Here is a 207,111-nt window from a genome sequence, read left to right as displayed (position 1 = left end):
TTTAAATTTTTAAATATATAAAAAGCTTACAATGAAGTGTTAAAAATTGTATGATATTATTAAGTAGGTTTTTGAGCATGTTAGTGACCAAAGTGAAAATTTTTCTTCATCAATTGACAGCCAGCAAAATGTACGCAGTCATCCATTTCATACATTTTAATTTTTAATTTTGTTAATGTATATAAAATATTTGAATGTTATTATACTAATTATTAAACTTTGTATTAATTAGATGTATATTTAAACGTGAATGAAATTACTATAAATTTCAGTTTCTGAATTTAAGCTCTTTAATGAAAATAAAATCTATTAAAAGAATTTAGAAAAAAAAATATTTTTACATAATGATGACGTTTGCGTTTGTCATGGGTTGTTAAATGAATAATTTAGTGATGTTTGTGGCATAAAATGCCACTATAAGTAGTAACGCTCTTAATAGAAATGCCGCTTGTTAAGTGACATTTTTCTCATAAAAACGTAACTAAAGCAATGATGTTTTTCTCATAAAAACGTCATTGAATTAGCAGCGTCTTTAAGATAGAAATGTCGTTAATATAAAAACGTTTTCATATTCAAACGCCTTTAAAGTAATGATGTTTTCAGTTACAAATCACACCAAAATAACAATATTTTTTCTTATAAAAATGCCACTAATTTAGCGACATTTTTATATTTGAAACCCTGCTAAAATGGCGGTATTATAAATATAAACGTCGCTAATATTAAAGTATTTTTTTGAAAACATCGTTATTTACCACGATGCATGAATAGCCAACACTCTACGTGATATTTTTTATAAATGTGGTAAATTTTTTTGTGACGTTTATAAACGCTACTAAACATTAAAAAAAAATGTCACTAAAAATTAAAACTCATGTAATGAATTGCATGAATTAAAAGGGCATTACCACCTTCAACACTTGTCCTCTTTTATGAACATTTGACTTTAGAATGTTCCTTTTCTCGAAATAAACTATTCATGGATGCCACTATAGTGGCAAAAAATATTAAAAAAAAAAAAAAAAGAGAAGGAGAGGAAGAAAGATAAAATAATTGAAATGAGATAGCTTTGAGAAAGCACGAGTAGCCAAGAGATTACATCAAAAAAATGCATGGATGAGATACTTCATTTATTAAATGGTACAAGTATGTGATAAGGTGGTATTTACAAATTTTATCTCTGGTTAGGTCCACCCTATCCATGAAAATTTATTATATGAGGTGACATTGTTAGGGAAATTATAAGTTTAGGGTCCATCTCGTTTAAACTCGAGGAAGGATTACATCCTTTCATAGGGTCCATCCAGTTAAAAAAAAAATTATTGTTTTTTATATTTTAAAAAAGTTTTTCAAGCTTAGTTATGAATATTGTTGTCAGCTTAGTTTGTAACAATTTTCGAGGAACCTTCATTTTTTTTTCTTGAATTAAGATACATAGATAATCCAGTTTGAGCTGACATTTCTGTTCTAGGAATCTTGATCCATTTCAACATCTCATAATTGATCATATCAAATCATTCAAACTTTAAGAAATTTCTCAATCATTTCCTATTTCTTTTGGGCTGCATTGATGTTTAACATGATCGTACCCAATTATTTAAATTCAAATTTTGTGAAATATTTTTAAAATTTATTATAGTATTAAAATAACACTAGGATTAAGAGTGTAATCAAATCGATACAGTGAGAAACTCAAATTCGAGCTTAGCTCTTAACTCGAAATTCGATACTTGACTCGAATTCAATCGAATTTTATTTTTTTAACTCGAACTTGATTCATAATCGAAATTGAATTACTCGAACTCGTTTGATTAAACTCGATTAATATGTAAAATTAAACTCGATTCTTATATTCGATAAGAGTTCGATTATTTATGTTTAAACTCGAATTCGAGATATTTTATTAATTAAAATAATAAAAAAATTTTAAATATAAAAGCTCGAATAAGCTCGCGAGTTATTCGAACCAGATATAAAAATACTCGAACTTAACTCGATTGATAAGTCAAATTACTCAAGCTCAAACTCGATTTGATAATAATCGAATCGAATTCGAATTTTATTCAAATTAAATTCGAATAATTTATAAATATTAATGTATCATTTACACTTCTAACTAAAATTGCACTATGATTTAATTAACAGTATTCCAAGTTGCAAAGATTGATGCTTCTCATCATGAAACACACACTCGCAGTTCTATGTTTGAAGAAAATTTTGCTAGGTACGACATTTGTGTTTGCAGTCAATGTTGAAAAAAATCCAACAACTCACCAGTTACAGAAGTGCATTTAAAGTTAGAAAACTTGGAAGTTTCATAGGAATGTATTGGGTTTGCTTAATGTATAAATGAAGCCAACAACAATTTAAGACTTAAAACCATAATTACCCATGATTATATACCATCGTACACGTATAATATTGTTCGATTAATTGCATAAACTTTTTTACCTTAAAAAAACGAAATCAAATTTCATACGATTTGAATCATTATTATTTATAAAAAAAAAATGTAAATAAATAAATAAATGCATCTCAATTATTGTCTATTTTATGTAAACTTTTTTTTTTTTTTTAAAGAACAAAGAAAAAGAGAGAGAGAAGTGAAGGGGAGAAATAGAAAATAGAAAATGACGTGATCTTTCTTATTAGATACGGACGATATGTAATCTACGTACGTACGAAAAAGAAAAGGAATCAGGGGCCAAAGGGACGAATCCTGACCATTGGTTTAAGAAAACGTGGGACCCGAACGAGTTGCCATAGAGATTGGACTCGACGTTCAATCACTGTTCACCCTATTCATTGGTCGTTGTCAAAACTGTACGGTGGAGAGGCGGCACACGCAATATAAATAAAAACGGTTGGGGAAATGGCAGAAATTGTAATATTGACCAACTTGAAAAAGAGATAAGGTGGGGCATTTTTAAAAATAAAGAAAAAAAAATTGATGTCTTGTTTTGGTACGCTCTATTACTATATTCTCAAAACAATCCATAACAATTTTCACTAAAAAAAAAACAGAAATAAAAAGGAATCAACATCATCATAAATTACCACAGTAAAAATATTTGTCTGACCCACATTGACAGGGGGATTCCATGGTTTGATCTCTTAATCGATGTCAACATTGGCAGGAACTTCCCGCCCAACTGCTTTGGAGGTTTAGCCAATGGCCTGGTCCACGTGTGACCATTGTTTTTTTCCCATTATAAGGATAAGGATGCCTTTAAATCATTCATTAAAATCAAAATCAGATCAATTCCCACTTCTAGTTTACTGCCAAAGCTATTGTCTCATGCAAATATGGAAACATTATCGTGATTTCTCAGCAAACTTCCTGTTTCAGTAAGTAAACATGGCTTGTCTTTCCCCCAATCCTCGATGAAGGGAAGCTTAGCTGGTTCATTTATGAAGCCATACATGGTTTTCATTATCGTGGATTATGGTATCGTGGCAATGGCATGATTTAAACGTGGTTTTTGTGGATCTAAATTGCTCATTTAGATAAGAGGCCAAACTTTAGGGAGAAATCGAAAAAAAAAAATTTACATAAGAGTCGAATGAATCTTGTTGAAATTCATTGCTTAAAAAAATAAATGAAGTAGTTGAATTAAACCTTAAATTCAAGAGTTTTCTTTCTAACCATGCATGACGTAGTCATAATTAATACCTAAGCAAACCAAACTTTGCGTTATTTCCTTACAGGCAGATTAAATATGAGTAAATTAAAATTTTGACCTTAAAATATTCAACAAAGGAACTTGTTACCCAGTAATCAGGTATCCGTTACCATCATTCTAATTATTCTCTTTAGAAGGTGTTAATCCTGATTTATAGTTGTAATTTGGAGTAAAAATATCAAAGAGGATTTCAACTATGATCCTGTTTAGAGAGATTAAGCTGAAATATCTTTCCAATAAAAAAATCTAGAGCATGATATTTTCAAATCGAGACATTATTGAAAAACTACTCAATTATCATGGTTACTTCATCTAATAGTAAGTATATCTATATATAATTAAGATTAGATTTAAAAAATGGGGAAACCATTAACAACTAAATCTAGTGCCAAACCTCTCTTTTAAGAAAAGAGATTCTTGATTCTAATGAATTCCCTTCCAAACTTTCATAAAAGAATTATTAAAGAAAAAAAAAAGTGTCAAGAAGGCCAAAGCTAGGGTTTAAATATATATATATATATATATATATATAGTGGGATTGGGGAAGATTTGGTGTAGCAAGCATTGGGTTCTTCTAGTTTTGATAGAAAGCTTTGATATTTTACCTAGGCTAGAAGATTTTTGATGATATTCCTCCAATAGAATGACTTGATTCTAGGATTTTTAAAGAATTAATTGTTAGATAATTATTAGTGTATTGGAATGAAATTGGACCTCCTTGTAATATCATAATCAAATCTCACTACGGCCAATTGCCCACTAACATTTGATTATTCTCACCAAGTCACTCAGATGTTAGCTTAACAAGAAGTTCCCAAGGATTATGATTTGCAGGTAGAAAGACCCACGAATGATCAAAGTGGAGTAGAAACCATGTCCCTTTCAAGCCCTAATCATTTTCTTTTACTAATAATTTTACTTCTTGTATTATCTTTTTAAGCCTTTGGTTTATCAAAAATAAGAAAAAGCCACTAGTCTTTTTTTCCCTAAGTTTCTCTTTGTTGCATTTTTTTTTTTTATTTTGTAAAATTTTGGGTGAATAAATATTCCAAGAAAATGACACTTTTTTCCCATCCCTCCATTCATGTTAAATGGGAATCATATGGTTAAGTCAAAAAGTTTAATCTCGTATTTCAGTCAAAGATTAGAGGTCACTAATTCAATGGCATTTCATCTCTTTTCATATTAAAATTTATGTTTGATGTATTGTTAATATTTAGATTCCATGAATTGAAAGGTATCATTTCATTAATAAAATAAATCAAATGATATCATTTAAATAAAATTTTTAAAAATATTAATTTTTTAATATTTATTTTAATAGCTATAGATATTTATTAATGAAATAATATAATTTAATTCATTAATAATATATAAAATTTATACATTAATAATATATCAAATAAAAACTCTTAAAAAAATTAATATTCTTAAAGAGAATATTGGACCTAAAAATTCCAAAATATATATGTAGCAGCCACTATTATTTATACTCTTTTTAACTCATTTTTCATCTTCAAATTGATTCGAGGCCCACGTTTTCTTTGACATATTTAGATACAACGAATTTGATAATTTTAAGTCTTTTTTTTTTTTATGGTTAAAAATCGATGATGTTGGAACTTGAAACGTGTTCACCTTCATAAACCATAAATATTTTTGGGGCTTTTCAAGATTGTTCTCAAAATTGAGAATGGAATTTAGGATAAGGAAACCAAAAAAAAAGGGTCCACTGAAAGTCACAAGGAAGATAAATTTACTTCATGTAGGGGCCAATATATATTTAACTCCAATCATGGAATTCATGGAAGGTGACTTCGTTTGATAGATCGGGAATCAAGAGAAAATTTGTAGAAACCGCACCTTGCATGAACAAACTTACATATAAATAATTATTATTATTATGTAATTATCTTTCAATTATTATCATACGTGAAATTTTATTGATATTTAATTTAATTTATTTATATAATTATTTTATTTTTTATTTATTATCAAATTATTATTTTGTTTATACTAAAAATAAAAGCTTTGTCGATACCTTGTTTTTGACATATAATCCATAAAAGAGTGTGTCCCATTTTTTAGTGAGTGATCAATTTTCTGCAATATGTTAAAGGAGAAAATATTGAATAAATCTTTTTGAATGCAACGTTTGAAGATTGAAGTTTCGAAAAGATTGTTCCAACCTTTGGAACAAGCTAATGATGGTTGAAACATAAGCATCAACACCCAAGTTTCATGTAATTAACTTAAAGCTTTTGAAAATTACGTAATTTATTTCAATCTCTATATCCATGTCGACATTTGGAGAAAGTTCTATTAATATAATTAATTGACCTAATAATAGAATAATTAGATTGTTTTGTCTTATTAAAAATTTTCTTTTCTTGGCATAAGGTTCAAAGTACCTACTTTTCGTCAAAAATTTTTTTTAAGTTAAATTCATATTTAATTGAATAATAAATTATTATATAATAATCAAATTATAATAACTGAACAATAAAATTAAATAAATCATAGCATACTAAACAATCAAACTCACATATAATATAATATAATTTTTTTTATTTTTTAAGATATGACAACTGTCTGAACTTAGGATTTTTTTTATAAATACAACTATAATGTTATTTATTATTAATATAGGGTTATTTATTTTATTTATTACAAAACTTGGGTTATTTCTAGTGATTTACTAAAAAAAAGGCAAAAAAGTCTCTGAATTTAAATTTAATAATCACCAAAACCTTTTTTTTTTTTAAATGAATTAAACCCTTAAATATTTATTTTCATTAATTGAATCTTGTTAGAGGAAAAAAATTAATTATTTTCGTGAACTTAATTAAATAAAAATAAATGTTTAAAAATTTACTTGAATGAAAAAAAATTCAAATTTTGATTAATTCAATAAAATGTGAGGATCATGTGAAACTTTTTTCAATTTCTTTTATGTTAGATTTTTTTTTTCAAAAGGTCGGCCAAGATGTTTAATGTCTCGATCATGAAATTAATACCGTGGCAACCCACATAAATTCCATGCACATGGAGGCTAAAAGAAACACATTACTAATTACCAATAATTGAGATAAATAAATTTAGCAAAAAAAATATAAAAACTATATTAAAAATAAAATTAAAGTGGGTATGGAGGACCCTGGAGGTGGATTCGGTGAGGCAAGGCATACAATAATTAGATTGTGAGATATGAAATAATTTTATTTATTTAATTTGTGTATATATTATTTATGTAAAATTTGTTAAATTTCGTTTGATATGAAATATTATTTATTTAATTTTTATCTCGAATACCTATTCTTGTAATTTAATCATTTGAAAAAAAAAACACTTTGATAAGGGAAGAGTGGAACTCACTTTCCCTTATAACTATTATCCTTGCTTGAAGCACCTTTCTTATACAATCACGAATCGTGCATTGAAACGTGTTTTACAATTTTAACTCCAATGCTCGTTTGATCATTTTTTCCTCATTAACAAATCAAATTAGCTCTTTCTTAAAATTATTTAGGGACTTCATCTTTTCAACCCAAAAATAACTTAACGACATCAATTTGAAATATAAGAAATGATGGGGTAGTCGATCCTTATTTTTCAAATAGATAAAATCAAACTATAAAAGAGTGAAAATAATTTAAATATTATCGATATTTATTAGTTTGAATAATAAAAAATATGATTTTTTTAAAATAAAATTTTGTTTTTAAATTTTATAAATAAAAAATAAATATGAAAAAATTTATATTTTTATAAAATTTAATTTAATTCGATTTTAAAATAATCAAAATTTAAATAATTACCAAACCTCGAAATTCAAAAAAAAAAAAATCAAATATTCGGTAGTAAGTTTTAGGCTTGAAAATGTAGGGGACGTGGTTTTTTAAGAGCTCGAGTATTGAAAAGCGGGTGCAGAGACGCGTGACTTTAACATTCTTCATTCTAGGATGATTCATCAACAGCTGGGGGTTGGTCGATTATGGTACTTCTCTCACTACAAACTTTTTAGTACAAATGGAGAGAGAGGGGAAAAAGCGATAGATTGCAAAAAAGGAACAGCTCACAGCTTGGATTTGTGGGGTCCGTCTATTTTTGCTCTCTAGATTTGGTCGTACCCATCTCCCCTCCCTTTGACCCCGGCTATCACCCAGTCACTACCCTTTCAACGGCTCGGCTCCTCCGGCTCCTACCATTTTCTTCAAATTAGGATAACATTCTTTTACTGTTTTACAAGTTTATTGGCAGTAACATTTTCTAATGCATTGTACCATACTAGTATTTCAAGACAAGATCATGCAAAAATATAAAGAAATATATATTTTTATTTTGATAATGTGATATTTATGTTTTAATTTTAGGAAAGACGAAAATTTTATTTTTTTGATTGATCACACGTTCTTATGTGATTCAATTTAATATTTAATCAAACAAAGTATTCTTATGAGTTGTAATTTGAGCTTTTTATCAATAATTTACACATAAAAATATCAAATGCTAGAAATTTTTTTGATTTCAAATTTCAAAAGTAAACAACAATAGAAATTACAATTATTTATTTATTTATTGAACCCACTTGACAAGCTCCAATTTGGACACAGTCGGACCCATTTACAAAAAGATCCATTTTTCTATGATGTTTTATTTAATCATTTTAATTTATTGTAGATCTCTTAAAAAAAAAAAACATTTTATTTTTGTTAGCAATATAAATTAAATGAATAAAAAATTGATTATTGAAGTTTCAATATAATAGTCAATCTTAATCTTAGGAAAAACATATTTAATAATCTCGTCACTTCCAACAAATTGATGCTTGATTTGTTCCCAAATACTTGATTAATAATTAGTAAGTTGAATAAAAAGGAATTTATGTGATAATATGTATAATATATCTTTCTATTCCTTAATGAGTTGAGGTGCAATTCAACTAGCATTAACGAAAAAATTAAAAAATTAAAATTTTTATGGATGCTTTCAAAAATTAAAAAAATAAAAATTTTAAAGAAAAATTTTTCCTTGAACATCTTTTCTATCAACAACATTGATAAATTTGTTAACAATGTTATATATATATATATATATATATATATATTATAAATGACCACGATTGAAAAAAAAAATCTTAAATTCACTAATGATCTAAGTCCAAAGTAACATACCAATACATATACAGGCATCGTTAATAAAAAAAGATAGGCAAATTATAAAATAAAAATAGCCCTTAACCAAGCTCTCTAATATGGCAAAGAATGAAGGAAATCAAACCACTTGAAAGTTTCCAAAAATACCCAAAAACATAACTAAAGTTAGTGATATATCTCATCAAAAAAAGATTTTGGAATTTTAGCGGATCAAGCAAGTTTAGGGCAGTGTGCTTAGCTTGACTCCTAAGCAATTCACTGCATCAAACTCTATGCTTTGGGATGTTAGGTATATGTAACTTCAGCACCAGGAAGCTGATCATGAAGGAAACCTTCCCCTTCTTTGAAAGAATAATTATTAGTGTAATTACAAGACTAGAAATTAAGCATATTTTAGAACATGTTCCATTGATCCCATTGATAAGGAGATGACAAAAAAGAAACCATTCGTTTCCTTCTACCAATTCTGTTTGGAGCTTGCCAATTCAGTTAAAATTTCTTTAATCATGCATGTTTTATCAGGGAGAAAGGAGAAAGAAAAAAATTTAAAGTAATTTATTTTATATAGATAGGATAGGATTAATTTTCTTTTGAAACCCTAAATGGGTGTATTACCTTTTTGTTCAAGTAACCATTGCTTTCTGATCATATAGTACTGTAGTTTACAGTTAAAAAAAGGGTTGGTTCCATATCAAACAAAAACAGTTTTCAGGTTGTTTACTTGTTTTTTTCACCTGTTGTTCGGAGATTTTCCAAATATATGCTTTTTGACATGTAAGACAGAAGCATATAATTTAAAGTATCGATTAAGAAAACTGAAATGCCAAAGACATATCAAATCTTGGACAGATTACTGTTTAACAATGGATTATGGCTGCCCTAATCACCATGCAGACTGACAAATGAATGCGTGCACGTCTCTAATTAGACATAATATGCGTCGCAATTGGATGATTAATAAAATTTTTTGAAGATCTCTTAATTCTTAATCCCGACTTTGAAAACCACACTTGAACTTATTTCCTTTTGTAATCTTAATTCTCTAACAACTAAGATTTCCTTTTGTATTTGTATTAATTAAAAAAGTTGAACACATATATAAGACAAGCTCAACAACAAAATGACAATAATGGAGATTGGGGAGGCAATATAATAGATTGTTTAATGTGGAGCCCATTGTTTTTAATTATGTTCAATGTTTAATGACTAATTGATGTTGAAAGGGTCATTAGTAATGATTAATAATAATAGTAGTAATAATCAAAAGGGGGTTTAGACATTAGTGACCCTATTTTTTTCACATTCCCTCCCATCTAAACAAGAAGCATCAGTGCAATAGAGTCACAAACATTTGTAGAATCAAACAGGGTTGACCAGATGTTTCATGTCTGTTATTGTGCTTTTATCTGAGCCTTTTTCTTTTTTTCCAAAGGGTTATTTTATATTGGGTTTGTGGGGAGGGAGGAAGGAGAGCAAGAGAGCAGACCAATAAAGCCTAGGATCTTTTCTTGATCATGTTTAGGGTGACAGAATCTCCAACAAAACAGGAAACTCATTACCATATTTTGTGTTAATTCTGCTGTTTGCTGACCAGTCTCATCCTCTAATCATTTCTATATCATCAAAGCAAAAAAATATAAAAAATAAAAAAGCTCTACTGTTTCCACAACTACAGTAATCCAAATGTTTTTTAAAGTAAAAAATTTCTCTTTTCTCTCTCTCTTGTTCAAGGTGAACATCCCAAAACTTAAAGGCTACTCTAAATTCTATGCCATTCTTCTGTTGAAAAGCTTTACATTATTTCAACAGATTCTGCAACCTATGAGTTAAAGGCTAAAGAAAGAAGAACAACCCATATATTGTGGAATGATGTACCATACATGCAAATGTTTTAATGTAACAACAAATTTCTTCAGTTGTATCCAAAGAATAATGCATCAACAGCTAGCCCATTTTTTTATTTCTCCCCCTTTTATGGGAATGCTAGATTTTCTCTCTGCTCCATGAAATTGGATATGAATATGTGAAGTAAATGTAAAGATTTTGATCTTAATAATAGAATATTTCAAGTCTTAAGCAAGAATCAATTAATGCAGTATCATGCAAGGGGACCACTTTTGAAACACTTACATCGAATCAGGTGCACAAAAAGTATGGGTCAGTTTAAAATAATCTTTCAGGTGCAGATACTCTTTCTTGCAGAATTTGTCAATTAAATGGAGATCAACAATGAACATTAAAAAAATTTTATTAAATGTTTAGATTTCTACATGGGGATCACAATATAAAATATACATTACTTGTTGCATGGAGAGAATAAAAAGGAAATAATGTAAAGAACTTTTAAGATCTTGCAAAGGCATCAAGATAGATAGTGTGGGACAACGAGGAATAAATTAAGGTAGATGATGAATTCAAAATTTAATATAATTATTCATGCATTTATTTTTAAAAAGTGATATTAAGTAAATTTAGAATTTAAATTTTAGTATTTACAATTTTTTTATTAATAAACTGTGACTTTTTTTTTGTAAAAAATATTTAAGATAGATATGAGTATATAAAAATAACATTGGTGGTTTCTCTGCATAATTATATAATATATATATATATATATGTGCATATGTATTTATCCTTTGGAAGTCACTAGGGCCAATAAAAAACAATCCCAACTTTGAAATGGGGAGAAAAGTGTGAAATCTTGACTACATAAGATAAATCTTTATGTTAAGTCAGGAACGGGGGGTGTAGCCCTAATTCATTCTTAAGGACCTTTGCTACCACCGTTCAAGGTATCAAACTCCTAGTAATTGCTGTGTCCTTTTTTCATTTGGTCCATCTTTTATTCTCAGCCACACTGCAATCTTAAAAGAAAAGTGTTGTCTCCTAATCATGAGAGGGGGGGGGGGGGGATTTTTTTATCTTTAACAAAGTTCAGAAGGTTTATAGAATAGTGTGGGAGAAATATGAGTTGTGGTCAACAAAAAGGACAGAAATGGGTTTGAAATTAAAATTACATATAAAAAGTTTTTGAACATTGAGTTTGTGAAAATCTGATGTGGTTTGCAGTTTAGAATTGCTGGAGAAATTATAAACTTCACAAGTTTTTTTTTTTTAAATATATATAATTTGCTTTTTGCTTGAATCATAGAATTTCTTCCAACTTGCAGTGAAGGGGATGCAAATACAATCATCAAATGGCTTAGGAAATGGGATGAATGGTTTATAACCTAAACCATAAATTTGTGTGAAGGAAACCATGTATGGGCTACCTCATCACTTGCTCCACTTTTTTCCAGAAACTTGCAATTCAATCAAGTTATTAAAAAAAAAAAAAAGAGAGGCAAGCTTTTGACCAGATCAATGCTTGAAGGCCTCAACTCCTAATTTTTGGCTTTTTTATTTTATTTTATTTTTAAATTTGGGATGAATAGGGGCTGAAACTGATGGGACTGTGCTTTTTTTGGGGGTAAATTTGTTTCAAAATTAAACGCATAATTATATCAGTTGAAAGATTAATGATAAATTTAAACCACTAATTATTCCTTTTCCTTTTGAATAATGTAAGCAGTAAGCTTTTATAGCTGTGTAAATAACAGAGGGCAAGAAGGAAAATGGAAAAAGAAATATTAAACCTTATCCAATTGAAATACCAAAAGCTGAGGTTCGATCTTAACCTCTCCTTCTTCTTAATGTAAGGCTCTGCCTTCTTGTTAAAAAAAAAAAATAGTTGATCATCGTACGTTTATGTCTTTTTCAAGGGTTCTCTTCAACCAATAAAAAAGATTTCAGAAGTTCAGTGCTTTTTCTTTCCACATGTCGAAAAAATTAATAAAATATGATTCGACTCCTCCAAAGCTGGCCCTCCAATCACAAAAACTTCCAAATTGGAAGATTTACATTTCTGCCAATAGTAGCCCAGCGTTGGGTCCTGAAATCTTCTATTCCTTTATTCCCAACTCGGCCCATATTCAACAACTCCATCAGCTTCAGCTCTAAATTCTTTCCAAGCCTTGTCTGGAAATGGATCAGATTTGTGCCAATCCGACTTCAGCAATCGCTTGTGTCCATCACAAAATTGAATAATGATTGGAAAATATTTCTGGATTGCCATCCAATAAGTTTAGAATTTAAAATTTGATTAAGCTGGTTCATTCAGTTAATTTATATAATTATTTTAAAAAATAATATTTAATAAATTTAAAACTTAAATTCCAATGCTGACAATCTCTGATTTTTATTTCAAGCTACAATCTTTTTTATAAAAATAATCAACCTGCAACGTGGGAGCATGTACATATGAGTTTGAGGTAAAGATTACAAGTGCAATGAGTAATTGAAATTCAACTACAAAGTGTAATATCCAGTGATTTCCTCCTAATAGGCAATAATTATAACTGAATTTTTTAACTTCTTTCATTTTCAAGTCTCTATTAGATCCATTACAGTCATTGATAATCGACTTGCCAGTGGTTCTGACTTTCAATTATAGGCCCCTAAGGTGACACATGAAACTATGCTCACCCCCAAACTGTAATTGCAAAAGACCCTCTCTGAGTCTTCACTCAAATGTCATAAAATTTTCCAAATGTCCTTAGGTAGTTGAGCTATGAATCATCTGACTGCATTTGACATGGAAATCCTTGGACGTTTCACCATCTCCAAGTTCCTCACCTATCCATCCCTCCACACCCTAACTCCATCTACCCGGACCCTCTTATCTCAGTTTAGCAGCTTTCACTGTGTAACTTTCAAATTCACTCCCTAGAAATCATATTGTATGCAACCCATAGAAATTTACAGTGGTAGATATCCCTCTCTCATCCTCTTCAAAGTCCGTGAGAAAATCAGTCAAGTTCTTCAGAATCAGTGACAGCCACTTCCAAGGACATTGGATCCTCCTTTTTTGGCTTGAACTGCGAAGACAACAAAGAATACATTACAAATTGCTGGAGACAGACTGCAGACAATTGAGTAAGTTAGCATTCAAGTTCGGATGCATGCTTTCATAGCTTTCCAACCTCTGAATTTTCCTCCCTTCAATCTATGTGATGCTCACTTAAAGATCACCCCCCTCCCAAAAAAAGAAAAAGGAAATAAAGATAAAGTCATGCTAGGAAACTACCAATCCAGGCAAATGAATGACTAAAAGGAAGCACCTTGGACATTCGAAGCTGAGGAGTACTTTTCAGAACACTCCAATCGCGTTTGATTTTCTTCTCTTCTTCTTCACCATCTTCTTCTTCATCCTATAAAGTATTTCTCAAAAGAGAAAAATTGTTATTGTCAGTAAGAAGCAACCATTTGCAAGAATGCATAATATATATATATATATATATATATATATATATATATAGCTCAAGCCGAAAAGACAATCAGATTCACTTCATTTTCACCAATTTCAACAGCTCAGGCCATAGCATCACCTATATCTGTCATCTGCAGTAATTACAAGTTGAGTAACTAGTTGAAATTAAGATTTCTAGGGATGATTGGTTTGATTCAACAGTTTTATTCAGCATCACTAATCCAGCCAAAATGTGAAATATATACCAACAAATTTCAATGACAGGATCACATTGTCAGTGTACATTAGTACAATGTATATCCTATATACTTCTACCGCATGCCAGTTTATTCCCCTTTATCACATTCTATTCTAGTCTACTTTCATTTATATGAAAATTTTAATTTTCTACTTCAACTGGCAACCTACTTCTCAAACTTGATAAAGTAACATAACTCAAGCATTGAAATGTCATAACTGGATTCAATCCATTTAGCAAAGGATATAGTTCATGAAGTTCACTCATCATTTAATTACCTTGAGTTCTTCAATCTTCTCCCTTGCCAAAAATTTCTCAAGCTCCCCTTTTGTTATGATTTTGCCATGCTGATCAGAGTAAGGAAAAGTAAACACTTGATGGAGGCAATAACAATTGGAGAACAAAAATTAAGAACAGGACTTCAAAAGATGACCAATAATTTTAACTGAAAAACAAGAAGGCAATTTTTAATAAAGATGAAATTATAAACCCCATGTAAAAGAGCCAAGGTAACAGGCTTTAGGATTTTTTTTTTCAAATAGTGCAATAAAATTTAATTAGCCTCCATCTCTTTTCTCAAACAGTACAATAAAATTTAATTAGCATACATCTCTAACCATCTCAGTCTTGTGATTGAATCCTCTTTGTATAGGATATAGGCTCATAAAACAAGACTAATTTTCTGGTCAACATATTGCAACAATCATGACTTAATCCCAAATCTAATAACCATTCCAGTTGCTATACTATGAAGGTGCATCTGCTAAAAGAACACTGGCCTACTGCCCTATATTTAAGACATCAAAGTCAAAGTTGTACACTACACCAAGAACATGAGAAACAAATTATAATAATCACTTAATGTGATGCATTCTCGGGAGAGAATGGAACATCATCCAGAGAAACAAGATGTCAATATGCTTTTCTCCATTTCTGAAACCTATGAACAAGAACAGGGAGGGAGATGCCACAAGGAGGGTTTCTTCAGCACGAAACTTGTAACACTGGTGAAGTACTATTACTGGCAACAAGCCATCAACCATCTGTAGCACTTACTTTTGAGGCCCCACATACATCCAATCAGAACTACAGCTTAAGAGGCTACATGAGCATATTTATAACAATTTCACTTGATTTTCAGAAGTAAAGAAATTATTTCATATTTGAATGGATTAACCAATTTTAAATAAATGAAACATTTTAACTAACTAAAATTAAATCCGTTTATTCAATTTGAGGGAAGGAGTTAAAGAACAGATTTAAACTTTAGAATATAACCTCTTTCAGATAGGCCAGCATATTTGGTGTTGGTTCATGAAAATCTGGTCCCCTATAATCAATCACTTCTTTGGATCTTGAATATAGTTCACATTTGGGTAAACTGGATCTCCACCCCATACTGCAAAGACCAACAGAGTTGTTAAATGTAAGCACTTAATATAAAACAAGAGAATCGTCTTAATAGTTTTAGCAGGCAGAAGGAGCAAATAGGAAGGCAAATCACTAGATCAATATTGTTACAACTACCTTAAAAATTGACAACAATATTTGTGGTTAACTTAGATGTCGTCAATCCCAGAATTTCATGCCTACACAGAGAGGGGAAGAAACACGAAATTCAAATTTTGACCTAAGTTATAAATGCAAATCCATGATTGAGAGAGCAAGAGAAGAAAAGAAAGGAAAATTTCATCTTTCATGCTAGATCATAAGAGAATACACATGGGTCCAAATACTAACTTGTATACTAATATACATTGATATGCATCATAATTCTAACCAGGAAAGTAAAATTTTACAAGCTATATAGAGCTGCCGGTGTTTCAGAAAGTATAATAACTATAATCTGCCTGACAACAAATGAAAAGCATAGGCATTAAAAAAAATTTATCAGTAAGAAATACATACTTTGCTTTATTTGATCCTCTCTCATTCGCATTGCTAAAGGATCCCTTCGAATACGGGTATCAGTCCCCATCATGATCCTATATTCTTGATCTGTTTGATTACAAAACATTTCAATCAGTTGAGCATTTTCATCTTCACCAGCCTCTTCAAAATGTTTCTGAATAACTTCAAGTGAAGTATCTCTCTTCCATGCTTTCACCCATTCAGAGTTGTATGCCATTTTGCCAGTTCTTTCTAGTCTCTCTTGTTCAGCTTTCAGTCTGCAAAAACCAGCACCTAGCTAAGTACAAAAGGTTCTTTTTAAAGACATACAGTCCAAATCAAGTAATTTCCAATAGTTAATCAGGATGCAAGTTTTAGGCAATACAAATACATGTAGGAGAAAAAGCAGGGCTAGCAAAACTGAAATTCAGATATTTATCACTAGTTTATTAGCCCATTTCAAACTTTCCTGATGAATAATCATTTTAATATTGAAAAATAAGTATTTATTAATTCTTGATTAACAAAGCCTGCTCCTTTTTGCACCACTTTTACCTATTTAACTTCCATACATCTTATCATTATTCACTTTCATTTGATTTACATTCGATATCTCCTTATCCTACTGTTTCAGTCCTTTAGACTTCGATAGGAGAGAGAACGAAAGATAGGAAGTGAAAAATTCTAAAGCATCATATATGGTTGACACCTTTCTTCCTTGAAAAGATGGCGTCTAGCTCTGTAAAGGGAAGTTTCAGTTAATGTTGGATGTTCACCATAAAGCTTTACTTGCCCAGTCTCAGCCATTGCTTTCAGAAAAACCTACAAAAATAAGAGACAATTTCGGTTGTCATCATAAATAAAGAAAATCACTGCCTCTTCTTTGAGAAGAAACTGAAATGTGCATGAGTGCAGTATGCATATATTTAATCATGGAATGAGGATAATTTAGGTTTCAGCACAAAACTAAGATATTCCACATGGCTTACTTGCACAAGCATCAGAAAGTAATTTGACTTCAGAGAAAAGCAAAGAGATACTGAGCTACCGGGGAAAGGACTCAAACGAGAACATAACGTGGTTTGAAAGTCAATCCATCTCTTTTGACCACAATTCGAGGACATTTACCTCATAGAACACTGCTGAATCACATAAATGAAGATTATCTGGGAATGTGATCTTTACCTGAGTGATCACTGAGGTGGGACCAATTGATCCCAAATTCAAACCTTTCAAAGCACATGTTTGACTGCATGAAAACACATGGAAACCAATTGTTTCTCTCTCTATCTATCTATCTATCTATCTATCTATCTATCTATCTATCTCTATCCCTTCCTCAATAGACACGCCCATAAAAAGAGGTTAAAATATAACAATTACAAAAAAAACTTTTGAGTTCTTGAATAGAGATGAATGCAATTATTGTCAAAGATACACTTAAAAAAAACATTTGCACTAACTGTTTCAACATCAACTCGTCTCATTTGCCATCTAGACCTTTATTCTTTTTCTGGCTTTCTCCAATTCCATCATAGTTCTTTACTAGTAAGTGGTTCCTCCATTGGCTTTTTCACTTTTGGATCAATAAACGGATGAGGGCGTCCAAGTTTCTTGTCCGATTCATATCCAGCTTCATCTTCTTCAGGTTCTGTCTGGTAAATGACATACTCCGGTGAGGAATCTTGAGGATCTTCCATTATGCCCTCAACAATTTCAGGTACCGCAGGCTCACTTGAGAAGATTCACCACCAGCTGATGTTTTTTACTTCTTCCTCCTGCTTCCCGGACTTTTTCCATAAGATGGGGATCCAGCTGAAGTTCCAGTTGGTTAGGAGCCCTGGCAGCCCCAACTCGACTAGCAGTGCCTTCAGTCCGGTACTCCTTTCCTGGAATGCTTGCACGGGCACCAGATGCTAGTTCAAGCTGCCCGGACATTGAGTCCAAATAGTTGTAATATGGAGGACGCTCCGCAGACACATTTTCATACGGTTCCTGTTTCTTCTTACACTTAACACAAGGAAATAAATTAGCCCTCTTGGACTGTTTATCGAAGCCAACTTTAACTTGCAAAATTCCAGCCGACAAAGAACCTATAAATTATGTCTGGATAATTCAAAAAAAAAAAAAAAAGAGAAGGGCAATAGTAAATTATGCTAAACAGAAACAAAATGAAGAAATCTTCATCAAACAAAAAGGCGAATTTTGGCCATTTTACTTCCTACCAACTTGTAAAATATGCAGACAAAAAACTAAAAAAAAAAAAAACATACAGAGTTAAGAAAATAGTCCAGTTTTGGAGCTGTTTTGCAACAAAGTGTAAAACTTTTTACTATTTTTACATCATAAACAAATGAAAAAAATAAATTAAACAGTAAAGCTCAAAGTTATCAAGCTTTTAAATTTTGATTTCTGGGCTCAAAAACTAAACACATGATTAAAGCAGATTACCAGCCACATTTAGCAGTCATTTGAAAGAATGAATCACTTTTTGACTGAAAAGAAAACCACCTCTCTCATAATTACATGCTTAAAACTCAAGCAAACAAAATAAATATGATAAAATTTCCACACAAAAGGAAAAAAAAACCTGTAAGTAATTGTAGCCTGGTTTGCCAGCAGGTACGCATTTACCTGCCAAAGTCCAAAAAAAAAAAGGGAATTTAATTTAATTAAACATAAAATCATTCTTATATTTTTAACAAAAAAAAAGGACCTTGATACAGAAATTTTACTGATAAAGATAACATTTTCAGTTTAACGTAATATTCGGCATGTAAAATCTGCCAGGAAAATTATTGCTTTAAGAACAGGGAAATTTAATGTGTTTGGGCGCTGAGAAAATGAAGCGGAATCAACTGAGAGAGTGACATAGTTTGGTTTGTTGGGGGTTTAGCTTCTACCAAGAAACAACTTGGACCACGGCTTACGTCTTACCCATATCGCCACGTTACCGTTAGCATACGCTTTTTTTCTTTCTTAATAAAGGCTTTCTTTTTTTTTTTTTTTCGGCCATCTTTAAAAACATAATATAGTTGGATTACTTGTTTTAGAGCCAAAAAAAAAAAAAAATCGATCAAGCCCAAGGATTTGCCAATGCTCAGTTCAGATATTCTCTACTCTCTCACTAATAATGGAGGTGGCTAAAAAAAAAAAAAACTAATTCAAGCAATTGTTTTCGAATGGACACAATTATTATTTTTTGATAATTAAAAAGAACACAATTATTGGATAAGGAATAATTTAATTTTCTTGCCCTCTTATAGTAAAAAGTTAAAGCCCTTACTATTTTTCCTTTGAAAACATTTAGTAACAAAATGAAATATAAAAATATATAAACAAAAAAAATTAATGTCATAATTTGTAAATTATAATAAAATATTTAATATGATATTTAAATTTAAAAAATTTTAATATAATATTTAAATTATTGAATTAATTAATTATTATAATATTTAAAAGATTATTTATTTATTATGTATTATCAATTAAAATTAAATACATTAATAATAAATATTATTTTAATTAATATATTTATAATTTAAATATTATATTAAAAATTTTAAAAATTTATATATTATATTAAATCTTTTATTATAATTTAAAATTGAAAGACATTAGTTAAAAAAAAAAAAAAACAAAAAAGCAAGAGAAAAATTTCGAAGTAATACTTTTTTAGGTGACGAAGTGGTCATGACCGCCACCAAAATGTATTTTTCCAAAACCATTTTGCAAAAGTAATGACAAAAATTATTTATCAAGAAGACAGCTCTCACCAAACCATTAAAAACCCAAAAAAGAAATAGTTTTGCATCACAAAAAACTCTTTTTTTAGGTTGTATAATTAAAAAAAAAAAAAAAAAAGAAAGAGAAAACTTGGATCCACATGACATGCCTATTTTTTAATCCTTACATGTCTTCCACTTCAATAGATTTCCTATAAATTATTCTTCGGGAGTTAAGTCCTTCAACTTTCAATTTCCCCCTTAAGTTTCCATTTCACCCTTACGTTACAGGTTATACGCACTGTACCCATCTCTCTTTTCTTCGCCTTTTTTTTTTTTGGTATTTCGGAGTCTTATTAAGAGACAAACCAAAGATGTTACATTTTTCTTTACCTTAATCTCTACGTTTTTGTTTTCTTTCTCTCTTGAGATCGAACCCATTTCAAGAATGCCGGTGAAATGTTCAGGAGCTTGGCTTCTACTTGTTAAAAAGATCAAATCTTGGTTCCCAAATGTTGTTTAATTGCGATATTGGCTGATTTGGAGGAACAAGGTTCGACTTTTCTTTGCTTCTTGCTTTGGAAAAAGATTAGGGTTTTATTGATCTAAGTTGATATGATGATAAAGGTGTGAATTTTGAAGGTTTGGATGAATATGGATTTTTGGTTTTGATGGTTTTTAACATGCTTAAAGAAATGGGTTTTGGTTATTTTTGAGTTTGATGAAGTTTACTGTGTGGTTTTGTTTTTTGGTTATTGTAAGATGAAGAGGGTAAAAAGTGAACTTTCCACTGGGAGGAGGTTCAAGTTGTCTCATTTCTTGTTGGGTTTAGGAGGGTTATACTTAATCTTCATAGCTTTTAAGTTTCCACATATTTTGGAGATAGCGGCAATTTTGAGTGGAGATGATACCTATGATGGATTGGGTGGGAAATTGGTTGGGGATGTTAATGATGCGGATTTGAGTAAAACATTGGTTAATTCTGTTTATAAAGATACGTATCACCGTAAATTAGAGGATAATCTAAACCAGGATGCGCCTTTGAGGCCTAGTAAGGAACCTTTGGAGGAAGGGAAAGGTGGAATACAGCCTATAAAGCCACTTCAGCATCGTTATGGTCGAATAACGGGTGAGATTATGCGGCGAATGAATAAAACTAGTGAATTGTCAGTGCTTGAGAGAATGGCGGATGAGGCTTGGACGTTGGGATTAAAGGCATGGGAAGAAGTGGATAAGTTTGATGGAAAGGAGATTGGACAGAGTTCTTTATTTGAAGGGAAGCCCGAGTCTTGTCCGTCATGGTTATCTGTAAGTGGAGAAGATTTGGCAAGTGGGGACAGGCTAATGTTCCTTCCATGTGGTCTCAAAGCAGGTTCATCAATTACACTTGTTGGTACACCTCGATATGCCCATCAGGAGTTCGTACCCCAGCTTGCTAAATTGAGGATTGGTGATGGTCTAGTGATGGTTTCACAATTTATGGTTGAATTGCAAGGGTTGAAGTCCGTGGATGGGGAGGATCCTCCAAAAATTTTACATTTAAATCCTCGATTGAAAGGAGATTGGAGCCACAAGCCAGTCATTGAGCACAACACATGCTATAGAATGCAATGGGGTACGGCTCAAAGATGTGATGGTTTACCATCCAAGGATGATGAAGACATGCTCGGTAAAATTTTATCAAGCATCAAGAGTTTTCATTTTGTTTCTCCTTTCCTTATTTATTTTCCACTTAAACTGTTAAATTTATTGTGCATTTATTTTTGGGGAAATAAAAGAATTACCAAGTTTATAAATATTTGAACATAAGCCATGTTATGCCAATTTTTTGTTTGTTGATAAATAAATTTGTTACTACATGGTCAAGAAACAAGTGCATGACAAAAACTTCTGAATTCTATTGGTCTATAGCATGCCTTCTATTCCCTTAATATATCAATGAGCAGCCCCTGGAATTATCTAGAAAGACTTCTGATTTTTGCTTAAATGATTTAGTGGTATTTCTATAGAAGGATTATTGCTTATTAGGAGTATTAGAGGAAGGCATGTAAGCTGGTAATTTACATGGAAGTTGTTTTCAGTTGAAGCACTTTGTGGTGCTTGTGTTCTCAAGTGATTACATGCTAGAAGAATATGAAGGAGGGACATGTTATATGTGTGGTATTTTGCATCTGGTGAGAGAGCTTTCATGTAGTATTTTTGTGGTTTTGTTCAATTTTTGTCTTCTTTATTTGTTTGTGTGTTTGAGTTTTGAAAAATTCCTAGGAATTAATCAAGTACATATCCTTTTGGCAGTTGATGGACATCGAAGATGTGAAAAATGGATCCGGAACGATGTTGTAGACTCGAAAGAGTCCAAGACAACCTCGTGGTTCGAAAGGTTCATTGGACGAGAACAGAAACCAGAAGTTACCTGGCCATTTCCTTTTGCGGAAGGCAGACTATTTATCCTGACCTTGCGTGCCGGTGTTGATGGATACCATATTAATGTCGGGGGTCAACATGTGACTTCATTTCCATATCGTACGGTATGTTGCCTAATTTTAAGAGGTGATGTTTGTGCTTTCTGAAATCTCCATAAATACTCATGGTTCATAGCCTTGGAAATCTCACACTATGATTGCAAAAAAAACTGTTTTTTCAGGGTTTTTCACTTGAAGATGCGACAGGGCTGGCCATAAAAGGAGATGTGGATGTTCATTCAGTTTATGCAACCTCTCTTCCCGCCACTCATCCAAGTTTCTCTCCCCAAAGAGTATTGGAACTGTCACTAAAATGGAAAGCTTATCCCTTGCCTAGGAGATCTATCCAACTTTTTATTGGGGTTCTCTCTGCTACCAATCACTTTTCCGAACGCATGGCAGTTAGAAAAACTTGGATGCAATCTTCGGCCATCAAGTCTTTAAATGTGGTGGTCCGGTTCTTTGTTGCATTGGTAAGGTCATTTAACTTTCTTTAGAATTTAAGATCATGTTAAATACCCAAAGGTTATGCATGCAATTTGTTTCACAAATATCTACATGAGATTGTGGAAAAAAGTGTTGGTATGTCTGTTGTCCAGTGTGGCTTTTATCTATTCATATACTCTTTCTGGTTCTTAAGTGGCTTTCCTTCTTTGGATTCCTCTCTAGCCATCAATGTGTAGATTGTTCATATCACTTCTTTCTCTCTCTATTTATTTATGTAATAAATTGCAGAATCCAAGGAAGGAGGTGAATGCAGTTCTGAAGAAAGAGGCAGCTTATTTTGGTGATATTGTGATTTTGCCATTTATGGACCGCTATGAGCTTGTGGTTCTTAAAACTATTGCGATTTGTGAATTTGGGGTGAGTTCGTGGTGTATCCTTCCTTTATTTCCTTTCTCTGAAAGGTCATTCCAATCTTTTGACTCTTGTCCGCAAATATTAGTTTTTGGGGCTGAATTTCTTTTAAAGGTTATTGTGATTCTCCATATTTTTTCCATGCAGGTGCAGAATATGTCAGCTGCTTACATCATGAAATGTGATGATGACACATTTGTTAGAGTTGATACTGTCTTGAAAGAAATTGATGGCATCTCTCCCAAAAGGTCACTTTATATGGGCAATCTCAACCTCCTGCACCGGCCTTTGAGAAATGGAAAGTGGGCTGTCACTTATGAGGTATGCATACATAGATACGAGTTTTTGGACTTTTTGTGATTTTCTGTCATTATTTGTCTTCTCCATTTTAAAGGGACGTGTTCATTTTGTTTCCAACTTTCAGTTGCAAAATGCAAAGTTGTGTCTGAATTATGATACTGTTAATGTTGGTGTGTAATCATAAGAAGCCACAAAATGATATTGCTTGCTGTGATAAAACATGTAATCTTGAAATGTCTTCACTATCAACTTTGTTGTGTTAGAAGCAATCTAAGTAGTTGAGAGTAAATAAACTCTTTGGGATGGATCTGTTGCTTCAAGAATTAATTTAAATGCTAGCATTCCTTAATGTCAACTTATTTATCAAGGATTTATTGTCTGATATAACAGGAGTGGCCGGAAGAAGTTTATCCTCCCTATGCCAATGGACCTGGATATATTATTTCCAGTGATATTGCCAAATTTATTATCTCACAACATGGCGACCGAAAATTAAGGGTTAGTTACTAGAAATTCTTATTTACTCCACTTTCTTTGAAGATTGTCTGCTTCTTTCCTTTTTAAAATTCCCCTTCTTTTCTTCCTATCTTGTTTCTTTTGGTTTTAAAAATATGTGTTGTCTTCCTATCTACCTCTTTGGTTTGATCAACTACATTGTTTTTTATATATTGGTAGCTTTTCAAGATGGAGGATGTGAGTATGGGAATGTGGGTTGAACAATTTAACAGATCCAGGGCTGTCCAGTACTCCCACAACTGGAAGTTCTGTCAATATGGATGCATGGTAGACTATTATACCGCACATTACCAATCCCCTAGGCAGATGATTTGTCTTTGGGACAAGCTTTCGAGAGGTCTGGCACACTGCTGCAACTTCAGATGACAAAGGACAACTCTTGCTTTCCACGTACACCTTAACTGCCTCGTAATTTGACCCCTTTCTCCCCCAATTTTATCCATTGAAGTGAGCTCTAGAGGGTTTAAGTGTCTTGTTACCGCCTTGTGTTACGAGATACAGATTGTTCTTCCTAAACTGTCCCATCTGATAAGTAGGTCATTGACTTGGATTGGAAAAACAAGGCTAATTGTAGATTATATATGTATATTCTTATACGCATTATTATATTCAAGCCGCTGGAGCACTCTGGCAACAATAAGCCTTTCAAATTCCTAGTTCTCTTGGGTGCCAAAACTTTGTTTGATTACTTGTTAGATTTTGTAGCTTTCTAATTTTGGTTTCTTTAACCTTTCCTGAATCCAGTTTCAATCTTCCTGTAATCTTAATAACAATCTCTTTTACCCCATTTTAAATTCCAAGAACATCTTTAAAAATTCCAATAGTACCAAGCAGGAAATTACTTAATAAAATTTTAGGGGTGCTAAAAGCCAGATAATCGTAGACAAAGGTAGTGTATAACTACCAAGTAGCTTGGTAGGACAGCTTAATTTTCTTCTTCTCTATTTATGTCGAAGTTTCAACCATTTGGTCCACTAAAAACCCAAGAAACTTGGGATTTAGGAAACTGAAAGTCAAAGTTGTTATTTCAGTGTTTCCAAACACTTCACTTTTTCGGTTAAGTAGTGTTTCCAAGCCTCACTTCTGTCCCAACAAGAAGTTGGGTTTTGAATTCTTTAGTTTCCATTGTTCTTGCATCACATATTTTCTTCCATAAGTCAATGCTGCTGCTAACCAGCTAGCCGACGTTTTTGTCTTTTGGGAGTAAATAAGTTGCAGAAAAGCCGTGCGCGATAGAAAAATTCAATTTGAATATGGTTGTCTTGTTTTCCCACTTATTTTGGTTTTAGTTTTGGAAAGACACTGTTTAAAGCAGAATGTCATTTTGCTACTTTTTATGTTGCTTTTGATTTTTTTTAAATAATACAAAATATATTTATTTGATGCTCACTAGCTATTATTCTCCTTTTTGATAGCATAATATTAAAAAAAAAAAAAAGCTAAGAATATTTAATATTCAGTTACTTCCATAAAATGGAAAGATTTATCATAATGTATACTATCAACAAAGAAAATTTTGCTTTTGGAAGTTGAAGGATTCTGCTTAATGCTTTAGTCCAAATTTTTTGCTTTTATCCTTTCAGAAAAAGCCAAAGGCAACTACTATTACTGTCTATTGCATTTTTCCTCTCTATATGCAGTAAGAAATCATTAGTTCTTAGTTGTTAATTAAGAAGAAAACAGTAAACGACAGCCTAAGAAGAACATATTAACTAACCAAATGTAAAATTTGTTGATATAATTTCCCATATAATGATTGAGGAATTTATTAAAATTTAACTCAAGAAACCGTGTCATGATGGCAAATGGAGACGACAGAAGAGCTTGTGGACACAATCTTATCCATTGCATGATACAAAATTATTGCTAACAAGTAAGCATTTGATTTGTGGAAAGCAATGATATATGTTCAGTCGAATGTGATGAATGTGGATGGGATCGAAAAGCCTTGGCCCAAGGTGGTTGCCTTCAAGCCAAGTATCATAATTTGCCGACTCCACAACTACTCAGCTGAAAAGTTTCTTTCCTTGAATATACGTGTGTATTACGATTTCAAATGCTAACTAAAATGGGAATTGAAGAAATAAAATAAAATACCTAATGAAACACTTAGCAACAAAGACTACCCTAATGCATTCCAAAATAAACCTCACGAAAAATTAAAGATTTAAATTAATTAATTTATATAAATATTCTTAAAAAATAACAACTAATAAATTTAAAATTCAAATATCAATCCTTTCAATTTATTTTTTTATAAATAAATAAATAAACCCATGGACATAGAAATTTGGTTTCACATTAACATTATTGCTAATCTTTTTTTGCATTTAATTTGACGAAATGATTTGCAGATCATGACTTTCAACTAACAGTAGTTGTTCCCTGTTTTTTTGTTGATAGCATTTAATTGTATCAAGAATTTTACTCTATCAATTTCAGTTCATTCTTCTTTTGGGTTAAATTAAGGAACATGGCTAACCTAAAAAATAATTTGGTTGCCTTTTTTTACTCAATTATTCTTTAGAAGAAAAGTAGGTATACATGATTATATGTGCTAATATGTATACTAATATTTACTTATTAATTAATCGTAATTTTTTTTAAAAAATTTTAAACTTAAAATTAACTTGAGTTTTTTTTTTAAAATGATAAAATAAAAATTTTAGTTGCTAATAATAGCCACTTAGAATTGTTTTATATATACTACAAATATTTTTTAGAGTCATTGCTGAAGTCTTTGCTTTAATTGGGATCACAAGTAAAGGGGCAAATTCTTCCTCCGTTTGCCTTCTCCTCGAAGCAATTATCATATATGATATTTAATAGTAATATTTATTTTTTGTAAGAATTATAAATTCATTTTTTTTTTTTTTTAAGGAGAGGATTATTTCCACTCCCTAGTCCTTTCCTTTTCATCAACTATCATTCTTAACTCATACACATAAGCTGCTCAGCACATGTAGGTGGTCCCCGCATTTCCAATCTGGCCCGCCACGTACCAATCTTCGAGCGACTCTTCTCATCAGGAAAACTTTCCATAAGCTCTGGTCCCACCTTTACCTTTATCTTCGAGCTAAGACTGTCAAAAAAAATCTCGACCAGACTGTCGGCAACGCAGGATGTTGCCACGTGTCCAAACAGATAAGAATACTGTGCCCTCTTTTCGGTCCACGTGTCTTTTTCAAGTTAGTGAAGAAAACTGTCTCCACTCGAAGAGAGTAAATCCAGACCCTGCACTCGCTGTTCGATGACGTTGATTGGATAGGGATTGAGCCGATATAGATATAACACGCGTAAGTTTCACACAGAGGGTAGCTTTCGTCTCAAGTTGGGTTCATTTATTATGGATAATAAAATAAGATATTTTTTTTAACTTTTTAAACATGTGGGGACAAAAATTAAAGTGAGGTGGGAAATTCTGAGTCACAGATTTTTTCGGACAAGGTACTCTTTTATTTCTGATGCGAACGGACAAAAACAGGCTTTTGGATTCTTCAGAGCAGCTTTTTTTTTTTAATTAACTTTATTGAAAAAAATTTGAACCCTTCCATTTATAGAAAAAAAAACAGTTTCCATTTGTAATTTTTCAGATTTGATAATTAACATGTTTATTTGTTTTGTATCATATATATATATGTATAAAATAATAAAAATTATTATATTATTTTTATCAAATTTAGATATATAATTTTATCAAAATTTTAAATTATATCATTTTTATATTTTTTTGTTATTTTATATTTAATTTTTATATTATATTAAAAATTATGAGATCTATACCTTTTAAGATAGTTTGAATTAGATATGAAACTTTTATGAGGCATTTTAATTAAGATTAGAATCTCCAAATAACTTAAAAAACTTCATCGCATTTTCCCTATTAAATTCCCAATTGGATGGTTTATATTATTAGTTTTATTTATTTATTTATTTATAAAAAAGAATTTGTTTGTATCCAAGATTTGATGTTGATTAGTAAATATAAATCTCTAAGATTGGCTTAATTTGTCACGCCGCATATTTTAGATTATAAACATGAATTTCATTTTACTATGGGGCTTTCCAATTTTCCTAAATCCATTGTGTTTTTTTCAATATGAAAACAATGAAAAAAAAAATGTTGGAACTAAAAGTCAAAGGATCTCAAAATTTTTTACTTTTTTTTGTGCGTCTTACCGACATATTTGCCCACATGAAAGCAACATAAGTAGAAAAACCAAGCGTTTTCAGTTATAGTTCAAGACTTGTAGGAACAAAAAAATGGCGATCGAAGTGTTTTTTACAGTTTACGAAAACATGGAAGATGGAACAGAACAGAAAAATGAAAACATGCCCCACAAAAAGACAGCTAATCCAAACACCGCTTCTTTGGCCGATGTTTTCCATTAAAACTTTTGGCTATCGTAACCACCCACCAAATCAATCAATGTCAAAATTCAATTTTTTTTGGTTATAAATTCTTTCCTCTTTCGTTGTCTCTCTCTTTTTTAACGGTTACACTACCACATTTCTTTGTTTTTCCCTATTCACATAGCAGAGTGAGAGAAACAGAGAGGAAACAGAAGATTTATAAAGGAAAGAAGCTCTTTGTTTATGTTTTAGGCAAAAAACCCAGATGGATTTTAGCTCCTTTTTGACGTCCTTAGGGACGTCTTTTATAATATTCGTAGTTTTGATGCTGCTCTTTGCTTGGCTTTCGACAAGGGAAGGGAACGCGGTGGTGTATTATCCAAATCGGATGTTGAAAGGTTTAGAACCGTGGGAAGGCGGGTCAAGGACACGAAACCCTATGGCTTGGATAAGGGAAGCCTTGTCTTCTACTGAGCAAGATGTTATCAACATGTCTGGGATTGACACTGCCGTCTACTTTGTGTTCTTGAGCACTGGTTTTTGTCTCTATCTTTTTGTCTCCTTTAAGTTTTCCAGACGCGTCAATCTTATATACAAATGTTGTTTTTTCAGTTTTTGTTTTGTCTGATTCTGTCTTTTTTTTCCCTTCCCTTTCTTTCTTTCTTTTCATCTTGGGTTTGAGATCTGTTTCTGTTCCTTTAATGATGTTTAGTTCAGGACTTTTTTTTTTTTGGGGGGGGGGGGGGGGGGGAGGGTTTTACGTTGATTGATTTGATTTCTGGATTTGTTTAGCCTTCAAAATTAGCTTTTTCATGTTTTGGTTTTAATTAGGGTTATAAATTATTTTTTTTTTTGGTTTGTTGTGTTTTGGGGCAATTTTCATATTTGATTTGCTTCTAAAGTTTGAAAGTTTCTTTTTTTTTTTTTTTTGGATTTTTTGTAGTAAATCTTATTTTGACTTCTCTGTTTCTAACTTTCTATTTCTGGATGGTTTTGTACTCTATTCTAATGAGATTCCTGTTGTCCTCTTTGTTGTTAGTCAAATATACTTTTAATAATCTGAATTGTCATATTAGAAATTGTGTTAGGCTACCTGCACAAAGGTTTTGATTAGTTTAAACTTTTGGGTTGACAGCCTGATAGCTTATAAAAACAACTAAATCAGTGCAGAGAACATCTGGCTACTGATCAAATAGCTGGTAAAATAATTCATGTGTTTATAAGCAAAAGTACAATTCAATCACTATCCTCTAGTAGTTGTTTCTAATTTACTCCTTATTGAAACATTCAAGAGTTTTATTGATGCTTATGACTCATACCTGAAATTTGATGGGGTAGTGGGACTCATTTTCTTTCCAATTATGGTAAGGAAATGTAGGATCTCTGTTGTTCAGGCTAATAAATCTGGATATATGAGGTTTTTTGGTTGATTAATGAAGTTGATCAAATTAATGTTTCTCAGCGATGAAAGCCAAGAAAATTTTCTCATTTTCTAGGCATGATTTCTTTTGTTTCTTTAGTCTATGTGGTTGTGGAAAGATAATTCTACATTATGAAATGTCAAACAGTTGTTGCCTTTAGATTCTGATTGTTGCTTGGCTTGATGTAAGGAAGAAAATGTTTACTTAAATGCTGAAAAGTATCATCTTGGTGTTTAATTTTCTGTCTGAATTTGCATGACTTATTAAAATCAAGTGTCTGAAGGACAATAATATGCTAGAGAGTGGTTCTAAGATACATTCAATGTAAAATTTTGAGGGTAAAAGTCGACGGATTCTGAAATTTTTTTTTCCTGATAAATGTGCCAGTATTAGGGATATTGGTTTTGTTTGGCATTGTATTGCTTCCAGTTCTTCTACCCGTTGCTGCAACTGGTGATGGTATAAAGAAAAATGCGAAGAGTACTACAAGCAATGGGACTTTCAATGACCTAGACAAGTTGTCAATGGCAAATATTGAAGTAAGATATATATCATTCTCATGAACTGGAAAAAACTGGTCTTTTCGTATTTCTGTGCTTGTGGTTTATGATATGATTCAGATTTCCAAAAGAAAAAAAAGTAAAGAAAAGAGGTCAAATATTTTTGTACTTGTATAAATATACTTTACTGATAATCTATAACTGCTGTAAATGAATTTTTTATTGTGTTTTCCTACCATATGATACAACCTTCTAACTGTATTTTGATGTACATGTCCGTTTCTTGTTGTCTATACAGGAGCAGAGTCCAAGGTTGTGGGCATTCCTGATAGCCACCTATTGGGTCTCTGTTGTCACCTTTTTCCTTTCATGGAAGGCTTACGAACATGTTTCTGCACTAAGAGCTAATGCTTTAATGTCTCCTGAAGTGAAACCTGAGCAATTTGCTGTTCTTGTTAGAGACTTGCCAAATGTCAATCCGGGTCAAACTAGAAAGGAGCAGGTTGATTCATATTTTAAATCTATCTATCCTGAGACATTCTACAGATCAATGGTGGTTACAAACAACAAAGAGGTAACTTTGTAATTTGCATCTCTATTTTGCGGTTTATCCTTGCTTTTCTATCACTAATTCAGTTTTATGGACTAAAGCAAACATCTTGTTTTTAATCTAGGTTGACAAAATCTGGGGAGAGTTGGAAGGATACAAAAAGAAGCTTACACGTGCTGAAGCAATATATGCTGAGTCCAGCGGCTCAGAAGGGACAAAACCAACCCACAAAACTGGCTTCCTTGGTCTCTGTGGTAAAAAGGTTGACAGCATAGACTACTATAATGAAAAGATCAAAGAACTGACACAAAAATTGGAAGCTGAGCAAAAGGTGACCCTCCGAGAAAAGCAGCTAGGATCTGCTTTGGTTTTCTTTAACAACAGGGTAACTGCAGCCTTGGCTGCTCAAAGCCTACATGCCCAGATGGTTGACAGATGGACAGCTACAGAAGCACCTGAACCTCGCCAACTTATATGGAGCAATCTGAGTATCAAGTTTTTTGAAAGGATAATACGACAATATATTATTTACTTTGTTGTGTTTCTGACTATAGTTTTTTATATGATTCCAATTGGTTTTATTTCTGCACTCACAACCCTTAAGAATCTAAGAAAACTTCTCCCATTCCTGAAGCCCATTGTTGATATGGACGCAATTAAGACGGTATTGGAAGCATATCTTCCCCAGCTTGCGCTCATTATATTTTTGGCATTACTACCGAAGTTTCTTTTGTTTCTCTCTAAGACTGAGGGAATTCCTTCCGGGAGCCATGTAATAAGGGCTGCATCTGGGAAATATTTTTATTTTACTGTGTTGAATGTTTTCATTGGTGTTACTATCGGTGGAACTTTGTTCAGTTCATTGAAGACCATTGAGAAGAATCCTAACTCTGCTGTTTCCTTGCTGGCAAAAAGCCTCCCAGGCAATGCAACTTTCTTCCTCACTTTTGTGGCTCTAAAGTAAGCTTCAACCTCTTATTATTGCAATTGCTATAATACCTACTTCTTTGTTTTAGGAATAAGTGTTTTACCGGCTTCATTTAAAGGATAGAGTTTTCTTGAAATTAGTTGGAAAATAACTGGATTTGTGCTTGTTGTGACCTCTTATGTCCAAGTTATAGTCTATATATTGACGCAAAATTCATCTTCTCTTCTTGCATTTCAATTCCTTTATCATTTTACAACAGCATTTAAATGTTTGAGGTGTCAATTCTCTTCTTAGCTGACTGTAAACAAAAGTAAAATGATTCTGAGTTTTATTAGGTTATGATTACCACCTTTCATAATTTTGGTTCACAGGTTCTTTGTCGGCTATGGGCTTGAGCTTTCTCGAGTAGTTCCTCTAATCATATATCATTTGAAGAGGAAATATCTATGCAAGACTGAAGCCGAGTTAAAAGAAGCTTGGTTTCCTGGAGATATTAGCTATGCCACTAGAGTTCCTAGTGACATGCTCATCATAACCATTGTTCTCTGCTACTCAGTTATAGCTCCTGTGATCATCCCATTTGGAGTGCTTTACTTTGCCTTGGGTTGGCTTATTCTCCGGAATCAGGTATTTCTCTCACTTTCTTAGCAATTATTATTCTTACAATTCAAATTTAGTTTCATGTTTAAAAAACTGAGCAATGCTACTTCTCTCAACTCTCCCCAATCAGAAAAGCCCCACCTAAAAATATATTGCTTTCTTTCCTAAAAGGAAAATCCATATAAAATGCGCAATCCTTAGTGAACTATTAAAGTTGTGAGAGATGTGGGTTGTTCTGTAAGAACTAAAGATGATATGCATCAAAGGAAAAGACTGAAGAAAAGTTTTTATATTTGGTAAGTGGTTACTTTCTTTATTTATCGGTTGTATGCCCTCCTATAACAGGCACTTAAAGTTTATGTTCCAGCATATGAGAGCTATGGAAGAATGTGGCCTCACATGCAAACACGAATCATTGGTGCCTTGCTGTTATACCAAGTTACTATGTTGGGTTACTTTGGGGTGATGAAATTCTATTACACTCCCATCCTAATTCCGTTACCCCTATTGTCTCTACTCTTCTTCTATGTCTGTAGAAAGAAATTCTACAAGGCTTTTTGTCACACTGCTCTTGAAGTTGTTAGCCAAGAACTGAAGGAAACTCCTCAGATGGATCAGATATTCAAATCCTTTATCCCGCCGAGCTTGATTTCTGAGAAGGGAGAAGATGAACAGTTTGAAGATGCTTTATCTGAAGTTTCCAGAACAGGCTCATATGTTTGATGGACATTTTTTTTTTTATTTCCACTGTGATGTCGTGCTAGTGTCTCAAATCACATGTCCTGAAACTTAGATTGTCTGTTGATAATATGCTTTAGGGAACCATGCAGTTAGGTTGTGTGTTTGTAACATAATGATTTCCTTTGGATCGTTAGCTTGGATTTCTTTCAATTCCTGTTCAATGATAATGCAAGTTTGGATGGAGTATGGTCACTCTATTCAGCTTGCATGGGCTCAAATTGCAACACCTATACTGCAATTTTACCAGCTTTCCTCCATTTTCATTCACTATTGAGTATTTAGTCAAGAATCTTCAAAGATCATTCATCGAATTCGATCCTAATCTAATCACAGTTTTATATTGATTAAAGATATATATCTGATTCTTCTCTGATCGACAGGAAAAGAAAAGACGTCTGATATCATCTTAATTACTAGGATACTAACATATGATGTTGAATTCAACAATTCTTCGTAGTTAAAAGACGTTAAAAATGAAAAACAAGTCAACAACGTGAATTTCTTACAAGTGGATAGCAGCTTTCTGCGTGGAGGTTTGGATCTGAAAATCTGAATCAAAGAAGTTTCGCCCCAAATCCCAAACCTTATTTTGATCTGCTACGTTTATTGCTTCATTGATGAATTCTTCATATGGCTACACGCAAGACTTTACCTTTTCCTCCAATAAATTTCTCAAACACATGCAATGTTCAACAAAAACGAGTAATGAAATTTTCTATCTTTTTGTCCGAAAAACATGTTTTTGCAGAGTAATAAAGGAGTTGAGCTTTGGCCTATGCAAGGTAATCTTAACAAGTTTATATGAAATTTGAACAATGAAGCTTAAATATGATTTAAAATTCATTACCTAAGAGATGGTTTTATTTATCGAGATGGTTCACATATGAGTAAAAAATTTTATATTACTAAAAAATAAAATTGAGATATCTAATATACACATGATAAATAAAAAAATCTAATAACTTAAACTTTTAGATTAAAATGGTGTGCAATATATATATATATATATATATATATGAATTTTTTGATATGCTCTTGTGAACTTCAAGTGTGATAAATTTCCTAACATTTGGTATCAAAACCAAGCTCACGAGTTTGGGAGAAATTGTTGGTAAATCGACTCCCATGTGCTCAAATGCTAGTGTCAAAGTAAAATGTTCAACTGAAATTCAGTAAACATTTTATAATATGCAGAAGGGTAACAATTAAATAAAAAATGTATTGAGTCAATTTGAAGTGCACGATAATATATAAAAACAAAACACTTAAATAAGCAATGTATTGAGTCAACCTTAAGTCTAAGTTTGAAGGAGTATTGAGGCAACTTAGATAACAAGATTAAGTATTGTGATAGGGCTTAAAAGTACACTAAAGTTGTAAGGAAGTTGTCGGGCTCAAAAAAAGTGTTTGATTGAGGATTTCACTTGCACAAAAAAATCGAAGTGCTCACAAGTGAATGAAAAAATTGTTGGAATAGTTCACATGTAAGTAAATAATTACATATTATCAAAAAATAAGATTAAGGTATCCAATATACACATAAAAGACTCAAAAACCAAATAAATTAAGTTTTACGGCTAAGTAATGAGCTTTCTGACATGTTCCCGTGGCGTCAAAAGCAAATCTCCCAACATTCTTGTTTTACTCAAATACTGTGAAATCGAAATGTAACTAAAGTATTAAAAAATTAAATATTTTGTGGAACAAGATGAAAAAGCAAAACCTCAATGTTGAAGAGCTTTTACGGATCAGATGTTGAACAAATAAATGAATCTTATATGAATTATCAACAGAAAAAAAGGAAAAAAGAAAACACTAAAAATTGGACTCTACATTCATTTTTTTTAATGGGCATCTTTCTCAAATCAACATTTGTCTAAAACTAAGGGTACTCATTATTGGATCCAATGCTAAGTGGAGAAGGAATGTGTTCAGGTTGTCTCCCTGGTTTAACCCATCTACCATATTTGTTCAGAACAAGTCCCTTGAATGGCTTTTCGTACCAAAACTCTGGGATCCTTAGTTCCTTTATCAACATATCAGTTGTCTTGTTCACCAAGGCAACATCTCTTCTTGCATTCCAACGAAACTTTGATGTCTTGCTAATGTATCCATCTAACAGATGGAGGTATGTCTCCAAATTATGAGACCCTGTATAATCAGGATCTCGCCTTAAATAGGGTGACATGTGCGCATCAAGCTTCAATTGTGTTCCGACGTGCCTGAAAATCCATTTCAATCTTCCAGTAACTGTTGTAAACTTGTTAAGAATGGTGTTAAGTATAAATCCTGGCAATTTTGGGACTATATCTTGCTTAACAACAACCCTTAGTGTCTTGACTCCCAGTTCGTTGAGCTTCTCCTTGAAATGTATGTTTCCAACTCTCGGTGCACCGAAAGAGATGACACTAATGAAGAGGTCAGGGAAGTAAGTTGCAGCGTCATAGGCGTTGAGGAGTGCCAAGGCACCGCCAAGGCTATGGCCACAGAGTGTCAAGCTTACTTCCTCACCTGTGTCTCTGAAAAATTTAAAAAGCCTTCTGATTTCTTCCATGACTTGTTCTGATGCACTCAGCTTGTTGTACCTTGTATACTCACCCTTGGAACCGTAGATGCTAAGGAATCCAAGTTGGACCTTGATATTGGTTTTTCCAAGAGGCTTCAGACTTGTTTTGAGGTCAGTGCACCACTCGGTTGGAGCCACCGTGCCCCGCCATGCCACCAGGATGTCTCTCCTCCCAATTCTTGAGGTTTCGGCATCATCACTGACTGCAATGTATCCCATCCAGTTGGAATCCTTGCTCCAAGTATGATAAGACCTCTCGAACCATTCAGGAACATCGACATGGGACATGGCGTAAATGTACTTGGTAACCTTGTAACCATGTTTAGTAAGGCCTAGTTCGTCAAAGAGTTTGTGCCGATTGTATCTACAGCTTCCACAAAACTCTGATAAAGGATCAAAGTCAAAAGCATCGTAAGTGGCTTCAACGAATTCTCCATACTTGACAATCTCACGCCTAAGCCAAGGGTGGAGAGGCTCAATGAGACCATCCCAATTGTGCAAACCATGAAGCTCACGCCATCTTGTGGATATATTCTCCATTGGGGCCATTGGGGACTTTGTAGGAGTCATAACATCACCTCGGTCGATGAAATCTGCTGCTGTGCAAGGCAATTGAATGAGTTGCCCTAACGGCATCGTGGGACGAAATGTCTTTTTCTTTTTCATTACATGTCGAATTGGCCTAATGACAGCCAGATCATGATTATGAAATTTCAGAGTTGAAAGTCTGTCCAAATTTGAAGCCAGCTGAAGATGAAAGCGATGTCTCAGAGTGGATTTCAAGGCTTTTTTGATACGCTGCCAAGCAACATTAAGCTTCAATTTCCATACCCTTCCGGTTTTAGGCTTTTCTGTTTTCTGCCTCGTGACATTTCTCAATGGTGACAATTGCATTTTCTCCATAGAAGGGGCTCAAATAAAAAGCTTGTAATGTCTGCAATTAAAAGAACTGAAAACAATATGTTTCTTTTCTTCCTTTTTTGGTGAATGAAAATGTATGTTCGATCGATGTAGATATCAAATGCCATGGAATTGAATTGTTTAAATACTGATTCTGATTCAGAGAACGGAACTTTTCAAAGTACACCTTTGGAACAAACAGCAATAATTTCTTCTGGGAACCTTCTAAGTTCCAAGCCATCGAAATCTCCATGGTCAATTATTAGACTTAGTTTTCTTCTCCTATTCCTCACAAGTCTATTGGAGACTGAATCAAACAATAAAAATTTATACAAGTCCTTAACATTTATCGTTAAGGGGTTAACCTTATAAGAGCTGTGGCTGCTAACCCTTGTACAAGAAAAGAGATATAATTGGTGAATGTCAGTATCTCACCAATGGCAGCTAACCTCATTCTCCAAATTTCTTCTTTTCGGGTTGCTTGGGTCAATTATAAGAACTGTTGCCCTGGTTAATATTATTAAAATATTTAACCTCATGCTAAAAAAGAAAGTGTCTGGTCGTCTAATTCCAAGTTGGCCATATTCAAGAAGTAGGAATTTATTCTGCTTATGCATGCTTGGGACCTTGTCTTCTCAAGCAGTCTCAACTGACCATAGGTACGGTATGGACCAAGTCAAGTTTGTTAATGTTAAATTTTTTACAGTATTTTTCAGTTTTACTGACATGAGATCTCGATACGTGGAATTTCGTCGGCCTTGGGGTTTGTCATTTAAGGGACTCTAACTAGCTAGTATTTGGCATTCATTAATTAAGTACCATTTTATAGTTAAAAAAAATCAATTACTATTAGATGCTTTGTTAAAGAGTATTAATGTTAAGAGGTCCCGATATAGAAATTGGGGAATGTTAATTAATAGTTTTTCATGTTAACCAAAAATGGGTTATTTATAAAAAAATCATTGTTTAAAAATAAAAAAATTATAAATGATATAATTTAAAAATTAAAATTATTATATGTCACATTTTATGAATGGTTATAAAAATTAATTGAATTAAATTATAAATTAATAAAAAAAAGTAATGTTCATTTTCAAATCAATGATTTACTATATTTCTCATTGTGCTACTCGTACCTTAGATTATATGGAGATATGGCGAAAGAGAGTTGAATTTAAGATATTTATTAAAAGTTTGCATTTATTGATAGATATAAGTCAAGTGATATTTGGTATGAATGCTTGGAGCTTGAAATTAGAAGTTTGATAATGACATGGCTCACTAACCCAAGACTTCATTGAAAGAGTCGTTTCATGTTGCATGCATCTGGATCCACAAAAAAAAAAAAAAAAGCATTCCTTTGAAAACACGACTTCTTCTCCTAGCCCCACCCATCCGTTTTCTAAAGAAGAGAACTGGGGGACACTTAGAAGTCGGCCGACAACTGTTTTAGGTGTGTCGTATCCTTATCCTGCTCCTCCCAGCCCAGGGATATCATCTGTAAAAGTTAGCAGACCATGCGTTAAAGGTAAAACCTTTATTTGTATAAGGGAAATTATTATAAGGAAAAGAAGAAATCTAGCAATGCATCATTCATGTTTAGATACTGACTGATCCAAGGAAAACTTGAACAGATCAAGTCAACCTACTCAAAACCCTTTCGGGAGGAACTAATAATGAATGTTTTCTGTGGCGTTTTGGATGGCTTTGATTAATAATCATCCAACCCCTACGTACGTTTCTGTTTCTTCTTTGTCATTTACGTTATTATAATCATCTTAATTTCACTTATCTCCAAAACCAAATATAGTCACTTTCAATAGCCTAACTGCGGGGTACCTTTGAGTTAATCATAAAATAGATGCTACCTGAAGCTCAAAGACAACTACGTAGGTAGCTAAACTCTCTACATTATTTTATTACAACAATAAAAATACAGATATCAATGTTAGTAGCTAAATTAATAAATTTTTTTATACAAATAATATCTCAGTATAAGAATAAGAAAATAAATTATAAATATTAAGATTTAAATTTCAAATATATTCAATGTTATTTTTAAAAAATAAATATATAAATCTATTAAATTAAGCTCACATTAAAAAAATTTTGCATGCAAGAGAGATAAGTGTGCATGAAATTATTTTTACTTCCAAAGCGAATACAACAAACACGAAAAATCAATATCACGCGTTTAATGTCAGCTTCTACTCCAAAATTTGCTCTTTCTAAGTTCCTTTTGCCTACCTTTCCTCCATTAAGTATTAACCATTGGCTCCCTTTGACCACATAAAAAATAAGAGTCAACATTTTAATAAGCCAAGTTTGAACATTTTTACTATTTCATTATTTCCAAGTTTCAAATTCCTAGCTTATGTCAGCGTCGGTGTTAGAACTTAGAAACTGCGAACTGCCATATAATATATATGTATAAATAAATAAATAATATATATATATATATTATATCCTCCGATTATACAATTCCTCTTGCAATTGTAACCGTATTAATCTCCGCAAGCATCAAACTTAGATTTGCTAAGTGTTGGTGTCAAGTTTCGACTTAAGGATACTCTTGTAAATATAAAAAAAATAGTTAGAGGCAAAAGTAAATAGTATTTTTTACATTTATATTTGAATACGTAAATCAGTAAAGATAAAATCGACAAAAAAAAAAAAAAAGAGAAAAGTGAGAAGGATAAACCTGCCTTCATGATGCTTGAGTTTTTATATTTATAGTTAAGTTAAGGGAGACCATAAAGAAATAATTAGGATAGGATTGAGCTAAGATGGCATTAACCATGTCAAGTTAAGTTGACACAAATGACAAATATGCTCCTAGTTGTTTGCTATAGGTTTTTAAAGGAAAAAAAACTATTATACCATTTTGACCATCAAATACCCTTAACATTCTATCATTTCATCAGGCGATCTAAATATCAGATCGTTAAATTTATTATCGACATCTTTGGTGTGGGACAGATTAGCTAAAGGAACAAATTAGCATGTTGGCTTGTTGAAGGCCAACATTGTAAGGGGGAGTCTGACTTGACTTTTATCCAATCTTACGTGTGTGTTTTGGATTGAATGCATAATAGGTTTAAAGGTTTTGAAATGATAATTGTTTGGGGTGATTTGAGATTAGTGCTTGAATATGTTTGGCCATTATGAGACTTGTATTTTCTTTCAAAAATTTATATTTGACCCTCTATTTTGGACCCTGAAAGTGAATCGGGCTCTCGATTTACCCCTGATAGCTATCCAATTTAGATGGCCCATTATGGGGTTCATTAAGTTGGCCGATCTAATAGTTTTAAATGAGGAAAGAAGTCGTTTGAGTGAGAAAATTTAAAGCAAAAAGATGAAAAAACATCTACCTGCTCGTGCTTTGACGTGTGGCACGAAATGTGTCCTCTATTTGGTTTGCAATGCTTATATATAAATGGTTGGTAGGGCTTCAGCTTTTCATCTTTTGCTTTCTTTGCTCTCAATCCGACCTAAAATTTTCGATCTCAATAGCTTTTCATCCTTTAAAGCTTTTTTTACACCCACTTATGTATGTATTTTTAATTATGTCCTCTAGTATGAGTTTTGAAGAGGTTAAGAGTTATAAGGTAAAGGTAAGGGGAGGTCAGCGAGGATAACAGGATGACGACCTGATCCCTTCTATTATTGAGGGCCATAACTATGCAAAGACGGCTTATTGGTTTAACTCGATGTCCGAGAAAAGATAGCAATGGAATGAAAAGGATGCTTAAGTAAGAGGCGAGCAAGTTTTGAGCATGAAAGAGCTATGTGCTCAGATCGACTTCGAACTTCAACATCCACTTGCTTTTTTCGTCTCTTAGGTCGGTCCATCTTCTAGGGCCAACCTTTTTTCCTCTTTGGCCATTTTTTCTTTTGGGGTTTGATCTCTTTACCTCCTGCCATTTTTACTCTCTCCTTTAATCAATTTTTTTGGACATCTTGTCATCTTCTAAGGGGTCTTCACCTTGTCATTCTTTTTCAAAGATTGAGCTATTTTCATCCATTGCTCTTTCTCTAGATCTTACTCTCACCCAAATGTCAAATTCTTTTGACAAGGGGGTTTCGAGGAAGAACAAAAAAAAAAAAGCACCTTGACCAAAAATAGTACTGAGAGGATGAGAGTTTTGTAAAGCAAGATGAACTTGTCGAGGTCCCTGTATATATTCTGTGTGACATCGACGTGATCTCTAAGGATGTGATGAACGAACTAAAGGGTAGGGTAAATATAGAAGACTATCCTAACATATGCTGGGCATATAATGTTCGTGCTCTGGTACCACTTTTTTTTTAGAGAGGGATATAGTATAATAACATTGAACTTTTTAGATTGGATTACTGATAGACTAAAGTCACATCGGCTCTACGTATATTAGGATTCGTTCGTGATCGGTTTGAGGTTTTTACTTCATTCTTTATTCATTTCAATTTTTAATTTCTACAACTTGACCATCACTCAGTTCACCCAAAATTTTATTCGGTACATAGTCACTTTTATTATTCTTTTTCAACAACTAAATATTCTTCCTTATCTCTATCTATTTAGGGAGTTCTTCACTCTTAAAAAAATCTTAATGACAACAAGTGCTTTTATATCACAGCTCAGTCAAATAAAAAACTTCTTATCGATTGTTCAAGCTCAATAAAGAATTAAAAGTTATTTTTCCTATACCTTAAGAAGTAAAAGGCAAATAAAGATGATGAGCTCAAGATTGAGGCCTATGAAATAAGAGTACACTCGACTCCTTTGTGGATGTATCGATTGCCTTCTCTATCCTTGATCTATTAGATCGGGATAAAATTTTAGATTTTACATGTAAGGGGAGCTCATCATCGATGCCCACAAGCTAACCTCCTCGAAAATGATAAACGAGATAAAGTATTAGGATAAGTTTGAGGTAACCTTGTAGGGTTTTGTTTTAAGTTAATTTTTTATCTAATTGTTAGCTCGATTTTGTAGAGATGTTCGATAGTGATGACTTTGATGTCTCGCTGTACCAGCATACCTTGAGGCCCAAAAAAAAAAAAAGATCCAACTCGAGGCCCCGTCCCATAAAAGAAATAAGGTGGTCAACACCTCTATGCCCCGCACTCCCCTAAGTTGAAAGCTAAGGTAAGTCGAGACCTGTTCTTTATATCAATGCTGACATCACCCCCTATAGCTAAAAGATCATAGGTGGAGACCTTTTCCTCTACTCCTAAGAACTCTAAAGCTAGGGTGCTAAGGTCTAGCTCAAAAAGAATATTCGTAAGGTTAAACTATGCTCTAATGATAACCTCATCTCTAACCGCGATATTGCCAAAAGATTCTGTAAGGTCGTGGTTTATTCTTTTAGTAAGTATCTCTTAACTTCAACTCGATTTCTTATTATTATTATTATTATTATTATTATTATTTTAAGTCTAAGGTCTTTTCATACAGTCCAAAAGAAGTTCTCACTTTAGCCTATAGAGAATAGTAACCAAACCTTCCATCATGTTTATCTTACCATAAGGCATATGTTAAAAGTTGAAAAGGATATAGTTTCCCTTGTCAAGAAGCACAAAAAGAGCTCAGAAGCATTAGGCAATGTCGGGTCAAGCCTCAGCACATCCCATAAAAAAGAGATCGAGCTAAGGAAAAAGGTAGATAAGCTAACAGTGAATCTATGAAATAACAGGTTAAGCTATGAAAGAAGGCCTTACCCGAATTTATGAAAGAACAGGTTGAGCTAAAGCTTAATGATGCTCAGGCCAAAATCGTAAGGCTGAGGTCTGAGTTGGAGGCTTGAGATAAAAGGGAAAATGAGCTGAAGGTAAAGGCTGTGGAAGAGTACAAGACCTTTGATGAATGTTTTCGAATAAAGGTAGTGCTTTTTAAAAAGAATGTACTTAATGCCTTATAGTTGGCTAAAGTTAAGGTACAGTTCAAATTCTTCTTTTTCAACCTCGACCTCTCTGATATTGACATTAATAATATCAGATTGAGACCTTATCTAAATAAGCCCGATGAGGATGAAAAAGAGGAAAAAAAATAAAGATAAAGCCTTAGAAGATGAGCTGGAGGTCATTCTAATGATCGATGAAAAAAATGTGAAGGTCATCGAAGATGAGGTCATCCCTTATGCTCCTACTGATGAAAGTACTCCCTCAACTATTACCGTTACTGATAAATAAAATTTGTAATTTTTGATTTTGTAATTTTTTGTGAGAGGTCAGCTTTTTGTAATGACCTCTCATACCTTAACCGATGTATTTTGTTATAATGGAAAAGAAACACTTTCTTAAGTTTTAGCTCATATTTACCATTATTTCTTTCTTATTTACACAAGTTTGAGAACGATTAACCAATCTAAAAAAGGATAATTAGACTGAAGACTTATATAATTACTTAAATTAGATGAGTATAATTACAAGTTCTAGGTTAAATTTTTTTAAATCACTTAAATGAAAGCTCACTGGAGATAATTTAATTCACGTGTTCACATATAAAATAATACAAGTGTGAGCTCGATTTGAATCGATCTACTAGTACTAGATTTGATTTACATTTCACATCTTTGGGATGACAGTGCTATTCATAAAATAATACAAGTGTGAGCTCGATTTATATTGAGCTACTGATAATAAATCTTTAAATTATTTATGTTTTATGTCTTTAAGATGACATTGTCATTTAGATCTTATAATTTGTAGGTCACATCATAAATGATCTCTTTAATAATATATGATCTCTCTCACATCGGGGTCAATTTGTCGCATCGATCATCTACCCGTAAAGCTTTAATTTTTTTAAGTACCAAGTTACCCTTTTTGATGTGCCTACACCTAACCCTCTTATTATAATAATTGACTACCTTTTGTTGGTAGGCTATAATCCATGTTAGGGCTATGTCTCTTTGTTCTTTGGTGAGGTTGAGGTCAGTCTTAAGCACATTTTCATTTTTTTCTTCCAACGTCAATTCAACTTTTAAGCTCGATAGGTAAATCTTAATCAGCACTACGACTTCTGTTCTAAATGCCAAGTGAAAAGAGGTTTCATCAGTGGGCACCTTCGTGGTCATCTTCAGGGCAACAGAACTCCTAGTAGCTCATTGACCCACTTTTCTTTTGCCCCATCAAGCTACTTTTTCAGATATTTTAATATTGTCTTATTTTAGCTTCATCATACTCATTGGACTGAGGGTAGGTAATTGACGTGAACCTGAGGTCAATATGAAGATTTAAGCACCATTCCCTAAACCTTAGATTTTTGAATTGTTTGCCATTGTTCGTTATTATAAATTGAGATAATCTGAATCTACAGACTATATTTTTTCACATAAATTTCTTAACTTGTACTTTTATGGTGATGGTTAGGGTTTCAACTTTCAATCATTTTGTGAAGTAATCTACTACTATTAAGATGAATCTCTTCTAACTTGTGACAGAAGTGAATGGTCTAAGGACATCTATCTTCTTTGCATGAACATTCGTGGGTTGATGATAGGAGTGAGCTTGGTTGAAGAGAGATGTTGCACATAGGTAAATCTCTGACACTTGTCATATCTCTTCACCAGTTCAATCGTATTCCTCTTGATGATGGGCTAGTAATAGCCTTGCTTCAACACTTTATAAGCCAAAGGTTGAGGTTCGAGCTGACTTTCACATATTATTTCATGGATTTCTCACAAGATATACTCTGTCTCTTTTTTATTAATACATCTTAAGTAGAGTAGGCTAAAAGATCTTTTATATAATTTTTTTCGATCATTGTGTACCTAAAGGCCTTTTTCATAAGTGTTTTAGCCCAAACTTTTTCATCAAGTAACACTTTCATGGTCAGGTATGTTTTAATTGGCATCATCCAAGTTTTTTTTTTTTAACTTATATCACGAACTTATCCTTAGTACTTTTTATAAGCTAGTTCTTTTACATAAACTTGGTTTAGACTTGTCATTATTGCTCTTAAAGCCAATTTAGACAGAAAGTTTACTTTTGAATTTTTTGACTTTGATAATCTCGACTTTCTTGAAACCAACTACTAAGGCCAGCATTTTTATCGAGATACTTTCAAATTTCATCTTTTTGAGCTCTGAACTCTCTATCTATCCAACTAACCACTAGTTAAGAGTTGCTATAAATGATTATATGTTGAACATTTAGCTCAGTTGCCAACCTTAGGCTGGTTATTAATGCCTTATATTCATGTTCATTGTTAAATACCTTGAACATAAATCTCAAAGCATATGGGTACTGTAGCCCTTTAAGGTTGATCAGAATGAAACCAACTCCTTTGCCCTAGCTTATAACAGATCTGTCGATATAGAGCTTTCAATCATCCTTATCTAGGATCTTATCTTTTTTTCCAAACTGTCTTTTCGATTATACTAAGGTACATTTTATGCTGATATTTGTCAGCACTTGTAATTTTAGTACCAATCTAGGTAAAATGTGTAGATCAAATTCGTTGAGCTCTATTATCCATTTGATTTACCTTTTTGACATTTTAGGTTTTTGTAAAAATGCCTCAGTGGCTAATTGGTTAAGACGTGGATCATATAGGCTTGAAAGTATGGCCTAAGTTTTCTGGCCAATATGATAATGGCATATCCCAATTTTTCTATGCCGTTGTATTTAACTTCAAGCCTTATCAATACTTTGCTTACATAATAGATTGATAATTGTTTTTGTTTTTCTTCTTAAACTAAGATCGAGTGATAGCATGATTTATGCTAGCTAAGTATAAGTACAATGTTTCATTAGTCTTTAATTTAAATAAGACAAGCAAAGAGGATAAAAACTTTTTAAGTTCATCAAAACCTTTTTGGCATTGGGGAGTCCATCTGAAGTCAGATACATTCTTGAGAATTTTGAAGAAAGGTAAACATTGGTCGGCCTATCTGGACATGAATCGACTAAGCACGAATATTTTATCTGTTAATGTTTATACTTCTTTTATCGTGATCAGCACCTTTATTTTTAACATCATTTGAACCTTTTCAAGGTTACTTCTCTCCTTTTTTAGTTGATCATATAACCAAAAAACTTACTTATTGTAATCTTAAAAGCACATTTGCTTGAGCTAAGTTTTATATTATATTTTTTCAAAGTGTTGAAAGTTTATCTGAGGTTCTCTAGATGCTCGTTCAAATTCTTGCTCTTAAATATCATGTCATTTACATATACCTTTATGTTGTGGTCGATCTGATCTTTAAACACCTTGTTTACCAATTTTTGATAGGTTGCCCCTGCATTCTTTAATTCAAAATGTATGACTTTGTAATAGTAAAGGCTTTTCTCAATAATAAAGGTTGTTTTATCCTTCATCTTTTTTTAATATTTTAATATGATTGTAGCCAACATAAGCATCTATAAAGCTAAGAAGGTCATACCCAGCACTATCATTTACTAGCCAATTTATACTAAAGAAAAAAAAAACTATCTTTTAGGCAACCTTTATTCAGGTCATTAAAGTCCATACACATTCTTCATTTTTTGCTATGCTTTTTGATAATGACCACATTGGCTATCCACATAGACCTCTTTGATAAAGTTAGCTCATAATAATTTATCAACTTCTTTCTCAATGACCTGTTGTCTTTTGAGGGTAAAAGTGCTTTTCTTTTGTCAAATTGGTTTCACCTCAAGATTAGTGTATAGTCTGTAGACCATTACTTTAGTATCAATTTTGGGCATATCAAACAGTGTCCAAGCAAATAGGTTGGTATTATTTTTTATGAGTTGAATCAGTTGATTTTTATGCTAGAACTTGGCTCCAATCTGCATGTATTTTTTAAGAATGTTGTTCCAGAATAGGATTGTCATGAGATCTTCAATCGGTTCAGATCAGTTTACATCTGAGTCTGATCTTTGATCAATTATCTCTTTTTGTTCAATTAAGTTAAATCATTTCCTGTGAAAATAGATCTCAATATGATAATTAGTATATTGAAGAACTTGTTAAACATATTATAAAAGTAAAGTATATTCTTTATTAAATGTGTTTTGGCTGACGTGTTAACTCGGTCCAAGTAACATCAAACTGTTTGCACCGACTTAAGAGCTCAGTCGTTTCTAATGTTGTCTCAACAAATTTTAAAAATGAAACAAAATTAAAATTTTCAAAGCTCAAGAGCTCAATGGGGCTTAAGAGCATGCTTTTTTTATGTCGGTCTTATGTTTTATGCTTTTGTTGGTGATTTTTTGCTTCTTCTTGGTTTTTTGTGTTAGCTCTTCTTTGCTTTCAACTTTGGTATTGGCTAAACTACCTGTCTGTTTCCTAATTCTACCTTTCATTATTATGACGTAACACTACTGTACCATAGATTGATCTTTCTAAACTTCTGTAACCCTTTCAAGTGTTGGAAATTTCACTTTCAAATAGGGAGCTAAACCTATAAGTTGCATAACAAACTAGCTGGGTCGGCCTAATATCATGTTATAGGCAAATAGGATATCCACTATCATAAATTCTATGACTGAGGTAATTATCTTTGGTTTAGTCCCTAAAGAGATCAAAAGCTTCATAGTTCTTCTTATGGGCATTTACTCATTCTCAAACCCCACTAATGTGATGGTGATCAGCTTTAACTAATCTTCGCTAATCTTTTTTTTTTCAAACAACAATAATACATGATGTCGGTCAAACTCTCATTATCAAATATGATTCTTTTGACCATAGAGTTATACACAAAAGTTGTGATCACTATGGCATAGTTGTATGGGTGTTATATTCTTTCCAAATCTTTCGAACCAAATAAGATCGACTTATCTCTCTAGTGTTTTTCTTTTTTAGTGAAGGTGCCTATTACCATTACCATGCCTAGGTTAAATTTTTTAGAGCTACCTCCTTAATCACATTAATCACCCAAGCAATTGGCCTACTATTATTAGCTTAGCCATCTTATTGATTCGATTTTTCTCCTTAGGCAACCTTTCTATCTTGCTCTATTCTTCTCTCTCTGCCCTAGGTAAGCATTCTATGGTTTTGTTTGTAGTTAATTCTAAGTTGGTCTTGTCTTCTCTGTCTCATAAATCTCTTCAATTGACCTCATCTTATTAGAGCTTCAATCTCATTTTTTAGGTCGATACAATCTTTGGTATTATGATCGATGTCCCTATGAAATGCATATTTTTTGTTGAATACCTCATTGTGTTTTGTTTCAGTGGCTTAGGCCATCTAAGGTCGGAATTTCTTTCAATTTGCATTAGAATCCTCTCAAGGGTGATATTCAATGTAATATAACTTTTTCCCCGCTAAGACTTCTAGTTCTATGTTATCTCCTTTTTGAAGGATGATCATAGAAATCTTTGACTTTTTTACGATCTCTCACCTTGACCATTGAGAATGGGAGATGGGCCTCTTTCACCTCAATTTATTTTCATTATAGCTTTAGCAATAATGTATTTTTATGTTATTAGCAGGACATCGACCAAAATTTTTGATGGTTTTAACGATAATGTCAACTTTAAATGGTATTTCTTATTGTTGAGTCCACTTGTCAGTGCAGTAACAATTGCCTTTTATTCTAAGTTTTTAACCTATAGAGCTTCCACATTAAAACACGTGACATAGCTTTTCAAAGTTTCATTCCGCCCTTGGTGAATTGACATCAAGCTTAAGGTCGTTTTCTTTACTTTTCGGCTACTTACAAATCTAGACACAAATGAATGGCTGAGCTCCTTTAATGTAGTAATTGACCTCAGCTCTAGGTTGCTGTACCAAAACCAAACTATGCCTTTTAACGTAGTGGCTAGACCTTTGCACATTAAAGTCTTGTTTGTCCCTTACATCATCATGTTAGCTTTATAAAGTTTCAAATGATCAAAGGGGTCGAAAATACCATTGTATGTCTCCAAGGTTGGCATTTTAAATCTTTTGGGAGGCATGGCTCTATCAATTTCTTCAATAAAGGTTGAGATATTTAGGAACTTGAGCTCATCCTCAAATGTCACTACCTTCATTTTCAATTCTTTTTTCATGGCTTGCATTCAAGCTTTCAAATCTCTGTTCGATTGAAATTCATGGTCTATTTGTTATGATTTTTAGGTTGTGGCATGTATGAAATTGTGGTTGGGGTGGTGATAGGTTGGGTTTGTATGTTCTTCTTTTCCGAAGGTTGAGGAGGCTTCCGCCTCTTCATAGCTCGGTTGTCCGACAATGGCTTCTCGATCAAGTGTGATTAAGTCCAGAACTTTTGAAACTTGTGGTTGGGTTATAATTTACTCATCTGTTTGAGAGCTTGTATTTGTTTTGTCAGGACTTGGAATTATTCTATGATCGATCCCCGCCTATAGTTGAGCTGGACAGATAGAATGTTGGCTAAAGTGAGTCTCTGTTCTAGCCGAAACAGCTTTCTCTCTTTTCTCTTGGGTTTTTTTTTTCTTAGTGGCATTGTTTTGTGCTCGACTAATACGATATGTCCCCTACTTGATGCGTCAAATGTTGGTGTTGAGCTCTGACCTAAGGGTATTTCTGTAAATGCAAAGGAGAAAGACGATTAGAGGTAAAGGCAAATGGTGTTCTCTGCATTTGTACCTCGACGCGCAAGTCAGTAAAAATCATACCTACGAAAAAATAAGGAGAAAAACAAGTTAGTGGGATGAATCTACCTTGTGTCTGAGTTTTTATATTTATAGGTAAACTAAGGGGACCATAAAAGGACAATTAAGATAAGGCTGAGCTGAAGTGACACTGACCATATTACAAATGATAAAAATACTCTTGATTATCTACTGAAGGTTTTGAGAGGAAAAAAGATCACCATATGCTTTTAACCATCAAATGCCCCGAACACTAGGCTACTCAAAAGTTTTTGCTACCAATTCTTAATATTATACCATCAATCATGGCCTTATCAACAATGATCTATAATCATCTTCCAATCACTCTCAGCACCGGTGGTAACCGGATATCTGCCATCCCTGCCCCTCGGGAAGTTTTTTTTTATCACCCCAAAACTAATAAGACAGCGAATAAGGGTGCTCGACGTCTGCTCAATCACTATCAAACCTTCTCCATCTCCATATTGAGCCCCCCTTCTTCTAGGAAAAATCATCAACACTCCAATTGGGATTTAATTAATGGAGAGAAACATAATACCCCCACAATTTCTCCCAAGGAGTTGATTGCTGATAAATGGCGTGACATTCATGGTTCTATGGATTGGGACAATCTTTTAGACCCCCTTCACTCTTGGCTATGGCTAGAGATAGTCAAGTATGGAGAGTTTGCTCAGGCAACTTATGATGCTTTTGACTTTGATTCCTTCTCGGAGTATTGCGGGAGCTACAGGTACAATCATAACAAGCTTTTCGAGACATTAGGCCTTAGTAAAAATGGTTACAAGGTGACCAAGTGCATCTATGCTATGTCACACACTGAAATGCCACAATGGCTGGAGAGGTCACGCTTAATGGACGCCTGGAGCAAAGATTCCAACTGGATGGGTTACGTGGCAGTTAGCGATGATGAGGAGACACATAGGATTGGACGGAGAGATATTGTGGTGGCTTGGCGGGGGACGGTGGCACCATCCGAATGGTATGAGGATTTTCAAAGGAACTTGGAACCAATAGGGATTGGAGATGCTAAAGTAGAACATGGATTTCTTAGCATTTACACTTCCAAGAATGAATCCACAAGATACAACAAGTCAAGTGCTTCGGAGCAGGTCATGAAAGAAGTGACAAAACTGGTGCAATTCTACCAAGGAAAAGGAGAAGAAGTGAGTTTAACAATAACCGGGCATAGCTTGGGTGGTGCATTTGTCACGGTCGAGACTTAAGCTTCGAACCCGCACGGCTCCTGGACCTGAGCATGTATTCATCTAGTGTCCCAGATGAGCCTACCTACCACAGTTCACACCCTTGTGAGGTATTGTTCGCTTTGGCCACTCTGACTTTAGGGTTTTGTCCTACAAAATACGTCTTACAAGGAAGAGTTGGTGTGAATCTTTTTATACTCCAGTGACCCTCTTATTATGTTCGATGTGAGATTCGAAACTTTTCCTTAGGTCCATGACACATTGGCTCTGCTAAATGCCTATGAAGCTACAATCAATCTTCCAGGCCTTCCTGTTAGTGTGATTTCCTTTGGTGCACCTAGAGTTGGCAACAGTGCCTTCCGGGATGAGCTTGATGAATTAGGAGTTAAAACTTTAAGAGCGGTAGTTAAACAAGATTTAGTTCCTAGAATGCCAGGGATTGTTTTCAATGAGAGTTTACAAAGGTTTGACGATATAACAGGAACATTGGAATGGGTTTATACACATGTTGGAGCTGAACTGAGGCTGGATGTTGATTCATCACCTTACCTCAAGCGTGGATTCAATCCATTGGGATTTCATAGCCTTGAGACTTACCTTCACCTTGTCGATGGGTTCCTCAGTGCAGACTCTACATTTCGATCTGATGCTCGTCGGGATATTACCTTGGTGAATAAAGTATGTGATATGTTGGTAGATGAACTAAGGATCCGTCAATGCTGGTGCCAATTGGCTAACAAAGGATTGGTTCGTAATGAACATGGCAGATGGGCTAAACCAAGAAGAGAACCTGAAAACATTCCCTCACTAACTGGTGAAGCACATGACCACACTTTTAGAATTGAGATGCAGGAAAGTTATCAAATGTTGTATTCAGGCTAAAAACATGGCTAATATTGATAAAAAAAAATGCAAATATACTTCCATTTCTTTTTAAAGTTAGAAATTAATATCATTGTATCAAAAATAAATACAAAATACAGACAAGTTTAATACAAATTACTTCCAGCGCACTGATCAGGCAGTCAGGACTCCAAAAGAATATTAGTGCTACAATAAACAAACATGTTTCACATGACTTGACACATTCCCACCAAACAAGGACTAGTTTATTGCGACCAATTAAACAGAGACAAAGAGCATCGATGTATGCAGAATTTGTGCTACAATTTCCTCTTAAAACTCAAACAATACTATACTCCTAGTAGATGCTAACAGAAGCTTAAAGACACGCAACATGATTTGACCAGGACTTGTCAGCATGGATTCATGAAACATGTGTGAAACGGGATTGTTTAAGCTGTTAACCATATAAATAAGAAATTGAAAATCCAAGGCACTCTTTTTGAAAGTCAACTTTTCAGTATAACCTTGCCCATTCTCAGTTACTTCTTAGACTAAATTAGTTGATTCATCTTAGATTAAATTATCCATATTTATATTCACCATTTCTATATACCTATATGTACAGATCACATATATAAATGGTCAAGCTTTTTATAGTTGAAGTTGTCAACCGGTCTTAATGATTCCTAAACCAACTCTGCCCTACATGGTGTCATGTATATTTTACTGGTTTGAAGTTTCAAGCTCACCGCGTGGCATACCATTGATCAATTGTTGTTGAAATTTTACTGTATACATTCCCTACTCTCTCTCTCTCTCTCTCTCTCTCTCTCTCTATATATATATATATATATATATATATATATATATATATATATATATATATATATATATATTAGTCACGGTACTCTTCAATTCAACAACCAAACAATCCAGCATTTCAAGCTGATCTTCTAACCGACTTAATAGCTGCAAATCATGGCCATGTCAACTATGGTCTACAACCATCTTCCAACCACTTTAAACACCAGTTTCAATCGGGTTCCTACCATCTGTGCCCCTCAAAATGTTGTTCTTGGTCATCCCAGAACTAAGATGTCGAATCCTGGTATTCGTCTAGCTGAATCATTATCACACCTTCTCCATCTCCATATTGAAACTCCTTCAAGGAAAAATCCTCAATTTTCCAATTGGGATTTGCTTAGTGAAGAGAAACATAATACCCCAACAGTTTCTCCCAAGGAGGTTATTGCTGATAGATGGTGTGAAATTCATGGTAATAAGGATTGGGACAATCTTTTAGACCCCCTTCACCCTTGGCTACGGCGGGAAATTGTCAAGTATGGAGAGTTTGCTCAAGCGACATATGATGCTTTTGATTTTGACTCCTTCTCAGAGTATTGTGGTAGCTGCCGGTACAATCATAACAAGCTTTTTGAGAAATTAGGCCTTAATAAAAATGGTTATGAGGTGACCAAGTACATTTATGCTATGTCACACATTAAGATGCAACAGTGGTTACAGAGGTCAAATTTAACGGAAACCTGGAGCAAGGATTCCAACTGGATGGGCTACGTGGCAGTTAGCGATGATGAGGAGACATGTAGGATTGGACGAAGAGATATTGTGGTGGCTTGGCGGGGTACGGTGGCACCATCAGAATGGTATGAGGATTTTCAGAGGAAACTGGAACCAATCGGGCTTGGAGATTCTAAAGTTGAACATGGTTTTCTTAGCATTTACACTTCAAAGAGTGAATCCACACGGTACAACAAGTCCAGTGCTTCGGGGCAAGTAATGAAAGAAGTGACAAGACTAGTGAAATTCTATGAAGGAAGAGGTGAAGAAGTGAGTTTAACAATCACCGGCCATAGCCTGGGTGGTGCGTTGGCTCTCCTTAATGCCTATGAAGCTTCAGCTACCCTTCCAGGCCTTCCTGTGAGCGTGATTTCCTTTGGTGCACCTAGAGTTGGGAACAGTGCCTTCCGGGATGTGCTTGATGAATTAGGAGTCAAAACATTGAGAGTGGTAATCAAGCAGGATTTAGTCCCCCGAATGCCAGGGGTTGTTTTTAATGAGAGTTTTCAGAAGTTTGATGACATAACTGGAACATTAGAGTGGATTTACACAAATGTAGGAACTGAACTGAGACTGGATGTTAGTTCATCACCTTACCTCAAGCGCGGATTCAATCCATTAGGATTCCATAGCGTTGAGACTTACCTTCACCTCATTGATGGTTTCCTAAGTACAGACTCAGAGTTTAGATCAGATTCACGTAGGGATATTGCCTTGGTGAACAAGGCATGTGATATGTTGGTGGATGAGCTAAGGATCCCTCATTTCTGGTACCAACTGGCCAATAAAGGATTGGTTTGTAATGAACGTGGCAGATGGGTTAAACCAAAAAGAGACCCTGAAGACATTCCCTCACCTATAGGGTAAGCATGTGATCATGACCTCAAAATTGAGGTGCAGGAAAGTTACCAATATTCTGTACAAGCTAAAAACATGGTTATACCAGAAATGTAAAGCATTATTTAAAATTCTTTCCCATGCATATTTATTTTCTTAAATAGTCAAAAATTCTAGAAACACCATATAAAGATGCATAATGAACCAGCATACAAGTTGGCGGCATTAAAATTAATGGACTGAATTCAGCCATTCTAAAGCAAAATTCACACATGGCAGAACAAACTAGGTGCATCTCAGACACTTTGAAACATTGAACAGATCTTCGGACATTTGAAATGAAGTTTCACTAATCCTTGAGTGTTGAGCAAAGATATAAGGTAGCTTGTTTTATTCTGAAAACATATTTAATCATAGCATAGGCTCATTATTATTATTTTTGGTGCATAGCAAGACAACTCCGCTCTGGAACAACACGTTGCATGAGAATCTATTTTCAGTTTGTTATATATACAGCAATTTATTTCTGTGAATACATGGATGCCTCTTGTATCAAGCGGTAAAGGAAGATAAGAAAACACTCTACAGATACGTATTTGGTGTGATCTACTTACAGGCAAGTCTTCATTCAACTTCATGTCCTTGTGCATTGTTCTAATCACTATAGTAACCTACTCGGTCTGATCTTCACTAGAACATGCTGACTGAAGTACATTGGCAGTTCCTCCATCTGGGTAACAGCCAGAAGCCCAGAATCAATCATCTCCTCAAAAATTTCCAAGCATCTTGTCTTGTATATAGTTTCTTTCTATGGTAGGCTCCTAGCCGCGAAGTCCAGGTCACCACATCAGGTGTCAAATTCGTGGCAGGAAGCAATTGGAACAGCTCTTCCATCATTTTCTCAAAAAACCCTGCCCGTCCATAAAAATTGATCAAAATGTCATATGTGCTAATATCAGCTTTGTAGGGCCCCTTTTCCATTGCAATTAAAACTTTCTCCATGTTTTCAAATTGGCCTAACCGACCATACAGGTTCAACACACTGTTGAGGACAAAGGTATCAGGTTCAAGTCCAGATTTATACATTTGGTTTACAATATCCTCACACTTGGCTAAATTGCCAACTCTAGAGTAGGCAGATAGAAGTAGCATGTGAGATTTCATTGTTGGGGTGATTCCTAGCCTCTTCATCTCTTCAAAACACATGAGAACGGTATATGGTGACAAATTGACAGTCAATCTACAACGAGGTTATATTCGTTAGTCTAGAAAAATATCATATGCTAAGTAACAGTAGTCCAACAGTATCTTGACAACAATGCAGGTGATGATTTATGTTGTTTCATGAAAAAAGCTTCCCCACTTCAGTTCAATGAATGTCGTTTTTGTTTCCTTTTTCTCTCATTCAAGAAATATCCCTAGAGACTAAGAGAAAACTACGAGCAGAAAATTACAAGTTCTTGTAAGATTTTCAGGATAAATGCGTGAAGTCTGGACTTCAAGCAGAACAAGTTTTCGAAAGATGTCTGCTAGTTAATTCCTTAGCAACAAAATATTTTCACTTTTTGGTAAAGATATTTACCCATATGTAGACCAGATCAACCGTATGCATCAACCATGATATTAAAGGAAGCTCTGTCTGGTTCACATCCCATGTGCTGCATGAGAGAAAATCCTTTTGATGCACCATATGGATAATCTGCACCACTATTAGGGATAAGAGGGTAAAAAAGTTTCACATGTACCTGGAAGTAACTTTAATAAAGATTGACCTTTGTTGATTTCTCATTGCTACATGATTCCAATTTACTAATTCCCTTGAGAAGATCAATACTCGGCCTCAAAGAACTTAACTCCAATTAATCTTCTAAACCTAGAAAATCAGAACTAACTTATTGGAATCAGGAAGTACACAATGACAAAAGATTTTAAACCTGCAAGCTTCCATGAGTGCATTTTAAGCATAAACATCAGGCCCATGTCCAGATTCTTGAAGCTGCTCAAAAATCTCTTCAGCCTTCTCATAGAGTCCCTCCCTAGCAAAAGCATTAACCAGAGCAGTATATGTGAAGATTTTTGGCTTACACTTTTGACTTCTCATTTCATCAAAATAGAAAATCCTAGTGTTTCTATTTTCTATCAAAACACCATAGGAAAAAAAACAGAGCCGTTCGTGTGACTGTATTTTAAAAAGGAGGGAAGCATCAGATAATTCTCTTGTAAAAATCCACATATCTTGGCAAAATTACTTCAACCGCGAAAGTAAGTCTGAAGTAATCTATCCCATTAATAAGTAAAGAACCTAAAGAAATGGCTATTTCAAGTTCCAATGTCAGTAAAAGCATGCAGTGGTAGTTAATCCCACTCCAAATCTTCAACAAAAGAACCGAAAATGTAGTGCTAACAATAATTTTATCTTTCTTACCGACACAATTGTATCCCATTTTTCGTTCAAACGAAGTTGAACAGCTACAGTAATAAGATTATCCCAAGTAGCATGAGTGGGAGAAATATTATAAAGAGAACCCCAAACTCTATTAGCATCAACCTCCCGATGTGCAAAATCCAAAATCAGCCGAGCAATGGGCCTTAAAACAGGGAAAATTGAATCCACAAAACCAGAACCATATTTCCATCCTTGTCCTCTTAAAGAACCACCTACATGAAGATGTAAAACTATTCAAAATCGATATATATAAGAACATATATACTACTACAAAGCACATAAATATGAGTATGAAGTGCTGAAATGATGATATTACATCGTTTCCTAGACAGTTTTTTATGATAAAAGGTCCTCAATTTTCCACGTTTGTCAATGTAAGCACCATCACGTTTCCATTTCTCAATAGCTATATCATTTAGAGAATTCTTTGCTATCCATCTGAAACCAGGCTTATAGCTTCTTGGCTCAATATAAACTTGGTTGAGCGTGTACCCAAAGATCAACCTAAAGAGGGTATTGTTCCTTTTTACGTTAATGTCAAGTTGAAACCCAGTTCAGAAAAGAAAGCAAATGCCACTTAAACTAGCATAAATATAAGAAAGTTGTCCCATAAAATCAGAAAGTAAATTTAAAAATGGAACTGAAGCAAGAAGAAGGCTGCAGTTATACAGATAGAAGAGCATAGAATTGATTGATTGAACTTAGCAAGAATTCTAAGAGGGGGAGCGGGCCTCCAGTTTGAAAGATTGACGGTTGAGAATTTCAAAGACAACGTGGCAGATAGAGCGAGAATAATGCAGACAAAAATACTTAGAAATATCTTGAGATATGACTTGCAAGAAACCTGTGTTACATTTGGTTATGGGCAGAACCGCCCAAACCACTCAATGCATGAAGCCTCCCTTGATTGCTGCGGATTTGAAGGATGAAAATTTCGACCGTTTGTCTTCTAACAATGGATTGGAGGAAGATATACATTGATCATGGAAAACTATCATTGAACAGGGAAATTATACTTTGAAAAATATTTGATAAGTAAGAATAATCAAAGAGATAAAGGTTTTAATAAGTTCCAGTAACAGCATGAGAATTCTATATCAAACCCAGATCTCATTCGATTTCAGTTCCAAGATCATGCATTCCCAAAGTTTTTTCAATTCCGTACAACATTTGACTGAATTGAACGTCTCAAAACAAATGTCGCATAAAATAAACACTTCTAAATAGTCTCGGGTAAGAAGACAAACTACTCGACTTCAGCCAAATAATCCTCGATTTCGGCTGGGGTTAGCACCCTGCAAGAAAGAGAGCAAAATAAGAGTAAATAAGCCACCAGAAAAAGAACAATTTCATGATAATAATCATTCGGAAATTCAGAGATAAAAATTGCACAAGATATTGGTGCTGACTGCAAGTAAAACAGCACCCCTTTCTCAAGTGCATTTCACAAGGGTCACTCCTGAAGCTTCCCAAAGCCACAAGGCCATATATCCATCATCATAATACCAGAAAAAAGTTCAGGAGGGGGAAAGAGTCAAAGCAGCGCTTGCCTGAATTTTTTGTCGGTTCCAATAATCCCAATTTCAATGTTTTTCCCTGAGATTTGTCCTTCAAATCTGCAATATTGGGAAAATGGCCTGTAAGATATACTAAAGACACCATATTTTATAGAGCACCTCAGACAAACAATTTTTTTCTGAGGTGAATTTGAAATATTATGGATCTTCCTAAGCAGCAACATTTAAAGATGACCAGGCAGAGGGAATTTTAAAATTGACGTTACCCCTCTTTGAGAGTCAAAATAGCAGTATGCACAGCATCATCAAGCTCCATATCATCGGTGTATCTGCAAGGAAAGAAAATAACCAACTACATCTTCAGTATTTCAACAACAAAGAATTGTAAAGTAAGAGAGAAAGTCCAACTCAATTCTGGAAAAGATGCATATTTATTGTATAATCCTTTGCTGGATAAATCAACATCCTAGCTATAACATTTCCTAAAGAGGATTGGGAGTTTAATATAGGACTGACAAAATAAAATTTACTTAAGGCTTATCCCTCCCCTCCAACCACAAACTTTGAGGGAATGAGATATTAGACTATCGAGTGGAAGATAAGGGAATGCAGAAACACTCCTAAGCTTCTTAAGAATCAGCATCTTCCCTTCCTCTGCCTCATTCTTCTTCATCCAAAGGGTTGACATGAAAAAAATGGTAATCCTGTGGCCACTTAACAGAGCAACCACTAATTAGATCATGCAGTGATAGTCTCTCACCTAGATGGAAGATTCCTACTCGTAAACTCATGTGCAAAAGTGACAAAATTGGAAGCCACAACCACCAATACGAAAGGCTACAAGAGAAGTTCTGACTACTATGTGACAGTGACACCACCAATCATGTCAAATACCAGTAAAGAACATAAGAAATATAACATATCAGAGAAACTTTCAATTGATTTTGTTTGAATGCTGAAGTATCAGATTCTAGGGCAAGTACCTCTTCTCAAGAAATGTTTTTGCATTTGAGACATTTTTCCCCATTGCTGAGGCTTTCCATGAGAAATAGGAACCGGACGGATCCACCTAGCGATAAGGAATAGAATCATATGGCTGAAAAGCACATAAGACATTCTATGCAATCTCTACCAGTGGTCATATAATCAAATATTAGCTACAAGAAATACCTGATACAGTTGTGGACCATTGTCATCATATCCAGCAACCAGTAGAGATACGCCAAAAGGCCTTACACCACTACAAAGAAAAAGAAAGATGCATCAAACTTAAACTAGGGTTGCACAAACTTTAATTTCCACATTTTGCTCCAATTCAAATTGATCCCAAATGTAGCAGAAATTTACTAAGTTCAAACACGTGAAAAAGTTGAGATCTATAACATTGCAATTTTTTCAAAAATTCCATTTTACATTATGCAGAAATCTTAAGGCTAAAACTAAATCCAAAGAAACTTAATACACACCAAGTACTAAGAAAAAACCTTATATTAGAATCATGCTACTTTTTTTGGCCAAATAAAATAATGTTATTTTACAAACAAATAACTCGTGAAGAAAGCCACAGCCTAAAATTTATTGACAAGAGACTACTTAAGTCCTCAAACATTTAGACTCCTCAAACTATTTTTCATAATTATGAGAAAAGAGAAAGGCAAGGAGAAGAGTAATAGTTTATGAATATAAGGACACAATTCTTACCCAGACTGAGTGAACTCCTGCATAACAGCTGCAGTTTCCCTTACAAGTTGTGTTACTGGAATTGGTTCCTGCAAAGACAAAACTCACACGTTAGAAAGCCATGCAAGAAACAATAACATATAGCGTTCTACTTTTAAAATAAAAAGTAAAGTTACTGAACAAATTTGCAAAGGTAAATGTACAGATAAGACTTTGACCAACAGACCAAGGCTGCAATTTACACCATGATTTATCTGAGATTAAATTTCGCCAGATACATGATGAAGAAGTTAAAGAAATTAAGTATCATTAAGAGCCATCAGCACCTTATACAATCTATGATATTGTTCTGCCTGCTTCCTACTTTTCCGAACCAAAACTCGAAAATCAGGACCCATACCACTGCAGAACAGAATGAAGATTTATGGTTGAATATATATATATATATATATATAAGTATCACAAATAGAGAAGTTATATTAGCGGCAAAGAACTGGATTAAAACATATAAATTATCACAAGTATACTTATTTAGAAGCCTAATAATCCCACCTGCTAGTTTTAGTACAGAGAAATGCATGTTAATTGTTCACTTTCTACAGGCCCAACTTCTTTTCCAAAATCAAAAGCACGGTCACCTTTCTTTTGTTGGAGATAGCAATTGTAATAAAGACCTCATGCAAATAATGATGTAGCATGGAGGCCAGCAAGGATAACAAACCATATAAAAGTGCCCATATAACATGGGAAACCACTTAAAAAGCTTTCTTACAAAACTTGACAAGACAAAAAGATCATAACTAACAAATTCTTTGACAAATTAGATACGAGTAGCATGACTCTTTATATTTCAGTTGACTAAATCATGTAGAGATAATTTCCTAATGGTTTCAGCATAGAACAAAAAAAAGAGAGAGAAACTTTTCCAAAGAGAATAGCTTCCATGAAACACCAGGCAGGCAATGTACTGGATATCCAACATTTAGACAAAAAAAGTATTCTAAAATGGACCACCTAATGAAACATGAAGTTACTTCGTTTATAGTGCTCCTTGTGGAACCTTCTAGTTTGTTTAGTCAACCATTTCACAGATGCACATGTCACTCAAGTTATTAACAAAACACACAGAGAATCATGGATGTAAAATGTTGGTGTATGATCAAGCCATATTTGATGCAATATAAACCTACTGATAATCAGATTCATACATCCCCGACTAAAAAACTAAATAACTGAGCTTTCTAGATACTTGTAGACATGAAAAACAAACCTGTAAACAACTCCAATATTTGGTGTCAGACACTGTATTTTCTGAACCTGAAATCAGACATCGAAGAACCACATTAACCATTGATCAGCTTGAAAGTAGAAATATAATAATCGTGACTTTCATTAGTTCAAAGATTATAAAAGAATTACTTAGTAACACCAACTTCATGTATATGATACTATAGTTTAAAATTGGCTTCCTAAAACAGTCATAGCATCACATATTTTCTAGAAACATAAATTATAAATGACAAAGCAAGTACAATCATTACAAGTTTATGTTGCTCAGACTCAGTTGCATTCAATTATTTCCTTGTCTTGGCGGGCTGTAACCCCAATAACCAAGCTCACGTTGACAACATGGTTGAGGCAACATAGTTGCAGCAAGTCATTTTCATTCTTCAATTAACATATAAAGTTACTTTCTTTTCTCTAAAAAAATCAGATTATAAATGTAAAAATAAAGTTGTCTAAAGTAAATCCACAAATATACTTACAGAGGTTTCATCAACCAAGATTGAAGGCAATTTCTTCTCAGTAGCAATTACCACCCCATTGGCAGCTGTAATTTAAAACCCATCATCAAATTAAACCCAATGTATTTATTTATTTATTTATTTGCAAGCATAAAAATTAAACCAATCAACAACTTTTTCACCACTTCTATAATCCATAAACCCATATTTATAAATAAAATAAAATAAAGAAATAAACCTTTGATTCCAAGAGATGTTTGACCCGACCCGACCGCAGTCAATGCGTGCTCGATCTGAACTAGCTTTCCTGAAGGACTGTTCAAAAACACAAAAAAATAACACTAAATTCTTTTATTCGAAAAAAATAAAAAAATAGTTCATAAATAAAATTAATAACGGCTGAAGGGATAACCTGAAAGTTGTGAGAGAAAAGGAATATTGACTGTCACCCATGGGTTTGATTTACGGAGAAACAAAATTACGATAAATTTAAAAATTCTAAACAAAATGGAAAAAAAATTATTAAAAATGGTTTAAAAAAAAACGAGTGGCGAGAATGAAGATTGTAATGAAAGAAAAGGAAAAAAGGGTTTTACTTTGGGAGTGGTTTCTGAATGGGAAGAGAAGCAACAGAGCGGACCTTTTAACAGTTGCTAGATCGAAAGCTTTCTTGTACGGGAAGAATGAAGCTTTATCGAGGTGGGGTGGGCTTTGTTCGGAAAACACAATTTTCAAACTGGGCTTTAAGAAAAGAGAATAGTTTGGGCCATGTGGGGCTCATAGGCTGGGCCCATTCTTTGATAGTCGATTGATAAGAAAATAAAAAGTTGATGCGGAAAGTCAAAAGCAAAAAAACGAAGCCAGCTAAGGTTGGCCTGGGATTCAAGATTTTGTCAAAGAAGGATTTAGTAGGGGCCATGAAGAAAGGGAAAGAATCTAAAGAGACGAAAGGCATCAAATAATAAAATCTTAACCAATCTAATCTAGCGCCAAAGTTTGATCCCTACGTAATTGAAAAACTCAAAGCTCAATTTTTATTTAACTCACGATTGAATTTTGTTTTATATGTTATTTGAACTCGACTTACAATAGCGGCAAATTATTTGAATTTAATTCAATTAAATTCAATCATAGTAAATTCAAATAAAAATTTTAAATAAATATTAAATTTTAAAATTTTAATTCAAAAATAAAATAAATTTGTTTAATTCTAAATATATTAAAAATAATATTTTTTAATTTTTTTAATATATATTTTTAAAATAATTTTTTGAATCTTACAAATTTGATTTTTTGAACAATCAACCAGATTTGATCTGATTCAATTAAGTTAACGCACGAGTTTATTTAATAAGTAGTTTTATCTATGTATAATTCTTTTTCAAAAAAAATTTTAAAAGAAAATACAATTCTAAAAAATCTCATTTTTTATCAATTTATCAAACAAATATAAAAATTACAAAATATATATATTTTTAGAAATTAATTTTTGCAAAACAAACAAATAAGTTAAATGTTGATTCTAAAATCTAGTTTAATCATTGTCATTTTTATAAAAATATGTTTGAGATTTAAGGTTTGAATTTTTTTTTAATTTTCTTTTAAAATTTATATTAAAAACAACATAATAATTCATTACCTTTCATGTCATATAATGTGATTAGATGAGTAAGTTGAGATATAATCAGTAGAACCTACTTAGTTTTTATTTTTATTTTTTTCATTATACAATATTATCATAATTTTTAGGTGAGTAAATTCTACTTCTATTATATGTGATGGATAAAGGTGTAAACGAGTAAAATATTTGATAAATAATTCATGAATATATTTAGTTTTTTTATATATTTAATTTTTAAGTTTAACAAATAATTATAAATAAAATTTAAGATTTTTAAATTAAACGCATAAATTGTGAACATTAAAAAATTAATTTATATTTAGTTTATTTGTAAAAACTAATAGAATGTTCGATGAATAGTTCATAAACATATTTTTATTTGTTTATATTAATTTATTAAAATTGATAAACAATCGTGAATCAAATTTTATGATTCAATAATTAAATAAACAGATCATAAATATAATTATATTCGTTCATATTTGATTTATTTACGCCTCTAGCGATGAAAAACAAACTAAAAAATCATATAAATTTTAAATTAGAGAATAAATCAAACCAAAATATTATTGGAGAGCTTGATTAAATTATTATTATTGTGGATTGATCTTTCCAACATTATCATTCTCCATAATTTATCTTCAATTTTGTTTTGGCAATTAACATAATTGCCAAAAAATGAAATGATATTAACTATTTAATAACATAAGGCACTGTGTTTGTGGTTATAATGCTTCTTCATGTGATTTGAGGTGCTGTTTCTTATTTCCAATAAAGTGGGAACAATTCTAACCCAGGCTAGGGTTCCTTAGGCACTACAAAGCAGTGACATAACCTCATCATTTTATTAAAGGCTAAAATTTAAAAATTTCTCAAATTTAGAATCTAAAATATTATGAATTTTGAATTTTTATGTTTGATCATTTTTCATAAACCAAAACTCTCAAAAAAAAAATTTTTAATTTTTTTAATAATATTGTTATTTGCAATTACCAATTTCACTTCTTAGATGGGTGATATGGAGTGAAGATGGACCATCATTATGTGTGGGTTACAAATTGTTCGTGGCAAACTAGATTACAAGTATTTTTTTTTTTCTTGGTATATCTGTTTTATTTTAAAATTAATTTCTTATACATTTTATGTATTATGGGTTACATTGCTTTATTCATCTTAGGGTGGATTTGGATCCCAATGTACCTTCATTGAGTTGTAATTAATTATCAAAAATTACTAATAAGATTCAAATGATAATCTAGTGATTAGCATTTGATTAAATATAACACAAAATTTTTATTAAAATTTTCAGATTTAATTCAAAAATTTTTTTCAACCATAATTATAATAATTTTTATTTTTATTTTAAATTTTATTAAAATTAATCTTATTATTCATTCAAATAAACACTTAAATTGTAATTGTGCGCTACTTTTTACTATTATTTGTCATATGTGATGTTATTTAGATCATTGTGTGGCTCTATTCCATTTTTCCGTCTTATATTATGCAAATATTGTAGTTTTTCATATTTAATAGTAATAAAAAATGGAAGAAATAAAGGTAGAACACGGACTCACACAGATACTAGGCCTACGTACACTTAACAACGGGATGAAGGCAGCAAAAATGCGAGACCCAGGCCACGCGCCAGCTATTAGGCCGAGAACGAAACAGTGTGTTCGTCATATTTTATTTGTTAGAAGGGGCCCAAGAGCAAAGCTCAAACCGCCACTTCTCGGGTAGCTATATAAATACCGTAGTAACCACGCCACCTTGCCAAACAAAGGCTATCTTTTTCTTTTCTCTCCAAAACAGTGCGACGTGTTGGTTTCAAAAACAGTGAAAACTTGCGTTTAAGCTTTGAAACAACGCCGTTTCCGCCATTATCTACTATACTAAACTCCATTTTTCTCGTTTCGGTAATTTCCTCTATTTTTCTCTGCAAATCTTCTTATTTTTTTAATCTTTTAAGAATTTTATGATGAAATTTACGATTTTTTTTGTTAATATTTGATTAAAAGAATGGCGATAAAGTAGGTGGCTTTGCTCTTTCGATTTTGAGATTTTGAAAACGCCAAATACAGACTCTTCGCTTTCCAGGTTTAGATCTCTCTTTTTTTTTTTAATCATTGAATTTATTTTATTTATATTTTTTTTTGCGATGATGATTTTCTCCTCATTGAGTTTAGTTTTGTGGGTCGATTTTCTCTGGAAAATAATATTAACAATTGACAGCTTTGTCGATTTATGTATTCTTAAGGGGAATTTCGCTGAGTCCCGTTTATTTTTCTTAAATAATTAGTCTTAAATTGTAATTATTTTGCTTAAAAGAACATAAACAAAAATAGGTTAAAGAACGTAAGCAAAAATAGGTTATGATTGTTGAAGTAATGGCAACTTTGTGTTTGGTGAAAAAAAAAAAATACTGATATTGAATGCTTATATATATATATATATTTATATGTTTGCTGTACTGTTAATTTTGGTTGAATTACTGCGATGGATTTTGGTAATGAATTTTTTTGTGTATTCTAATTGTTCATCCATTTGAATGGTTGCTTGCTGGAAATAATACAAAAGAAATTCAACCATATTTGCTTTAAAGATTCTGATTTGGAAAATCGGATGATTATATCTTGCTGGTGTTTGGATAAAAATGTGATATTATAATTCTTGGTTGCTGCTGCCTATTCTCTTTTCTCAACATAAGGAAGAAAATTGATATGCTTTTGTTATGGCTTATATTTACATTAAGGAAGATTCTTTATGTTTTTGAAAAGAGATGAGCAGGAAAGTAAGGGGAAGGAGACAAGAAGTTCATATATGTTGTATGCTGAAGATGTTTTATACCTTAAAAGAACTTGGCTACAGTATATAGCTTCAGCTTGGTCATAGCAATAACTTAGTTCTTAATTTAACTGCTTTGACCAATTAAGTTAGATCATATACACCTTCTTTTAGTTGCTGTTATTGTCATTATTATTATTATTGAATTTGACAGCGTGTCCTTGTGAGCAAAATGGATGATGAGGAGCAGAATAGTGTTACTGGAAGTTGTCCTGAGTTTGGTGCAATCTTCATGTCGAACAATGCAACAAAAAAAGAATGTTTAAGAAGAAAAGTTTTTGCCCTCCCATATTCGCAGTCCCACTTTGTGAAACAGGTTAAAGCTGGGATGATTCTATTTCTGTTTGAATTTGAGAAGAGAGAACTGCATGGTGTGTTTCAAGCATGCTCTGACGGTGCAATGGATATTCTACCTCATGCATTCAGATCATCAGGGAAGCAATTCCCTGCACAGGTATGGGTACATTTATTTTTATTTTTTGTTTTATGTGTTTCTTCCATCTCTCAATGAAGAAGGATGCATTTTGGAGTTGGCGCTAATCCTTACAGATTTTCATCCAGGTAAAATTCACCCCTTTGTGGTACTGTTGTCCGCTTTCTGAAAATGAATTCCGTGATGCTATCAGAGAAAACTATTTTTCCAGAAACAAGTTTAACTTTGGACTATCTGAAGATCAGGTCTGCCCTTCTATCAAAATCCAACCTGAATAAATTTAAATGCCACCTTTTAAAAATGTTTTATTCTTTTTCTCTTTGTTTAAATATGTAGGTTCGAAGGCTTCTATCATTGTTCAGTTTGAAGAGATTGAAAGATCAGGCACCTCAGAGACAGTTGGCTGTTGCAAGGCCAAGTGGGTACTCTACAAGTAAAAACAGAAGACCAGTTGATAGGTTGCCAAATAGTGACCAGGTACTGGGTAAATATGATGTGGACAGCCATCACGGTCCAGTTATCTCAACGATGCACCAAGGGGATTCTTTCTATAATGATGACAGAGCAACTGATGGTGGCAGATTTGGAACATTCAATGATGTGGGATATGAGCATAAAGCCAGTGCCTTCTTAAATGAATGTTTTCGGGATCTTATGGCTAAAGTTGGAGGGAACACAGATGCTGGTGAAAATGCCACAAGTAATAGGGTGGACAATGAATGGAATGGCATTGATCTTCAGCCAGCAGTTTCAATTGGGTATTCTTCAGGTAATTTCAGAAGCATTTACAATGATGTTAGGTTTGCAAACAGTGATAGGATTGAAAGAAAATGTTACAAGGATGATGGTTTTCCACTAACCATCTCAACAGCATATCCTAGTTCTTTTCCCTCTAAAGTTAATACACAGGTGTATTCTAGTAAACATGTTCTAGAAACAGATTCGTTTATTGATGACCCAACTAGGCCATCTTCAATGTTCCTTCCCTCAATGGAGATGCAAAACTCCAATGTTAGTTATCCAATGACTTTTGAAGATTCAATTGTTACAACTACTCTTCCTTATGATCCCAATGTCCCTAGTATCAATTATAGGGACTCATCTTTGGGGTTCAATCAGGGTCATGCTCCATTGCAAGAATATTCTAGTTATGATAGTTTTGTTGGTAAAGCCCTTGGTTCTTCCCCAAATCAATCATTTCCTTCATTACTAGAGACCAGAAGGACAACCATAACCCCTGATTTCAACTCTGATTCTGGGGACTTCATTCCATTGCCTTTTCCTAATCAGTATGAACGCTCCAGCAGGACTAGCCAGCCAAGCCATGACTATCTAGATGACCTAGCAGCAGAGTACTCTAACAAAGAACGCTGTGGTGATCTTTCCCTTCTGAAGCCCTCTTTAGCACCTGTTCCTTCTGAAATTAGAAATAATGTCACAATAAGTGAGCATTCAACCTCTTATAGAACCTGTCCTAGCAAGTTTCCTTCTCTCGCCTTTTCTGACAGGTATCCTGCATTATTACAAGACAAGCATGATTATCAAGTGCCAGAGCATGAAAATGATGCAGAATTTGTTAATGGTTTTATGTTTAAAGAGTGCCAGCACCATGGTGACTCTTTTTATAATGACAACAGAGCAATTGAGGATGGCAGATTTGCAACATACAAGAATGTGGAATATGAGAATAAAGAGAGCCAGCATCAGCTGAATGTTCATGAATTTACAAAAGTGGACTACCATGAAGTTACTTCATTGAGTCCTGCTGCATATCCAGATTGCCAGAAGAAAAGGAGTAGTGTGTTTTCTCGCCTGGCTTTGCCTCCTAAAGGTCGTGAACAAGAAAGTAACACCCCTCCTGGCACAGCAGACATCAATAGGCATACTTCAGTGGATGAAGTCATGGACATGCTGCACCAAACCCGTTACCCTTGGGTGAAGACAAGATGTAAACAGTTAGTCAAGCATCAGGATAATGCTGCCAACCTTAGGGATAAAAAACAGGCCACTGGGAAAGATGGCTTGGCTATGATCTCAAAGGAGATGAATGTGAAGCCTACCTCGTTCAGCAAGGAGAATAGCAGCCAAAAAACTGAAGAGACAACTTTTGTGGATTTCAAACGTCGTAGTGCAGTGAGAAAGAACCTTGAAGATGGTAAGAGTAGAAACCATTGTGAAACTCTAAATAACAAGAGTGCATCAGCTGCACAATGCAAAAGGAGAAAATTGATTAGGCCAGACTTCTGTGTGAATGAGTCATCTGACATGGGCATATCAGGTGATACTTCTGAAAATGTAATAGCATCCTCAACAGAATGTTCTGTTAGTAAAAATGCTGAAAGTATCAGGGTTTCTGTTTGCCATGCAAATGAAAATGATATTTCACAAAATGTTAAATTGCCAAATGTGATATGCCAGACTGCTTTAGAAGGCAACAGCTTTGACAAGGGAAGTGGCTCAAACTCAGAACAATTTAGTATGGAGAGCTTTGTTGCTTCGAGATGTGCTGATGAAGGTGGAAAAGAATCACAAAATCATGGCATCTCAAGCATGACTTCAGTTTCTCGTGGGGATGCATGTATTGAAATTGAGCAAGATTTGGCTACTAGAGATATGGGGATGGATGGATTATCTCAAAATCGTAATGCCGTGAGCCATTCCATTCTTGAGTCAACTCCAAAAGTTTGTGAAGACAATGATGGTAATGGAGTTGCAAAGAGTGAGTTATTTTACAATATTGAACAGATCAATGACCTCTTCCCTGTTGGTGGATCTATCCATCAGCAATGTGAACTAAGGGAATCAATGTGAAAGGCCCCTGCCTGGAGGCCTTATACTATTGTACATTTTTTTGCAGAAATGAGACTCAGAGAAATCAAGCAGCAGCCATCTTTTGGATTTGGTAAGAGACAATGAGAGTCAAATTTTGGGAGCACCAACTGCTTAAATACGCAAGATTCATAGCATGAAATACATAATGAAATACTAGATGTGGAAGTACTTTCTACAGTCTGTGAAATTGGTTTTTGGTCAAATTCTTGAAGATAGCTACCAGGTTTTGTGGAGCAGTTGTAACATGTTCATCAGGCAACGAAGAGCCGTTTCATGCCAACCAAAATTCAATAGTTATGTCATGAGCTTTGTTTACATTGATCGGAATGATGACCAGTTCATGGAATTTCTCTACTCTTTTGCCCTTTTTTTTTTTTTTTGGTTGGTGGAAGTTCTTTGTTTGGTAAAATTCGTTTTTGCTCGGTGATTTATTGTAATTTGGTGTTGCCTGGCAATTTGGATCCAGGCCTTGGACTTGGACTTGATGTTTTTGGCATCAGGATGGAGACTATTGTTGAATCTTGCTTTCATCTTGGTCCTTTGAAAATGACTCATAATCAATCTCCAGCAGCCATATACTAAGAACGTAAATGGAAGTGAAATATGTTAGGGAAGCACGTAGAAGGAAGTGAAGTATGTTGGGCTATAGCTTCCTCCCAATATTTTTCTTCTGACCAATTAGAGTCAGTGGTTCAATATAAGAGTATTTGATTGTCTGAGTGTGATTAGAATTTAAAATTTTCATTAGCGAAGTTACGGAATTATTACATATTTTATTAAATATTAAATATTAAATTTATATGATAAATTAAAGATATTCAGTGAACTAATATCTTAGCATCATTGTATGTATATTTAAATCCTATGAAAATAAAAATTCCAACATTTTTTTTCCAAATAACTTTACAGAGTTAAAATTTTAATTACAAATTTGATATAATAGATATATAAAACTCAAAGTCTGTGGCAAAAGTGACAAATACCTAACTTTTTAATATGATAACAATCTTAAATTATTGTTATATAAATTGTCTTTTATTATTTTAATTATCAATTATGATTGGCTCAAACGATAATGTTTTTTTTTTTTTGGTTATCTAAATTTGAATTCATTAAAAGTTTCTATGAATTTAGTAAATTTAATATAAATAAATTTATTTGAATCAATTGAAAAATATACGTAACAAAACTTAAAAATTTCTAAAAAAAATTAACTTAATTTAATTAATTATATTGATTTCTTTTTAAATATAAAAAATAAAATAACCGAAGTCTTTACTTTTTAATAAATTTGCAAAATAGAATATAAGTCCGTTTCCGAGCGGTCCAAACTGAAGCTAAGCCTTTCTTGTACAGGCGCACTCCGTCGTCTTCTTCTCTCTTCTGTACCATGTCGGAGTTCCGTTAAAATTTTAACCGCGGAGGAAAAAAATGTTGAGGAATCTACGATCTCGGAGGCGGCCACGTTACGGTGCACAGGTATGCGCCGTGATCTCAGCCCTTCTCCTCTTATTTTCAGTCTCTCTACTCCACACCCGCCTTTCTCTCTCGTCCAAACCCCATATCTATCCCCACCATTCCTCCGTAGACAACAACAACGACGACGTCGTTTTCCATACTAACCCTCTCGTCTCCGATGATGACGTCACCACAACCACCACCTCCTCCACCGACGACAAAATTGACGAATTCGACACCCTCGAAGAAAACGACACCTTTTTAACCGAAGACGACAACAACGAAATCGAGCAAGTAGAAGAACAAGAAATCACGACAATGAATAAGAAAAACAAGATCTTTTCATCTGGGCATTTTTACTTCGACCATTTAAGCGGGTCAATTAAAAGAGTTTTTAATAAACGTTCGATTCAAGATTGGGATTATGATGGAGGGTTTTTGAACGAAGGGTTTTTGGGAGACGATGTCAAAACTAAGGCCGCCTTTGGATCCGATGATGTTCCATTGGATGAGGAAGTTAGGGGGAAAATGAGTGAAGTGGAAAGTGTTGAAGACGCTTTATTGCTGAAGAAAGTGGGTGGGAAAAAGGTGAATCCTTTGAGGGAGAAATGGGGCGATTGGTTTGATAAGAAAAGTGATTTTTTGAGGAGGGATAGGATGTTTAAATCAAATTTGGAGGTTTTGAATCCGTTGAATAATCCTTTGCTGCAAGACCCTGATGGGGTTGGTGTAACTGGGTTGACTAGAGGGGATAGAATGGTGCAAAAGTGGATTTTGAGCGAATTTAAGAAGGTCCCTTTTACTGTGAAGAAGCCTTTGGGGATTTTGGAGATTGTTGCAGAGGATGAAAAAGGCGATGAGAGTAAGAAAAATGATAATGCAAGGAATGTGATAAGCAAAAGAGAAAATAGTAGTAGTAAGGATTCGAGTTCAAGAACAAATGAGAATAAGAGTAGTGATAGTAGAAGGAGGAAGAAAGAGGCCAAGAATATAGATATAGAGGCTGATAAGAGTAACACTGAGTTTTCGGGTCATATATATGCGGATGGAAAGAGATGGGGTTACTATCCTGGATCGGATCCAAGGCTGTCTTTTTCGGATTTCATGGATGCATTTTTTAGGAAAGGGAAATGTGATATGAGAGTTTTTATGATGTGGAATTCCCCTCCGTGGATGTATAGTGTTAGGCACCAAAGAGGGCTGGAAAGTCTGCTTGCCCAGCATCGAGATGCTTGTGTCGTAGTGTTCTCTGAAACCATGGAGCTTGATTTTTTCAAAGACAGCTTTGTCAAAGATGGGTAAGTTTTGTTCTGGTTCTGTTTTTTGATTTAAAATATTTATGGTTATATAAATGATTTCTTGTTCCACACAGTTACAAAGTTGCTGTAGCAATGCCAAACCTTGATGAATTGTTGAAAGATACACCCACCCATGTATTTGCTTCTGTGTGGTTTGAATGGAGAAAGACAAAGTTTTATGCTACCCATTATAGTGAGCTTCTGCGGCTTGCTGCTCTTTACAAGTAAGTTTGCTCATTTATGCATATACTTTGTGAAGTTGAGGATGCAGTTTTGAAATCGCTTTATGAATTTGCTGGCATACATGTTGGAAGATTGGATCTTGGTTCAATGAATTATGCGCTTTTCTGCTAGTTAAATTCATCTCTTTTTGCTTTTTGTTGTTATTATATATCCTTGGGATTTTTAGATAAACTAAGGTTTTAAATCTGTTGGTACATCAAAATTAAATGTGCTTAACTTTTATGGACACGTCCTTGAGGGTAAAGGGAACTAACTGCTAAATCACGAGCTTAAAGTGATGCAAAGGGAAGTTGTTTTACTTACTAAATGTTGAGAACCACGATGGATGTATTTGGAGTTGTGAGCTCAGCTGTCTTGTGTTTAATATGGTAGATGTGTATGGTTGCTCCTAGTTTTTGCATGACATGCAGGATTTATGAAGAAGTCACTGTTTTCTTTCTACTTAAGTCGAACTTTCTATACCATTGGTTTTAATGGTCTGCTACATGTCAGACTTTGGTAGGTTAGACTGCTGCATTTTAGCTTCAAAGTTTACAGTCTTTTTTTCCTTGTTCTCTTATTCCAAGCACGTCTTTTGTTATCTATGTTGCAGATATGGTGGCATTTATCTTGATTCTGATATTATAGTTCTGAAACCATTATTGGCACTCAATAATTCTGTTGGCCTGGAAGATCAGCTTGCTGGAAGTTCTTTGAACGGGGCTTTAATGGCTTTTGGAAAGAAAAGGTAATGACTACACTTGGTTTTTACTATTGTTTGCTAGTTTCTACTTTGGCTGAAATTACTGTTGCTTATACTGGGATTTTTTCAAATAATATATTTGTAATTAATTCTTAAAATTACGTGGGCAGTATTTTAGGGTGTAACTCTCTAAGTTGCTATTTGGTCTGAAGGGCTTTTGCACTTGTGTTTTGAATAGTTTTGCCACTTGACTGCTAACTTCGTTTTCGTAGCATGCTTTTTTTTTTTTGGTTATTTTGTGCCATCATATTCATTTCTTTTAAAAGAAAAAGTCATTCTTCTTTTTTTCTTTCTTTCAATAATTTTTAGAATAGAGAGCTGTATCTTTTTTTTTTAATTTATTTTGTGTTTAGGCATAATTTCTTGGAATGTATATTTATGGGTACCTTGTTTAAGAATGACTGTGGTACAAATGTTTCAGTCCATTATTTATATCTAGTTTCTGTAATGAGAAGTTTTCTCTCAAAGATTTGGGTGGAAAGGATTGGTTTTGGTCAGGTTCTTTGAAAGTTGAGAAGGATCGTTTATAAGTTTGTTCGTTTCTTATATGCTTTTACTGGATTGTTGATTTTCCTTATACCAGCAATTAAATCATTTCTTTGATTTTTGCATTCTCTTGTGCAGTCCCTTCATAATGGAGTGTTTGAAGGAGTTCTATTTGACATATGACGATACCCAGTTGAGATGGAATGGGGCTGATCTTCTATCAAGAGTTGCAAAAAGGTTTTTGAACAAAAAGAAGACATCCGTCAAACTGCCCGAGTTGGATGTGCAACCTTCCTTTGTTTTCTTCCCTATTAGTTCTCAGCATATTACAAGGTACTGTTCCATGTACATCCCCATCTCTTGAAAACCATCTTTTCAATGCATGTGTCTGATAAAATTCAAAATTCGAACGCACTTTGGGGAATATGCATGTATGCACACATAAACATGTATTCATGCCTGTACATGCTTACAATCATATGTATATTTGGCTCTTACCATTGCAAAAATCTGACTAGTGAAGCATCTCTATGCCCCCCAACTCGAACTTTGTTCTCATACTGCTTTTTTTTTCTGCTTCTCCATGGTGATTGATTAGTTTCTGGGAGATGAGGTTAGTGATTGGTTTCTTTTATTATAATATTCTTTTTGTGCATTTGTCTTCCATCTAACTGGGCGACTATGATAGGTTTTTGACTAGAAAAACATTTTAATTTTTAAATAATGGATCCTTGGATTTCCAGGGTTAGCTAATCGAAAGCAGAGTTGTTATAGGATAACATTTAGTCATTTGACCATCTCCTTGATATTTCAGTAGCCTCTGAGTGTTGGGTGTTTCTTTCAAGTTGCCTAACTCTGTCGAACCTAGAAATAAAAACTTTCTTTTACCAGAAAACAGATTGTCAATAAAAGGTATTACCTTATAATTGTGATCCTCACGGCACATACCACTGGCATTTATGAGGTCAAATGTTTATATTATGGTTGCATGAGAAAATTTTCATGAGCTTGCCTTATGCCTCTTTGGACAGTCTCCAAATTACACTAGTTGCACATCTTTTCATCTGAAGCCTTAAATTCGTCTTCTGACATAACTACTTTGGATAAAAAACAGATACTTTGTTGCACCGACGACAGAAACTGAGAAAACACAGCAAGATGCTTTATTCAATAAGATTCTGACTGAGTCTGTGACGTTTCATTTCTGGAACAGCTTGACATATGCTCTCATTCCAGAGCCAGGGAGCCTTGTAACCAGGCTTATTGACCATCCCTGTATTCATTGCTCTGAATTGTTGTGAATTTCACATCATTGCTGGTTCTTGTCCAAGAATTGACGAAAGCATTTCTTTAACCAGCAATTGCAGAATCCCTTGCTTTGTGAAATTTTGACATTTTGAATATCATGGTAGAAATCCTTATAATTTTTCAGTTTTCATAATTTTATTTGTTCATATTTGCTAAATGAGTAGGCTGTCCTGCTAATACAAAATCTTTTTCTTTTTTTTTGTAATTTATTTTTCGATTAGGTTCAGCGGATAATGTACCTTTGGCATTGAGAGGCAAATAATACATCACCATTTTCAGGACATAGGATAGTTCATGAATAATAGTTTTAACAAATATCTATCGTTCATGCTTTTATTTATTGACTATAATAATTTTTATCAATGATGTGCATGCTATCACATTGACATTGTGCTGGTATATATGTTGGCTTCCTGTGTGTTGTAGTTAGGACTGACAAAACCCATGATACAAAACCCAGGACAGTGGAAAGCCAACGCAAAAAGAAATGGAAGTTGGTCGGAATTATTAAAAAAGTGGTGTCTTACACTAGATATTTAAAAGACTTGATTGATCGTTGAATTCTACAAGTTTGTGTTTGTTCGAAGACTACTGCTGCGCTGCCTAACATGGGCAGAGCTTTTCTCTAGATCCTTTTCGCATACACAAAAAAAGTTTATGTGAGTTAACCAAGCAAAGGATCATCATCATCATCATCATCATCAACAACGTCTTGGTCTTAAAATACAAAATATTTTATCAACAAGGCAGGCAGCTCACTCTCCCATTACCGTGCCGACCAGCACCATTATGATTGATTCCTAGGGCATTTCTTCCTGCCTCGTCGATTACTAGATATATAAAAGGAAACAGTCTTAAAGTTCTGTACATATAGTATATTACACTTCTAATCCATGGCATTAGGCCCAAAGCATCTTCTTCTCACAGGATTCCACACCCATTGAACCAAAAATCTTCTTCCCTTGACTCCATTCAGATTGTACCCGTTCCCCCAGGAATCCTTGTAAACTTTACCCACATACCCACCCCCACCACCAGAACCGTACAAACCTAGACACAGGTCTGCAATTTCGGTAGGTGCAGTTGGATCATCTCCGGCATACCATGCATTAACCAATGGATTACTTGACACTTCTGCTAGCTCATGAGCGATAACACTGATCATTCCATCGACTCCTGCATCCCCATTTGGCGCACGCATTATGTTGTTACCTCCATTTGTGCTTGGTGGTGGCTTCCCTGAGTACTTTGGCCAGGCAAAAGGATAGGCGCACATGCCTGGACACTGAGCTCCACTATAACCAATCCAAGCATAAGGAACTGTTACACCAACAATGGTTGGGAAGGTGAAGTAGTGAAAGCCACAGGCTGCCCTGCAGAAATCCTCAACGTGGACATCAGAAGAAGTTAGCACTAAATAGAGGCCATTGCGAGGATTGAGAGGCAGTGGCCTTGGATAGGAAGCGACTGCAGTTTTGATGATGGATTGCATTGATAAACGACTTAGATAAACACCATGGGAATACCTGGAGTCATAGAACTCTCCTGAAAGAGAAATGCTACCGGTGATGTTTGATCCTGTTTGGTCAGTGTAGAGCCTGACAGTTTTCCACCAATCAGCAACAGAAGGGTAAGGAGCTGATGAAGACAAGGAATAGAGGAAGTCCCTTATAGTAGCTCGGTGGGTCGGATTCCAGTGACCATACCAGATTATGTACAGATTGATAGGTGATGCAAGGACAGGACCCATGTGGTACTCAAGTTTAACTAGGTCTGAAGAACCCTCATAGTTCTCAGCTTGGTTAAACTGAGTGTTTTGACTCCATGAAAGGGCCAGAGGAAAGTAAAGGAATGATAATAGCAAGAGAACATAACAACAGAACTTGTGCATTTTTTCTGTTGCTGTTTCTTTGAATGTTGTGGGTTGTGACAGATAGGAGAAGAGAGAGATTTCTATATAGAAGGAAAGGATGTAAAATAGATGGAGGGTGGTTGAGATTCTTCTTTTCTTTGTAGTGGACACTGTTTACATAATTCAACTGTCCATCATTGTCTACTTTTTAATGATAACAAAATTGTTCTCCTTTTGTTTTTCTGTTCTTTAATCTTACACATATTACATAAATGAGTAGGGCTAACAAAGCCCTCAATCAAGTGATTGCAAAATATTAATGGGATCAATAAGAAACCTATTGTTTAATACCATCGACATTTGTTACTGTTTTGGCTTCTGATTCCTCTCTCTTAACAACTTAATCTTAATGATTTCACCTATCATTTTGTATCTCTAAAAGTGGTTGAGGCAAAAACTAGATAGATCTTAACCTTGACTCCTTGTGATGATTTTTTTTTTATTGTTTGTTTAATATAATGAATGCATTATAACAAACATAATTATGTATTTAAAGTTTATATAAATGTCATTTGTCCTTAATCAAACCTTTGATAATCCACAGGCATTGCCCTCCCATAGGATGAAATATTAACATATATCTGCATTTTTTTTTTTTTTGGAATTTAAAGTATTGACCAAGTTGTGATTAGCATAAAGGGTGATAGGAAAATGATGAGAGTCAAAACCAGAGAGTAAAACAAAATGATGGATGTACCCTGCAGTAAAAGCAAGCATGTGATACCTTTTTCTTCTTTTTCTCCCCTTTACACTACACCTCTTCTCTCAATATCTTTGACTATCTATGTTTTCTTGAGGAACAAATTTTTCAACCACATACATAATACTGAAAATTTATACAGAAAGATTAATTTGCACACTTCCTATTGCACTTCCATAGCTTCTTTTAATGATTGTATGATTCTAAATCCAAAAATGAAAAAAAGAAGGAAAGCTAAAAGGAGAGAGCATAAATTAAGAGTGTTATTCAAAATGAGGGATATGTTCCAATATGAAATTTCCTCAAAGAAAAAGTTTGAATACTTGGGACAGAAGAAAATAGCTAGCTTACGCCACGGGTTAACCGGTTTTGTCTTGTACAGCAATGTCATTTATACAAAAGTGGAGTGGCAAGTCGCTTTTGGATTTATTAATTCCATTAACATGTAGGCTTAGATGAGCTGAGAGCTCACAGAAGAACCATGTGACACTTAATTATGGTGGTTTTTCCTTAACAGTTATTTTGGAAAGAGAAAACTTTGGTAATCATGCAAAGGCAGAAGAAGCATGTGATGGGCCATAAGCATCTTCAACTTCCCATGCCTTAATTATAGGGGATGATTGATTTCTTAACAAGGGAACTCCTTACACCCACCTAATCATCAAAGAAGCTGTTTTAAAGTGGTAAAGATGCACCCATTTGTGATTGAAAAAGCATACATATTCTTTTAAAAAATATTCGTGTCCAACACATATTTAATAGATATGAATACAAAAATCTGATTATATATATATATATATATATATATATATATATATATAAAACTTAAAAAGTTGAAAATGTAGTATCCTAAATATTTCCGGATTTAACACTCACCCCCAAGTCCGAATAACATTGTAAATCAGCGGCCTTTTCCACTTCCAGGGTCGCTTTTCAAATTAAGGTTGAATTGAATATCATCTGCAGTTATAAGTCTTGGGGTGCTTTTTTTACTCCTACTTGTGAAATTATGCTGGTCATTAAAACATTCAATAATGCTAGAGTCTTCGGAATATCTAGTTATGCTGCTGCATTGTGCATTCAACTTGTTCAGAATTGCCCTTTGCATAGCACTTTTGTTCGCTTTTTTCTTGGTTTTGCTTTGTCGGTTTGGCGATCATCAAGGAGCAATCAAATGAAACATGCAAAGCTGTTGAAGGGTGGACTGTCAACTTTATGTCAGATTGCCTTTCGTTGGTGAAAGCTAGTACTTAACTGCGGAAACATAAATGAAAAGAAGAAATGCCAATGGAAAAATTGCACTAAGAAATCAATTATTGTGTTGGAAACAAGTCAATAAACTTCTGCAGAGCATGTCAAATTATACGAAAGAAAGCAGTGTTAAAATTTCAACGTTCAACTTATCAATTGAGACATGCTTTAATTAAAAATATGTTTTAAAAAATCTTTGATTGACCTAACAATAACTTTCTAGAGTGGTAGAAACATGCTCAAAAGTTTAAGCAAAACATATATTGAATGCATACCACTTTTGATTTGATCTTTTATTTTAAGATAAAAGAATCCAAATCAGTTTATGAACATATCTTTGACTTTGGGTTGGGCTTGATCTTTCCCAGACAAAACAGTGTTAGGACTCAGAATGGATGTTTTGGACCTGACATATCACAAGGCCCAAATTTATGACCCCTGAAATCCATTCTCAATCCGTTTTCATGCAAGGAATCAGCCAATTAAATTATACAAAAAAAAAAACCTTTGCCCTTTTTTTGTTTGTTTCATTTTCCTTTCTGGCTTCTGCAATGTATGTTTCCAAGTTTCACATTTTTATTTTTCTTCATGACTTCATAAGCATACACCTTCTCTTTTGATTTTGCACAAAGTAAAACATTTCTGTTTTGATTTATAAATTACAGAAAATTTTACTTATAATTTATTCTTCATCTTCTTTGTCATAATCATGCTTCCTTGGCATTCGTCAATGATTCTCCGGTCCCATGGAATTAAACCCAGACTATCTGCCAATCCTCTGTTCACTCTCAACCAATCTTATCTCCATTTTAACACAAATCCCATTGATACCCAATCTCCATCCCCATCATCAGAACCCCAATCTTTTATCAAAACAATCTGTTCTCAAGTTTATGAATCCTATCACCAACAAGCCCACTTAAGATTTTCAACTCCCAAGCTCAACCTTAACATCAATCCTTATTCTTTGACCCATGAACAAGCCATTTCCATTGTTGCTTCTCTAGCAAATGAAGCTGGTTCTATGGTTGCTCTAAGTTTCTTTTACTGGGTACTTGAGATCTCCAAGTTTAGACATTTCATGAGACTTTACATTGTAACCACCACTTCTTTGATTAAAAATGGCAACTTTGACAAAGCCAATGAGGTAATGCAGTGTCTGGTAAGGAGTTTTGCTGAAGTTGGGAGGTTAAAGGAGGCTGTTGGGATGGTTTTTGAGATGCAAAATCAAGGCTTGAAGCTAAAGGCTGAAACCTTGAACTGTATATTGGCCGTTGGATTCGAAATGGGGTTGCTTGACTATTTGGAGAAAGTGTTCGATGAAATGTCTAAGAGAGGTGTGTGTGGGGATTTTAGTAGTTATAAATTGATGGTAGTTGGGTATTGTAGAACGGGGAGGGTTCCAGAGGTTGATAAGTGGTTGAGGGAAATGCTTGAAAGAGGGTTCATTGTTGATAATGCTACTTGCACATTGGTTATCAGTCTGTTTTGTGACAAGGGTTTTGTGAATAGAGCATTATGGTATTTTGATAAGATGGTGAAGATGGGGTTTAAGCCAAATTTGATTAACTATTCTTGTATGATAAATGGATTATGTAAGAGGGGTACTATAAAGCAAGCGTTTGGAAAACTGGAGGAAATGGTTAGGGAAGGATGGAAGCCTAATGTGTATGTACATTCTGCTTTGATTGATGGGCTTTGCAAGAAAGGATGGACTGACAAGGCTTTTAGGTTGTTCCTTAAGCTTGTTAGGAGTGATAATTACAAGCCTAATGTGCATACATATACTTCTATGATCAGTGGATATTGCAATGAGGAGAAGTTGAACCGGGCTGAGATGTTGTTGAGTAGAATGAAAGATCAGGGATTGGTTCCTAACACCAACACATATACCACTCTTATTGATGGCCATTGTAAAATGGGGAATTTTGAACGAGCATATGAATTGATGGATGTAATGGATAATGAAGGTTTTGCTCCTAATATATGTACATATAATGCAATTATTGATGGCCTCTGTAAAAAGGGAAGGGTCCAAGAAGCCCATGAACTGCTTAAGGAGGGCCTTCTACATGGATTGCAAGCTGATAGAGTTACATATACCATTCTCATTACTCAACACTGTAAGCAGACTGATACTGAACTAGCTGTGGCATTTTTGGGTAAGATGGTGAAAGTTGGCCACCAGCCTGATATACATTCATATAACACATTGATTGCTGCATTCTGTAAGAAAAAGAAAATGAAAGACAGTGAGAACCTTTTTGAAGAAGCATTGCGGCTTGGATTGGTTCCAACCAAGGAAACATACACATCCATGATATGTGGATACTGCAGAGATGGAAATATAAGCTTGGGACTCAAGTTTTTCAACAAGATGAATGACTATGGTTGTGCACCAGATAGCATCACATATGGAACTCTGATCAGTGGACTTTGCAAAGAGTCTAGGTTGGAGGAGGCTTGCCAGTTATATGAGACTATGATGGACAAGGGGCTCTCTCCATGTGAAGTAACTCGGTTGACATTAGCTTATGAGTATTGCAAGAAAGGTGATTCTGCCATTGCCATGGTTATGTTGGAAAGACTAGAGAAAAAACTTTGGATGCGGACGGTTAACACCTTGATCAGGAAGCTTTGTAGTGAGAAGAAAGTAGGCATAGCTACATTATTCTTTCATAGATTATTGGATAAGGATCGCAATGTTGATCGTGTAACTTTGACAGCATTCATAACTGCATGTTATGAGACTGACAAGTTTGCTCTTGTTTCTGACCTGAATGAAAGGATCTCTAAAGGAATTGGTTAGCAGACCAGCCTGGCTGCAGGGAAAATGGGCCATATTTGCGATAGAAAGCTTTTCGTCTAAAGCAGGTTGCAAGTTGACATGAAGTTTTCCGCAGGACTGAATCATTTGTGAGTTCTTTTAAAGGACGTTGAATTGATCCCTTTTCCTCGGCAGTTCAAGATTCTTCAGTTCGTTTTCCTTCTGTTGGCATTTCTGCTGTCAATGGAAAATTCAGAAGACCTAACTACAGAAGAAGCTAGTGGTTTGGATGTACTGAGCAGTGCACTACTGTATCTTTTAACTAGTGTTTGAAAACAGAAACAAAAGTTTGCATGAATCATATTGAATGACAGCCTGATTTGCCCGTGTTTATCCTCTCAAGTCTTACCAGATGTTATAAATAGGATCTCAGGACTAAGAATGGGGACCTAAGGCAGAAAAGAAGAGGGCAAGCCTTTGGTATCATACGAGGAATCAATTAAAACCGGCAAGTTTAGTTGTCTGTTACCACTACTGCAAGAATTCCTCTTTTTTTTAAACATTTTAACCTCCAAAAATCATGCTACCTGATGAGAACAGTTTTTCATTTTTTTTAAACCTCCAAATTCCAACCGTGATGGAAATCAAAACTCAAAATTGATTTGTCTTTATGATGTCAAAATTTCGCTATAAATTTTATTTTGTTTTTGAAGAATTGTCTTAGCAGCCGAAGTACTAAAAGGTGCTACCTTTTTCTGATTTAATGGTTGATGCCTTTGGCGTGCCTCGCTTTTGTCACAAGTCACAACTTGCAATATGTACTCGTTACTTATTTGTTTCTGCTTCTTCAAGCATGAGATCCATTGCATCTGTTTAGCCCAGATAAAAGGTATTATAGGAAAACAAAACAAACATTAAAAACCAACAAAAAAAAAAAAGGAAACTTTATAAAACCCATGCTCCCTTTCTTTTGCAAAACCCCGTCAGCATTTGGTACCAACAACTCCTCCTCTCCCCCATTATTTGCTTTCAAGGTAAGAATTATGCTTTAATTTGCTCTCTCTTGTCTCTCTTTTTCTGGGTTTCAGTTTCTATGCTGCATCATTTCCGTTAGTCCCTTTACTACTCTTGAATGTTACATTTGCTGCCTACAATGAAAAGTTTTCTTCTTCGTTGGGTTATTGTAATAGTTCTTATTTCTTTTGATAATAATGGGTTTTATAATATCTCTATTACTCTTTTGACAAACTCATATCTTTGGTTATTACTAATGAGACCAATAGGAGACGTATCAGTTAATTTTTGTTGTATGTTTCAGGAATTTGGACCATATATCCTTCTTTTTTTTTTTTTTTTTGCTATTTAACGAGATAGGCCCTGAGTAAAAACAGTTTCTGGTCGCATTATTTGCTTGAAAAGATCTCTTATAGTTATTAAGATAAAATGGATATTTCATTGAAACATCATAAGTAATTTCGATTTATTGCCTTGAATGATAACGCATGCAATAAACTTTATTTGCTTGAAAAGATATTTTATAGTCTCTGGCTAATAGCTGAATTTGTTCTTTTAGTTTATGTCAAGTTTCCTTGATGAATTATATATTTATGTTTCCTTGATGAATTATATATTTATGGATTAAGTAACTATCTCGGCAACATAGAAAGAAGAAAAATAAGAAACAGGACAGAAAGAACTCAAATGAAAGAGATACGTCAAACAAAATTCATAAAGGGAAAAGAAAAGAAAAGACTGCACTGTATATTTTAGGGTTGAGAAATTTTCTTGCTTATTAGTTGAATCTTAAAGATGACATGATTTTTGGTTGGACTTTGAGAAGTTGTAATAATTTCTGAAGTGATTCATTTTTCAGTGCACTTTTCAAATGGCTGGATTTTCACTGGATGAAATGTCAGATTCTGGGGCTTTTATGAGAATTGCTTCAACATTTCACAACTTCTTCTCTCGAGACCCACCTGAGTCAGGAACGTATCATTTGTGTGTATCATATGCTTGCCCCTCGGCTTCCAGGTGCCTTGCATACTTGAAGATTAGAGGACTTGACAAAGCCATCGGTTTCATGGTTGGCGGATCATGTTATGTCTTTTAAGCTGTTTTAGTTCAATTGAATCTGTCTTAAAGCTAACAATCATTTTTGTTCAATTGTTGACCCGTCAGTCAAACCCATATGGGAAAGGACAAAGGAAACTGATGAGCATATGGGGTGGGCTTTTCCCACCTCTAATACAGAGGAGCCAGATGCTGAATCTGACCCCTCCAAATGGAGCAGAGACGATAAGAGAACTATACTGTGAAGTACTCAGTTCCTGTAAGTTCCATAAATATTAAAAGCGTCTCCCAGCTCTCTTTTGCTCTGTTCTTTTGCTTCTTTTCCATGTTCAACTATTTCAATTTATTTGGTGCTTTATGTTATGTGATAGGTCCTATGGGACGAGAAATTCAAGACTATTGTTAGTAACGAGAGTTCAGACATAATCCGAATGCTTACTACTGAATTCAATGACATAGCAGAGAATCCTGATTTGGGCCTTTATCCTCCTCATTTGAGGGCTCTAATTGATGAGACAAGTGAATGGATGTACAGTGGAATTAACAACGGCGTTTACAAATGTTGGCTTGCTAGACAGCAAGAGCCTTAGATGAGGTCTTTTTGTTGTGGGTTGATATCTTCAATTTAGTGTGGGACTTCTCGGTCTCTACATTCTTGAAACAGTTCTGTTCTCTTATTACGTATGTCTTGTCATTGGACCATCAAGGCTGTAAAACAATTATATGAAGCTTTGGAAAAGTGTGAGCAGATTCTTTCCAAGCAAGCAGCGGTACATTTGTGGGAACATTCTGACTGAGGCAGATATTCCACTGTTTGTGACCCTAGAGCTCTTTTGTTTGCCCACACAGCTTTATGGTATCATGTATTTGGTTTAACTAAAACCATCTTAATTTACCTATGGATGGCTGTGGTTGCCTCGAGCGAAACAAAGAATGTGTATTTTTTCTTTGTTATATGAGTTCGAGTTTACAGTAAAGATGTGGAAAATTAATATTTTATAAATTTGTTAAATTTTTAAGTAAACAAATTTATTTAAATCGATTCAAAAAATAATGTTACAAAAAAAGTCAAAAACAAATATTCTAATTATTAACTTTCACAACATAGAAATATACTAATAAACTTAGCAGAGGCCAAAAAGGTAATTCTAGATGGGGAAATCAATCTTGCTGAAGAGAAGAAATGCAGACCGAGAGTGAAAGCTGGGCCTGTTGGCACTGGGACCGCTTCAGCCGGGTTCCACCGCTGGCGCAGAGTGTCCTAACCGCCTCCGTCTCTTCGGGGCACAGCACCGCCACCAAGCACTCCGCTAGGGCTCGGTTCAAGTGCCGACAGGCCGTGTCCCGTATCGCACCTGGTCCGAATCGTTGATGGCATTCGCATAACGCCTTCTGGAGCCGCTCGCACCCTGTTCGATCGCTGCCGGCTTCTTCCATCTTTAATGTCTGCGCCACGCTTTGATCAAAAAGATCCACATCAGGAAAAAAAAAAAAAAGTTTTCAAAAGATTATGTAATGTAACGATCGATTGAAAGCTAACGGAGGTGCCACGTCAATATCTAGCACTTGAAGTTTTTATTTATATAAAAATAAGTAAAACTTTTATAACGAATAGGAATATATTTTTCTTATTATTTATAAGAAAATTTTCATCTTAAATTGCTTCTATTTTGTTAATAGTGATCCATCAAAATTGATTTATCAATAAATAAAAATTCAATTAATTGGCTTTGATTTGGAATTTATGCTTATTCAATTCAGTTTTAAGATTTATAAAAAATAAAAATGCTTTACTTTTAGATTAAAATTTTTTTCAAAAACAAAATTAGTCTTAAATTTTTTATACAATAGAGATCATAATTTATGCAGAAAAAAATTGCAAGCATTAGAGATTAAATTTTAATTTTGTAAAATTTCACTTAGATAAGTAAATCATTTGAGATAAAGTCAAATTCTTAATTTTAAAACTATAGATTGTGTAAAACACAAACCCTTTGCATAATAATTTGCATGTGAAATCTTTATCAGATAATAGAACTTGCAAAAACCTTTGTCATGTGCTATACAAGTTTTTCTTACTTTTTAATCAAAATTTCAATAGTCATTAAATTTTGAAAATTTAAAATAACTTAAAATATATAATCACCAAGTACAAAACTGTGAAAAGAATCTCCAATTTGATTTTTTTTTTTTTTTTTTTAGAGTTTGATTGCATTCTTTTGAAGAATGCCAAAAAAGGTCAAAAGATGATGGAAGAAAAAAAAAAAAAAAAGTGCATCAATTGTAATTAATTGAAATTTAGTACATCCAACAATGGGTAAGTGCTGTCACCAAATCACCAATTCTTCCTTTAAAGGGCTTGATTGTGGTGGAACCTATCTTGTTTTTCTTTGGATACATTGATTCAATAATTGCATTGTTGAATTCCATCCAATGGACCCTTTCCATAGAACTTTTCAATTCCTCCTCCACCCTCCATTTCTAATCCTTTCTTTCACTCTCAAACACTTCATGTTTGAGACCCAATGTTGCAAAATAATCATACTCAAGTTAAGAACAAAAATGGGTATGAAATTTTTTTTTCAACTCTAGCCCAATTTGATCTTAAGGGCATATGTTTTTCATGATTTTCATCTAACAAAGGGATGATACCTTTGGAAAATGCTAGACTTAGGAATCTATTTAACAAATGTTCTGCCATTCAAAAAAAATGAAAAGTGCTATATAACTGGGGTTTAACTTCTCTTTCATTGAACTTTCATATTTAATTTATAAGAAGCACTTCTCATTTTTTTTTTAAAATTTAATCTAAATCATGCACGTTTTGGCATGTTAAAAGTGATAGATTTGATATATCATTGATGGATACAATTCTCTTGGCTAGTGTATCCTTTTTTTTTTTTTTAAGATTACAATTCAATTCCATAAATTAAAGAGTAGAGTAGAGTGGGAGGGGGGGGTCTGCTGATCATAATTGATGATTGAAATGTGGGGGAGAAGATAAGAGATAGAGTGTGGCAAGTGGAGAAGGAGGTATTTGATTTTAACTTCTAGAAAGGCAATTCTCTTCGGGAAAGGACTACTATTGAGATAGGCAATTGAAAGCCAAAAATAATGGAAAATAGCACATCATTATAATATGAGAAAGAGAAAGAACAAAAAGGCAACATTTCACTGTTTAGATAAAACCCATTAAAAGGAGAAAAGTAAAAGGGGTAATGATATTAAAAGGGGATATTTGAGGGCTTCTACCCCAAATTAATCCTTATTTTCTTTCTTTTATTGTCTGATAATGAACCACCTTTGAATCACAGCCTCAAAATTTTTTAAGTATCTCTATAAAAAAAAATGCTAGGAGTTAAAAAATTAACGGTGCAAATAAAGATATTACTATTAAAATTCTTAAAAAAACAAAAAAAAAAAACTTAAACCCCACCTCAATGAATAGGTGGGATTTTTTTGAATTATTTGAAAGAAGAGTGTGCTACTTTTGGGGAGCAAATATGGTTGGGGCCCTAATTTTCCCCACCAGACTAAATGTAAATGCCCAAGAAAAATTATTTTACCCTTTGCACGTTGGCCATTTCTTCCTCCATTATGATTTCTCTTGTCATGCTTGCACTTTTTTTCCACCATTATATGCTAAAGCCATTCAACCAAAATGAAAAAGAAAAAAAAAGGTTTTTTTTTTCTCTCTCTCTCTCTCTCTCCCAAGGTTTATTAAATTTTCTCTATAAAAACCCATTATTAAAATAGATTTCCTGTAATACAATATAGCAGTATCAGCTACAAGATATTTGTGGCCTTTTCTCTCTCTAAATTAGAGTAATCTTTCTTTCCTAACCTCATAAAAGCTTCAATCTTTCCAAATTTAGAGCCTCCTTTTCTTACTCAGAGGTACAAATAGAATAATACATAGTGACAGCTTTGATTTGTTTTTTTGTGTGATTAACAGGCTATGTGCAATAATCACTAGGGCATGAAAATCTCCAAAGGGCTTGACTTTGAGTCCTCCATCCCAGCTCCACCATTGTTTATAGGTGAGTTTTAGCTTAATATATTCCCAGGATTCTCATAAAAGGTCATATATTTATCTGGGTTTGCTTCTAAATTTGGTCCAAATATTTTATCGTTTCTTTTGAGCCCTTTTTATTTTTGGAGTTTAATATGTTGAATTGGTGCTTTTTAGCTTTCTGGGTTTGGATTAGTCCATTATTACTCAACTCTTAAAATAACCATATTCCAATGGTTCAAGTTTTGCAGCACTTTTTTCAACATCCTCCAATAAAAGGGTATCTAGTTTGGCTGTTGTTTATCTCTCTCTACAGCTATCTAAGCCATCATCCTATTGGTCATGTTTTCTTTCACTCTTACATGCCTCTTTCAGCTTGGAGAGGATGATACCATTGTTCTATCTTGTTTGGCTTTCACTTTTGAAAGTACCTTTGGAAGAATTTTCTTTCCTCTATGGCCATTGGACCTTAAATATAATGATGTCCTGTTTTTGTTTCTATTTATGTTTTTTTGGTGCATTATTGATGTATTTCAGAATTGTTACCTGTTCTATCCATGTTTAATAAGTTGTTGGCTGGGATTGACGTTTCATAAAATTGTATTGTATTAATATTCTCTCCAGGTAAGAGGTTAGAGTGCACAGATCTTTTTCTTCTTTTTTTGATTTGATCTTTTGCCATTTGCAGTTACTCTGGTTTCCCATTTAGCTACACTCGTATTTTATCGGCCTTTATGGAATTAACAGAGTTAGTATGATTCACTTATACTTGTTTATCTATTTTAATGATATCAACATTTTCTTCTTTTGGTATTATAAATTTAGTATTGAATGTAATCAGGACTAAGTATTGTCTATGATCATGATCACGTTTGTACTTTGGTTTGCTTTATATCGCTTAAATATTCATTGAGTTTTGAGACAAATTGAATTATTATTATTTAGGATAGCTGAAAGATGGAGAGGACCAGATTGGATTTAAGATTTCATCACTCTGGATCAACAGAATCAGAGGAATCTGCTTTAGATTTGGAACGAAATTGCTGCAATTATCTTAATCTGCCTTCATCAAGTCCTTCACCTCTTCAACCCTTTGCTTCTGGTGCTCAGCATTCTGAGAGCAATGCTGCCTATTTCTCATGGCCTACTTCAAGTCGATTAATTGACGCTGCAGAAGATAGAGCAAACCATTTTGGAAACCTACAGAAAGGGGTGTTGCCAGAAACTCTTGGACGGTTGCCATCAGGGCAGCAAGCAACCACCTTACTTGAGTTGATGACAATCAGAGCATTTCACAGTAAAAAACTGCGTAGGTTTAGTCTTGGCACAGCAATTGGGTTCCGTATTCGACGGGGTGTTTTGACAGATATACCAGCTATTCATGTCTTTGTTGCTCGAAAAGTTCATAGGCAATGGCTTAGCCAGTTTCAATGTTTACCTGCTGCTCTTGAGGTAAGTTTAATGCTTCTAGCCTCACTGCTTTTACTGAACCTCCATGTTTTCTTTCTTTAATTTTTTCTTTTTCGGTTTCTCCTAGTTTTATGGGGGGTGGGTTGCAGGGAAAGGCTGTTCTTGTTCTAACGCTACATTAAACTTGTTGGTTTTGATATCATCCATAGCTGCTAATGTGCCCTAAAATATCCTTGAGAAGTTATCTAATTCATTTCAGATTTGACTCTTTTAAAGTTATGAGTTGTTGATAGTTTTAGGAGATTCTTAACAAGCATATCAGATCTAAAAATTTTTGAATGTATGACTAACCTTTCTTGAATTGACTTATCTTGTTTGGACAATTAAAATGTTTATTTAAAGTATTGGTCAGGGGCCAGGAGGCGTGTGGTGTGATGTAGATGTTGTGGAATTCTCATATTATGGTGCACCTGCAGCAACTCCTAAAGAACAATTATATACTGAACTTGTAGATGGCTTGAGGGGAAGCGATCCAATCATTGGTTCTGGTTCACAGGTACTTGTTCTTATTAGGTGTGTATAAATCGGTGATTTGATGGGCACTCATAGACATGCAGTACTTAAACTTTAGGGATTGATGAAAGGTTAAATGAAAAAGGGCATTTGTGAATTTGTTATAACTTAAAATCTTCAACTCTTCATCATTGGCATTATGTGGATAACACTGTTTCCTTATGGGTTGAACAATCTGGTAACTGCTTGCTAGCATTGTATTTGTTTCTGGGATTACGTTCACCATATATATATATATATATATATATTTATGTCCTTTCCCCTGTAACTGACTGCATATTACTGCTAATGTTTGTGAATATGAAGTATTGAGTTTATCTTCTTTTAGAAGGGGACTTTGATTGTCCACCGCTCCTTTTTTTTTTTTTTTCTGGGACACAAATTTTAGAAAGTCCTGCTGGTGCTGCATGCTCGCCATGCCGCCATGATCCTTAAGATTTCTAATTCACATGCTTTCTTCTCATGTTTGTATATTATTCCTACATATGTTCTGCCGTTAATATTAAAGACTTACCATGTAGTATTACCTTTGGCTCTTATTATACTGGTTATTGGATTGTCTAATCAACTAATGCAGTCAGTGGCGCAATAAAATGGTGGCATTTTTTATTCTATCAAACGCTTCAACTTTTATTTTTAAGGGAAAGAAAGGAAAACCTCTTTCTGGTATAAACCATGTAACTCCTGAGACATCTATAGAAACTGAAAATCAGCAGGCTAATTTTCTATTATTAATCAAAAGATGGTGCTCTGCTAAAATATTATCCTAATCTAATTTCATTTAAGTATAAAGATTTGCTTCTTGTAAAAATTAAATCCTTGTCAACTGTTCATAACAATATAAAGAATAATGAAAAAGAGAGAAATCCTGTTTGGTATTTTTTTACAATAGTGTGAACAATATTGTGCACGGTACTGCAAAAAGTAGCCTCTACAATAAGTTACAGGAGTGCTTGTCTGCTGGAGTACTATGAAATGTGGCATGGTAGAACTTTTTTCCTCTTTTTTCTTTTTCTGATGTTCTGTCCTGCATTATTCCTCCTTGGGCTGAAAAATCATTCTGGTAAGCATTGTTCTCTGTGAGCATCATGTAGTGATAACTGTGTCATCCATATCACCGGCACCACCATCATTTGGGTATTAATTCTGCATTGATGAAGAATCCTGTTTAACATGTTCAATTTTTTCAACCACTTCACCTTAATTTTTTTTTTATGCCATGCAATCTCATACTCCAGTTTGTGGCATAATGTCTTGCTGTCCTAATATCAATGTGGGGGAAAGAAAGCTCATTCCTAAAATAAAGAGTCACTTTCTCTTTTGTTTCCCTAGCTCTTTTACTCATTCTATAATTTGTTTCCCTAATAGACATTGAGTGACTGTATGATTACCCAAAGCTATCATTTATTTGGTTTTATGTTATGTTGTACAGGTGAAGTAGATAATTAATATGACAGTACGTGAAAGATTAACAGTCAGTTTTTTTAGAACATTTTGCTGGAAATTTGATTAAACAATAAGCAGTTTGTTATTGCAAGTGTTATTGAAGTATTGAAGCTGGTATGCTTTATTAATGAGTTATTTGTGCTACTACTGTGACTGAATCAATCATCTCACTATCACTCATAAATGTGCAGACTTCAACAGCATAAGCTTGAGCTCATCATTCTAGAATTGCTTGATATCTTTTTCCTTACATCATGTATACATTTTATTTTCAAATATCCTTTCTAATTCTTCCAGGAGAGTGTTAAAGACATAAGACTTTTCTTGTAAAAGAGATAATAAAAGGACTTTCTCTTTGAGTAACTTGTGTCTTTTGTGAAAAAGAGCTTTCCCCCTCGTACTCTGCCCTGAGCTTTTTGAGAAATGGATTTAACTCTTTACTTGTCTTGGTTTTTACCATTTAAGCCACTCACTTACTCCTGGCACATGTAGGTTGCCAGTCAAGAGACATATGGAACACTGGGTGCTATTGTGAAGAGCCGAACAGGAAATCGGCAGGTAGGGTTCCTCACAAATCGGCATGTTGCAGTTGACTTAGACTACCCAAGTCAGAAGATGTTTCATCCTTTACCCCCCAGCCTTGGGCCTGGAGTTTACCTTGGTGCTGTAGAGAGGGCAACCTCATTTATCACAGATGACCTTTGGTATGGAATCTTTGCTGGTATAAATCCAGGTAATGCAGTTCCAAATTTATTTGTCTGCCTTCAAATTTTCCGCAAGGAAATTCATTGATCATTGCATTAGAAAATTTAAGCAAAAAAGAGATAAATTGAATAAAATTCTGATCAGGATTCTAGGGTCTAGTGTTTGAATTTCAACAAAGATTTAGAAGGCTTCAGAATCCTGAAACATATTATGTTTAACTTTACATTTGTGCTAATGGATCTTTCATTGCGTCCTGACTCCCATACATGCCCATTACGGTTTGGTCCTCATGCAGAAACATTTGTGCGAGCAGATGGGGCTTTTATTCCTTTTGCTGATGATTTCAACATGAACAATGTAACTACAACTGTTAAAGGCATAGGTCAGATTGGTGATGTTCATATCATAGACTTGCAGTCTTCAATTAGCAGTCTCATTGGAAGGCAAGTTGTCAAAGTAGGAAGAAGCTCTGGCTTGACCGCTGGGACAATAATGGCATATGCTTTAGAATACAATGATGAGAAAGGGATGTGTTTTTTTACTGATTTTCTTGTTGTTGGCGAGAACCAGCAGACTTTTGACCTTGAAGGTGATAGTGGAAGCCTCATACTATTAACAGGTCAGAATGGGGAGAAGCCACAGCCTGTTGGGATCATTTGGGGTGGGACTGCTAACAGGGGTCGGTTGAAACTCAAAGCTGGCCAACCCCCAGAAAATTGGACTAGTGGAGTTGATCTTGGGCGTCTTCTAGACCTCCTTGAACTAGATCTCATCGCAACCAATGAAGGGCTTCAAGGTATGTATTCCCAAGACAACCAGTAACTTTTTCCAGTTTATAGCTCTCTGGTTAATTCTTTCTTAGTGGTGCTTATGAATGATCATCCATTTAAATGACATTAAGCTACAAACAATGATTTGATCCTAAAAAAAGTACATGTTGAGATGAAAGTTACATTTGTAATGGCTGTGTAATTTGATAGAAATGTCTATTGCCCTACATTGCAAGTTAAAAGAAAGGTGAAAATATAAATAGACAATAGCACTCAATCAATGATGATGCATAAATAGATGTTGTTGGTCAAGTGGCACTTTAGTGCAAAAGGTTAATTGCAGTTGAGTATTGGTGTTTTTTATTTCCCCAACGTTTCCTATCATTGACTATTTATTTAGATTCTGAAGTCACAAAAATGTAGTATTTTAGGCAGAGTATCTATCAAGCAAAACTAAGTATAGGTGGAGAAAGGAAGAAAGTGGGAACAAAGGCTTATGTTACCTTTATGGTTGATATTTTTTTGCATCTTTTCTCTTAACATCAGCTTTGACACATTCTATTTGTCTTTGTTATTGACATAGCTGCTGTACAAGATCAGAGAAGTGCTTCTGCTGCAGGGATTGATTCTACAGTTGGGGAGTCTTCTCCCCTGGTCCAGGTTCCATCTAAAGATAAGATTGAAGAGAACTTTGAGCCTATTAATTTAAATATCCAGCAAGTTTTGGCTGAAGGTGAGCCCCGGCAAGGACATAGACTACCAATCATGCGTACTGAATATCAAGCAGAAGATAGGGTTGAAGCAACTCCTAATGTGGAACATCAATTTATTCCGAGTTTCAATGGAAAGTCTTCGGTTCATGATAATAACCAATGGGAAAACCGGGAATCTAAAAATCTTTCAGCATTAAGAAATGGGTCAGATGAAGGGATTTATGTTTCACTACAGTTAGGTGAGCCTGAACCAAAGAGAAGAAAATATTCGGATTCCTTGTGTAGCATCAAAGACTCGGAAGTGAAAGAGTTTCCCCGATAGATGAAAATTGCTTGGAGATATCTTCTTTTCAAAAAATCTGGTTACAATTATCTCTATTAGAGTTTCATCTTGTTGGGGCTTCCTGATTATAAAAGGAGTTTGCGGTTCACCCCATTTACCTGGGGGAATTATTGTCATTCCCCTCCTCCCCCTCTAATTATTTGGTTAAATCACCATGGTTGGTTTACATATAAGCGATATATGGTCTTAGTAGAAAAAATGTTTAGGTAGTACCTATGCTAAATATTTCTTCGATTTGCGTTACTGTGTTGAATTCGTGTACCCTAAAACACTCCAATGGTGGGAGTATGAGCAGCCATTAAGAATTAGAAACATGGAAATGTTAGTTTTGGCTAGCTCAAATGGTCACCTAATAGCAATTGGGTTTCCCTTTAGTGTTGCAGTAATTGTTTAAGGTCAATGCTTTTACATTAGCATTGCTCATAATCCAGGGGGATTTCTTCATTGGCTAATGGAATAGTTGCTTGTTTATTTGTGCTTTTATGGTCCCATTTCCATATCCCACAATCCAAATCCGAAGTTATGCTTTCTGTGACTATATGCTTACCGTTGGATTTGGAAAAAGAATCTGATATTAGTATGTTATGTCTCTGAATCAAATCAGTTTATGAAAGTAACATTGGTTTCATGTTTTCCAGTTCTATTTCACGCTTACTAGTTACTTGTGATTTTCTTTCGAGATAAAAATTATTTGCAGTAGGAATTATGATGTTATTTTAAAAGACTAAATGTCAGTTTATGGGCCTTTATCATTACATTATTCCAATGATCCAATTACAAAAGAACTTTAAACTTTTCAAAGGTATTTTTATATTTTAAAAATTAATTTTTCTTATGTGTTGCATGTGCATGATATTATACGATGGTATCTTTAAATATTTGAAGTGAATTTTTTAATAATAAAATAAATAAATAGTTTTTAATGTTAATTATATTGTAGATTAATAATTATAATATCAAATGATTAAAATAATTTAATTGATTTAGCATTGATAAATGATCTTTTTATGTTAATTTTTATCGAGATAGATATTATATGAGCATTCTATATAGAAATCAATTTATTATTTATTAAATTTTAATAAAAATAAATAATTAGATCCATAATTAAATAATCAAGATTTACAATATAAAAATTTGTAATCATAAAGGATCTGATCTAAATTCTTATACATAATTTTTTTTAATTTTTTTTAATTTTTGCCAAGACAAAAGATGTATACATATAATTTATGGAAAACCATTTAAAAAAATTATGGAAAATCAAGGCATTGGATTCTGGAAGACAAGCTATTAACTTCACCAAATTAGGTCATCATGTGCATCATCATGATCATAAAAACACTTGTTTTGGGGGGGGGGATAATAGTCTTTCACCCGACAATGTAATTAATTTAACATTTGAAAAGATACAACTATCCCATTTCCATGGGAGTTTAATGATGTAACTGCAGTGAAGCATTTCAAGGAACAAGCTTTTACCAAGGCAGGAGATCGGACCAGTTGTAGTTTTGACTTCATCGGTGGTCTGAAAGAGGATACCATATGATGAGGCCTAAAGTAAGAAAAGACCAGTCAATCATTAGGGCCGCAGAGGCAGGCAGATAATTAATGGTAGTTGTCATGTTGGTTAGGCCATTCAATCGTTTGATATTTTCTCTTTTTATGTTTTATTGTCTTATAATTATTATATAAATTTAAAGATAAAATCTATTAATTCATGAGTGAATTAATTAAATTAAAAATACAAATATTTAAAAAAAAATGTTAGAACGAATAATATTTTTTTCAATTCGCTTTGACAAATTGGAAACTTTACAAAATTTGATAATTAATAATTAGATACTACATTTTGCTTTTAACTTGGGTAATAATAATGAAGAAAGCTTGATTAGTTGGTTGATAGATATGACTAATTTAATTAAAGAGAGAGAAGAGACAAATCAACAACTTTTATATTTAGCTTTAAGACAAATGATCATGTCAATGCTTGTCTCTAATTACATGCCATTTCTTGTTACCATGTCTCACTCTGCATGCCCTACTCATCAATGGCACATTCATGCACGTAATATATATATATATATATAGATCATGATTATTATAATTAATTAATTCAAAATGAACCCACCATGTAGTTATATATATATATATATATATATATATATATATATATTGGACTAACTAATCTTGGAGGTTTGATTCATACCATCATGATCATGATCATGATCCATGATGTTGTTTTATATATATATATATACACCTCAGTCATGCATGGATTCCCCCTTATAATGTTATATTTCCACTTTCAAATAGCTTTATGGGCATTACTGAAATATATAATATATTAATAGAGATTCATTTATATTAGTACAAGTGTTTTATATTTTTTAAACTTTAAGATCAAAATCAAATTCATAAAATTAAGTCATTTTAATCTAATGATGAAAAAAATATGTAACACTTATACTAATGTAAGAAAATATCTTTTTTATATTTTCACTATCAATTTATTTGATAATTTCTCTCTCTCTCTCTCTCTCTATATATATATATATGTATGTATGTATGTATATGGACGTTAGTCATTGTACAACCACCCAAGAAATTAACATTGATTGGAATTATGGGACTGAACCCTTTTTCTATTCATTTCTAACAAACATGTCATTAACAACTAAATATTATGGCAACAAAGTTCAAACCTAATATTTTGACAAAAAGAAAGCGAAGATAGATACAGTGTTGAAAATCACTATATATCTATTAATTCAAAATAATCGACACAATGACGAGCTTAGTAATATTTATGATATATAGTGAAGCTTTATCAAATTAACTCCTCTTAATTCTCAAATATAATTTTAGAAACATGTAATATAATATCCTTAACCTCATGTTAATGAAGTAACACCAGGAAAACTGAGAAGGGCATAGAGATTGAATGTACTAATTCTAGTCTAGGAATTTCCAATCAATTATAAATATATATATATATATGTATATGTTTGGGGCTGTCAAATTAGTTGGGATTGATGGAAAAGGATATTTTCCAAGAAAACATGAAGAAGAAGCTAAAACAACAATAAAAAAAGTGGGGTTGGTATTAACTGATCAAATGATATATAAAATTAATTATATAAGCATGCATTAATGTTAAACAAATAGTAAAAATTGCTTTTCAAAAGTCTTTTCTTGAATGGGTGGATATGTTCTTATATTAGCAACAAAGTCAAAATCACTTTGCAATTTTTAGGTAGCTGCCGGCCGGCCAGCCCTTCATAGAAATCAAATCAGGTTAGAGAGAAAGGAAAGAAAAACCAAATTTGGAAAAGGAAGAAATTATATTATAATTTATTAGTAATTATTAGCTATATCTTTATATTATATGCAGCAGAAAAAGTAAATCATATTATCTCATACATACTCATAGAAAAGATCATGAGAAGAGAAAGTTGTTTGGGATTAATTCCCAAGCCTCATCCATCTAAGCAGCAGCTTAAAGACTCTAATAGTCAATGCTGTTGCTCTCTTAAGTCTTAACATGGCAGCATTCATTTGAATACAAGTGAAACTAATTACCCATCTTTTTCTAATTAATTAATGAAGAATCCAATCTCATTATGATTCCATGAATTTAGATGAATATATATAAGGCTAACTAATAGTATATATTTCCCCATCTTTAAACTCAAATTCTTATTAGATCTTTTTATCTGCAAGATCTAAGTGAGTTTTTTTGCACATGTGTATGAAACAACTGGTGAAAATCACTAACTTCAAGGTTAAATCTTAACCTATTATATACCTTCATTTGAAAACTATTATATGCAATAGAAAGGTCAAAAAGAAAATCAAAAACCATTTCCTTTATATGAACTCCACAAAGCAATTCCAAGTCCAACTAAATAAACCATTGTGTAGTTTTGTAAGTATAAAACCCTAAGAACCATCTTTCTTTTAAAGTGTGTGTAACTTAAAAATGTAGTAGCAGCCATCTAGATTTGGCTCGAATGTCATCAAGAGTGAAGGTTTGGGAACTTTGGACAGAATTCTTACTTGTAGTACTTCAAACCTTAAGAAAATAAAACCCTAAAAGTGCAGTTATCAGTAGTTATCATATAATGTATCCATTTTCAAAGATGTGAAAAAATGAATACTGTCAGATAGGCTACATAAATAACAACAAATGAAGCTGGCCCTTCAAAACCCCAAAAAGGAAATCAATGGTCCTAACAAGAGAAACCATTAAACTAATTAATAACAGAAATGCCTAGAAACTTTGGAGACATGTATCTCCATAAAAGTTTTTGTTTATCCAGGAATTAAAAAGCCACCAACTGCTGTCCCAAGATCATGTGCTAATGTTCATGTGAAGAATATGGGAAAAACTAGCATCACTGATGATGATCAGTTGTTCAAAACTTAAATGCATGCTGAAGTAAATATTATTTAATTTTATGCCTTACTAATTCCAATTAATTCCAACCTTCCAAGCTAATTATTTGAAATATATTAAAAAATATACATAAAATCTGAAATTTTTTAAGTCCCTTGGATCTGTTAAGCTACAATATAATGACTATATATACTAAGGTGATTGCTGTTTGATACCTGGTTTGAATATATTTTGTAAAGTGAAGAAGCAACTCCTAAATATTTTGTTGACAAACAGGCTGGAAGATTATGCTTCCTTTTATATCCATATGAATCCAAAGTAACTGCTGAGTACTCACAGGCCGATGTTAGAATACACACACACACACACACACACACACACATATATATATATATATATTTGCAGATGAAGCTGATGATGATAAGTGCTAAACTTGAAGAACTTTTTAAGCCTTTAAGAAAGAGGGGGTAATTTATACACCCAAAAAAGCAATAAAATCGTGCATCTTATATATATTATACATCAATAATTAATTAATGATTTTGGAGTTTCTGTTATTTGATCAATACATGATCATTGGCACAAAACAAAACAACATGCAAAGTCATGAAGCATCACTTCTCTTCTTGGGATATATATATATATATATATATATATATAGAGAGAGAGAGAGAGAGAGAGAGAGAGTACTCTTATGTGTGGTGTGTTGAAGCATTAATTTTTAGTATGCAAAAAAAGCTATTGATAGTTGATACTGATCATGCAATTAATGTTTGTGTTAAGATGTTTTTTCCTTTATATCTAATTTTTGCTAAGCCACAGAAATGAATTTATTATTGAGACAAAAATAAAGCAACAAGATGCAAACAAGTAGTACCAAACTGGACATAGCCTGAAAAACTCAAAAAACTTGAAACGCATGTATTGTGTTAATTAAGGTGTGTTTAAGAAAATACATTTGCTGATTGTATGGTTAAATAATTGTATTTAACTGTTTCTTTGAAGTTACTGAAAATGAAAAACACTTAGAAGAGGGGCACAAACAATGTTAAATCAGCTAATCATGTTCCCAAAAGCAATTCAAACATGAATTGGTTCTCTGATATGGAGACATGAGTCTAATCATCAAACAATTTCTTACAACCATGTGACTAAAGAGAAATAAAAGTGGAAGAAAAACACAATCAATTCATTTCACATGCTATCTAGTTCATTGGATATTCATCTTAAATACCATGTACTAGCATCTCACCAATAATATTTATATGCCATTATTTCTGATGTAGCGCATATATACAACAAGTTGAATGCATTATTGTACATATATATAGAATTCATCTTGGGTGAAATGGTTATTACTATATTGAAATGAGTGTATTCAAATTGGTGGGTCATGAAACATCAAACTGGTCCCCTAACAATCTTTGACAGAGGCAAAGAGGCAACCAAATCACACTTATTTTTTGTCTCCTGATTGAATTCAAGTTCAACTTCCCAGGCATTAAAATTCAAGTATCGCTGTATTTATATATATAGTTGCAATTGTTAAATATTGTGCTGATACACCACTATCACAAATATTATAACACTGCATAATTATCTGATTGGCAATCATGTCTTTCTTGTGTAATGGGATTTTGTTTTACTTGTTGATTCATTCTGGATACCACCAGGGAAGTCAAGACAAACTTGCACACACAGACATGCAAACAACACAAGCAACTGAGAGAGAGAGAGAGAGAGAGAGAGAGAGAGAGATACAGAATCAATATTATCTTTAATTCCTTGATAAAAAAATTTCAGCTATTAATAAGAGGTCTAAACAGGAACAAGGATAAAGTTGAAAATTTATCATATTAATTTGACTCTGACAGGCAGATTAGTGCAAGTGGCTTCATGTGTAAGAAATATATACATAATTGCAAAAGTATGAATAATGTGTGCAAGCAATAAAGAAATAGATCAAGGGCGGCAATTTCTCACCAAATCAATCAGGGAAAAATTCATCAAAGAATTGGAAAATTTTGAGCCAAGCATGGAATAGAAGAATTACCTGTAATGAAGGTCTTACTTGTGAGGCAGAGGGCAAAATCTGAAATATCCACAACTAGCTAGAAAGTTCTTTTTGTTGGTGAGTGAGTGATTGAAGCTGCAAGATGACCTGATGCTGAACCGTATCTATGAAGCCAAGTTCAAGCAGGGTTCTTTGCTAAGACATCTAAATTAATTCCCTGGAAAACTCAAAACCCCTTAACAAAAGGACAATACCCTTATCCTGAAAATGTTTTCAGCACAGAAAATATACAGATCTTGGACTCAAGAATTTTGATCCAAAGCTGGTCATATATAATCGACTTAACTATGGGGCTATGGGCATCTGTCATCAATACAGATATAGCTTAATTACCTATATAAAGTCTAAAGAGGCAGAAAAATATTACATAAAAGAGAAAAGAAAAGAGTTGATAGCTAGGTTCATTACCAGATCATGCTGGCAGCTTCAACCTCTCAAACCAACATACCAGAAAAACAATAAGGGGATGAACCCCAAATTTTGAATAAAGCGCTTTCGCCTTGGCTGGAAATCAAGCCCTATATAGGAAGGAAAGCTAGGAGCAGAAGCTTGTTTTCATATACCTAAAGATTTGACAAAAGTTGGTGCACGAGACATGCATGTTTTTAGGTACCAAATCCCTCGTGACTCGCCTCTCCAATCTATATAATTTAATGCACCTCTCCTTCTTCTTCTACTGTGTCATAGAGGAGTATTTAATGGAGGTTTTTGGTCCTTCCTTACAGCTATTGACACTGACTTCTTGCCCCTTCTCTCTTTCTTGATGGTTAATACCATGACTATAGCACATATAAATTAGATGAAAAGGGGACCAGTGGGACCTTTGAACAAATTACAAATAACAGAGTTTAATTCAAATTAGAATGGGTTAATCTTTGTACTATTGAATGAATATCTGAATAAAAAGAATTAGTCAACCCCCTTAAAGTCTCTTTGAGAGCAAACAAAACTACTGATCATCACCTTAATTAACATCTGATTAGCAGTATTTACTTGTCCTTAGTGTGTTTTTGGTAAAGTTATAATTCAATTACCTACCTAATTTTCAATAAACAAATCAAAGGTTGTGATGACAGAACACGCCACCGATTAAACCATCACATTAACAGCATGGACTCTATCTTCTATATAAAAGGCTAAAGACTAAAGAGAATTGTTTTGTAAAAGAAATAATCAGGAATTTTTTTGTAAAAGAAACAATCAAGCTAACCAATCTATTGGTATAGTGCTGCACTCTTAATTTCAGGGTTGAAATCCCGGTAACGTCAAATTTTAAAAATAAGAAATAAGTCAGGCTAATACTGGTTAAGTTATGATTGGGCAGGAAGTACAGTTAGAGCATCTCTTTTCTTTTGGGATAGAAGCAAAAGGTACAAGCTGGGTATTGATGGTTCAAATTAAGCATTTATGCTTGGTTTGTCGACATGTAAATTGTCCTTTGCCTAAGCAAATGAGCAGTTTATGTTACTAAAATCAAAGAAAAATCTTTTTCTTGTGTTTAGCTTTTGTAACAGAACCTCAAGCAGGCTGTAGATAAAGGTGCGGTTGCCATGTGCTTAGTGACATTTAGGTCCCTTTCAATAAATTATATACATTTTTAATTATTTATATGTGAAGGGGTATGTATTGGCCAAGTTGGTGGAATCAGTAGAACGAGGAGCATCCTTTTGTCTTTAGCTTTGGGTGGTTTCTTCGGTCTTGGGGGGGTTTTCCATGGTTGACAAACAAAGACTTATAGACAAAGCTCTAATGGAAGGAAAAGGACCACACACCTTTTTAATAGTTTGATTATGGATAGAGTCACATGGTTTTGCTTTGTAATTTAGCTCAAAGAGTTGAATCTAATTTATTTGATTAAGGTAGGTGATGAGGTGGTTGTGCATGAATAAAGCAATATATATCGGATTTAGTTTAATTAGGGTTTTCCTTTTTCTTTTTTAATTATTTTTGGTCCCACCTTTTGTTGATAATATAGCTTATTATGTTTCTTTGAAGATAGGTTTCCAGATGCCTTATGTTTGTTCCACACATGAGTTTATCAGAATTTCTGTTCAAATGATGATGCATCACCATTTGAAAGAGTTCCCTTGTCTGTGATCATCATTCATCATAAATATCTATTTTGCAGAGAAACAAAAATAAAAATTAATTACACAAGAGAAAATGACCCTTTTATAGGGTGCCTCTTCCTAATATGCATCTTCATTTGAGAAAGGTCATAATCCTCTCAGGTGTGTTTTTTTTTTTTTTTAAATAATCCTCTCAAGTGTATTAAAACCAGAGAAATCTGTAACATTTTAATCTTGAAAACTAATAAAGCTTTCTCCATTTGTATTTTTCTCCTATAATGAGTGAATACATATAGCCTATTGCTTTTGCTTCTGCCAAATTGCTACTGTGTGGCATTCAACCTAATTTTCTAGTTTTAGCAAGTTATATATCAATTGAATGTTCAGAGAAAAAACATAGCAAGTTATATATCAATTGAATGTTCAGAGAAAAAATATACTTTAAATTGTTCCATGTGTGTGGAAGAGTTGTAATTTGTTTTCCCTTTTCTTTTGGCAGAATGTGTGTGAGTTGTTATTAAAATATTCAACTTTCAAGTTGATATAGAAATGCCCATGTTGATTGAATTTCAATATTGGGAAATCAAGTTGCTCCACATGGAAACAGGAGAGGTGACAACCAGTACCACCAAGGGGACTAGGTGGCTTGTCTGCCCCTTTGACCTTTCTATATTACATTTTTCTTCATTGGAAAATGGATTTGTAGGTTGTCCTATCTGCCTCACTGCATGTGTCCAGTGTTAATCTTGGCCTGTGAAAAAATAGACAGCTCCATCTCTCTTTGCTCGTATGGAATCTTTTAACTTTAATTCCTGTATTAAAAAGTAAGAACAATTAAACACAGATTTGTATGACTTGCTAACTGTATCACATCTCACCATGGCCTCTAAATCTTGGGAAGCACTTTTATTCAATTTCATACAATAATCAAAGATATTTGCACATTTCAATGTTCTCTTCTAGGGTTTTGTGAGCAGAACACCTAAAAATCCGAGTTTTTAATTGCAGCACTCCATGGAATTGGGATTAAACTTTGATGGTAATAACATATTAATTTTTGCCAATTCCCTCTTTATCCATGTTTAGGCTACTGGCCTTCTGCATCTATGATTACTTACAGGTAGCTCCTTATATGTACAAGTTCTGAGGAAGGAGGATCATATATTTTTTTCATGTATAAAATTGATCTTCTTGAATTGGGTTCAGGGTAATTTTCTGGTTGTGCAGCTCATATATTAGAAGGATCTTTTTTGCCATTTTTTTTTTTGACTAATTGACAAATTTGTTGACAGAATATTGCCAGCAAGTATATATGTAAAGGGTTCTGAATTGAGATATCAGCTGTCATGCATGCAGAAACTAGAAGAATATCACAGCTTGATCTCAATCATCAACTTGGAATATTGCACATTTGACTCCAAAATATTTAATCTTTTGATATATATATATTTATATAAATTTTATACTAGTGCATGTATGCTAAGAGTTTATCAGTATTTAATATAGAACTGATAGATTAATTATAAGAGCACAAACAAAAGGAACCTCTGCACAAACAAAAAGAACCTCTCTTTTAGAATATTTCCCTTCCATTGGTTAATTGTTATCTGAAGATATTTACCATCTTATTAAATATGATTTTCTTTTAATTTCTCCTTTTAATATTGGCATGGAAAGATTAATTACTTCTCAACTAAGTACATTTAAGCCAAAAAATTTTCCCTAAATTTGTCAGCAATGATGTAATTTCACAATTATTATTCTTACCCTATTCTTTTTCCATGCTTATACATATGGAATTAATATATATGGTGCTTTTAAGCCAAACTTTCTTATTTTCTTCTTTTAAACAATGTTTTAGGGTCCGGGAGGGTCCATCCTAAATGTGATAATGTTTCTATGTTTCCTATGTTAATCAATGTCATTATTGAAACTTAATGATATATGAATATGGGCATGGCAAACATGTTTAATTAATTCAATCCCACATACATAAGATAATGATTAAGATGCATTAACCAGAATCAAAAAGTGATGATATGATTAGTAGTTGGCAGCTAACACTAGTTTTTATGAATATATATGTATTAGATTTAATTAACAGCACTACTGCTGGTGTAATTTGGTACTTTGGTCACACCAATTTATTTTAATTAGCAGATTAATTCAAGCAATATAATTAATTGGTGACACGATTTCTTTCTTAATTTTGCCGTCTTCCAATATTGTTAATAATTTTTTAGGCCAAGGAAAGGAAGAATATATTTGACCAAATTCCCCAAAACAAGAAGATTATTAAAGGCATTGATTCATCTTTTGCACGGATTAGATTAATTAATTTAGAGAGGGAGAATAAAATTAAGCATCAATCCCAAATTTTAATTTGTATCGGAATAAACCTCCATTGATGCATTGCAGATAATAATGACAATTGGTGAAGCTAATTTATCTCAACTTTTTTTTTTATCATTAATTAATTAAGGACTCAATCTCTTTTCATCCAAATCTTCAAGCTAATCAATGAGTCATTAATTCAATAATACTAGAATTGGTTCTCGAATTGAAAATCTCGAGTTGAAACTTTTATCGTAATCCAAAAAAAAAAAATCTTCAAGAAGTAATAATCTAAACTAACAACATACTTAAGAATAATTAAAAGTTTGGTGGAAGGCATTACTTTTCAATGACAATCCAATCAAAAAATTAAATAGAGTATACCTGTTGATTAATTGGTGCCATTGATGCAATACCAGCCGATTCTATGCATCAACAAAAATAATTTGTTCTACCATTTATCTTCTTCTTCTTGTCTTCTTACTATACATGATTTTCTGAAATGTTTTGTTCATCATTTCATCAAAATTATTGATACCATATAAAGTTTGTTGGTAATTTCTTTTCCTTTTTCTTAAGTTTTCTTTTCTTTTTTTTTCCGAAGTTGCAAAATGAAACCATGCTTTTTCCCTAGAAAATTTGTGCCAACCTTTTCTTAATGAAGATGAATAAATACAATATATGATTCGAATTTTAACAAATAACTTGTAGTAGTAAAGGTACGATTGGGATTAATTCAATCGAATTTTATTAGCTTTTATGCCAGTGTTCCTTCTTTTACACCAAACAAGAAGAAAGACACTTTTTTTTTTTTTAATTGTTTCATGAGAAGTGAATCATGAACCATCAAACCTTATACCAAACAAAAGTTTAATTTATTGTTTAATTCTTTTAGTTTGCTAAATCTTTGAATTTAATGTCAAAAAGGCATGCGCATAGGCTCATAATATGATTAACAAAAAAAACAAGGTTTTGTCTTATTTGAGAAAATATATTTTGTTTTTATTTTTATTTTTATTTTCTAAAAAACCATGTTTGTTTTTTGTTTATGTTTTTTAAAAAATGTATTTGGTGAAAAAAATAAAAAACATTTTTAAAAAATACAAAATAAGAAAAATAAACAATTATGAAAATAATTATTATTAATAATCTCTAAGTATAAATATATAATATATATTTACTAATTAATACTTTCAAAAGTATTCAAATATGGGACCAACTTCTTAATTTGCAAAATATAAATAAAAAAATAATGATCATTCCTTATTTTCATAATTAAAAACATATTTTTTTAATTTTCTATTTAAGTTCATTTTCATTTTTATTTTCTAAAAAATTATTTTCATTTTTTATTATCAAAGACGATTTCAATCTTATTTTTTATTTTCTTAAAAAATGAAAAAAAAATTCTCTATTTTTTAAAACCAAACATTACCTAAAAATTTTGGAGTTTCTTTCTTACCAATTGCATTGGATTTAAGCCTAAGCTTTTTCAAAAAAAAGGATAAGGTTTAAGGAAAATTAAAATTGAAAAATGTATAGATATTGAAAATTGAACTATAATCTTACAAGAAATCACACCGTAAAAGAGAAATGACTAAGGTTTCATTTTAATAAACAGTAAAATTAAAAATAATAATAAAAATTATCATAATAAAAAATTATTATAATTACAATTAAAATTAATATTTAAATTCAATTAATAATATATTAAACTTAATCACACCACACTAAAACAACAATAGAATCAAAACCTAATCTTACACTCTTTTGGGTTCAGTTGCACCCTCATTTCGGTGCGGTCAGATCACATTTTGGATTCAATCACTCCATTAATTGTATTTAGATAACACCTGGCATGGTGGAGTCATTCTCTCCGTGTTAGACCTCTGATTTTCTATCGCACTCTTAAGTCCAGTGAATTCCACCCCCCCCCCCCCCCCCCCATCACACCCTTTTAGTTTTGCTCGTCTTTTTTTTTTTTTTCATTTTTGTTTTTGAGGTTATAGTGATTGGATAAAAATATCCTTTCCATTTTTATTTTTTATTTAAAAATTTTGAAATAACTTTGTTAAAGTAAATGATACATAAATTTGATTATTATTTAATAAATTAATAAATAATATCCATTAATATTTTAATTAAAAACAAATTTTAAGACTTTAAATATTATAACTGAATTATTTATAAATAATTTTTAAATACATTTTTAAAGTAATATCCATGATATTTTTTATTTTTATGTTATTTTTATTATTATTTTATTATCTAAACACATAATTTATTATTAATTTCGTTACGACATATAAGCTCACCGTCCGTAAAAACCAAAGTCAAGTCTCTTTCATTTTTCGGTTGGTGAAATCTCAACTCTTTATTTAACTAGGAAAATTTATCAATAAAAAATAAACTCATTTTAACTATGGGCTCAAGATATAATGAGCCCAAATTAATAAGCATGGCCAGACGGACCTACTCAAAAACTTTTCGAATAATCTTAATTTTTCGAATCACCTACGCTGACTAAGGCCTGATTTCAGTCCAGGTTCCGGATCAATCCTTTAACATGGATGAATCTCAGCGATCTATAATTGAAAATCAATGTATTCTTTGCAAAGACTCGGACGAAATGTACTTTAGTAGATAATTTTTCTTTAATAAAAGACTTGGAGAAAGAGAAATATATTGTAAGTATTAATATTTAAAAATTAATTTATTAAATATTATTTTTTAAAAATAATTATATAAATTAATTAAATTAAAATTTTCGTTCATATTTTAATTCTCTTATATATATATAAAATAAAAATTTAAAAATAAATAAAAAAATCAAATTTCAGATTTTTAAAATATTATTTTTAAAAATAACTGTATAAATTAATTAAACTTCATATTCAATATCTCTTGCTCTAGAGCTAAAGCAAGAAATCAATCCTAATTACTTACTTTACTTGGCCACTCTTCATCAGCCTGTAACTTCACAAACTCTGCCAGGAGCTTGATTTCATCTTCCTTCAAACGTTGCCCAAACTAGATCTGTTTCTAATCACAAAGGACAATGAGTCACTTTTCCAGGTTCCGCATTATTTTTTTTTCCTTATAATTTTAGTAATAAATATCTCATAATTTTCTCTTATCTTTTCATCAGATCTAGTAGTAGATGGAGGTGGATGATAAAGTACGCCTTATGGCCCACCTTTGTCAAAGTTGCTTATAAGCATCAAATTTTGACTCAATAAAAAAAATTGAAGTATTACAGAAATGAACAAATGAAAATTTGTTTTTAATAACAAAATGAGGTGCACTCCTCGTGTAAGGAATTAATAATAATTCATTTCAAAAAATTATCTAACATACTAATAACAAAATTTTTAGATTAATTAATAGGATGACACATATTTTTTTAAATATATTAAAAATAAAATATCTATCATTTTTTAATTTAAATTAAAAATTTATTGATAATGTATTAAATAATTTTTTTATTTTTAACAAATTCTATAGGTAGATTGAATTTTTATTTTTAGTAAGGATGAAGACTTTTTTAGGAAGACTTTATATCTTTATCCATCATATTGTCACTATGAGACATTTTTTTTTTAATTTAAGTTTTTAGAATTTTTAAAATGCTTTTCCTTCTATATGAGAATGTGATAAATTCTATCGGTTTGTCATTACATTTCATATCATGTCATACCATAAAAATGAAAAAAAAAATAGAGAAAAAAAGAGTGATTTTATTTACACCACAAAAAGTATTTTATATTACTCAATATGTTTTTTTAAAAAATACTCAAATATAAAATAACTTTATATATCTTTTATTAAATTACATTTTTAACCTTTTTACACCCCTTTTATGCTTCCCTTCTTCTATTATTCTTCTTTTGTTCCTTCTTTTATTTTTTTCTTTTTTCTTCTTCCTCCTTCTTGATATTAAAAACCTTAAATATTTGAAACAAACTATAAATCTTGTAAAAATGAATAGTCAAATGGAAAACAAAACTGAAGGGGATGAAAGGTGGTTCCACGAATTAATTTGTTTAAAGCTCTTTTTAAATTGGAAATTTGATGCTTATTGAGGTTAGCTCAGTATGGAGGCTTTGAAAGTCTTTCTGTAACTTTTAAAAGGCTTACGAGAATTGATACCTATAAACACCTAAAAGGTATGGAAAATAAATATTCAAAATCATTTAAAAAGTTACTGAAATTCATTTTCATAATAAACGAATTCAATGAAAAAATTATCACAAACTTAAATTATAAATCTTAAAAAATAAGCCAAAGTACTAATAAATTTCTCGAGAAAAAATTTATTTGGCTGAAAATGTCCTTTAGTTTTTGTCTTGTTGCGGATAATGAGGAAAAGTCTCACCAATAATAATACGTAATCGTATTTTGTACGTCGCTGCTACTTGTCCAGAAATCCAGTTCCTTCAGCCGTAGGCAATAGAGGAAGGGGCCAATTATATGCGTTCCATACTACATGTGCTAAATTACGACTCAACTGTCAGCCCTGGATCCCAATCCATTGGCCACTCAGTGTCTTGACGTCAACTGTGATTTAAATAGTCCGGCCAAAAGAGGAACGGTGCAACCTGCAAGCAATTTCGGGTCCCACTCTATTAGATTGCATCCTATCTATCCTTTGTAGTAATCCTTTTAAACCAATATGGTTTTTTTTTTCAGCCAAATCAATAAAATTTGATAATTGAAAAATATATATATATATTTTGTGGAGAATGATGCGCAGATTTTTTTTTTTTAATAAATAAGGTTACAGTTTATGGATAAATAAAATATTATAAAATTTAAATTTAAATTTATTGTTTGTCAAAAATTGTATGATTAATTGAATGTAATTTTATGTAAAGTAAAATTGAATAAAATATTTAATTTACCTTAAACTTTAAATTTTATTTTGAAAAGAATAGAGATGAAATTAAAAATTTAAACTTCATTTTGAAAAATTATTTAGATTTTGTTTGATAAGTATTTTTTATTATCTATTATTTATTTTATCTTTTTCGTTATTAAAAATAAAAAATATGAACAAAAGGAATAACAACTAGGTTAAATTGTTTTAGTGATTTCCTTTTTCTTCTGCTTCAATAAAAAATAGGATTGCGAAATTAGGAGTCATGGACTATGATAACTACAATACGCGCTTCCGCGTATTACCGTTTCTCAAATAATAGGATTAAAAATTAAAAAGGTTCCTAAATAAACCAAAACAATTCGTATATTTTGACCACTTTCTCAAACAAAATTAATAATTTGTTTTTTTTTCTTTTTATGATAATTACATCTCATATTTTCTTCTTTTATCTTCTTTCTTTAGCCATCTGTAAGCAAATCGGTTACTTGTCTCCGCTGGCTCCTCTGTAACTCCAGGTGATAGACTCTTCTCTCTCCCCAAATTCCCAAACCCTAAAACATAAAAAAAAGTCAAAATTCCCATCCTAATTTCACAGTTAAAATAGATTTCATCAATTTTCTGGGAAATAATAAGTTTTGATTGGGTATGGCGATGTTATTGGAAGACATTGTACAATCGGTGGAGATGTGGTTGAAGCTGATAAGGAAACCGCAACCCTACGTTGACCCTGATCTCGATCCGGTTTTATTGGTTCCGGGTATCGCCGGGTCGATTTTGAAAGCTGTGGATCATCAGAATGGGAAAGAAGAAAGGGTTTGGGTTCGGATTCTCGGTGCCGATTATAAGTGTCGTACTAAGCTCTGGTCTCGCTTTGATCCTTCTACCGGTAATGCTTTCTTTTTTCGTTTTTTAATCTCAAAAGAAATTTAGTGGAATTGTTCAAGGTATCTTTTTTTTTCTTTTTGTGGAGTATTTTGGAGAACTTATATTCATTAATCATTGCAATCAACTAATGCATATAGGGAACTGTGAGCTAATATTTGGTAGAAGTTGTTGAAAGAATTGTTTCAATTGAATTTGGTGTAATTTTTTTTTAATGATAGTAAATTTTGTCCTTTTTTTCCCCTTGTTTTGAAATAATCCGGGGGTAATTATGTTAGTCGTGGTTCATTGGTTGCGAAACAGGTAGAACTGTGTCCTTAGATCCTTGCACAAGTGTTAGAGTTCCTGAAGAAAGATATGGACTTTACGCCATCGATGTCTTGGACCCTGACATGGTATATTTTTGTATTTCTTACTATCATTTAATACTTGATCAAGGAATTTTTTTTTATATTACCTTAAAAAACCTGATATTGCTACCTTAACTAAAAGTTAAACTTTATTTTATGAAGTGTTTTGTCATTGAAAATGAAACTTATGGACCCATAACTAAATCTTTCCTTAAGTGTGTATGGAGCCTAAAGGTATGAACTAATGATGGGTTTCAATGAACTCTTTGTTTTCACGCAGATCATTGGACGTGAGTGTGTTTATTATTTCCATGATATGATTGTTGAAATGATGAAGTGGGGTTTTCAAGAAGGGAAAACCCTTTTTGGTTTTGGTTATGATTTTCGCCAAAGTAACAGGTACAATCATATCTTTATTGAGTAATTTGTTAACTATTTCTCTTTCTACTAGGGTGGCGGCCTGTATTTGTCCTTGTGATTAATAGATTTGTTTTAATTGTGTTGATTCTTTTTTTTTCTTTTAGGTTGCAAGAAACAATGGATCGCCTGGCAGCAAAATTAGAGTCTGTGTACAAAGCATCAGGAGGGAAAAAGATAAATATCATAAGTCATTCTATGGGGGGTCTTCTGATAAAATGTTTCATGGGCCTTCACAGTGATGTAAGGAATCCACTCTCATTTTCTTCTATCCCCTTGTTTTTCTGCATTTACCTTGCTCTCTATTCTCTTCCTTTCCCATATCTACTTCTAGTTTAGTATTGTATCTCTTTGTGATAAAGTGTTGCTTTTCTTGTGCAGATTTTCAAGAAATATGTTAAGAATTGGATTGCAATTGCTGCACCATTCCGGGGTAAGTGGTCTTTATAACACGACTAGAGTGCAAGACATTTAATAGTTTTCAAATCGTCAATTGCCTCAAATTCAATTTTAAATATCACATAAGATTGATTAGTTTCTTTTTTTTTTTGTTTAACTATATGACGTTGAATTTGTCCAGTGCATTTCTTGAGCTACTAGAAATCTGAAACTAAAGTTGTCAAAATATTGGATTTATAGGAGAAATTACTGTATGACTAATGGATCATATCCTAGGATGAGTTTTTTTCTTTCTATTTTCTTTTTTAACTAAAGTTATAAATTATACATTTGTACATCCACCCACCTCAGGTATTCTAAAATGAGAATTATCTTTTATATGTTTCATTTGAAGCTATCTTAAGATTACTCATGGAAAGTCTAGGACGATGCAGTTTCATTAAACAATGGCATACAGTTATGTGTTCTATGGTAGTCTTTTATAAGCGGAATTTGAAATATATAAGTTTCTGTGATTAATAATTCACTGGAATTGTCAATTGAATCTTACTTCAAAAGAACTTCATATGCTCAAGATCTGGTTCATTTTCCTTCACTAAAGGATGATAGTTCAGGCAAAAAAAAAAAAAAAAAGGATCTAGCAGCTGGACAGCTGGATTTAATTTTAATTTGAGTTGCTTATTGACATGCAATATTAATGTTTCCAACAGGTGCACCCGGATATATTGCTTCTACCTTTCTAAATGGAATGTCATTTGTTGATGGGTGGGAACAGAACTTTTTCATTTCAAAGTGGAGCATGCATCAATTGGTTTGTGATTATGTTCTAATTACTTTTTTCATTTTCAACATTTCTACTTAGATACCCATGAGGGCATGAACTCTCTATTAGTATGTCCATTTTTCATGAATGTTTTTCAAAAGTTTATTTCTGGTTAGATTTTTTTTTATTGTCTGTTAAAATGTCTCAGTCTCACCTAATTCTGCCCCCCTAATTCCTTGCTCTGTATTTTATATGCTTATTTATTTTTCTTTAGACTCAGGTGGCTGAAATCTGCTGCTAGCAGTTACATTGGGGCTTATGACTGAAGCTTCTAGACTTGAATCTAACTATCTAAGAGTAGTCAATTTTAGGCCAAGACTTTATATTGGTAGCCTCAACGATGATGAAGGTGCTTTCTTTCCAGTTCATACATGAGCAACCTCTAATGAATTTTAATTTGTAGTTGAGTGTTGTAAGTCAAACGGTGCCAACTAATCCTACTCCACACATAATTAGATGGAAGATTATATTTGTGTTATGTTGCACTCAGTCAGTACTTGGTGCAACATGCTAGCATGTTGAAATGTTTATGTAGATTTTGTTCTGCCTAAGTTTTTTCTTTGTTATTTTTGAGGTCGTTCAGATTATTTATTTCTTGCTGCATTATTCAGCTGATTGAGTGCCCATCAATATATGAGTTAATGGCTTGTCCACATTTCCATTGGCAACATATGCCACTTCTTGAGATCTGGAGGGAGAAAGAAGGTTGTGATGGAATTCCTCGGATTATTCTAGAGTCCTATCGCCCAGGAGAAAGCATTGATATTTTTAATGAAGCTCTTTCAGGCAACTCGGTAAGCTATGACTTTGCTTGTGCAAGAAGGAAGTACCTTAAATAAATAAAGGAAAAACTTCAGTGATAAGTACCTTCAGATTACATAAGGAGTTTGTCTTTAATTGAGGGTTCTAATCAATTTCAGGAGTAGCTTTGTACATGGTTTAAGACATTGGTTAAATGGTTCATGTGGAGTCAAATTGTTTGCATTTTGTAATTTCAGGTTGACCATGATGGGGAGAATATTCCACTACCTTTCAATTTGGAGATCTTGAAATGGGCTAAAGAGACTCACAGGGTGTTGGCTCATGCTAAGGTTCCTTCTGGAGTTAAATTCTACAATATATATGGGATCAATCTTGAGACACCACACAGTGTTTGGTAATGCCTCTATTTTATTGTTTTGTTGAAAGTGACCCATGATTATTTTCATTTCACTAATAAACTTTATACTACAAGTAATTGTTTCCTGGTATTTTTTTTTATACATCCTTTTATTTTTTATTTTTAATCTTCATAATTTGGCAGCTATGGAAGTGAGGAGACACCTGTCACAGATATACAAGACTTACCGTTTTTTCAGGTGAATTTTTTTGTTGAAGGCTGGTCCCATAGTCATGCTGTAGTTATGGAGGCCACTTCCTGATAACTTTAATTTTCTCTTTTATTTTATTTTTTTTGTGGTTATAAATAATTTTTTTTTACTGGTATGTATCTTTTGTAAGCACGGATTTGGTTACTGATGCTGACTTTCTTCTGCATATCAGCCCACGTATATATGTGTTGATGGTGATGGAACAGTTCCAGCAGAATCAGCTAAGGTTAGCTGACTCCCCTTCTTATATCTTTCTATGATTTTGTTATTTACCAGATTAATGGAACCATGGATAATACTTTTAAAATCCCATTAACAATTGTACTTCTCATAACTTATGGAAAATGCTCTATCTTCTTTTAAAACTATTAAATTATTCTTGTGATTTATATATAAAGTGAATCCATGTACTGCATGTGGCTATGTGAGTCACCAAGAATGTTCTGGTGACCAGAGGCTTTGGGTTTCAAATAACCTCACCCTTCAAAAAGGAAGTTCATTATTAATATATCAGAAATTCAGAATAATTCTTTTGGGTGATAAATACTAATTCTGAGGTAGATTATCAAGCCATCATTAATAGATTTTTTGCATTTCCTACTTGTTTTGTTTTTGTCATATTGGTATTACTGCAGGTCCAATTATTCTTTATGAAATGCAATATGGTTGTGTATTATGCCAATGGTATTAAATATGAACTGGCAGTATCTCTGACTTGTTTTCATTCTTGCTATTTTCAGGCAGATGGACTTCATGCAGAAGCAAGGGTTGGAGTCCCTGGTGAGCACCGGGGAATTCTTTGTGAACCTCATGTATTTCGAATTCTCAAGCACTGGTTGAAGGCAGGCGATCCAGATCCTTTCTACAACCCAATAAACGACTATGTGATTTTACCAACAGCATTCGAATGGGAAAGTCACCATGAGAAAGGCTTACAAGTTACGTCACTCAAAGAGGAATGGGAAATTGTTTCTGAAGATCAAGACAATCTTGAAGATGTGGCTAGTAGAAAGCCATTTGTTAGCTCGATATCTGTTTCACAAGGGGGAAATAAACAATCCTCAAGGTCTGAGGCTCATGCAACTGTTACTGTTCATCCGCAAACTGAGGGTAAGCAACACGTTGAGCTCAATGCCATAAGCGTGTCTGTTGATGCTTAGAATTGAATTGTTGAACTCAATGAAAGCAAGTACAAACCCTCTTCTGTGTAACTGTCGTATATTTAAGAGCTCATGACTTTGAACTTGAGCCCATGGTTTTATTCAAATGGTGTAAGATGTATAAATGCAGTTGTACATAGCTATTATCATAATAATGAACTGCTATGAATTGTTCAACTTTGGTATAAGAGCAACGGTGGTAGAAATAATTTTGCCACGGCCACACTGTGCTTCTGATTTCTCAAGTGAAGGGCAAGAACGTGGAATAGTCACATAGCGAAGCTTTGGTGTCTTGAACAACTAAAATCAAATATGCTGTCGATTTATGTGACTGAAGTGAAGTTTGAGCTAGTCTGTTAGCCTTGCAAGTCTGCCTTGCGCTACGCTTCGAATTTCGTTGATGGAATTTCAAATAACTGGAGGTTGTATTATTGTGAGGTGAGAGCAGGAATTACATTACATAAGATGCTAACAAGTCTAATTCTACGTTTATACTAGTACTTGAACTGATGAAATTAATATTTCTATTAATAAAACAAAGAAAATCAAGAAGAAAGAAAGATGACAGCCTGAGAGAGTACTCAAAAACACAGATCTAGGAGGCAGCAGCAACACAAGCCAGCACAACTGTATGACAAACAAAACTTTCATTAATCAAACATATTAAGCCAACTAAGATATATGTGCTAAGTATCAGTTAAATATCAGTTACGTGATAAGTATCAAGCAGTTAAATATCATTTACGTGATTTGTTAATAGAATTTTGAACTTTTAAAAAAATGCTTAGTGCAAATGAAAGATGCAACAAGGAAATATAAGCTAGTTTTTCTTTTCTTTTCTCTTTCCCAACGTTTTGAAGTAACTTTTTCTTCCCTCCACTTTTCTCGTATCCTAACCAAGCAAAAATAACACATGTAAGAGAGTAAACAAAATGCTTTACCATCCTTTCCAGAACCCGTCACCCCTCTGCTTAGTTTCTGGTAGGTGTTGGGGTGCTTCAACTCCATTTTTCATGGGGTAAGCAACTGGCGGTGGAGCAATGTATGGACCTTGGACTGGAGGAGGAGGAGGATAGGATTGATGCAGAGGAGGAGGATAAACTTGCCCTGGCTCCGCCAGAGGATATGAAGTAGGAGGTGGACGATATACCACTACAAGATCACAGGAATCCGTCAGTTAACTAAAACTTCCTTCACTCTATAAACATGCATGTTAGTTTTACACCAAAGTTACTAATTACCAGACATAGAGAAAGAGTTTGTAATTTTCATTATACCTGGAGCTTGTTGATGATTGTAGTAACTCATGATCAGATCTTACAAAAGTGAAATCCCGAGAGAAATGCCAAAAACTAATTAAACTATAATTAACAGACTATTGTCAATTATCCAACAAGAATTGAATTCAGGTTATTTATATACCAGGCTTTGGCATGGCCCTTGTATCTGTTGCTTTTAAAGGATATATATATATATATATATATATATATACAGATTTCATAATAGGCGGCTGGTGAATCTTGCTTGTCAGCCTGTTGGGTCGAGGCATGTGGCATGTTGGCTTCCTTCTCCTTTGGATTTGTCACAGTCAAAGAAAGAAAGTTAAAGATTGATTTCCAAGTCTTGAATTTGAGGGAACCAATGAAAATGGATAGAAGTAGCAATGGGTTAATGCTATTGCTGCTTCTAGATGTTAATCAATATACACGCTATATTAGGAAGAAGAGTTCAGTTTCGAAGACTTTCTACCCTCTCTAAAAATATTCAAATTCAACACAAGAAAATGAAACCAATGACTAATTACCATGAATTGATATATACTTAATATTTTTATTTTGGCATTTAAAATTTTTAATATTTGAATTTTAATTACTAAAATTAAAATTTCAACGTTCTATTAGACAATGTTTGTTATTATATATTCAATATAATATCAATGTTTTTCCTTGTTGATAAAAATATAAAATATATCATAAAATTAATTTATGAAAAATAAAAATAATAAATATACATTGTAAATATTTTCCTTTTGAAAAGATTGTAGAGCTATTGTTAGAATGCGAAATAGGTGTGAAAATTTTCGATAACTTTCTTTTTCAGTAGCACTTTGAATAGATTTTAAAACATCTATTCCTCTATTTGCTTTGTTCATATTTGTATTTGCCTTATTATATGAATTGTTATCAAAATATCATTTCATGTAACCAAAAAAATAATAACGATAAAGTTGTTTTATGTTTTGTTTTGTTTTATTTTAATTTTTAGTCAATTACTTAAAATTTTTTATTTTAGAACACAAATTATTTATTTATTTTTTTTAAACAATACTAAAAAAACATGAAATGTAAGTATCATCATCTGATGCCAGTGGCGCAGACGTAGTAATCGCAAACCACCCACAAAGACAACCCCAAAAAATTAACACTTCGGTAAAGCAAAGAATTTTGGATTCTCGGTTGCCATCGAAAAAAAAAAAAAGAAATGGGGAGGTCTTTAGTTTTCTCTACCAACATTTCTCTCAGGTTTTCTCAAACACCCAGATCTATTTCACCTCGGATTCACCTAAATCAGTCTCACAAATTTACTGCAAATTCTCCATTTGGGTATCAAAAAGTTGGAATTTTGAACTCAAATTGCACAAGAAAACTATGCACAAGAGCCTTGATGTCAGAGGTTTCTAACCAGAGACAATTTCCTAAAGTAGGTGCCAAATCAACTGGACCAATCCCTCCAACTCAGCTCATTGAAGTTGTTGAGACGGCTGCAAAAACTGGCTCTGAGGTTTGCTTTTCTTTTATTTCTTTACCTTTTTATTTTACTTTTCAATATTCTTTTTTTTTTGCAGGTGGTGATGGAAGCTGTCAACAAACCAAGAAATATCACATATAAAGGACTAACTGACTTGGTAACCGAGTAAGGACTTTTCAAAGTTCTAGTACTGATTCAGATTTTGTCTTCATGCTTCAAGGTCCTCACCCTGTGAATTAATTTCTTACCTATGCCCCTTACTAGTAAAGGGGGTGAAGTAGGACCATTGACAACAATGTGATCAGATAATTACAAATTGATTTACTCGATCTGTATTTTCATTGTGCTTGGTTGTAATAATCTTCTTTCTCAATGTTATGATGTAATTGTCATACTGCGAACTATGAAGTCAAAATGTTGGCACTGAAGTTTGCTTTCATATGAAGAAGACAAATGCAAATGCTTAAAACATTGAAAATAAGACAAATTGAATTATTTATAGCTGGAAAAAGGATTTTAGTATGCCTTTGTAATTCATATTCTTGCAAGAAAAAGAAATCCATGGAATGATCACTGAAAGAAGTTCTCCTGCCCACAAATTTGCCTTTCTTTTTTCACAATGTACTTATACTTAAAAGAGTATGGCATAATTTACCCGAACCCTTTGTCTCCATCACCCTATGATCCAATCTCTAACCACAAACAGCATGGGCATCTTAAATTTAAGAGTTTGCCTTACCACTCTATTGCAGTTGCTACTTGCTAGTATAAGCCCGAAAAGGAACAATCACATCTAAGTGTTTTCTACCTTGTTTTTCATTTATTAATTACATCTTATTGACTATTTTATTAATTTACCATGATGGGTATAGATTTAATATCTGTTTGGCATGTTGGAATCATATAAGTTTGCCATGGACTTATTATCTTCCTTGTTTTGTTCATAATTGATCAGCTCTGACGAGGAGCCATGACTCACAATTCTTGTATGATTTATCTGCAGCACAGATAAAATGAGTGAGGCTGCTATTCTTGAAGTAGTAAAAAGGAATTTTGGAGATCACCTGATCCTTGGGGAGGAGGGAGGAATTATAGGAGATAACTCATCAGATTATCTATGGTGTATTGATCCTTTAGGTTTGTCTCTTTCAGCCCCTGATTTCTTTAGGCAAGACAGTTTATATGTTTATTTTCGATAAGGTACTAAAGAAATATTTCCAGAAACTTGGAGGGTATCCTTTTCAGTCTATATGCGTATCGCACTCTTGCCTGCAGAAATACTTTAGCGTATCATGGTTCATATAATCATATTGATGATTAATTTCCCTGCTTGTTTGTATCAATACTTTACGAAAGTGTTAGAAAAAGTATTCTGTTGATTTGACCTTTGTGACCTGCTGTAGATGGAACAACAAATTTTGCACACTGTTATCCTAGCTTTGCAGTTTCAGTGGGTGTTCTGTTTCGAGGAAATCCTGTTGCTGCTGCTGTGGTATTAATTTCTTACTTGAATCTTGTCAATGTTATATTTACATAATTTGACATCCAAAATGTGGTCTCTGGTAGAATGTTGAGTTTAAACATTACGTAATCAGTTTCTTGCTTTATTTGTTTGTAGAAGGAACCTTGACATTGTTACTTTTTTTACCTGTAGGTGGAATTTGTTGGGGGGCCTATGTGTTGGAATACCCGTACATTTACTGCTACTGCTGGTAGGTAACATGGTACTAGTTAAAACTCCTTAATCTTCATGCCTAGGTTAATAGTATATTTATGGCTAAATAATTGAGACTTTGGGTTCTAGGTGGGGGAGCATTTTGTGACGGTCAGAAAGTCCATCCAAGTCAAACTGATAGGGTGAGTATTCACACTGAATCGAAAAGTTAAATGTATCTTGAATTATTTAATACGAGTAGATGGTACCATTATCAGCTGAAAAGTTGTTGCTTTATACTGCAATATGCATTTATCCTGTCTGATGATGCATTGTATGCATTCTGGTGTGACAAACAATATCGGGGCTCGATGATTATGTACCCCTTAATATTTTCTTTGGACACATTTGATGGTTCATGCTTCAGTAAACTTGTTGAAGCAAAAGCCTTAGATACCTTCCAAGAAGATTAAACTGATTATCCTATAACTTCCATTGTTTTTTGAAAAATATATCTTTTAATAGGTAGGTTTTCACTGTCAATGTGCTTATGATTTTTAAAGGCTAAATGTTTTGACATCTTGCAACAAAAACTTGTTTGCAGGTGGAGCAATCTCTTCTTGTGACTGGGTTCGGATATGAACATGATGATGCATGGATTACCAACATGGAATTATTCAAGGAATTTACTGACATCAGTAGAGTATGAACCTTAAATGACTTTTCTGTGCTAATAAGCTCCTTCTCCAAAAATATCAAGGCTCATGCTTGGCCCCTTTTCTCTCTAACTTTTCCTGAATTACAATGACTAGGGTGTGAGAAGGCTTGGTGCTGCAGCTGTCGACATGTGCCATGTAGCTCTAGGAGTAGCAGAAGCATATTGGGAATATCGTCTAAAACCATGGGATATGGCTGCTGGTGTATTGGTAAAGTATTTTAACTTAAAATTTGTTGTTAAATTGTGGACTTAATGTAGTAAATAAAACTAATAGTTTTCCAGTTTTCTTTCTTATACTTAAAGGGATGTCAGTTGTCAGATTCTGATGCTGGTGAACTTGCATTCAACATGACAATTGACAACTTTATTTTGCTTACCGTGGAACATAATAAGTGCACCTAGCCCAAAAAAAAAAGCTTTGAAAATACGTTCAAATTGCTTCAATCTTATTAAGTTGCCGGACTTTTTGTATCCTTTCATTGAATTTTATGCTGATGTGAACATTATGGTGATATTTAAGATGAATAGGATGTTGAATGAGAGTTGTTCAGATTTCTTTTCAGTTGTTTATATAAATTATTCTTCATAATCAGATAGTTGAAGAAGCTGGTGGTGCAGTGACTCGCATGGATGGTGGAAAATTTTGTGTCTTTGATAGATCTGTTTTGGTATCTAATGGTGCACTTCATGCTAAGGTTAGATCTTTTTACATTTTTCTAAAGATCAATTCTGAGACATTGTAGAAAGGAAGATAAGCCCCAAAATCTTATTGTGCATTGGTTGTAACAAAATGGTATGATATTTGAATTACTATGAAAAGCAGCTATTGGAGACGATTGCACCTGCAACAGAGAAACTGAAGAATAAAGGAATTGATTTCTCGTTATGGTATAAGCCAGAAAATTACATCACAGATCTTTGAAATGCCAGAGAGTTATACTTCTGTTTCCTGACATGGCAAGAAGGTTCTCTCAGCAAGCAGGTCTTTCTCTCATAGCTTGAATTTTTACAATTTTCCTTTAGATGAACTTTCTTCACTTGTGGCTAATGATAGTCTAGTTCATTTATCATTATTTTTGAGAAAGTGTATATGGATATAATACACAAAATACCTTTTAGTTGTTTTTTTTTTTTTTGTTGCAAAAATTCTTTTCTTTAAAACAGTATGATCCATGTAGCACATTCCTATTGTAATTTCATATTCTTACCATTGTTTTCCAATTTCTTAAAACAGAAAACAATGGTTTAGATTACTAGATGGTTTACCACTGTTTTCACTTTCCTCTTTCACTTTCTTTCATGCATGCATGTGCTGCACTTAAATTAAATTGGGCCTTTCTACTTGAATTTGCTCTTGTTTCTGTAAGATTTAGGATCTCTCTCAAACATGCATGAAATGATTTTTTTGGTGTTTAATTTGAGAAAGCATTACGTTTATACTTCCGTAACTTTATCAACATTTAGCATCTGTGGAATATAGCACTTTCTGCCTCTTACTAGCCAGCACCATTTCTAGTTCTGCATTTCCCTCCGTAAGATTTCTTCTCAGCCCAATCTGCCAATCCCTCACAATTACTTAACCATAACCATTTTCTATTTTCATGCTCCATTAAGTGATAATGAAACTCTCCCAGGTCTTCAAAATTGTACTCCTCTTGGCCCATGTTTAGACCAAGATCCTTGCATTTCCAATTGTCAATTGTACTTATGTTGGAAATCAAGACCCTCCCGTTTCCAATATGCTCTGAAAGTTGAATATGTGATGAAGCATATTTATGGGACTAAAGATCAACAACATCATTATCTTATTAAGATATTTTTAAAATCGAGGAATGACAATGAACAAAGCTTTGATAAATATGCTCTTGGTGCCTTGTTGCAGAGCCATATAGTTTTGGTAGCACCACCGCTATTATGCTATTAAAAGGATAACAGGGATGCTGAGGACGTAAATATCTTGTGGAGGCTGAAGAAGAGGGTTTAAAGAAGTTGTGTCAGTTAATAATGAACTTTGACCGGATAAAACTCGAAAGAGCCGATGTTGGGATAGACATGCATGGCATTTGTAGTTATATCTCTTCTGGTTAATAAAGTAATATGTAATTGTCTAGAACTTGGTATTTGCCGTTATTAACTGTTCTATTGCAGTTGCAATTTTACTTGTATGCATCGGTTTCTATGTTATATTTGCCCTCACATTTCTTTTCGTTTGTGTTTTCTTTGTTCCTTTCAGAATGTTAAGCGTTTATAATTTTACCATGCCTTTACTTTCTTAAAAGTGATATGAGAAACTCATTTTTTGTCAACGGAATGCTTCAGGTCCAAGCAACCTTGCCTTTTGAACAGAAAAAGCCAGTGAAGGAGAGCTTTATTGCAAAATTTTATCTCATCAGTGAGTTTTGATTAAGATACGGACTTAATATTTAATGCACTGTTACTGTAAAAAAGAGCTGTCTTTATTTCATATTTATTTGGAGAAAATACTATTCCATAAATTAGTTCTTTGGCTGAATGGCAACTCCCTTAACAATAAGTCCTCCCTTCCGTATCCCTGCGTCATATTCATGAATATAAATTTCTAATTCTCCAATATTTTGGGATGAAGTTGTAAATCCTCCCACAGGGATTTCTATCCATTTTCCTCTTGGCTTGGTCATCAGTTCTACCTTGCGTTCAACCTTTTGACCATTTGGAAGAGTAAGTCTGAAGTTCACAGAAATTTCCCAACCAAATGCTTGATCTCTCAACATAACAATGAGCACAACTTCATAAAAAGTTCCTGGTGAGAGGTTTGCTACATCGAATTTTCCATGCACTTCTAGCCAACAAACTTGTAAAAGCTCAGCAACATCAATGAAAACGTCACTGTAAAATTTTTTTTTTTAAAAAGTAGCAATTAGAAAAGCCAGCTTGAACTATATAATTACGAGTAGAGATTCAGATATGGATGGAAATCTTTTCTAACCTGGTTGTTGTTTCTTTTTGGTGCGACCAGTGCCAGTAACGGTAGTCTTCAGCCCAAGTGATTGATAGGTTTCTTGCAAACAGCATGAAGCAGTTTTTGTTGGACTTCTTATCCACCCAGTACTTCTGCAACAATAATGAATGGATTAGAAAAACAAACTAGGGAAATTCATTTTCAAATAATATGAATAATACCTTTCTCTTTTGGTTCAAGAAAACCCCGGCATGGAGCTGAGAAAACAACTTATCTATGGAGGAAATATCAACAGGTGAGTCGGCATCTTTCAAGATGAATTCATAGTTATGTGGAAGTTGTATTTTCTCCATGGCCCTGGATTTTGCATCAACAAGCTCAGAGTCTGCTGTTTTCTCCATTGGCTGGACATTTCTTTCCTGGTTCTGTGGCTTAATACTATTGTTTTGTAAGCTTCGGTCTATGTCTTGTGACTGCGAAGCCCCCATCTTTAGTTAAGAGTTGTCCTCCTCCCATGGAATACTCTATTTATAGCATGACAGAGTAAAACAATTAACTTGCCATCACAAGAATAATCCATTCATAAACATATATTAACAACTGACATTAAAACTCAATACTTTAAAAAAAAAAAAAAAAAGAAGCAAAGAACAAGGAAAATAAAACTAAGACAAAGTATGATGGAAATGATGTATTCATACATATGAGCAACCGAAATTATTAGTCAAATTTAAAGTTAATTCAATTAATTCTGTAATAAATGATATTTAATAAATTTAGAGTTCAAATTATAATATTTATATTTTTTTTCTACCTCCAAACTATGGTCTCTTATTAAAAAATGAATTTTTTAGTCAATAAGATAGATCATGGGAATTAATTTTATGCCTGAATAGGATTATTAATAGTCAGAAAAAAAAAAAAAGGGGTGGTATTACAATGCCTTTGACATCAAAAAAGTTTTTTTATTCTATGATAAGGCATCCATCCATTATTGCAGACTATATTCCTTCAGCAAAGTGGTGTGTGGACATTAAAGGAGATTACAAGCATCTTACAGTTGCTTTATGCCAAAGCAAAATAAAAAAGATCAGATGCCTTGCCCATGGTTTTGCTTTTGCAGCAGCTACAGCCCTGACGTTTCAATATGTATTTGCTAACTCTGTTGAATCGTGCCTTTGTTCTATATTTCTTCTTTTTAGTACTGTTTTACCTAAGGAAATCTAAAATGTCAAATTTTATTCAATGTGAAAGTCGGGAAATTTATCACATTGTTAATTCATCATGTGCAAGCTTTTGAGTTGATAGAATGTGATGAAGAATTTTAATACGGGAATTCGGTTTTCGTGAGAGTTATTACAGAATTTTTTCGTGAGTAATTTAATCACATTCACAATTTTTTTTTTTTTAATATTTGAGAATATAAGGAATTGAACCTTAAAATTAAGAATCTAACACAATTACAAAATTCTTATCCATAATAAATAGATAGATTTTGTTTTAATTATTTTAATTAAACAAAATCAAAAATATTTTTATTTTTGTCCACAAATGGTATAGCCCATCAAGAAGAGGAAGTTTTAGTTTGAAACCAAGAATTTTACGTTTTTTTTTTAAGATTTTTTTAATCACTAAATCAAAAAATCGAACATAAATAAAAGGTAATTAGGTATTTAAATAACAAATGTATAGATATATCAAATCAAATGCCACACCCCAAAATGGAGATGTGGCCATTATTATAATTATTCCTCTGAAAACTTACATTACTGATTAGTCCCATTTATTCGTATTACCGTCCAACGTAAACACAAACTAAAAGCATTGCACACCTAAATATACTGAAACAGCAAGAAATTAATGGTTGGATTGGTAGCAAGTTCAATTGGTTGATCCGCCGCTATCTTGTTTCACTTTACTAATTGTTTGACAATTGCTCCGTGAACTCTCAAACCACCCTTCCATTTGCCACCCCACACTTCATACAGACCAAAAAAAAGCATGGTGTCGGGCTGATTACCCGGAACGTCGACGACAAATGGGTCATCGTTGGCTGGAATATCAGTGGGTTCCTTAGGCAGCTGCATTTCCAGTTCATTTAGCCTTTTCCACTTGTACTTTCCTTTCTTCCCTACCTTAGCCATCAAGAAAACTGGAGACCCATTCCAGCCGAATGCATCCTCTTTGAAGCTCAGTTTGAAGGTGATTTGATAAGTTGTTGAAGGTTTTAGTTGGACTGAACCGGTTAATTCTAGCCACGACACCTGAACCAGCTCTGCAAATTCATCACTATCGATCCTACAATAAACAACGTTTTCCTATAAATAAAATATAATTCAAATAGCAATTAATTTATCTAACTTAAAATGAATTGATAATAAATAAAACGGTCCAACTTGAATAAAAAATAAACAATAAAAAAAAACTCAAATATAAATTCTTACGGTCTCGAAGATTGGGGAGGAACGCGCCAATAACGACTGTCATTTCCCCATACGATGTTAAATCCTCTGGGTTTCAATACAATACCATCCTGCAAAAAATAGTTTTTACTCTATATTAATTGGATTTCACAAGATAATTAGGAAAATATATATAACTTTTCAAAGCCATTTTAATATTTTCCTGATTACCAAACAACAACTCATTAATTATTTTCATGTTTGGTTCATGCATTTGTGTGTATTTATTTGTATAATTACCTGGATTTCGGATATAGCATCTTTGTCTGCATCATGATGAGGCTTGCTGGCCATTGTGAATATAATAGTGCTCTGAATTGATCAGATGAAGGGGTTATATTTTGAAGTGAAATGTGATGGTAAGCCTTGGTTTTATATATGGGAAAAAGATGGAGGGCTCAGCTCAGCTGGTGTTAGGAAGGAATTTTTTTTTTTTTTTTGTGCTGAATTCATGAATATGAACCCTCAAAGCAAAGCACACCGAAACAAGTTGGAAAACGAAAAGAATCAAGTAACTTTATTGAAAGAACCGTATATATCTTAATGGTTTTTTTTTTCTTTTAATTTTATTTCAAAATCTATTAAATTCAAGACTTTCGAAATAAAATCTCAGGTTGTAATTATTAGGATTTAGATGTTTTCTTAAAATATGTTGTATATAAATGTATATCTTAAGCTTTTGTAGAAGAGAGAATATGGTTAGTTTAGGTAAAGGGTTTGTATTGCTCAAGTAAAGGATTGATCCTTGTATTTATGCTTATATTTTATTCCATTTCGAAATTCGAAAATTTTAGTTTAATAACTTATAAAGTTACTTGTCAAGTTGTCTTTATCTTCATATTACGATTTTTTTAAAATTAATAATTCTTTTTGGGGTTAAAGTTCTTAAAAAAAAAATAAATATAGGTTACATATGGTTTCATATGTTTCATGATGCATGTGTTTAAATTTAATATGTTTTTTTTTTTTATAAGAAAAATTTAAAGGTAGATAGACCGTCGTATTTAACAGCTTAAGACAAGTGATTGCAGATCGTACATTCGAGATGATTTCAACGAATGACCATCAGTAAAACTCGAATTTAAGATTTTTTTATTAAAAAAAATAATCTTAACCGATTAAAATATATGTCCATAAGGAAAACTATATATAGTTTTCATGGGCTATTAAATTATTCTATATTCTATCCTAATTTATAATATGCCAAATTAACCTTTGAATCCAATGAACATACACAAAAAGCAAGCCCCACTACCGCTGGTTATGAAAAAAGTTGATCAAATTCGTTTCCCATGGTGGACCCAAAAGAAGAGAATAACGACACATTAACAATTCTATTTTTACTTCTTTTAGTCCTTCTTGATCGTTAACATCTTTGCATGCATGTATATCTTGTCATGTAATATTGACTCACATATGTATATATTTGTTTTTTTTACATTATTAATGTAATTTTTTAATTTTACAGATAGATTAAAAATATTAACATTTGTTTTATTTTATTTAATTTTTTAAAAATATGTATTATTTTATTAATTTTGGAATCTAAAAACTCTATTGCAATGAATTAAATAATTTCTTTTTTAGGTTTTAAATAGTGAAATTTAATTCATAGTTTTGACATTACGTCTGGATTAAAGCTGGCCGACTGCATCTATATACATGGGCAATTTGAGAACCTGATGCTGCACCTCAGCCACACCAATCACGTGATTGTATATGTTTCAAGAGTCCTTTGTCAAAATTGGTCGTAGGAAAGGAATAAAGTGGTAATATTTGAAATAACTATATATTCGGTCAAATTTTTTTGCTCAGCCAAATAAATAAAAAATAAAAAGATAAGAAATCACAAAAAAAAAGAAGCGATTTTTTTTTTTTTTGTGTGTGGATTGTGCTCTTCTCTAGAGAGATTCTTGATTTTGATTAAGACTGAACTACTTTAAGAATGAGAAGTACAGCAAATCATAGGTAAAGATTACAGGATATTCTCCACATTTCCAATCAGCCTATCAATTTTTCCTCCACAACAAACGGTACAAATAAGAAAATCGGTGGCCAAAGATCAGAAGATGCTCTGCACATACCACTATTGGTCCATTAGTTTTTTCCCACAGCATCAGAGGCTGCAGCCAAGTCTTCAGCTTTTACTGGTTTGTGAAGCTGCAAAATAAGATTCTCAGAGTAAGGTGGGAAGATGTTATGTATACCCTTAACAAAATGAGATCCAAGTCATTACAACCACAATTTGTTTCAATGATATTATCTGGGTGGCTTAATACGTCATAACTAAATAATTCAAACTCGAACCAAGACCACAGCCAATGTAATCAAGAATGGAGCAATTTTGAAAGGACTAGACTATTTTTTTTAAGACTAAATACATAGGCTTGTCTTTGTCCTGGGACTATAAACCAATGAATATTACATCAAGAATTAGGGCCAAAATAATCAGAATCAATGCATATTTCTGTAGCACTAGGTAACATACAATGGAGAACTTACAGCTTCTGCAACAGTAAACCAATGGAAAGATCGCAAGAAGGGATCATCTTTGGAAGGAGGGCTATCATGATTCCAATATGTTAATTTATCAAATTTGGCTTTCATTTCCCAATTGTCTGACCTCCCTTCAGATACATCAAAAGCCTTCCTCTTGCCTGAGTTGTTCTTTGCAAGAACAAAGCCTGCAAGAGCAACCAGAAATAGTAAAACTAGTAGAAATTCTATTGAAACACACCAACAGATTTACATAAAAGCAATCACAAGAAACAAATATGATAGAATCAAAATGATGTTAAATTCAGTAAACAGCCATCCTACAAGTCTCCTAGTTACTAGAAGCTTAGTTAAGTTAAAGACACGAAAACTACTTGAGAAATATTGTGAACCTAGTTGAGCAACCCTAGAAGTAAAAGTAAAAAATTTTGAAGGGATAAAGAAGAAGAAAACTAGAGGAAATGTCAAATATCTGTTAAATATTGTTATATTTAGAGCATGAATCCTGCTGCAAGACCAATGGAACTTCCTAAAATCCACAATTTATATTCAAACAGGTTTAGCAAAACAAGAATGTCCAGAGAGCACCCAACTAGAGCATTTGTCTCCAGGGAAGCACTACCCTTCACTCTCATTAAACAAAAAAAGAAAAGACACAAGACCATGTCCAATAAATCAACATAATGCAATACCTTGCTCATTGTTTTTCAGATGATATTTTCCCCGTAAACTGAAAAATATAAAAAACTTCCAAATCATTTTTCTTTCTTAGCCTATCCATCTCAAACTCAATGGGCTAGAAAAATTGTTATCAACAAAATGTTCATAGTTTCCAATGTCATATGCTTAGACCAACCATGTTTCCAATATACAACTTCAACTCAGAATTCAAGTCCACAGCATCAACAAAAATTTCATCTTTGCAACAAAATTAACCATACAAAATCCATTAAAAATCCATAAAAGAAAAAGAAAAGAAAACTACCAGAATATCCATTTGGAAGAGAAATAGTAGTTCCTTGAAGCTTCCTTCCTCTAAAATGGGCTTCCTCTACTGCCAACCCATCAATCTCCATCCCTACTTAACATGAAACCCCAAATGAAAAAAAAAATTCAAATCTTTACCTTTGCATAACATTTAATTACAAAAAACAACATAGGAATAAAACGGTTACCTTTGGGTTTGGGTTTGAAGTATTGAGAAACAGAGCAGGGACCATTGAATTTGATGCAGCATGGGAGGTGATGGACCTGGCCGCTTAGATTTACTTTCTCTTCTTTATCTTTCTGACTAAGGTTTATGCTTCCTATAGTTCCCCTCTCATCCTCCATATTCCCCCTTTTCAATTCAAACCCTAACCCCTAATTCTCCCAACACCTCAAAAATTGGGCTTTTCTATCACTTCTCAATCCCCACCTTCTCCGCACCCAACTTTTTTTTCCCGCGCTTTTGCGTCCCATGGACTAATTTTTCTAGCCTCTTTTGTTTTAAAAAATTAGTCAATTATTGCACCATCATTTTTCTTCCGCTATGAAAAACCATACTCCCCCCAACCCTTCATTTGTTCTTTATTGATTTTTTTATTGAATTTTAATAATTATTTTAAATAAAATTTATAAATTTTGAGTTTTAATTTTTTTAAAACATATTTTTAAAATTTTTAATTTAATATATTATTTTAAAAAATAATAACTAAAGTTGAATTCCTTCCCAAAAAAAAAATAAAAATAAAATCAAACATGACCAAATAAAATGGAGTAGATAGAGTGCAGGCACATTTTATTTTTGTTAGCGTTAAACTTAATTAAAGTAATTGAATTCTTTTTAAAATGTATAAAAAATTACAAATTCAACATCTTGACATAACTAATTAAGTGTGTGACTTTTAGCATGAATGAACAATGAAACGCCTATGGTTGACAACTTCAAATATAAAACAAACATACTAATAAAAATCAATTAGAAGAAGTATAATTTACAGTGGACTCAAGATTTGATTATATTCAGTCTCCCCACATAATTATTTTTACAAATTTGCCTCATTATTAATTATGTTTGGTCAATTTACATAAATAATAATAATAAAAAAATTTGTATAGGGTTAGTAGGAATCATTATATTTGCACAAATGTCATTGCTCATGGATCATGATGCTCTAATAATACTTTGGCAAATATCAAAGGTTAAACCCTCTTTTGACAAAACAATTGCATAAAATACAAGATACAATATGCTACTATATTTGTGAACATAAATTCTAGGATAATGTCTACTTCTAACCAATGGTGTCCGAATCTGCATGCTCAAAATCTTGATAAGTAAAGAACCATAAATAATTACAGTAGCAGACTCTGGTGTTCAGATGGGAACCGCGTTTGGACCACCGGAACTCAACTTTTAGCTCTCTTGATCAGTGAAATTAGGACTCTCAAGTTCACCCATGCTTGCAGAAGCAAATGATTCAAAGGATTCTACTGATGATAGGGAGGAAGTAGTGTCATCAGAATCTGAGACGACGTCATCATGTAGAATAATATGCTCATCATCAATTTCAGATCTGTCTGAGCCAGATGCTTCCATTAGAAGCTTGTTTATCGCGGATTTTGCAGTTTCAACAAACCATTCGTCCACAGGGAGTGCACTGACAAGACAAGGCAATTTTAGTTGCTAGAAGACGGTGAAGGTTAGAACCTGAAAATCAGACAAAATGGGAAGGATGAGTACCTTACAATGTCTCTAGCAGTGAATGTTCTGATTGCACGAGCAGTAATGGCTGATGCAATCTGGTGCACATGCCGAGATGGGTAACCCGCAAAACGAGCTATTTCAACAGTGAAGTGCATATCAAGAATCAACTGCCAAAACAAAGTTACATAAGAGTTTTACAGGACAGTGGCAGCATTATAGCCATATAAATTTCAATGCAAAATTGAGTGCATTGAGGCCTAGAACAAAACAGATTAAAAACCCTAACAGATCAACATATAGTTGCTACAGATTATTTATCATGTAGAAAACGGGCCTAAACAAATGCCATAGCTGACAATGAGTCACATCTTTGAGTTCACAGATTAGCATTCACAGTAGCAGTTGTTTCTCAATAACAGATATACTTTGCTTCCTTTTTCACTTTAATAAAATATTAAGATTCTAAATCAATCCTGCAATTCTATGGTAAAAGAGAGGCTTATATTAAGGATAAAATGATATCTTTCAAAAGTGAAAATAGTCAAAAGGTTATAGAAAAGCAAGAACAAACAAAAGGCTATCATGGAAAGAAAAACCATACCTGCTGCAATCCAAGTGGGTGAAGTGGAGTGGATTTATCCTCAAACACACCCCAGAATTCCTGCTCATTAGACAACCACATTAGAACAGTCTCTGTCAGTCTAGCAAGCAAAATTTTTTGTAGTTTCTCTTTTCCAAGTAGCACATCTCCAGCCACAGTTGCTAACTGCTGTAGCTTTGCAAATAATGCCTGCAATAATAAAACAAAAACTTAGAATTAGCAAGTGATGATTTCAGTCAAGAAAAGTGTGATATGCCCAAATTTTGCAAGGATGAATGACAGATAAGTCCTCACATGCCAATATAGAAAAACAAGTTTCTATTGACACCTCAAAGCAAAACTTATAAATACAGTTTCTTATGTGGGATCACATAACACATTGTACATGCAAACCTTTAAAACAAAAAGAAACACACACACACACACACAGAACGTTGCGTACAATTTGCATTGTAATGCACAGCAGACAAAAAAAGAGCTTGCAATTTAATTCCCATTCACACACTAAAATAGATTAACAAATTGCCTCCATTGAAGAAACCAACAGATATATGTAACAACACAAACCATACTGTTAACTTATAATCAGATAAATAAAGCATTAAAAAGTGCGGGGGTAATTCTTAAGAAATTACAGATAAGACAATATAACTAAATATTCTGGGATTAAAATTATGAAAATCTTTAGTTTACCTAAAGAGATAATTACTATCTTAATTCTAAAGATATAAAAAATATAAGCTTAAAATGGAAAGCAAAAGAAACCCTTCCCTGCATAACATCTAAAGACAATGGAAGAACTCCTTTGCAGAAAGGGAAGTTAGTGAGATTACCTGAAATGGCAAAGAAGGCAGAGTGTCCCATTGTGAATCTTCTCCATCTCCACCCAAATAAATTTGTGCATTTAATCGTGTTTTACCTTCTCTTGAATAGATGAAACTCAAAACATATTGTCTGCAAAAATGATCTCTGAGCTTGTCAAAAGAGTACTGGAGCTGGCGCCTCCAATCTTTTAACTCTGTACTTGTGCTTGCATTAGGAACAATGTTTTCATTTCCTGGTTCCTGGTTTTCACTCTTTGGACTCCAAATTTTAACCACCCTACTTGGTAACAGTTCATCCATAATTGTAAATGCTATCCCCAGAATAGCTAGTTGCTCTTCATCTGTTTCAGCTTTAAAAGGTATGGTCTCTTTCAGCTCAGTAAGACTGTCATCATCAGAAGGGCCAGGCAACGCTCTATTTAGTGCATCAATATACTTATCAAACAGCTGTGAAATTCTAGGTAATACATTTCCTCCAAAATGAGAAACAACCAGTGGCGTAAGCTGTTCCAAAATATCCTGTCAATGACATTTTAACTTCAGCATAGCAGCAAGAGAACAGTAAACTTATTGTTTCAACTTCTCAGAAACAGAAGAGCAGAATATTCTATGCTTTGTATTTATTGCATGCACAAAGAACTTTATGACTAAAACCAACAATGTTAAAATTCAAAACATTCCATGTACTAATTAGTTTTATATGCAGATAAAACCACACATAAGTGCATCCACATGCGCAAATAGACAAGTGCATGTGCACCTATGTGTAGCAATGCAAGGGAGTATGTTTATGTGATGCAAATTCAATCAACTTACATTAATTAGGAACCACTTCTGGAGCCATGCAACTGTAGAGCAATGCAGGCCCTCCTTTAGAATTCAGATGGAGTCTACCCAATAGACTCAGACTAAGTGACAACCAAAACCAAAACCACATAAACATTAAATTATCCTAGAACTATTGAAAATATTTTGTTCCTCATTTTCATATATACTAACATATAGAAACACACAGGAATATTTCATGATGTAGCATCAATGCTAATTGATTGTACGGAACCTGTGTGTGCATATATGTTGCAGCAACTTTTTGAGTTTTTTAATATAAATTCCATCTGCCAATAAAAGACTGAGGGAATAAGGATAACACTTAAAAATTAATTAATTAAACACAATCAATACACACAAAAGATAGGCAGGCAAACACGAGTGCAAAGATTAAGCAGGGCACCTTGCACGTATATGTAAATTAATTCTAGAATTTCACCTTGAGATATGTCTCTTGTACTTATCATACTCCATTTTGGCTGAGCCACGTTTACAAACACTTCCTCAATGTGATTTAACTAGATAAAAAGTAGTAGAGAACTACAGATTACTTCTTCAAACCCTAAATTCAATCATATTCTACAAAATCATTTCCCTATTTTTCAGCCTCTATCTCTAGAAAAGTATCATTTTTAGGTCACAAAGGGTGCTTATGGTGATGGAGATGGAAAGACACAAAACAAATAACATTTTAAACATGGAAAGAAGACCAACTTACGGCAATAATATACAAAAATTTCATTCCACTATCTACTAGCACACTATCTGAAAAAGTTGCGAAAGCCAATAAAGCAGACACAAAGTGAGGTCTCAAAGCCAAGTTCTCATAAACTTTCATTGGGTCAAAAACAGCCTTTCTAGCCCTCCTAAAATTCAACTCCAGCACTTCCTCAATATATGGACGCAGGAGCACCAGAAGCAACTTTGATAGTTTCAACCCTTGTGATTCCAGCATTAAGCAGTAGTTAAGGCTATCATGACCACAAATGCTAGCTGCACGTAATGCAGAAACTGTTTCTGAAGATGGTGCATTATCCTTTACCAAACGTACAAAAAATTCAATTTCCCATTCTGCCCACTGAACAACTCTATTCGTATAGACTGGATTGTCACCAAAAGTCAAACCAGATTCTCTTGTTGTCAATGAGATCATAGAAAAGACAAGCCTAGACAGTGTGGCAGGAAATGTCTTCGGGCAGACAGAACATGAAGGAAGAAAAACCTCAATTTTCTTTTGCAGACGGGAACCACAGGATTTTAAAAGTAATTGATGCGCTGAAGGACCTTTCCCAAGCTTAATCAAACCAGATAATGCCTTCTTTAGGTCATTAGCACCAACTGCAGGCTGTTCAGCAATCTCAGTAAGCTGATCCTCAAGCATTGCCTTCCTTTCTAGAAAAGAAGACTTATACGAGGATGCTTCAGTTGAAGAATCTCCAGAACCTTTTAGCTCAGGGAAGTTTCTCTCTTCAGCCTCTAAAGCCTCCAATGCTTCTTCAACTTTATGTTCAGCCAAAAGAACATCAATTTTCTCCAGGAATGTTTTTTTGTGGTCATCTATTTCATTTGGCAAGGGATCTTGAACTTCATCAACTTCAGGGTCTGGCGGTGTGGCATTAATATCAGCATTTGCCCGGTTCCACTCTTCCAATTCACGACACACCCCAGTCATTAGATCCTGCATGATAATCCCTTGAGAAGAAATATTCTTTCGCAGCTCAGCCAACTCGTGCTCCATTTCAACAACTTCTTCAGACATTCTACAATTACCATTACAATCAATCATAATGATTTCAAATAGATAAAACAATAATTATAACTATAGTTAGAAACTTTTCAACTTCATTTTCATTTATCATAAAAAGGTACACATGAACATTTTTATTTGACCTCAAGAAAGCCAAGTATTTTGTGCGTCTATTCCCACATAAGTTTTCCACAGCATCCTTCAGATCCAAAAGCTCACAACAAAGTTGTCTGATCCCCTGCATTAACAAAATATCCAAAATTACATGCTACGTTAACAATAAAGAACATGGGAGATGTCAAATCTGGTGATCATGGTTGAAAACAAGTAATTTCGAGCTTGTAAAAGGAGAATCTTCGGGCAGGACAAATAAGGGAAAAAGAAAACATTTTCATTGTTTCCTTTTCATTTTCCCTAAAGCATAAAACAATACAGTGATAAATTATCCATAGTTACAATTCCATCAAATAAATGATTTTGATTGATTAAACTGAGTGCTCAGAAACCCAAGCAATGAAATCCCAGGGAAGTTTTTTTCTGTTTTACTTCCTAGATAGAAAAACACAGAAAATAAAGCTATAATTTTCCCCAAATTTTGACTAGAAATTGAACCAACCCATATTCACTTGAACAAATCCACACTAAAAGCGATAACCATAAAACAAAATTCAGGTAGAGAAATGGGCAATAAAGCATAACAAGACCCAGAACTTTGAATCTAACATCTAAAGTTTGAAACAAAAGAAAAGGCAAAACAGAGAAAAAGGGAACTCCTTTTCTTAACAATTTCAGGAAAATAAACCAACAAACAGAAATGACCTTTTCAGTATGCGATTGGTGAACAGAATCAATCTTGGATTGTGGAGTGATGCTCTCAATAGATGGGAAGTCATCATCTTCTTCACTGCTCTCCATTATTCAATCGATATATGTATGTTTCTTCCAATTTGAAGTGAAAACTGAAAGTCTGAATTATTGATTTTATTGTGCAGGGCAAAGTGAAAGAGCTTGAACTTTGAAATGATAAGTAGTATCAAGTAAGAAGAAAAAGGTTGTAGTTTCGTGACGACTGAGGAGCAAACTGCAAAAGCAACATGTTCATATGTTGTTGGCTTCTGCCACTTTGAAAATGTGTGGTGTGGTTCTTTATTCTTTTCTAATCTAAGCGTAGTTAAGATAGAATTTTAGTTGTTTATTATTTATTTTATAAATATAATTTTAAGAAAATAAAATAAAAAAATAAATTATAAATTATTTAATAAAAACAGTTACAGATTTTTCAATGTCCAATAATTACAGAAATTATAACTCAATTTGCAGTAATATTTTATGATAAAAAACTCATTGAACTGACAAAATCAAAGAATAATTTTAATTAATTCTACGAAATGTATGTAGTAAGAAAAAAAAACTGAATTTTGTGAAATACATCAAATTCACCTTGTTATTTAGAGTTATGTGATATATTAATAAAATTCAAAGCTTTTTATTTTAATGATTAAAATTTGATTTTTTTAACAACATTAAATATAAAAAAAAAATTACACTATCAGCAAACTATCCATAATCCAAATTCATGGAAACATTTAAAAATATACTACTACTATTGTGTTTGGTTTGAGTGAAACAAATGTATATTAGTAACATAAATAGTTTGACAGCTTGGCTATTTTAGAGGAAAAAAAATTTTACATAGAGTTTCATCTTTTTTTTTTCCTCTTAAAATGGATAGAAAAATAAAGTACTACTGTAAGATAAGTGGCACTACATAGTAACTGTATTAGAAATAGTAACTGTATTAGAAACAATATTTAACAGTAGTACTTAGTTAATATCTTTCATCACTTATAATTAAAAGTTTAATTATTAAATGCTAAAAAAAATAAAAATAAGAGAGGAAACTATGAATTGCAATATCCTAATTCCCAATTGCTATGTCTTTGTGAATTTCACAAATTCATCGTATATGTATTTAATATATTATCGGTTTATAAATTTTATATATGATTAATAAATCAAATAATATTATTTTATTAATAAATAAACATAAACTTTTATAAACCTTTAAAAAATATAAACTTTTAAAACTTTCTTATTAATAAAATAGAATGATTTAGTGCTAGCATATAAATTTTATGTATTACCATTGGAACTAAATGATTAAGAAGATAAATTATTAGTATTCTTATGTTGCCACTAGCCGTCTTAGCTCAGCCGGTAGAGCGCGTGGCTTTTAACCACGTGGTCGTGGGTTCGATTCCCACAGACGGCGTTTGATTTTCTCATATTTGCTTTTTCCTTTAAATTAACGTTGTTTTAATTTTATTCCCGACATTTTTGCGTCCAACGAAAGAGGAGAAGGATAATGCTGATGATCCGGTGCTACGCATCAGCACCTTATCTCTGTGCACGCCACCATCCCAACCCCCCCTTTACCTTCACCGAAAAACTCCTTCATCATCACTTCTTCCCTGCAACCTCTCCTCACCTCGACAGTTAGTACAAGTAGAACATTATTAGCGTCTATAGCAACCTCCACTTTTTGTACATTAATCTTATCACTCTATGCTTCTGCTCCTTCAAAATCCGCCATTAACACCAATTTCTTCGACCTCCCTAACTCGATGGTGTCAAGGCCTTAGACCTCCGTACCGGCACAGGTGCAACTCCCTCGATGGTGACATGTGCTCTTTCTTAATAGAGCTCAATTTCAGAAACTGAAGCTGAAAAGAAAAAAAGAAAAAAAAGAACATAGAAGGAAGAAGCAGAAGAAGAAGGAACAGAGAAAATCGTTACAGTATATTTGACCTCACTCTCCTTTTGTGCTAATAGCCAACCAGCTACAAATCCTCTCGGATTACAGCACAGTCACACTCTTCTTCTGGATCACAACAATGAAATAAAAGATAATTTATCATAAATATAAACGTCCAATATGTCTAAAACCTCCTTCTGCCCTAATCCACCATTAGGCACGTGTTGCTATATATTACTATATTTTTTTATCAGGTCGTTGCCACTTGCCAATGTTTACTTGTCTTCTGTTCTGCTCTAGTTCTTTGACAGACAGAGACCGTTACCACCATTTTCAATCCAACCCGTCTTGTGAAGGGAGAAGCCTCAACATTAAGTACCGTAATATTTGATATTGAGTTGATCAGCCCAAGGCATTAGAAAACTCAACTTCAATTTCATTGCACTGCAAGATTAACTCCTAAGGCATTCAGATTCTTGTTACCTCTAGCTGCGCAAAGCAGCTCGTATAATTTTGGAAACCCAAATTATATCCCTCTCTGATGTGACATTTTTTCCTTAGTTATCCAAACATAGATTCAGTTCAGGCAGCTGTGTTTTATTGCAAATGTCCAGCATGGACATGATTACTGGAAAATACAGGTATTTCATTTCCTCTGTTTCTTGAACCCTAATGAGAAAGAATCAGTGAATCGCTTTAGAGGACTAGCGAGACAAAGATTCTGTATTCTGATTATATATATATATTCATTTGAACATGAGATTTCTTGTCATATATTCCAGATTATGAGAGGTAAAAATTTTTTTAACTCAGTGGTCTGAGATATTGACATTGACGTTTTTCTGAACTGATCATTTTTTTTTGTTGACTTGGGTTCCTTTTTCTCCTTCCATCTTATATCATTGATTTGCGCATAAGAATTGGGATTAAGGATACCCTTGCATCATTTCAGACTGGAAGTAACTTGCTCAATATGGACACCTAGGCAAGTTATCAAGGGGAAAACCAGTTTCATGACTTAAACTTAGAAATGGTGAGTTTAAATACTACACAATCACACAAGAGGAAAACAATACCCAAAAAAAAAGGAAAAACATAAATGCAGCATGATTTAAAATTTTAGCATAAGTCATGTATATAAGTTTGGATAAAACAAAAAAAAAAGTGTTTTGTGCTTTGTGTGTCCATACAAATTATAGCACAACAATTTTCGTATTTTACGTGTTAGTTGTGAAATAGTAAACACAAATTCACCAATTGTCTGGTCTACTTAAGCTATTTCCAACACTCTAGATCTGTTTTCTGATCATGTTTTTTATCAGTAACATGCATAACAAATCTCAAGATATTGCATATTTCACCCCAATCAATGTTTAACTTTGAAAAGTTAAAAATGCAGCCATGTGCAAAATCAAACTAAAACGATGCCACTTCTCATTTCTTAAAAGGCTATTTTGCTGTTTATTACTTTTTCATCCATTTCCAAGGTAAAATATCTAACTACAAAGAAATTTGCACCACTGTTTCTTCTTTTTCTAGATGACTTCATAAAACTGCGCCTAACCTGCTAAATCGAGAGTGACCAGCCTATTACTCTATTCTTGTTATAAGTTCAAAGCAGATAAACTACCAGTCAGCAGATTCTTATCATCGCTACTGGAATATCAAACTAAGCACTTTGCAATATTCATTCCCCAATAACACAGTTCCCAACCACAACCACACATTAGTGTTAGATTCTGATTCTTATATCAGACTCTATGGTCTTTGGATATTTAGGTACATAAGTGTAGTGATTTTGGTTCTGTTTCTTCTTTACAACTTCTCTTAAGCTTGTCCTTAGATGGGGGCTGAATAATGTTCTTACGGTTTGGGTTGCTTTCTTGAATGACATTGCATTCATTCCACACGTCAAAAATTAAGAGAAACCCTCGTTAGGTGCAGATCTAAGAGCCGAAATGTCAATAACAATGCAGCCTATATGAACACATATATTAAATTGGCTATGGCCTATAAATTTTCCATAGAACTGTAATTGTATTGCATATTTGAAGTTTATTCTTAAAAGTAGAGAAATAGAGTTTGTGCACACCCCCAACTTTATTGAATAAAATGCAAGCCTTGACACATTAAGATGCATGCATGGAACCCTTAAAAGTGATATATCATAACCATCATAACTTGTCCCTGACCATATAAATGAGTAGAAATTTACATCAATTCTACTTTATAATAATTTGGCTAAATGATAATTTATTTATACAATTTTAACTAAGTGATTGTAATGATCTATTTTAACATGGTTATTTCAGCCTTTGGAATCTTTATTGCTTTACCATACTCCTAGTTCCTAGGTTATGCTTCTTGCCTAATTTTATCATTAATTGCATCAATTAATAAAGGAAATAAAATCACAAATGATCTCTAAATTATAATGAAATATTTAATTTGATAAATAAATTTTAAAAATTTTTAACGTGACACTAAAATATAAATATATTAATTAATGTGATATTTGAATGATGTATTTGAATGATTATTTATCTTTCATGTGTTATTATTTAAAACTAACCATGTTGGAGATAAAATTCATATTAGTCAATATATAAATTTCATATTAGTCAATATATTTATAGTTCAAATACCATATTAAAAGTTTTTAAACTTTAAAGATCATTTTAAACATTTTGTTATAATTTAGAGGGTATTCGTTTAATAAAACTGGATCCTATAAGTCTCCTTTGGGCTAAGTATATAACATAAAAAACTGCCTCTTCATATCTACAATTTATAGAGCTCTGGTTTTTTTGCACATTTTTGCTACATGGGCGTCATTTTGGACAGGTTCGTCATTGTTTCAGCAATGTATCAGATATTAGTAACCCACTTATTCTCACCAAGCATCTGCTTTGCAAATAAACTTTCTGCTGTTTTTGTTTGTGGAGATTCTCTGGTCGACGTAGGCAACAACTTCTACATTAACACAGTTGCAAAGCCAACGTATCCAAATGACATTGATTTCGCCAAAGGAAGTCCATCCGGACGATATACAAATGCTAGAACAGTTGTTGACATTATAGGCAAGTTTTCATTTTCTTATTACTACTTCTACTTAACCATGATATTGGAAGAGTTTAGCTATTGTTTTCTTAAAAACTGTGTTTCGGCAGAAGAGGAATTGGGTTTTAAAAATTACACTCCTCCTTACTTGAGCCCCAAAACTGCTGGAGATGTGATTTTGAAGGGTGTCAACTATGCTTCTTCTGGATCAGGAATTTTTAGTTCCACTGGATCAATCTTTGTAAGATGTCTTTCATATTTTATTTATTGGTAAAGGATTTCATTTCCCATTTTATATTGTGATTACTGGCATGATCAACAACCTTAATTTTACCAAGTTTGTTGAATGGAAATCTATGCATTATTATCTTGTAGGGTGATCATATATGCATGGATGTACAAATCGATAACTTCGCAAATACTCGGCAGGAAATCATCTCAAGAACAAGTGTAGCAGCAGCTCAAAAGCTGCTTAGACGAGCACTCTACTTCATTATGATAGGCGAAAATGATATCTTCGCAAAGGCTGATAACTCCTCATCTCATGATGTTGGTGTTAATTATTTGGATAATTTGATTTCCAAATTCAGATCCCAACTCACAGTAAAGTTTTCTTCCAGCTAACCCTCATTTCTACTAGAACATTTTTGTTATATAACTAAAATCTAATTGCGAAAAACTCGATTCGTTCTTGTAGACTCTTTACAAACTAGATGCCAGAAAGTTTGCAGTGGCAAATGTCCCTCCCATCGGGTGCACTCCTTATCTGAGGGATAAATATTCTACAGATGATTGTGTTGCACATGCGAATGACCTAGCCAAGTTATATAACCGCAGGCTGAAGATATTGCTCCCAAAGCTTGCAAAAATTCTTGCAGGATCAACATTTGTTTATCTGGATACTTACGCAGCACTAGACAATATATTACAAAACTATAAACATATGGTGATATTGATACATTTTCACTCTGATGCATTTGCCTTGAATTTGCATTTTTCTGATCTTTTTTTTTTTTTCAGGATTTGAGAATGCAGATTCTGCTTGTTGTCGGGTGATTGGGAAGCATGGTGGTGAAGTCCCTTGTGTGTTTCTTGCTCGAGTTTGTGAGGACAGAACCAAGTATGTGTTTTGGGATGCATTCCATCCAACAGAATCTGTTAATTTGATTGCAGCAAAGTATGCATTGGATGGTAATAGAAACTATGTTTCACCCATGAACATCCGAGGGCTTGCTAATTCTTAAGCCACCCATTGAAGTTAACGTACTGAATAAAAATGCGAACAAAATTTTGTTGGCATCCATAAATTGAATAATAAAGATCGTTGTATGTTATATTTAACTTATCAAAATCTAATTCATGGATTATTGCTTTTCTCTCTTGCCCTTAATCCACTGGAGCAGTCTTTTTAAGATTATTTCTTTTCTCTCTTTTATTTATCTGTAAAGAATTTTATTTTCCATTAATCAAGCTAATTTGATTACACTGTACAACAAGAGTAGGAAACATTTAGATGAATTTTTTAAGTGAATTTTTTAAAGTTTTTAACAAAAAATCATTTAATAAAAGTTAAATTCAAAATCAAAACAGATAAAAGTAAAAAATATTATTATAAATCAAATATACAAAGTTTTTAAATTAATAAATTTTGATATATTTTTTAGATATGCATTTTAAGTAAAAAATTTGATGGAATTTCTAGGATTAAATAAATATAGATTAAATTAAATTTTTAATAATATTTTAATATTTTTACATATTATTAATTTTTACATTAAATTCTATCAATTCATTAATTTATATTTTTATTTAAGTTTTTATTAAATCAATTTTTAAAAACAACATCACAAACTTAAAGGTCATCTAAGTTTTGTTCTTATGCAAGTTAGGAAAAATAACTAATTTTCTTTAGAAAAAGATAAAATTTTGGAAACATTTATTGTGACTCATGAGATGTACAACAAATGAGTAACATGAGAGATATAAAAAATAAATTCTGCTAAATGGTTTAAAATCTGAAAACAGGGGCAAAAATAAATCTTTTCCTCATTGTTTTCCAATTTCTAGCAAGCTTTTTAACAAAAAATTCAAATGAGAAACAAATGTTCCTGCAAATTTATTTATTTTACAATCTTTAAAAATGTCCATGAATTCTCTACTATTACGCATGGATCCATGTTTGTGTACATCCCAAGTTCATTGGGACCTTCCAGCCATCAAGTGTTCCACACAGAAATCATCAAAATCATCATCTGGGTTTCCCGAGTTCAATATCCTTGTAATTGGACTATAATCAAATCACCGTACCTAAATATTGGTATTGGTTTCCAATCTTAATTTAGAAGATTAAAGAATCTTCATCATGAAGATGATCTAATCAGCTCTTTGGTTAAACAATTTAAATTCAAAGAAAAAAAAAAGGGTTTAGTATACCTGATTGTGAAATAGGTGAAATGTTAGAAATCATTTTACATAACACTTCACTTTAAATGACAGCTATATTTCTTTGGCTTTTGCTACCAACATAATAATTCCTTTGCTTTTATTTTCAATTTTGTTAATTGATAATTTACAATATTTTCAAATTTAATTGAAAATAACAGTCATGTAATTCGATATAAAATATAAAATATTTATTTTTAATAATTAAAATTTAAAATTCAATTTTTGTTAATCTCAACAACAACAACAATAAAATTGTAAGCAAAGTGTTAATCATCAATCATATAAAGTTAAAATATTTATAATCATTGGATTAAAAAAAAAAAAGCAAACCATTATTACTACTCTAAGCCTTTCAACTGTTGCCTTCTGCCTTAAATTTTAAACCTCTTTAAACCCATTTTACTTTTTCCTATTTGATATCGAAAAAGCAAAAAAACAAAAAAGAAGCCCAACAAAGGGGTGATTCTGAAGACAAATATAGGGAAAGCATTAGAAAGAGAAAGGGCCTCTCAAATCCCAGATTTCTCTTTGCTTTCTCTTTTAAACCCAAAATTCCATATTAAAAAATTCTAGGAAAATGGTGCACAAACCATTGATCTATGCATTTGTATCTCGTGGGGAAGTTATATTAGCAGAGTACACTGAATTCAGTGGGAATTTCAATTCCATAGCTTTTCAATGCCTCCAAAAGCTTCCTTCTTCCAATAACAAGTTCACTTACAACTGTGATGGCCACACCTTCAATTACCTTGTTGACAATGGCTACAGTTAAGTTCTCCTTCTTCTTGAAATTTAAATTGTGCGTTCTTTGATTTTAAAGTTTGTGTCTTTGGCAGCAAAATGAAAGAGAATAAATTTTGGGGCTTTATTCTTTTTGTTCCCTTTAGAGTATAATTTGATCGTTGGAAAACAAATGGACTTTGAGATCTAAAGGGAAAGTTTGGATTTGGGTTTTTCCCATTGGATTATTTTTGAGAAAATTGCTTGTTAGAAATGGAAAAAAATAGAAACTTTGTGTTTGTCGCTGTTGTTTTTTAGGTTAATTAAGTTTGTCTCTGGTTATTCTGCATTATAGTATTGGAAATTACTCAACTTGATTCATCGTAAACGAGGGTTTTTATGGAAATCTTGTGGTTTATTCTTTTTAACATAAAATTTTACTGTGTGGTTTTCTGGGTTTTGGCAATATGCTGGTTGTTGAAGACCCCTGTGCAAGCGTGTTGTGTCTTGTGTGGTTTGGTTTTTTGATGTTGTGAGTTTCTTCTGAAGATGATTGGAATACATATTGTCTTTGTAATGTTATGAACTGACTGGGACTGAAAATATATTGATACACTTATCAGTTATCACCCCGTAATCCACATTCTACAGAGAAAGTATATTATTAAGAAATCTATTTAAGAATCAGCTAAATTTTATTGTTTATGCATTTTGCTTCAATGAGGTCTAATTGACTCCGAGAATTGTTGAAAGAACCTGTTAATGTGTTATTATTTGCATTCTCCTTGACAGGTCTTTTTTTTCTATGATGTCGATAGATTGGCTGACTTTTCAATGTTGCAGCATATTGTGTTGTTGCAGATGAGTCAGTAGGAAGGCAATTACCTATTGCTTTTTTGGAGCGTATCAAGGATGATTTTGTGTCAAAATATGGTAGTGGAAAGGCTGCTACAGCTCCTGCCAACAGTCTGAATTTTGGGTATCTACCTCTGACTAAAATCATGGAAATACTTAATGGAGAGATCTTTTCTTATATTGAAGCATATATTACATGCTTTTAATTGCAGACCAAAAATAAAAGAACATATGCAGTACTGCGTTGAGCATCCTGAAGAAATAAGCAAGCTTGCAAAGGTTAAAGCTCAAGTTTCAGAAGTCAAAGGTGTTATGATGGAGAACATTGAAAAGGTAGATGTGCCATTAGATGCACTATGGTTATGCTCCTGTTGTTATCTCAGCTTTTTCTAAATGGAGGGAATAACACTAGAGTAGATGATGTAGGCTGGTGCTCCACCTTTATATAGGTTTACCTTTCATTGACTCTTAAGCCGATCTTTTGACTACATAATCATAATGACAGATGGCTTTAATCTCATTACTACTATGATATTCCTTTACTTTCAATAGAACTTCCTCTTTTAAAGCTCAAGGGTCTATGAAATTTTTGTGGAATCGAATTTTTCAAGTTCTTTCAACTATTTGCTAATTTTGCCAAATGTCACTACGTGCCCTGTAACACTGTGGAACCATCCGTCTAAGTTTTTCAAATTTCATATTTTCTGGTATGCTTTTGGTTAATGTTGCCATCCTGCATTACTTCAGGCAAATTGCAGTTTTCCCATATTAAATTATGATAACATTTTTGTTAATCAACCAACTTACCAGAAACATGCTTTTGGAATTTTTTACTGAATTTTCTTTCTACAGGTGTTAGATAGAGGGGAGAAGATAGAACTGCTAGTGGATAAGACTGAGAATCTTCATCAACAGGTCAGTTACTCTCTCTGTCTGTCTCTTTATCTCTCTTTCATGCATCAATCGTATATCCACGCAAATTTAAACATGTAATAACTTCAACTAGATTTGTTATTTCTATTGAATATCATATGAGAGTGAGATTTGGCTTGGAGTACTCTGTAACATTATGAATTATCAGCAAGGGGAGTTTTATTTTGCCAAAGAACAATGTAAGGAGGAATGATGGAAATGCAAGAAAAGAGACATTCTTTTTAGCAGCATTAGATGTTAGTTGAGTATGTTAGAGAGCTGCAGAAGAATCATGCAAGGAGACATAATTTTAACCTGTCTCCAATGGAGGTACACAATTCAATGTTATGACTTTCTGAAATGATTTATTTGCAGGCTCAAGACTTTCGAAGCACTGGAACGAAAATACGAAGAAAAATGTGGCTACAAAACATGAAGATCAAGCTGATTGTTCTAGGAATACTGATTGCCTTGATCCTCATCATTGTCCTCTCTGTTTGCCATGGTTTCAACTGTGGAAAATGAGCACTGTTCTTGAATAGGGTTATTAGTTTTCACCAGAGCTCTTGTGATAATATTGTGAGGAAAAGATCAAAATATATATAATGACTTCTATGTCATAAAAGATTAGCAATCACTAGATGTTTGGTGCAAGTTATTTTTGAATGTGAACAAATCCTATAAGTTTTTATTGCGTTACATGGATATGCTTTTTGCTAGATCACATCGGTTGTTTACCCTCAAGCTTCACAGTAGGCAAAATTTTGCTTTCTACAGGAACTTGGTTGCTGTTCTATTTTTAGCTCAATCTTGATAGGAACGATTCTTTAGTCCCATACTCCCATTAGTTCTTAGCTTGAAGTTTGGCACCAGTTAACAGGATCTGCAATTGCTTTTGGAGAATTAGGACTCAGATCATACAATTCTTTTGGATATTTGACTTTAGAGTAGAGAATTAATGGGTCTATAAGTTTGTAGGCACAACACTATATGCAACAATGGAAGAAGATTGGATGTTGAATGATGTAAAAAGGGTCGTTAGATTTGAAACTGGATTGAAGATCATGTAATATAATAAAATAAATGTTCTTAATGAGTCCCATAGCTAGCAAAATGGTGGCCCAGTGGATGCCACAGGTTTTTAAACACTTACACAATCGACTAAAGGAGTTCCTGGGTTCAACTCTCAGTGCGAACAAAAAATATTGCCAGAATAAAACGCTTGGCTGGCAGTGCTAAATATGCTCAATGTCCTAACTCTTTTCCAGTTTCCGATCTCTTGAAACAAAGAAAATCTAGAGAAACTATAGCTTTCTCCTTTTATACACACGATTCTGATTCTCCTTGGATTTGATAGGTTTCTTATACTCAGCTTCTGGCTCTTCATCTTTAGTTTGACTAAACAAATTATTGCCACTATAACCATTCAATTGCACTCTCTTCCCTCCACCATTAATCCTGAACTTCACTCTTGCTCTCTCCTTTGCCAATTTACCAGGATTTCTCTTCTCTTCAAAACCATCACTTTGACATCCCAAAACCGAGCTAGAATTCTCCCATAATTCTTCTCCATTAACTCTTTTATTGCATTTTTCATTACTAACTACATCAGGAAACGAAGGTAACCATTCTGGGATATGAGCACCTCTCTGCAAATTCCCAGTAGATGCTTTTACTTTTTCCATTTCTCTTTCTTTTGCTCTCTCAATGGGCTTGGCGAAAGGTATTTCAGCCGTGGAGCTGACAAAAGCTGACAGATCTTCCAACACACTAGACTTCAACAAGCAATTGTTGTCATAGAGAGTGGATGCACCCCTGAAACCTACCTGGGACATGTCGTGGAGGGCATTGGTAAGGTCTAAGAGATTGGATTGAGTACGGTTGGCAGCATTGGAGAATGATACAGACGACTTGGCCAGGGCTTCCAGGTACTTGGTCGCTACCAGGGTCAGGGTTTCCAGCGCTAAGATCTGGCTACGCTTAAATCCAACTGATTTGCAGATCTGAGAGACTGCTATTTTGGTTATATTGAACGAGAATTCCTCTACATTTGTTGCTTCCTGTTGGGTATTTGATTGTTTTTTAGATTTTGATTTTTTCATGATCAAGAAAGTAAGAAGTGGAAAATTTGCTAAAACCCTAATTTCCTGGTCAGGTTCTAATCCAGAGAAGAAGGTAGAGGTGAAAATTTTGCCAGAATCCTAATTTTGTGGTTTTAAATTGGTTTATGGGTGTCAAGGACGAGGTGGAAAATTTGCTAAAACCCTAATTTCTTTTTAGGGTATGAAAGTAATTTGGCCAATAAATATTAATCAAATATGAATATTAATTTTTGGTTTGAGATTATTTCATTATAGCGTATGAAAGTAATTTGGCTAATAAATACTAATTAAATATGAATATTAAGTTTTGGTTTGAGATTAGTTTTGTACTCGTTACCTGCAAGGGTCCAAAGGAGCAAAGAAATTGGGCCATGCCAATGAACCCAAGGAATTTCAATGCAAGACACTTGCAGCTTAAACAATTAAAAATATATATAACTTTTTTTTCTTTTTATTACATGAAACATATTTTCTTTTTGTGTTTATGCCTCCTATGTACCCCCCCCCCCCCGGAAAAAAAAAAACGAATTTTTTTGCTATAGCTAACTAGTAACCACAAGATTATATGTATCATTTGAAATGAACACTTGATATTCTTCTTGAAACCAAAATATGTTAAGAATTTATTCTTTGGTTATCCGTTTAGACTTTGGAGAGAACCATTTTAGAGCATCCCCAATCCATGATTATAGTATTTTAGTAGTTGATTTCCGCATAAACACTTCGAACCTTCATCATCTTTGCTCCTTGTCTTCTACAAATGTGTTATACAAAAGGTTTTTCTCTGTTAATTGTTGGAGACATTTATCAGTAATGTTGATGTCCAAATTTGTTTAACATAAAAAGATATTATATATATATTTTTTGAAGGGTAAACATAAAAAATATTAACGTGAAAAATAATAATTTAATCCTTGGTAAGGGATCTTATCTCCTCTTTAATTCGATGCTCCATTCTTACCTTTTCATGCTCTATATTGGTACTGATCAAATAATCAGAGGCTTTTTTTATTATTTTAAGTAATATGTTTTTCCAACCAATTTGTAATTATTATTCGACAGAAGATTGTTTATACATCACAAATCATGGAAGTTCAACTTCAGAAGAAACGTTGTGAATTAGCTAATGATAAAGGCCACAGTAATGAACAACAACACCACATCTTTTTAATTCTTTCTTGAAGCATTTGGCATTGCAGTCCAAGCTTTGTGATTACATTGACATTGCACCAAAAAAGCTTGCTTCAATCATTAATTCGACTAATATTCGGAGCCTGCTAGCTACTAACGTGCTGGGATTGAATGTCTTGAGCTGAGCTTAGAGTGCTAGAACCTCGTTACCATGAGATTAATATCCTTCAAAACTGAAATCCAAGCACATTCAAAGAATTGAACTCAACAAGCAGCTGGTTTCCTTGAAATACAAGTGACTCGCCTTTGGTCATCCAATGCAATTTTACGTTTACCACCCATCACTGTTATGTTTGCTACTACATCTTTTTTCCAATGTCTTGCTCCGCAACTAAGATTTGGTACAACTTTTGTTTTTGGATCTAACTTTAACAAATGATGAAGATTTTGAAGGCCAGTTAGATGGCCATCACCCTTGAGGCCTGATTCTGAACCCGAGATGGGCTTGTATTCTGTCTTGGAATTGCTTGTCAGATACAGTGTGCTGGGCTTTAATTATCCCCGTCGTATGGCTTGATTTTGTCATTTTCAGGTACAATGTTTTTTTCACTCTTGTCAATGCCTTCGATAAGTAATCAGTGGACAGTCTCATTTTGATTTCCATTCTTAGATAATTAAGAAAGGTGAAAAAGGGTATCTCAAAAACAGTTTTTATAAGTGTTACAACTTACAAGACAAACACTTTATACTCGGTCCTAATTTCAAACTTGAGCATTTTATTCAATTTCATTAGAGGGATAAGATTTGAATTTGGAAGATCTCTTTGTTAAAGCTAAAGTCTATTGCCTCCACATCAGAAAGGGGAAAAATTAAATCTTGTCAATTTATTGTAGCCTGGTAAAATATAAATTCTTTACCTTTAATCATATCTGATTCCTTATCAGCTCATAGTCAATGAGCATGGAAAGTCGACAAAGAAAATGCAAATTTCAATGGGTTATTTGAATCTGTCAGCTTTGCTGATCAATGCAGACCAAAAGAAAAAAAATGGTTCCCCAAAATTAAATATGAAAAATCCATCTTAGACCGGCATTGCATCGAGATAAGCGGATAAAATAGTCTACAACTACCCGCAATGAAGAGGGTTTACCAGTGCAAGGAAAGAAATTTGCATTATTAGGTATCAGCCACCAATATTACAGATAAAATAAGATTTTTTTTTCTTCTGTATCAGGTTTCAGGAAAATGATTGTTGACTTGACCATGATTTTCTTTCCCATGGATCCACTGGCAGCTTGACTTGTCCTGAATTTCTTAATTACTACTGTACTGTTACCATGTGTGGGGTCGAAGGCCAAACCAGATTAAAGTCTTATATGCCATAACTGATTAACTTTTGGCTTCATAACTCAAATATTAATTGCGTGTTAGTTGTGCCTATGATTTCTTTCACCGTCTTTCTTTGATTCTTTGGTCAGGTGTCATAAACCACATTCAATTTAGATCCTTCTCTCTCAGGCAAAGTCTTTAAACTTGTCATAATCAGTACAATTGCTGGTCTACACCTTTGTTTTTTTTTTTTTTTTTTTCCATTTTTATTGTCGGATCCAAATCCCACCAAATCCATCTACCTTCAGAATCCCCCCATAAAATTCTTTCTCTATCAAGGGACCCATCTTATATGAACCAGAAAATGTATCTAAAAAAATAAAAAAACCAAAAAAAAGCTAAATCATCCTTGGTTGGTTTCTGCCCCATGCCATATTTAACACAATAACAAAAACTTTTACATTATCTCAGGAATCAGGTCCAGCTGTAAATAATTTGCTCTACTTTCCTACCGATGCTCGGATATGGATCAAACACTATGTTTTAGAAGGAAAAAAAAAAGTGGACCAAGAAAATGATTAGAATCTCTCTTGTTTATCTTTTAACTCCCTACATAAAAAGCCCAACTTCAGAAAAAAAAAAAATATATATCTGCCTTTGCATGTGGGTAACTAATCATAAATAAAGACAAATTTTAAGTTATCTGTCTTGCTTTCTATGCTATAAATATTCTTTAACATAATGATATTCCCACCCACAAAAAGAAACAAACCTTGAATTCTAGCTTCAAAATTTATTAAACCACCACTTTTTCTTTGTTTCAACTTCTAATAATTATTTCTCTATGTATCTATCTATGAAATCAATCAATCAATTAATTAATCAATTAATTATCCATAGTTTGTGATTAGTCCTAACTTGGTATCAGAAAACTCTTGTGGACAGCACGTTTTGTAGTTTCCCTTGCTGATTTGATAATTAATCAGTATTAATTAAAGATTAGAGACATTTTCAAAAGAACTTTGGCCTTTGGGGGGTCTTTGGACGGTTCTTTTCACAAAGGACATGTTGCACACGCAAGAGTATATGAAATTTAGCCCGCCAAGACTCAAACTTGCCACCGGATTCTTACAATAATTAAAGTGAAAATAAAAACAGATAGTTGTCAAAAAAAAAAAAAAGTAAAGGACCCACATTACATTACATGAATTAAGATAAAAATTGATATACCTCTAATCCTACATGATTTCTTGAGAAGAGATCCATTCTTGTTATCATCCATCCTAATCAAGATCTCAAACAAGGTAGGGTTTGTTTAGATTATTCACATTTTACACTTATTTTCCTATTTTCTCTCTTTGTTTATTTTTCTTATCCGAGGAGATCATGTGGATTGTTGGCATTCTTTTTTCTAATCACAAGAACAAAAAAAAAAAAAAATTATGGTGATTTGAGCATCAAAGCATTAAAAATTTAAGCTAGTTAGGGTATTTCATTTTAATATAAGTACTAATCAAACACTACTTGCTCATTGAAATCACTGTAGTTTTTATGCAAATTTATAAACCGTGGACAAGGGGAAACATTGAAGAAAAAGACATTATATATATATATATATATATTTTTCATTTTTTTAAAATTTTTTGGTTTTTTATTTACAAAAAGTTCAAATAGAAAATAATATTGATAGGGCGGCAAGTGGTGCAATATGTAACAAGCCACTTGTTGAATGGTGCATGAGAGTTGAGTTGATTCTTTGTCACATACATATATTTTTATCTAAGTTTGGATGACATTAGTTGTCCAATGTCACCTTCTTGAATCTTGCATAAAAACCATACAAAGATGATGGCCAAAAAGTACCCATTCATTGGTAAAGCTTTAATGATCGAATTTCAATTCTTTGTTTTCACCATTTGTGGTCCTCCAAAAAAAAGTGTTTTTTTTTTGGGGGGGGGGGGGGGGGGGAGAGAGAGAATAGAAAACAATGGACATTGAAGAATAACTTCACAAAAATATAATGGAATACTCTTTGGTTTGATTACTTTGGCATATCTTTTGAACCTGTCTTTTCTTCTAAAAACCAACAAAATTGGGAATAGCTTGACTCCCATCCCAAGTTTCTCTGCATTCACATTTGGCATTTGATTATTAGGCTTGGCGGGCTTATGTTTAACTACTTTCACACAAAGAAAAAGAAAAAAAAAAATTGGCAGTATTGCTTTCATATTATAAAAAAATACTTAACGAATTTATTATATATATTACTTTCAAACCATTTTGAATAGTCAGACTTTTCAATTGTATGATAAAATAACATTAATCTAAAGATAAATTAAAGAAGGTTAGGATCATAGTATGCCTTGTATCAAGTTTGTTAAATCTTGAAGTGACAAAACAAAAAATTTAATTCAATTAATTTATGTATTTATTATTAAAAAATGATATTCAGTCTATAATACCTTTTTCAATCTCTAAATTGTGATTTTCTTTGTAAAAAAAATTTGAATTGACCTAAATCCAAAAGATTTTTTTTTATTTGTATTTCATTTTGATGAAAGATTATCAAAGATGTTTATTTAATCGATTTGCATCAATCAAGGGCTTACAAGATGATGATTCTAGTGATATTCAACTTTAATTAATTAATTACTCTAATGAGTTGTTGCAAAATTAACTAATTAATTGCACCAATTAAAAAAACTTCGTTTGTCTTTGCTATGTTATATATTAATAATTATCATATTTTATGTGATATATGTAAAATCACTTGGTTAAAAAAAAAGTTCTTAGGTTGTAATTAATTAGTACACCATCAGCCACATTATTCAGAGACTTAAAAAAATACATAATTCCAGGTTTTCAAAAACTTGGATTCATTGACCAGTCAAAGTAATTAGGTCAACTTCCTTTTCATTACTCTTCTTAATGAATCTCTAACTATTGTGCCAACATATGGAAAGAAGTGGAGTTTATCATTGATTAAATTAAAATAATTCAAATTTATTAGGTCAACTTTTCATGTTATGTTTTTTCTCAATTATAAATTTATTTTATTAATTTATTGAAAGCTAGGCTACATCTAGGGTTGGTATCGGGTCGGGTTCGGGGCGGGTTTTGCTCGCCCCGAACCCGACCCGATTCAATACTTTATAAACCCGAACCCGACCTCACTCGAAATTTTTTTTGATTTTTCATATCCGAACCCGACCCGACCCCGATATCACGTAAACCGTACCCGATCCGACCCGACCCGAAATTAATAAAATATTATTTTTTAAATATAAAATATTATTTTTTAAATATAAATATTTAAAAATATTATTATATAAATATATATATAATAAAAAATTAAATAATTAAATTAAAAAATATATTTTTATATAATATCGGGTCGGGTCGGGTTTTAGGCAAACCCGACCCCGACTGTTTTCCTTATTTACCCGACCCGACCCCGAAACCCGAATTTCAAAAAAAAAAACCGACCCCGTGGTGTCGGGTCAGGCCGGAACCCGTCAGGGACGGGTTAGCTCGCCATCCCTAGCTACATCAAAGCACAAGACGTCACACATGTACATACAGCAATATAAGGATCATACTCAACAATATCTTCATTTTTGGGCAATGATCAAGCTATAATTATATTCTTTGTATAATTATAAACACAGTGGATCAGGAGATTCAATATGAGAAATTGCATTTCAATATTGAGAAAACTTCGTAGATGAAAGGAAGCCTATGCCTTTTCTGGAATAGGGTCTAGGATCATTTGCGAACTGTTTTCGATCAATGAGTTTGGATCGATTTTAGGTTTGATCATGAAATATGATATATGGTCCATGATTCAAATTTGAATTTTGTAATTATAATTTTTATTTATAATATTAAAAAATTATTAATTATTATATATTAAAACATTTTAAGATTTAGAGTCCATCTTGAATTATATCAGATCAATTCTGAATTATGATCCATGATCCTAAAAGATGATGAATCGATCAATTCGCTCTAAAAATTTCAAGATCGACCATATATGGGTGATGATGCATACCCACCAGCTCCATGCTCACTCCACAAATGGAGAATATATCACTTTTTTAAGTTCACGGTGAAGTTGGCAAATTGATGTTAATTAATAAACTTAATCTAAATAAATATTCTCTGACACAATTTTAAAGGCCAAGTATTCACATATTTTTAAGCATTCAGTGTTGATTATTAAGGGACAAAACATCTTAATTTACTAGGTTTAATGTGCTTCTGCAAGATCACACGACAAATCATATACATATTCAAATGCTGTTTTCATGTAGAAAACTTGAATTGTTTAACATTTTATCTAGTAAACATTAATTACTATAATAATTGTAGACCCTTGTGACTTTGCCAGTTGTTTAATAAGTAATTCAGCTATAAGTTATAACTACTATTAAAATTTCATTTTCTTCTCTCATGAATTTGGTTCTTAGGCACCTTGATTCAAACAATTGCATGCTAGCTGTGACGAGAACGGTGGGTATATAATTAAATATATATTTCTCATTAATGATCGTAAGGAACAAGTAAAGATTTTTTTTTTTTTTTTTACATCGGTAAAGATAAGTTAAAACTATAAAAAAGAATCAAGATGTTTTAGACGACCATTTCCTAGGATTCTAACACCAACAACGAGACAGGTCATCCTGCTATTAACTGCAAATTGGATAAGGATTTGCAATTACAAGAACAATCAGGATTCAAAATGAATGAGCAACTAGACTGCAGTTTGCAACTTTTGTAGCACTGTAAATGCGCTGTTTCCTTAATGAATTTTCTCCGAATTTGGTTTTGTGTGTATCATTGACGTCAGTGAACTGCATTGATTTTACCAGCTTCGACGGTAGTGTTGCATGCCATTAATCCAAAAAACTTTAAAACCTTATGAAACATGTGGTTGTTGAAACGTCGAATCTTTTGTTTTCTATAGTTAAAGACCCAAAGCAAACAATAGCAGAGAATTGTCGACCCCTGATTTGGTCATTGAAAGTCACATGAACGAGATTCTGCCAGGCCATTCTTAACAGTCGATCCCATGGGCTGCTTTTATGACCAAAACAAAATCACAAATTCAAACAATATATATTATATACAATTTGTAATCAATTATTTTTAATTATTTGATTCTCACATGATTTATTTTGCAGACATTCTGGAGAATGGAAAGGAAAAAAAATGGGTTTAGTTAGTTTCTTCAATTTTAGTCATCCCCTGATCTTAAAATAATGGAAAAAGAACAGGTAATTGATTAATATTAATTAACAAACATGTGCAAATGTATTGATTTGTTAGGCTTTTTCTGATCAGAAAATAATTGAAGCCAGACTAAGATGGCTATTGCATGTGAAATTAGGTTTTCATTATTCTTCTCTAAACTCTAGCTGGACCTGGAAAGAAACTTCCCAAATATAAGAGAATTCATGCATATATAATTGATAAATAGAGATGCCCTGTTTAGAACAGACCAACTAACTGTCTAACATTATTAAATTGATCATTTCATATACTCCCTTATTGATATTCTCAATTAATCCACACAAAATTTATAATGACAGCTTTGTCTAATATTATGGATTTTGGTAATGGGAAAAGAACTAAAAACTGAAAATGAATTGGACCTTACAGCGGAGACTGGCTGGCATATATTAATGTAATTTTCCCCCACCCATAGGTTTTTTTTTTTTTTTTTCAAAATTAGAGTGCTTTCATGGATGACAAATTAATACTACTAGTTCCCTCACCAACTGAGTCTAGTGGTAGCACTGCTGCCTACTGTAGGCTGAAATTTTATTGGCTAAGCCATCTACCAAAAACATTATACTTATCAAATAAATAGATTACCCTAAAATCTTACTAAAACAAGCCGAGATGGTTGTTGTGGGTCACAAGGAAATTTTGGTCATTTACAATGGAGCCTTCTTCGAAAGTGATTTTGGCATCTTGTTACTTGTAAAACAATGTCTAACGATCTCTCCCCAAAGCCATTAAAATCGTATTCTCTACCGGTAACACCGTAACAAAGTTTTCCTTTCTACCAACACTGGCTTTTTTTTTTAGAATCTGCTCATCAAATTTTCATTTCTCTTCAACAGACAGTAATTATTTAGAGAGATTTTACCTTTTGATTCAATTACTATTATCAAGCATATATATTCACATAGAATAGGATCAAAGATGACTTAGGCTTGGGGAATCTTATAAAATCTGTTTTAGGCATCATCAAAAAATTATCTTTGCTTACACTTTAGTCAAAAGAAGACCAGTTCAATAGCCACAATAGATATATACTTTATGAAACATTTAGATGACATTCTACGGTTTCAATGATAAAGACAGATGCTAATGATGTTATCTCCTGATCCAGATAAGCTACCTAACTTCTATAAGTTTCTATTTTTGACTCATTAATTTATATGAATTTTTTACTCGTATGGTCAGTTTGATTGTTGTCTCAACTTCTAAGAAACGAAAACCCCATTAGTAAAAATATATATATATATATATATAAATTGGAATGTGTAGATGATTAAACCCATAATTGCATATCAGAATTAGGCTCAAAAACATGACTAATGACACCTTTACTCTGCCAAATGTGGCTATCATGTTGCTCTAGCAGGCCGATGAACTATTTTACGTAGGATATGATCGGTGCGACCACAATAGGTTTAAATGATTTTTTTAGTGATAGATAACATTGATTTCACTCGATTTTTTTTGTTCATTTCGATTATTTTGTGGACGACAATGTGGAAAGCGCTATATGATAGACAATTATTGAGACCAACTTGTTTTTTTGGTTAGACCTTGCTATTTGCTACACGTCAAAAGCAGAAAATTAAGTGCAATTTGTGGGGATGGCATTAAATGATTCTTCAATACTTTCACGTTTATGTCAATTTTGGAGTAAAGTAAAGGGGAAAATTGCAAGAAATTGATACATCTACCAGGTTGTGATGAATTGATGCTTGACAGAAAATTAGGTTTTTGTAATGATATTGCTTGCTCAAACAAGTTTTTTTTTTTCTCTTTTTGTCCTTTCAGACAAGTTCTTATTATGATTCAAAATCGTACAATGTTTGATTTTGTTCACTTATTGATCAAATTCAATAACGTGTCCCAACAAGGACGGCTAACTACCTAACTAGCTATAAGGGTATGCCGATCATGTTGCCGAAAAAACAAGGGAATTAGCTGCCAAAATATGCCTTTAGTCACTTTCAAGAAATAATATTCGCATGCCTATCAACAATGACCTTACATCATTAAACTCCAAGAAATATTCAAAACTTAGGGTTTATTCAATCTAATCGATTTTAGCTTCCATTTAATCAATCTTCGAGGTTATCAACAATTTGTCTTCATGCTTAATTTGGTGACCCATTCCACTGTTCTTTTATTTAAGGTCTGGGGATAGGTTTTTTTGAGAGAGTGGAATTTTTTTTTTTAATAAAAAAGAGATCATAATCTTAAAAGAGATAAAAAATTTTAAAATATTAATATTCGAATTTCAGATTGTTAAATATTAATTATATGAATAATTTAAATTAAATTTTAAATTCAAAACATGAAATTAATTTGAGTTTAGTCCTTTGTGAGCTACCAAAAGGAGAAAACTAAATTAATTATGCAATTTATATGGTTTTGTCAAGAAGAGAACTTTTTTTATTCATTTTTTTGCAAGATAATAAGAATAATAACATAAATAGACATGTTAGGCAGATTGTGTGTACAAAAGCAGCTCTGCATTTATATTCATCTTAAAGAGCTTAAAATTAGTCAAAGAAAATGACACATCAAAATTTGGTAAATAGTTAAGAGAGAGAAAAAAAAAACCAACTATATAAATTATATGTAGCTAGAATTTCATTTTCTTCTAGGGTTTTCATCATCATAAGGAAAATACAAAGTAATATTTATATATTGATGTATGAGTTTAAACAAAGAAGTGGCCACCTTTAATTTAAAAATTGATTTGAACATAAAACAAAGAAATAGACCAATATCTATCCACATCATTAAAGATTGAAATGCTGGAAACTTGGTCCACATTGGTGTAACATTAATTTTGATGAAGTACGTGACAAATGACAACACTAAATGGTCTATAGTATACACAATAAAAACTTTTAGCAGCCTCCAAAAGAGAAATTTTGATTAGGAAAGCGACTTAATATCCGTCACCAAAGGCGAAGGTTTTTAAATTCTTTGTCCTTTTTTCGTGGTTGAAAACTAATGATTTTTTATGCCAACCTCCTTTGGTTTGTCAATTTTCAAGAAATTTATGTATGAATGGAATTTTTTTTGAGAAGTTGATGGAATGGGAAGTTCCATCCATTATTCAAAAGCCAACATTGGGGGCTCTAGCTCTAACCTAATACGACATACATGTTGATCGCGATATAGCAAAGGTCGACAGTAATTTCTCTCCTTTATACAAAAAGAAGAAAAAGAAAAATCAAAGTTTTGCATCCTCAAATCTTTTTCTTGCCCCCTGAAAGTTAGCTCAATTATTTTCTTTTGAAAAATTTGCAATTCCGAAGGTTTCAAGCCAATTTTGCGGACAAAAAAACACGTTAATTAACATCCTAACTTAATTTTCAATTAAGAAATTTCAAGAAATTTCGACATCAACATTACGTAAAAGATTTTTTTTATTAAAAAAATAAAAAGCAAGTATCCTGTATTGCAAAAGTAAGGATGATTGGGCGATTTTGTTTCGTATTAGATAGGTTAGCTAAATAAATATTTTTGTAAAAAAAAAAAAAAATGCTGTTAGGGCTTACCTCAAGGGGTTGGTACAACTATACGGTTGCTGAATTGATTTTTTTTTTTTTTTTTGGTTGAAGAAGTATTTACTTCCATCACCATTTCTAGATTTTCTTTAATTTGAATAAGCAATAAGAATCCAAATAAGTTACTATGTATTATGTACTTACTGTTGAATAATAAATACCTTGAATTTTGGTTGTTTCTTAGAGGGGACAATCCAAACAGAAACATAAATTTTCAAAAGATAACTGATCAAATCAATGAAACTTAAATATTCACGCCTTGGACAGCCTGCAAAATTAATGAATTTTTTTTCTTAAAAGTACATTTCTTTTTAGGTTTTAAACAAACATGAGAGTTAATAGGTCCTGAATTCAATAAAATCCTACCAAAAACCGCCTCTTATTGCCTGAGAAAAATAAATGACTTCAACAGAAATGCAAAAATGGGCATTAATTGTTTCTTTTTCACCTTTAAAATTATTTATTCAAAGTAAACTATAAACAAACATCTTGGCAAAATTCATTGTCACAAATTGCAGCAACATCCAATGAACTTTGTCCCCACAAATGGGTTTTCATTGTTTCTTGGAAACCAAAACTTTAATGTCTCCACACAAATCTTATCAATGGTGGGTGACCGAAAAGAAAATATGTCCAAAAACAACTTAATCAATTACATCATTAGGTGCATGATCTCTCTTGGATACTCATGTTTGTGTGAAAACCAAAAGTTGAATAATTTAGTGTAAATTTTGCACTAATCAACAACATAATTGCCAGTAATTAATCAGTTGGCAAAGGAAAGTTAATGCGAAACCAATGACAATTTGACTTTGTTTAGGGTAAAAATTGTATTCGAAAAAATGATTAATATATTTATTTATTAACATGCTAAAGGTGGTGTCATATCATTTGGTCTCAATGACAAACCTAATTTTACTCTAATTGGGCATCTTAGTTTTTTTTTTCCTTTTTCAATTAGGTCAATAATCACGACTCAATTGCACATGTCCTAAAATTAAGGTTTTTGGAGGGACCCATTTTAGCCCTCTTTTCTGCCTTGTTAGAAAAGCACAATAACTTTATCAGTGATTTTTCTAATTTACTGCTCATTTAGCCACCCACTTTAAAAGGCTCCCCACAGTAGTCTTGTACTAAAGAGATGATATGTTTTCACTTTACGTTTATAAGATTACATTTTTTTTCAATAGAAAAGTAGGAGCATAATGACTAGTGAGAAGAAGAAAAAAATTTAAGGAGTTTTACTTTTTCAATTTGAGTTTGATTTTTGTAAATAGTATTTTAAACGTAAAATTTTAAATGTCATGTTGATGTGAGAAAATGTAATTTTTAAAGTCATATGAAATTTGGATTTATTTCTTAATAAATTCTAAAAATATCCCTATATTATTAAAAAATTATATAACAGCCATTCAACTGCAACAAATCCCACAAAGGGCGGATGAGAGTGCACCTTTTTCCCCAATTAGTGGCTCCCACATTTGAGAGCTTTTTGAATCATCATGGGGGATCTCCCAGGGGTAGCATATAATACCTACCTTTGAAGATATAAAATAGAAAGAAAATAAATAGTGGCTAGCTAGTCTAGTCTGGCTTTTGTTGCTACAGGCCTATAAACTCTACTTTTAAAAGTGAAAGTCTGGGATTGCTAGGAATCCCATTTGAAACTTCCAGGAAATCTGAATTTTATAATTCAGTTGCCAAATAAATTTATATTCCAGGGTCTTGGCTTTTGTTTAGGCAATGCAAATACTCCCAGTTTACTTGTATAAAAGAACATTTATAGTACTAAGTTTCTAATTATACTTTTCATATTATTAATTAAATTCTAGGTTAATCGGATATATATATATATATACAATGCAGTTAAAATTAACAGCACAATGTAGAATAAAACATTTGATAGGACCAATCATGAATGTAGCTGATCATCTCTCTTTATCAGCAATTGTGTTTTGCTTTGTTTGTGTGTTTGATGAATATTTGATTGTTTCTTTTTTGGGTTTTACTTTTTTGTTATCTTTTTGAGGTGGTTAAAGTGAAAACCGCATTGGGATATGATGGAAGCAAAGCAATAATAGAGTAGATGAGCATAAAAAAAAAATAGTGAAAGATGAGAAGGGGACGGTGGTGGGATGTGGGAATCCATCTGTCTAAATTTATTTGCAATCTCTCTTTCATGGTGGTGGCAACTCCTTTTCTTTTTCCTTTATATTATTGATTTTGCTTTCAATTTTTATTTTTCTACCTTTCCTTTTCAATATGCGTGTGTGCGAGGGAATTCAATTAGGGGATGTTAGACAGTCTTGGACATTGTGGGGGTGACTGTTCTATCCCATTCAATTTTGGTCAATAGCCTCTCATTGTGGTTGCAAGATTTGGCCATCATTTCAATTTATTGTGAGAAAGAAGGGAAAGGGGGACCAATGTTTGGTTGCTGGGAGAATTTGGATTTATGAATAATATGACTTGTCTTTTCTATTTTATATATATATTGTGCATGTTTGACTTGTCTTTGAGCTGTTATATAGTTATGCAAATTATGAAAGATAGTAAAGGAGAATTGAGAAATCAAAGGGAATCACTGATCAAATTATTGCTAGCTAGCTTCAATTTCTTCAAAGGCGGCCAAGCAAACTCCCATCCCAAACAGACTGAACTTCAAAAGAGGAAATTTGGGGGGGGGGGGGGGGGGGTGGAAATTGGGTTGTAGTCAAAGTCTCAAAGAAGAAATTCCAATTCCGTATTAGATGGTATATATAATCTAGAACTGAGAATCATGGCTAAAACGTTGTCTGTCAGCTGATCAAGTATCAAATTCTTAATTTTGCACCAGTCCCAGTGCAATGCTTGTGGTGACCTTCCACGAAAACAGCTTGCTTATTGAAGTTGCACATTTTTCTCTCAACTGTTTTTACGATCATCAGGGAAAAAAAAATCAAACGAAAGCCCCGGTATGGCGCCGACAAAATTGAGCTGTTTGGAAAGCAAGAAAAAACATTATCCATGCATATCTACAAGCGTTCATCTACTAATTAAAGGGTACCCAAAGAAGAAAGAAGTAAACAATAATGTGACAAGTAATAGTCATCTTAATTCATAATTTAAGTCTTTGTTTGCAAATAGTTTGCTTATTGAAAATTTCTTTTTCAAAGAACAATATATATGCTTATTTATATTAATCTGCCCCACTTATTTTGATTCTGTATAGAGTTATGATCTGTCATCCAAAAATGACATGAAACAGAAATTTCATTGGATTAAATTATATTGGGAATCAAGATTACTAAATATTTGATGATTTGATAGCAATTTCACAATCAAGATTCATTAGAGATATGCTACATTCTGAAATTTTTTTTTTCGTGGTAATGGGCAGTTCATTGCCCCAATTATATTCCATGCAAATTTAGCTGAAGTAATTAAGTGCATCAAGATTAGGTGCTCTTTCATAAATTTAGTGGTAGAGCTCAAAATTAGGTATCCAATTCATTAATTGTTGACTTCTAATGCCACATGTTGTGGACTTCCAGACAATTCCAATTCATGAATTTATGTATGGGAATGCCATTATTTCTTTTTCTAAGAAAAAGAATGTGATGATAAGTTGAAAGATTAATATAAAAAAAAAGGGGGAAATAGCTCTGCCAAATCTTAATAAAAAACAAGAAATGAATTGTCAAAAAAAAAAGGGAAAATATTAAATGAATTTGTATAGAATGCCAGTGAGCATAGCCAATATATATAGGTGCTCTATTTCCATAACTATTAACAATAAGTTCATTTTAGTCCAAGCATGGCCATGATAGATATAACCAGCAAATCTAGGTTAATTTGTTGGTGTCATTTGTAAAAAATTGCAGGCGACATCTGTGTGATTTGTTGGTAAATATTAGACTTCTAATTTCAATTATCAAGGATGTCGTGTGGAGAACCATTCACAAAATTTTTATAGCGTTCCTTTTTTTTTAGTCAAAATAATATTTTATGTACCAATGATGGAGGTTTTTTTTTAATAAAAATGATGGAATTTATTTTTAAATTTCAGGAAAAGATTCATTTAATAATTAATTAGTTTATTATTTTTCTAAATATATTCTAATAAAATACTTATCAATTTCAACCATTTATTCTCTCTTGTGGAGCTTAAAAAATACATTATCTATAGGATATATATGCAAAAATAAAGATATAAATAAAAGAAAAAAATGATATAACTATTCTTTAAAAAAAAAAAAATGACATAACCATAGACATCTAATGTTATTTAAAGAAATTAATTTGATTGGTATCAAACCTTGTGATTCAAGTTAGCACTTTATTTGGATTCGCCAGAAGAATGAGTTACAGCTATTAAACGTTATTGGGAAGTTTTTAAAAAGTTTGAAATAACTTTAATCGAAAATCAATTACTTCTGTAATTAATTAGACTATGTCCTATACATATAAGAAAAAAAAATTTAATAACTTACCTCGAGTCCTGATGCCTACAAACATCAGTTAAGGATTATTTAATTATTATTTTAAATTTTTTTTTTGCATTTAATTCATTGCTTTTATCAAATTAAAAAAAAAAAACAGTTATTAACATTTCTACCTTGTTTGGTTTTTAATAACCTAGGATCCAACAAGAAACTTTTAGGGGCACTTAATTCTTTTGTAATAATGATGTCAAGACTTTATTATTGAAGCCATTGCTTTTAATGTTTCTTCTATCATGCGTTTGAGAATGCAATTAATTGAAGTAAGTCGGTGGGTTTTTCTTCTTTCATTAAAATTAATTTATGACTTTTTTTTTTATATATATATAATAAAAACTGGTGAAGAGTTAGGCTGGTGGTCTCTCACATAAAATCACATCCTTCTCTAACTATATCATGCAAAACCAATTGAACCCCTAACCTGTCACACAAAATTGTCTTGAAATAAAACCCCTTTTTTAAAGATGACAACGTGATTACCTTATGAGAATTTAATTTTAATTAAAATTAATTAATTAATTGTTATAACTTTAATTACCCCACTTGTGACTGGAAACAAGGACTAAAATGACAAATTTTGCACTTATTGCTATATTATAATAATTACAATAAAATTAAAATTTTCATCTAAAAAATTTCACAAAATTAAAGGTATTTTTTTTTAAATACCAAAAAAATAAAAATTAAATTCTTAAACGTAAGAAAGTGGGGGTCCCACAATACATTATTCACTCACTATCCCCCGACCCCATGCCCAGTTGTCCGTACAGAGACACCGGCTAAAAAAGAGACAGGGGACGAAGATAAAGGCAGAGAAACTGGGAAACCGTAACTGGGCCCCACAAACGTGGGCTTGAAACAGGAAGAGAGTAGAGTAGAGTAGTATCCCACACTTCGCAAGTGCGATAAGGTAGTGGGGTCCACTTTTGGGTCACGTTCACAACGGGCATTCGCCTGTTTATATTTTTGGTTTTTTTGTTTTATTGTTGACGTTGAGATCAGCTTACGTGGCGGAGACTGCATGGAGCTGATGCGTGGCAAATATGCCGCATGTCAGTTAAACAAAAAATCGCACCCTCATTGTCTTTGGTTAAAACACCAAATCCCACGTTTTGACAGACGCAAAGGTCATATTGAAATTCCTTAAATGCCCCTACATGTCTACTTTAACCCAGAAAAACACGGGGTATTTAATCCAAAAATTAAATAAAAATCCCATTAAAGTTAAAAAAAAAAGGGAAGAATTTATATAGTAACCAAATCTAAGGACAATATCTGCCACCATATGTTTTGCTAAGAAAATTTGTGTACAATAAAAATAACGATTTGATTCCCCCCCCCCCCCCCCCATCTCTGTCTCTCTCTATTTATTTATAAAAGCAAAGTCTTTTCTGACTTTCTCTTCTCTCAATTAGACACCCAATTTTATTGAGGGAGAGACGGAGCCCCCTCTATCTGCCTGTTTTTTCTTCTTTAACTTTTGCATGCACATTTCTTCTCCTTGTTCAAGCTAAAGACTCTCTCTTTCCCCTCTCCCTTTAGATCTCTCTTTCTCTCTGTATCTCTATATTATTCCTTCTCTTAGCAAACTAAAGAACAACAACAAACAACTACACATCAAAGCAAAGCAAGCCAAACCAAACCAAACGTAGAAGCAAAGGATAAAAAACCAACAGCTTTATCCAATGGCAGTTGAAGCTCGGCATATGAATCTTTTCCCAGCGCCTCAGTTAATCACCAACAGGTACTTTAAAATATCTATCTCCTTTTCTTTATTAAAAGAGGTTTTAATTTGTTTTCAAGTTTCTTTCTTTCTTCTTATTTTAACATGATGTTTTCTTTTATTTCTTTTTTGTTGTAGCAGAGATTTTATTAAAACGAATCAAGGGAGTGGCAATATATACAATACCCAGATGGATTCTTGTGTTCCTTTGGTTGATACAATGCAAGAAGCTTCACAGCTTTTTCCATTATATCAATCCCTTATTTGTGATCCAAATATTTCAGCCAAAACTTCAATCAATAAAGCTGATAGTGGCCTTACCTACAACATGAATATCCCGGCTTCAGCACCAAGAAAAAGGCCTAGAGATTCGTTCACCAATGGCTTTGATTCATACTCAGTTGCTCAAAAGAACAATATTTCCGGTGTTTCATCTCTTCTTGATGATGATGTCTTCTCCCAGATCCAACAACAACAACATGACATTGACCGCCTCGTTGCTGAACATGTAAGTTTTTTAAAAAAGCCAACTTTTCTTAATACAGCTGTTTCAATGAAAAAAACCCTTCTTTCCTTTTTTAATTTTCAGTTAACGTGATAATTTATTGATATAAACTTTTCATATTTTTGCATTAATTACAGACAGCAAAAGTGAGGTTGGAACTTGAAGAAAGAAGAAAGAGGCAATCAAGAATGTTGATTACAGCAATCCAAGAAGGGGTTTTGAAGAAACTGAAGGAAAAAGATGAAGAGATACAAAGAATGGGGAAACTAAACTGGGTCCTTCAAGAAAGGGTTAAAAGTCTATATGAAGAGAACCAACTGTGGAGAGACTTGGCACGAACAAATGAAGCCACGGCCAATTCCCTACGCACCAATTTAGAACAAGTCCTGGCTCATGTTGGCGAGGAACGCCATGTGAGCGGGGAAGGCGCCGCAGCCGCGTTGGCAGATGATGCAGAGTCTAGCTGTGGCAGCAGTGACGAAGGGTGGCGCAAGGTGGTGCCACCACAACCACATGGGAGTGGTGCTGCTCAGGATAAGGTGGTGGTGGTTGGGAATAATAACAGGAAGTGTAGAAAGTGTGGGGAGAAAGAGTCAAGTGTGCTGCTGCTGCCATGCAGGCATCTATGTCTCTGTACAATGTGTGGGTCCACCCTGGTAGGCACTTGCCCTGTTTGTGATTCTGTTACCAATGCCAGTGTTCATGTTAACATGTCATGAAAGTTTTTCTTTTTTTCTTTTTCTTCTTTTTAGAGTTTTAGTGAAACAAGACAAGAAAAAAAAAAAAAAAAGAAATGCAAATATCTTTTTAGAAATGGATTATAGAAATTTTTTTCATTATTACTATCTGTTTCATCTCATTCTTTATCTATATTTTTGGTGTGTGTTTATCTTCTCTCTTGTTTTAGTACTCTATGTTTTTACCATTGAGAACGGTGATTTTTACCTTTCTAGTAACTGGAGAAAGGCCAACGGGGTGAGAAACTACCCAAACTTTTTTCCTTTTTTCTTTTGGTTATATGGGATTTGTTTTTAATTCATTTGGCAGCAAAAGACTCAAAGGTTAATAAAAAAAAATGATTTTTGATGAATTGGTAGAATGCAGGGGGTGAAAAAAGATATGGTATTTAGACTTAGACATTTGGTTGTGACTTGTGAGGGGAATCTTGTGCTGATGACTGAACTGTGTAAAGTAAAAAAATTGTCAAAGTTAAAGCATTATTGTTCATTTAACAAGTGGGGACAATTCATTTTTCTGGTCTCTGCAACACAACTTTCTTTTTGCTTTTCTCCTTTCTTAGAAGAATGGGTTAAGAGTCCTGACCCTTGAAGGTAGATATTATTTTGATTTTTGAGGGGGTGGCCTTCTTTGTTCATAGCTTCATTCATGTTATTTATTGTTTTGAATCTTAAAGGATCCCCTTGGGAGGTGGTCACGTACCAATTATGAGTGCCCTTTATTCTGTGTGTTTCGAATTCCCAACCCCTTTTTTTGCCCCAAAAGAAAAGGCAATGGCAGGTTGGGTTAGTCCTCCCTCACACATCCATCAATTTGTACCAAATCTCTTCAATCCAAATATCTTTGCATAATCTAACATTAACATTTTAATTCAGTTCCATTATAGTTTAATTTGAGTACAAAAGCCCTTGAAAATTTTATCATGTTGGTTGTCTTCTCAATGTTCTCAATGTCTTTGCTTTTAACAACATTGAGTTAGCATGCGATACAAGGCAATATAATGGCCAAAAGGTGAATTGAGAAATGGATTTTATTGAAGGTTTATTAGAAGTAAAAAGCCAATTACCCGAAGTTCACCCCACAAGTTGGTTTTGTTGGCCAATCTAGGAAATGATAAGATCTAGAGCCCTCTTCTAGGAATCCCCTTCCATATATATATATATATATATTAGAATTTCAATCATTATTCATTTCTAATAAGTGGTCTTCGTTTCAATCAAAAAGTAAAAAACCATGATTTTAGTTTGTACTTACTCTTCAATTGAAATTAGATGAAAAGAAATGATTGATATGCCCCAATTTTCTCCCCATTCTTTTTCCCACTCTTTTCTTCTTGACCTTTATAATATCTTTTGTTTTTAGTCCAAATTTCTTTATTTTATAAAGCGTGAAAGGCAGGGACAAAAATAAAGTGAAATATGGCTAAAACAAATATTTCCATTCACTTGTCAATTGTCATTTCATTACTATTTTCAGTTCCCATCAAACAAAGATTTTTATGAGGTAATTCTATATTAAGAAATATTGGACAAAATATCTCCAAAGCAATTCTTCACAAGATTATCACAGTACAAACTTTTTTTTTTTAGGATGCTCTTCTTCATCTCTTTTTTGAATCATTTTGGGTCAGGTGGGATGCCATGAATTCTTTGTCTTTTTTTTTTTTTTTTTTTCCTTTTAATAAGAATTTTCAAAGACAGAAAATTAATTATGGGACTCTCAACTTGGTACCCAACAGCCAAGGAATTAGAGCTAGCTAGCTATCATTTCTAGGCAACCAAGTGTTAGTTGTCTTTCCTTTCCCATGACTAGATTTGCTCTAGAAAAGTCTGTCAGCTCAACCCTTTACTTTGAATGAGTGGTATTCAATAGTATCCACTATAGAAGAGAGGTTTGGTTCCTTAGCTTTATTATTGTTGTCATTATTTGATTAAGAAATTATAGTAGTATTTATTTGTTGTTAAATATAGATAGTTAGATGACCAAGTTTTAAATGCTTAAACTAATAGGATAAGGTTCTAAGTATTGTGTTGTTTAAAATCTAATACACTCCTCTACCAACAAGTTTAATAAATGATTAATGAACAAAATTGGACAGTTTCAAATTAGAATTTGATATTTCAATTCTAATGAAATGTTGTTGAGTTAGTTGAATGATTAATTATCTCTAAACTTAAATTAACTTAAAGGGCAACAATGGAGCCAATTATCCATTTTTTTCTTCTTCTTCTTCAAATTATATTTGAATTATTGGCTAAAAGTTAAAGCAAATAGGGATGAGGTATAAATTGATCACTTAAATTATGTAGTTAATTTTACTATTATAGTTCAACTAGTTAATTCACAATATGAGACAAATGATTAAGATTTAAGATTTTTATATAGATATATAACATTAAATGATGTCTAGTTAAATATTACTTAAAATCTAAAAAAAATATCGATAAAAAGAAAAGAAATAGTTATTAACATTAATTAATTAAGATATTGAAAAATTAAATTAGAGGGTGAGATAGATGTGCATTAAAGTAAGAGAACGTGGCAAGTGGGAAGAACTGAAGGAGGAGCTGAGACGTCAGATATAAAACAGGCACTGATAACTTTTCAACGTTGGCCCACTCCCCATGTGTAATTTTATACATACAACAGGAATATAACAGTACTGCATGGATTATAATAAGATATGTAATGTAGGGAAATCTGCATGGCAATGGAAGTACCATAATAGGTTTTTGCTTCAAAAGAAACAGCGTAAAATACAGGGTAAAGGCAAAAGAAAAAAAAGAAAAGAAAAGAAATTGAACAGAGACCACTGATAATCTTTGAGTAGGACCAATCGAAAAAAATGGTTTTGTCTCTCTGTCAGCATGAAACCCCACACACCTTTATATGCGTGATCCAGTTGCAAACTCCTACTTTCCTTTGCTTTGCACACACATCTCAAAATCAGCATCATTCATTTCATCTTTTTTACATCATTTTGTCATTTGTGTAGTAGTGTGGATATACAAACCCCTCCCAAAAGAAAAAAAAAGAACCCTAGAAACAAGCCGAGGACCTGCAGCAAAGGTGTACGGTTGTGGGTCGTGACTTGCTGTGAGCATGAGAGAAGATCATGCATTGAAACTTCGGCGTTTTCATCTTTCTTTAATCTGCTGCTGCAGCACGGCAGTGCAGATGTTAAATAATAGTCAGTACTAAAATAAAACCAATTTTCTTTTTTGTGTTGGGGTTTGGCAGAAAGCTGTGACGCTAATCTTGGAGGGTGCAAAGCCGACAAAATCAGATAAAGAGTGAGAGAGAAAGATAAAAAGATAGTTGTGAAAAAAAAAAAAGGCCATAACCTGCTAATTTTGGCACTTTTGTCAGAGTTTAAGTGTCCCATAAATTATTTGTCTTCTGAATAATGACAAAACCCTTTCGAGGGGGGAGGTGGATCCACGTGAAAGGACTTTGCTTTGCTTGGCTTTACCCTACCCTTTGTGGTCTCTTCTGCGTTTTTGACAAGTGTAATTTTTGCCATCCTTGTTTTACTGTTTCCTTACCAACCTTCTTCCATGTTATGTCATGTTTTGGGCCCCACTTTTCGTTTTCAAGTTTCATTGAAGTTACTTATTTGATTAAAATTGCTTTCTAGAGTTACTCGTTAAAGTTTCTCATGAAAGAAAAATGAGATCGATCAAAAAAATTATAAAAAATAAGGTTGAAGAAGGCATATATCTAATTACACATGACATCTCATGCTTTCTTACGTTTCGACTAGTTTCCAATTGATTTTTCCTTTGTTTTTTATTGGGTGTAGAAATTAAATTGCCATGGCTAGAAATTTCAACATGTACGAAAGGGAAGCAGATAAACACTATTTGACCAGGTTTAACTTTCAAAGTTAGGCAGGTTTTCTACGTGAAGATAAGAGTTCCAAATGAGAGACATGACAAAGATACTCAAAAGAAAATAGATGTGTCAAAGGCACTCAGAAGATTGATTTTGATGTTTGAATAAAGTAGATGAGGGGGTTTCTCCTCTTCCTTTTTCTTTTTTTTTTTTGTTTTAGTGAATGATAAAGAAAGATAAAACGCTAGACAACTGACATTGAAGCAAAGAAATTTGGTGATGGTGGTGGGAAATTTTCACAGAATAATCGCTTGCTGGTCAGCTAGAATTTACAACCAAGAACCATAATTTCTAAAGGGAAGCTTAGCTTTGAAAATTCCCAATTTTTTTCCTATAGGAATTCCAATAAGGGATTTTAACCAATCGTGGTCCAAGTCTTCGATCAAAAAAAAAAAAAAAATTAAGGAAGCTTCCTTTGTGATACTGTTGCATGGAGTGGAGACATTGTCTATTAGCAATGAAGCATAATTCAACATGACTTAAAACTAATATCGCGTCCAAATTAGACTGTCTCAATATTATATTCCTTTGTTCCTTTTGGAAAGATTGGTTTATATTATAGACACCGATTTTATCCGGATCTACTATTTTCAATTCTTGTTTATTAATAATAATAATATTAGTTAAAATTAAAAATTTATTAATTTTTAATTATTAAAAAATACTATAAAATATAAAATACAAAAAAAAAAAGAAACAGAACCAAAAAAATTAAGATGGCAGTGGTGCCTTGCACGGCACCACTGGCCACCCACCCCGGGCCTGTCTCCTCACCATACCCTGCACCTCACTGGTTCTGACTGCCCAGAACCACCACCCATTCCTTGTCAGGCGTACGCTCAACCTGCTACCACAATCTCAGCCCCATAAAGTACCAGAGCTCCTTCCTTTCAGTCGTTCTGGAAGCTCTTAGACACCCTTTTGGCACCAGACACCTAGCTTTTCCCCACCAGACACACTGCCCTCAAACACTTTCTCCTCTTGGACACATCCTCGAACAAAAACTTAGACTCCCAAAACCTAAGCACCTGTACTCAAACCAATAGCCACCACCAAAGAAGCTCACACAGACACACTGCTATTCTTAACCCCAATCAACCCCTTGCCTACCAGAAACCCCTCACCCACCAGAAACCAAAATACAAAAAAAAAAAAAACATAATCCTCGCTAGGCGAGGAACCCAACGCCACGCTACTTGCAAAAAATAAAAAAAATCATCATCAGCTTCAGTTTTTTTGAAAGATGCTAAACAAAAGTAAAGCAAACCTTTTTGAAAGATCTGAAATATCAAAGCCATCGAAGTTTGAGATGGGTTGATGTCAAAAATCTTAATTTTTGTTTATTCCCAAATAACTTTTTAAAATCTCAAGCCCTTACAACTGATCTTGACATATATCAAAATGTCGCATTTGGAGATTAAAAAAAATGTCGAATATGTTTGATTTTCAAGGAATTCATGTTATTTATGAAAGCTTATGTTTCATTTTTTAGCTTGCGTGAAAAATTATATGCTTCTTTCACTCCCTTCAAGGGTTGGAACTTTTTGAATAAACATTATTATCTACAGAACTATTACATTCATTTGGAAAGAAAATCCTCACCTTTTTTATTTTTGATAGGGATCGTCAATTTTTTTAAAAAAAAAGCTTTAAGCGTAATTTATCTGGCCATCAATGAGTTTTAAGCCCAGTTTATCTAACCATCAATGAAGTTTTAAGCCCAGTTTATCTGGCCTTTAATGAAGCTTGAAGTCCAGTTTATCTGACCATCAATAAGTTTTAAGCCTAGTTTATTTGGCCATCAATGAAGTTTTAAGCCTAGTTTATCTGACAGTTTTAAGCCCAATTTATCTGACCATTAATGAAACTGTAAGCCCAGTTTATCTGGTCATCAATGAAGTTTTAAGCTCAGTTTATTTGGTCATTAATGAAGCTTTAAGCCCAGTCTATTTGGCATCAAATGAGGTTTTAAGCCCAGTTTAGCTGACCTTCAATAAAATTGAAGCCCAGTTTATTTGGCCTCAAAAGAAGTTTTAGAGTTTCAAGGTTCCATCCAGAATAAAAAAAATTATTGATGCAAAACCTTTTGAAAGATCTTGCATTTGCATTACTTGTATCATGAGAAAAATATTTGACCTACAAAAAAAAAAGGATATTCAAATTTGCATCGCTCATCTATGCATCATGAAAGGGATATTTGCATTTGCATCACTTACATCTATACCACAAGAAAAACATTCGCATTTGCATCAGTTGCATTTGCACTTGCACAAGATATTTGCATTCTATCATAAAAAAATTTACATTTGCACCCTGGCATCCGCATCCTAAGAAAAGATATTTGTATGAGCATTTACATGAAAAGAACATTGTCATTATCAAATATAGTTACATCAAGCATTCGCATTCTTGCATTTGCATTGAGATTTGTATTTTTATCAACATTTCCATTAGCATCATTTGATCAAGATGAACATTTGTATCATTGATTGCATTCATTAACTCTGATTGAGGAAAAGCCATTTTCAAAAAATTTTTAAATTTTCAAAGTTCTATTACCTCTTATTAAGAGGAGCATTTAAAGATTTTGATTTTTAAGACCTCCGGGCATAATTTCGATTTACGATGTTATCCAAATCGATTCATTATTCTCGACTTGTGGTGTTGTCCCAATCGATTCTGTAAGACCTTCGGGCATGATTTCTGTAAGACCTCCGAGCATGAATTTTGATTCGCGGTGTTATCTTGATCGATTTATTATTTTTAACTTACGATGTTATTCAGTCGATTCTGTAAGACCTCCGGGCATGATTTCTAAGACTTTCGAGCATAATTTTGATTCACGATGTTATCCCAATCGATTCATTATTCTCGACATGTGGTGTTGTCCCAATCGATTCTGTAAGACCTCTGGGCATGGTTTCGATTCACGATGTTATCCCGATCGATTCTTTAATTTCGACTTGTTGTGTTATCCCAATCGATTTTGTAAGACATCCGAACATGATTTTTAAGACCTCCATGCATAATTTCTCGACTTACGACGTTGTCCCGATCTATTCTTTACTTTTTGACTCGCGATGTTGTCCCGGTTGTTTTCTTACTTTTTGACTTGCGGTGTCATCCTGATCGTTTTCTTTATTACTTGACTTGTGGTTTTAAAAAAAAAAACTTAAAAAAAAAATTCATGATTTGCTTTCGGACAAAATCGTTGTCTTTATCTTTGCCTTATTCCTGATTCTCAGTAATGTACAAAGAGGGGAAGCTGTAGACATCGATTTTATCCGAATCTACTATTTTCAGTTCTTGTTTATTAATAATAATAATATTGGTTTAATTAAAATTAAAATTTTATTAATTTTTAATTATTAAAAAAATAATATAAAATATAAAATACAAAAAAAACAACAAAAAAAATAGAAACAGAACCAAAAAAATTGGGATGGTAGTGGTGCCTTGCACGGCACCACTGGCCACCCACCCCTGGCTTGTCCCTTCACCATACCCTACACCTCACTGGCTCTGACTGCCCAGAACCACCACCCATTCCTTGTCAGGTGCACGCTCAACCTACTACCACCATCCCAGCCCTATAAAACACCAGATCTCCTTCCTTTCAATTGCTCTAGAAGCTCTCAGACACCCCTTTGGCACCAGACACCTAGCTTTTCCCCACCAGACACTGCCCTCAAACACTCTTTCCTCTTGGACATATCCTCGAACAAAAACTCAAACGCCAAAAACCTCAGCACCTATACTCAAACCAATAGCCACCACCAAAGAAACCCACACAGACACACTGTTATTCCTACCTGTAATCAACCCCTCGCCCATCAGAAATCCTTTACCCACCAGAAACCAAAATACAAAAAAAAAACACAGTCTTCGCTAGGCGAGGAACCCAGCGCCACGCTACTTGCAAAAAATAAAAAAAAAATCATCAGCTTGAGTTTTTTTTTTAAATGATAACAAAAAATTTTGAACCTTATCTACGTAAATCGAGATCGTTTCCAGTGAAAAAGAGATCGGATCCAGAAAGATCACGTCAAATAGAGCTTCTAAGAGGATTTCAAAATTTTTCGACCACCGACGACCACCACAAGGGGCCCAGACGACGGTCGACGCGACAGCACGACATCGACAATCGGTCACCGATGGATTCCCCTAGCTCTCTCCAGAGCTCTGAAATTTTTTTGGGAACAGAAGAAAATGAATAAGCTGAAAAAAAAAAGAGGGTTTTTTATAGGGGAACAAAGAACCAAAACGACGTCGTCTGGACCAGGAAGGATCCGTGCGTGCGCCTGTGACTCGACTCGGGATCCACGCAACGACTCGCTGACCCAGTTCCTCTAACAACTCTAAGTCGGTTCGATCAAACTGGACTGAATCGCTCCTCAGTCGATTCGATTGAGCCGCGAGCTGAACCAACCCTTTTTCGATCCAACCGAACCGATCGTTGACGGGACCGTTGACCGGTTCGGTTCAATTAAAAAAAATTTTTTTTTTGAATTTCTTAATTTTTTTATATATTATTATTTTTGTTATTTTAAGTATTTTTTTTTATTCATGCATGTTAAATTTAATAATAATAAATAATAATAAAAGTAAGAAAATAATTAAAAAATATATTAAAAATGCTTAAAAAGGAATAATAATAATATTTTTGATTATTTTTCTGCTTAGATGTTAGAGGGAATAAAACATATTCCTAAAAAATAATTTCGCCTAGATGTTGGAGAATTATTATTAATAAATTTTTTAAAAAATGAAATATATAAGAAATTTTTAATTAATTTTCAAAAATCGTTAAAATCGAACTCGCTCCAAAAATCTGCTAGATGTTGAGAATTTTTAAAGATGTTCGTATTTTCTTAAAAACGAAACTTTAAACACTAATTCTTAAATCCAAACCTTTAAAATTCAAACCCTTAAATCAAAACCCCAAACCTCAAATTTTAAAATCGAAACCCTAAAATCGAAACCCTAAAATCTTCAAACTCTAAAATCAAAACCCTACACCTTGCATACCATAAAATCCGAGCCTTAAGGCTCTCTAAACCTTAAAACCAAACCCGAAAACCCTCAAAACTCAAACCAAAACCCTAAAATCCGAATCTTCAAAATCTTGAAACTCTAACCTTAAAACCTTTACTCAAACCCGTACTCAAAATATTTTGAAAACTCTAAGGACACATGTGAAAATCTAATTTGAAGTAATTTATTCCTGAATGTCGCCTAGATGATGGGGTGTTTAGGAAACTTTACTTCGTTAAATTTTTTTACACGAGTTTTTAATTCGCATTAATAATAAGATTAATAAATAAAAAGTATAATAGTAAATTGAGATTTTAAATATAAACAATTGCAACTAAGCTCTACCTAGATGTTGGAGAGTCTGAGTGGTCTTATTATACTTAAGAACCCAACTTTAAAATTGCATCTCATTCCACATAAAATTCATTGGCATATATTCATTAACGTGTTATCATTGGTAATTATTTGTATTATTTTGTCTTTAATTTTTATTTACTACTTGGTGATAAAATATTTTATAATAAAAGAGAATAATACATTTTTTACTATAAAATAAAATAAAAAAATAACATTCCGAAGAAAATGATTTTTGGTACTCTGCCTAGATGTTAGAGAGCTACTAATAATTATATTTTATAAAAATTGTTATTTCATTTTAAGGATTATTGTGTTAAATCTTGAATAAAAAGAGTTATTTTAAATTTTACCTAGATATTGAAGAATTTTAAAATAATTCTTTAACTTTGAGATTTTCTCAATATTCTTAAATAAAGAGCTTTAGCAAAATTTTATTTTTTCAAATGAAGGGAATTACTATTAAATTTTAAGTTAAAACCATTTTTATCCAACACCAAAAATGGAACATAATTAAATGGTACCAATTTATGGGCGTTGTGAGAGTGCTAATTTTTCTCTACAAGTAACCGACTCCCGAGCTTAACCTAATTTTTCGTAGATCGAAATTTATCTTTTTGATAAACTTTAAACTCGTTTTTATAGTTTTATTAAAAAGATAAACTTTTAGGTGACCAATTACACCTTAACAAAGATTGGTGGCGACTTTTGTTTTATTTTTTTCGATTTTAAAATTTTTTACGTCTGACGGTCCCAAAACCATTACGACACACACACACATACATATATATATATATTTATACTTTCAATATGAGAGCACAATTATGTAGATGTCAATTTTACAAATAATATGCTTAGGGAAAGCCTAATCACATCCACCGTCATGATCATTGATACTTGACCTTCCAAATCACCTAATTAATTGTAATGACACGATGATCAGATTCATTTGATTCATTTGCACATGCACTTTACTTAATAATTTGAAATTGATATTAATTAAGTTCTTATTTTTCGTTTCGAGAACGTAAGTGACATTGTATAATTTAACTTGAATTTTTTTAACATATATTTGATTGTCAATAATAAACTTAAGGAGCAAGTAGATTTTCTCCTAAATATTTTATTAGAAGTTGAAAACTGTTGTGTAGAGATCAATTTTGATGAAGCAATGATGGAATAATGTATGAGATTTATACCCCAAAATTAAGGGACTTTATTAGTTTCATGACATAAGTAATAGCTACCTTATACACATTGCTGACCATGGCCTATCACCAACTGGCTTAATGATAAAAGTTTGGTTAGCGGCCTTTCTTTATTTCGTTTATTTATTTATTTATTTATTTTTTGGGTACTTCCTTTTGTAACATCTAAGATATATGTGGCAACCACTCTATCCAAAGGGGACAAGCAGATGGCACATTAATTTCATCTAACCCACAAAGAGAATTTTTTTTTCTAAGCCAAATTTATTAAAGTAATCAAAAGATTACAAAATTAAAAATAGCTAGCAATTATAACATTGTTATAATTATTTGCATCCTAAGGTTATTTTAAGTAATCATGCACATAAACATTTGATTCAATATTAAAATTTTGTATATTCTTTTCTTAAAAAATCGAGTTAAAAATTTTATTTGTCAATAAAAAATTTAATTAATCAATTAATCCTATTTATCTTTTTTATAAGTTCTATTTAAAATCATTTTCAAATACTTCACCTTTATTTTTGTGTGCCAACTTTTCTTGATTTGTCGGCTTAAAAGCTGATATAACCTTAATTTACAATGTCACGTGATAAGCAAACAGCTTTGATGGACGCATTAGAATCCTACGAATAACATATAATTTTTTTTAAGCAAAAGAATAACATATAATTAAATATGAGGTGAAAACATCATTATCTTGCTTTAGTTGTTAAATAGCCTTTCTTTTGAAATTAATATTTTATTCCCATCGACTTGCAAATGCTGGGATTCTAATTAATAAAATTTTACCCAAAAAATATTTTAAAAATAATTTTAAATTATTAATATTATAATAAAAATAATGTTCCTAAATGAGCCTCCAAATTAAAAAAAAATGTAAATGTAAATAACTAATTGAAGGCTTCTTTTATATAGTAATAATAATAATAGATTACATAAATGAAAGCAATATTTGATGATGGAGATTTATTTATTTTTTATTTTTGGTGGGATCCACTTAATTAAGGGATTTTTTTTCCCTCTAAGACCAGCATGAAACATGGAAACTCTTGATTGAAAAAAAAAAAAATCAAAAGTAACCTATCTGTTCGTAAGAGTAAAAAATTTCACATGAATCCACCATTTTCAAGTTTCTTTTTTGTTTTCTTATTTTCTTGCCTAAAATCTCCCTTAAAATTATCTAAAACCTAAACAAATTGGGATTGAGATTAATTTAATGAATCCTAATGTATATAACATAAATCATGTTTAGGGTTTTAGATAATGATTCAATAGCTTTGATAGTGACACCACTTTGGCACAATATAATAATCTGCAAATGTTCTATACTTTGTTTAATTTCCTAGAGAGTCGTTAGCACACGGCATTGAAGTAGATGCGCTACACGTAAATTAAGGTGTCATGAATCTCTATGGACGTTTCCTAGGCCAAATCAATTAATTTTTTAAAGAGAAAGTTGACCTTTTTTTTCTTAAGTAATTATTCAAGCTAAAGGGTGTTATTTGGGCCATAAAAAAAAAAAAAAAAAAAAACCAAATTTCGCACCAAATCAATGAATCAAAATTACCTTATATAGTAAATTTCCGGTTTAATTTAAATGATTTATTTAATTATTTTTACAAAATATTATTTAAAAAATTTGATATTCAAATTATAACACTTATAATTATAAATTTTAAATCTAAATTAACACCCTAAATTTGATATCATCTCGCTCTTTTTCTTTTTTCCAGTGGAAGAGAGTTTAATTAAGTTTAACTTCGATGTAGTCAATGAAAATTACTTATTTCATAATTTTGCACTCTCTCTTTATTTGTATTCTTTTAGTAATATTTTCGAAAATGATATTTTTCTTCTATATTCTTTTAATATATTCTTGATGAATTGAAATCACATGTATATCTATCTATCCCTTTCAAAATTCATACACCCACAATATCCAACTTGTAGTTTTATGGAAAGGCCAATTTTAATCAATGGATTAAGAAATTTTTAGGGAAAGGCCAATTATTCTCTGATATATCCCTCAAGAAGGACTACAACAAACCACCCCCCCAGAAAAAAAAATCTTTAATTTTAATCAATGGATTAAGAAAATTTTTAGTGTTGCCCTTAGGTCCATGCACTAAAAACATTAAGTAATTATCATCAAATTAAATATACTTAATGAGATGTTAATTAATTAAAATCCGTCACTCATTTGAGATTAGTTAAGCAATGGTTGGATAGATGGTGCACCAACTTGCCGCCCATGACGAACCAGTGGATTATTGATCATCAATTAATCTCTTATAGTTGACAAATTCTCTCTCTCTCTCTCTCTCTCTCTCTCTCTCAATCTTTTTAAATAAAATGGAATATTCCAATTTTAATGCAAATATCTGTTTCTTGGTGTCAATGTTACAAAGTTTCGTCCATGATGAAAAATTATTAGGGTTGCGAAAAGGGTGTGTCTCATCAATACTAAATTAATTGTGTACTTCTCAATGGAGTGTTTGGCTTGGTTTGTGCAACGTATAGGATATATATGTCTAATCTCATCTTTTGTTATTCTTTTATTATCTTATATATCACTAGCTAAAGAAAAATGGGGGCCTACCACCCTCATGCCTACTTCAATCTTCACTCTTGATTTAGAAAAGGAAATGTGAATAAACTATAAACCACAACAACTTTGCATTTGCAATCTTGCCTTGACCAAAGTGAAACCAAAATAAATAAAATAATAAAATAAAGTATCCTTAATGACATAGAATCACATCTCCATGTCATGTGGGCCTTTCCCTTTCTCCCAAAAACTTTCTTTTTATCCTCCATCATAAAACGCATTAAGATAGAAAAAAGTTCATAGACTCAAAGCTCCATATACTATGCACCATGTCTCTTTTGGTGGAAAGATGCACTCAACAGAAAAAGATTTGTTGTCATTTTCTTTTGCTTTGCTTAACTTCCTAATTGGTTAATTACAATTTGATGAACTGAAATTCCTGAAATTTTATCATTAAGCATTGAATTTGATCAATTAAATATAAATAGGGTGAAAAACTAGATTCATTCATTGTTTTTGTGAAAGGACACATTCAATCAATCAATGTTTTGGAGGCTAATGGAGGTGTAGGGGAGATATATTGGTGCATTGTTCCTTTCAGGAAAGGTGGTGGATGCTTTGAAAACTTTGTCACAAAGAGAATAAGGCTCATCTTTTTGACAACATGGCCATAACAAGAAGAAAGTAACATTACAGCCTATGAAGAAAACCTATTAGTTCATCCCACATGTTTTGCCAACCTTCTGCTATCAAACAAAGTATTGAAAATGACACATTAACCTACCATATTTATTATTTTGTATTGGTATTTTTTCAGTTTTAGGGACCCATCATCTGACACAAAATAGAGGATCCCAGTATCTAGGCCCATGTCTTTGTCCCTAATCTTTGAATCTCTCTTTGATTAGGGGCAGGTAAAAGACAATGTAAAATGTAGTAGGGTGAATGGGTCCCAGTTGTGTAAAGAGTTGGAAAGGTGTGTCATAAAGCAGTCCACTTTAGATTTATCCATATTCCATGCAGTTGGGTGGGGTTTTGAAGGGGATAGAGTACACAAAGCTGAACATGAAATGTGGATCCAATTAAGAGCTATGGGGCGCTAGATGTGAATCTTAACCTTCCTTTCACTTTTTATATTTTTTGGGGGTCACTGTTTAAATGTGAAATTGGGGCACACTTCTACTGGTCCATCACCTTAAAATTGATGTTTGCTTCTTTTGTTCCCTCTAGAACACATGTGCCCTTTATGATATGATCCCACTCCCAAAGAACAAGTTGTAAGAGATAGAGACCTATAGAGGGAGAGAAGGAGCACTACCAATCGAGAATCATGACCCTTCCACAATGCATATCTCCTTTATTTGGGAATTTTAAAGCCTGCCAGCCATATAGATTTGGTAGTGTGATTTGTATAGATAGGGGGTAGTGGAGTAGAAGTAAAGCTAAGGGATCATTATTCCATGGTTGAATCAATCAAAAATCCAATAAGGATAATCCTATAAGAGAGGGAACCAATAAAAGTATTCTTTTTTTAGGGTGTTATCAAAGATGGGTGAACACATCATATTCTCCCACTAAAAGTATAGTAATTCCCTTGTGCTAAGCCTACAGAACTTTTTGGGTCCTTTTTAATTCCATTAATGGGAGTTTGAAGATTGCAACATCAAAGCTGTTTAGTGCAAATCAACCCAACGCCCATCTTGGGTAGAATGATTATGCCTTGCTTTTTGAAGTTTTTAAAACCTTAAAAGTCCTAGTGACCAACATAAATGGTTTTATAGTGGATGGTTTTTTCAAACACCGAGAGAGATAGAGATTGTGATTCCTTTCATCTTGTCCAAGTGGTTACACATTACATCTATAGCAAACTTGACTTTTCTATGAGGAAGAATAGGTACCCAAAGAATAATTTGAAAATAAGGGGACATAGGTGAAGTATCAAGATTTCTAGGGAACTTAGCTGAACTATCACCTTTCTTTTCCTTTTGATAAAAGTAGTATTGCTACCTGCTGAAATGAAAGTGTGGTTAGTGAGAAAAAAATTGACCTAGGAATTAACTTGCCTTTTGGATCCAAAGGCTAAAAAAATATGGAAATCTATCAGCTTTCACAGATGTTAAGCACTCGCAATGAAAATGCATTTGCCACACAGAGAGAAAAGGTTTGGCCCATCATAGTAATGGGCTGTACCGAGTGGGTGGCTCCAAGGAAATGTGGTTGGACCACACTGAACTGGTCTAACTAGAATCTTGATGTGAGGTCTATCTTGCTGTGCTGTTAAATCCAAGGCAACAAATCCTTGGCAAAAGTCAGAATAAAACTCTTTTCTAGAAGATCGTCCTTGGGAAAAAAAAAAAAAAAAGTATTGCGGTAATCCAAGATGAAAATCATGTTATAATTCATGCAACAGGATATTTGAAGAAGAACCCATGTGTTCAGAGCCAAAAATTCAACTGTGGGCTAGCTAACGGTTTGATGCTACTAATCTATGTGGTTATGACTAATAAGCCAGAATTAGTTTACCAAGAAAAACATGGAAAACTTTTAACAAGAAGAAGAATAGGCGACAAAACAAGTCTATAGGGTGGTGTGGTTATTTGGCATGGGTTTTATTCTAAATATCTTAAAAAATTCAAACCTAATTGCGACCAACTTTGTACAGCCAACAACCTAGACGAGAAACATTTGCTCAACAGTGAATTGGCAATGGATCCTTCAATTTTTGTTTTGTTCTATTTTTTTTTTTTAATAACCCTTGTTTACTTTGGTGTTTCAGTGGGTTCAAAACATTGGCCCACACCAAAATGATTGAACATAAAGGACTTAAGAAATGACCCAAATGTTTGCAGATGTGCATACGCCATTGTTCAGTGCAGCATTACCTTGGGCTCTCAAAGCCCTGAATAAGAGGGGCTAAAGGGGGTGGGAGCTGGGAGCCCAAGTCAATGAAGTCATCATTAAGGTTGGGTTGAACTTCGCCCAACCAAAAAACCTATCGATGATCCAGACTGCGTATCAAAGCATGAGATAGCAGAATTGGGGAATTTTTGGTATGGGCTCACGGACTCACGGTCATGGTGGGTGGTGACCTCATGCAGGTGCGTGCCCAGATTTCTTACACTATGAACGAGTCTGCATGCCTACTTTTCGGAGTTTGAAAATCAAATTTCGTATAATCACAAAGGTAGACCGAGGCTTAATGTGATGAACATAGAAGCATCAGTGTCACTTATATCGACCATGACTCCATTTTTAATGGTGCTTGAGATTCACCTGGGGTAAAAAGTGTATGGTCAAAACTATCCTGTGGGAACATTGAATAGTATTAGCAGCATCATACTGTTGAATAGATTGTATGTTGTATGGTTTGATTCTTAGCGTTTTAATGTGGTCCAAAGTTGCATTCAAGATTGGGATTATGTTTATGGCAGAATGGGCACGAAATGCTTTATTAATAGAGTAGGTAAATTGATCCAAGAAAAGGCATGGAAATGTTTTGTTTTATATTACTACTAATTTGCTTGTTTGATACATTATGGAAGCAAATTATCTGTTACTTCCCTCGTCCAAACTCGTTTTGCTTGACTCTTCAAGTCTTTACATCATGTTGCGTTTACACCTTGGCTTTGAACTTTGAATGCTTGCTACCTGGCTTAGCTGCAACAAAAGTCAATAAAATGGCAAATCTAGAAATTGAGGAAGCCATATCATGATTTGATATTATCAAGTGCTAGTTCATGAATCAAACATAGTTTACTTAAGCAATTATTGTGAATCCTCGATAATCTTGATGAAGAGTGGCAGTCATCAGTGTCATAACATATAAATCTATAAATCTATAACTAAACTTAATAAATAGATGGAATAGTTACCAATCTTTTTAAATTAGGTGTGATTGGCTACCTAAAAAATTTATTTCTTTAAATAGCTCGTAAGCTTGACGAATGATCCCTAAAAGAATAGGTTTGGGTCTACTAATCAAAACAAGGTTCGAAAATTCGGTTACATGTGGGGAAAGTTATAGCACCCCTACATGCCTATCCGAAGGATGGTACCATATTATTTTAAATTTATCCTAAAGTCTTAGTTCTAATGGTTTCAAAATTGTTATGTTGAATATTTGAAATAATTCTTAAGACTTTTCATTAATCTGACAGAATTTTTAAAAATACTTCCTCACCTCAAGAGTATTCAAGAATTTCATTTAATATCTTGAAGAGGTTCCGTCGTAAAAAAATTTAATTATTTAATTATTATTTTTTGTGTCAAAAATATATATAATTATTCTTTCATTTGGGCTAGATTAGATATATTTTTTCATTTTGAATTTCTAAACTTTACATCAGTGAGCCTATTTAAAAATTCTTTTTATTTTTTTTATTTCTAAATTTTTCATCATTTGAGTTAATTTAGAAATATTTTTTTTCGAAATTTTTAAAATTTTCCACTGTTTGAGCCTATCTAGAAATTTTTTTAATTATTTTTTTTGGAAAGAAAATAATATGACAATTATTTTTATTAAAATTTTATTTAAATTATTTCACTATTTGGGACAAATTTAAAGAAAATTTCTCACCTAGAGATTTTTTAGAAATTTACAATTTGAAATTTTTAAGAATCTCATCTTTGGATAATTGTTAAATATTTTCAACCCAAATTTTATTTTTTTTTTATTTTTTTGTTTGAAAATAAATATTAATTATTGTTAATGAAACTTTATCTAAATTATTTCACCATTTGGGACAAATTTAGACAATTTCTCACCTAAGAATTTCATAAAAATTTATCATTTGAAATTTTTATAAATTCCATCATTGGATAATTATTATTTATTCTCAAAATTTATTTTTATTTTTTCTAAATTTAATAATGAAAAAAATACTAAAAAAAAACACATAAAAATAAATAAACAAAATACTAAAAAATATATTAAAAAAAATGGCTCGGCTGGAACGGCTTAGAATGGCTTAGAACGGCTTAGAACGGCTCGATTGCAGACACAAGAAGCAACTAGAAGGCACGGCTCGAAGGTATGGCTTGGCTCGGCTCAATAGCGAGATTCGGCTGGGACGAGGGTTACAGAAGTGAGTTGACACGAGGGTTGGGTCACCCGCTAGAAAACGTGCGGATCTTAGGATTTATTTAGAAGCAAAACGATGTCGTTTTCAATGGATATATAAAGCTAAATCTCATCCTTTTTAGCAGAATTTTTCTTTCCCTCTCTCTCTCTTTATTTGTTTTCTCTCCCCTTTCCTCTACAATTTTAGATTTTTGGTTGAATGCTTCATTAAAAACTGGGAAAGACAGTCAGAAACTGGAAAAAATTGTTAGAAAATTTAAGTTTTGTTGAAATTTTCGCTGGAATATGAAATTTTTTCAAAAATTTTCTAGAAAAAAACTTTCAAAATTTCAAAAAAAATTCCTAAAATTTCTAAAATTACTTCTATCTTTCTAAATACCCCATTGTTTTGCTTTTGTTTTCTCTACCTCGTGTGTGATTTTTTTTCTATGATTGGCTTCTGTGTATCTTCTGATCTGTGTTCTGTGTTATATTTATAGGATCTAGCTCAAGTGTTCCTGATTAACTAGGAATCTAGCTCTAACATGACTTTTGTATTACCATAAAAACATCAGATTTATTTAATAAAAATCAAAACCAACTTCAACTTTGCCACTATTCATCCATAACACATTTTTTTTAATTAATTTTTTTTGTGTCACCTAAAAATAGATAAATCAAAAACAAAAAATAAAGATCAACCAAAAAAAAAAACCAAAAAATAATAATAATAAATTATAAATAAAAGAATGGTCAATTGGGCCTGATAACCTGGGCCTTATTGAGCTAGGCCCAATAGGCTTAGGCCCTGACCTTATTGAACCAAGCCCAATAGGCATGGGCTCGGACCAATTAGAGCATCTACAACTATTCTTTTTTGCACATTTTTTGTGAAACAAGAATTGTGTAAAGACGTAAACGTCAAATCAAGACTTAACTCGACACTTTTTTTTTTAGAGAAAAAGTAACAAAGCTCCTCTAAACAGAGGCTCAACGATTTTGAAAAATAAAATGCTTCTCTAAACAGAGACACCATAACTTTGAAAAGTAAATTGCTCCTCTAAACAGAGGCATCACAACTTTAGAAAAATAAATTGTTCCTTTAAACAGAGGTACCACAACTTTGAAAAAATAAATTGCTTTTCTAAATAGAGGTACCATAACTTTGAAAAAATAAATTACTCATCTAAACAGAGGCACCACAACTTTTAAAAAGTAAAAGGCTTTTCGATAATCATGTCCAGAGGAATCATAGATCAGATTTGATGAAATTTGTAATGAAAACTCAAAGATTCAGATTCGCAAGAACCTTTTAGCTTTGTAAGAATTTATTGAAATATGATTCTTAAAATTTTAATTTCACAAGAATTCAAATTTTCAAATTCTCAAGATTCGCATTGCAAATTGCAAGACTCATATCCAACATTTAAATATTCTCATTTGAATTTTAGAAATTCATATCAAAAAGTTCAAAGTTTCTCATTCAAGTTTAAAGGTTCACACTTGATAAATTTGGGGTTCACATCTAAAAAGTTTAAAGCTTTTCGTTTGAATTTTGGAGATTCACATCTAAAAGTTCAAAACTTTTCATTCTAGTTCAAAAATTCGCATTCAACGATCTTTAGGGTTTTACACCTCAAAGATTCTCATTTGAAACTCAAAGGTTCTCATTTGAAGACTCAAAGATTCTCATTTGAAAACTCAAAGATTTTCATTTGAAACTCAAAGATTCTCATTTGAAAACTCAAAGATTCTCATTTGAAAATTTCTTAAAGATTCTCATTTAAGACTCAAGGATTTTCATTTGAAGATTTCTTAAACATTCTCATTTAAGACTAAAATATTCTCATTTGATGAGTTCTTAAAGATTTTCATTTAAGACTCAAATATTCTCATTGATTATTTTTTACAAACTCTCATTTAAGACTCAAAGATTTTTACTTAAGAATTTCTTATATATTCTCATTTAAAAATTTCTTAAAGATTTCCATTTAAGACTCAAAGATTCTCATTTGAGTATTTCTTAAAAATTATCATTTAAGACTCAAAGATTTTCATTTTAAGATTTTGTAAAGATTCTCATTTAAGACTCAAAGATTCTCATTTGAAGATTTCTTAAAAATTCTTATTTAAGACTCAAAGATTCTCATTTGATTATTTTTTAAATATTCTCATTTAAGACTCAAATATTCTCATTTGAGGATTTCTTAAAGATTCTCATTTAAAACTCAAAGATTCTCATTTGAGGATTTCGTAAAGATTTTCATTTGAGAATTTTTTAAAGATTCTCATTTGAAGATTTCTTAAAGATTCTTATTTAAGACTCAAAGGTTTTCATTTGAAGATTTAGGACTTCATCAAAATATTCAAAACAAAAATTTCAAATGACTTTCAAACTTTTACCAAAGTCAAAATTTTATATACACTGAATGTCATGATCAATGATGCAAATGCTTTCTTAATGATGCAAATGCAACAATAGATTTTCACAATGCCATATTCTCAATTATGATTCAAATGTTTACTGGATAATACAAATACATAGCTAAACCAAAGTTTTAAATATTCTCTAAACAACAATGCAAATGTAATGCATATAATGTGGATGTCAATGTCATGAAATTCTAATCAAAATGTGGTAACATGATTTTCAAAACCCTTTCATCTCACTTTTTTCCCATTTTTATCTTTTCAGCACTCTAGAACAAATTTAATCAATCGATCCTTGTCATTTCCATCACTTGATCATCATTCACAGACTTCTTAGCATTGACAATTTTAGAATAAGTTTTTGTCCTCCTTCACCCAATTACCATTCATTGGCTTTTTAGCACTAACCACTTCAGAACAAGTTTCGTTCATCAATCCATATTATTTTCACTATTTAATCATAGCTAACAACCTTTTTAGCACTAGCCATTTCATTAACTTATTCATATTTTTTTCATCACTCGACTCATAGGCTCATCAGCACTAACAAAACTATTTTTGATAACTATAATACAATCAGACATTTTCTCAATTTATTTTAAGAATGTGAGAATAAAAGAGCACAAGGTGAATTAGGATAAAGGCAATCAATGGGGAATGAGTTTTGTATAAAAACAAATGGGCATAGGAACAAATTCAAAGCATATCCTTAGGAATGGTATTGGACAAATAGAGTAACAATATCCAAACAATGAATACTCAGACAATTCCTAATATTAATCCAAAAATTTTTAAAAACTCATTTCATTAACTTTTTAAAATTATTTTGAGCTCATCAAACTTTGCTCTAACTTTAAGGGATCTTCGAATATCTTTGATCTTTCTCCATGTGAACTGTTTATCTAACTCTTAGCTTGGAGATTTTTCTACCTAAATCACCCTTTTGGGTTTTCAATTTGAGTATTCTTTTTCTCTTCTTTTACATTTTCTCATTCTTTCATTTTTTTTCTTTTTTTTAATTTTTCCCTCTTTTTTTTTCTTTCTTTTTTTTTTTTCATTTTTTCATTTTTTTTCTTTTTTCATTCATTAGTGATATCTTCCACACATCAATTTTTCAAACACATTCTATTGCCCCATCATAAGTATGCCTTTGCCCAACATATAATCATTCAATTTGAGCATTCGCATTTGATTCAAATAGACTTTTAAATATTATAATGTAGGTCATGATTAGGGGTTATGAAAGAAATGGATAAAATAAGCTCAAAATATGTGTTTAAAGGGTTCAAAATCAAAGGATCATTTGATGCAATTTGGCATTTTACCCCACATCATTTTACTATTTTTTTCTTTTTTACTCATCTTATTCCTTACAGAAAAACTATCACTATTTTACCCTAAATCCTGTATGACATTCATTTTTCCTTTCTCTCTCTTTCTTTCTATCTTTGAGATCTTTTACGATCTTTTGTCTTTTTTTTTTTTCAAAAATTATCTCATAGTATGGAGGGTGATCATTGATCAAGGTTTTTTAGAACAAAAAATCATAGTAGGCTCAAAAGGGGTAACAATGAATGATTTTTTCAAATGGTAAAAGAAAAATGGTCATTTTTCATCTCAAATGTAAAAGCTTTCCTTGAAAATCATTTATTGAACATGTAAACACCCAATTTGATCTAGGCCCGGATCAATTGGGCCTAGTCCAAATGGGCAAGATGGGTCTTTTTTTATTTATTATTATTTTATTTTTATTGTCATTATTATTATTTTATTATTTAATATTATTATTTACTATTATATTATTATTTTATTATTTTTTTTTATTAATTTTATCTTTTCTTGATTAATTAGGAGATAATGATTAGATTAATTAAAAATAATCAAAACAAAGTGGTAAAAGTGGATTTTGACGTGAATTTGGGGACTGACAGAGTTAGGATTGGATTCAAAGTTTGAATCCTAATCCAATATGAAATTGAGATTGATCAGAAACTCTTCTGATCAATCTTTATAAATAGATGCTGAAACAAAACCCAAAGACACGGAGAAAAACACAACAGAGAGGTGAAATAGAAGCAAAAAGTATTTAGAGGTAGTTTAGAATTTTTAGAAATTTTTTTTGAATTTTTTGGAGTTTTTTCTCAAAATTTTTTAAAAATTTTTCAGAATTCGATAAAATTTTTTTGTAAGATTTAAGTTTTCTGGCGACTTTTCTAGCGAAAAACCCAGATTCTAACCAGATTTTCCAGTTTGGGGTGTACTTTTCCAATTTTTGGTTAAATATTCAATCAAAAATTAGGTTCTGCTAGAGAAAGGGGAAAGAGAGAAAGGGAAAGAAAGCGTCTGAAAAAAATCGAAAGCTTTTACCTTTTATAGCTGTTGAAAACGATGTTATTTTGGCGTTAAATCAACCCAAAAGATCCGTATGTTTTTGTTTAATTCAACTCGACCCGAGTGCTGACCCGTGTCTGACTCGATTGTCAGCCAACCCCTGCAACCGAGTTGAGCCGAGCCATTTCCCATCGAGCCGAGCCGCCTTAAGGTTTCTTTTTATATATATTTATTTATTTATTATTATTATTGTTGTTGTTGTTGTTATTTCTAAATTAGAATTATTTGGGTATTCTTTAATTTTTTTTATTTTTTTATTTTTAATTTTATTCTATTTTATTTTTATTTTATTTTATTTCTTTCAGTGATTTTCCTAAAATAAAAATTTTTAAAAATATATTTTTGAGGAAAAGTTGAAAGTATCAATTTTTCTTGAAAATAATTTTTTTAAAAAATATTTTTAAAAGAAAGTTGAAAGTATCAATTTCTCTTGAAAATAAAAAGGCTTAAAAATATATTTTTGGAGAAAAGTTGAAAGTATTAATTTTTCTTAAAATTAAAATTTCAAAAAAAATATTTTTTGAAAAAAGTTGAAAGTATCAATTTTCCTTGAAAGTAAAATTTCTAAAATAAATTTTTCAAAAAGTATTTTGAGGAAAAATGTTGAAAGTATCAATTTTTCTTGAAATTAAAATTTCAGAAAAAAATATTTTTATTTTATTTTTTTCTTTTCTTTTTTGTAATTTTTTTTGTTAAATAATCCAACAATGGAGTCTCTGCAAGTGAAACAATAATTTTCTTGCATATTCTTAAGGTGAGAGAATTTTTTTAATTTTCTGTAAAAAGTATTAAAGTTAATTAAGAATAATTTTTAATAATTAATTACTTGGTAAAATTTTTAAGACTTAATGGATAACACGAATTTGAGTTGATATCATCTTTTGATAGGTATTGTGAGGGTGCTATAACCTTCCTCACTCGTAACCGAACTTCTAAACCCTGTTTTGGTTAGTAAACCTGAACTTATTTTTTAGGGACCCTTAAGCTTAGGTGTTCCATAAAAGGATAGATTCCTTAGATGGTCAATTGCACCTAAACAAAAAATATTGGTGGAGACTCCTTAAGTCAATGTCTAGCGATAAGTTCACAGATCTAGACGTTATGACAGTTTGGCGACTTCGTTGGGGAAAATTAAGAGTCAAGCCAACAAATAAATTTGTGTTATCCAAAAGCCTAATAAATTTAAACTTTTTGTATAGATTTTTTATTCATTTATATTTATTTACTTTATTAATTATGTCAATACTATGCATATGCATAATATAAGCTCTATACCCGAGATTCGTCCCTTTATGAGGGAATAAAGTACTTATTGCTTTCTTGAGCTTTTAATACCTTCACAGTGGCTAGTGAAATACTTCTACTCAAATTAAACTTTTTTCGCTTATAGCCTGTAATGGGTGAGGATTAGGGTGCCGTACTAGTCTGTAATGGCCAATCATGTAAGGAGCAATTTGGGAACCTTTATATTTTAACCTCAAATCACATATAGTGAACCTTAGAACTGCCTAACCTATAGATAGAGCCATTTCTTTCCCTTTAGAATTGACCAAAAGCATAGGATTCATTTTTTATTATGTGTGATATTTTAATTTATTTAGGTATTTATTTGTTTATTTCTCTTTATTTGATATACCACCCTATTCTTTTATTTATATTTGTATGATTCATACTCATATCATAAAGTTGCATAAAGAACATTTACCTGAAAGATGGTCTTCAACAACAAGTTTTTCATGGACTCCATAGAACGACTGGTTTGTTCTTCATCTGTATTAGCTCATTGTGAGTCACTCAATGAATAAAGGTCCAGTAAAAAAAGATTCAACTAAAAATGGGTGACTGTTTACCAATCGAATATACTTCTACCTTATCTTAAAAGACATCTATTCTTCTCAAACAAAATAATCTAAAGGATTTAGTTGATATATGAAAGAAGATGAGTCTATCAAGATAAGAGGAGTTTTGCTAGAGGCATGGGCACATAGCACACCTTCTTACAGTAAAAGTTAACAATCAACCAATTAGAACTGAGTGTAATTTTGGGATCTTGCATACAAGTGTTTCATCTTCAATGAAGTTAACATGACACCAACCGTTGAAGAATATTCAATTTTGTTAGGCCTGCATCTCAAGGCTTCTGACAAGATATATGTCAAAAAACACAAGTCAAAATTTTGTAAGGATTTAGCCCATCTCATAAGGATAGACAAGGAGATTGTGAATTCTCATATAAAGAAGAAACAAGAACAGATTTACCTACCTTAGAAGTTCTTTCATGATTTTTTAATGTAACATGCTAATGAAGAATGGGGGTTTGACATATTTGCCTTAGCTATATACGAAATGGTGATATTTTTAAGGTTTTGGGTAATATTAAAATAGCAGTGATTGACTTCTTTGAGAGTGTGATCAATAGCTGTAACCCTTCAATGGTAATATTAACAGAGACTGTCAGATTTTTGACTTACTGTCACCAGAATGGAGGGTATTTTATAGGCTACATACAGTTATTATACTTATAGATCAAAAGCCATTTCGAATGGAGAAAAGTTGCTTTCTCAAAGCTTTATTTTTGTAATCGAGCTTCGATCAAGAAATTCTGTGAAAGTGGGTGGTCAGAACATAAGTCTAAAAAGGAGTGGATAGCGTTCCTAAAAAAATTGACAAGTACCGAAGTAAGATGGTTGGTCCCGTGGATGAACCGTGAACCTATGCTATATCAGTATAGAGATGACATTGTGGTCCCACTTCTAGGTTTATAGGGAGCAACAAGTTATGCACACTTCTAGTGAAAAGATAGTTTGGAGCAGAACAGTTTATTCCTATGACGTATAAGCTTTATCAGTCAGATTTCTCTTACAGTGAGCTAAAAGCATTTCAAAGGATGAATGAGATGATTAAGGCATAAAAAAACCCTCGTAAAATGAGTCCTAGATTATTCACTGATAAAGTCACTCAAGGGTACTTGGTTTGGAGAGCAAGACGAAGACAGAAAATAGTATTCACTTATGAAAGCTTTCAACCACCAACAGGAGAAATGCTTGAAGAAACACCATTAGAATTAAAACTTACAAAGAAAGAATTCGAGGTCAAAAATGATAGGCTAAGGTAAGAGATTCAGAAACTTCGAGAGAAGAAAGATCAGTGGAAAGATAGAGCTGAAAAGCATGAAGTCAAAGTTTGTAAGATTGCTAAAGAACTTGACTCAGCTGTCAAAGACTTATTAGAGTTACACCATGAACATAAGAGGTTATATGTGAGGGTACAAGTTAAAGAGATAATAATTATTGAGCTGACTGAAGAAAATACGCGATTAAAGCAAGAATATGCTAAATTGAAATAAAAAAGTACCCAAGTATAGACAGAGAATAACATGTTGAACAACTACTTAAGCAGGTTAAAATAGAAGTTGAATGAACAAGAAGACTACATTACTGCATTGGTTAGAAAATATAAGAGTTATCATACTAAGCTTGGTATGGTAAAAGAAAGAACTTAGGAAGATAGAAGTACATTGAGCACTTAACAACCCAAATTTATAAAAGGGTATGCAAGGCAAGAGAGATGGTAGAAGACGTAGAGGCATTGAAATAAGTGGTGGCCCAAGTAAGAGAACATGGGTAGTGCCTGCTGAATTTCATCGAGAAAACAAGAGACTAGTATGAGTAAATCAAGCGATTTTATGGTTATAACTCTATGATGATAAATTTTATGTAAACAAAAGTTCTTTGGAATAAATGAAATATTTTGGTTGAACGCATACATGCATCTTCATTCATTGCATTCTCATTCATCATATTTAACCATGATATAGTCTTATAAACCTGCTAATCTTAAAATATGGTATTCAAGGTTCAAGGATAGCTCCATCCAGTAAAAATCTCACCCACCGATATAACACGAGCTAAAGCTAGACAAATGAAGTAAGAAAAATCTCACTGATTTGAAAAATTGAAAAAAGCATAGAAAAAGTTTGAGAATGAGTTGAGTAGGATTTTGGATGCTTTCAACAAGCTAAATAAGGGAAAATGGATAGAAAAAAAACACAAACCAACAAGGCTCTCCATCATAAGAAGTAGCTGACCCTCTATATTACCTATGTTTTGGTCCACAACAAGCTCAGTCTACACAGGATATACCGCCACAGTAATTCACATATCTTGTATACCCTAAAATGCCATCAGCTTCAAACCCTGGACATTACCATAGTTATGTGAATCCTGTCTTTACTGAAAAGATAATAGAACCAATCCAAGTTTTTAATCTTGATGACTTGAAAGAAAAGGAGAAAGAAAAAGCAAAAGTGATAGAATCTCAAGAAGATTCAAAGATTAGTATACTTGAACAAAGGTTACGAGCTATAGAAAGAATTGGGTTTTATGGTTCTGTTGATGCTGCTGGGCTGTGTTTAGTCATAGATGTGATTTTTTCACCTAATTTCAAATTATTAAAATTTAAGAAATATGATGATACAAAGTGCTTAAAAACTCATATCACCATGTATTGTCAAAAGATGGCAACCCATGCCCATAATGAAAAACTATTGATGCATATTTTTCAAGATAGCCTTACGGGCTTTGCTGCTAGGTGGTATGTCCAACTGGATAGAACTCGCATCCGTTCTTGAAGTGACATGACCCACGATTTCATCAGTTAATATCGACATATCATGGATTTAGCTCATGATCGTTTATCTTTACAGAACATGAAAAAAAGATAAATGAGTCCTTTAAAGAATATGCCCAGAGGTGGAGGGATATAGCTTCTCAAGTATAACTACCTCTAACTGAAAAAAAACTATAGTGTTATTCGTCAGCACTCTGAAATCTCTCTATTATGAAAAGATGATAGAGAATGCAATCAAAAATTTCACCAACATGATGATTTCAGAAGAAATTATTAAGAATGTCATCAAGAATGGTAAGATAAAAAGAGGAGAGGCATCAAGTAAGAGAACCCCAAAGAAAAATAAGACTGAAGCTCAAGCTGTAAGCTTTGATAGGTAACAATTCATGGATTATCAATCCTACCCACTGCAAGGATACCTTTAATATTATCTTATTGTGAATAACACTTTCTTTTACCCATATCAACCATTCTCATAGTCATCTTATTCCCAAACCTATCAACCCTCTTTTAAGCCTCAAAATACCACATACAGTCCTAACATTCAACCTACCTTAAGAGTTCAGACTCGTTCAGCTAGCCTAATGGGTGGATCACAAGAGCAATGAACTACTTGTAAAAAGCCTATATTCGATCCAATCCCCATGACCTATATAGAGTTATATCATGAGCTCTACAATAGTTATTTGATTACTCCTAGCAAACTAAAGCCACTCAAGCTGTCTTACCCTAAGTGGTATGATCTTATAGCCCATTATGACTATCATTATGGGATTGCTGATCATTTCACTAAAAATTATACTGCCTTAAAACATATAATACAACAGCTGATTAAAAATGGAATGATTAGCTTCGATACAAGAAGGGTAACTACACCAAACATTAGCGGTAATCATTTGCCTAATCACAATATGAATGTTCTGAGTGAGAAACATGAACGTCATTTGAAGAGAAAAGTGACAGATATTAAGACACCTCTTAGTCAGTTATTTGATGCTTTATGGAGAGCTGACATGATACAACCAGTGAGTTCGTATAGTTATCATAGAGCATATATAGCAAACACTAGTCGTAAATATCATAGTGGGGTAATTGGTCACTCTGTTGAAGCTTATGAGCAGTTTCATCAAGAGATACAAAAGCTCTTAGATTCATACCATATGAAAGTCTATGAAGAGAGAGAATACTCAAAAAGTATTGAAGTATCCATGATTGACAAGCTTACAAAATTATTTCCAAAGTCGGTGATGATTCACTGTGAAAATAAGCCAAAGTCAATCATAAATAAACTCATTCTCAGGCTAGTAACTTTTAAAGTTTCGACTCAATTCTCATATAAGGATGATAAAGCTGTACCATAAAAATATGACTGTGATACAGTAGTTCAAAGGTAAAAAGAGAATATCTCTACGACTGACACCGTCAATATAACTAGTGTAGGAGGTATTACCCAAAGTGGAAGATGCTACACTCTGAAAATATTAAAAAAGACTAAAAAAGAAAAAGCCAAAGTAGAAAAAGAACGAAACAACCCTGAAGTGAAACCTGAAGAAGATCGTCCGAAGTTGGTGTCAGAAAAAAAGACTTGTAAATTTTTAAAACTGATAAAACATAGTGAATATTCAGTTGTTGAATAGTTGAACAAAATGCCAGCATGAATCTCATTATTATCATTGTTGTTAAACTCAGAACCACACTGAAATGCTCTGTTGAAGGTGTTAAACCAGGCATATGTGACACATAATGTGTCTGTTGAATATATGAATCACCTGGCTAAAAATTTAGTCATACCAAATTATATTTCATTCAGTGATGATGAGATTCTCCTAGAGGGAAGGGAAGGTGCCAAGGCTCTGCATATCATAGTCAAGTGCAGGAGCCATATCATAGCCAAGGTTCTTATTGATAATGGCTCTGCTATCAATGTCATACCTATGTCAACTTTGACAAGGCTACCTATTGATTACTCTCATATGAAGGATAGTCAAATGGTCGTACGAACTTTTGATGAGACTAGAAGGGAAGTCCTAAGAGATATCGAAATACCTTTGCAAATTAGGCCATACACTTTTAATGTGAAGTTTCAAGTAATGGATATCTCTCTATCTTATAATTATCTGCTAAGAAGGCCATGGATTCACATGGCAAGGGCTGTTCTTTCTACTCTGCACTAAAAAATTAAGTTCAATATAGAAGGTAAGTTAGTAGTAATGTTTGGAGAAGAAGACATACTAGTGACCTAACCATTAAATGCTCCACATATAGAAGCTACTGAAAAAGCGGTGGAATGTTCTTATCGATATTTTGAGCTGGTTAATTTTGTAAGTAAATGACCTAAAAATTAACCATTTTCAAAGATAGTGATTCATCAATAAGGGTTGGTATCCAAGAGTAGGGTTGGGTAAAAACTTGAAGGGAATAAGAGAGCTTCCAACAGTAGTGGATAATAGTAAAAGGCTAGGCCTAAGCTATGAAATAGCAGGACAGGAGATTAAGAGAAAATCAGTGGGTAAAATAGCAAGATTAATGATCATCCTACACTTATACAGGACTTTCAAGCTTGGAAGATTTATGTACCCAAATACAAAAAAAATATAAAAGAGGCATTCACTTAGTTGACCATCATGCTATTGAAAATGAAATAGAGCTTGAACAAGAGGGGTGGGTCCGTTCTTGTTTGCCAGATTATGAGCTGAACAACTGGAGTATCATTGAGATACCCTATACCTTTGAGACTAATGCAATGTAATTGCACATCCCAATAGCTATTGCCCAAGGCATTGGGATGCTTTTTCTTGTTTGGGCTATTTATCTTTTATTATTTTAATAAAGATTAAGAATGATGCATTTTCATTCATTTTTTCTTGTGCCTTTATTATTGCCATTTTTCTATTTTCTAAACATATCTTACCAACATATCCCATTTCATTCAGTTTTAAGTCTTTAAATGAACAAGAAGATAATTATGATAATGATCAAGAGGTTAATTTTGAGAATTTAATTAACACTGATGAACTTGACAATGAAGATAATTCTGAAGAGTATGTTATACATCCAGACCTAATGAGATTGATTAAGCAAGAAAGTAAGCCAATTAAGCCTCATTAAGAGATAACTGACTTGGTGAATCTAAGAGAAGAGGAGAATAAAAAAGAAGTTAAAATTGGCACTTCACTTTCATCAAGAGATAAGCAACATTTGAAAGATCTACTTTGAGAATACATAGATGTGTTTACTTGGTCTTACCAGGATATGTCAAGATTAAGTACAGAGATAGTAGAGCACAAGCTACCCCTGAAGCTAGAATATAAGTCAGTCCAGCAGAAACTGAAGCGAATAAAGCCTGAAATGCTACTAAAGATCAAAGAGGTGAAGAAGCAGTTTGATGCAGGTTTCTTGCAAGTGGCTAAGTATCTAGAATGGGTGGTCAATATAGTACCAATTTTTAAGAAAAATGGAAAGGTTAGGATATGTAGACTATTGTGACTTGAATAAGGCTAGCCCAAAAGATAACTTTTCTTTACCTCATATCGACACACTAGTAGATAACATGGCTAAGCATTCAATGTTCTCTTTTATAAATGGATTCTCAAGATATAATCAGATAAAAATAGCTGTAAATGATATGGAGAAGATCACTTTCGTGACCATGTGGAAAATCTTTTATTACAAAATTATGTCTTTTAGGTTAAAGAATGCTAGGGCAACGTACCAAAGAGCCATAGTGACACTCTTTCATGACATGATGCACAGAGAGATTAAGGTGTATGTGGATGATATGATTGTAAAATCTCATGAAAATGAAGATCATGTCATCAACCATAAAAAGTTTTTGAGAAGTTGAAAAAATTTCAAGTCAAGTTGAACCTAGCCAAGTGCACATTCAGGGTAAAGTTAAAGAAGTTGCTAGGCTTTGTGGTCAGTAAAAAAGGGATTGAAGTTGGTCTAGACAAAATACATGCCATTCAAATTTGTCACCTTTGAGTATACCAAAAGAAGTTCGAGATTTTTTGGGAAGATTGAACTACATTTCGTGGTTCATATCTCAGCTTACTTATAAATGTTATCCTATTTTTAAGCTTCTTCGCAAGAATAATCCTAGAGAATGGAATGAGAAATGTCAAGTGACTTTTGATAAAATTAAGCAATATTTATCAAATCTTTCAGTGTTGGTGCCACCTGTTTCAGAAAAATTTTTAATTTTATACCTGATAGTGTACGAGAATTTAATGGGATGTGTGCTGGGATAGCAAGATGAATATGGTCAAAAAGAGAGAGCTATTTACTATTAGAGTAAAAAATTCACTAAATATGAGTCAAAGTATTCTTTTTTAGAAAAAATATGTTGTGCATTAACTTGGACTGCCAAAAGACATCACTAAATACATGCTCTATCACATCACTTGGCATAGAGCAAAACTGGATCCAATTAAATACATCTTTAAAAAACCTTATTTGTCTGAGAGAATTACTAGGTAGCAAGTGATTCTTTCAAAATATGATATCATATATGTAAGTTAAAAGATAATAAAAGGGAGTGCTATAGCTGAATTTCTTATAGATCGTGCTGCTGAAGAATACTAACCAATGAGATTGAAGTTTTTTTATGAATATCTGATGACTATTTCTCAATTAGAGAAAGAAGAGCATGAAGAAAAGTGTTGGAAAATATATTTTGATAGAGCTGCCAATGTCTTGGGACATGAAATTAGGGTAATTTTGATTTTTTTAGAAAAATAATACTACATTTTAACAGCGAGATTAAATTTCAATTGCACAAATAACATCACTAAATATGAGGCATGTGTCATGTGTTTACAAGCTGCTATAAATAAAAAAGTTAAAGTATTAAAAGTGTTTAGGAACTCAGCTCTAGTTATATATCAATTGAAAAGAGAATGAGAGACGAAAGATTCAAAACTCGTTCTATATCATAAGTATATTTTAGAGTTGATGAAATAATTTGAAGATGTCTAGTTTGATCATTTACCTCGATTGAAAATTTTGATAGCTGATGCCTTGGCTACTCTGACTGCAATGATTCGAATTAATGATAATACTGACATTCAACCTATCAAGTTAGATGTTAAAGATATGTCAGCTTACTGCTCTAATATAAAAGATGAGGAGGATGGAAAACCCTGGTATTATGATATCTTACAATACATTAAGAACCAGCAATACTCAGTCTAAGTAACGAAGAATGATTAAAGGGTCATCCAAAGATTAGTTATGAGCTTTTTCCTAAATAGGAATGTTCTGTACAAAAGAAGCCATGATCAAGTATTACTGAGATACGTAAGTAAAGCTGAGGTAAGAAAAATCATTGAATAAGTGCATGATGAAATATGTGGGGCACATGTCAATGAACATATGATGGCAAGACAGATCATAAGAGTAGGGTACTATTAGTTGATAATAAAAAGTGATTGCATTGATTATGCTCACAAATGTCATAAATACCAGATCTATGCCGACAAGATCCATGCCTCACCATGTTCTTTACATGTTTTGGTACCATCCTAGCCATTCTTGATGTGGGGCATGGATGTCATTGGTCCTATTATCCTAAAGGTTTTTAATAGGCATAGATTTATTTTTACGATGATAGATTACTTCACGAAATGGGTGGAGGCAACATCATATACAAATGTAACATGATCTGTGGTTTACAAGTTCATAAAAAGATAGATCATTTACGAATATAAACTTTTGAAGAGAATCATTTTGGACAATGTTAAGAATCTGAAAAGCAAGACGATATAAGAAATTATGCCTAATACAAGATCAAGCATCATAACTCGGTGTCATACCGTTTGAAAATGAATGGGACAATTGAGGCAGCTAATAAAAATATAAAAAAAATTCTTGAGAAGATGACCAAAACCTATAAAGATTGGCATGTAAAGTTGTCATTTGCACTACATACATATCGAATGTCAGTGCGCACTTCTACTGGGGTAACTTTATTTTTTTTGGTTTATGAGATGGAAGCTATATTACCAATAGAAGTAGAGATCCCATCTTTTAGGGTTCTGAAAGAAGTTGAACTAAAAAAGGTTGAATGGGTTTGAGAGCACTATGAACAGTTGAATTTCATTGAAAAAAAGAGATTGACTGCATTATGCCATGGTCAGCTATATCAAAGAAGGATGATGAGGGCTTATAATAAAAAAGTTTGACCTTGTTACTTTAGAGACTGAGAGTTGATCTTAAAAAGAATTCTTTCAAATCAGCATGATAATAGGGGACAATATACTTCGAATTAGGAAAGGCCATATGTGGTGAAACAGGCTTTCTTAGGTGAAGTGTTGATACTAGTTAAGATGGATAGAAATGATTTACTACATCTTATAAATTCTAATGCTGTAAAAAAGTATTATGCTTGAAAAAAAAGATAAAAAAGATAAAGAAAAAAATGAAAAAAAAAAAAAACTCAAGGAGAAAACTCCAAGAGGGCTGTTTGAGTTATAAAAGGTTTATCTAAGTTGAAAACCTGAAAAGGTAATTTAGATAAGGAGAATACAGCATCAAATCTAAAATTCATTGGCATAGGGGCTAACAAATTCTAATGAGATTCAAATTGTTAAGTGCATCAGATGATTGAGTTTTTTAAAAAAGACCTTGAGATGTGTTATTATGATTGCTCGATTGTTCATTTTTGGGCATTGTCTCCCTATACCTTTTTTTGTAATTCTTTCTTGGCCAAAGTCTGCCAGCATTTTTGCTAATAAAAGACATTCTATTTCATTCATTGTGTCTCTTTTGTTGATTATTTCCTAATCATTCTTATTATTTTCTCCTCCATACCTTGCAATAGAAAAAATGTGTGAATACATTCTTACTTTTTGAGATTGAATTAATGATTGATAAATGAACAATAGCATGAAAGATTTCTACATTACATTGGAAAGGTCAAGAGTGATAAGAGCAAATTTGAGATGTTCAGTTCTTAATAAAGACATTGAATTTGAAAAAGAATTTCTAGCAGAAAGAATGTGAGAATTAAATAAAAAAGATGATTGAGAGTTATGCTGACTTGGTTTTTGAAGAATAAAGGGTTCGAGGCCCAAGAAGAAGCTTAAAAAACTTGAGTACCACAACTAAATGGGAATTAGTTAGCCAACATTTACATAACATGTATTGAATTTCACATGCATTGCATTTCGCATAGCATATATTGCATTTAGGAAAGCATAGTGCATAAATTTAAAAAGCAGTGGTATTCTAAAATCCCACGTGAAGAAGACAGATATGAAGACTTTCTGATGTAAAAGTTTTAAATTTGAGAAAAAGCTTGTGAGGTAAGATTCTAATCCTTGAAAAAGGATATCTCTTGGTATCAGAATCGATTTGTAAGACCCTTGGCTATAATTTCTTGAAATTCTTTCAAACACAATCTTTGACTCTTCAAGACATGATTGTCAAAGAGCATTCATTTATTTTCAAAGTTATGGTGCCTCTGTTTAGAGAAGTAATTTATTTTTCAAAGTCATAGTTGCCTCTGTTTAGAGAAGCAATTTATTTTTTAAAGTCGTGGTTGCCTCTGTTTAGAGGAGCATTTATATCTTCAAAAGTCATTGAGCCCTGCTTAGATGAGCTTTGTTTATTTCTTTAAAAGTTGTAGAGCCTCTGTTTAGATGAGCTTTGTTTATTTTTTTAAAAAGTCATTGAATCTCTGATTAGAAGAGCTTTGTTTATTTTTTCAAAGTTGTTAAGCCTTTGCTTAGGAAAGCTTTAATCAAAATCTTAACCCAAAAAAAAAAAAAAAACCAAAGAAAAAAAACAACAAAACAAAAAAAAAAAGTGTCGAGTTGAGTCTTGAATGGGTGTCTACGTCTTTGCACAATTCCTGTTTCACAAAAAATGTACAAAGAGGGGCATCTGTAGACATCCAATTTGGTCCAAGCCCAAATCAATTGGGCCTGGTCCAAATGGACAATATGGGCCCTTTTTTATTTATTATTATTATTTTATTTTTATTATCATTATTTTTTTTATTTTATTTTTTTTTGTTTATTATTTTTATTATTAGTATTATTATTATTATTATTATTATTATTATTATTATTATTATTATTTTGATTGATTTTATATTTTCTTGATTAATTAGGAAATAATGATTAGATTAATTAAAAATAATCAAAAAAGTGGTGGAAGTAGATTTGGACATAAATTTGGGAGCTGACAGAGTTGGGATTGGATTCAAAGTTTGAATCCTAATCCCATATTGAATTGAGATTGATCAGAAACTCTTCTGATCAATCCTTATAAATAAATGTTGAAATAGAACCCAAGGACACGGAGAAAAACACAACATAAAGGTGAAACATAAGTAAAAAATGTTTAGAGGTAGTTTAGAATTTTTAGAAAAAATTTTTTAATTTTTTAGAGTTTTTTCTAGAAAATTTTCAAAAATTTTTCAGAATCCAGTGAAATTTTTCGGTGAAATTTAAGTTTTTCGATGACTTTTCCTGCGAAAAACCCAAATTCTGGCTAGATTTTCTAGTTTTTTACATACTTTTCCAGTTTTCGATTAAATATTCAACCGAAAATTGGGTTCTGCTAGAGAAAGATGAGAGAAAAAAGGGAAAGAGAGAGAGAGGGAAAGAAAGCATCTGAAAAAAATCGAAAGCTTTTGTCTTTTGTACCCGTTGAAAACAACGTCATTTTGGCGTTAAATCAGCCCAGAGGATCCGCGTATTTTTGTTTGGTTCGATCCAACCCGAACGTTGACCCGTGTCTGACCCGATTATCAGTCAACCCCTACAGCCGAGCTAAACCGAGTCATTTCCTGTCGAGCCTCACCTTTGAGCCATGTTTTGTCTCTCAAGCCGAGCCAATATTTCCAGTCGAACCGAGCCACCTTAAAGTTTATTATTATTATTATTATTATTATTATTATTATTATTATTATTATTATTATTGTTATTATTGTTGTTGTTGTTGTTATTATTTTTTAATTAAAATTATTTGGGTATTCCTTAATTTTTTTTAATTTTTAATTTTATTCTAATTTTATTTTATTTTTTAGTGATTTTTCTAAAATAAAATTTTCAAAAACAATATTTTTGAGGAAAAGTTGAAAGTATCAATTTTTCTTAAATAAAAATTTCTAAAAGCATTTTAGGAGAAAAGTTGAAAGTATCAATTTTTTTTTAAAGTAAAATTTTTTAAATAAATTTTTCAAAAAGTATTTTGAGAAAAAGTTGAAAGTATCAATTTTTCTTAAAATTAAAATTTCAAAAAAAAATATTTTGAGAAAAAGTTAAAAATACCAATTTTTTTTAAAAATAAAAATTATCAAGAAAAATATTTTAAGGAAAAGTTAAAAGTATCAATTTTTTTTGTATAAAAGCAATAAAATTTTTTTAGATGAAAAGAAAAAGATTTATATCAAAAGGTGAATCATTATTTTTTTTATTATTCTATTTTATTTTTTTCTTTTTTTTTATAATTTTTTTTATTAAATAATCGGATGATGGAGTTTCTGTCAATGAAACAGTAGTTTTTTTGCATACTCTTGAGGTGAAGGAATTTTTTTAATTTTTTGCCAAAAGAGTTGGAGTAAATTAAGAATAATTTCCAATAATTAATTACTTGGTAAAATTTTTAAAACTTAATAGATAACACGAATTTGAGTTGGTATCATCTTTCGATGGGCGTTGTGAGGGTGCTATAGCTTTCCTCACTCGTAACCAAACTCTCAAACCCTATTCTGGTTAGTAGACCCGAACCTATTCTTTTAGGGACCCTTAAGCTTAGATGTTTCATAAAAGGATAGATTCTTTAGGTGGTTAATCGCACCTAAACAAAAAATATTGGCGGTAACTCCTTAAGTCAATGTCTAGCGATAGGTCCATGGATCTAGATGTTATGACAGAACAAAACAAGCTCATGGATATTTATAAAAGATTGCACATATTCAAGATATGTCTATTTCGTAACTACCAGTAGCTTGTTTTTTTCAAATAATCTCATCAAATCAATGTGAATGAGTTTTCAAAATTTAATCCTAGAATTATTGTTGTCCTTGTCTAAACATTCATCATTTGGAATTCAAAAATAGGAATAAAAAATTATGAAATGTGACAAAGTATGGAACTATGGTTGAATGAAAAAGAAAATGTAATGAAATGCATTAACTTGCCTTTTATTAAAATGACAACAAATGAAATCTTTTGCCAAAAAAAATCCTAACATTACTTTTGAAAGAAATCCTAGAATGACAAGCAACATTTAACCAGCCTTAACATCTTTCTCATTTTCAAAATCATACCCCTATGTGATCAAGTGACTAATCTTTTTTATCCTCTAGCTCTCTGATTTATTACAACTCTTCAGGCCTTTTTGAATCAATGTTTTCTTTATTCTTACTCAGAGCATTGACATTGTGATTAAGCAATGGATTGCTACTAACATTAGGTGTTGTTGCTCCTCTTTGATCAAAGTTTATCATTCCATCTTTGATCATTCGTTGCACCTTATGCTTTAGGGTAGTGCAATTCTTCATGAAATGATCAACAATTCCATAATGGTAATTACAGTGAGTTGTAGGATCATACCACTTGGTATAAGATGGCTTGAACGATTTTAAATGACTAAGGGCAATCAAGTGATTATTGTAGAGCTCTCAATATAACTCCATATAAGTTATAGGGATTGGATCAAATATGAGTTTTTTTCGAGTAGTTTGTTGCTCTTGTGAACCATTTGCTGAGTTAGCAAGATGAATCTAGGGTCTTACAGGAGGTCAGATGTTAAGACTATATAAAAGAACTTGGGCACTAAAAATAGGCTGATATGTAGATGAATAAAATGGTTGTGGAGTTGGCTGGTATGGGTAGGATGAAGCATTATTCACAGTCAAATAGCATAGAAAATAACCTTTTGAATTGTCTATCAAAGCTCACAGCCTGAGCTTTAGTCTCTTTCTTCTCAAGTGCTCTTCTGGTTTTTCCTTCTTTTAACTTGTCATTTTTAATGGTATTTTCAATGATTTCACCTGAGATCACCATATCGGTGAAGTTCTTTGTTGTATTCTCTACCATTTTTTATAATAAAGAGACTTTAAAGTGCTGACAAACAACATCGTGGTCTTTTTCTCAATCAGAAGAGATTACACTTGAAAAATTATGTCTTTCCACCTCGGACATATTCTTTAAATGATTCATTTGCTTTTTTCTTCATGTTCTGTAAAGATAAGCAATCATGGGCCAAGTTTATAATATATCGATACTGATTAATGAAGTTATGGGTCATATCACTTTAAGAACGAATGTGAGTTCTGTCTAACTAGACATACCACTTAATGTAGAGCCTGTGAGGCTATCTTGAAACATATGCATTAACAGTTTTTCATTATTAGCATGGGTTGTCATTTTTTTATAGTATATGATAATGTGGGTCTTCGAAAACTTTGTACTATCATACTTCTCGAACTCTGGTACCTTAAACTTTGGAGAAATAATCACATCTAAGACTAAACAGAGCCCAGCAACATCTACAGAACCAAAAAACCAACTCCTTCCACTGCTCGTAGCCTTTCCTCTAATATGTTCATATTCTGTTTAGCTTTTGAGGCTTTTAAAGTCTCTTTCTCCTTGGGCTTCAACTTCTCTTTTTCTTTTGGATCATCCAAATTAGGGACTAATACTAGTTCTACTGCCTTCTCGATAAAGACAAGATTTACATAACTCTGATATTGTTCGGGGTTTGAAGTTGATGGCATTCTGAAGTATGTGAAACCTATAGGATAAGTGAACTGCTGTGGTAGTAGACCTTATGCTGGTTGGGCTTGATATGGCCCAAAACCATTAGGGTACAATGGGTCGTCCACCTCTTGTGAGGGATGGTCTTATTGGTTAGTACTTTCTTCTATACCTTTTCCCTTGTTTAACTTGTTCAAAGCCTCCAAAATCCTATTCAACTCCCCTTCTAGCTTCTCTTAGGCTTTCTCTATCCTTTCAAGACTATTAGAATTTTCTTGTTTCATCTGTCTGGCTCTAACCCTTGTATTTTATGGGTGAGTGAGGTTCTTGCTTGATGAAGCTATCCTTGAACCTTGAGCACCACAATTATGATAAAAAATGCTATGCTTTATTCATGATATGTTGATGCATGAATGAAATGTACATTTTTATTAGTAAAATAAAAATGATCCGAATGTAGAATGTTACATAATGATGCATGATATGGTAATGCAAATGCTAAGTAAAATAATACAAAAGCATAAAGTCAAACACATAAGATAGTAAATATATCACAAAAATTGTTTCCTCTTATGTTTTAATTTCGGGTTAAGTCTATCAATGGGGAGGAAGGGCTCTATCTTAAGGTCGACCTCTTAAGTGTACACTATATGCCAGGTTAGGTGACTTTGACCACTAAATGTTTCCAAATTATTTCTTACATCATAGTCCATCACAGACTAGTAAGACAGTCCAATTCTCGCCCATCACAGGCTACCAACGAAAAAATTTTAATTTGAATGGAAGTATTTCGCTAGCCATTATGGAGATTATCATCTCACGAGGGCGTAGGTACTTTACTCCCTTTTAAAAGGGACAAAGCCTGAGTATAGAGCATGTAATGCAAATACATGTGATAATGTGTGTGAAGGAACATATGGGTTTCATGCCCCAAAAATAAAAGAAAAAAAAGACACAAAAACGTTAGTAAACAAATAACAAAATTATTACAATTTAAAACCATTCGACCAAAGGATAGAATAAATTTAAAAATTATGGCTTGACTCTCTATAGCATTCCTAGTGGAGTCACCAAACTATCATAACATATAGATATGTAAATCTATAGCTAGAATTAATAAATAGATGGAGTCGTCATCAATCTTTTTTAACTATGTGTGATTGGTCACCTAAAGAATCTATTCTTTTAAGGAGCTCCTAAGCTTAACGAAGGGTCCTTAAAAGAATAAGTTCGGGTCTACTAATCAGAACAGGATTCAAAAATTCGGTTACATGTGGGGAAGGTATAGTACCTCTACATGTCCATTCGAATGATGGTACCATATTATTTTAAATTTATCATAAGATCTTGGTTCTAATGGTTTCAAAATTGTTATGTTGAATATTGGAAATAATTCTTAAGACTCTCCATCAATCTGATAAAATTCTTAAAAATATTTTCTCACCTCAAAGGTATTCAAGAATCTCATTTGATATCTTGAAGAGGCACCGTCGTCAAAAAATTTAATTATTTAATTATTATTTTTTGTGTTAAAAATATATTTAATTATTCCTCCATTCGAGCCAACTTAGATATATTTTATCTTTTTGAATTTCTAAACTTTTCACCATTTGGGCCTATTTAAAAATTCTTTTTATTTTTTTTTATTTCTAAATTTTTCACCATTTTGACCTATTTAAAAAAAAAATTATTATTTTTTTGGGCCTATTGAAATTTCATTTAAATTATTTCACTATTTAGACAAATTTAAAAAAAAAATTATCACCTAGAGATTTCTTAGAAATTTACCATTTGAAATTTTTAAGAACATCATCTTTAGATAATTGTCAAATATTTTCAACCCAAATTTTTTTTTTTTTTTTTTTTGTTAAAAATAAATATTAATTATTATTATTGAAACTTTCTCTAAATTTTTTCACCATTTGGGATAAATTTAGATAATTTCTCACTTAGGAATTTTAAAAAAATTTACCATTTGAAATTTTTATAAATTCTATTATTGGATAATTATTATTTATTCTCAAATTTTACTTTTTATTTTTTTCTAAATTTAATAATGAACAAAAATAAATAAACACATAAAAATAAATAAACAAATACTAAAAAATACCAAAAAAATAAAACAGCTCGGCTGGAGCGGCTTAGAACGGTTCGACTACAAACACAGGAAGCAGCTAGAAGGTGCGGCTCAAGGGTATGGCTCAGCTTAGCTCAACGGCAAGATTCAGTTGGGATGCAGGTCACAGAAGTGGGTTGACGCGCGGGTCGAGTCGCCTGCTAGAAAACAAGTGGATCCTGGGATTTATTTAGATTGAAAACGACGTCATTTTCAATGGGTATATAAGGCTAAATCTCAACCTTTTCAGCAAA

General features: G+C 32.7%; 21 protein-coding genes, 2 long non-coding RNA genes, 1 other non-coding gene and 4 pseudogenes across 44 annotated transcripts; 15 read left to right on the top strand and 13 right to left on the bottom strand.

Annotated features, from left to right (window-relative positions):
* Window positions 1–13,220: 13,220 nt before the first annotated feature.
* LOC111274200 (protein PLASTID TRANSCRIPTIONALLY ACTIVE 12, chloroplastic-like) lies at window positions 13,221–19,279 on the bottom strand (annotated as a pseudogene). The gene is made up of 9 exons (XR_016334291.1): window positions 18,992–19,279; window positions 18,866–18,909; window positions 17,739–18,285; window positions 16,985–17,097; window positions 16,294–16,553; window positions 15,664–15,784; window positions 14,664–14,732; window positions 13,999–14,088; window positions 13,221–13,755 (listed from the first exon to the last, which is right to left on the bottom strand). The product of XR_016334291.1 is annotated as a protein PLASTID TRANSCRIPTIONALLY ACTIVE 12, chloroplastic-like (transcript).
* A 735-nt stretch (window positions 19,280–20,014) lies between these two features.
* Window positions 20,015–24,792, top strand: LOC111274820 (hydroxyproline O-galactosyltransferase GALT2-like). The gene is made up of 7 exons (XM_022859742.2): window positions 20,015–21,669; window positions 22,296–22,528; window positions 22,645–22,935; window positions 23,198–23,326; window positions 23,468–23,641; window positions 24,011–24,118; window positions 24,296–24,792. The coding sequence occupies exons 1-7, from the start codon at window positions 20,763–20,765 to the stop codon at window positions 24,500–24,502; spliced, it is 2,049 nt and encodes a 682-aa protein (XP_022715477.2). The 5' UTR covers window positions 20,015–20,762; the 3' UTR covers window positions 24,503–24,792.
* A 3,836-nt stretch (window positions 24,793–28,628) lies between these two features.
* On the top strand, window positions 28,629–33,459 carry ERD4 (Early-responsive to dehydration stress protein (ERD4)). Its single transcript, XM_022859741.2, has 6 exons — window positions 28,629–29,025; window positions 30,298–30,449; window positions 30,709–30,984; window positions 31,085–31,920; window positions 32,260–32,515; window positions 32,834–33,459. The coding sequence occupies exons 1-6, from the start codon at window positions 28,755–28,757 to the stop codon at window positions 33,209–33,211; spliced, it is 2,169 nt and encodes a 722-aa protein (XP_022715476.2). The 5' UTR covers window positions 28,629–28,754; the 3' UTR covers window positions 33,212–33,459.
* Window positions 33,460–34,860: 1,401 nt separating this feature from the next.
* On the bottom strand, window positions 34,861–36,793 carry LOC111318656 (phospholipase A1-Igamma1, chloroplastic pseudogene; annotated as a pseudogene).
* Window positions 36,794–49,470: 12,677 nt separating this feature from the next.
* Window positions 49,471–51,341, top strand: LOC111318654 (phospholipase A1-Igamma1, chloroplastic-like). The gene is made up of 2 exons (XM_089755621.1): window positions 49,471–50,442; window positions 50,704–51,341. The coding sequence occupies exons 1-2, from the start codon at window positions 49,526–49,528 to the stop codon at window positions 51,323–51,325; spliced, it is 1,539 nt and encodes a 512-aa protein (XP_089611747.1). The 5' UTR covers window positions 49,471–49,525; the 3' UTR covers window positions 51,326–51,341.
* An 854-nt stretch (window positions 51,342–52,195) lies between these two features.
* Window positions 52,196–54,035, top strand: LOC111274817 (phospholipase A1-Igamma1, chloroplastic pseudogene; annotated as a pseudogene).
* A 133-nt stretch (window positions 54,036–54,168) lies between these two features.
* On the bottom strand, window positions 54,169–57,133 carry LOC111274199 (uncharacterized). Of its 2 annotated transcripts, none has more exons than XR_016334070.1 (5): window positions 56,995–57,133; window positions 56,130–56,362; window positions 55,639–55,740; window positions 55,287–55,411; window positions 54,169–54,944 (listed from the first exon to the last, which is right to left on the bottom strand). It is a non-coding gene; the product is annotated as an uncharacterized LOC111274199 (long non-coding RNA). The 2 variants fall into 2 exon arrangements; XR_016334071.1 differs by having other exon boundaries at window positions 54,169–54,615.
* Window positions 57,134–57,240: 107 nt separating this feature from the next.
* LOC111274818 (proteasome subunit alpha type-2-A) lies at window positions 57,241–61,753 on the bottom strand. 2 transcript variants are annotated; one of them, XM_022859738.2, is made up of 12 exons: window positions 61,689–61,753; window positions 61,505–61,590; window positions 61,331–61,407; window positions 61,114–61,178; window positions 60,618–60,664; window positions 59,674–59,749; window positions 59,369–59,436; window positions 58,838–58,907; window positions 58,651–58,736; window positions 57,934–57,996; window positions 57,701–57,766; window positions 57,241–57,445 (listed from the first exon to the last, which is right to left on the bottom strand). In XM_022859738.2, the coding sequence occupies exons 2-12, from the start codon at window positions 61,543–61,545 to the stop codon at window positions 57,397–57,399; spliced, it is 708 nt and encodes a 235-aa protein (XP_022715473.2). In that variant the 5' UTR covers window positions 61,546–61,590; window positions 61,689–61,753; the 3' UTR covers window positions 57,241–57,396. The 2 variants fall into 2 exon arrangements, with proteins under 2 accessions (XP_022715473.2, XP_022715475.2); XM_022859740.2 differs by lacking the exons at window positions 59,674–59,749; window positions 61,114–61,178 and having other exon boundaries at window positions 61,505–61,753.
* Window positions 61,754–64,488: 2,735 nt separating this feature from the next.
* LOC111274815 (uncharacterized) lies at window positions 64,489–69,541 on the top strand. Of its 6 annotated transcripts, none has more exons than XM_089755716.1 (5): window positions 64,489–64,632; window positions 64,735–64,813; window positions 65,715–66,014; window positions 66,122–66,238; window positions 66,330–69,541. In XM_089755716.1, the coding sequence occupies exons 3-5, from the start codon at window positions 65,733–65,735 to the stop codon at window positions 68,802–68,804; spliced, it is 2,874 nt and encodes a 957-aa protein (XP_089611842.1). In that variant the 5' UTR covers window positions 64,489–64,632; window positions 64,735–64,813; window positions 65,715–65,732; the 3' UTR covers window positions 68,805–69,541. The 6 variants fall into 6 exon arrangements, with proteins under 6 accessions (XP_089611842.1, XP_089611840.1, XP_089611844.1 ...); XM_089755714.1 differs by having other exon boundaries at window positions 66,110–66,238; XM_089755718.1 differs by lacking the exon at window positions 64,735–64,813.
* Window positions 69,542–70,158: 617 nt separating this feature from the next.
* On the top strand, window positions 70,159–74,641 carry LOC111274811 (uncharacterized protein At4g19900-like). 2 transcript variants are annotated; one of them, XR_002688265.2, is made up of 6 exons: window positions 70,159–71,581; window positions 71,656–71,805; window positions 72,417–72,551; window positions 73,191–73,385; window positions 74,167–74,460; window positions 74,582–74,641. XR_002688265.2 is itself a non-coding variant. In XM_022859728.2 (5 exons), exons 1-5 carry the CDS (start codon window positions 70,257–70,259, stop codon window positions 74,351–74,353), a joined length of 1,992 nt encoding a protein of 663 aa, XP_022715463.2. In that variant the 5' UTR covers window positions 70,159–70,256; the 3' UTR covers window positions 74,354–74,641. The 2 variants fall into 2 exon arrangements, 1 of the variants encoding a protein (XP_022715463.2); XM_022859728.2 differs by having other exon boundaries at window positions 74,167–74,641.
* Window positions 74,547–76,586, bottom strand: LOC111274812 (protein EXORDIUM-like 7 pseudogene; annotated as a pseudogene). Its single transcript, XR_016334275.1, has one exon. The product of XR_016334275.1 is annotated as a protein EXORDIUM-like 7 pseudogene (transcript).
* Window positions 76,587–78,743: 2,157 nt separating this feature from the next.
* LOC111274809 (uncharacterized) lies at window positions 78,744–81,390 on the top strand. Its single transcript, XM_022859725.2, has one exon. The coding sequence runs from the start codon at window positions 78,933–78,935 to the stop codon at window positions 81,030–81,032; it is 2,100 nt and encodes a 699-aa protein (XP_022715460.2). The 5' UTR covers window positions 78,744–78,932; the 3' UTR covers window positions 81,033–81,390.
* A 134-nt stretch (window positions 81,391–81,524) lies between these two features.
* Window positions 81,525–83,605, top strand: LOC111274814 (uncharacterized). Its single transcript, XM_089755720.1, has 4 exons — window positions 81,525–82,024; window positions 82,864–83,073; window positions 83,169–83,319; window positions 83,432–83,605. Exons 1-4 carry the CDS (start codon window positions 81,947–81,949, stop codon window positions 83,464–83,466), a joined length of 474 nt encoding a protein of 157 aa, XP_089611846.1. The 5' UTR covers window positions 81,525–81,946; the 3' UTR covers window positions 83,467–83,605.
* Window positions 83,606–84,039: 434 nt separating this feature from the next.
* Window positions 84,040–84,633, bottom strand: LOC111274813 (cytochrome C oxidase biogenesis Cmc1-like protein). Its single transcript, XM_022859733.2, has one exon. It carries the CDS (start codon window positions 84,495–84,497, stop codon window positions 84,222–84,224), a length of 276 nt encoding a protein of 91 aa, XP_022715468.1. The 5' UTR covers window positions 84,498–84,633; the 3' UTR covers window positions 84,040–84,221.
* Window positions 84,634–86,823: 2,190 nt separating this feature from the next.
* Window positions 86,824–93,513, top strand: LOC111274808 (protein NARROW LEAF 1-like). Of its 4 annotated transcripts, none has more exons than XM_089755212.1 (7): window positions 86,824–86,885; window positions 87,016–87,100; window positions 88,023–88,524; window positions 88,895–89,038; window positions 90,994–91,234; window positions 91,502–92,002; window positions 92,560–93,513. In XM_089755212.1, the coding sequence occupies exons 3-7, from the start codon at window positions 88,030–88,032 to the stop codon at window positions 93,009–93,011; spliced, it is 1,833 nt and encodes a 610-aa protein (XP_089611338.1). In that variant the 5' UTR covers window positions 86,824–86,885; window positions 87,016–87,100; window positions 88,023–88,029; the 3' UTR covers window positions 93,012–93,513. The 4 variants fall into 4 exon arrangements, with proteins under 4 accessions (XP_089611338.1, XP_089611336.1, XP_089611337.1 ...); XM_089755210.1 differs by having other exon boundaries at window positions 88,018–88,524; XM_089755211.1 differs by lacking the exon at window positions 86,824–86,885 and adding an exon at window positions 87,761–87,820.
* Window positions 93,514–94,303: 790 nt separating this feature from the next.
* On the bottom strand, window positions 94,304–101,070 carry LOC149511287 (uncharacterized). Of its 3 annotated transcripts, none has more exons than XR_016334230.1 (3): window positions 99,914–100,287; window positions 99,485–99,808; window positions 94,304–94,587 (listed from the first exon to the last, which is right to left on the bottom strand). It is a non-coding gene; the product is annotated as an uncharacterized LOC149511287 (long non-coding RNA). The 3 variants fall into 3 exon arrangements; XR_016334231.1 differs by having other exon boundaries at window positions 99,485–99,662; window positions 99,914–100,282; XR_016334229.1 differs by having other exon boundaries at window positions 99,485–101,070.
* Window positions 101,071–109,261: 8,191 nt separating this feature from the next.
* On the top strand, window positions 109,262–114,365 carry LOC111274805 (lecithin-cholesterol acyltransferase-like 4). 2 transcript variants are annotated; one of them, XM_089755306.1, is made up of 11 exons: window positions 109,262–109,302; window positions 109,452–109,673; window positions 110,300–110,418; window positions 110,544–110,679; window positions 110,818–110,869; window positions 111,546–111,646; window positions 112,270–112,452; window positions 112,657–112,814; window positions 112,962–113,016; window positions 113,201–113,254; window positions 113,769–114,365. In XM_089755306.1, the coding sequence occupies exons 2-11, from the start codon at window positions 109,584–109,586 to the stop codon at window positions 114,186–114,188; spliced, it is 1,368 nt and encodes a 455-aa protein (XP_089611432.1). In that variant the 5' UTR covers window positions 109,262–109,302; window positions 109,452–109,583; the 3' UTR covers window positions 114,189–114,365. The 2 variants fall into 2 exon arrangements, with proteins under 2 accessions (XP_089611432.1, XP_022715457.2); XM_022859722.2 differs by adding an exon at window positions 109,973–110,064 and having other exon boundaries at window positions 109,262–109,673.
* A 229-nt stretch (window positions 114,366–114,594) lies between these two features.
* LOC111274807 (uncharacterized) lies at window positions 114,595–115,637 on the bottom strand. The gene is made up of 3 exons (XM_022859724.2): window positions 115,466–115,637; window positions 115,130–115,340; window positions 114,595–114,815 (listed from the first exon to the last, which is right to left on the bottom strand). Exons 1-3 carry the CDS (start codon window positions 115,494–115,496, stop codon window positions 114,770–114,772), a joined length of 288 nt encoding a protein of 95 aa, XP_022715459.1. The 5' UTR covers window positions 115,497–115,637; the 3' UTR covers window positions 114,595–114,769.
* Window positions 115,638–116,519: 882 nt separating this feature from the next.
* IMPL1 (myo-inositol monophosphatase like 1) lies at window positions 116,520–121,803 on the top strand. Of its 2 annotated transcripts, none has more exons than XM_022859718.2 (11): window positions 116,520–116,969; window positions 117,034–117,101; window positions 117,940–118,073; window positions 118,340–118,428; window positions 118,591–118,648; window positions 118,741–118,793; window positions 119,195–119,293; window positions 119,403–119,516; window positions 119,902–120,003; window positions 120,132–120,290; window positions 121,191–121,515. In XM_022859718.2, the coding sequence occupies exons 1-10, from the start codon at window positions 116,670–116,672 to the stop codon at window positions 120,228–120,230; spliced, it is 1,116 nt and encodes a 371-aa protein (XP_022715453.1). In that variant the 5' UTR covers window positions 116,520–116,669; the 3' UTR covers window positions 120,231–120,290; window positions 121,191–121,515. The 2 variants fall into 2 exon arrangements, with proteins under 2 accessions (XP_022715453.1, XP_022715454.1); XM_022859719.2 differs by lacking the exon at window positions 121,191–121,515 and adding an exon at window positions 121,628–121,803 and having other exon boundaries at window positions 116,538–116,969.
* LOC111274804 (lectin-like) lies at window positions 121,743–122,833 on the bottom strand. The gene is made up of 3 exons (XM_022859721.2): window positions 122,468–122,833; window positions 122,274–122,398; window positions 121,743–122,173 (listed from the first exon to the last, which is right to left on the bottom strand). The coding sequence occupies exons 1-3, from the start codon at window positions 122,732–122,734 to the stop codon at window positions 121,804–121,806; spliced, it is 762 nt and encodes a 253-aa protein (XP_022715456.2). The 5' UTR covers window positions 122,735–122,833; the 3' UTR covers window positions 121,743–121,803.
* Window positions 122,834–123,939: 1,106 nt separating this feature from the next.
* Window positions 123,940–125,217, bottom strand: LOC111318653 (protein PHLOEM PROTEIN 2-LIKE A9). Its single transcript, XM_022921528.2, has 3 exons — window positions 124,949–125,217; window positions 124,691–124,779; window positions 123,940–124,544 (listed from the first exon to the last, which is right to left on the bottom strand). Exons 1-3 carry the CDS (start codon window positions 125,000–125,002, stop codon window positions 124,157–124,159), a joined length of 531 nt encoding a protein of 176 aa, XP_022777263.1. The 5' UTR covers window positions 125,003–125,217; the 3' UTR covers window positions 123,940–124,156.
* Window positions 125,218–126,483: 1,266 nt separating this feature from the next.
* LOC111318652 (uncharacterized) lies at window positions 126,484–128,749 on the bottom strand. 2 transcript variants are annotated; one of them, XM_089755959.1, is made up of 4 exons: window positions 128,380–128,749; window positions 128,190–128,282; window positions 127,197–127,392; window positions 126,484–126,868 (listed from the first exon to the last, which is right to left on the bottom strand). In XM_089755959.1, exons 1-4 carry the CDS (start codon window positions 128,534–128,536, stop codon window positions 126,853–126,855), a joined length of 462 nt encoding a protein of 153 aa, XP_089612085.1. In that variant the 5' UTR covers window positions 128,537–128,749; the 3' UTR covers window positions 126,484–126,852. The 2 variants fall into 2 exon arrangements, with proteins under 2 accessions (XP_089612085.1, XP_022777262.2); XM_022921527.2 differs by having other exon boundaries at window positions 127,211–127,392; window positions 128,380–128,740.
* Window positions 128,750–129,339: 590 nt separating this feature from the next.
* Window positions 129,340–135,013, bottom strand: LOC111274802 (exocyst complex component EXO84C-like). 3 transcript variants are annotated; one of them, XM_089755188.1, is made up of 7 exons: window positions 134,713–135,013; window positions 134,037–134,131; window positions 132,865–133,906; window positions 131,328–131,837; window positions 130,495–130,683; window positions 129,930–130,060; window positions 129,340–129,846 (listed from the first exon to the last, which is right to left on the bottom strand). In XM_089755188.1, exons 1-7 carry the CDS (start codon window positions 134,806–134,808, stop codon window positions 129,603–129,605), a joined length of 2,307 nt encoding a protein of 768 aa, XP_089611314.1. In that variant the 5' UTR covers window positions 134,809–135,013; the 3' UTR covers window positions 129,340–129,602. The 3 variants fall into 3 exon arrangements, with proteins under 3 accessions (XP_089611314.1, XP_089611315.1, XP_089611316.1); XM_089755189.1 differs by having other exon boundaries at window positions 129,935–130,060; XM_089755190.1 differs by lacking the exon at window positions 129,930–130,060 and having other exon boundaries at window positions 129,340–129,896.
* Window positions 135,014–136,092: 1,079 nt separating this feature from the next.
* On the top strand, window positions 136,093–136,165 carry TRNAK-UUU (transfer RNA lysine (anticodon UUU)). The gene has a single exon. It is a non-coding gene; the product is annotated as a tRNA-Lys (tRNA).
* Window positions 136,166–139,472: 3,307 nt separating this feature from the next.
* LOC111318651 (GDSL esterase/lipase At4g16230-like) lies at window positions 139,473–141,026 on the top strand. Its single transcript, XM_089755816.1, has 5 exons — window positions 139,473–139,728; window positions 139,819–139,949; window positions 140,084–140,311; window positions 140,406–140,654; window positions 140,737–141,026. Exons 1-5 carry the CDS (start codon window positions 139,473–139,475, stop codon window positions 140,950–140,952), a joined length of 1,080 nt encoding a protein of 359 aa, XP_089611942.1. The 3' UTR covers window positions 140,953–141,026.
* Window positions 141,027–142,568: 1,542 nt separating this feature from the next.
* Window positions 142,569–145,364, top strand: LOC111274801 (vesicle-associated membrane protein 721-like). Its single transcript, XM_022859716.2, has 5 exons — window positions 142,569–142,920; window positions 143,717–143,852; window positions 143,941–144,061; window positions 144,581–144,643; window positions 145,016–145,364. The coding sequence occupies exons 1-5, from the start codon at window positions 142,731–142,733 to the stop codon at window positions 145,163–145,165; spliced, it is 660 nt and encodes a 219-aa protein (XP_022715451.1). The 5' UTR covers window positions 142,569–142,730; the 3' UTR covers window positions 145,166–145,364.
* Window positions 145,365–145,712: 348 nt separating this feature from the next.
* On the bottom strand, window positions 145,713–146,874 carry LOC111274800 (Bromodomain transcription factor). Its single transcript, XM_022859714.2, has one exon. It carries the CDS (start codon window positions 146,740–146,742, stop codon window positions 145,945–145,947), a length of 798 nt encoding a protein of 265 aa, XP_022715449.1. The 5' UTR covers window positions 146,743–146,874; the 3' UTR covers window positions 145,713–145,944.
* Window positions 146,875–163,750: 16,876 nt separating this feature from the next.
* LOC111274799 (BOI-related E3 ubiquitin-protein ligase 1-like) lies at window positions 163,751–165,587 on the top strand. Its single transcript, XM_022859713.2, has 3 exons — window positions 163,751–164,258; window positions 164,379–164,745; window positions 164,880–165,587. The coding sequence occupies exons 1-3, from the start codon at window positions 164,200–164,202 to the stop codon at window positions 165,459–165,461; spliced, it is 1,008 nt and encodes a 335-aa protein (XP_022715448.2). The 5' UTR covers window positions 163,751–164,199; the 3' UTR covers window positions 165,462–165,587.
* Window positions 165,588–207,111: the final 41,524 nt, after the last annotated feature.

The sequence above is a fragment of the Durio zibethinus genome, chromosome 26, assembly GCF_047325235.1.
Source record: "Durio zibethinus cultivar Kanyao isolate XHJ-2024 chromosome 26, ASM4732523v1, whole genome shotgun sequence".
Lineage (NCBI taxonomy): Eukaryota > Viridiplantae > Streptophyta > Magnoliopsida > Malvales > Malvaceae > Durio > Durio zibethinus.
The sequence above is the reverse complement of the archived record's forward strand: the minus strand, read 5'-3'. Positions and strand labels throughout refer to the sequence as shown.

Coding starts and splice junctions, on each gene's coding strand:
- LOC111318653 (XM_022921528.2), bottom strand. CDS start 125,002: ATGGCCAGCAAGCCTCATCATGATGCAGACAAAGATGCTATATCCGAA. Junction 124,780..124,948: donor ATGCTATATCCGAAATCCAG/GTAATTATACAA, acceptor TATTTTTTGCAG/GATGGTATTGTATTGAAACC. Junction 124,545..124,690: donor CCTCCCCAATCTTCGAGACC/GTAAGAATTTAT, acceptor TGTTTATTGTAG/GATCGATAGTGATGAATTTG.
- LOC111274809 (XM_022859725.2), top strand. CDS start 78,933: ATGCTTCCTTGGCATTCGTCAATGATTCTCCGGTCCCATGGAATTAAA.
- LOC111274815 (XM_022859735.2), top strand. CDS start 65,733: ATGGATGATGAGGAGCAGAATAGTGTTACTGGAAGTTGTCCTGAGTTT. Junction 66,015..66,109: donor GGAAGCAATTCCCTGCACAG/GTATGGGTACAT, acceptor TAATCCTTACAG/ATTTTCATCCAGGTAAAATT. Junction 66,239..66,329: donor TTGGACTATCTGAAGATCAG/GTCTGCCCTTCT, acceptor TTAAATATGTAG/GTTCGAAGGCTTCTATCATT.
- ERD4 (XM_022859741.2), top strand. CDS start 28,755: ATGGATTTTAGCTCCTTTTTGACGTCCTTAGGGACGTCTTTTATAATA. Junction 30,450..30,708: donor TGTCAATGGCAAATATTGAA/GTAAGATATATA, acceptor TTGTCTATACAG/GAGCAGAGTCCAAGGTTGTG. Junction 31,921..32,259: donor CTCACTTTTGTGGCTCTAAA/GTAAGCTTCAAC, acceptor TTTGGTTCACAG/GTTCTTTGTCGGCTATGGGC.
- LOC111274808 (XM_089755212.1), top strand. CDS start 88,030: ATGGAGAGGACCAGATTGGATTTAAGATTTCATCACTCTGGATCAACA. Junction 88,525..88,894: donor GTTTACCTGCTGCTCTTGAG/GTAAGTTTAATG, acceptor AGTATTGGTCAG/GGGCCAGGAGGCGTGTGGTG. Junction 92,003..92,559: donor AACCAATGAAGGGCTTCAAG/GTATGTATTCCC, acceptor TTATTGACATAG/CTGCTGTACAAGATCAGAGA.
- LOC111318654 (XM_089755621.1), top strand. CDS start 49,526: ATGGCCTTATCAACAATGATCTATAATCATCTTCCAATCACTCTCAGC. Junction 50,443..50,703: donor GGGCATAGCTTGGGTGGTGC/ATTTGTCACGGT, acceptor GGTCCATGACAC/ATTGGCTCTGCTAAATGCCT.
- LOC111274804 (XM_022859721.2), bottom strand. CDS start 122,734: ATGGGGGCTTCGCAGTCACAAGACATAGACCGAAGCTTACAAAACAAT. Junction 122,399..122,467: donor TCTTGAACCAAAAGAGAAAG/GTATTATTCATA, acceptor TTATTGTTGCAG/AAGTACTGGGTGGATAAGAA. Junction 122,174..122,273: donor CAAAAAGAAACAACAACCAG/GTTAGAAAAGAT, acceptor AAAATTTTACAG/TGACGTTTTCATTGATGTTG.
- LOC111274801 (XM_022859716.2), top strand. CDS start 142,731: ATGGTGCACAAACCATTGATCTATGCATTTGTATCTCGTGGGGAAGTT. Junction 142,921..143,716: donor CCTTGTTGACAATGGCTACA/GTTAAGTTCTCC, acceptor TCAATGTTGCAG/CATATTGTGTTGTTGCAGAT. Junction 144,644..145,015: donor CTGAGAATCTTCATCAACAG/GTCAGTTACTCT, acceptor ATTTATTTGCAG/GCTCAAGACTTTCGAAGCAC.
- LOC111318651 (XM_089755816.1), top strand. CDS start 139,473: ATGGGCGTCATTTTGGACAGGTTCGTCATTGTTTCAGCAATGTATCAG. Junction 139,729..139,818: donor AACAGTTGTTGACATTATAG/GCAAGTTTTCAT, acceptor GTGTTTCGGCAG/AAGAGGAATTGGGTTTTAAA. Junction 140,655..140,736: donor TACAAAACTATAAACATATG/GTGATATTGATA, acceptor TCAGGATTTGAG/AATGCAGATTCTGCTTGTTG.
- LOC111274814 (XM_089755720.1), top strand. CDS start 81,947: ATGCTCCCTTTCTTTTGCAAAACCCCGTCAGCATTTGGTACCAACAAC. Junction 82,025..82,863: donor CCCCATTATTTGCTTTCAAG/GTAAGAATTATG, acceptor TTCATTTTTCAG/TGCACTTTTCAAATGGCTGG. Junction 83,320..83,431: donor CTGTGAAGTACTCAGTTCCT/GTAAGTTCCATA, acceptor GTTATGTGATAG/GTCCTATGGGACGAGAAATT.
- LOC111274813 (XM_022859733.2), bottom strand. CDS start 84,497: ATGGAAGAAGCCGGCAGCGATCGAACAGGGTGCGAGCGGCTCCAGAAG.
- LOC111274811 (XM_022859728.2), top strand. CDS start 70,257: ATGTTGAGGAATCTACGATCTCGGAGGCGGCCACGTTACGGTGCACAG. Junction 71,806..72,416: donor CGGCTTGCTGCTCTTTACAA/GTAAGTTTGCTC, acceptor TCTATGTTGCAG/ATATGGTGGCATTTATCTTG. Junction 73,386..74,166: donor AGTTCTCAGCATATTACAAG/GTACTGTTCCAT, acceptor GATAAAAAACAG/ATACTTTGTTGCACCGACGA.
- LOC111274820 (XM_022859742.2), top strand. CDS start 20,763: ATGAAGAGGGTAAAAAGTGAACTTTCCACTGGGAGGAGGTTCAAGTTG. Junction 23,327..23,467: donor TTGCGATTTGTGAATTTGGG/GTGAGTTCGTGG, acceptor TTTTCCATGCAG/GTGCAGAATATGTCAGCTGC. Junction 23,642..24,010: donor AGTGGGCTGTCACTTATGAG/GTATGCATACAT, acceptor CTGATATAACAG/GAGTGGCCGGAAGAAGTTTA.
- LOC111274802 (XM_089755188.1), bottom strand. CDS start 134,808: ATGGAGAGCAGTGAAGAAGATGATGACTTCCCATCTATTGAGAGCATC. Junction 134,132..134,712: donor ACCAATCGCATACTGAAAAG/GTCATTTCTGTT, acceptor TTGTTAATGCAG/GGGATCAGACAACTTTGTTG. Junction 130,061..130,494: donor ACCCACTTGGATTGCAGCAG/GTATGGTTTTTC, acceptor TTGTTTTGGCAG/TTGATTCTTGATATGCACTT.
- IMPL1 (XM_022859719.2), top strand. CDS start 116,670: ATGGGGAGGTCTTTAGTTTTCTCTACCAACATTTCTCTCAGGTTTTCT. Junction 118,074..118,339: donor ATGGTGTATTGATCCTTTAG/GTTTGTCTCTTT, acceptor GACCTGCTGTAG/ATGGAACAACAAATTTTGCA. Junction 118,649..118,740: donor TACATTTACTGCTACTGCTG/GTAGGTAACATG, acceptor TTTGGGTTCTAG/GTGGGGGAGCATTTTGTGAC.
- LOC111318652 (XM_022921527.2), bottom strand. CDS start 128,536: ATGGAGGATGAGAGGGGAACTATAGGAAGCATAAACCTTAGTCAGAAA. Junction 128,283..128,379: donor CTTCAAACCCAAACCCAAAG/GTAACCGTTTTA, acceptor CATGTTAAGTAG/GGATGGAGATTGATGGGTTG. Junction 127,393..128,189: donor TCTTCCAAATGGATATTCTG/GTAGTTTTCTTT, acceptor TTGCTCTTGCAG/GCTTTGTTCTTGCAAAGAAC.
- LOC111274800 (XM_022859714.2), bottom strand. CDS start 146,742: ATGAAAAAATCAAAATCTAAAAAACAATCAAATACCCAACAGGAAGCA.
- LOC111274818 (XM_022859738.2), bottom strand. CDS start 61,545: ATGGGTGACAGTCAATATTCCTTTTCTCTCACAACTTTCAG. Junction 61,408..61,504: donor TTTTCTCTCACAACTTTCAG/GTTATCCCTTCA, acceptor GTTTTTGAACAG/TCCTTCAGGAAAGCTAGTTC. Junction 59,437..59,673: donor AATATCATAGATTGTATAAG/GTGCTGATGGCT, acceptor TTGTCTTTGCAG/GAACCAATTCCAGTAACACA.
- LOC111274799 (XM_022859713.2), top strand. CDS start 164,200: ATGGCAGTTGAAGCTCGGCATATGAATCTTTTCCCAGCGCCTCAGTTA. Junction 164,259..164,378: donor CCTCAGTTAATCACCAACAG/GTACTTTAAAAT, acceptor TTGTTGTAGCAG/AGATTTTATTAAAACGAATC. Junction 164,746..164,879: donor ACCGCCTCGTTGCTGAACAT/GTAAGTTTTTTA, acceptor CATTAATTACAG/ACAGCAAAAGTGAGGTTGGA.
- LOC111274805 (XM_022859722.2), top strand. CDS start 109,433: ATGGCGATGTTATTGGAAGACATTGTACAATCGGTGGAGATGTGGTTG. Junction 109,674..109,972: donor TCGCTTTGATCCTTCTACCG/GTAATGCTTTCT, acceptor GTTGCGAAACAG/GTAGAACTGTGTCCTTAGAT. Junction 110,680..110,817: donor TCATGGGCCTTCACAGTGAT/GTAAGGAATCCA, acceptor TTTCTTGTGCAG/ATTTTCAAGAAATATGTTAA.
- LOC111274807 (XM_022859724.2), bottom strand. CDS start 115,496: ATGAGTTACTACAATCATCAACAAGCTCCAG. Junction 115,341..115,465: donor CAATCATCAACAAGCTCCAG/GTATAATGAAAA, acceptor GTGATCTTGTAG/TGGTATATCGTCCACCTCCT. Junction 114,816..115,129: donor GACGGGTTCTGGAAAGGATG/GTAAAGCATTTT, acceptor TTTGTCATACAG/TTGTGCTGGCTTGTGTTGCT.